Source organism: Gymnogyps californianus, chromosome 4, assembly GCF_018139145.2.
Source record: "Gymnogyps californianus isolate 813 chromosome 4, ASM1813914v2, whole genome shotgun sequence".
Classification (NCBI taxonomy): Eukaryota; Metazoa; Chordata; class Aves; order Accipitriformes; family Cathartidae; genus Gymnogyps; species Gymnogyps californianus.
In genome coordinates, this window is record NC_059474.1 from 3,671,622 (window position 1) to 3,959,979 (window position 288,358).

Here is a 288,358-nt window from a genome sequence, read left to right on the forward strand (position 1 = left end):
TAAGGGCCATACCCTCAAGGGCACAGGGGAAATCCAGGGCCATCCAGTGTAGCATCTCCGTAGCTCCTGGCAAGCCAAGATCTCCTGAAACTACCGATGCTATCATGAGTTCTTGTCAAGAAGATTAAACTAACAGTCAGCACTGTGTCTGGAAAATGGATGAAGCTAACAGAGAGGAAGAGCTTGCTCTCCGATGATGAATTCCTACAGCAAATAAGCTCTTCCCCCATTAAGATCATTGTTAGAGCAATTGTTGGATTCGGAGGGGAATCACCCATGAGTGTGATCTCTTCTCCTATGTATAATTTTATACTTTTATAGTCATATACATCTGGGTATATGAGATCCACCTAAAGCTTCCTCTTCACTCTTGAGGATGTATCTCAGATCAGCCTTTGCATTTTCCCCTTATTTTTATCTTGAAGAGCTCCAGTTTTCCAAAGACAGTTTCTTGTATTGTTAACTTGCACTTTTTCTCTTATTTGCCTGTAAAAGGTTCAGGGGTGGCAGCAACAAAAGACTAGCTTTTGGGCCAATAAGTTTGTGATACGTTAATAATATTTTGAGGAGCAGAATAGATCCCCAGTAAAAAATACAAGTAGCTTTGACACTCCAGAGCTTGTTATTCATGTTTTCCTGAAGGCAGAACATTGCTAGAAGTTTAATTTAGAGAAACTGCAACTTGGATTCAGAGAGTCAACATTAAGCTGAAAAACATATAGGGATTATGAAGAAGTTGCTGATTTCACTAAGCTGGAAGAGAAGATGATAACGTGTTGCCTTGAATAAGAATATGGTTAATTCTTAGAATCATAGAATGATAGAATGATAGAATCATTTAGGTTGGAAAGGACCTTTAAGATCATCAAGTCCAACCGTTACTCTAACACTGCCAAGTCCACCACTGAACCATGTCCCTAAGCACCACATCTACACGTCTTTTAAATACCTCCAGGGATGGTGACTCCTCCACTCCCCTGGGCAGTCTGTTCCGGTGCTTGACTGTTGCAGAAACACTGGACAGATAGTGATGTATTTTGAAAGTCAATTTTCTTTAATGATATCAAAATGTAACGGTCAAATTGAACAGGAATGTTATGTTGTATTGAGGTATAATGGCCAGATGAAACAGGAATATTAGGTCATAACACTGCAAGGAACACAACTTGTTTACAGGTTCAGGATGTCAGTTGGGAACTAGTACTACACGAACTGTAACCAAATCCAAGCTTAGAATGACGACTCACAACGCGCACTCACTCACCGATAAGGCGAGGCTCCCAGCCTGCAGGAGTTTCCGTGGGCGGTGTCCCGACCCACGGGGAGAGTCCCCGGCTGCAGACCCGCCGCTCCGAGGAGGGCTGGCTCCATGTGCGCTCCGGCGGGCTCCATCTATACCCGAGGTGGGATCGGGGCTGGTGGCCATAGATGGTCAGCGGTCTGGAAACTTCTCGCACCCGAGGGGCTTCCCTGGCTGAGGTGTTTTTGGCGGGCTCGGTAGCTAGGGTGGGTGACTTGGGGCACTCTGTGTACGTGACTCCAGTCACCCCGCGGCTGGCAGGCTCAACCCCCAAACCGCGGCTTCTAGTTTAACTCTTTCCTTCCAGTGGTCAAGAAGTTTCGGCCTTTGGGGGGGGGGGCACCTGCCATATCGACAACCCTTTTGGTGAAGAAATTTTTCCTCGTATCCAATCTAAACCTTCCCTGGCACAACTTGAGGCCATTTACTCTTGTCCTAGCACTTGCTACCTGGGAGAAGAGACTGACCCCCACCTCACTACAACGTCCTTTCAGGTAGTTGTAGAGAGCGATAAGGTCTCCCCTCAGCCTCCTTTTCTCCAGGCTAAACAACCCCACTTCCCTCAGCCGCTCCTCACAAGACTTGTGCTCTAGAGCCTTCACCAGCTTCGTTGCCCTGCTTTGGACATGCTCCAGCACCTCAATGTCTTGATTAGTAGAAAACCCTTCTTTCTCACAAGCCTGGAAGTAGGTCACTACAACATGGCAACGCAGCTGGAAGAACTGAAGAGGAAAAAAACCCCTGAATCTATGATGCGTTTATTGGAGGGCCAGCATATTGGTTCTGATATCCCAGTCTTTGGGGCAAATACCTAGCAGTTAGAGCACTCTTAACAGGAAGAATCAAAGAATGTGGCTCACCCCTTCCCATCAAGGTGATTTTATCACTGCAATTATGGTGAAATAAAAGATTTAGCTAGTCCCCTCAAGAAGTTTCCCATAATTTTGTGAAAAAAATTTCTGTGATCACATATGGGGGAATAGTCCAGATGTGTTTTTTTTAAATCTTTGGGTGAAACAATAATGTATCTTGCCTGTGTATGTTGAAAGCTAAGGAGGTTCTGTACTTCTAAGTTTTTACTCCACATCTCTCCCTGTGTTTTTAACCTGGGCACATTCAGCTTTCCACTGGGTCACACACTGTTAATATGATCAGCTATTATTTTTCCCAATACTTTTCACATTTCCTAATACTATTCACTGCCTTTCTCATCTCTGATGTGTGAGCTGGCCAGTGCTCACACCCTGAGGACAATTCTTTAGGGGCATCACATCCCTGGTCTGTGCCCTGTTATAAATGGGATAGTGATCCCCAAACTCTAGTAATGCACAAGAAAGGAAAATATAAGCAGTCAACTCTTCTCTCAAATGTAACCCATCATTTTCATGCTGACACATTCATTTTGTATCAGAAGAAGAATTGGCCTATTTTGCTTAACATCAATATCTATTCCTATTCACTGCTGTGCTCAATTGCATTAAGAATTCAATATACTTGAACATGGTCCTGAGTTTATTCAGTGTAAAAACATCTTCTGAGCAGTGAAGCTATCAAATGAATGAGTTAGCGCCAGCTGAAGCTCTAGCTTTTATACAACCAGTTATTTACTTGAGCAGATCTACCGATTCCTGTCATTTGAAAGTTTAGCCCGGTCAGCAACTTCATTTTTTAAACACTGTTGCTGATCAACACAAAAGCATCACCCCAAACCCTTGTTCTGAATATGCCTTATTTCTGTGTGCTTACATCGGCTTTTTAATTTTTCACACCTTGTAAAGGGAAGATAATTAGCAGGAGAATTTCTAGTTTACATTGGCTTCTGCTTTGAGTAATGTTGGAAGAAAGAATAACCATCTTCCTCTAAATAAAATTTTTATTATTTCCTAATAAAAGGCCTATTCTAATGTTGTTAAGAAACATGCATGAAAATGTCCTCTGATTCTGAGTGCCTACATATTTGCTGTTCCTACCCTGCCCTGTGACTGTTGACACAGAACTTAATGTGATCTTGAGCCAGAGTCTGTTGTTCTTTCCTGCAATTATCCTATTCTTTTCTTTTCTCTGCCTTTGATGAACAATGTGAGATTACCTCCATAATCAGTCTACTTCCATTACAGTCCTGTTTCAAAATTCTTCATAGGGAGCTGAATATCTTTATTTCCTAGAGATGCCAGGGGTGAATAAGAAGGCTTTATATTAAACGTGCTGCTGACCAGCCTGAAAGGTTGAACTTCTAACTAAAATTGTTCTCTCTCATAATCTCTTTTATGAAGCTTTGCTACTACTTTGGGAGGACAATCTGATCGAGCTAACCTCTGCTCCCCTAGGCATTTGTCTTTTCCTCTTTTTTGGGGGGTGGGTGGGAAGGAGTATTTTTTGTTTTGGGGGTTATTTTTGGTTTTTGGGAGAAGCAGAAAGAAAAATGACTTTGTGGGAACCTTTGCGTTGCAACTGCTTTGCTCATGGCTACCTGGAGGTTCTATGTGCAGGAGATGAGGTTGCAGTGGTGGGACCACATTGTGTTTAGGCAGTGAGCACTGGTCACAAAACTTTTGGGTATGGAAGGAGGCAATGAAAGCCATCTATTGTGAAATAGTTCCCACACTTTGGCGGTGTTGGATGACCTGTTTAAAAGTGCATATTGCTTGGGAATCCTCATGACCTACTCAAGAGACTAACCAGTGGGACAAGAAAAAATATGCATGTGACAAAGTCATTATCAAGGTCTTCAAGGCCATTCTCTAATGTTCCTTCAAATAATGGATGAGGAAGACTTTAAGCATACCCAGGCCTTTGCTTTTTGTGGGTTCCCAAACTGCATGGGAGCCAATGGATATGTGCACACTGGGGTCCAGTGTGGACTTCTACATTTTATAAATAAGGTTTCAGATTCTCAGAAGCCCCTGCAGGTATAAAGGAAAGGGGACACTGAAAATGTTTTAACTTTGAACCTGCAGCAGCCCCACTGGAAGCTATTGTTTAGAGCAACCTCACAGCTGCTCTAGCTTAGTGAGAGTTTTCAGTGAGCTATCTCCTCATCATTGAGCATCTGAATGTCTTTCTATATTGGAGATGGCATGGGAAGGCACACAAAGTCTTGAAAGGTGCTTCCGCAAGTGCAGTGTAAGGGATGAAGAACTGGTGCATATTTCTAGCAAGTCACACTGCTGTAGAAATAGGAATTAGTAGAAATACGAATTAGTAGAAATACCCTCAGAGAAGTGTAGCTCTTGCAGGACCATGATGAGACCTGGTCTGAAGCACTGAACACCGTTTGGTGTACTCTCCATTCAGGAGAGAATTCGTTATCTGAGACAAGGCAGCCAAAGGAGTTTGGTTTGTAAGGACAATGGTCCTTTCACTTGCCTTTATATATTTACATCCAAGTTGAAGTTACCCGAGCAATATAAGCTTCTTCTGTCACCAGTAAGGCCAGGAGAATATGAAGATACTTCTACAGAGCAATTCATCCCACCCAACTTAAAAAACACTCTCCAGGTTAGATCTGAGTCTCTAAAATTTACGTACTAAGCGAGAGCCAAAAAGTCTTACCATTAATTTTAAGTACATGATATACATTGCTGCCCGTGAAATATGCAGTGACTAAATACCAGGAATGAAGAGACAAAATTAAGGGCAAAGCTGGTACAAGAGCAGATAAAATAAACTTGTTCTGAATAAGTTGGCCCAGAAATTAAAAGCTTTTGTGCCAGCTGAATGAGTAAGACTCCAAACAATTTTTTAGAAGAACAGTTAGGACACACACCATAACTATTTTGGCAGATCAGGAGGAAGATTGCTATATTTGTGGACATGGTTATATGCCATGGTTTCACCACAGGAATGAATGACAAGGCTGAATAACCTGGGAGGGTTTTTTCAGCTTTATATCAAAACATTGTGTTTCCTGCCCTCTGTGAAAAGTAGGGTAGAGAAAGTGACCTTGCAATACGGACATGAGCAACTCAATGCCTAAAGAAATGGCAGAGATAAATAAGCCTAACTGCTATGCAATATCCTGTAAACATATGCAAAAAACTCAATAAAAAAAACAAAACTCCTTTGGGGGTATTTGTAGGAGACCAACTGAAAAAACCAAACTTGTAGCCCCCTGGAACAAAGAGCTAGTTGTTCCGAAGGATAACGCAGGAGACAAAACTTGATAAGGGTGCAGGAGAGGATGTTAGATCCCCTGAGCCTGTCCGAAGAATGTCTCAAACACTCACAATTTATGATCCTTGAAGAGGAGCTAAAGACTGATAAGAGGGAGTAGCCTGTCAAAGGCTGGATGAATTACACAAGAAGCTGTGAGGCCAGCAGTAATTGCCCAAGAAGCGGCGAAGCCAGCAGTAACTAGGGGAAAGGTAAATGTGGCAGGGGGAGATCGCAACCACCGACTCAATTTGAGACCAAAAAGTCTTGCCCCCCCACGCCTGCAAGAAGCATGCGTGTTAATTTACATAGCAAGCGAGGCTAATTAAAATAAGAGGCAGTCCACATTGAAGGATAAGAATATAAGGAGAAGGCAAGTGCCAAAAAAGGGGGAACTAAGAGGAAAAGAAGACGCCCACAGACCAGAGACACCCCCCCCGTTGGCTGGACCAACGCTGGAACCCGGACCGGTGATACCTCTCTCTCTCTCTCTCTCTGTTTCTCTCTCTCTCCTTCCTCTTCTTGAAATATATTGTAAGCCTAACCAAGAAATACAGTCAGAGTTTTGCCAAGTGCCTTATTCGGTCTGAAAGTTTTAAAGTTTGGAAGTAAAATTGCTTTGATTAAACCTCCTGAGAACTTTGTTGTTTCTCCCGCGCACCGCCCAGAGCATATCAAACTACCTTTCCCTAAACCCGCCGAGCGGGACGGGACAGTATTGAATAAGCTCCTCAGCTCATGCAAAAAGAATTCATGTAGGGCAGTAATTAGCCTTTTTAGAATTATGCTGTAACTGTACTTAATGAATCTTCTGCCATCTAATCAAGGAACTCATACTGACATTTTGCAGCATAGCTAAAGCTTCCTATACAAGCTTATTTGTCTGAAGAGCTTTCTATTTATAAACCTCATTGAAGGTAAAATTAAATTAATGAACAAGTCCATCTCATTTTTTCCAAAATGCAAGAACATATTCCTGTTCCACCACTTTTAGTATTGAATGTTTATTCACCAGTTCAGGCATAACCCATCACTTTTTATTGAGAAAATATTTACTTCTGATCCAAGCAGTTTCACACAGAAACATTAGCAGAAGAGAAATAAATGTATTAAAACTCCGCTGAGTAAAAGCAACAAATAATCTTTTTTAGGAATCCAGAGAAGTTAATCCCATCTAAATATTTGATGAATAAACCTTTAAGAAGGAAAATAACAACCATTTATATTTCTCATTATCATTGACTCAGTGGTTTCAAAGTTGATGGCATTGAGACAACAGGCACCTGTGTGACCGTAGGGCTTTTTTTAATACGCTAATAAAGGTTAGTAATGTCCATTGTATGGTACTTGCAATCATAAATTAAAGCAAAAGAAGTTGTTTCTCAGAAGTGTTGTGCAGTCTCCATCCTTGGAGAGTTTCAAGACCACACTGGATAAAGCCCTGAACAGCCTGGTCTAAATTCAGTGTTGACCCTGCTTTGAGCAGGAGGTTGGATCAGTACATCCCAAGGTCCCTCCCAACCTGAATTATCCTGTGGTCTCTGCTCTGACATCAAGACCAGCCAAGTAATTTTTTCTGAAGAGAGTACGACTACTGTCTAACCTGATGTTTCCTCAATCAACTTGAAATAAAAAAACCCAGAAGCCCTATTCCAAGGGAGGCTGTCCAGGGTGAAGCACATTTATGCTGAAAGTTTAAGTGTCCTATTTATTATTACTGGAAACAAAAGTTTAGCTTGCCATTAGTTGACTGCTTCAGTTCCACTTGCTCAACTGTATGAACAATGGGGAAAAAAAAAAAAAAAAAAAAGAAAGCTTAGGCATGTTTCTCCCTACCAGGAGGTCTGACAAATAAGTATTTGTGAAAGGACCCAACATATGAAGTCTAAATCTTTTTTGTGCTCACAACTGTTAAATACATAACTATGCAGTTATATGCCCGGGAGTCCCTCCTAACACTTTATGCAGTGAACATTAGATATTATTAAAAAGACTACCACTGCTGAGAGCTGAGCAACTTATTGCCTCCTTGGATGCAGAATACAGGCACTTTTACAGGAGGACAAGGAAAAATAACTACAACAATTTGGACAAAACCAGAAGAAATGAGTCTGAAAACAGTGAAAGCTGAAAGGTGTTCTAGCTGGTCTAATGGACCACATTGTTTTGTCAAACTATTTACAGTTTTATTGATTCTGTGGCTTGTTGAAAAACTTGCATGCTTTTTGGCCACTAGGAAAAAAGGTTATCAGGGCGGGTTTTTTGTTGGGTTTTTTTTTCCCCTTTTTCTTTTGAGAAACAGATTGTGGGAAAATTTGTTTCTGTGCAATAGGACATGAACAGAGCTCTGAGTAAAGAGAGGTCAGTGCCTCTTCTGACAGCAGTGACACGTGGAGTATCTGCCAAAAGTCAGTCATCATCACTTCTTCATAGTTAAATCTTACAGATTTTTTCTACATCTTTTGCCCATTTCTTCCACTGCTCACAATACTCCTGCCAGTTCAGTGAGACAGTCATGCATGCAACAAGAATGACATTATTTTTCTTTCTCAGAATTAAACTATATTGCTGAAGCTTAATGAAAAGCTAGTGTTGAATTACAATTTAATTCTGTTTTTAGGATTCAGGCGTATATCAGATTATTCGCTTTTTAAAATAATGCCTTTGAATACCTCTCATTCAATAGGCTTTCAGGTTCCTTCCTGCTTCAAGAAATAGCACCCCTCCCCTCCCTGAGAGCTAACTAAAGCTTTTGAAATGAGGAAAGATTGCTTGTATTTATGAAACAGGCAAAAAATATAATAAGGAGCCCTGGATGACATGGTAATGCATTTGAGCATCAGGAGAAAATTTTCATGCACAATGAGGGTTATAGGCAAAAATATCAATAATAAGCAACATTAAGATCTGTCCAGGAAACCTTTATTCCATCCTCCTCTGCATACACATTAGGAAATTTTTTTTAACAACATTTACGACTTCCACACAGAACAAATGCATCCCTTAATGAATGGCTATTTATTCGTAGACTATTTTGCGTACTATCTGAGTAGAGGCAAGTCAAACCAAACAAAGGCCCCAGAAGGATCAGAGGAAGGATGCTAGGTGGAGGCACCCGCCAACGCAGGGAAGAACAGACTGTGCCAAATTGGCGACTCTCATGACCACCGAAGGAGAGAGATTAGACCGTTGTCCTTCTTGTGAAACCCGCCGCAGCGAGTCAGCCAAAGAAACTCTTTCTCCAGAGTGCTGTACAAGCTATCAGGTGTTATTGCCTACAGGGGTATAGGACTTATTATGGGATGCAGGAACAAAGAGAATTCGGGGTTGGAATGGAGAATTTTGGAGATGTATAGAAGTTGTTACAGGGTGTTTAGAGGAAGGGGCAACCTCTCATCTCACTAGCCCAGTAAGGGAGGAATCTTTGTGTCCTACCATCCACCAGATTTAGGTTACTAATGTTTTTCACCTTCTCATGACTGCGAACCCGTTTAATTGATGCAAATGTGTCCATATCTCCATGACCAATTCTATGGAGTTCACAGTTATAGAGTGATATAAAAATAAAATACATATAAATAAAAACACATCATTTTTTACACCTAACCCAAACTCAGAAGCCTGATTTTCTTTAGTATTTGATATTTTTGCAACAATTTCTATGTTGAAAGCACAGGTCCACCAGACAGTAGCAGCTTATCTAGCTTAGGAGCAGTGGCTTGTATTCTTGTATCCTTGATCCTGAGCATCCAAGAAATGAAGAACAGCTGATTGGAAAAGTAAAGTCTTATCCTCCACCACACAGCAAGTGTGTGAAGACAACAGGGGCAAAGTTCTCTTGGACAGTATTTAGTGGTCCTAACTGTTTCTTCTCCTCGAATGCCCCGTTTCTTATACACCTTCTGTGAAGGCAGCAGCCGCATCCTCACCAACCTGCAAAGAAGGAGGGTACCTGCGTCGGGAGCACCAACACAAGGTATGGTTTTGTTATAGGAAACTGTTGGAGCTTTACACAAGAGAAAGATGACACAGGGCAGACAGTGATCACAGAAAATTCCAGCCTAACTGTTTTAAGTTTGCCCAACAGAAGGAAATTCAAGTTTGGGTCTTCTGAGTACAAGTATTGGATGTCATTAAATGTAAGATATACTATTGTAATTTCTAATTTTGGACTAAAGAAAAACTGCAGGCTTTAGTAATCTTCTCAATAATTTTGCAGGTATGGATTTCTTTTTTTTTAAACAGATAGTAGGGACATTTTATCACATGCCATTTAAGTTTTTTGTTCCACAAACCTATGGGGACAAAACAAAAAGTTAATGTCTATGTTTCAGTATCTAAAGAACCAGAAATACGCTACTTCATACATCTTTCACCTGTTTTGCATAGCTGCTTCTCTGAAAGAAGAAAAATGGCCAAATTTGTCCTTCTGACATTGTCCATCTTTTCTTAGGTGAAGAAAATTCTGAATATTTTATTCTGGCAAAATAAAGCTGAAAACTGAACAGTAGAAATCCCCCCACATATGTGAAAAGAAATTCACACCTCCCTGCATTTTTATTGCAGTAACACAGAAACTCCATATGTTTTTAACTTTCAAGTTTGCCTGTTCCCTTAATGAGGGCAATAAACCCTTCTATTTCTGAGATGTTCATACAGGAGCAAATCAAGCATTTCTCAAGTCATAGTGAAAGGAGGACTGATGTCTGCTCTGCCTGGTAGAAGTTGTACTAGGAAACTAGAAAGAGATCAAAAGTGGGAATAAAAAAGGCAGATGTGTAACCTTTCTTTGCAAGGGAAGTCAAACGGTTTAATGAAACTGAATTCAAAGCTGCTCTAGGTCACTTTAATAAGGATAACCAATTAAGCAATCCACCACAAATCCAGCCCACTCTTCCCATTTGTCATCACTCTTGGTGTTGTCTGAGAAGGGTTGATAACTGGTGAGGAGAACCCAAGGCCAAAGTGATGCTGGTCTGGTGTGTGCATGGATGGAAACCCGCATGCAGAGTCCTTGAGAGCAATCAGCAATATTGGCAGCAATTGCTGACTACAAAAAAAATAGCTAAGGCATCCAGACTGCTTGGCTGCAGTGGAGTCCAGGCTGGGTTACAAAATCCTTCTGAATAACAGATTAAGTTAAGCCCTGCTGAACTCTATGTTGCAAAGGCGAAGCTGACTTTTAACCGCCACGGGCTTTACCCAAGCTCTAGCACGATATTTTCTATCAGTACTTGCAGCTGATCATAGAGAAAGTTTGTTAAATGCTGCATGATGCGCAGAGTCACTACAGACTGCCACTTCCATAAAGTAAAAATATTTCACCAAAACATTACATACAAGGTGTATATATTTATTCATTGCTAAGGTATTGGCAGAGCAACTGACAGCTAAGTTTCACATCCAGCGAATTACACTTGGCATGTATGTGCAGTGTTTGTTTAAAACTGCAAATCAATTACATTCCTTTCTAAAAGCAAATAAAAAAAAAATATCCCACTGGAGTCAGAAAAAAATTCCTGCTATGTGAAGGCAGTACAACAAAACTTTGAAGTCAAAGCAACTTCACTTCCCAGTCTTTTTCATAAAATTGATCTGTAGCTGGAGAGGTGAAGATACATCTTGCTTATATTTTAGGACCTGGTTTGTGATTCACAGGCTTCCCAAATCTGTTTCTAAAGGAGATAGAACCATAGGGAGTTTAAGCCTGTGGACGTAGTCTTGCATTTATCTCTCCTTGACCCTACCTCTAGTTCAAAATCTGCCCGGAGCGGGTAAGGCTGTAGGTAGGAAGGCAGCGATCTGATAATATCAGCTATAGCAGAGGACCATCTTGTCAAGCTGCCAGTTGCCACTGAATACAGTTGTACTTGCAGCCACCAGAGGGGGCAAGGAAAAAATCAGCCAGATTTGGGGAAAGAGATCTCAAAATACATGTGAAGGAAGATTCGGGACAAAGGGAAGGATAAGCTATTGACAGCCTTTCTTATTAAAAACAAGCAATATTTTTAAAATTGTCTCAACTTTAATGGCAGGATATTAAGGGATAAAAATGCGGGATTCTTTTCACTTGTCCTCTGACCCTAAGGCCCTCACTTTATCTTTTCTTTTTTCTCAATAATTTAATTGTAGGATACTAATTGTAGGCTACAGAATTTTGGAACAACCTTGCATTAGAACTGAAGTCACATCACCATGGGAGCCAAGGCTTTCACCCCAGATGTCATGAGACTGACAAGAACACAAACACAACCACATTTCTAGAATTATCTGCAATCCAGACAAGAGGAGAGGAGAGAATTAATTAATAACCCGCCTGGATTTGACACTTGCTTAAAGTATTGTAGGGCAAAGAGAGAAACCCTCGTGGTTTTTGCACCCAGGAATTAACTACTCTAAGATCATCTTGTTCTATCAGAGAAACTGTGGTTCCCTTGAAAACCTGTTATTTGATGGAATACAGCTGGAAGTCTGACAAACAGTCCATTTTTGACTGTCTATAGGAAGGTTTCACTTCATTCACAAAATTCAGATTTTTCATCACCAGCTTGATTCAATCACTGAATTGTTTTTTCTTTTAAAAAATCAATGATTTCAGGTGCTGTTCCTAGCTTCCTTTTTAAATCAGAAAAATCAACTTGACTCATGGGAAAAAATAGTTAAAATCAGTGAAAACATGCTCGTTTAGATGAATTCAGGAATTCAGCTGTTTTCTACCTTTGGAAGAGCAAGCCCAGCAAGTTTTCCTTCGATAGGTCATGCCGGGTTTATATAGCTGATGGTTTGGGTTCCTCAGTGTTATTGAACTGCTTGGCATGTGGCCTCAAGAGTAAATAAACAGAGCACAAAGCCCTTGACTGTATTTCACTTCTCCATGCTGCTTGACAAGTGTTTACATTGCAGCGACTGTGAATCTGGTGTACGTTCTTTTTGGCATCTCTCCTCTGTGGTTTCTACATAAGGAGGAAGGGAGAGAAAGATCTACAGATGGTGCGAAAGCAAACCCCTGCTCATGAGAAGAGCTTTCTTTTTTGAGGCATTAACATATCTGACATTTACAAAGCATCACATGCCGTGACAGAAGCTTTTGCCTCCATCAGCAAATCGCCGTCTCGTGGGAAAGCAGCTTGCTCTTCACGTCTTAGAAGAGAGCTGGTGCTCAGATGGAGTTATGACCACGAGGATCTACGCCTTCATCAGAAAACAGTACCCTGCCGATTAGGCACCCCAAAGTTATTTTTGAGAATTTGGGCATGCTGATGATCTATTTGGGGCTGGGCAAAATGAGACCATTCCCACCGCAAGGACACTTTCTCCACAGTTCCCATGAGGGTAAACGCAAGCTCATGCGTCCCATGTGCCACCCATACAGCCACGCTGTATCTGTAACAGTGAAGAAAGAGCCCTTACGAGTACCTGGGGCACCCCAGAACTGAACAAGGCTATGGAGAAGGGCTACAGGGTCTCTGAAATCACTGAGGTTTGTCGTTTTACTACCAAGAACAGCTTTTTTTCCAAATAAAGAGCTTCACCTCCACCAGAAGTGGGAAAGTTGAGCCAGTTTTCTGGAAGTACCCCAAAGGATTTGTGCAATAACAACATTTCCATTGCCTGCTTAACCACAACATATGCATACCTACAGCTTGGCGGGGCCCCTAGAGCACCTATAGGCTTGAGTTCCTGGACCAGTCTTCCCTGAGGCCCCCATCACATCCTCTGCCTGTGGCTTCAGGAGCCCCATATCAGCTCAGGCTCAGACACCAGCCCATCCCTGTTCAACCAGTCCCTGGGGTTGCTGTTCCATCTGTGCTGGCTCACCCCTAGCTTCCTGACAGTGATTCATAATCTCTTAAATGCATTGCAAGATGGCTGCAAAAAAAGCATGAGTATTGAAGCATTGAGAGACCTCATGTTATTTTATGGTGTAAATCCAGATGGTGACATCCTTAAGAACGTCATGGTACAGCAATGTTCCATCTTCAGGAACAAGAAGAAGGGGATGGAAACCAGGTCTCTTGTGAAGATACAGAAGATGGTCTGCGATAAAAGGTACTGACTGAATGTTTTAACAGTCTCCGCAGCAGTTTTTGGTCATAGGTATGCACTAGAAGCATCCCCTGTGCACTATTCAGGCAGCACCTCGCAACTGTGGGAAAACTTGTCAGTGACAAAGATGTCAACTGCCTTTTCTTTTTCCTTTTTTTTCTTTTTGAATGTAAGCTATCCCTAGATTACCATGTGGCTGCAATTCGAAGGGTCCTTCACAGTCTGGAGACCAGAGCCGACAGGAACTGATATCAGTAAGGGAAATCCTCATTTGTTAAAAGGAAGAAGTTCTTTGCAATGGGGACGGTCACAAAGAAGAGTCTGTCCAGTGGCTGTGGAGTTTACATCCTTGGAGGCTGTCCAAACTCACTGAGCAACCTAATGCAATCTTGAATAGTTGGGGGGTTTTTTTTGGGGGGGTGGGGGTGGATGAGATGACATCCAAAGATCTTTTCTAACCTAAGTTATTCTGCAAGCCTGTGACTATCACAGAAATCAGCCTAATGCCTGTGGCTGATTTACTTTGTCCAGCACACTGCCTACATCAAGGGTTTCAGCATCTTACTTAAGAAAATCCAAGGGCTTACAAGATTTATTTATAATTGTTTGGAGATTTAAAGCACTTCCAGAAGGTATCACTAACACTATTCCCCAAGGGAGAAGGTATTTACGCCACCACACAGTAATTCAAGGATGAATAGGTAGGAATGGCTGTTTTTGGAAGACAAATCCTCATAGGATAGAGGACTGTTGTTTTTTTTAAATCTTCTCCAAATGCTTTAAGTTGCAAAGATCAACATCAAGTTGAAGTGTCTATTTATGTTTATCTCCTCACATAATCACTGTTCTAACTTTGTGTCACTGACAATGAAGTTTAACTCTGGGCTATGTCTGTTGCAATGAACTAAACGGAAAATATAAACTCTGCTGCAAATCCTCTACTGATGCAGTTGTTTTGCCCTGGTTTTGGAACTAGATTCCTTTTGGATTCAGCGAAACAAGGACCTGCAATTCAAGCATGTTTTATTATGGGACCAATGGGTCCCAAATTCCTGTGTAGGCTGAGTCACTAGGAAGTCACCTAGTGTGTGTGCTACCAAAAGGCTCTTAAACTATGAAGTTTTCTCATGCCCTTGCATCATTTCACTTGCACTGTGAAAGGCCAAACACCACATGCACTCCATCTGGTTTTTTGCTGAAGTGTGAGGAACTATGTGGGTGTAAGGAGCTGGTGGATTAGTGGCATCATCTGCATTTGGGATTTGGGGTGTGTGTGTAGGAACACCGAGGGATCCTGGGGATCCTAATCCCAGCCACAACCTGGTGTTGGTACCCAACTGACTTGTCTTTGACTGGCAGCCCTGGGTGCTGTCTGGGTTGGCCTGCTGCATGTCAGCTTCTGTTTAAACAGCAGCACCAGATTCACACTTTAGAGAAAACATTGCTGATGAGAATGCAGATATATTGCATGTGTTTTGCAAAGCCTGGAGCTATATGAGAGTTTCCGCATGACAGTCTATATCATGTCGATTATTGTCACCCAGATAGTGTGCAATTAATACATTTATTAATATGGGCCTATTCACCATCTCTCATAAGCATCTCAATGAGTTGTCCACACATCCCAAAATGCAATGTATTGCAAGATGACAGTGTCTTGGCCTTGCAATACACAGCCACAGCCTGAAGGCAGCATTTTTATTAACAGGGAACCATTGCAGTACTGCTCTCCTCTCCACTGTGTTACTCTGTTTCTACCCCTGGTCATGGTTTCAGAAAGACATGGTGTGGGTGCTCACACAGCCTGTCTTTTGCAAGGTGGCCTGGATAACAGCTAGGAAGACAGGAATGTGGGTGTAACCAGTGTGCGTGAATAGGACACCTGTCCTGGTTTTGGCTGGGATAAAGTTAATTTTCTTCTTAGTAGCGGGTACAGTGCTGTGTTTTCCTGAGGGTGTTTTCCCAAAATTCATCATGGTAAAGATGATGAACATCAGCATGATTAAACAGCAGCCAGGGAATTACAGGTAAACTTTTGAAACAAAGTGATCAGCTTGAAAAGTATAAAAGGCACATGAAAATTTGTAATGGCGAGAAAAGCTGTCAAAACCTGACCTGTCACTGCCAGATGTGGCTCCTGCAGGACCACAACCTCTGCTGAGGCCCGGTTGAGCATCCTCCCTGCCAGTATCGGTAGAGGGTGCAATGTGTAGGGACTCCACCCCAGCTCGTGGATGGGACCCCATGTGAGCTTTCCCACAAACATGGGCATGAATGTGTTGTGGGGAGCAGTAGGGGTATGCCAAAAGCAAGAGCAACCACATCTCCAACTTGGATGGGTGTGCAAGCAGGGGAGTCTGCAGCTATGGAAGAGGAAGTGTGAGCTTCACCCACATGTCCTTTGAGAGTGGTTATTTGTATGAGTGTGTTCAACTAAAACTTTTTGGGAGCCATTATAAACAGATGTCCAGAAATCTGGGGGTATTTATTAGCATTTTTGTGTCTAATAGCATATCTGTTGCATCACAGATGTTGACCCTGAATGTATAACTCACTGGTTGCCAGTTAATTATATGCTATTAATAAATCAGTATATTGTTTCAGTCCCAATCTGATTCCAGTGGTGCAGGCTTAGCATGTTTTTGTTGCAACATGATTTTGGTGGAGAATGATGGCAGTCTACTGAACTAGTCTGGGACTCAATAAAGGTTTGGGTAGTAAACTTAAGCACTTGCTGGGCAAAAGTTTAGAAAACACTGTAGTGACTGGCACTTGAGTAGGAGAGCATTACAGAAGCGGGACAAGACAAAAGGGAAGAAGTGGAACATCTTACTCTCCATACCACCCCATGGTACCCAGCTGGTCCAGGCCATGGCAAGAATTGGCTAAAGTAGCTGTGAAAACCCACAATCCCATTCCTTAGTACAAGGACCAGATAGTATCAATGTGGTATGATGGGGTAAAGTTGACCTGAGCTAGCTGAAGCAAGGAGCAGAGTGAAAAAAGTAGGTGGTCAGCATAGTTATTTATGATGGTTATTTGAGAACACCCTTCAAGAAGGGAGGATGAGATATGCAATTTGACCCATGTAGAGGATTATTAGCAAATAATAATGTGTTTGCAACCACTACTAAGAGCAAAGCGAGAACTACATGAGAGGCTCTGAGGTTAGTGCTGGTGGCTACAAAAAGCACACCCAGAGGAAAAAGGACAAAAACTGAAAAGCCTTAATGGCAGTCCAGAGGCAGGATGAAAGGTGGAACAAGGCACCCATTTGGATCCAGAAGACAGGCCAGAGTCTACAAGGTCCTTCTCAGGGGTGTCCTAGCAGCCTTATTCAGCCTCTAAGCTAAAAGTTAGAATAAGCTTTTCCAGCAAAAAGGAGAGCACAGTTTTGTTTGTGCCTTTGCAAGTATAAGGAAGAAAGCCACCTTCTGAGGGATACTGTTTGGCTTCACACAGTGGCTGTGTGAAGTGCTAAACCACATAGCATTATCATTAGATGGAATAATGCCACTAAACTTTGGATAACTGAAGGTAAAGGTGAAAGAGAACACGACCCTCACCATCACCTCTATTATCAAAAGAAGAGAACTACAGAAATGAGATTACTTTCACAAGAATCAGGCAAAAGAAGCAACATTTTCTTAAGTGGAAGTGTCAGAATTAGGCACTTGAACAAATCAAGACTAATTTGACAATACAAGAAAAATAATCAACAGTGACAAAAGGGAAACATGCTTAGGGAAAACCAGTCCAACAGCAGTACTCATTTAGATTTAGGAGGTAAGCTTGGTAGGGTAGTACTGGGCTAATGCAACAAAATCTGGATCTAATTTAAATGGGAGTATGCTGTGTTCCTGAAATGGAGGTTAGTGAGACTGATTTGAAAACCCAGCCGTTGTTATTGTTGGGGGGAAAGAAAGTGAGGCCTATATAGGCCCTCCAAGCGAGTATGTTCTTCAAATGAAGCTTAAAGCCATAATAAGCAATGGCATTTTATCAGATGTCATGATCTCACAAATAGATCATTTTGGGGGAATGGTGGAAGGGCAAGGGGTTACATGCAAAATAAGAGACCTGTCAGGTACATTAGATATTTCAGAAGTTCTCAGTGTATTAACCCAAACAGAAGGCCTTTGAGCCCAATTCCAAAATGCAGCAAAGGGACAGAATCAGGCAGGGCTGATTTGCAAGGAGGTATACACAAGCCATAGAACTGGAGTTTGTGTTGGAACAAGAATTGTTTAGTGCCACTAAAAATATCAGGGTGTTTTGTTTGTCAGGAGCAATAAATGATTTCATAAAGAATTTAAGCTATTATATAATACAATAACAACTTGATAGGGAAATGTAAGCATTAACATCTCAAGTCCAGAGGGGGTGGTGACAGAAGGCATTGGACCAATTGCTAGGAAAAGTTAAACTGTCTTCCTTTATAAATCTATGAAACAAGATAGGTCTTGGATGCAACAGTGCAAATGGTCAAGTTTAAGAGGGTTTAAAAAATAAAAAGTGTAGGAAAAAGGCATTTAAACCTCCAACACTTGATTAAAACTGCTGTTACCACAAAGCAGTGCAATTCTTTGGCTCATAATGTCCTTAAGTCAACAACAGTGCTGTTTTACACTGAACTGTTGTTTTCAGCAAGTTGATCAAGCAATTGTTAGATGCACAGTGATAGAAAGCAACAATGCCCACAAACGCTATTAAAAGTGGTATCCTATATAGATGAACACTGACTTTTGGTTCAAATACGACCAACTGAATTTGTTGAGAGATGGAATATCACTCGTGCAGGATTTAAATTCTAAATATTGCCCTTAACAGTTTTCAGTACATGTAAGTATGAGGTATAAGAATAGAATGTGGCAGGTATTAACTGGAATGAAGTGATTTCTGAAAAACGCCTGATTCCCTGATTTAATCTACACGAACATGAAGTGGTGCAGGATGCAAAAGCTTCCTTATGCCCTTCAGCCCATACATAGTACTCATGTCACAGTAGACTTACACATGGCAGCAAGCTAAGGCAACTTTTTAGACGAGCCCACAGTTGGACGGGCAGTGTTGTGGGATAGGTGTTTAAGTTAGAAGTAATCAAATGCAGAATGGGAGGGAGGCATCAAAAAAACCCCAAACAAGCACAGAAAGAGAAATACCGCCCCCCCCCCCCCAACTCAAGACAAAGATATGCAGCAATTTCAAGAATTTTAGGCAAATATTTTATTTATAAATAAAAGATTGCTAGCATAAATCCAGCCTGTTTTTCCTACAGAAGAGCTGCAGAGGAAGGGAAGTTGGCCATGATCTGTTAACGAATCTCAGGTCCCACGAGATTGTCTAGCAAAGGAGTACTTCAGGTCTACTGTCTAATCCCAAATGGTGACGGCTTCTTTCTACAAACCATCTGTTTCCCCACTGTCTGTCACCCCTCTTCTAAAAACATGTAGCCAACCGAATCTTGTTTTGGGAGATGTGTTGACAGACAAACAAACGAGGTTTCTAACCATCATCGAAAGGCAGCAATTAGCAAGACCCCAGAGCACAAGGTGGCCAGTTGTGTCTGCAATCTGATCAATAACACCACATACAGATTTCCTTGAAGGACTTCAGGTGCTTTGAAAAAACTAGTCCTTATGCTTGCAGTTCAACAAGTCAGTAATCCACAGGGAATACACCACTTCGTGTGTTCAGATGGATCAGCGACCAATTAAAACCTTAGTAAGAAATAACCTTATTCTAACCTCTGTATTCAATTCCCAAGATAGTTTTAAACTGAATATAAACATGAAGAAAAAATACATCCTGGAAGATAAGATGCCTGTTTAAGCAGAAGATGAGTCAATTCTTTTCCCAGCTATTAGTGAAAAAAACACTCATGTGAAGGACTTGGAAACAATGGCTGAAGTGGGACTTGGGCATCTGAATTTCATATAAAATTGAAACTTGCAGTCCCATGTTACCTACCCACTTGCCATTAACTTTGGGGACTCAAGGCTGTGCCCAAAAGCCTAAAGTTGAATTCCCCTCTGCACACCCGGTAAGAGCTATTTCAATGTCAGTAGGGCAGAACTATCCAGTACCAAACACCAAATCAGCAAAGTGGTATTTTTCTCAAATCTCCAGACAAACTTGATAGGAGAGTGTTTTCAGATCCCATGTTTTGCATAACTCTACAGGCTCAGGCTCCTCAACATACGTTCATATTTAATCTTATTTAAAAGGCAGGACACTACCAAGTTCACTACCTAGAGCCAGTAAGCAGGATACTTATTTTTCCTTTTCCCTCACTCTCGTTAATATTGAATAAAACCTGTATGAGATAAAGACTTGGTTACTAACCGAGTCCTTTACAAGTTATCTGGTATGTTTATCTTTTTCAGCCAGCTAAGGGTGGAATGAAGTACCAAGTTAAATTTTAGGATAATGACTAGTTTAATTGCTACCACCAGTGTGTTTAGTACTGTACAATTGAAACTTGAAAGACAAAAAAATTCTACATTTCTCCAAAGTTTACCCAATGTGTTCCCCAGTCTGACGCCTGGAGGAGTTTCCTCAGAATCTAGAAGAAAAGGCAGACAGTGCAATGCATACGCAAACTCATACAAGAGTCTTAAACCATACTGGGAGATGGCTCGAACAGAGTTTAGCTATAGAGTTCAGTGGTATTTGTATTTCCAAAAAGTAAACCATAATTTGTTAGTCTGAACAGCTTTCCTACCTTCTGGAAAAGGAGAGAATATCTGTGCTGGAGGAAGACTGAAGCTTCAAAGCATTTTTAAAATCCAAATTAGCAAAATGCATCTCTCTGTAACTTCAGTTAGATGCAACCTGAGATAACGTGTTCAAGGAAGGAGCACACCTAACAAAGTGGTTGCTGGAGACCTGCAGCAAGTCAACCGGATGAAAAATAACCTTTTTGATTTAACTCTAGTTGAAACAACTTGAGGTTCAGTATTGTCTCTTATGGCTATAAGGGAAAGTTATTTTACAGCTTGGCTTTCACTTTACTAACAGGAGATGAAAAAAGACATAGCAAGGTATTTCCTTCTGTGTTGGGTTTGTGTGGCTGGGGTTTGGTAGCGGGAGAGGGGCTACAGGGGTGGCTCCTGTGAGAAGCTGCTGGAAGCTTCCCCAGCTCCAAGTCGGACCCACCTCTGGCCAAGGCCGAGCCCGTCAGCAACGGTGGTAGCGCCTCTGTGACAGCATATTTAAGAAGGGGAAGAAGACTGCTGAGATACCTGCAGCAAAGAGAGGAGTGGGATGTGAGAGAAACAACCACGCAGACCCCGAGGTCGGTGAAGAAGGCGAGGGAGGAGGTGCGGGGGAGCAGAGATTCCCCTGCAGCCCCTGGTGAGAGGGCAGGCTGTCCCCCTGCAGCCCATGGAGGTGAACGGCGGAGCAGAGATTCCCCCGCAGCCCGTGGAGGACCCCACGCCGGAGCCGGTGGCTGGGCCCGGAGAAGGCCGTGACTCCGTGGGAAAGCCCACGCTGGAGCAGTTTGTGGAGGACTGCAGTGCGTGGAAAGGACTCGCATTGGAGAAGTTCATGGAGGACTGTCTCCCGTGGGAGGGACCCCATGCTGGAGCAGGGGAAGAGTGTGAGGAGTCCTCCCCCTGAGGAGGAAGGAGCGGCAGAGACAACGTGTGATGAACTGACCCAAACCCCCATTCCTGTCCCCCTGTGGGGGAGGAGGTAGAGGAATTGCAAGCAAAGCTGAGCCCGGGAAGAAAAGAGGGGCAGGGGGAAGGTGTGTTTTTAAGATATGGTTCTATTTCTCATCATCCTAATCTGATTTGACTGGTAACAAATTAAATTGGTTTCTTTTTCCCCAAGTCAAATCTGTTTCACCTGTGACCATGATTGGTGAGTGATCCCTCCCTGTCCTTGTCTCAACTCAGGAGCCCTTTTGTTGTATTTTCTCCTCCCCATCCCACCAGCAGGGAGGAGTGAGCAAGTGGCTGTGTGGTGCTTTGTTGCTGGCTGGCCCTAAACCACGCCACCTTCCCAGCTTGAAAGCATTATTTCTAGACTAGGATCCTGTGATACTAACAGATACTCACTTCTCTACTGCAGTAACTAGAAAAGGACATTATGACCAATAGAAGCTTTACAGGCCAGAAAAAAGCTAATGACCCAAAGGTGAGGAAAGAGACCTATTTCCTTCTTACTTTGTCTCCCAAGGTCTTTTTATAAAGTGTAAAACCTAGAAGTCCTTAAAGAATTTTACCACCAGCTGGAAAAGTCTTACATAAGCATTGTACCCTTTCATACATTGCAGGTAACCAGAGAAAGCATATCATGCTCTGAGATTCAGGACTGAGAAACTGAATACCCAAATAGTGGAGCACTCAGATAAGGGATGTTATTTGTGAAAGAGGATAATAAATTACAAGCCACTTAATTCTGCATAGGTTACTGCAAGATGAACTAGAGATTAGAATAAATTCAGAAAAACCTATAGAGCACACAGGTACTAAAAACATATAGTTGACCAATAAAATAGAATTAAGAGTAATATACTAACAGAAAAACAGTAGTTGTTAACCATCCTAGCAAGTTATTTGTATCACAGATAGCCTCTCCTTTCCTCAATTAGTATAAAAGAAACATTTAAGAGTAAGACACATAGTTCTGAAAAATCCTAAAAAGCTAACATTATCTAATAATTACAGACACTTGCTTTTTTAGGAACACTATTTTAGTTCTAAGAAAGCATTGAACAAAGCTACTGCTTTGGTGCTTATCCCCAGACACCCCCTTTCACAAACAGCTGAGAGATCCTCCACAAAAAAATACAAACACCTGCAGTTATTCTCTCTCTATATAATGACCTGACTTAAGTGTCAATTAGTGGAGCTCCTCCCAGCTAGGGCTTTATTTTATAAATGGGTTCTGTCTCAGTAATCCTTCTGTAATATATTTTAGTTCTTGGTATGTGTTCAGGATGGGCTACAAATGGATTGAAGTGGAAGCAAGAAGAAAAGGAACAGTTGAAGCTTGGTTTGTTCTTTCTTATTGTATTTTTAATTCATTTTTATATCAGCTGTTGCTAAGCACTTTTTACGTAAGATTAAATCTTTTTAGTTGTTTTTTTTAATAAGAGAGCATGTACTTTTAGGTACAGATTTTAGTAGCATAGCTAAGCTCTTTCAGTATTTCTAAGCTTAGGTGCAAGGGCAAAGGAAAGCAACTTCTGTTAAATAAAAAATAAAAATTAAAATAACTTTTTTGGCTTACAAATTTCTTTTGAGTGTTATCAAGATGAGGCTAAACACTTAATGCAGGTAACAGTCAACTCATAATTTGTCAGGTCTTTCAATGATATTCAGGCACAATTCTTGCTGCAAGCACAGCAAGAAGTAAAAGTTGTAAAGTTGTTGAAATACTCTGAGTTTTAGGCTGAAAGTAGGATTTCCAACTCAATAAGACACAATTTTCTTTAAAATAGAAATTTCTTTTACTTGTATAATAGTGAAGAACTATTGCATCCAAATAAACATATCTTGTTTATATGGCATTGTTTTCTAGCCTGTTAGAAATACTGTTTTGTTTCAAGTGTTTTATTATTAAATATCAGCATAACAAGATAATATCTTTTCATAGTTTAGGTCTAAAGTTCCTTATCAAGTATTAGTAAAGCTAGGTGCCTGATTACTAATAGTTTTTCGTACGTAGTCACTTAAGAAAAAGTATTTGTAAGAACTGACTGCCCTGCATTACTGTGTACTTGTTTTAGACTTGGTGTTCAGATGCTGTGAGACATTAGATTAGATGATCATGACGTAGCCTGTTGGCTACAACATCCCTGGAATTATTTCAAACCAGAACTATTTAATCTGACCAGAGAATCGAGGAAGAGCAGATGCTTCTAGTTTGGTGTTTGAGTTTTAGTACTATAGCACCTTGGCTGTAGGTCCCACTACGAGAGGTTTCACATCCCAGGTACAGAAAGAACAGTGGGGTGGGGGGTGGGGAAACTCCCCAACTTTTCACATACTTTAAAGTAAATACTGTGTTTAAGGTATTCAATATCAGTATATGAATGTTCAAAACTTGGTTCCAGATCTGCTAGGTGGTTTTCCATCAAGCTGGGACTGGAGAGCATTGCAAAAATCTGTATCATCAAAAGAAAATACAAAGCCCAATAGGTTTGCTCGTTCCTAGAAATCTGTCCCTTGAAACTACAGGCAAATGCATACAAATAATTGCTATGTTGTTGGAAAAAAGTTTTATTATTTACACTTGTATTTCCCTAATTATATTTGCATAATGTAATTAGTATGATTAGGCATACTGTACATTGCAAATCTGTATTTTTTTCTCACACTCCAACTGTTTCCTTTTGCTTTATTTTTTCTTTTTACTATGAAATGACTTCTGTTCTAAGGGTGCTGGTGTGCAAGCTCTTGTGAAATTTTCATTTCTCCTTCATTTCAAAGACATTAATCATCTCTAATGTTTGATGCTTTGCCATAGTGAGCATGTTGTGACTGTGTAAGGGTGCTCTTCTCAGAAAGTAAAATGTAGGGGTGCAGGACTGACCAAAGCAAACCAGTGGAGCAGCACAGCGTGAGGACTTAAAGTAAGCTTTACAGCTGGAGGAGTGCAAATCCCACCTCTCAATACTGTATCTGCCCTCCAGGTATTTGGCTACAAGCTCATAGTAAAAGATGCAGTGAGGATCTGGCTAATCTCAGTCTGTATTTAAAAAAAAAAAAAAGGAATTAGTCAAGGAATGGTCCTGGTACAAATGCAGCAGTAAGATCTCTGTAATGCTGGAGATCAGAGTAAGTAGTCTTCTCTATTTGGGTCTCAGATCGAATTTTTGTTAGTCTTACTGTTATTGAAACCCTGGGGTAAATTTACCCCAATGCAGAATGTCCAGTTCTAGTTTTCAGATGCCCATGGTTTACTACTAAAAATTCATCAAGCTTTTGTCATAAGTATCTTTGTCACGTTACATTTTTCTTCACAATTGGAAATACTTTTTAATGTATGTGCTACTGCAAGGGCTGAAGTTCAAAGCAAAATATCGAACTATGAGCCTTGCAGTAAAACTGTGAATGGTGGCAATGATGACCTGATGTACGTTAACTAAAATTGCCCTTCAGGAGAGTTGTTTTAGCACAGCTTAAAATCTTCAGGACCCGTATCTTTTCTGCTATGGCATTAGATGCTATATGCACATTGTCCAGCTCTTCTATATTTATGTTCTATCAGTTCATAAAGGATAACCTTCGGTAATGTTCCATCTCATGCATCTGAGGAACTGCAGATTTCCTGTGATGAAGTAGCTTCTCAAGGTTAAATGGCAACTGAACTTCTGAAATATTTCTTGTTCTGAAGTAGTTCTTGTTCTTTCCTAGAGATTTACCCATATCTTTCAGTAGCAAAGGTTAAAAATCCTAAAAGTGAAAACCACTGCCAGTCTCAGCAATTTGATTCTTAAGGAAAACATTATTTCCAAACTGGGTTCATGCTCTTAGAAGTTCAGTTTGAGCTTTAGTCCAGCTCCGATGGCTTTGTAACTGGATCTTTTACTAAAATTATTCTAAACACTCAAGTGCTGTAATTTTTAAATAGCTTCTGTGTAATGATCATCTTGTTTGTCATTAATTACCCAAATTAATGTTTCTAGCCATTCACCTACAAGCCTTCCTGAGTATTAAATTCCTGCACTTATTGAATAATGTTACTAATTATTCCATAATCTTGTAGATGAATGTAATTTCATCAGTGTAATATAAATCACTACAGAGAGCTGTAGGGCTTGATTCCACACCATCAATGTATAATTACATCACTTATTGCTCTTGCCTAATGCATGGATTGTTCCAACAAGGATGCCAAGGCTTGACCTGGCACCCCAGGATCTCATCTGGGTGGCAGCCTGCTGGGGTGTTGGTGTTCAGATACAGAAGCAATGTTTCTCTTTTTTTCAAATACTTCTGGTTTTAGAAATATATGTGTTCACCTCCCATGACCATTCCGTCTTTCGGGCGCTAGGCAGACATCTCTGTTCCTTTGTATCACTGTGGAAAACTCTTCCTCTTTGCTTATGTGCTCAAACTTCTTGCTATCAACAGGACCTCTATCTCATCAGAATCCCTGTCCCACCCTCATTACTTGCTGGTGCTCTCGGATGATTGCATTGATGCTTGCAATTTTGCAGCAGTGGTACTGGGGGGGCAAAAGCACCGGCACCCCTAATGAGCACTGCATCACAACTTTCCAAGGGAAACTGGCTGCAGTTGAAGAAAAGGAAAAATGATTCCTTTTCACTGCCTGATAACTTATCCTGATGACTGAAGGAAGTTTACAAAATAAAATAAGTTGACCTGAGGCCAGGACCAAGCCAGTGGTGATAGGAATACCCATAGTTTGAATATCATGGTGTCAGGGGAAGCAAATCAGTATACCACCATTATATTTGCTATTATGAACATACACACTCAGAAAATTAAACGGCTACTGGTACTACTATTATCAGTTAATCTGATTCAAGTTTTTACTTACCTAAGCTCAGCAATCTAAATATGAGACAAGTAGAGGAGGCAAGGCACTGGGACCCTTTGACAGCTAGTGGGAGAAACAGGCAGCTTGGGAAGGATCTTCATTCCATGAGAGATGGTTTTCTCAAATAAAAAGGAGCCCTATGGAGCTGCTTATTTTCATTCACTTTTGTTTTGGGTACCTGGACAAATTTTGTCTGGTTACTTATTCTTTGAGTGTGATCAGAGGAAGAATATGAATAGACGAAATTAATATTATTTTCCTACCCTATGAGAGTCCTGTAGGCATAAAATGTGTTACAAAGTAAGATATTGCTTTGAGTGGCAGGCAGGTTAGTATGCTAGATCAAATCCGTGTTGAACTTGGCCAAGATTGTTTCACACAGTGGTAATATCAGAAGGGAAAAGCAAAAACCAAGCTACATTTTAATTTGTCCATTATGCATATCTGCACATGGATAGCCATCATGATTTCTATGCAAGGATACCCGTGAAATCCACTGTAACTGGGATAAGTGTGTGCTGTATTTCAAGTATTCTTAGAGATGCAAAATTAGGCTTATCTCTCTGAAAAAGCAGTACTTTTCAGATGTAAACCAGAGCAACAGTTATGTTAACTATCATTAGTATAGCTTGCAAATATTTAATATTTATTTTCAGATATCCTCAATACCACACTCTGGCAGTGAGTTCCATAACTGGTTTACATATTTCAGGAAGCAGCATTTCTATTAATGACACTTATCATCTGGATAATTTTATGGAAATTTCTCTGAGTTTTTGGTCGTGGTAAAATGAAGAATAAGAAGCTCTTCCTCTAATTTCTCAAAATTTAATATATTTTCATCATAACTCCTTGTATTCATCTCTTCTGTAAACGATCATACAATCTTTCAATCTCTTATGAAATTTTTATTCCAGGACCCTGATCATTTTCATAACCAATTTCTGAACACCTTGTGATTCTGTAATATACTTCAGGAAGTTCTTTTGTATTTTTTATGAGAAGTAGAATAACAGCATCTTTAACTGTTGTTTATATTTAATCTGCCTTCCAGCCTCAAAGTATTTTCAATCTTCACTACCTACTCATGACATTTTACTCCTGTTTTGTCCTGCACATACTCTTCTATATTTCTAGATAGAAAATAGGATTTGTGTCAGCTATTGCTGATATCTTAGACATCTCCATCTAAGTTGCTATTATAGTCAGAGCAGGTTATATAGATTTGCCTTCTGGAATTGCCTAAGATGCTTACCTTAAGATGAAAAATACTTAGTGCATGTATTATCAGGAAAGTGGAATGGAGAATAGGAGCTGTTGGTGTTTAATTATTGACAGGTAGGAGCAGGAGAAAAACCGTTTGAGATATTCAATATAGCCTGATTTAATGTTAGCATTCTGAAGATTTCTTATGTTTAGTTTCAAGTATTGCCACCCAGAGCTTGTAGTTAAAAGCACCCATAAGGGACCATCTATCCTCTTTCCTGCTCCAAGACATGATCACCTCTATTTACATTACTTTCTAGCAGATGACTTTCTAGATGTTTGTTATTAAAATCTTCCAATGATAAATGCACAACTTTTCCCTTTTAGCTGCTTAACTACATTCACTTGGAAGTTTTTACCTGTTGTCTGACCAAATCTCTCCTTTTCCATTTTTTATATTCCCTCTTGCAGTGTCCTCAATAGCTACGAACAGGTTCTATCTTGACAGCAATCTTTCAAAAATTAAAGATAAATATCACATTGCTTCTTAGGTCATCTCCACGTCAACCCATTACAGAAAGAAATGAGCCTTGACATTCCCTTCATAAAATACAATTCAGTAGTTTCTTATGTTTGTCTTCTAGATATTTAGAAACAATTTGGTTGTTTTTTTTTTCTAGCATGTTACTGGGAATGTAAGTTAAATAAGCTCAGTCTGTGACTCTGTTTCCTTCTTTTCCCTGTTTTTAAGGTAGGCAAATGTTGGGCTCTTTCCCAGCCTTTAGAAATCTCCCCCATCTGCTCTGCGTTCCTAAGAGAGCCAACAAAAACACCACAATTGTTCTGGTAAACCTGAAATCTTAGAATTATTTTCTTCATGTACAGCATATTTGAAAACATCAGATGTGGTCAGGTATTCCCTGCCCTGTTCTTTCTCAATTGTATCTGATGCTGTATTCCTTTGGTGGTGGTAGCTATATGAAAAGCTGACTACTTTTTTCACTTGATCCTATATATGCAATTTTAATTGCATGCCTTTAGAAACTTATCTGCTTTCAGATCTCATAACGGGTGGTCTTGTTACTACATCAGACGGAGTCTAAACTAGTTTATGACCATGGGGAGGAACATGCTTATGTACATTCCAAATTTAGATAATAAAGGAATCGTGGTAAGGCAGCACAGGGCACATGTACTGACTATATTTCAAGTTCAGTGTGAACTATGGAGTTCAGAGTGAATTTGTATAACTGAAAGATAAATAATGCAACAATCTGGAAGTATGCATGTGTAGTTGTCTTTGATCACTGCCGTCAGCTTCAGTGTTACACTAACACTTGGTGACGACATGTTTTTCCTCTGCAGAGCTCAATGGTCAAACACAAAGTGGGAAGGATAATTATTGCTATTTTGTTAGTGGGAAAACTGACCAAGAAGAAAGTAATTCATCCAATATCGTGTCATTTATCTCTCTTACAAAGGATTAGATTTTATGGCACACTTCTAAACAATCTGCAGATCATATGGGTAAATCTGATAAAACCTCAAAGATTTTAGCTTCAGTGAACTGGCCCTTTGGAATCTGCCAACTTCCTAGAGCATAAAGACAGCATGATATAATCAGAACTGAGTAACTTCCCCAGTCTTTTCATCAAGGAAGTGATTCTAGAGAGCCCAGGATTTCCCTAGGAGCTTTATATCCTCTACTAGGATCAGCATATGCTTTTTCCAGCCACAAAGACTCACAGAGAATATATTTTGATGCTTCCCATCACTTAATCCTTCTGTTTCAGGAGTTAATCCTTACAAGTACTTTCTAGCTCAACTGGCCTGTCATCTGATACTCTCAGAAAGCATATCAATCAGTTCTTCAAGATGATCTTGAGCAAAGACTCTTGCTTCCTAAAAAGGACTCTGGTGGCAAAAGTGAAAGAGCAAAAGCCTGGCTGTTGGAAGAGCACAGGAAAGTATCTTCTGGCTCACTTCTCCTTATGCTTCCGCAAGTGAGGAGAGCTAAACCTTCAAACAATAGCTCAGAAGGGGGAAAAATATGAAGGTGTGACTGAGGACTGGAAGGGAATAACAGATCCCAGAATAAATTACACTGGTTTCAATTGCATCAAAAAGGCATTAACCTTGTCCAAGGCAGATTTTAGGGTTTTTTTCAGGGTTTATTGCTTTTCATTGATGTTTGTGCAAACTGCTTGCATCTCTGATGCCTTTTCCTTAAACCTAGGAAGATTATTACTGAACGCATTTTTTATTGTGTTGTAGGATTCAATTCATATTTCTACTCTTAATTTTTGTCCCTTTTCTTTTGGGACTGAATGAGTTAAATGACAACTCATTTTTTTCTTTGGCAGGTAGGGACCTGACAATTATTCCTATGCTTTTGCAAATCCCACGTGGCTTGAATCAAATCAGCTTGGCAAACACCAAATCTCTTGGCTGTTCAAGGGGGCTGACTTGCTCTATTATGATGTGCTCCCGACTATGGTGTGAGTGAAAACTCGCTCAAATAGAACTGTCTCAAACCTCCAGTCTTTTGTTAATCTCAGTATTTGTGCTAATGGTTTCATGAAAACTACATCGTATGTAAAATTATATTAATAATATATATAGCAGAATTCACCACAAGATTTAAACATTATCTCTGTATTTCTCTGGTCAGTCCTCAAGCTGGGGAAGGTTAGAACCAAGTTTGGGGAGAATGCATCTATTTCCAACGCCACTTTTGAAAACCCCAGTGCTCTCTTCGCTCAGCATTTGAGGAGATGCTACTGAGAAGATATTTCCACCTTCTCTAGGGGAAAAATAGGTTGGTACTCTTGCACCAGGCTGGAGCATCCCCAGAGCCTTCCTTCATCTAATATGAAAGATGTCCTTGTCTTCACTGGGGTTCAATGGAAAAAGTTCAGGTTTGAGGGCTTTTTTTAAAAAAAACATTGCTTCTATGCAAATATTTGTTATAGTTCTTTCTGTAAACCAATTATTTAGTTTACTTTATCTTACAGATGGATTTATTCATGCTTGCGTATATACATGTTAGCTCCCTCTGACATACTTGGGACAAGACCAGAGAGGAGTCTCTACAGTATTTAAAATGTGACTGAAGTTAATGATGTCCCAGAAGGATTTAGCTGGAAATCGAGTCATTCAGGTAACAGCAGCAAGAGAAATACGGTAATATGGAAAGCAACTGTAAAAATCTCAGGACCCAAACTTCTTTCAAATCCACGGCTCTCACATATTCCTGTCTGTGGCAGGCGCACCCGCCCCGATAAAGGCCGAAAATTCCAGAACTGTCTGTGGCAGGCGCACCCGCCCCGATAAAGGCCGAAAATTCCAGAACTGTCTGTGGCAGGCGCACCCGCCCCGATAAAGGCCGAAAATTCCAGAACTGTCTGTGGCAGGCGCACCCGCCCCGATAAAGGCCGACACTTCTCACCCGCGGGAAGGAAAGAGTTAAACTGGAAGCCGCGGTTTGGGGTCGGGCCGGCCAGCCGCTGGAGTCACGTACACACCGTGCCCCAGGCCACGCCCCCAGCTGCCCCAGCCCGCCAAAACCACCTCAGCCAGGGAAGCCCCTCGGGTGCGAGAAGTTTCCAGACCGCTGACCATCTATGGCCACCAGCCCCGATCCCACCTCGGGTATAGATGGAGCCCGCCGGAGGGCACATGGAGCCAGCCCTCCTCGGAGCGGCGGGTCTGCAGCCGGGGACTCTCCCCGTGGGTCGGGACGCCGCCCACGGAAACTCCTGCAGGCTGAGAGCCTCGCCTTATCGGTGAGTGAGTGCGCGTTGTGAGTCGTCATTCTAAGCTTGGATTTGGTTACAGTTCGTGTAGTACTAGTTCCCAACTGACATCCTGAACCTGTAAACAAGTTGTGTTCCTTGCAGTGTTATGACCTAATATTCCTGTTTAATCTGGCCATTATACCTCAATACAATGTAACATTCCTGTTCAATTTGACCGTTACATATTGATAGCATTAAAGAAAACTGACTTTCAAAATACGTTGCTATCTGTCTAGTGCTTCTGTGACACTGTATGAAAAAATACTCCAACTCTGTATTTATCTTGGAGAAGATTGCTCCTGAATTATCAGAAGGGTTAAATTCACTTCTGCTCAGTGGAATCAAATGAAGAGAGAAATAAGTTGGTTAATGTCTGCGTGGCAGGGGGTAAGATAAACACTGCAATCACAATATCAGAAAATAATTTTAATGAGAAAGGGGAACCCCGTCATTAATATTGGCTAGGTATTTAGACATGTGTCTACGCACAGCCTTTGTAAAAGCCATTTGCCTTTAATGTAGACATTCATTGATTATTCTTAAACACATTATCCTGAAATTATTCTGCAGCCTCTCAAGCACTTCTATTCTTTACTATATGGTGCTACAGCACTTGAATATACAATGGAAACTTGATTGAAGACTCCAGGTGCTATTGCAAATAAATGTAAAGGCAGCCAGGAATGACTGAGCCTCAAGAATAAGCTTCCCATGGAAACAGGGCTAATTTAATTCAAGGTCATAGGGAATGGTTGCATCCTGTAAAGATTAACTTTACTTCTGAAAAGATGTTTAAGGGTTGGAATAATGGTTATTATTTCATTGGCCATGTATCTGTTCAGATTATTCAAGCTGTGTTCTGTTCTTCTATTCACAGCAATTTAAAAAAGAAACAAAGACAAAACTGTGTCAGTCAAAACTTCCGAGCAGATTAGCTTTGAGATTTCAGCAGGGTCAGTTGCAGAAAAAAATCTAACTTAGAATGGTGCTAATAATGTACTGAATCAATAAATTTTTAAGTAATAGAGGGAAAAGGAAAAAAGTTGAAATTTTTGTGATCTGACAAATGATGCAGATTTTCCTGTTTCTTAATTAGTACTAGAAAACAAAGTGGACCAGCTGGTGTCAGTTGGTATGAGTCTGAACTCAGTGGGAGACAATGATTTCATATCAGCTTGAGGTTTTGGCCCAGCTGATTCTTTGTATACCAATGAAAAAGCCTGCCCCAGAATGATTGTTCTAACAGGCAAGTGTTTATAGCAGCAAGTAGCTGTTAAAATAAATTAATTATCTATCTGATTACACTTATTTTGGCTAACTGCTTGCCCTGAATAGATGAAAACTATGCAAGGAAGCAGTATACTAGCCTTTACTGAATGGATCTGGTGACAGAAAATAGATGCAGAAAATAATTTTATTGAGACAATTTTTAGAATTTATTTTGCGAGCTCAAGAAAGAGCTAATTGCTTATGAATTTGTATCCAGTGGCATCATCTGCATTGTTAAGACATTGACAGTACAAGCGGTTTTTCTGACAGCTGTTCTGTCTGTGCTTTGAATCTTAATCAAGCATTTTTGCCAAAGAGTTATAACAGCACTTACCACAGACTCTCCTTTGCAAACATTAGTTAATTAAGCAGAACTCTTTCGAAACAACAGCAACTGGAAAGTCTACAAGGCAAAGATGGAAGGAGGAGAGACAAACAGAAACAGAAGAAACAAGTGAAGGCAGCACATGAGAGCTAAACTCTGAAAGATTACCTGGTATTATGTTTTTGTCCAAATCTCAAAGCTGTGTTGACCTGTTCCCAAAGACACTGAAGTCCACAAAAAGACCTGCACTGATCTCTGCCATATGGTGGATATTGTCCCTGATGATGCTTTCTCCTTCACCTGGTTGTATTTTGTTCAGCTGAAAAAACACTTTGGTCCCTTTGCTTTTTTGCACAGACGTTGGTAGGTCTAAGCAGTCATGGATGTGCTCACCCTCTTTACCTCGTGTCCCAAGTTTGAAGTGTTGTAAAAGGATGTGTAGAGATTACCTTGCTGCTTGTGATGTTGTATGTGTGATATTAATTATCCAGACTGAGCTTTTCAAGAGTAACGTCGTTATCTTGACTTTATTTTTGTATTAGACAAACTATTTCCTGACGAAGTAAGGCTCTGTGAACAGATAGCAGACTTCTGTCAAGTCATAGCTGTTGGGACCCACCTCATTTGCCTGTGCAGTTAATGAGCTTTAACTTACTATTTTGGAATATTGTGCAGTAAATCTAGATAGTAATGTATAAATGATACCTATTCTTGTAAAGAAGTGCAAGTGGTGCCTATAAATCTCAGTAGGCAAACACTTTAAAACATTGTAAAGTAGGTTTTTGACATGAATTTTTTTTTCCTATCTAAGGCTGGTTCTGTTTGGAGATTGAGCTATAATGGACCTCCAACACCAGCTTCAGGAGGCCTGATGTAAGCTATTTTTGTTATTTTAATGAATAAAATATAGGTCATATTTTAGTTCTAAAAGTGTATCATCTTTTCTCGGTGATGTTTTCACACCCTTTTTTCCCCTTGTGGTTTGTACAGTGGACATGTTTAAGATCTCCTCTGTATTCTCCCTTTTCCCCTAATATATACTGTCCCTTTGTCATCAAGTGGGAGAAGTGACTGTAAAATACCTTTTTTTTTTTTTTATCTGAATGCTCCAGATAGTGGTATGGCTAATTAATCTTCACACTTCCCAATGTGACCATGGTCCTAAACTTCTCACTGGGATCATAATCATGCTTCAGTCTTACATCGTAAGGTTGTAACGAGGTGGATGTCGGTCTCTTCTCCCAAGTAACAAGTGATAGGACAAGAGGAAATGGCCTCAAGTTGCACCGGGGGAGATTTAGACTGGCTATTAGGAAAAATTTCTTCACAGAAAGGGTTGTCAAGCATTGGAACAGGCTGCCCAGGGAAGTGGTGGAGTCACCATCCCTGGAAGTATTTACAAGATGTGTAGATGTGGTGTTTAGGGACATGGTTTAGTGGTGGACTTGGCAGTGTTAGGTTAATGGTTGGGCTCTATGATCTTAAGGGTCTTTTCCGATCTAAATTATTCTATGATTTTATGTTTTTGTGAGTTTGGTAGGATAGAGCCTACATCCAACAAGCAAACTTCTTCCTTTCTCCACATACAGGTTCTTGGAAATAGGAAAGAAATATAATTCTAGTCCCATGAGCCAAAATGTCTTCTCCTTTCTCTTTCCAGTGCCAGTGAGGTATAGTTCTGACCAACACTCAGTATCATTTTGTTGCTTCCAGAAGCTCATAATCTTTCATGAATTTCCAGATAGTGGTCAGATAGTCAATAGCTGAAAAGGGGAGGAGGAGAGATTTGTTCCTTGCATATTGGAAAGGCTTTGTATAATAAGAGCTTTTAGTGTTGATCTCCATCTTTTCATTGCCCTTGGTACATTTCATGTTAGGCTTCTGGTCAAGTTTCATAATCTTCCCCCTAAGTATCACTTAGATCTGTGCTGTCCAAAGGGTTTGAGCTGGGCATTAATCTCTTCGGACTTGGGAGAATGTTGTTACTATAGGTCACCTCACTAGTTCCCTCCATTAAACACATTCATGTTGTTTTTTCTACTTTGTGATCTCCCCTAAAGATGACCAGTCATTTCTTACTGCTAACCCTTTAAATTTTCATCAGTGAACCTTTTTATGTCCCTTTTTTATCTTTAGTCTCATGACATTCACCTGTTCCTTCCTGGAACACTAGTTACTAATGACCTTTTGATCCACCTCTTTCTTTTCTGTTCCTCTAGTCCAGTAATATTTTGAAGTTAAATGCTATGGAAGCTGATGTGGCAGCAAAGAAATGAGTCATCTGCTAAAACACAGACTTTTTTCTAGTCTGCAGAGGGAATTTCCTTGAATTAAAAGAAAAGGTCAGAATTCAGTGAACAACAGGCAATGACAATGCAGTGAATAATGAATCTAGGTGCACAGCAAAAGTGCATGTGACTGGGATTTAAAGAGGGAGAAAAGTTTGGAGAACTATGGTGGTTTTGATTTGTGGTTTCTTTTTTTTTTTTTTTGACAAATGCTGCTGTAGACATAAATGACTAAGAACTAATATCCTGAGCATGCTGTTAGCTATATGTATTGCTCGTTTGTTCACACACACATTCTGTCCTGGCTTTCAAATGCTTTTTAGCCTCACTGACTTTGTCCTCCTTTAATCTAATCTCTCTGATGTTCTTGTGTCTCCATGGCAGAGCCTTTGCCTACAGACGTTTTTTTAACAGATGTTTTTTTAACTGAGGGTCTTTGACTTTTGTAAATGATGGCAGAAGGAAATACTCTAGGTAAATGATATGTACAACATGTATGCATGTGCTTTAGAGGAGGAGCCAGCCATCTAGAGATTACTGAAAACATTAGATGGATGCAAAAATATCCATCCATATCAAAAACAGATCATCCCCTTCTATTCCCTGTTCCAGGAAAACCAACTCTGAATAAAAGCAAGCACACTGGAAAAGGGAGGAACAGGAGAAAAACAGGAATGAAGTCTAGTGGCCTCACTTACCACAAGAAATGCCTGGCTGATGAAGAGTGCTTACTCAGTATTTTAATTACAGGGATTTAGAACAGCAATGGAACATGGGAATGTGCTGAGAGCAAGGAAGAATTGGGAGGGTGAAAATGTGTAACAGCTCCTGTAGTGTAAAACTGCTCAGAGCCCTGAAGCTGATCTAACTCAGCTCCAATCTTCCCCCAAAGGCTTGCTCTTGATAGTTGTTGGAGAAGCTTGTGGATTAATTCAGCAAGCAATTCTTGGGATTAAATCCTGGTACCGCTGCAGCAGCATGAAAACAAATGATGAAGGCTCACGAAGCTTTTCATTCTCACCCTGACAGGAGACATAACATGCTGGGGACAGGCACATTAACCAGCCTGGAGAAGAGAAGGCTCTGGGGACACCTTATAGTGGCCTTCCAGTACTTAAAGGGGGCCTACATGAAAGATGGGGAGGGACTCTTTATCAGGGAGTGTAGTGATAGGACAAGGGGTAACGGTTTTAAACTGAAAGAGGGCAGATTTAGATTAGATGTAAGGAAGAAATTCTTTACTTGTGAGGGTGGTGAGGCACTGGCACAGGTTGCCCAGAGAGGCTGTGGATGCCCCCTCCCTGGAAGTGTTCAAGGCCAGGTTGGATGGGGCTTTGAGCAGCCTGGTCTAGTGGAAGGTGTCCCTGCCCATGGCAGGGGGGTTGGAACTAGATGATCTTTAAGGTCCCTTCCAATCCAAACCATTCTATGATTTCAGTGTCAGGCTTCTCTGTGCTACGGATTTGTTTGCACATTCAGGGATTTAGCAGAAGTATTATTATGAAGGCTATCAAGGACTCGGCCAAAGTCCTAATTTGCTTTGGCACACGTGCAGATGGATGGAAAGACAGATCAGCCTGTTCTACCCAGCCTAGCAAAAACTCTTCTTGGGATGTATCTACTGTAGGAGTGGGTGCCAGTAGTCAGAAATCTGTGTATAAGGCTGAAGAACGAAACAAAAGTTTCCTTCTTAGGCTTTGTGAAGGCCTATTAAAAATGTAGCCAGGAAATGTACAAAGCTTAAGTCCAAAGCATTCTGCTGAAAGGAGGACGGTAGCAGTTCTGAAAGTAAATAAGAAGATGCATACTTGGAAAAGCAATAGAGCAGGGATCGGTAGTTTGCCTGCTTGGGTTTAAATGCCTGCACATCCCATGTGACTTATATAGCCTCAAACTGTGCTACAGACTTTTGGCTTTGGCTCACTTGTACATATCAAAATTAGAGAAGCTGGCAGGTTTTTATAAAACGCACAGTGAATGTTACTGTCAAGTGAAACTGGGAGATTTGAGACAGTGACTTTTGCTACACTAGGAAACCAGGGGTGCACTAGGTAAAATAAAACAGGAATGGACTTTCCCTGTGGTTTCACTTCCATATTCATGTGGCAAGGTCTGAGTGCTAGTAACAAAGAAAGGCTTCATTGTGCTGTGTGTTGTACCAACCACTTAAGAAAATGATGCCTCTTTGCCAAAAGAACTTACTGTGTAATATTTGGCAAGGAAGCTGCATATATTCAGATTGTGACTGTACTTTTTGGTGTACCTTAGTGCCTTCAACAGGAGGGCAGAGTCAGGACTCTTGTGAATATTTCTGGAAATTCCATTCAAATCTCTGCAAGTTATGTCTTGTATAAAAAGGGAGTACCTAACTTTTCCATTCTCTCAAGTACAAGTGAGAAGCCTTGGTCTTTGATGTCAGGCTTCATGTGGTTTCAGTGAGATTATGATCTGATCTTCTTGAGTTGGCAGAAATGGTCTAGCAAAGCTTTCAAGGTTGGGGAGAAGAGCACTTGCATGTTGCGGTTGACCACCTTAATGTGTATGCCTCCAGTCATTTTTTTTTTTTTTTAGTAGTATAGACTACGTTCCTTCAGAGTCCAAGTTCTTTACCAGAGATACCTGAACTCTATGAAAATGGGCAAAACTTACAACTTTCTGTAAATAAGAGAACTTCATAAAATGATGCTCTAAGTTTAGGCAGAAGGACTCAACATCCTTTTTGAGTTAGAAGGCATCTAAAACAAGGCAATATAAGGGTAATGATGCCAATCATCTTGTTAGGGTCTAAAGAGCTACATAACACTGTAGAACAGAGTTATCTCCTGAGACAGTTCTTCAATGGCAAAGATGAAATGGCCTCTACATGGAAAGACTTGCTCTTATAACAGACTTATAAAAGGTCTTCTGTAAGGGAAGCATTGTACAAAAATTTGCAGCATACCAACGAATAAGCAAATGTAGAGAAGACTGGTAACCAGTGAGGAAGAGGAGCTGACATGACAATTTCAAACAGATAGCCAGTGGTTTATTAACAGCATCCTACTGAGGCCTTGACAGAATATATCTACAGATCTCTTGTTTGGCAAGGAGAAATATATCCTTGTTTGTAATAGACTTCTTTGCATATGAGATCACAAAATCAAAAAAAAGAAGGAAAAATAAAAGGAAAAAGACCCCTCCCTGTTCCTTGTGTCATTCAAGAACTTGTGATTGCTTTGATTGACAGGCACTCACCACAGGTTCTCTGAATGCCTGTCAATCCTGTGCCTCTCAGGATTTTGTAGGCGGTAATGGATCGTTATATCTCCTTATGGATCTAGTCAAAGGGTTAGATAACCTGTAATGTATCTTTCTTCTAAAGCAATAAAATAAATTAAATGAATGAGGAGCTTTTTAAATGCACCTCTAAAATAATGAAGTGAACCTTTTAAATCAGGTCTGGCCCAAATACCAATTAATTTGGCACATGGACAACCTCCGGCAAACTCTTACTGGGGCAGAAAATTCCCATTTCCATTTCTGGTGCTTTTAAAACACCTTCAGAGCCAATCTTGGAAATGGCAACTTGCAACCAGAAAGTTTCACTAATAAATCAAAATAATAAAAAACAAAGAGAAAATATTTGAATACCTAATTTCAGGTAAAATGACAAGGTTAAATGCCTTGCTGGCATTTGGATATTGTGCTGAGTGCATTAGAAATGCAGATAGATTGCTGGGGTGTTGGGAAGACAGTGATCCTAGCACATAATTTATAACCTGTCATAGTAGAAATTATTTAAAGGAAAAGGGAACATCTCTGGAAATCTCAGTAATATATATAGAAAAAAAATCAAGAACCAGTGAAACTTAGTAAAAAATGGAAGATGTGTGATGGGAGGGATTTTAAAGTAAAAATTCAGGTTTCATTTAAACATAAATGGAGGATTCTTGAAAAATAATTTGGGTGGCTTGTAAAACTTGAAGAACTTGCAAACAAAAAGGTAATAAAATTACAGGAAATGTGTCATTCCCTGAGAAGCCAAAAAAATGGTATTATGGTGTATACAGTAAGAAAGATGGTGACACCAGAGCAATAGAAATGTGCTGTTCAGAAGGACACTGATCAAATACAGAAACAAAAATGGAAAAGAAATTACTGCAGATTGTACTAGTTTTAACTCATCTCTCCTTGGAATTGAACTTTGGTTATGTTGAAGTTTGAAAGATAACTTCAGGATGGAGCCTCTTTTCAGTGGTGTCCCATGACAGGACCAGAGGCAATGGGCACAAACTGAAACACAGGAGGTTCCCTCTGAACATGAGGAAACACTTTTTGACTGTGAGGGTGACCGAGCACCAGCACAGATTGCCCAGGGAGGTTGTGGAGTCTCCCTCCTTGGAGATATTAAAAATCTGTGTGGACATGGTCCTGGGCAACTGGCTCTAGGTGGCCCTGCTTGAGCAGGGGTGTTGGACCAGATGATCTCCAGAGGTCCCTTCCAACCTCAACTGCTCTGTGATTCTTCTTTTGGACCAGAATTTAAATGAATGTTGGAAAACCCTCTACATTTGTGGTCTAAAAATAGGTGGAAAGGGAATAGTAAGACTTATAGAATGAAATTATTTTAAAATTATGAAAAAAATACTGAAAACTGTTTATTTTTCATTAACTCTTCTGTCAAAGCTTTTCTCTGTCTTCCTTGCAAAATGTTGGATTGCAATGGAATTTTATGAGCCTAATTGCAAGTATTAAAGTCTTTAAAAAAAAATAGAATAGTTTGGGTCTTGGAGCAAATAATTTTACAGAAGCAGATATGGAGTGAGAAGTCAGAATTAGTCTTATAGCTGGAAGCTGTATAGGTACAGATACATTGCGGAACCTCCACTAATAACTCTTATCAAGAGGTGAAGGATCTTAGTCTAGGCTGAGGACTGTTTGCACCGCTACTGGTTGGTAGAGCACTGCCAAACTGAGCCCTCGAACGAACGTTTAGATAAACCCTTGTTTAGCAAGTGCATAGTGGTGGGTTGACCAACTTAATGTGGTGGGTTGACCCTGGCTGGACACCAGGTGCCCATGAAAGCTGCTCTATCACTCACCTCCTAAGCTGGACAGGGGAGAGAAAATATAACAAAAGGCTCATGCGTCGAGATCAGGACAGGGAGAGATCACTCGGCAATTACCGTCACGGGCAAAACAGACTCAACTGCAGGAAAAAAAAATTAATTTATTACCAGTCAAATCAGTGTAGGACAATGAGAAATAAAACCAAATCTTAAAAACAGCTTCCCCCCACCCCTCCCTTCTTCCTGGGCTTAACTTTACTCCCAATTTTCCCTACCTCTTCCCCCACAGCGGCACAGGGGGACGGGGAATGGGGGTTGCGGTCAGTTCATCACACATTGTCTCTGCTGCTCCTTCCTCCTCGGGGGGAGGACTCCTCACACTCTTCCCCTGCTCCACCGTGGGGTCCCTTCCATGGGCTACAGTCCTCCATGAACTTCTCCAATGTGAGTCCTTCCTACAGGCTGCAGTTCTTCACGAACTGCTCCAGCATGGGTCCCTTCCACGGGGTGCAGTCCTTCAGGAACAGACTGCTCCAGCGTGGGTCCCCCGTGGGGTCACAAGCCCTGCCAGCAAACCTGCTCCAGCCTGGGCTCCTCTCTCCGTGGGGCCACAGCTCCTGCCAGGAGCCTGCTCCAGCGCGGGCTTCCCGTGGGGTCACAGCCTCCTTCGGGTATCCCCCTGTTCTGGCATGGGGTTCTCCATGGGCTGCAGGTGGAGATCTGCTCCAGCGTCGACCTCCATGGGCTGCCAGGGGGACAGCCTGCCTCACCATGGTCTTCCCCACGGGCTGCAGGGGAATCTCTGCTCCGGTGCCTGGAGCACCTCCTCCTCCTCCTTCTTCACTGACCTTGGTGTCTGCAGAGTTGTTTCTTTTGCATATTCTCACTCCTCTCTCCAGCTGCAATTGCTGCTGTGCAGTAACTTTTTCCATTTCTTAAATATGTTATCACAGAGGTGCTACTATCATTGCTGATGGGTTCGGCCTTGGCCAGCGGCGGGTCCGTCTTGGAGCCGGCTGGCATTGGCTCTATTGGAGCTACCAAAACCTTGCTACGCAAACCCAGTACACTTAAAATGAGAATTATCTGCTCAAAGCAGTCTAGGTTATATCTCAAATGTGGCTCCAGTCTTTGGACAAAACATGTTTTGCTGCACTTCGTTCATGAAATTCCTTCTTATTCCTCTTCTGACATGTTTTAACAGCTCAAGACTTTCTTTGAGGTGGTGTTATTATGCAAAATATACTGCAACTACTATCTCTGGGTTTTTGGATCAACCAGCAGAACATCCTTGCTCAGTGACTAGAAGTGCTTATCCACACTGCTTGGGGATCTGAATAGTTGTTTGAATTTGGATTTTCTTTGTGGCTTGCATAGCTCTTGCATACTCTTCTGGAGTTTTTCCACTTTGCATGCATAGCTGAGGAGGCGATGGGAACATCAACAGCTTTTCGTCTCCTGAAATGCCTACACAGATTCAAGGGACGGCTGTGTTTGAGACACATGAAGCATTACTCTTTTCCAGGCTGCATGAAGAAGTGTCGGCAGATGATTTTCAGCTAAAACACAAAGTAGATTGTGCTGCTGCAAAGTGATGAAACATTTGTCCCTTGGAGGAACAGCAGACGTTTAAGGGAAAGGACTGTCCCTGACTTAGTGTTGTCCCACTGTCAGACATGGCAGGAAGGCCTGGTCTAGCCATGTCCTGCTCTAAATGGGGAAATGCACCTGCCCCTGAACAAGGGATCTGTAAGAGTGGAGGATTTGTACTGATGCATTTCATGGTACAAAAGCAGGCAATTATTCAAGAGACCAGCTCAAAAAACCTGGTGTTTTCACATTGGCTTAAATTCTCTTTCTCTGCCGGGGGAAACTTGAGCCAAAAGTTCCTTAATGTCTGCAAAACACAATCTTATCTATATGCAGAAGACAATTTATACAGAAACAGTTCTGTCTGTCAACATCTGTGTTCTACCTGGAGGCCCCAAACTGGACACAGTATCGAAAGTGCAGGACTAGAGGAAAAGGATCGCTCCCCTGGACCTGCTGGTTGCCCTTGTGATAATACAGCCAAGGATGGAGTTGGGCATTTTTGGCCATAAGGTCACACTTACAGGACTTATTTTCAACTTTTTGCCCACCTGGACCCTCAGGTCCTTTTTTGCAGAACTGCTCCTGGTGTAAAACAGTGGATTTCTTTTTTCTTTTTAAAAACAGGCAGTAAAAAGAGTATGCGTAACTGCTGAGCCCAAACTGGAAAAAAATGGGGTGCATCTCCAGAGCTCTTGAACTTTTGAATAAATTGGGCTATGCCATTAACTATTTCTGTGGGACAGCAAAATAATGGCAAAATGCATCCTAATAATTTCATTTATGCAGTTTGATCTGTACGAAAAAATATGTTGTTGCTTTCCATCTTCTTCTTCTGAGCCCCTGGCAAAATGTGACAACATAACTGTTGTTTGGCAAGAGGAACTCATATTTCTTCATAACAGACTCCTCTGCGTATGTTGAAATGGCAAAATCAGAGAAAATGTTCCTGTTATTGAAAAAGAAGCTCCAAGCAATTCAAAACTCAAGGTCATTATGACTGACAGGGTGCTGGAGAGTCACTGACACTAAAGGATTTGACAGCCTTTCAAACACATGTATCAGATGATAGTTTTCTTTCTAAATTAGAAATTTGCCAGTAGAAATCCAATAGGGTCAGGAGATACTGCTTTTCAGAGTTTAGATGCTTCTCACTTCTCATCAGCTTATCTTTGACATCATGTTTTGGTGCAGCACCTCCTCTTTGCTCCTGCTGAATCTTAAACAGATGTCTCAACGCCCACCCTGCAATGTCCACCTCCATCGATGTCTGTTGTACTTTTCTGACCCCTGCATTAGATAATGGATTGGTAACAGTCTACATGAGCCGTTTGCAAATCCAGAAGCCCTTGATTTACTAGCCAGCAACATGCTTCTCTTTCAGAGAAAAGCCACAACGTAAAAGAAAAGCAAGAACTTGCAAAGGCACTCCTAAAATGATGGCAACTTTCTGCTTAGCGCAGGGGCTGAGCTGGCAAGAGTAAATGTGAGAAGGCTCTGCAGAGCATTCAGGGGCAGCAGCTTCTCTGACGGGGCTGAACCCTAAAATGCTGCAATTGCTCCCATGGCCAGAAAAGTGAAGAGGTCAGGAACAGTCCCAGTAGAGCTCTAAAGCAGCAGGTTCAGGAGATAAACTCAATGTGGGAAATTATCAGTATTTTTACGTAGGTTTGAATCATGAGGAGAAACTAGATTGTCGTGGTTTTTTTCCTGTGTCATCCCAAATATGAGTTAGCTGCTGTCTGGATTCTTTTTCTGTTTCTCTGCTAGACATCTTCTTCAACAGAGAATGTGCAAGTGGGAGTTTGCGAAGACATCAAGTAAAAGCACGTTGGCTATGCCCTGAGTACATGGGCAGTGATTTCAGGATTTTGACATGCCTTAGTTCTTGCTCTCTCAGTCAAACAGTGAACTTTGCCTGTACGGATATGGATATCTGAGCAAAGGTTTTATTACAGAAGAATCTTCCCAATAAAACCTCCATTGAATACTTGGCTTGTATTCCTGTTACTTCCCCTTTCTTAAATTCAGGGTTTCTTATGTAAATAAGCACTACACTAAACAGAATAAGATCAGGCTTTTACAAATATCTTTTAGGGTTATTGAAGCACTGATGAATTGTGTGTTGATTACATACATAAAATGATCATATATCAGATGTCCTAAGAAATCTTCTTAGGGAAACAAAAAGCATGGGCTCATGTTGAACATGCAGCAAGAAAGGATGATGCTTCAAGAGCTGAAACTGCTGAGTGAATGGTTTAACTCACATTGAATATTTCACTCCATTTCAAGCAGGTCAGTCTCAGGGAAACAAATAATATAATTTCTGGAGGCGTTAATGTGCCTGACATTGTAATAACAGAAATAGATATGGTCCCTTTTCATCTTAGACATTTGAGCACTTACTACATCAAATGGATTATTGCTTGTACTGTGCTCTGGGATGGCAGCTCAGCTCTCTGATACCACCATATCAACAAATATATAACATGCTTGATTAGGATGTCCAGTATCTGTTATTTAGTGCTCACATGCCTCTCTATTTCCAAACACACATGCGGTCTGAAGGAACGTTGGGTCATCGTCTAGGCCTGCTGTCACCTCCGAGGCAGAAGCAAGAAGAGCTGGATCTATTTCTCACGAGTTTATCAAGTCTGTTCTAAACTCTCCAGTAAAGCAGGTACTTCAACCCTCCTCAGACTGTTGGACTTACTTTGCTATTGTTGTACTTTGTTTTTTTGCTATTCTTACCACCTCAGCCTTTGCTGATTAAACTGATTTGTTCTCACCACCTTTCTCCTTGGGAACGCTGAGGATTCCCATCCGTATAATGATACCTCATATATCAAAAACCTGAAACTTTCCTCTTAAATCTCTCCTTTCCAGACTAAACAAACTCAGTTCCTCCAAACCTTGCTCCATAAGTCATGCTCTTAAATCTCTTCTCATTTTTAGGACAGTTCTCTGATCTCTCTCCAATATGACTAAATTTGCAGTGGCAGTGCCCAAATCTGAAGGCAGTATTCCAGCTGAGGCCATCACGGTACAAATAGAGAATAATAATTACCTTGTACTAACATAGTCCAGACTGGAATTCAACTTTTTCCAGCAGGATCCATGCTAATTCTATTTTGTCTGTGTTCAGCCCCAGTCTGCTGGGGAGGGGATACCTCTAACCACACCTTTTTTTGCATGATTCCCCTTGCTTCATTCTTATACCACTTTGTATTTCTTTAATTGCATGTCACCATGAGGATTTTTGAACTTCTGTCAAATCTACCAAGGTGACTTAAAATTCTGGTTCTGTTTTCCAGACTGTTTTCATTTTTTCTAACTTGTTAACTGCAAATGGTATCACATTACTCTGTATCTCCATAGTCAAGTCACCAATGAAAATATTAAATAGAACCAGGTTCAGAACAGATTCTGTAGGACCTCCACCTGAAACATCCTCCCATTTACAGAAGACCAAAAGGATGTGCTTTTCTTCTCCAATTTATTAGGCAGTGATTTTCTGGTGCTTGTATATAGGCCACATTCCCTAATTTGTTTGAGAACTACATACCAGAGCAGTATGAAAAACTTTTAAGACCTGTTGCCCCTTCTTCTTTCTCTCTATTTAGGTAGGCTAAATTATCAGTCAGAGAGGGAAACTAGGTTACTTTAACATAATTTGTATGGACAATTCCACATTGGCCATATTTTTATCGCCGTACTATGATGTAAGTGCTTATGAAATATTTCATAATTTAATTCTACTATTTCCAGAAACTGAAGCTTAGGGAGTTTGAGAGAAGTACTTCTGATTCCCTTTTTAAAGCCTACTGCTATGTTTGCCATTCTCTTGAATCCGCTCCCCTCTCCTATGAACCATGAGTTTTAAGGAGTGTTTTCACTGACTCAGATTTTTTAAGTATCTGTACAAAATGATATCTTGAAGGCAGGGTGAGAAAAGATTCTAAAGACCCAATGTGTCTAAAACCTGAGATGAGGTATGCTTTTGGAGTTTGGTTTCTATGTAAGTCTTATTGCTCATGGAGGCAAAATTAGGCTGTTAGTGTCAGGAAAGGTATAAATCTTGGAGGCAGCTGCAGAAATGACTCAGGCTTCTGAAGATAAAAATGTGAGACATGTTTGAGCTGAAATTAAAGAGCATAAGAAAGGTATAAATAATAATAAAGCTACGTAATTGTATCTCAGCTATCTCAGAACACTTCTGGCAATAATTTAAAGGCAACTGGTGGGAAATGTTATTCCTTTCTTAGAGGAAAAAAGTCCTAAAAATGATTAATTACCTCACATGACCGTCTGAAACTAGGTTTTGCAAACTGGGAAACCGGACTGCCATTTTTTTTACACTGAATATCAGACGGTTTTCTTTGACTTTATTAATATTGCAGCTGGTTTAACATACACTGTTATAAATTGACAAGTACTATGCACTCCCCATAAACAACACCCCTATGGAGCATGTTACATACTAAAGTTGCTTCTCCTTTTTGTAATCCATCCTTTAGGCTGGAATGTAAATGAAGCTTCAATTAAATGAAGCCACAAAGCATACATTCACATGTACCTTATTTCTTCATCTATTTGTCTGTTCAAGTTCAGTGCTAATCTATGGGCAATAGCTGTTGCTCTGCTTTAAAGTCATGTTTCACTGAAGTTAATATTTCTCATGTGATTTCTTTTTCTTGGGTGAGCTCTACAATACACCATTCAACAAACACGGAGGAATAAAGACAGGATAAATGAAGTTTATTCCAGAAAGTCAGTCCACATGCCTCTCATGTCTACTACATCCATAGCTGACTAGCTGGTGTTGGAAGGATGCAGGGACAGACTATCAAAGATTTTCAACATAATTAGATTATAAATGTCCTTACTGTAAATAACAAGGTCAAATAATAATATGTAGCAATCTTATTTTGGAACATTTTCTATTTAACTCCTGTGTTATTTGATCTAAAAACACTTGTTAGATTTGAAAGGCGGTTAATTCTGTCAGTAACACTCTTCAGTATCACTACAGTCTCCATCCCAAAATCTTAAGCACTTGAGCTGAAACCAAAGTCTGTTCTAAAACTAAAGGGATTTTTTTTTAAACTTATGTATTTATTTTATATAGAAGTGTCTTATACAATTAATAGTGCAATAAAATCCCCATTAAAAATAAACCTTTAGTACAGAAATGCCATTAGCATAATAGCCTTCTTAGGAGACTTCAGCTATGAATCAACATGTAAGAGGAGTCTGGATAAATCTAAGACTTCATTTCTTATAGCCTGCAGCCATGTGAATTTTTTCTCTTTATTATAAATAACACTAAAGTGTGTGTTTATGAGACCTACCAGATATGTTTGAAACACCTCTATAGCCCTCAGCAAGGAAAAGATTATAGACCCAAGAACTGAATACTCTGAGAATAGTACACTTTGAATCTTTTTTTGTGCTCTATGAACTATTCCCTCCTTAAAAAAACCAAACCAAAACAAAAACCGAAAGAAAAGGAAAGAAAAAACTTGTAATGCCAAATAAGCAAGCTAACAGGCAAGGCATAAGCAGCTGCTTAGATACTAACCGCTCTTTTTTCGCGAGAGACGAAGTGCACAAAAAATGTCTCCTGAAGTGAGTTGTCATTTCTCTTCCTTTTCCACATAATAACAGAAAACAAGGCAGGCATTCCTGAGAAGCCGTAGGGTGAATACACGCAGCTGTATTTTGTCCTGTTATGACAGGAGAAAAGTTTGACAAGGACCAATACTGGAAGCTTCAATCTAGTCAATTCTAAAGTTAGAAAGTGAAGACTTGATGAGGCAGTTTCCTTGGGTTGTTTTTTTTCCCCCTCAATGGCAGATCATGAAAAATCTACTTTTGCTGAAAATTTTCACTTTTCTAACCAAAATTTCGCAGTTCTAAACTGAATGCTAAACCGGGGTATTTCAGGTCAATATGACTGACATCGAAATATTTCAGTTTGAAATGATCAACTGATTTTTGTTGCAAGGCAGCTGAAGACTCATCTCCAGTAATATCTTGAGGATCATTGCCTCTCAGGAGCTGTTTTCCAGGAGCACTATATTCTTTTCCTTCCTAGTCCTCTTCTGTTCTCCTTCCTTAACTGCATATCAGACGATGCACTTCTCCCCTGGTGGGCTGTGTCTGCAGTTGCACCTTGCGTGGTGAAATCTATTGCAAAAGGTTGAGGACCTGAAAAAGAACCTACAAATTGCAGCAATGGACTCACTACTGTTAGAAAAATGCAGTTTAATCTGTAATTTTTCAGACTGTAGAATCCGTAATGCCCACCCTTTCCCATTTTTAATTCTAGTTTTGGAAATACTAAGTGCTTTAAAATGCATTCATTCCTGCAGTGAGGAAGATTCCAGTTTTCTGTCTGCTCCAAAACCAACTCCAGACATTTGAACACCAAGTTTTGAAAAACGATTGGAGAAAACTCTGATGCGTTATGATGGGTTGCCTCTGTAATCAGGATTTCAAGACTAAACTCTCTAGCTGGAACTATTCAAATAAAAAGAACTGGGCTTACTGTGCAAAGGTGAACTTTTCCAGTTGTATTTTGTAGATCTTGTAAAGCCACCTAAAGGTAACTTCTGGCCTTAGCGTGGCCCTCCTCATTGGTATCTGTTCCTTACAGCTCTGCTCCTGAGAGCAGCTGCCACACCTTTGCTCTGAATTGAACTGCACCTTTGCAAGACTCAAATGCAAACTGGGATGGACTCTTCTCACCCACCTTCTTAAAGTGTTGAGCATACTTGTACAGGCTAGCAAAGACTCTTTTCAAGAAGTGGAAAAAACAGATAGAAAAAAAAAAGGGGAAAACAAACAGACAATCCTGAAAACTGCACTTTTTTATTTTCTTTTGAGCACCTTGACCTAAGTCCCAAAAGTTTTGCAGAAGATGCACAAAAAAGATGTTTGATCTCTAATGGTACAAGTGTTCTGGACTCCCAGTGAAAGAGCTGCTTTGCCCCCATATGTGGGTGGAATATAAAATTTTAATAAGCTCTACCACACTGAGTCATTCTAATCCTATTATCTGTCAATCCCCTTGGTATTCTGTATACATACTTAATTCTCAGAGGTTGGGCTGAATTTTTTTTTCTACTCAAATCACCTCTGCTACTTTCACACTGGGTAGAGCAATGCAGTAAAGTCACGGTGCTCTGCCCTCCCTAGTGCCAATTGCGACACAAATCGCTGTGCTTTTGATCGGGGCAGAATTACCCCGGAGGCCACCACATTGCCCTCCAGCACAGCTGAGGTTATGCTCACATTTTGAGTACAAAGTGGTGACTGGCGAAGGTGCAAGATACGACATCATCTGCACATGAGGTGATCTCATCCTCGTTCTGTTTTACACTAATACTTGATTTGTTTTCCCAGTGACCTGCTTGCTTGACAAAGTAAAGCAGAAGGAGCAAAAGTGAAAAGATCCACATATTTACTGTTGCATACTGAAAAATAGCACTTCTTGCTGTTATATTTCTAACTTCAAATTTGCTCCCATTATCAGTGATTAACTTCCAGGATTTTCCATTGTCAGAAAATGATATGTTAACAACAGCATTTTTTTCTGGGGGGCCATTTCAGGGCTATTTCATTGCCTAATTCCCCTCCTAATGGTATCATATCTTTTCTCTTCAAATAAATTTATGTCCTCGAACACTTGAATACCATGATAATGAGCAACACTGAAATGTCCAAATGGAAAACCTGAATGAGACATTACACTAGAAATCAGTATTTATAACCCCTTCAAGGGGCAGGTTTGCAATTAGCATAGGAACTTAGAGACCAATTACACATGGAGTTTTTGCTTTGTGGTAATTAATCACCATGCCACTGAACTTCTTAAGTACATTACGTGATATTATTAATTAGAAATGACAGAGAAAGCTAGATAGCTGCTTGTTACTGTGTAGAAATGTCCACAAGAGCTCCAGGGCTGCTTCTGTTTGTAGACCAGCCTGAGAAACGGGGAAATATTTTATTTTTGTTTTGTTGCATAATCAATACCAACCCATGTCTGCATTAACAATGACCGTTCAGTTTCTGGGAATCTCTTAGCTATTACTTTTATGCTAGTTTTTGATATGTATAAAGTTGGATACATTACTCCAGATATGACTCTTTTAGTGTGTCTTACTTGCATCATGAACATAGTCTAAGAAATATGCCCATCGTGTACAATTTGGTTAAGAAACATTGCTCCTTTGTTTTGAGTTTTTCTAAAATATTTGCTTGGCACAAATCCCAAATAAATTAGTAACAACAGAATGCCTAACTTAATAATAAGAGAAAAAAAATTAATCACGCTTTTCAAACCTTCATTGACTACATTTATTTGAAGCAATGCTGTTTTCCCTAAAACTAAACTGCACTGAGTTTCTCTGGCTTTTTATTTAGAAGCTCTATTTTCCAAAATCTCGTCATTCTTATTGCCTTTTTTAGACTTTGAACTATCCATGTATTTCTGCAGTTATAGTGTCTGAACTGGTGACTGGGATATTTCCAGTGCTTGAGAAAAGCAGGATGCTTTTCTTCACATACCCTACACTGACAGCAATGTTGTAGTCATCTTGGTAAGAAGTGTGTGTTCTCCTGGTAAGGCTGACTCTTGCTTTCTTTTATCCACTCTTCTTTCCATGTACGTTTTCTACAGAAATTTGTAGCATGGAATTTTTCATCTTGTTTCCATGCAGTTGATTATTCCCAGTTAAAAGCAGTATCTTGTAATTTCCTGCATTGAACTGCATCTTATTTATTTCAGACCATATCTTTAATTTGTTCAGATCATTTTGAATGTTATGCCTATCTTCCACAGTTCTCGTGGGATCTGAGAGACCTACTAGTTTATCATCTTCTGCAAACTAATTGCTTTTGCAAGTCCTAATGGGATGCTGTTCCAGAACTTTATTGCTCTGAAATGGCAAAAAACTTTCTAATTTCCAACCCAAATATATTACTGGTCATGTTTGTTCTTGTTCCTACCCTGTCTTAATTTCACTAGTGATTTCAATTCTAGCCCAAAGCATTTATGGATGGCAATCAGATCTTCCATTCAGCTTGTCACTTTCATAGACTCAATAAACAAAATTGTCTTTGTTTCTTCCCATGGTGGGGTTTCCATTCTGTCTTCGTCCTCCCAGCCCTTCTGAAAGCCTCCTCCAGTTTGACTTGATTCTTCTTGATCTTGAGAGAACAACTGCTGAAATCCAGCAGCTTGTTTCTGTATTTTCAGTTGCAGTCAACACTTAAATGTAACTTAGAACACACTTACACGCCCGTTCTAGAATATCTATGTCTGGCAGGTGAATCTTCTCTAAGTTCACTTTGCAGATTAAGTAGATCACTGCATATAATACTTTGAAGTCCACACAGAGTTCTCTTGGGTCAGGAAAGGTAGTTTTTTACATAGAAGCACAGACCAGAATGGAAACTTGTGGATCTTCAATACATGTTCTGCTAACTTTGGCAAACACGTAATATACTCCTCCTAACAGGCTTTTGGAGATCAGTAGTATGGATTATTTTGATGGGAAGATTCCCCTGAAGATGTAAGTCCCTGTTCTGTTCTTAGAGAAAAGCATGAGCAGCAGCTGTAGCAGTTTTCTTAATTTCTCACATCATGAGGAGCAGGGCTGAGCAGGGAGCACTCGAAGACTACATGAGAGAAGGACTTTCTGGTCCTCACCTGGTGTGTGAAGCCTCCAGGACTTGGAAGGCCTTCCTCTCATTTCAGATACTCCTCAGTTTCTTCAGCACTGATGAGTCTGTTCCATCCACTTCCCATCGCCCAACCATAACCCCCAGCAGCTGGTTTTGGTAAACTGGATTGTTTTTCTCCACTCAGACCTCTCACACTGTTCGATCTTCCTGTGTGTGCGCTTACAAATTTCAGTAAGTGAAAGAAATAAGAGGCAATCCCAGAACAAGACTCCAACAGCTCAAAACTACTATTGCTTTCATGGATATTGATCTCAGCAAGTTCCCTCTGGGTTGTCTGTAGTCAAAGTAACAGAGAAGAAATACTAATGATTTCAAGGCTTCTTTGAGCAGCCATCCAGTCTCAGTGCTATTATTTATTGATCTTTCCCTTTGTGCAGGTAAACCATCTTCGGGGTTTGCATTTTAAATGAGAGACAGAAACAGAATGAAGCTGGCTGATGGATCTCATATATGGAGATATATGGCTTGTATTTCCATCTCTGGTTACTTCTCTTGTGGCATAGGCATTATTAAAAGGAATTTGAAGGATCCTCTTCACTTCTCCTCTGCTATTCTTGAACACACATTCCGGGTTCTCCTTCCTTTCTTGCTGTAGCTGTCATTCAGAGAAAATAAAGCAGTTTAGAGGAAGTAAAGCTGTAAAATGTAGTCTCAGAATGCACCTGTTTTAAATTGATGCTAAGAAAATTTGTGAAAAAGTCCTAACAGGTCTGGGCCCCTCCTTTCTGGGAAAAGTGTTGGGGGAGAAAAGAGCCACTTCACATACAGGAAATCTGTATAAAAGTTGGAAAGGTAAAAACAGATTGAAACAAAGCCCTCTTGAGTAAGAAGGAACCATCAGCTGCAAAAGTCAATGTCTTGCTTTTTTGCTTGGCCCCTTACCGTTGTTTTTTAAAAACAAAAGAAACTTATTTTTACCAAAAATGAGTCATCAACATCCAGACCTGGCTTGACCTTCCCTTCAGCTGTGACAAGATTCCTGGGACTGAAGGTCTCCTTAGTTGTGTTGTAGCTGTGTTGGGCATCAATAATGTTATCTAATGATCTAATCTTTTTTACTACCTTGAAACGTAAAAAACAAGATTAACTCACTAAATTTCATTAATTCTCAAAGAAAACAAAATTAAGATGGCACTAAGGCTGACAGTATAAACAGCAATTAAAAAAACCAGTAAAAAGATAATAAGGATATGTTAAATTCCAAAATTAAGCAAAATAAAAACCAGGAAAGTGGAGTTAAGAATGCACTTAGAAACACAAGATACTAAGATGAAAAAAGCAGAGTTAAAAAAAGTCTTAAATGTGAAGTGGAACAGTGGAATCAGGTAATAACTATGTAACTAAAGGTATTAAAATTAGTGTTTTAAAGGGAAATTAATTTTAGCTTATTTTAATGTATATACTCCCTTTTCATGACATCACATTTCATATATATAATTAAAAAATCAGGTTGGAAAGAACTTCTGGACGTCCCTAGTCAAACCTTCTTTCTTGCTCAAATCAAAGCTAGCTGCAGAGAGAGACTGAGTTGCTTTGAGCCTTGCCCAGCTGAATTTTGAATGTCCCCAAGGGTAGGGATTTAACATCTCCTTAGGGAACCTGTTCCCATGCCCAACCACTTGCTCAAAATCAGAATGTTTCCCTTATGTCTAAAAGGAATTTTCTTTGCTGCTTTGCTTTTTGTCCTTGCACCGTGCCTGTTTGAGAAGTCTGGGTCCATCTTACCTATAAGTACAGACCGGATTTTTAGATAGTGGAAGACTCTAGCCCCACAAGCATTTTGGGGGTCCCTAGTCTGGGTTCTCTCCAACATCTCTCATGTATTTAGGGGGTCCAAAACTGGAAAGAGTACTTCACCTGTGGCCCCACAAGTGCCAAACAGAAGGAAATGATCACTTGCCATGACCTGGTGGTTGTCCTCTTGCTACTACAGCTGAGGATGCTGTTGCCTTTGTGGTCGCCAGGTGTTCTGCTGGCTCTTGTGCAGTTTGCTGTCCCCATGGCTGCTGCTTCTTTCTCTACAGAGCTGCTCCTCAGCCAGTTCACAGAATCATAGAATCATAGAATCATAGAATGGTTTGGGTTCGATGGGACCATTAAAGATCATCTCGTCCAACCCCCCTGATCTTTCACTAGATCAGGTTGCTCAAAGTCCTGTCCAACCTGATCTTGAACACTTCCAATAATGGTGCATCCACAACTGGTCAGTTTGATGCTGACCTGCATCGACTCATGGTGCTGCTCTGTCCCAGGTGCTGAGTTTGCATCTGTCTGCGTTGAACTTCATGAGGTTCAGGTTGGTCTGGTCCTCCAGCTTGCTGAGGACCATGTGAATAGCAGCCCTGCCCTCCACTGCAGAAACTTCTCCATGCCCCAGGGTGGTGCTGACCACAGACTTGCTGAAGATGTATTCTGCCCCCTTGCTGTGATTGTTGATGAAGACATTTTAACAGCATTACCAAAATATTGATGCTTGAATGCTGCCGCTTAAACCCGAAACTGTTGAGCACTATACTTGCAGCCTGATTCGTAGCTAATTCTTTCACCATAGAAGACCATCAGGCTGGTGTCGAGCATGATTCTCTCTTTAAAAATCCTTATTAATTTTTCTCAATTGTCTTCATGTCTTTCCTGTGCTTGGAAATGTTTTCTGTGAGAATTTGTTCCATAGTTTGAGGTGAGGTTGAGTGGCCAGTAATTATCCAAATTGTCCTTCCTGCCTTGTTTGACCATTCGCTTTTTTTTGTGAGCACCTTTGCCCTTCAGGACCACAGGGTCCTGCGCAGAAATTCCCTGAATAAACTGAAGTCTAGTCTCCTGAAAACCAGGGTCTTCTGGCAGCTACTTGCCTTCCTCAATTCCCCCAGTTTCTGAAGGGTACCCTACCCTGGCTGCTGAAGTCAAGGCTGCTATCATCCATCACATCCTGGGCTATTGTTTCCCTGTTTGTGACTAGCACATCCAGCAGAGCACTCCGCCAAGTCAGCCATCCTCAACCAGCATCATTTTTTTTCCCAAAGGCACTACAGAAATCTCCTGGATTGGTTGTGTCCTACTGTGTTGTCCTCTCAGGAGGTGCCAGGTTGGTTGAGAACTATGAGAACCAGAGACCAGAATCAGGAAACTTCTTCTTGAAGAAAGCTTCATCTTCCTCCTTCTTTTGAACTGGACAGTCTGTAGGTATCCACTGTGACACGTTCATGTGTTGGAGATCCTTTTGGTTCTGACTTGGAAATGCTGAGGCCCATGCCATAGAGGAGCTCTGTGTATTTGAACCACTCCCTTACCAATGGGAGGGTCCATTTTAACAATGTCCTTAGCACCTATTGCATCAAAATGGAACAGGCATTAAATAGTTTAGTGCAAGATGGCACTGTCTGCAGGACTGGCTGGATGCCAATGCTCCTTGTGCTCTCTGAATAACAGGCTTATGGGGAATCTGCTTCAGGCTGAGATATGCCATTCAAGCCAGCATGAGTCCTTAATGTGACCATCATTTAAAATAAGATTCCGTCAGTTAGTGCTCAGCCCATGCATAGTCCTGACCAGCTGTCCATCCAATATCTGAAATGTTCCCATATTAAAAGACAAACAACAAACTAACTCTCCCCAAACGGTTTGTTTAAAATCTTGATGATCCACCTTTGCCTTTTTTCTGAAATACCTTGTGTTGTTAACAACTTGTGGTTCGTTACATACTGTTTCTCTCTAGCTCTGATAGGAAAGCCAATAGTACTTGACCTTGGTGGTGATCCTGATGGCCCTTGCTTAGCGTCACTTGTTCTTTCAAAATACTGTGCTTCCAAACTCTCTGCAGCTGCATCCCTGATTGCAGTAGGTTTGCTCTCAAAGCAGGCAGCACAGTCCACGTCTGGATCTGTTTCCTCTTTGCAAATATCAAGTCAAGCTTTGAGTTCTTCGTTTTCATCCTTGAGATGCAGGTTTTGATAGTCTGCCCACATGTATTTCTTGGTTTCTTGGTGCACAGTTTGTTGTTTTAATACAGGCATCCTTCACAGCTTGGCAGATGCCTAAAATATGCCAGGCGTGAAAGTTGCTGTCTATCAATCACTCTAGTATTGTCCTTGCTCCAACTCCAAAAATCCCTGGTGGGATATACGTTACCTAAAGTTAAAGGGCTATCAGCAGTTGCCACTCAAGTATCCTGCTGTGATTCATAATCCAGTCAATGCTAATTGGACAACTTTCAAAATGTCCCATTTTGCAGCCTTACCTTCATAGTTTAGTTTATTGTTTGAATGAATTATTTCTTTATTTATAGGCCTCAGGAAAACTGGTTTGGATCAAAAGAACTACTAGCACATACTGGTGGTTTGGAGGTTTCTAGTAGTGCTTTGGGGTCAGAAATAACACCTCTCTCCTTCCCTATGTCTCCAGCAGTCAGAAATAGCTTCTCCTTTTTTTTCTGGAATCTCGTCTCTCCCCTAAGAGGTCTGGTGAATCATAGTGTCACCAGAGCAGGTTGGCACATGTGAGCAGCAGCTTTCACATTAAGAGTAAATTTAGGAGATCTCATCACTCACAGCTCTCCATCTCTAGTAATAGCATATGGAAATTGTTTTGTGTTCAAGCAAGGAGATGGTGTCTTTACTGCTTTTTAATTACTGGTGATGAGAGTGGAGAGAAGTGTCCTTTGCATCTGAATGATCAGCTAGATGAGTGAGTCTTGGGCTTGTGAACACATGAAACAGCAAGAGCTTCCCCAGCAATTTCAAGAGTACCTTTCCAATTTTCGTCAAGCAGGTCTCAACTTTTTCCAAGTCTACTTGTTTCAACTCAGGATCAACCAGAGTCTCAGGTATTTTCCAGACTTGCCTGGAGCTCTTATATTCAAGCCTTCAGTGCCTACCTTCTAGACCTCACAGTCATTGGTTGTGAATGAGTTGTGAGCGGGCTTAATGTAAAACCTGTAGCTCTTTTAACATGGGTCTTAAGGCCAGCCAAGTAGCAAGAAGACACAACAGTTGTCAAGGTATAATTCAAACCTTCAAATGATTAGCTCAATAAAACGAAATAATCTGAAATTTCCATAGCAGTGGTCTTCCTTACTGATAGCCACTGTCACTGTTTTCTTGTTAAAGATTGCAGATCAATTGCCAGATGGAAAAATCATGATACTGGGTCTCCTTATTTGACCCTAGCTTTGAGATGTCCTACTTCTGTACGCTCCTTTCACCATTCTAGATCAGTTATAACATTTTCATAGGCATTTTCAATGACATTGATTATGTGTCAGTCAAAACCTTTCCCTTCTAACAGCCAGGAGAGACATTCATACACTAATAAGTCAAAAACAACACAACCAATAGCTTTTGTTTTTTTCTTGGCATGTTGCATAACGAGCTGCAAGATCTTTATTTTCTGAGCAGCTGGAGAGCAATATAACCCCTCCTTTTCAAAAGTTAATAGAGCATGTCTTTGCCAGCCTAATAGAAAGTATACATGCAACTATTTGCAGCACTATTTAGTGGTGATTGGCCTCTAGTTATTAATATATTTTATTTTTTCAGCACCCTTTGTCTAGGGGATTAGCACCCTTTAATGCTATTAGGGATCATGACTGTGATCAGAATATATTGAATAAATGTGCTAACACTGTTTCAGGGTCCTCTTAACACAGATTTTTTTAAGATGGCTCTGTCCTGAATTTTTACCCATTTCTCCCATAATTTGCTGTAATTATAGATTTGATTCCTGAATTGTCAACTACATTGCCACCTGAAAAAAAATTTAGGCCTTGAAATGTTATTACTTTCTGTGAATTTTAATTATATTTCATAAATTTCTTCACCTTATACTGAAGAAACCCCTTTCAGAGACAATCGCATTTACTGTATACCTTCTCAGTTAGTTTTTGTTTTAATCTCAACAGGTAAAAGTCAAATTTTGATTTTTTTTCTGACTCTTTTCAGAATAACTTCTTGAAGGAAATCAGATCAGATGTCAATAGATGTGTTTATGATTAAAGGCTTAGTTGCTGGACACCAGAGCACTTGTATGCCAGCAACATTTCAGTGCCTTTTTGTGTGATTTTGTTATAAAATTATAGTTGAGTCTTTCAAAAACACTTATCTTGAAGACCTTCTTTGATTCATGGTATTGGGGAATCCATAGCCACCTTAGGTTCTGGGTCATTACATGTGCCCTCCTTTGGGAGAGCTCTTTGCAACATTTGGCATGAACATGATGAATTTGGCTTGAATAATTACAGATAGGTGGTTGGGCATTTTTTCCACCTCTTTTGTGTCAAAACTTAGCTATCAGCTGACTTCTTTTGATGGCATTCCCTGATGTTTAGGGATGTGGCAGAGGAAGCTATGACGGTTTTTATCAGTTATCCCACATCCACATAACAGACATCAGAGCATCGGTGATCCCACATAGTGGACATCCCCAATACCATGGCTTTTTTCCTGAGTGCATGGCCAAGGCAGAGCTCAACAAGTCTCAGCATATTGGATGAGCTGGATTATTATTGAGGAGTATCACTAAGGGCATCTTTGGTCTCCTTGGTGGGGACGCAGCAGTAGTATAATTGGAGAAGGATATATGACCGTGTATTTTTGGTATGAATAAGCTATTTTCTAGCAACTGAGGCCACCATTTCTGTGCAAGCAGTCTCGCTTCTTAAAAAGAATGCTGGTATGTTTAATCGAACTAGATGTGGGCTTATGTCCAAGTAATTTACCTGATCCTTCAGCTGAAAGGATCTCCATCCCTATCAAAGGTTTAGGTACCTATTTAAGAAGGTACTGGCAAACATCCTCAATTTTAAATTTAGAAGGAAATTTAAGGAGAAACAGTCTTACTTGACAACACTGTGAAAAATGCTTATTTGTCTCAGTGGCCCAGCTGTCTCTTTTCCAATCTGACTGGCCACTGCTGATGACATTGGCAAAGTCTTCTTTCTTGGAGTATAGTGCAGATGGTTTTTGAACCAACGATGTTCTTTTGAACCATTACTTGAATTCAGAATTCTTTGCTCAATTCCAAACAGCTGCTAAGGCCATTATCAGGGGAAGAAGGGTTATTCCTCATCTACTGCAAGATTTGATACAGCTCCCATACATAATCCAGATTTAATTAAAGTATATACTCTTCACATATGCTCCCAACATAACAGTGGCATGCTGATGTAGTGCTTTGCCTGGTGCTATTTATGTCTAAAAAGAACCTTAGGCACCATTTTGCTGGGCAATATACAAATTTGCATGTATATGACTCTCCTTGTCCCAGAAAGCTTACATAAAACAAAGCAGAATGTGTTGCAAAATAATCAGCAGGAACAGTATAAGAAAACTTACGCTTTTGCTGTAATAAAATATAACAATCATAATGCAGCAATGGACTCACCTCATTGAGTTTATTTCTTTCTTCTCCAGGCATTTTGAGAGCTGGATTTAGAGGATAGCAAGGTGACTGTGTGGATATTTACTGAGTTCTTCCCACTCTTGAGGGCAGCGTGGGAGAAAAGATGACAACTGCTGGGAATTTTGAAGAGCAGGTCTGTGAGAGGGCAACCAACCCTTAGAAGCCAATCCCACCTATGACTAATCGGCTGTGACTCATCGGAGGCTTTGGTTTCCTTTATTAAGGCTTTTCAAAGTCTCTACATCCTAGGAAACACATAGGCAATACACAGGTACGATTAAGTCAGAGCAATCCACAGGCTTACAGGTTATTACAAGAAATAACACCGTTAATTCTCCCAAGTGCTTGTATACAGAAATAGCAAAGGAAGATGAATAACTTCAAGAGCTGCACAACCCCAGGTATAACGGCATCATGTCACCTCAAAAAAGCCCTGGTATCCTAGCATCAAACTTCCTTTCTCACCAGTGGAGACTCTTTTGTGGTGACTCTTAGACTGCACAATGCTTCTTGTTGGCACCACTATTCATAAACCAGATCTGAAAGTGAGGACTGAAGGAAGCACACAGACTTGACCAATGGCTGCTTTTTTTCTGTCTACTTTCTACAAAATCACTTTTGAAAGTTCACCTAATAATTTTTGTAGTTTGTCTGATTTCCAAAGCTTTATCTCATGCTGTAATTCCAGACTTCTGTTTCTTCAGTGTATAGAATAAGACCTATTTCATGAGAAAATAACAGCTTCTCCCTTGTCCCTGTACACACACCTCTCTCCTCAGACAAATTCAGCAATTCCTTCACAATTCAGTCCAGTGGTGGAAAATTAAACATCCAAAGTGCAAAAAGCACTCTAACAAGTAACCTGTACTTTTTAGAAGATATGTGACACTTGCTAACTTTTATAGCTTCCTATAACCTGCCATCTCCAGCACCTTTTCCTAGTTGCAGCTCTCTATTTTCCCTCACAAAAGACTAGCTCCAGCATTTTGAGCTAACACTGTAGGCTCTGCAGATGATGCAGTCAGGGAAAGGTCAGTCCATGTTCCTCACCTCATTTGGCTATTTGGTTTTTGAAGGCTGAGTCTGGTCCCCGAAGCACTCCCATTAATCTCCAGGCAGAAACCGAGGGTTTTTTGCACGTCCTTTTGTCATGGTTTAACCCCAGCCGGCAACTAAGCCCCACACAGCCGCTCGCTCACTCCGCCCTGGTGGGATGAGGGAGAGAATCAGAAGGGTAAAAGTGAGAAAACTTGTGGATTGAGATAAAGACAGCTTAATAGGGAAAGTAAAAGCCGTGCACGCAAGCAAAGCAAAATAAGGAATTCATTCACAGCTTCCCGTCAGCAGGCAGGTGTTCAGCCATCTCCAGGAAAGCAGGGCTCCATCACGCGGAACGGTTACTTGGGAAGACAAACGCCATCACTCCAAACGTCCCCGCCTTCCTTCTTCTTCCCCCAGCTTTATATGCTGTGCATGACATCATATGGTATGGGGTAACCCTTTGGTCAGTTGGGGTCAGCTGTCCCGGCTGTGTCCCCTCCCAACTTCTTGTGCACCCCCAGCCTACTTGCTGGTGGGGTGGGGTGAGAAGGAGAAAAGGCCTTGACTCTGTGTAAGCACTGCTCAGCAGTAACTAAAACATCCCTGAATTATCAACACTGTTTCCAGCACAAATCCAAAACATAGCCCCGTACTAGCTACTATGAAGAAAATTAACTCTATCCCAGCCAAAACCAGCACACTGGCAAGAAAAATCTCACTTCAAGATGTTTCCCTAGAATACCCAGAGTTATTCTTTACACTCATACTCCTGAAAGCTGATTAAATCAAGCTTCTTCTTTATACCTTGTTTGCTCTTGAATGGTAATTTGTGCTAGATGAAGAATAAAGCCTGACTATGATGGGGCTTTCACAAAGACACAATGTTGGCTCTACTTTCATAAAGAAGAAGAAATGTAATGTATTCTTGGCTGTAGCAGGAAGTGCATTACTGGTGAGGAATTTTTGGGAAAGAAAGTTCATAATTTTGTAAACCTGCAGTTTGTCATGAAAAACATTCAGTTGTATATGCTTAATGAATACAATGGATAGTTCCATTGCATTCTACACTCACTTGGAATACCAAGCAAATGCAGCCTTAACAATTTACCAATTTAGGAGTTTCAAGAATGTGGATTTTTTCACTAATGTACACAGTGCTCCAAACTGCTGCCTAGATTCAAAGAATAAACAAGTTGTCTTATAGCTTCTTCAGGAGCCAATCAAATTTTCCTGGGAATCTATGCTTTGCTGCAATATTACTGCAGTCTGACTCTACCTAAAAGACAGTCAGCTAATGGATATTTTGACTAGGGGAGGGAATTGCCGTCCTCAGCAGAATCCTAATTAATTTTACACTTCCTTTATTCTTTTATTCTTTCAATAAAATCTGAAGGAGAAATGCAAAATGATACTGGTAAACTAATTTCCTTGGAATTTAAACATCTGCTTGGATTTTAATCAGATGATGGGATATCATATGTCTTTGGAAAACATAGGTGTTTCTAGGACTGAGGAAAAAAGATGTTATGATGTTTTTTTAGTCTAGGGAAGTTGGACTTGAGAAGATCAGCAGTAAATGTGTGAATATGCTGCTATCACACCAAATTTCTGGTCACAGATGCCAAGGACTTGAAACAACCTCAGATTCATTCTGGCATCTGGGACATCCAAGTGCCTAATCAGTGTTTTGATAGAACTGCCTATCTTGCTGTCATTTGTTAAAGAAACTTCTATAAAATGAGAAATGCCACCATCTTACATGGTTGTAGTGGACAAAAAACTCTTCAATGACAGAACAGATGATTGAAGAGATAACCACTGATTAAAAGGTTTTGTTAAAGCTGTGTTCATGATACCATTTCATTAACTGAGTTATAAGTAGATCAGCTTTTCTGAGGCAGTCTTGCCAATACTTTTTCCTACCCTTATGATCGGAACTGTCCATCCAATACGAGAACCATCTCTCTGTTTTCCTAGTGTGTTCTAGTGTTTTCTCTGTGAAGGTGGAGCTCACAGCCACCAATGAAGCTGAGAAAAATGTGTAAGTGCACTGAAGCACCTGCAATTTCAGTTCCAAGCCATCTAAAGCTAGCACCTGAATCTCTAGGACCAAGTGTCCATTGCTCTTTTGGAAATGTTGGAATCTAATTTGATCTAGTTTGCTGATAATGCTATAGAAGCCCTGGTTTATTTTTCAGAAACTGTATACTGTGGAGAGTAGACAGTGTCTGCACAGTCTCCTGGACCTTCTGCTTCAAGCTTGAGCCAAGAAATAACAAAATATTATTGTTCCTTTCTCTACATGCTACTTAGTCTGCAAAACAGACTTTGGTCACTTTGCTATTAGTTTCTTATAATCAGATTTGATTGGCTAACATGGAAGAAGCTTGGTATAGATAGTCAGCAGAGCTAGCCGATAATCGTAGAGTAAACCTAAATTGGTGGAGAGGAATTGCTATTGGCTAGTGAGGTCTCTTCTGCTGTTTAAAGCTAATACAACACAGACTGAAGATTCTGATAACAACCTACTTCTTCCTTTCTGAGTTGGGGAGTTTTAGTCTAAGCATTTTGATCACCAAAGTGTTGAAACTGGAGAAATATGTGTCCTACCCATACTTTCACTGGGAACTTAGTGAGCAGACAAGGAAATTCTTCTGTCCCAAGAGGGAACATGACTGTGCCTTCCATCTCTTTACAAGGACAATACTTCAATGATTTACCATTGAAAGTATTTTCTATAAACTGGATTAGCTCCACAGGAGGGAGAGGAATGTTTCTATGGAGGAACTTCCGCTTAAGTTCTGGAAGAAAGAGCTTTTCTTTACGAGTGACCAGAAGAGTCAAATATAAAAAAACATGCTTTCTCTCCTTAGTAGTCTCATGACTGCCTTGTCTTCAGCCCTTTCCACAAAACACGAAAATCTGGGTGGTGGGAATCTCGGCTTTGCAATCAGTCTCCTGCTAAAGGAAGGACACAAACTATATGTGGACATGTGCAATGCAAACATCTACATCAGAGCTAATCACTGCAGGATACCTTAGTAGCTAGTGGGAATCAAGTGAATATACTCAAATGAGTCTGGAGGATGAGTCAGCTCATGATGCAGGTGTGTAAAGTAGGTCTGATGATTCATGATTTAAAATTGCCTAGTTCTCTCCTTTAATTCTTAAGAGAGCCTTGGGTGACTAGCTCATGTATGACTGTCTGGAAAGAAAAAAATTAAAGGTTAGACCAGATTAATTCCGTCTGGAGACTTTCCCTTTACCCCCCTGCCCCCGTTATTTAAGCCGAGATTTGCGATGCCGAGCCGTTTCTCTGCCTTCAGTAACTTCTGAATGATCAATGTGTGATGAGAACAGGTTAGACAAACACATTGTTTGCTTGCATGTTTAAAGTACCATTCAGTTAACTGAGGCAAAAATAAATTTTGAAAAGGAAAATCAAAAACAGGTTTATAAATGAAAAACATCATCATTTCTGACACTTTTAGTAGATTATAATCACTAATCACACAAAAGAATGCTCCGTCTATGTTGCTGGACAGGAAGACGGGTCAACTGTCTCCACTGCAGATATTCTAGACTTCTACAAAATATTTTTTTTACATTAAACCATCCCACGTATCTTACGTTTCAAAAGAAACCTGCCACTGTAGTCTGCAGGTCCTCATTATGACATTGAAAAAATAGTCTTTTCTATTAATATAATTATAGGATGCAGGCACTGGGCAAATTAGGGACACATTTGGGATTCTCAGATCTTGAAAACCAGCAATTATGATCACAGGGATCTCTTTTAGCAAGGGAGTATAAACTGGCAATTGCCTGTGAGCACAGAGGAGCCTGTGAAAGCTCTTTGAAATATTTGCCATGATTGCCTTTCCTGCTTTAAGCTACTCTGTTATACAGCATTTACTGTAGTATATTTCAAATTTCGGTAACAGGGTTGCAACCCAGTTCTCCATACAGACTGCCTGTTCAGCACGCTGAATGATGGGGTTTTGTCAGAAATACTAGGAACAGAGTCTTTTTCATGTTGAAGTTCTTCAGCAAGATTTAGAAGCCCTAAGCTTGTAATTTGAGCTTGTGTCTACCTGTATTTGTGAGTCAGTGATTCCAAAAGCACTCTCAACAAGGGACTCAGTTTCTAAATCTAGACTCTGAATTCAGTCTTACAGGATCCAAAGAACTAAGCAATCTGCTGCAGAAACCTCCAGATATTTTTGCAGCAGCTAATGTCTTGCCATTTTGATGATATGGTACTGCCTCCTCTAAATCCTTCTTCCCAGCTCTCTAAGATAACATGTGCTTTGCAAGATTTCACCACTGCAATCTGGAGCAACCTAGCTGAAGTTTAAACAGGAGAGATCAATTATCCGTGACTGACACCACCAGTTTGTATTGGCAATGTGAAAGAGAACATAATGAAAAAGGATGATCCAAACTGACGTTAAACCAATTGAATATGAAGTCCCTAAGCTAAAAACCTACCTTGTAAATGTAAATTGGTATGACGGCTGACAAAGCAGTTCAGATCTTACAGCTCAGACCAATGTGAACATAGCTTTGGACAGCTGCTTGCCATCTCAAGTCAGATACACCCCTGGCTTCTGTCAAACCCCTCATTGTCTCAGCTACTCAGTGTAAGATATCCTTCAGCACTGAAAACTAAACCCTTGATTGGAAAATCAGTACAGGCAATGGTGTGCTTACAGAGTTGGTCTGCGGCTTCAGCTCTGTCTGAGCACATCCTTGCCTTCAGTGTCCTCTCACTTCCTAAATAGACTCATCCAACTAATGTGACATCTGCTGTCATTGCATTGTTTATTCTATTTGCAATTTCTATCCTTTCTTTTTTAGGTAGGAGTGGAATGTATTGGGTTTGCGTGGCAAGGTTTTGGCAGAGGGGGGTGGCTACAGGGGTGGCTTCTGTGAGAAGCTGCTAGAACCTTCCCCGATGTTGGATGATAGAGCCAATGCCAGCCGGCTCCAAGACGGACCCGCCGCTGGCCAAGGCTGAGCCCATCAGTGACAGTGGTAGCGCCTCTGGGATAACAGATTTAAGAAGGGGGGGAAAAAAACCTGCACAACTGTAGCCAGAGAGAGGAGTGAGAATATGTGAGAGAAACAACTCCGCAGACACCAAGGTCAGTGAAGAAGGAGGGGAGGAGGTGTTCCAGGCACCAGAGCAGAGATTCCCCTGCAGCCCGTGGGGAAGACCATGGTGAGGCAGGCTGTCCCCCTGCAGCCCATGGAGGTCCACGGTGGAGCAGATATCCACCTGCAGCCCGTGGAGGGCCCCATGACAGAGCAGATGGATGCACCTGAAGGAGGCTGTGACCCTGTGGGAAGCCCGCACTGGAGCAGGCTCCTGGCAGGACCTGTGGACCCATGGAGAGAGGAGCCCAGGCTGGAGCAGGTTTGGTGGCAGGACTTGTGACCCCGTGGGGGACCCACGCTGGAGCAGTTCCTGGAGGACTGTAGCCCGTGGAAGGGACCCCACGTTGGAGCAGGGGAAGAGTGTGAGGAGTCCTCCCCCTGAGGAGGAAGGAGCAGCAGAAACAGTGTGTGATGAACTGACCCAAACCCCCATTCCCCGTCCCCCTGTGCTGCTGGGGGGAGGAGGTAGAGAAAATTGGGAGTGAAGTTGAACCCGTGAATAAGGGAGGGGTGGGGGGAAGGTGTTTTAAGATTTGGGTTTACTTTCTCATTATCCTACTCTGATTTGATTGGTAATAAATTAAATTATTTTTTTCCCCAAGTCGGGTCTGTTTTGCCCATGACGGTAATTGCTGAGTGATCTCTCCCTGTCCTGATCTCGACCCACGAGCTTTTCATTATATTTTCTCTCCCTTGTCCAGCTGAGGAAGGGGAGCGATAGAGCGGCTTTGGTGGGCACCTGACATCCAGCCAGGGTCAATGCACCACACTGTGTCATCTTTACTTAGATATCATCTCTTTGCAATAAGGATTGTGCCTACCACAGTGAGACTTTGGATCTATTTGGTCCTTAGGAACTACCATACTGAACATGGTTAGTATGCCCCTGACCCTCAGGAAATCCATAACCCAACCCCTGCTGAGATTTTTCCTCACGCATATGTGCCCATGGAAGAGACTGTAAAGCTATGGGGGGAAAAATTAATCTTATTCACTGTAGGGTGGTACTTATTTTTTTCTCAGGACCTCTGAATAATGTATTATTTGGAATGCATCAAGAAAATAAAATATTTTCTGGTTAAGAAGAAGCAGCAGGATTTTGATCACTAGTTCCCAAGTTATGTCACTTTGAGGCGATACAACCCATGTTGACCTGCTGTGTGCAGTACGTATGTTAATAATGACTGGGACTGTCAACTCTATCCATGATAGCTAGTAGGACAGGACAATATCAGGTCAGGCAGCATGGACCTTCCTAAAAATCCTGCATGTAGCTCCTAGCAAGGAGGTTACAATGGAGAAAAAATTCAGACTGCCTATATTCATTACCCAAGAGGCGCTGTTCCTGCTTCTATGTACCTCAAAAGTGAAAGGCTCAGTTGACAGGACCAGTTGCTTTGCTAATTCAGGAACAACTCAAATAAAGAAGCTGTTATTCTTTTTTGCAGTTCACAAGTCAAATTGTCATGCAAACATCTCCTTCACATGCTTGTTAGTAGCAGTTGTGAAAACCTTCACAGTTTAATTAGCAATACGAGTATGGATCAGCACCTGAAAAAGAGATATGGAAAACCAAAAGGAAATATTTGTCTCTGTGAGCCTGGCAGCTGTGCTTCAAGGTGCAAATAAGAAGAAAAAACATGTTTGATATTTTGAACATTTGAAATACCTCCAGCTCCAGGTATCAGGATTCCATACTTCAAGAAAATATTTTCATAACTACTTATGGCTTGGTATTACATGGGTAGGATAAAATCCATTAAACAATTCATTTCTGCACTTAAGGTCATGCTCTTTCTCTTCATACAAAAGTAAACCATCTGTCTAGAATAATAGCTAAAAGACTTTATCGCCTTTCAGTGGTTGTAATATGAGTGTTAAAATCATCGGCCTATGCAAGACTGAGAACTGCTCAAAATCAGTACACTTATGCAATTAGCGAGGAACATAGTATGAGCTCCAAAACAGATCGCCTAGTTAATTGTTAGAATAAAAATAAATAAAATAAAACTAGATGAATGCTTGACGTTGTGTCTTCATCTGAAAACAGCAGGGCAAGGAAGGCTGGAGGTATGACTCCTCGAGTGAGGAACGTCTTAAATATGTGAAATTAAATACATTTTGTTCCTCTCAAAGTATTCAAGACTACATAAAATTATTCTTGCAGTTTCTTGATTATTTAAGGTATGAAAAAAGAATGATAATTACAAAGAAAGTGGTTTTGTAATTTGCCAGGTTAGACAGTAACACTTGCCATCTTCAGGGAATCAGATAAATTTTATTGCAGATACGGTGAAATAGCATTATTTGGTGTTCTACTAGCGCTTGGTCTCTGACTAGAAATCACCGTGTTTTACAAAAAGAGTCTCAGTGTCTCACACTTATTCTCACTCTTTCCAAACATCAGGTTCACTCAATACAGTATTCAAAACAATGACAGAAAATGATGAGAACAATGTGCCAGTCTTTGAACGAGGCAGGGTTTTTTTCATGAAGCCATGCTTTCACTCATTTTAATTGACATGGACTCTGATCCATCTCAGAAATGGAAAATTGCTTCACCTAGATTTCAAAGTGGTTTTCATCAAGGCTTCTGAATTGCTTTAATACTAATTTCCAGGTCAAAATGTGATTAAGAGGGTATTGAATTTTTACAGGTTTTTTTCCCCCACACTTTCACCTTCTTGCAAATCAAATTCCTTTAACCTTGTTCTTCTTAGATTATTTCCTTGTTAGACGTATCCAGTTGTTACAGATCAAGAGCCCAGAAAATACAATGAAAAAGCATTACTGATCACAAACTTTCAGAGAGTACTCAGTTTAGGAATTAACAGATTTACTTCAGTATTATAGGGTTATCACAAAAATATACATACATGTGAATTTTTTCTTTAAAAAATAGCTTTTCTTATCGCTGAGCAATACTCATTCCAAATTCTGCTTATGTATCATGGGACCCTGACTTCTGTAGTTTTAAAAATTTAAATATTTCTTGGAGCTTTACTTTTATTCACAATAACAGTTTACTATGGCGCCTATCTGTTCCATGTGCTCTGTACTTCGATTTCCATGTATTTAAGGGCTGAAAAACGAACCTGTAGAAGCCAGTGAGATACTAACAAGCCTAAAGTTGGACAACTGCCTTTCGGCAAAACATTTTAAACTGACATTTTCTCTCTTGCTGAAAGGAGTTCTGGAAGACAATGGATTGAAGCCTGGAGATTTTCATTCTAAACCTGTTTCTGCTGAGTGCTTGTTTGAAACCCATATTAATCTCCTTCAGCACTGAAAACTTTAACCAGAAATCTAATTTGAGGTCTTTTTGACTGGGGATTTTGAAATTAATACCGCTTTCTTGAAGAAAAATCTTTGAATGAGTCCATCATGTTATGTTCCATTGGTTTGCTGCTGCATCGCTGTTTGAATTAACTTTTGACGTTGGAGGAAGGTGCATCACTTCTCCCTTTGGCAGATGGCCTCTGCAACAGCCAGGGGTATATAAGTCCCAAAACCACTTTGCACAAGATGATAGGAAAAATTTGGATAACCCAAATATAGATGTGTCTCTCTACCAAAAAAGGGCAGTCTAAAATGTACAGGGAGTGTCAGTTCACAGAGGTCTTTGTGCTATTCACCCATGAAAAATCCCACGTTGCTTAGCCACTTAAAATAGAAAATTACGTTATTCTTTGCAAGTCACTAAGTTTCAAAGCATCTGTGATGGAGGGGCTGTCCAGGAAAACTACTTCCTTTGGCCTCTTTGATCAGATTGTTTCAACCTTGTGTGATTTTAATGTTTTTATACTGATACTAAAAATGATGACATTATAAACTGCAGTGTAAGTTCTGACACAAGCTAGTTTCGGTGAATGTTTTAAAAATGTTTTTTTGAGCTTTACAGAGTTGCACTAATCCATGTATTGATACTCATGTGGTTGGTGCTCTGTACTTAGAAGTGTGGTGACCTCTGTGAAAGGTAGGTAAAAAAACCACTCGATGATCAAAGATACTAATGCAGCTTTTACACTGAGGCGGGCCTAGATTTGGTCTTTAAGTCCAATTTGGTCATGAAGTCCAGTTCTACTTGGTTCAGTCTGGCATAATTAACACCAAAGAGGGCTCATCCTGTGAACTCTGTAAGTCCAGGAACTCTGTTGCAATGTTGGCTTTCCTCCCAAGCATGTAGGCCGAACTGTTGACAAATGTCACGCCATTCTGTTGTAAGGAGCCTTACTCAGAGCCAATTGCCCAAGAAGGAGAAAGATATATTGAGAAAGTCCCTGAAAGAGAGATTTCAGGTTAAACTAAACCGTGGAATCAGCTAATTGCATCGTTGGAACTAGACATCACTTTTTTCTGTGACTCTCTGATGTACAGTACGTTTGTGAGTAGCAGCTGACCTGACCACCACAGTGTCTCCTACAAAGATGTTTTCAGGTTTATGTCAAACAAAAGCATTAACTGTAGCAATTCCCATCTGTACCGGATAAGTTCAATCATAACCTACCCCACCTGCAGCTGAACCACCCATGCCAAGTTATTAGAGGCTTTAAAGCTTTTTTCTAGAGGTTATAAAGCACCCTGGAAAGAGGTGTGTGGCGTTTCATGTTCCTGTTGTCACACTATTGCAGTATTGTGTGCTGAGATTGAAACCCTGTGTTCATGGCTGTTCTCACAAACTAATTCTCTTTCTTCAGGTGGGAAGTGTTCAATTCCTAAGAGCTTATGAGATAAACATAGAGTTTGGAAAGGGGGTTTTGCTGGTCAATATATTGCAGAAATTGAGGCCAAAAAGCACTTCTTTCCCTTTACAGTCAACAAAGGGAGCCTGGAAGGACTGTCTCGTGTGAATACCTACTTTGGAGCAAGAGGAATTTCCTTTCTCCTCTCATACATCCAGTGTTGGATCCTGTGGCAGTATGCTCCTCCGCTCCCCATATTCCCTGCTTAAGCCATAACCACTGGTGTGGGTTGTGATGGCTGCATCCAGTTTACTCTGGACTTTGGGGAACAGATGGCAACAGGGTAGCCAAGGGCTGGCTGGAACAGTGACCCAGACGTCTTGCTGGTATGCAAATATGACTGTAAGTCAATCATCTTACTTTATAAATAGTGGACAGCCCAGGGCCCACTGAGCTCTCCTGCATGGCAGTGGGCTGCATGCCAGGATCTCCCCTTGAGTAGGGACACCTCTCAAGGTTACTCCTTGAGGTTGAGAGATTCCGTGCTGCAACAGTTCCTTGGTAAGTGATTAATGGCATGCTAAACTTTGAAGTCTTAGCTAAGTGGTATAAAGGATTGATTGCGCATATATAATTCTTTAGTCATAATCCATTGACCAAGTCTGGGACTATGAGTGGATTCAGCTGTGCCTAGACTCCTCTCTCAGATGGAATTTAGAAAGCAAGGGGGTCCATTCTGAACCTCATGACTCAACGGGAGGGTCTCCCCGACAGTTTTGTCTGACCCTGTCATCTATGCAGTAAATAGTCAAGTGTACCTTGCCATTGAATCTTACCACTGTCGCATTTACCATTGAACTTTGTGAACTCGCTGTCTTATATCAGTAAACTATATTGTTGCTTCTCTCTTGAGAGTGAAGTGCGTCACTCCATCCGCGACAGATCCAAGACATTTGGACTCATTAGTTGCTTATCCCAGTCAATGCCTTGTGCTTCCATCACAATGCTCAAATGTCAAAACTAAAAAAAAAACCAAAAACCCAAAAAAGGAATAACAGTGTGGAAATGGAGAATGATCCAGTACCAGCATACTACTTTCTGTCACTACTGGGAAAGTGGCTTTAGTCAGTCAAGCTGTCACTGCTATTTTCAACTCAAAAACTAAACAAAACTTCATTGACTGCAAAGAGTTCACAGATGACAGAAAGGAGTGATCCGAGAACACAAGGGTGCAGCAAATTCTGGGTATGGTTCTTGACATCTCCAGGCACAGCCTGTCAAGGCGAGGCGCTGCCTGACTGCACTCTGAGGGTTTCTTGCCCATGGGTGAGGCAGGAGTTGAGCTCTACTGTCCAACTCCAGCTCTTTCATAAGTTGCCATTTAGAATGTGTCGGTTTGGTATCTCCTCCGCCGCCTTGTGAAAAGGCGAGCTATTCTCAGGTCATGAGTTTTGTTATCTTTGTGTCTCTCTTACAACTGACTTGGAAGTGACACTGTGAAATAATTTTAATCTGTTTGTAAAAACATTTCTGGTGTTCAATAGAATCTTTAAATCCATTTCGTTTTTTGAGGTAATAGCCTCTTCCCTTCCTCGGCCTCTCATCAGTTCTTAGACATGTAACCGGCATTTAGGTTCTTTGCGGAACTCTGTTTTTCACTCATTTTATGTTTTTGGCCAACAAATTTGGCATGGCCCTGAAGAATGGGAACACACTCAAGTAACCTGGGATTGAGTTGAAGTCCTCTTAGGTGCAGAATTTGGTCCTTCTTCATCATCAGATTGGAGCTGATTGGAAATGAGGACTTCCAAACTAGGATAGGAAAACAAAATTGCAAGTGCTTGAAAAAGTGCCTACCTCGCAAAGTACATTTGTAACCACAGAATGAAAGTCAGCTGCAGTATTTAGAAAAGGAAGCCAGATGGAGTTGCTCCCTGTATTCACGTTATTCCCAGCACACACTGCAATTTTGGAAAGCCAAGCTAGAAGTCCTCCTGTACCGTCAGCAAGGTGCATTCTACTCACACAAGAACTCAGCAAGAGAAACAGGCCATTAACTTAAATGGATGAATGAATGAAGCTATCAACTGAGATGTCCAAACATTTGGAGATCTTTAAAATAAAGTATTTAAAGCATGTTACATTCTGTACTTCAGATCTTCAGAGCAACACAGTTTTATTTTGTGCTGTGCCCTGCAATGTGTCAAGCCAAAGGCTTGCTTTCTGACATTGTTTGCACATTGTGACTTATTTTAGTGCTCTATACAGTTAAGAAATGAGGGAAGAAATCTAAAATACTCTTGCTTTCCTTCTTCTCCTGCTACAAAAATCTCAGAGTAAGTTGTCAAAAAATGAAGGTTGGGAGGTTTTCTTAATTTAAATAAGTCAGTTTTAAAATGTTCTTAATTAGGAGATGTGCATGTTTTGTCAGCTGTAGCTAGTACAGCTTGGAAAATAGTGGGCAGGTTTGACACAATCTGTACAGTTTTGCTATAATTAGACATACAGAACATCCTTCAGAGTAGAAAATGCCTGGTAAACTACATAATTCACTGACAGGCTTTAAAGATCTCATACTGTCATCTGCTAACATCTATTCTGTCTGTCACATAAGCTCACTGTAAAGTCCATAAGAGCAACACATCCCTGAAAATGACCCCCCAACACATTGCTTCATGACAACGTAGATCATGGCCAATTCCATAGTCTTTTGTAAGGAAACTGTTAAGAGCATAGATTTAAGCAGAATCACGAAGACAAATTGCTGATCCACTTGGATAAGATCTTGTTTCTGGTTTAGGATTGAGACCAAATAGGATTGAGGGCTGACTAAAATTTAAAATATTTTGGACAGATTTAAAGACTTGTGGCAAATCTGTCAGGTTATTGCTCCAGTATTGAATTCATGGGTCCAATATGGAGTTCCTGTCTGCAGTGGAAAAGACATGTATATGTTGTGTATGACTGTCTTCTTTTAGAAAAAGGGAGGAGCAGATGTCCTGTGCATGGAAGAATGCGGGAGTGCTGAAAGTACACTGCAGTAACCCCCTCACTGGCTCTGTCATCTGGTGCTCTTCTGTGAGGTATCTCTTCACAGAGGAGACTGATTATTCATGCCCAGTGGCCAGATTCATGATGGCTGCTGGTTTGGTGTCACACTACAGATCTATGAGTGTTTAACAGGCCCTACCCCTTCTCTGTAGGGATCCAATAGCAGTGTCTTGGTGGCCCCTTCTGTGCTTGCCAGTGCACTGTCCCACAGCTGGGTCAGTGAGTGTTACCTGATGTATTGGGTTTGCGTGGCAAGGGTTTGGTAGCAGGGAGGCTACAGGGGTGGCTTCTGTGAGAAGCTGCCAGAAGCTTCCCCTATGTCCGATAGACCCAATGCCAGTTGGCTCCGAGACGGACCCGCTGCTGGCCAAGGCTGAGCCCATCAGCGACGGTGGTAGCGCCTCTGGGATAACAGATTTAAGAAAGGGGAAAAAAAATTACTGTGCAGCAGCAATTGCAGCCAGAGAGAGGAGTGAGAATATGTGAGAGAAACAACTCTGCAGACACCGAGGTCAGTGAAGAAGGAGGGGGAGGAGGTGCTCCAGGCGCTGGAGCAGAGATTCCCCTGCAGCCCGTGAGGAAGACCATGGTGAGGCAGGCTGTCCCCCTGCAGCCCATGGAGGTCCACGCTGGAGCAGATATCCACCTGCAGCCCGTGGAGGACCCCACACCGGAGCAAATAGATGCACCTGAAGGAGGCCGTGACCCTGTGGGAAGCCCGTGCTGGAGCAGGCTCCTGGCAGGACCTGTGGCCCCACGGAGAGAGGAGCCCAGGCTGGAGCAGGTTTGCTGGCAGGACTTGTGACCCCGCGGGGGACCCACGCTGGAGCAGTCTGTTCCTGAAGGGCGGCACCCCATGGAAGGGACCCATGCTGGAGCAGTTCGTGAAGAACTGCAGCCCATGAGAAGGACTCACGTTGGAGAAGTTTGTGGAGGACTGTCTCCCATGGGAGGGACCCCACGCTGGAGCAGGGGAAGAGTGTGAGGAGTCCTCCCCCTGAGGAGGAAGGAGCGGCAGAAACAACGTGTGATGAACTGACCACTACCCCCGTTCCCCTGTGCCGCTTCGGAGGAAGAGGTAGAGAAAATTGGGAGTAAAGTTAAGCCCGGGAAGAAGGGAGGGGTAGGGGGAAGCTGTTTTTAAGATTTGGTTTTATTTCTCATTGTCCTACTCTGATTTGACTCATAATAAATTAATTTTTTTTTCCCCAAGTTGAGTCTCTTTTGCCCGTGACGGTAATTGCTGAGTGATCTCCCTGTCCTTATCTCAACCCACGAACCTTTAATTATATTTTCTCTCCCCTGTCCAGCTTAGGAGGCGAGTGATAGAGCAGCTTTGGTGGGCACCTGGCATCCAGCCACAGTTAACCCACCACAGCTGAATATCCATTTGCTCCTTTTTAGGAAAATCAGCAGGGCAGAAGGAAAGTTCCCATTGGCAGCTGCAGCATCAAATTGCTATAAATGAGACACAGGTGTATCCAAAAACTTAGCTCTTGACTTCATCTTCCACTGTGTGTAAACTCTCTCCAGATCTCCACTTAACTCCAGATCTCCATGTTATTCTAAGATCATCACATACGGCAGTACTCATCAGTTGTCTTAATTGTCTCTTCATTCAGGGAAGCTTTTGGATAACCATGAGGGCACATAGTAGCTGTGGAAATCTCCTGCTCATTAAGTGGGAGAGAGCAGAATTAAACACTGCTCCTCTTTTGCATTTTGTGATTGGGATCAGTCACTCTGTTGCTATCCTCATTTGAATGTATCTTGTTGAAAGGTTTTGTAAAAGACCACAGAGACACGAGACTCAAGTCATACTGTTTGTGCACAAGGAATTAAAAAATCTACCCTCATCTATTCCATATGCTTCTTGCAAATGGGATTTAATGCTTACTTTTTCTTGGGCATAAAGAGTTTCACTTTTGTGCAAAAATCTGTCCTTTTATATCCTGTGCAGCCTTTTCTGCACGAGTCTCTCATTCAGTTGAAAAAAATTCACGAGTTACAACTTGTAAAATAAAGTGACTGACAATTTTGGTTGAAGAAAATGAGTGAACCAGATCATAAAATTGCCACAGGCTGCATTCCTATTCCAAAAGAAAGCCCAAGTTTAAAAACAAGTTTAAACTTGTTTTAACTTGCTTTTGCTGCTACTGTGGGCTAAGTCAGCAACTGTGTGACGTTAGGGTTTTCCTTAGCATGGCACAACATACGTTTAGCATTATCGCTTCATTACTTTTGTTTCCAATTTAAAGCACAGCCTTCACGAATGGGCTTTTGGAGCAGACTGCAGGCTATTGAAATTGCTTGAAAACTCAAGGAATTCTTCCAGCACATAAACTCTGAACTGTTAAAAAGTGACACAAGACTGTATTTCCTATTTTTCATGTATTATGTACTACATACAGGTTGAAAAGGCTTCTTGCTGTTCTGAAAGCTGTAGTCTTTTAATTTAGTTTTCTGAGCAGGAATGTGAAACGTTAACGCCTTCATTGCAACGATGCTGGGTATGGATTTGAAAGAAGAGAATTAAGTATTTGTGGTGACAAATACAAAATCTCTGAGGCATGAGTCTGAGTTTGCCTGTGTAGGCAATACTGGTTCTCTGTCTCCTTGAAGTCTCTCTAGCAATATTAAAATAAATATGCTTTACATATAAATCTGTGAGACTTTGAGTTTACTGCTGGAGCCAGAGAGGAATTTGGCTCAAAGATGAAAAAAGAGGACTTTTAATAAATACTGTTCAAGCCAATTATACTTACTGACTTACCTTTACATAAGCCGCTGTCTCTGTTTTGTTACTTACCCAGTTATCCAGGGCTTTCATTTCAGGACTGTCAGACTTACCTAACCAGTGGCGTTGTGACTCTGACACTGTGTGCAAAACAGCTGGTGAAATAGGAGGTCATATACCGCATCTACGCTTTGTCTTAAAGAACTCCGTTTGATTGCTTCTGCTTATGTTTGGGGGAAAACCAGAGAAAATCAGGCCAACTAGAAGATTGGTGTGAAGTAAGGAGATTCTTATTACTTTCATGAGTTGCGCTTCTCAGTTTAAAGGCAATCAAAACCTGAATATCTTCATTCGTACCCTGCTTTGAGTACTCTGTTCTCTTTTATTCCCAGCATCCAGACCTTTTTTCTTCTTGCAGCTGCCCTCAGCTTTAACTACCTCTATGCTCTGCAGGGATTTATGAAACTCATTACAGAGTGATGAGTTACTCTAGCAAACCTTCAAGGAAAGTGATGCGGTTTCCACCTTCATATTTCCAAATCCAAAACTAGATGCCTAAATTTGGAAGCTGGTCTCCTTTTTTTCTCTCTACTGAATACCCCTCTGGTAGGTGATTGATTTAGCCCGTCTACGATCTAAGTCTCTGGAGATGCCTGACTTCCTCCAGTGATTGTATAGGGAAGTCTAATGTAAATAAACTCATGTACCTCTCAGTTCAGTACATAAATCTGGGCTGCAATAGTAGACTCTGACTCCTTTTGTTACAGACTTCTTCAGTAAAGAAACTTACTCTGTCTTGATAAAATGGACTAACATGGGAGTGTTTCTCCAGCTCTCTGCCTGAAATGAGTGCAAAAAAAAAAATTATATATCTATATGGACATCCCAGCAATCATCTAACTCCACTTTGTCAAGCCAGGGTAAGTTTACGCTACATACAAAAATTTGTTGCTTTTCTTCCAACCTAACTTCATGGATTTATGGCCATAAGCATTCAAATTAATTCTGTTTAATGGATTACTTGTCCTCATCTGGGTCACAGCAAATGCTTGTGGCCATGTCCTTAGCCCTGTTGCAAATGGGAAGGAACACATATTGGCTTAAACTACCCTCAGGCTCTGAAACAACAAAATCTAAGGTTACATGAGCACTCGCTGCAATAACCGATGTGCTATCCAGGAGCAATGCATGTTAATGACGCTCTTACTAATACATTATGCATCATGACTAAAGTCAATCAATACCACTTTCTGTGACTTATGCCCATTGAGACAGTGTGACTCATTGTCAGGTCTCTGGATGGGTCAGCAGTCTGACACTTTCCCACTGTAGAGAAATGCTGCTCATCTGAGGCTTTTTCATTGTGAAGTTCACCTGATTTTTATAAGGACCCTAATACTAATCTCTCTTCTTTCACCACAGAGCTTACAGAGATTACAAAACCAGGTTCAGAAATCTTTCGCCTCCTGTAAACAAATAAACAAATCAATAAGCCCTTTTATCTTAAGGTTAAAGGTTAATGAGGTGAGAAGTAAGAACCAGTCTGAGAAGTGGGCAGCTGGGAAGGAGCTGATGATAAGTTGTAGCTGACGGTATTTCCTTCCTTGAGTGCAAAGAATACACATAAAAAAGACAGACTTATTAGTCTCTTTTCAGTTGGAAAAAGAACACAGTGGAAAATCAGTAAAGCAAAACTAGACAGTAATAAGCAGTGCTGTTGCCATTCTGGGGTCTTTTCTGCATTTCAGGCCAAGTGCCTTGTGGAGTCATGAAACTCCTTTGGAAATCAAGTCCAGTGGAGCCATGTCAGGATCACCAAAATAATGTTCAGTATCCAGCTAGCTATGTGTAAAGATGCCAAATTTCAGTACACCTCTAGAACTGTGAAGCTTAAATAAATAGATCATATACTGTGATTTAAGAAGTGGTAACTCTTCATAAAAACATCTGTTGACCAGCCCATTGGCACTACCTCTTCCTTTCCTCCTCCAGTCACTTCCAGATATACTCCCTTCAGTTTTCAGGTTTAATTTAGTGCCTTTTGAGTGGTTTCGGAGAATAGTTAAGCTTGATCTCATGAGAAAACATTATTACCCAGGAAATTTTCTTTGTTCTTGTGGCTTTCTGGGATTTCATGCCATAGCAATCATAAGCAGTTTTTCCTCAGATGGATGTCTGGCTTAGGAAAGTCTCTAGTGAACCACTAATTATACGAAACAGTTTCTGAAAGGAAGGAAGTATTAACAGGTTATGCTCTGTGTTGCTATTTAGGTGTCTACAGAGAAAATAAACATTCAGAAACCCTTATCTTTGAGAAAATTACTTTTGTAAGATACACAGTAGTTCCTAAAAAAACATGCCCAATGAGGAAAGCCTGAAAGAACTGAAGCATTTTATTCTAAGCAAGAGAAGATTGAGAAAGAATATCTGTAGTAGTCAAATACAGAAGAAGGTGTGTATCTAAGGCGAAAGGGGAGGATGGGAAGATGTTTGGAGCCTGAGATTAAAAGATGAGGAAGAGGAAGGCTGGCAAAGGTCAGCAAGAACTTTTGCACTTTTCCCAGTACACTGTCCTACCATGGAGACTGTCTGCATGGATCAGGTGGACTTGGCTCAAAGACATGCAGCAATCTTTCAGCTTTTTTTTTTTTAAAAAAGCAAAAAACCCCACCTCCATTCTGTCCGTGGAATATATTTTCCATCATCCTGGGTATAGACACAGCTTAAGAAATGGCACTGTAGTCCTCCCCAGAGAGCATCAGTAGCATGTGTCCATCAGTGAGAGGTGTATCTGTGTAGCTTTGGGGAACTTGATTGCAATGCTAACATTTCAGTAACCAGAGGTTTTCCTTTAATGTGATACCACTATTGCCTCCTTTCTCATCTTTCCTGTGCAGCCTTCAGCAAAGCCCCAAGAGCATTCAGTAGCTTAAAGAGATGTGTCCTGGCTGCACATCTGCTCGTCCATAAACCAGGCGGCTTTGTGATCTTCAGCTCTTATGATGCTGCAGCAGTTACAGTGCAAAGAGAAGAGTCTCCGAGGCTGTGAAATGGTCCCCTTTCCTCACATGAAAGTGCCTGATGTGGAGCAGGCCAACCAGATAACGTGAATGATTATGCATTGCACTTCAGGGTCTACATCTCTATAGACAGGTTTGCTGTTATGAGAGCAGCAAACCCTGAACTACAACCTGTAGCTGTATTATATTGCAAAAGATGTCTGTAGTCAAGGTGAATGGCTTGGGGACACAGAGCTGATGTCCCCATGTATGTGAGCAGGATGCCCATGTTCTTCTTTTAGTAAAACAGTGCAGCCTTTCATGGGCTGCCTGTCTGAATCAGGAGCTGAAGGCAGAGTTTCTAGTTTGTGCATAATTTTTGCTCTTAAAAATTTGCATAGGCTAAAACCCAGGAATACTTGAAATTCTCTGGGGAGTTTTCTTGGAAAAAATGGAGTCCCTGCTCTGAGGCTGGTTTACCTTCAATCTGTTGTCCAGTCTCCTTCCTTCCAGCCTCAGACCAGCTTCATTTGAAACCCTGATACCAGTGTAAGATCCTCTTAAAATGCTACTATGTTCTCCAGTGCTGAGCAGTGACTTTTACCCTCACTAGGAAAAGGTTCCTTTGCTTCAGGCTTGTCTTTCCTCAGTGCCACATCTTGCCAACTGAACTGGTTTGGGAAGGGGAAGGTCCCCGTTTCTATGACAGTCAATCTGGCATGCTGGACCCGGAGATTTAAATGGTGTAAATATCCAGTTCCCAGGCCTGAAGTCCAATTCCAAATTTGTTCAAATATAAAGTTCCTCAACAAAAAAAAAGGAAAAAAGAAAAGGAAAAAAGGAGGCTGTAATGATGTTCATTTGAAATGAAGAGGTTTCAGGTGTGATGTTCCAGAATCAACAAACCTGAGTTGTTTGCATATATATTTTTTGTGATCAGAAAATTTGCCAGATTTCCTCTGGCCCCCAAGAACAGTTCCTATTGACCAGTGCCAAGCTCAGTGCTGAGTGGGAGATACTTTTGCCAGTGATATTGCAGAGGATTTCCCTGCTGATACGAGCCTCTGCAAATCTGTCTGATTAACTTGATCTGCTGGCTCCAAGGGCTGGCACTTTGAAAATCCTTGTCCCAGGGCTGCTAACTTAGGGACCTCATTCAAGTGCAGAAAACATCCACATGTCCCTCATCTGCCCCAGGCTGGGTCATCATTAAACCCTCCCTTGGGCTTGAAGTCAGCCTTACTGGAGACATGGGCATGAAGCCTTAATGCCAACTAGGGCGACACTTTTGGTTATGAACCAATAGACTAATGCAATTGATAAAATGCAAAGCTGAAAGGGGGTTAGAGTTTTTTAATATTATTTCCAGAAGGCAAAGCTACAAAGGAGATAGAACTCATGTGATTTTTAATGCTGTTTGCTACAGAGGAGAAAGTGAAAAATAAGTGGATTTTTGTGCTTTGACCTTAGCTAGAAAGAGTTTGAGTATTTTTAACATAACAAAGTTAAAAAGGTTCCCACGAGCTGTGCCCAGTGAGGACAACCTCTCCTCCAGGAACCTCTTCCTGTCCTCCAGGACACCAGTAGATAAAAAGAAATATTTTGTGATATGAAGAATAAATCTTGCTGTTTGTTTTCTTAAGCAATTTTACAAACTTTTTAAAAGAACGTTTTAGCTCTTCTCTCCCATGACAACTCTGAGCACTTGGAAGATTTTGGAGACCAAGCATGATGATAATAAAATAGCTTTGACCTTGGCTTTAAAATTTGCTAAGGTGACAGAGAAGCACATGAATCAATTAAAAATCATACACAGGTAAGATGCAAAGGCTGCAGCTGGTTAAAGTTTTAAGAATCCAGGACCAAACAACATTACCAGTACTCACAAATAGCCAGCTTCACAGCTATGTGTCAGCTGCTTTTTTCAGTACACTTTGATTTAAAAAAAACCCAAAGATGTGCAAGCTCAGAGTCACTGAATAATTCTTCTGCAGGTATCCAGAATTTGCTGACATCGAACGGCGCTTGAGAAGCCTTCACTTGTGGGATTCAAGGCAAGGCATCACAGAGCAGAGGGAACTGGGGGCAGGGTAAGGACCTGCTTTGTCGGGGGGAAATTCCTGGGTTTTTTTTCCAGAGCTTTTTACTTTTTTTTGAGCTAATGTCATTCCCATTTGGCAGGTCTGCACCCCAGTCGCTGCCTGCAAGAAGAATAAGTAGAAAACATGTGGGACCGTTGTTTCTCACTATAAACAGAACAAAGCACAGAGGCAGACAAGTAGGTGCCACCATTGTAGTGATAATGACAAAACAATGTCTTTTTCTGAGCGGATTTTACAAGTTAATATAAAGCTTTCAAAACAAAGCTTTGTAAGGGCTCCTGGAATACAAGCATAAATGGTTTATAACCTCTCTAGTCCTGTGAAAGTGATTCTTGCTATTTAAAATATGACTATGCTTAATGTTGCATGTTTTCAGATCACTCATCACGATTTGCTTTAAATGGATGGTGCATTTAGTCCCCTTCTGTTACGCAGAGGACAATGTATTCAATTTATTAACTTTTCATTCAGGCTTTGATAGGGATATTTATATAGCATTCAAAAGGGTGCTTGATGCTACATATAGCTCTGAAGAGGAGACCTAGCCCAGGCCCTGAAGAGGTCTATTTTTAATGGGATTCTAGAGGTGACATTAACAACAGGCTTGGGCCAATGAAGCACAAAGATGACAAGGTGCTTGGATAAAATGTGTTTTCTAGAGATTTGATTAATGTGTTTTGACTCTGTGTGCCCTCCTGCAGCAGAAACTCTTCCTATCACGCTCCCATGCCTGGAGGGGAGCTGCAAAAGTGAGCAGGTGATGACAACCGTCCTGCCCTACAGCATTTCGGGAAAGCTTTTCTGACATCTGGGCTGCGCACGTCCATCACTCCCTGCTTCCTGCTCTGCTGCCACACTGGCACTACACTGCTGGCCACTCACCAGCACCTCAGGCGATTTAAAGTCCTTCTCAAAGGGTAGTTGGCACAAGGCTTGTCTTGGAGGACAGGTGTGCTCAACTTCATACTGAATTATTGCATGATTTTGGGTGGGAGGGACCTCTGGAGCTCTCCAGTCCAACCTGCTCAAAGCACGGTGAACTTCAAATTTACAGTTCGTAGCTCAGTGCCTTATCCAGTTGCATTTTGAGTATCTTCAAGGATGGAGGTTCTCCCGGTACCTGTTGTAGTGTTTGACGTAGTGTTTGACCACTGTCACGGTGATGTCGAAACCTCCTTATGCAACATTTACTCTCAATATTTAACTCCTCCGAGTAGGCAACGGGACTTGCTTGGACATTTTCCTTCACTGTGAGCAACCCCCATAAATGTCAATAAGGTCGTAAAGCAAAAAAAACCTGAACCACTTTTTATAAGAATATGAATTAGACACGTGAGGATCTTCTGAAATTGAAAATAAAATGATTAGGTAAAACAGATTACGACGCAAGGATTTAAATGCAAATTGCCTCTTGCTATTCTTCCCTTGCAGAGCAAGTCCTTGATTCCAGGTTAGGATTCAGTCTATTCAGTGGTAAGCATGTTGTGTAAACCCTGACCATTGCTCTCCAGCAATTGTGTTGGGTTTGCATGACGAGGTTTTGGTAGTGGGGGGGCTACAGGGGTGACTTCTGGGAGAAGCTGCTAGAAGCTTCCCCCATGTCCGATAGACCCAATGCCAGCTGGCTCCAAGACAGACCCACCGCTGGCCAAGGCCGAGCCCATCAGCGACGGTGGTGGTGCCTCTGGAGTAACAGATTTAAGAAGGGGGGGAAAAACCTGTGGCAGAACAACAGCAGCAGCCAGAGAGAGGAGTGAGAATATGTGAGAGAAACAACTCCGCAGACACCAAGGTCAGTGAAGAAGGAGGGGAGGAGGTGCTCCAGGCGCCGGAGCAGAGATTCCCCTGCAGCCCGTGGGGAAGACCATGGTGAGGCAGGCTGTCCCCCTGGTAGCCCATAGAGGCCCACGCTGGAGCAGGTGGATGCCCGAAGGAGGCTGTGACCCTGTGGGAAGCCCGTGCTGGAGCAGGCTCCTGGCAGGACTTGTGGCCCCATGGAGAGAGGAGCCCAGGCTGGAGCAGGTTTGGTGGCAGGACTTGTGACCCCGCGGGGGACCCACGCTGGAGCAGTCTGTTCCTGAAGGACTGCACCCCATGGAAGGGACCCATGCTGGAGCAGTTCGTGAAGAACTGCAGCCCATGGGAAGGACTCACGTTGGAGAAGTTCATGGAGGACTGCCTCCCATGGGAGGGACCCCACGGTGGAGCAGGGGAAGAGTGTGAGGAGTCCTCCCCCTGAGGAGGAAGGAGCAGCAGAAACAACGTGTGATGAACTGACCGCAACCCCCATTCCCCGTCCCCCTGTGCCGCTGCGGGGGAGGAGGTGGAGAAAATCTGGAGTGAAGTTGAGCCTGGGAAGAAGGTATGGGCAAGGGGAAGGTGTTTTATGATTTGGTTTTATTTCTCATTACCCTGCTCTGAATTGGTAATAAATTAATTTTCCCCAAGTCAAGTCTGTTTTGCCCATGACAGTAATTGGTGAGGGATCTCTCCCTGTCCTTATCTTGAGCCACGATCCTTTCATTATATTCTCTCTCCTCTGTCCAGCTGAGGAGGGGGAGTGATAGAGCGGCTTTGGTGGGCACCTGGCATCCAGCCAGGGTCAATGCAGCACACACTTTAAGGGAAAATCCGGCAGTCTCCAGAGGCATCACTCTACTGTCTAGCACCACCTCTTCTCTGATCAGCAATTAGTCTTCTCCCAGGCTCTGGGTGAGTCTTGCAGGAGGACAGTAACTTGCCCCTGAAAACATGACAAATAAGAGAAACTGTCTCATTAAGTGTGTTTGCAGACGTATTAAAATTAGTCTTAGGGTTCCTACTGCCAAACGGAAGATGCTGTAGTAAAATCACTGGAACCCTCTGCTGCTCGCTGGGTCTACGCCTCAAATTTTGCTATTGTCACAGCATCTATGAGTTGGGACAGCAGCACCTAGCCAGAACTAGACCATTATACATCACACTAGCAAATGGCTAAACAGACATGGGAAAATCCTGCAGGAGAAGGTTGAAAATGTGCATGTCCTCGCAGACTTAAGATGCACAAGATGGCCTAAGCCAGTAGTTCATGTCACTTTTTAGGAGATTGTTTCTTGGGGTAGCAGCTGATTTCACAAGCAGCAGGTCCAACTTCTCCAACAGGCTGACCAAAACCGACCATTGGATGGATGCATTGCATAGAAGAGGTAAGTGAAGGGCTGAATTCTTTGCGTAACCGTGCTCCATGAAATCGCAGTCAGGAGGTCTGAATAATTCAGTGGTGTTTGTCTGAAATGTGCCCTCCTCCTTAATCTAACTTAGATATATTGTGCCAAGTAAGCTGACACTTATGCTCATTTTAGCTACAGTAGATAAAAAGAAAAAAATGATTGTTTTCTTTTTGTATAAGCAGTTAACTTATTTTGAAGATTTATTCTGACTTCCCTGAATCTTCTCTTTCTAAACTAAGCAATCTCTAATCTTTTCCACCTCTGAATTGCTATATTTTGGAACAAAGTCACCCATCCCATAGAAGCTCACTTTTGGGGTTATTGAGGAAATCCCAATTGACTTTGCACTGGAAATCAACATAGTCAGAAAAACTTTGTGGTTAATGAAAGAATTTGAAGAGCACTTAGGAGAAAATGTTCATTTTATGAGAAAAGTGAGAATCTGGTGTTGAAGCACACTGAAGAAAAAAGACCTATATCTCTTTCTTTTTAGTGTTCTACATCTGTTGCATCAGACTCCTCGAAAATAAAGGAGATGAGAATAAATTAATACTACCTCTGACCATTTAGTTCTGTCTATAGAAAGGAAGAAAAACACTTCTTGGACTAAACATTTTTTGGCTGTCTGAAGAACTATGAGAATGTCTTCTGTCTTCTTTATAAAGATGAATTTCAGGGATGAGTTTTATGATGACTTTTGGTTTTATGGCAGAATTTTTACAGTGAACTCTGGCTGAGCAAGTGTATTTATTATGAATTGTTCTCCTGCAGTTCTTCAGCTACCCTGGTAGTTAGCAGATTTGTCTGAAGTCACTGTAGGGAGTATCTATTACAAAAGTACTGTGCAACTTTAAAAACGTTTATCATGGCAACAGCTTCTGAAGACAGAACGGTGTTGTTTTTCTCTATTGGTTTCAAGAGAGTAATCAGACTGATGCTTAGTGACTTGTCAGATGCTGTACAGGAAGATAGTGATTGAGAAGTGAATTAAATGCAGGATTCCCATGTCCCGGGTTAACATCCTAATGGCAAGAACATTTTCCTCTGTGTATCAGAGAGGAGATGTCTCTGCCCTCCAGTGTATCCGTGTGTGCTAAGGATGATTAAGACTTAAAGCCTACTGCTTTGGGACGTGGTGCTGTTATTCAGAAATGACAGGAAATCAAAGTATCTTTCTTCTTGTGTTCATTAAAGAACTGATGGCATATTTTGATTGGTTTTATAGGAGTACTCTTTCCTGCAATCTGGAAATTCAAATTTGGATCTCTGTGCATTTCATCTACCAACATATATACCCAGCATATATTTAAGTAGCATATACATATTCATCTTCACCTCCTGTCTATATCTTCCGTTCTGACATGTGTGTTCACTTCCATGGTAGCTATGCATCACCTTTTTTCAGTTAAATAACAGTGAAATTCTCATTAGTCTATAGGTTTTAAGTTTTTTAAAATGTCAAAAAAGCGAGATGGTCCTGGTAATTCATTGATCTGAGGTGGTGCAAGGTTGTACCCTCAAATACTGACTGTTTAGTGGATTTAAAGCTGTACCAAGTTCTGTAGTGACTAAGGATAGTATTAAATCCAAAATTTCCTTTGGAGTTAATTGTCATTTATTCAGATATTTTTCTTCACAGAGAAGAATATTATTTGAAAATTAATTACAAATACACTAAATATGTTAGCTGTATAACTATTGCAGCCCGTCTGGCATAAATGTTTTAAATAAGCAAACACCTGCAATGCTTTTTGCTCATGAGTTAACCCGTCTAGGCATTAAATACCAAATCTGTAGCCCAGAAGGAGGTATTGTATGTAAAAATCATCCGCATTGTGGATATGCATAAATTAAAGGAACAATGACACATGCTTTTAGCAACCCACACACAGTTTAGTAACATATGTTCCACTTGGGCAAGGGAAGACTCTTGGAGGGAAACCAAAGTCCTTGGAGATACTGGCTCTACTCCCCGTTTTGTGCTGAAATCCCAACAGGAAGAACTGAAAGAGCACCAGAACACTGCCTGAGACCTCCTGTGGTGTCTCAGACATTAGGCAGAATGACAAGGAGACTGCTATCGTGCGCAAACTTTAATTCACTGCTAGGCTGAAATGTTTAGGCGCCATAGAAGTGCCCACAGAAATGGACCTTGTTCTTCTTGCAGTATTAGAGAATTGCTAAAACTAACTGAAATTCAATGGGAATAGCTATTTAGGATAGTATGAGCTCTATTGGGTAAGTCAGTCATTTACATAGCTGCAAAACCTAGTAACAACGTTACTGGTGTTGATCTAACTAAAAGCTGATGTTGATCTGATGATCTTTAATCTGTAACAAGTATTTCATGCAAATCAAACTTGTATTCCCTGATTTTGGTCTTTATGACTAAGAATCCGTGCAGGTCTGTATATGCATAGGGAAGAGATGCAGGAGCAGACCTGAAAATCAGAAGAGGATTGAAAACCATTCTAGAAAAGCCAGTAATGCTCACAGCTCCCACAAGAGTTGTGGGAAATGGAAGAAACCCAGTCAAACAATAGTCTTTCTATAAGAGCACGTGTGCACAGCACCCTCTTCCTCTTACTTTTCAAAGAACACCATTGTAGGTCCAAATTTGCAGCTGGAAAAAGACAAAGGGAGGATTCCCTGGTCATCTAATTCTGGCATCCATTACGCGTCTGTGTTTTGAAACTAGAGAATCACATCTTGCTTTTCTTTTTGCAGGAGCTCTACCTCATTCGTGGCCTCGGTTGGACTGCACTCCCTAAAAGAAAAACTGTTCATTATTTATCTTCCCCCCACCGTGAGTGATGCTCCTGCCTTATGTACAGCACATGGTTCAAGACCATCAGCTTTCTCCAGGATTTTACTGTGAGTCTCATTGATACAGTGCTCTGCCTTCTGAATATGAATGTATTTAATTTTCACAACGCCTAACTGGGGTGAACACAGGCTCGCTTATTACTGGGCTTGTTTTGCAGATGGGAAACTGAAACACAGGAAGATGAAGGTCAAATGTATCTACTAACTTGGCATCCTCATTTAAGACTTGTAATATAAAGGAGGTCAGAATAAATGTCATGGTCTCCCCTGGCCTTGAACTTTATGAAAAGGCTGGTTATTAAATCCCACCTGGATATCTCTATGTATAGAGAATAGATTTCAGGCAGATGCAAAATCGCTTTTGAGTTAGCAGGATACAAGCCAGCTCCACACCAGACTGTGTAGCAATGTACTTAGGCTATGCTAATTCAAGTATGGAAGACATCTACCTTTAGGATTAAGGCCTGCTCATGTCCAGCTAGTCTGAAAGAAAGCAAGTTTGCGTCTGCCTACCATACGCCATGATTTTGAGTGTGCTATCAGTCCAGTCGCTTTAGAATGAGATGCTTTTCATTTCTCAAAAGGCTTACCTGTAACTTGCTGTGGACATGGGAAAAGCCAGGACTGCTGCTGAAAAGGAGTAGGTGGGGGATGCCTGCGGGATCTGAGCAAAGAAAAAAGGTGCAAAGGGTGGATGGCAGCAATCCCTATAATTTCTTCCTGAATCCCAGCCTGATGCATGCTGTGAACACAGACGTGAGTAAAGTCTCTAAGAAGGTATGTTCTCTGTCTGCTTCAGCGCACACTGACCTGTGTTGTTCCCTTCTCCTGCCTCCAGCTGCAGACAATGAAAACAAGCCAAAACAAATCACAGAAACACAAATATGTCTGCCCAATTTTGTACCAAGGGAAATTTAAATCCTGCTTAGCTCACCCAGGAGACACAAAATTCTAAAACATGAATATTCATTATTATCATTATCTTAATACTCAGTAGAAAGTACCCTGAGCATTTTGAGGGCAATGCACACATATTTTGTTCCGTCTCTAGTCCAAAGAACTTAGCTTACAGCCGAGATTAATTTAAAAATACGGATTTAAGTAATTATTCAGTCTTTGATTCAATAATATTGACTGGGCAGTGTGAGGCTTAAACTGAGATATGTGCTGGAAGGGTCACAAACCCAATGTAAAACAATTACTTTCAGTGACTTTTTCTCCTAATTCAATCTCAACTTGAAGATCCCAAATGAATGGGGTGAATGACTTAAGTAGTGTGTCGGGTTTGCGTGGCAAGGTTTTGGTAGCAGGGAGGCTGCAGGGGTGGCTTCTGTGAGAAGCTGCTAGAAGCTTCCCCCATGTCTGATAGAGCCAATGCCAGCCGGCTCCAAGATGGACCCGCCGCTGGCCAAGGCCGAGCCCATCAGCAATGATGGTAGCACCTCTGGTATAACAGATTTAAGGGAAAAAGTTGCTGCACAACGGCAACTGCAGCCAGAGAGAGGAGTGAGAATATGTGAGAGAAACAACTCCGCAGACACCAAGGTCAGTGAAGAAGGAGGGGAGGAGGTGCTCCAGGCGCCGGAGCAGAGATTCCCCTGCAGCCCGTGGGGAAGACCATGGTGAGGCAGGCTGTCCCCCTGCAGCCCATGGAGGTCCACGCTGCAGGAGATATCCACCTGCAGCCCGTGGAGGACCCCATGCCAGAGTAGGGGGATGCCCAAAGGAGGCTGTGATCCTTTGGGAAGCCCACACTGGAGCAGGCTCCTGGCATGACCTGTGGCCCCATGGAGAGAGGAGCCCAGGCTGGAGCAGGTTTGCTGGCAGGGCTTGTGACCCCGCGGGGGACCCACGCTGGAGCAGTCTGTTCCGGAAGGACTGCACCCCATGGAAAGGAACCGTGCTGGAGAAGTTCATGGAGGACTGTCTCCCATGGGATGGACCCCACGGTGGAGCAGAGGAAGAGTGTGAAGAGTCCTACCCCCCCCGAGGAGGAAGGAGCAGCAGAGATGTGTGATGAACTGACCGCAACCCCCATTCCCTGTCTCCCTGTGCCACTGTGGGGGAGGAGGTAGAGAATTTGGGAGTAAAGTTAAGCCCGGGAAGAAGGGAGGGGTGGGGGGAAGGTGTTTTAATATTTAGGTTTTATTTCTCATTACCCTACTCTGATTTGACTGGTAATAAATTAACTTCTTTTTCCCCAAGTTGAGTCTCATTTGCTCGTGACTATAATTGGTGAGTGATCTCCCTGTCCTGATCTCGACACACGAACTTTTAATTATATTTTCTCTCCCCTGTCCAGCTGAGGAGGCGAGTGATAGAGTGGCTTTGGTGGGCACCTGGCGTCCAGTCAGGGTCAACCCACCAGAAGTGGTTAGCTAATTTCCTAAAAGATTTGCATGTTGATGGCACATTCAGTTTTCCTGGCTCTAACTCCAAATTCTCAGCCTTGTGATGCTGCTGTGTGCCTACTCAGAAACCTTCTAGTGTCAGGCACCTTGTCCCTCCATAAAGGGAATTATTTCTCCTCTTAACCTCTCCATCAGTTGAACTACTGGACTAAACACCTTCTCAGTGTAGGGCATGCTTTCCTCACCTTGAATCATTTGCATGACTTTCCTGAATGTTAAAATATGAATGCCTGACTGGATGCAGCATTCCAGCCGCGGCAATGTCTTCCTCAAAGGTAATAGCACCTCTTTGGTATTAATCAGTATTCTGTGTTACCAGTATAGATTTCTCTCTGTGCTTTCATCTGTAAAACGTATACCTGCACTTTAATCGCAAGGAAGACCTATAAAAAGAAACGTGTGGGTAGCACAGGTTGTTTATCTGCTTTTTGCTAACAGACTGACCTGTTAATTATCTGCTCTTATTCAGGCTGGTCTGTGAAGAACAATTTGTTTCCCATTGTCTTCCAGTGCAGAATGGGTTTGTCTTTAATATCTGCTGCATTATCTTGTTATCTGCTCCTGAATTATACCTTACTGAGCAGAAACGCCGGCAGGCTTAATGTGCAATGTAGGTTGCACTGAGGGGAGACAGGAGTGGACACTGAGATGAGGGTAGAGGCACTCACCACTGGGCCTCATGTGCAGAAAGGCAAAGATGGGGCTCAGTAACTCTGTGGGGATGCTCCAGTTCTTGGGCAGCTGAAGGAAGGAAGCAGGAAGGATTGGATTCCTCTACTGAGGTCTGGTGGGGGTGAAGGAAGAGGATTTTATGAAGCTGGATCTGAAGAGAGTGCTAGTCTGTACCTGTACTAGCTTTGTCATGCCTGCCCTGGTGTGGTTTTGTCCACCTGAACACCCAGCTGGCTCATTCCAGACTTAAACCCAACAGTAAATCAACACACAAACACTGCAAAGGATTAGAGAGCTCAGCCTCACATCTGTGAATTCAAATCCTTACCTGACAGTGAAGGTGCAACTTCATCTATATTAATGTAGTAATGGACATCTCTGCCTACGCTAGCTTTTACGTTAGTTATTGGAGATCTAGTGGCACAGTAGGTAGAGCAACAAGCAGCTTGCTCCAGCCTATAAAAGTTAACATAAGCCTGCATAAATGCCTTGAGAGCTCAGTGAAAGAAAGCAGCAACCTCCATGGCTAGAATGATGGTGATGTCCTAGCTCCCTCAATCCATGCTATACTTGAGTTATTGCAGGATCAGATAGGCTCCTAAGGTAATCTTAAAACCATTGAGAGGTGAGATGGGAATTTTGTAAGGCCTCCAAGAGGGGTCTTATAAAGATCCACCAGCGATGTGTCTTCCTCAAATGCTTCAGGTCTTGCCAACTTGCTGGAACAGAGCTAAGAGGTCTGAAGGACACCCTGGAGCCCAGGTTTCTCCTTTACAAGGGGCCACTCTGCTTCAAAGTCTGGATCATTTTTTCCAGCAATGAAACAAACAGATAATTTGTTTGTACAACCTCGTACAGCCATCCAAGTTTCCCCATTTAATAATAGAGTTTGCTGGAAAAAGAGATTTCCTAGTTTTAGAAACCTTAACTTCAAGGTCAGTGAGGAAACTCTTACCTAAACACAGAGTTTTAAGAGCAAATCTGCCAAGTTATATTTGTGTTTCTGTTCTTACAATTAAAAAAAAAAAAGCATAATGAGCCACTAAACAATTTATTCTTGGTGCTGACTAAAACAGTTAAAGATTACTACATATAACATAAATAGCCTAGAGTGAATAATGTTTAGTTTTCTTTTCAGTTCTGTCCCCAACACTTGCATTGGCCTGCTCTACTGGTATGTTTTGGCTCTTTATTTTTGTCAGAGGAATCATTTATTTCTGACATCATTTCAGTGCCTTCAGGGCAGAATGCTAGCAACTAAACAGCTAGTCCTCTCCATGACATTTTCCAAGCCCATATCAAGTTTCCTTGCTGCTAACCAGAGAAGTTATGGATGCAGGGCCAGTGAAAGGAACCCACTGGTAGGGTTCACTTTGAGAAGAAAGCTATTTCATGCTGTGTATCCACAATTACCTCCATATTTATAGATTTCTGTGTGTCCAGAATTGGATATCTTAATATGCACCCTTGCTTCTTTCAAAAATGATCAGTTTTTATATTAATGAGAGACATCGTGGCCAAGTTTCTTTCCAGCAGTCCCCAAACAAAGTAAGATGATCTCTTCAGCCAGGCCTCTTGTGCCTATACCAACAGAAAGACCTTTCTTCACTACTTGTAGGCCTTCAAGTTTTTGTGCAGGTGGAGAAAATCACATTAATCTCTGGAATCCTTTGAAGCATGACTGAAGGGACAGCATTAAGCAAAGCTCTGACTGAACTCCTGCTTGTGGCATCAATTTGTCATCTTACATCTCCAGTGCATGCCCTTAAATACTGCTTGAGGAGGTTTTCTAGATTTCTGAGGTTTGCTTTTGGACCTCTTCCTTCTTTTGAGGTTCCCTCTTCCTGATACCCACTAGAAAGCAAGGCAGAATACTAGCCAGCCAGGTGGTCTCAGGCATCATTTTTCTTAAAGAGGATCTCTACAGTCGTAGGTATCAACAGTCCGAGATATCAGTCCAAGATGTCCTTCTCCTTGTGTCCACCCTGATCCCTAATAGGAATGTCAATGGTTGTAAAAGTTTCCAGAGGAACTTGTTTACTTTTTTCCCCTACAACGTTATTGGAACAGTATTGGTGTTTATCTAGCAGAATTTGCAAAGAACGCTGACAGTTGACTCTTGTCCTTGTGTTCACATTTAGAGATGACTTCTTAACCATTGTCTGGAACAATGGTTAAACTTCCCATCAGTAAAACCAAAAGAGGGAGTTTTGCTTCAGGGATAATCACCACGTGCTGATTCATGGCAGTGGGTCCCTCTGCTAATAGAAACCTTCTCAGAAAAGGATCTGCAGCCTAAGATTTCCAAGCCTGCCCCAGTTCAAGGTTTCATTTCTGCTTGACACTCCCAACTTTGTTTTTCCTCTGCAGAAATACCCCAAAGCTTTTAATTCCTTTCAGATACAGAGAAGAAGGAACAAACCCTATTATTATTTTCCAAGGTAAGGCTTAACTTACCTACTAAATGCCAAGCATTAACAACCTCCTTACTTCTTGCAAGCACCAGGTGAACTGTAGATGTTTCTTTAAATGGGTCTGTCTCTTTAGTCTTGCTGTTTCTCCATCCTTAAGATGAGTCACTCTTAATGGTAAGTATAAATAAAACTGAGATCTTGAAACTGGCTTTTCTTTGTCTGCAGTTCCCCAATTTGTGTACTTAATTGTAGCAATTATTTGAGCAAATCAAGAGAATGGCTTTGCAAATAGGTACAGTGGAGATGTTAACTGGAAAGAAAGGTCTTTATTTCTCTTTTGAAGGTGTGGATGCCAAGAGATATCGAACTCCCTCAACTTTACTTAACCCCATTGAGAATCAATGTAACTTGGCACTTTGCTGCAGCGCTCCCACCCAGGCAGGCAGCATTGATTCGTGTTCATTTGCACTTTGATATTCATGGGAGGACTGAGAAGAGTAAGGGTGGAAGGACTAGGGGTTGATTTCTCCTTTGAACTCCAGTGAATTTTTCACTCCAGATAAATTTGCCAATTACCACTTGGATATCTCATAATGTTTTCTCTCCGCTCAAGGCAATCAGTGGACAGAACAGAGAGAACTAAGTCTGAACAGAGCATTTATCTTGATAACATTCAGTGTGCCAGCATTCAAGTTATAAAAAATGTCTTTCCAATTACTCTAATCTCTTTTAATTTGTTTCAGCAAAGCAAGGAGAGTTCATGTTTATAATACTGCAGATGGCCGGGTACAATAGTATGTTCCTGATTCTTGGATATTTTGTATGTATTTAGTGACTCTTGAACATTGGACTTGAGTATGTATGACCTGTCACGGCATCATGTAGATCAGTATATAACATTTTATCTGGACTAGTTCGCCTTATATTCTGCTGCCAGTCAAAGTATTTTATTAACTTATTTTAAATTGTCCTCACGTTGGTTGATATTCACATAACAGAGCTCTTCATCTTACATCAGTAGCATGCTTTTTCCACATGCTGTTTCCATGGGTAATAACTAGATGAAATTAGTTTATTCTTTTCCCTTTTATTTCTGTGAAGCTTATGCATCCTGGCTTTCCTATTTGGAATGATAGGTCCCAGCGCTGTTGAACACACTGCAATCTTGGTTTCATCATCCCTCAATTGCGTATGTTGGGCCTCTTACCAAAGTTGTGACTCCTGCTGTGGATAGCTCTGATACGGGGCAATTAATCTGTAATTTCAGAATATTGTAAAATAGCTGGCAATAAATTTCCCTGGACCATAACTGCTTTAGGAGTTAAGAAACTTAGAAGATCTAGGGTCTGTTCCCACACAAATATTTTGTATTACTTAAGTAGCAAATATTTATTAAGTTAATATATATTAATAATTAGCATTAAGAATATATTGTGGTTTAACCCCAGCCAGCAACTAAGCACCACGCAGCCACTCGCTCACTCCTCTCCTCACCCCCCCCAGTGGGATGGGGAGGAGAATCAAAAACAAGTAAAGCTTGTGGGTTGAGATAAGAACAGTTTAATAATTGAAAAAAAATAATAACAATAATGATGATGTCATAATAATTGTAATGAAAAGGAAGATAACAAAAAGAGAGTGAAATATAACTCAGGGAAGACAAGTGATGCACAATGCGATTGCTCACCACCCGCAGACCGATGCTTAGCCAGTCCCTGAGCAGCGATCCGCCCCCCCTGGCCGACTCCCCCACAGTTTATATACTGGGCATGACATCATATGGTATGGAATATTCCTTTGGCCAGTTTGGGTCAGCTGTCCTGGCTGTGTCCCCTCCCAGCTTCTTGTGCCCCTCCAGCCTTCTTGCTGGCAGGACATGAGAAGCTGGAAAATCCTTGACTTAGGAAAAGCGCTACTTAGCAACAACTAAAACCATCAGTGTGTTATCAACATTATTCTCATACTAAATCCAAAACACAGCACTGTACCAGCTACTAGGAAGAAAATTAACTCTATCCCAGCTGAAACTGGGACACAATATCGGCAACAATATAAATGGTAGTTAATAATATAGTATTAATAGAGAATTTAAGAGTAAAAGAAATAATAGTAATGGGAGTAGTAAATATTTATTGATTTAGTGGTACAAAGAGATAAGTTAGGTGAGTGTTACTGTAGTAACTTATCTTCCTGATCTGTGGGGTGTGATCCATCTCATCAAACTCTTCGTGTCTGCAATGTATATGCATGCGTCGGAGCTTAGCTTGTCATTACACAGTGGAGAGAAGTGGACACTTCTGGGGCACAATTTATTTCCGCCCAAGGTAGGATTTACCAGTATAAGATTAAGTCTTTCCCAGTGGTTAGAAAGAAAGTCTAGATCTAAGGCTCAAATCCTGACATTTTCGGTTAGGGTAAATGAAACCCATCGCAGTCTCCTGGAAGACACAAACCAAATAATTTCCGTTTTGTCTGTCTGTATAGTAATTCTGCAAAATATTTTCCATGTGAAAACTTTTCCAAGTATTTCAATATATGATCTTTTCGCTGTGATTGATGTTGGTGGTAAACTACATGAACATGCTCAGAATTGCTTAATGCAAATAATCTCCTAAACTGTTTTCACAAAATCGTTTTGTCTATTCATTGCCAGAGCAGCTATGCGTTAAGCTTGAGAAGTGCAGGGTTTATATCACGATTGTCAAGCAATACCTATCCAAAATGTTGCAAATAGGTGAAATCAGTCTCATTGATCACTGTGTTTTCAAAGCATCCGGTATAGTGGGGCTTTGATTCTGAAGAGGGGTGTGTGTGTGTGGGGGGTGTGCGCGCATGTCTGTGTGTCTGTTTGTGTGTGTGCGTGCACTCGCGCACGTGCTTGGAAGAGGGAGGTATTTGGCTATACATTAATGAAACCATTACCCCCTCTTGGCAGATTCTTATCAGTCAAGTGCTTCCTAAATTCATCTGAAGTGACCAGCTAGCCCATACTGAGGTCTTGCAAGTCCGTGTGTATTAATACTATGGGTTTCTGGAAATTACTGCAAATTTATACACTAGTCCAATGGGAAATGAATTTAGACCACCCCTGTATAATTATTTGAATTACCCTATATGCCAGTGTTAGTTCTCATGAGTTGAATATGCATACTGAGAAAAATTGGGCCTCTAAGGGTGGAAAAAAGGAGGTGTAGCACTGTCTCTCCATAAATCTATCCTTATCGCTGTAGTTTGCTGTAACAACCTCACTTTTCAGGACTATGAAGTTTAAGAAGTTCCAAGAAGTACAAAAATTTCATGAAGCATAAAGTGATGTAGGCTCATTTCCAGCAGGGAGTCACCATAGGGGACATGGTAATGCAATGGCTTCAGCTTGGAACTAAACGTATGTCCTGCAAGCAATGCACATAAATGCAATACAAACCTCTGCGCATCATGTGTGAAGCTGAAACTGCAACCCAATTTCTTAATTCCATAAACACACACTTCCATCATGAGAGAAAGAAAATCTTCCTTTATTTCTAGTTTCATGTTTTTGTTGGCTTGAAGGTAGAAGACCTCATCTATTGAGCGGGTTTTCTGCTGTCACACATCGATGTTCCTGTGTGCTGTCAGCTTGGCCCACAGTAAAATTTTAACTCCAAAGCAGAGACTGCAGCAACCTTGAATATACTTTTTTTTTTGTTACACCTTTATCAGTTGGAAATTGTATGTCTTTCTGTTGTTTGCTTTTTGAGCTCTACCAAAAATAAAAAGAAGAAAAGATCTCATTCTTTTAAAAAGGATAAATAAATCACTGCTACATCTGTTGGGCTTCATCTTGAGAAACTCTGGCAAAAAAAATCTGTGCTGAATTAATGTCTCTGAGGTAGGCAGCACAGCAAAGAAGTCTAATTTTTGTAGAAAAGGGTAAGGAACTTATATCTTGCAGGCTTTGGTCATAAAATTTGCACAATGAAAATATGTATCAGAGGGCAAAGGATTAAGATGAGAACATACTGGAAATAGTTCAGCATTGACCTGGTGGCACCCTCCATTACGTCTTCACACTGTCATGCCTCAAGAGTATTGTAGGAAGAAGAGTGACTGAGATTGAACAGAAGGCTCCAAGAGCTGTCTAGGTATTACAATGAGACCTGACAATTCATTAAGTATTCTTATTTTCTATCCCTCATGTAGATCCACAGCAGATCCACGTTGTTAAATACTGCTGAAGATGTAGCCTTATAAACACTTACAATTTATTGTCAAGGTTCTTAAAATGCCGTAAGTCTTTGGTAGCACCAATGTGTTGGGTTTTTTCTTGAATAGAGTGTTAGAAGGATAACCCTTTCTTACTTGTTAAAAGAAAAAAAAAAGAATGAAGTAATGAGGCAGTTTAAATATGCGGTTTTCATATTCTTCTCTGAATTACTTGCTGTTGATATACCTTGCTTGACTAGCCTACCATGTTACACCCCAAAAGATGGTTGGATTTGGAGAGAGGAGGAAAAAACACCAAGAATTCCTCCCCTCCAGGGCCGCTGCCCCCATTCCTCTATGTGCCATGGTAGGGCTGATGTTGAGCCCACATTAACAAGTTCAGTGAATTGTGGGCTGACTAATAGCCCCAGCACCTTGGGTGTCTCTGTGCTGGGTGCAGGCCAGCATGCTCCTTTCCTGGGAGCTTAGACATGGGAGGGCTGAAGGCTTCAGGGTATGAGACATATGAAAGCCTCCAGACATAAGCTGGCTGTGGATGAAAGGCTGCTGTGTTTGCATAACACTGTCTGAGCAGCGGCACAGACAGTCCAGCTATGGACCACGGAGCTGGCTGTACCCAATAAATGCCATTCTGTTAATTACTCAAGTTCACTGAGAGGACTGTGAGGCAGCACTAAGCTATGGAAGTGGAAACACATTATTGAAGAACATGATCTACATCTTGAACTTTCCCAAGACTTGTAACTGTTAACATTCAACACGCTGAAGTTTTATCATAAAGGCCGTGTCTATAATTAACATGACAAGTGGTTGCAATCACCTCGTGTAATGAAAAGAGATGTTCTCCTGGCATTGCTAAAGAGAGTTATGATGCAGCAAACATCTTTTGGCTGATGCACCATGCCAGGGGCTCTGAGTCAGCAAAGGTGGCAGAGCCGCAGAGAGGTGGCTTGTGACTTATCATGGAAGTTTTGAACTGCCTTGCCTTTCTGTGCAGGTTGCCTAGAGGTAGCATGTGCCACGAGGAACGGTGACCCTCAGTCCAGGAATCCCAGCTCCTGGCAGGCTCCTGGTACCTGTCTGCTGGGTAGGAAATTGGTCATAGAGGATTGGAAAGGAGTTCTTAAAATAGACCATGTATATGTGATTGTCTTCTGTTTACATTCGATACATCTTTCTGCTCTTCAGCTGAATCCCTGGTATTTATATGTGTGTACTACAGAGCTGGGATTTCCCCCTCCATTTATTTCATCTTGCATATAGTTAAGTCTGATTTTGAAACTTCTCATTTTGGCTCCTGCCTTTGTAAAAATAAGACATGATTCTTGTATTATCCCTTGTGAAGGCTGATTGATATCAGAAGGGTCATATTTATTACTTCATTGCTATTTTCCGTAAATCTTACAGGTGATGTTAAAGTAACAATGTTAAACAGGCAGTGAATTGACTTTGACTTGAAAAATAATAATTCTGAGATCATAACCAAAAATAGCTATGTTTTTAGAGCAAGCTCATAACAACCATGGTTTTCTTTTATCATAATGCATAATCCCATTATATTAAACAAATAACCAAAAAAAATTCATAAAAATAGAAGATACAAGACATAATTATTGATTCGGTTTGGCCTGAAGGAATAGAACTCTGTTTCAGCCAAACAAGATAGCATCAAATTTTTATTCCTTGCATTTTGTTACTTGTGACTCATCTCTGGCCAATCCAGTTATCATTCTAAATACTGCAACTGTTTTCAAAACTTATTTCACATCATTTTAGGCAACTTCCCCTGTATTATTTACCAAAATCAAACAAGTAGTAAATTAAAGCAAGATGCACTACCAATGCATTAAGAAAGTTAGGACTGACAACTAGTTTGCCCAGAAAAAAAATGGAAAAGCTAAAATAAAAGAGAAGGTCCTGGACTCTGAGTTAAAAACCAGGTGACAGCAACAGCCATGTGAAAACTCAGAACGTACTCTTTTCCTCCACAGAAGACTAGAGAGAGCCTATTGTTTCTTTTGAGGAAGAAGGAAATGAAAATATAATAGACAAGACTGGAAATGAATTCAGTAGCATGTCATAAGATTTAAAGTTTTGGACACTTTTGAAAAATCTATTATTTTGGTTTGCTTTGAGGTACTTTGGTTTGTAGTAGCTGTAAAGCTACAGCTGTAAAGCTGTCTTTGCAATTTTGGAAGTCTTTCACTCCGTAAGCAACAGTGGAGGTGATGGCAAGTGGAAGCAAGAGCTTTGGCAGTGATGTTCCTGAGCTCCTTTTGATCTGAGTAAATGTCCTAATCTTTCACTTCATGCAGATCCTTAACTCTGATGCAACCCGTTTTCAGCTCTTTGGGTAGGAGGGGAAGGATATTTGGGCTGCTATTAACCAACCTCTGTTACCCCAACATCTCTGTGCTGGACTGCTTGGAGAGAAACCAGTGACTCATGTCAGGACTACTCTGCTTTCTGCTTCTTAAAGCTGTTTTCTAAAGAAACCCGTCAGCAAGTTCTTCAAAGAAGGATACACTAACCATATGGTTATAATTTAGCCTACTTCTGTGTTATTTGCGATTTCTTTGCTTTTTCAGCTCCTAATCTTTGTTATCCAGCATAACTCAGAGTTGAATGTATAAAACATTTCCATCTTCCTTGGCTGTATGAAGATTTAGTGGGTTTTCTTTTTGGTTTTGCCCCAAGACACAAAACTTCTGTTTCCCACAGCAGAAGCCCAGAGCAGTTAGCCACGATGAATATGTGAAAAAAGGTATGAATTGGTTGGTTGCACTGGAAACAGGGTTCTGGTTCATTGATGTGCATCCTCCAAATTCAGCAACGAGCATAAGTACTCAGAAGGAGCAGCATCCTTGCGCAACAAAACAGTACAGAGCCTCTGGTGATAATATAATTCAAGCTGTTGTTTAGTCCTAGAAGCTTATAGGAACCTAAGCAAATTGTGAATAGAAAGTTTTTATTTGGATGCAGTTTTGAAGCCTTTTGAAGAGTGCTGCAGAGGTGCTTGAGCCAGGTCCGGACTTTCCCAGCATACAGGCAGGATTATGCCTGGACTTACAGTTTCATCTTGTTTTATCCAGCAGATTTTTTTTCCACAAAATAAGCTCTACAGGGAGTGGATTTACAGCTCTTTAGCTCCCTTTGCACTTGTTCTAGTCCTTAGGCAAACTCAAACCAAATTTGTTCCGGTCCTGTAGAGCCTGGTAACCTACCCCAAATTATGGCACACCTTTTTTGATTAAAAACTGCATGAGAACAGATCTTGCAAAGTAACTAACAGGTGAAAATTTCATACCTAATTGCTTTATAATAACTTGTTTCTGTGGCTTGACCCCATCTCATGATACTTATTTGAAATAGTATCTTTTGTAGGTACTGACTGAGGATTGGAAGCATGGCATGACTTTTGTACCCTTGCTATGAAATGGGAGACATTTTAGATGCGTTGTAGACAGGAGAAAAATCCGTAGAGGGTCCCACTCTGACACACTGGGAGTTTTATAATAATCAACTAACTGGATGAGCTCATAAATGTAACAAATAAGTGTGCCAAATGTGACAATGATTCCAATTTCCCCTGGGTGTATTACCTGATTAACATTGGTTTACTGTCCAGGTCCCTGTTGGATTAAATAAAGTTGTCTCAAACACATCATATTTCAATCATATACATTAAACCCCCCCAAAAAAGAAAAAGAAAAAAATAGCCATGAGTCATGTCTTTTATTCATTACCCTGAAAAGTTACAATCCAGGATTCTCGTAAAGTCAAATGACATTTTGAGAAGAGATGTACCATAAAATAACATAGAAATCTTTTCCAGGGAGCTGTTTTGATAGCTATAAATGCTACCCCACACCGACTTTATGCTCCACTTGGCACCACGAAGACAATTAAATGTATTGTTTACCCAACTTGTACAAGACAATATTTCTGCAGAAAGAGCTGGAAAGGGACAAATAACATTTTTAGCAACATGAAACTGGCAAAGAGTGAAATCTGATTCCTTATGTAAGTAAATGGCCTTTTAAATGACACAAATCTCCATGGCAGGAGCATTTCATAGTTGAAAGAAACTAAGAGCAGATGTAAAGATCCAGTTTTTAAAAATTATTATTTTCCTTACAGTTCAATTGCTGTAGAAGCTGGAAACTCCTTGGGGAGGACCATAAAGGTTAATAAATACATTTTGAGTGATGACAGCTTTAAGTGCTTTCATTTGGCAATGACCATAGATAATTAAATCCCTCTGAGAATGAAGTCTAAATAAGATCAAATAGGAAAATTACATTGGGAAGATGCGTGACACAGCAAGGCCGATGTTAGTCCTCAGCTCCTGGTGCTCTTCCTTGCCTGTCACTTTTCGGAGGACTAGGACTGGGAAGTGGGTGGTTGTTAGGAGCAAACATCTCCTCCATATTTGCACCAATCTGCTCCTGATCAGAGTCTGTGATCAAAGTAAATCACACGTCCTCTTGCAGTGCAGTGACCAGTGACCCTGCTATCTCATCTCTTCTGAAATACTTTGGTTTTCTTTTGAAAGCAGTTGGGTTTGGCTTCCTTTATTTTTTCAAAATACTCTTTTTAAGACATGTAATGGTTGTATTGCGAGCTCTAAGAACCCCTCTAAAGAACTGATCACTAATTACTGACAAATCAACCAACCCCCAAACTGTTGTTCTGCTAATTAATATCTTAAAAGATTAAAGTTTAGTCTTCCTGACCAGCTGCTTGCTGACAGGTTACTATATGCTCTTGCTTCTGAAATTAGAAAGAGACAGCTCCACTTCCAATATATTGGTGGATGGTTATTTAAACCAAATTATCTTTATGATATGGTGGATAGCAGACATGGTCCATTGGTCCATTGGAGGCTATGGTCCATTGACTTTTTTTCTTTTAATAAGGGAAGATTAAACCCTGTAGGTCAGAGGAGGATCAGTAATATCCTTCCGTCTATGGCGCTCTACATTATCGGAATATAATACTTTACTGTGAACTGTTTTAGTAGATAATGCATTTTTATTCCGGGAACATGCTAATCTACTTTTAATGATTTCTTTTTTTGTAGAAACATGGATATTTTGAAAGAAATCTGTGCCCAAAGTCTTCCATTTGGGTGACTCATGTTAGCTACCAATATATCTGTACTTTATGGTGGCTTTAATAAACAATAATCTCTGTTTAGCATTCAAATTTAACTCATATATTTGTTAGGATAAAGGCATTTTTGTACTACACTAAGTTAAAAATCAAATTTCCATAATGCTTAAATACATATATTAAGAGGCTTAGCTGAAGTTTATATAACCTTTAGATTGCCACAGTATCTTAAAAATCTGTTTAAGGGAGGTTTTTTGATTATCTGTTGATTACAATGTACTTTGTGGGTTTTTTTGGTGTTTTTTCTGCAGATATGGATAAAAGCAGAATATTAGTTTCTTGTATCTTGCTTTAAAACAAGCAGAGGGCAGTCAGTTAATTCTCTAAAACTGTGTGTTGCAAACAAGTAGGGTGCAAAATGTTATGCTCATTTTTTCTTAACTACTGCAGAACCTCAGCAGGCTAAACCCCTACTTTTACATTAGCTATGGGTGTTTATAGTGACAAGTAGTAGAGCACTTAAACTGTATTTAGTCTTTTGGGCTTCAGTGATAATCAGGTAACTGTAATCAGTTGGCTGGAATGATATATTTCTACCCTTTGGCTGTGAGACTGTAATGCCAGCAGAGAATACATTCGGAAAAGGTCGATGGGCAGTTGACTGTCTTGACCAGTGCACGTAGAAAAGACACTTATAAACAACTCAGTTGCAGAAATGGCCGTGTAGTACAGTCCTTTCTACACAGTTAAGATATTTAAGAGGTTTTTTTGCATGCATTTTAAGATAATCAGTAACAATGAATCACGCGTGAGTGGGACTGGACACATAGGACCGCCACCCAGCTGTATGTAAGACCTGTATGATCCCTAGGCAAAGACACCCTATGCAAAGATCCCAATAAAATACAAGTGGGTTTTCAACAGACACAGAATGTGAGTGCCTGTGCAACAAACTGAAGAATAGTACTATTAACCTAATGATAATACATTCAGTTAATCTACTTTTAGGAAGGCAGGGTAAAGCTGGGAAAAAAAGGCCTGTTTCTTAAATAGTGGTCTAAAATACACTTATTTTCCCCACTTTTGTGTTGCTGCTTAGGGACTCCATATAAATTTCATCCTAGGCAGGAGGGGAAACAAAGCATAAAGTAATCCTTCTTCTTAGGAGTCTTCAAAAATATTACCAGACTTGGAATAGGCAGTTTTAAAGCAGGGAAATGTTTTCCTGTGTCAAAAAGTGGTTACAATAATCAAAGCATCTGAAATTAAGCTAGGTTTGGGTCAAACTAAGTCTCATGCTGCTCACTCCTTGGTGTAAAATGACCCCCACGTGGCATATACTCATTGTCTATCTACTGCAAAGCTATTATGTTGCAGGAAACTTTTTTCCCCTTCTTTTTTTTTCCCTTCTTTTTTGTTTTACTTATTTTTTCTTTTTTTTTTCTTATTTTTTGTTTTTTTTCTTATTTTTTTCTTTTTTTTTTTCTAATGTGATGCTTATGTTAGCAGTAATGTCAGACTAACCCAGCCTATGACATAAGTTTGACAGCGTGGTCTGAAGCAACCCAAAACCTACTCATGTAGCACCTAAAAATATCCATTAACATCATCTGGCTGTTAGGATGACGTAACTTAACATTAACAACTGAAATGGTTGTCCAGATAGAGGTAGTGGATTTTCAAAGGGATTGGGATTTTTACCAGAGTATTTATCTCCCCAGGATATTTTAATTCAGCATAAGTCAAATCTGATGTTATTACATGGGGCTCAGGTGAGAAGAAATCTGGTTGTGAAAGCATGCAAAATTCTCCATTAGCAGGTTTCTCTGAGCAAGAAATGAGTCATCGTCTTGCAAGTACTTTATGCTTTCCCTTCACTGTAGGATTTTAATTGGCAAAATACTTCAGTGCTTAATGACTGCAAATACTAGATGTTATTTCTGTTTTCCCCACCTCCTGAGCTAAACGTATCATCACAGTCTTAATCACTTCCCATCCAAGCAATATTTGCCATTTATCACTATGATTTAAAACTTTTTTACTTGAGTCTACCTGCTAATTTTTACTGTCAAATAAATCACCGTGGAGCAGGAATATGCCAAGCTATGGCAAGGAAAGGGAGATATTAGTGTTTTGACTGCTGTGTTAGAAAGTCACTGGGTAAAATGTAAAACAGATGCTGGGACCAGCATCTAAGTGTCCCCTGAGAGTTGGGTGTATCAGTGACTGCAATACAGAGATATGTCTACATCTCAGGTCTTTGACTCAGTAAATGTCAATTTTTATTTCTTTATTTTGCACACCTAGGTTGTTGAATGACTCTCCAGAGTCCATCCTGCAGGTTACAGATTTTTCAGGGGCAGAAAGAACTGAACTTAGGCTTCCCATTTCCTAGGCAAATACTCTACATTCTCGCATATTGCCTAAAAAGTGAGCTCAACCCCTGTTCTAAAAGAAGACAATGACAACCACTGTGTTTTGCAAGAAGCCTAATTTTGTTGTAGAGTAGCTGTATTTTTGGATAATGCCTCAGCACTCTAGCTGTCAGCCAGAGGCTGACTCAGATGGGTAAGGGGCTGCAGTCTGCCTTTTAGCATCTCCTGAGGCACCTGTATCTGGATTCTGCCTAGTTTGGATTGCAAAAAGGGCTGCAGTACCAGCTCAGGGTTTCACTACAATTTTCTTGGCATGATTTTGCCAGATAGCAGTATGGCAAAACTCACCTTTCCTCACTGCAATAGATATGCTGAATGCAGATGTGGTTGTGCTGTCCAGCAATTGCTTTTGCTGGCTTATGTAGTGTCACTGGCAAGATGGAGTAACAACCGTAATGGGAAACCTTCTTCTACTGGCTTGTTTTTACTAGCAGCCTCTGCAGCCCCTAGTCCCACCTATAGCCCTGTCACTGTGGCTATTGGGACTTGCCTGGCTTGGGCAGGTCATTGGACTGGAGCAATTCTGTGCATGCATGGGTGTAGCAAATATAGGGACAAAAGAAATGGAGCTCTGGATTTAGGCACTGTTAGGATTAGACAGGATAGATTTCATATTTACCGTTGATTTGTTGGAAGTGTGATAAGTCAGCCATCTCAGAAGCGGAACCCAATATTCCACTTTGATAATTATTAATCAATATTTGTTTAGCAGCAATCCCAAGGAAGCCCCATCTTAAGACAGGAATCCCACTGTACCTGGTGCTGTTCAAAATGAGAACAAGGAGGCCCTACCACTAGCAACACTATGATTTTATCAACACCATCTTCTGCCATAAGGAAAACATAAAAAAAAAAAAAACAACCCCAGTCACGAGTGGAGAACTACTTTACTTTTACGCATTTACTTCCAAGGTAGTTTCATAAGCAAATTGAAGATTCTTCCAAAGTATAAAATAAGCATAGTGCTCTCATTTTTTAATATCTGATTGCTTCTCATTCAAGCTGTGACATAATAGGGAAATTAATTAAAACAAATGTCACTGTAGCCATATCTATAATGAATCTCAGTGCCCTAAAACACTCCAAAAATTGACACAAGAGCACAAGAAATTCTATTAAAAGGTTATGGCATTTGGTAAGTACTTATAAAAGGTAATGATATAACTTACACCAACAGTTTTAGGTACTTGAAATAACTGTTCATTTATACATAGCTGTACTGTCTGGGGACCCTGGCTGTGACTGTGGCCTGCTGTATCATGTGCTGTGCAGACACGCGGTAGGATGGCCACTTTCCCACAGAGTTCCCAGTATGAATAAGCAAGACGGCAGGGTAAGTGCTGGGGTACAAAATTCCTGACTTCACAAATTGTTGCTAAAATCCTCAGCTGGCCACTAGCACCTAACTACAAGGGAAGGAGGGATGCTAGGTGCTGCTCAGAAATGGGAGTTGATGGCTACCCTTGAGGAGTCCCCCACTTCTCTGTGGGTGAAGGGATGCACGGAGTGACTTGGAAGCCCATTATGACTCTTTTTCCTCTGTACCCATATCCGACCCTTGGAGGGGCAAAATCATAGGGAACCACCTGGGTCATCAGCTCCACTCTCTGATGGGTACTGGCCACAGGGTAACAGACATTAAGCCCTGCAACATCCCTAGAGGATTGGCTTTGTATGCCACAGACTACAAAACCCTTCTCAGTACATGAGTAGTACGAAGCTTGCAAACTTTTGTGATTAATGAAAAGAAAATGGCCAAAAAGGCAAGAATTGGTAGAAAGAGCTTAGCATCCGTTACCCCTGCAAAACTCAGTTGTCGTTCACTGGCTGCCTGCAGAACAAGTATTTGCTGTTGCATTGTAACCTGACATGGACAGAAAGGAGTAGATACAGTAGTCCATTTCAGCCCTCCTACCATCACCTCTCTGCTGTTCCCAGGCTCAGTATTTTTCACCTCTTCAATACCATTCATACCTATGTCTGCTACCTTTCACCATACAACAATAGCCAACCCTGCAAATTTTCTCTTGTTCCTTCCCTCCTTCCTTCCTTCCTTCCTTCCTTCCTTCCCTCCTTCCTTCCTTCCTTCCTCCTCTCCTCTCCTCTCCTCTCCTCTCTCCTCTCCTCTCCTCTCCTCTCCTCTCCTCTCCTCTCCTCTCTCCATGTTTCACTTTCTCATACTATTCCCAGATCAGATGTTGATTTATAACCTTATCCTATCATAATCTAAGGACTAATAATAAAAGAATGCAAGCCACAGTTGTGATATGACATAAATTTCCCTTGCAGCTGCAGATTTGGATGTGTCCTATGATCTAGGTCTTTTTCTGGAGAGGGGCTAGGTGCCCGGGGTAACCACAGAGGTCATCCTCATTTGGGTAATCAACATCAGAACATCAGCCTTTTCCCAGTCATGATCTTCCTTTCTGAAAGCAAAGAGGTCTCTGCCAACTCCTGCCTGATGGCTAATGGTGGAAAGAAACCAAGACACAGCATGAAGCTGTGGTGAGGAGCCTAAGTGTCCTCTGCCCATATCTGATCCGAGACAGGTCTTTTTGGACACCTGTTTTTTCAGCATCTCCAGCTGGTAGCTGCTTTATGCTCCTATGATGGAAGGAGGCAGAATATTTTGGTCACGTTCAGTATCTTCACAATGAGCACATCGGAAATGTTAACAAAATCCAGAATCCGTAGGTTGAGCACAGGATTAGTTTGGCTAATCTGGCAAATTTATTGGAGGCTCCTTGCTTTCTCTGTCCTTCCTTGTCTAATTATTAATACACTCCTTCGTGTTTATCACTTCTGCAAGGCAGCCTCTACAGAGCAGGCTCTCCTCCTGTGTCTGTAAAGGTTGTTTGGTATGATGCACCTCAATAGGTTGGTTGTGTTCCTTCTTGCACTATTCAGCAGTGAAGCCAATATACCTTAGGAAGCTTTGATCTTTTCTTGCAGTTGAACAAACAGAATGCAGCAAGCTTAGCACGCTCTTTCACACACCCTGGTTCATACCCACTTGTTTATAGCTCTACAGAATTCTGCTAAACTCCATCTGCCTATTTTAAAAGCAGATGTACAAAAATACCTAAGCACCAGACACAAATTATCATAACTGGTATCCATATGGCAATTGTAAAAACAGAAATGTAAAAAGTTCAAGGCAAACAACTCATAAAAAAAATCACTAAAAATGTTACAATTTTTTTGCAAAAGTTCTTACAAAATGTAGCTAGTCTTCTTGACACAAACTATCATGAAAATTTAGTTTCCAGCTTAGCATAAGATAGAAAAGCTCTTTAACCTTAAAAACCATCCTTGTTAAAGTAGCCTTCAAATATATCTCATTGGCTAATACAGAACAACATAAACTACATAGAATCAACAGAAATTCTTCTCTTTTCCAGCCTAAACATGTTCAATGTTGGTTTATATCCAATTGGTCTTCTGCCAAAATTGTCCTTGAAATATCAGTATGTACACAGGCTTTCGGAGTCAGGACAGTGTAGCGGCACTCGTGGCTGTGAAAGTAAGTTAGTTTGAGTCAACGTGAGAAGAGAGGAAGTCAGAGAATGAGTTGGAATGGAAATGTCAAGCAGAAAAAGTGGATCATATTTTCCTTTCAAATTACTCAACTTGGAGAGTGACAGGAAAAGTTTCACGTTTAAAAGACCTTTTGTTTTCTGAAAGTTTTCGGCATCTAACAGTCATGGGTTATATTGGAAACTCTCTTGCTTCTTTTAGCTATGCTGTAATTTTCATGAGAGGCAGACAGCTTAACAATAATACTTACCATGTCATGCAGTTCTTCAAAGTCTTGCACAAATACAAAGGAACTCTCTGAAAGATTAGGAACAAAATCATAGTTAAACACAGCTGCATCTTAGTTAATATTTTTAAATATATGTATTTACACGAGATATGTAATTAAAACTGGGAGGAGAGAATTCTGCTCTCGCTGCAGAGTACAGTTGTCAGTCAAACCATTTTTAGACCTTGGTCTGAGGCTGTGTCTATGTATAATACTTTAGATTGACAGTCAAGTTCCATCTCTGTGGCTGCAACAACCTATTTTTGTATAATAATGTGGGTTTGGATTGGCAACTCAATAATGGCAGAATTCAGCCATCCATGTACCCTTTTTATACCCTGGTTATCTGCTGCTATACCACTCAGTTGTACACATCCAAGCTGTCAATAAAAATGGGTGTAGTGCTCAACTGTATGCAACCAGCACAGTCTAGAGGATCTGAACATCAAAATAAGAATATTAAAAAACAACAAAAAACAACAAAATAACATAAAAATTTAATATTCTACCCTCCATGACTGATTGGCTGCATCCTAAGCAGCGTGAGTGGTGTTTCCAAGTCCTTTACAAAGTATATCTTTGGCAGTATATCCCTGGCGTTGGTTATAATTTCAAGGATCGCACAAAAGAAGCCCGGAGAGAGACAGGAGTGAGTGAGTTTGAAATGTTCAGTAATGGCCCAGTTCAGTGTGTCTTACTACTCACATCACCTTTGTATGCTGGATGGCTGCAACAAACCCGAACAGCTCTGAGTTCCACACCATGATCTTCACTGCTCAGTTTCCTCACAGCAAAATATTGCTTTGGTTTACCAGGCAGATTCTTCTCAGGTTTTGTAAAGTTTAGAGAAGTCAGGCTTGTGGAGCGGTTTTGTTCCACTGTGGACAGAACATCTTCTCTCTTGATTTAATAGATCTTGGCTCGTATTGTGGTAATAGAGGTGTTTGCATGCTGAGCCATTTCATGCATTTTGAAAAGTACTTTCTCAAATATTAGGCTTTATATCTTTGCCAGGTAGTAATACTGCAATTCATTTACTCATGGCTTTTAATGGTAGGTGAGTAGAGCTCTCCTGTCTTGAAATTTTGTTGTCTGGTACAAGTTATTCTTATAAACTTCCTTTAGTTTCAATAGAGAGAGAGAGACAGAAATGGAAACTGATTCATCCCATCCATCTTAGCCGATTTCCTAGGAGGGGGGAGTTGCCCCTGCGTCTCTGGATATTGGGCAATACTGTCCTGCATACGCACTCTGTGTTTCTTGTGATTTCTCTTGTTCAGTATCATGAGCAGCTGATGAGGAGATGAGATTTTTAAACCAAGAATTGCTTGATCTCAACCCTGCTTTAAAACTTTGCTGTATGTGTTTGTAGGAGCAATTAAATATAGACAAATATGTCTGTCATGACTGCTGGAGGCCGATGTATCTTACCTGATGCAGACCCCCATCTTAATGTTACCCCTCTCAGATAAACTGTTCCCTGACGGCTGCCAGTAAAAGAACATTTAGGAGATTTCTCAGGCACTATCTCCTAACCTCTTCCATTCTCTTTTAACCTCGAAAAACAGTTTGATTTTTCTGCTTAGTAACTGTCTTTATGACAAGAAGTTAAGGCAACATTTGTCTAAAAGGACACAGAAAAACTACTCCAACTTAAGGTTACTTGAGAACTTCAGTTATTCCTTTATCCAAGACCAACCTTTACATCATTCAGAGTCGATCCTGGTGTCCCTAGTCCAAGCTTTGTCTCAGTCCTTAATCTACGCACACCCTTTGAGTTGCTGACTGGACAAAAGGAATGAAAAGAGGAAGAAAAGTTTATCTTGTCAGTATGCTCCTGTGGCGAAATGATGGTTCCCCAGGGAGTCGTTTGGGTCAAAGCGCCATTATCACCATTACCTTGAAAAAAGAATTTGGGGTAAGGGAAGAGTGAAGTACAAAAAGTACAAACAACACTAGGAAAGACTTGTACTGGTAGCACATTACCAAAGACCATGAGTGAGGGACATAGTTGAGTTGTCTTGCTACAACTTGGAAGGGCAGCAACTGCGGAGTGGATAATACTAATAGGGACGTGGCTTGGAGGAGAGAGGCCTTAGCAAGTTATCCCTGGTCCTTGGTCACACTTAGCTGTCAATATAGCCCCCAACAGGGAGTCTGACTTCTCCTTCCCTGGTGAATGAGTGAATTGGTGGTGAAAAGAGGCTGACGGACTGTCAACAGAATAGCAGTAAATAACGGGATGGCTAACTGCTAAGTGCCTGGTACTTCTGGCTGGGAGTGACCTATGAAACCAAAAGAAGAAATGCATAAACATCAAGTCCCAGAACTACATTTTCAAATGCAGGTATGTAAAGTGAAGGAACAAAGCCAATATCTGAATTTCTAAATTAGCTGTTTAGTTTTCAGTTGGTGCAGAAAACTTGACCTTCTGAGCTGAAAATTCTCAGGTTTGTATCTTTCCAGAGGATGTAGATTAAAATTGTTTTGTTTTGTGTTAGGATTTTACTGCCTTGTGGGAAAGATGATTCTGTGGCCAAAGAGGACGTGATTTTGCTTATAGCACACTGTTCATAAATGTCAGAGAGAATTTTCCCATCCTATCACATGCCTATTAAATCACATGGTATCTTACAAAGTTGAGTTTCACCACAGGTGGTGGAAGACATCCACTGTCTTTTCTAGAATGTGTTCAGCTGGTAAGAGCATTCACTTTTTTCTTCAATTCATTGCTTGATTTCTTCTACAGTAAATCTTGACTTACATTTTCTAGGAAGGCTGCAAAGTTCTGTTCAAAATGCAGAAAGCATTTTGATACCTTTAGTTAGCACTAACCACAGCTGTAAAAAAAAAAAAAAAAGTATCTTATTGGAACAAAGTGCTTGTATGTTTATCTTCAAAATTTCAATCAGTTCAAGCAAAGAGGTTTTCTTTTATTCTTTTTAATTAATATCTTCAGTATAAATGACTGATTTGTATCTCGGTAATAAAATTTTAAGCTGAAAAAAGCTAATGAAGGCGAAATAATTAAATTTGACAAGTGTCAAGCAACTCAAAATTGCACTGGGATGTAGTTACATTTGGTAATATTCCCTCTAGACATTCAGAATTTAGAGTGGGAAATGTTTTTGCTAAATACTGCAAGAAGAAAAAGCATTTCAGCAAATAGATCTGAGAGTTCTGTGACTGTGTTATATATTTATATAAAAAGCTGTTCCGTCTTTTCATTTCCTAGCATTGCTCAGATTAGGAAATGAAAGCAAAATAATTTAATCACGTCAGATTTGATTTATGATGGATATATAGGTTTATAGTACGTACGAGGGCTTGTACTCATCTACTAAAATGAACTAACTGTGGCTTAAAGTGAATGGAGAGATTAAGAATTTTCACAAAAACTAATGAAACTGACTAAGCTTACATGGTAAATATTACTGAAAGAATAATGTGAACTCAGTCTAACAATTGGTCTACATGCAGATTAAGAACTTAACATTTCTGACATTAAAAAAATGAATTATTACGTTAGCTCAAATAGTAGAAGTCTATGCTTGAATTACAAGGTCTTATCCCTCTGTACACTCCATGAAGCAGAAAGGCTTTTCCTCCATAAAATACTGTTTGAATTGGATTGTTTACCAAAAGATCTGTAAGACTGAATGCTTTTTTCCAAAGCTGTTCTGGTTCCAGTCAAAATGATGAGGCTTCATGCACAAGTTACTTGGTGACAACTTTTTTCTGGGGGCATCAGGGTAGATGACTATGAAACTTCCTTTGCCTGTGCAGTTTTTGATTGTTTTCATTGTTTTCCCTCTCAGTGTAAAGCCAAACACTTTTAACCGTAAGACGATATTCACAGTGAAGCCCACTTACATTGTGTTTCGAGTAGTGTGTTATTGGCCATCACTCCAGCTGGGCAGTAGAAGCAGGTTTTGAGCAGGGGTTATAAGCAGGTTTTTAAGACACTGTAAATCCCTTTGTGGTAAAAATAAAAACTTATCAGTAAGCAAAGAACGTGTACTCAAGTATCTGTGAGTTTAAAGTCATTGAGAACAAAAGAAATAATACTTAGTTTTCATGGAAGTTTGTATTAACGGAGCATGAACAAGCAGTGCCATGCAGCCATTGCCTAGTATGACAGAAAAAGATGTTATATAGAGAGTGGCGTTAATTAATGACAAGGTAGCATGTGCTGCAACAAAGTGGTTCATTTGGACCAAGGCACAAGTTTGAAACAACCTGCTGAATTGTCTCCTGGTTTTGCCTTGAAAGCTTGTATAATGTCTATCGCTATATGTTTTTAAGAACAGTCTAAACAAATATTGCAGAATTACACCTGATCTTATATAGGGTGATCTTATATTACACAGCCGCTCCAGCCCTGCTTTTTACTGTTCAGACTGATCTGTGAATCCACGCCAGAAGGCTCTGAGTGGGCTCTGGACAGGTTGCACGCTCAAGCACTCCAGGAATTTGTCTGCATTTATCCTGCGATGAGCAAGCATGGATAGGTTTTCATATGGATTAATGATACAAGCATTTCTGATCCAAACTAGTTGAAAAATCAGTCGAGACCGCTTTCCTGGAGTGTGCTGTTTAACTTTACAGGTCATAAATAATTCCAGAAGAGTGTCTATGCTGGGCTGGAGAGAGCTTGCAAACGAGCACTGTTGAAACTCCGTGATCTTGTTACTGGCTGGGAGATTCATTGCTTTTTACATGCACATTCTGGTGAAGCTGGGAAGTAACCAGCAGGTACATGCTAACCATATTATTGTTCTGTTTTTCTGATTATTTATTTTATCTTCCATCTGTCCCTATTTGTTCTTCTGCTGGAAAAAAAACGTTCCTCTGGGCTATGTTGAAACCTGCTATGTTCAGATGAGGAAGGCAAAAGAGAAGAGGCGGTAGGTGGTTTGTCCCCTCAGGCTGCCACTTTGATATTTTTAATATGATTTTTTTAGAAGAAGAAGAAAATAGGGAAGTTCTTGTGTAGATCCCCTGCCAGCCTGCCACAGTGCTTGTTTCTGTTGCAAGCAAGGAAAAGGAGAATAACTAGGAGTGAAGTGTTGTAAGCACCTAGTGCTGCAGAACAAGCCTTTGGCTGGATTGTAAGGATCATCCACACTCTGCCTGGAGAACATCATGAGCTATAACTTATTTTCCTTTCCACCAATGTGGTGCAGTGTTCAAGCTCATGATTCAATCTGATCCACACGGAAAGATGTTTATTTCTACACAGAGTTGTTAGGGTAAAGGGTACAATGGGAGCATTTATTTCAATTGCACTTTTCACTTTTAAATGCTGTTACTGTTTTCACACAGCGTTTGAGAGTTTGCAAGAGGGATGGCGTTTCCTTCTTAAAAGACGACTGGGTGCAGAAGCTGTGGGGCTCGCAGAATTGCACCCAGGAGAATAGGTGCTGGTAGAAGCTGCGTATGTGTGCAGTGCCATCTGGCAATTGCACAGGGAACTAAAAATGCTGAAGCATTTTGCTGGGCTAGAGAAAGCTCCTGACAGTGGTGTCCTAGTAAAAGATATAATTGTGGGGCTGAAGGAAGCAAAAGGCTAAGAAAAAAAGAACTCAGGAATTTTCTGCGCTGGAAAAACAGGTAGATGTGGCAGTGCCAAAGGAGAGGAGATGCCCCTCCACCCAAAGAGAAAATAGAGATAACCAGGCATTAGAGCTCAAAAAAGAATCAGAAGCACAAAACCAACAGAGGAACTACAGATGAAGGGAAAACAAAAACTGGAAAGGTGATATCAAATTGAAGAAGAAGCAAATCTGCTAGCCAGGCACTCATTAAGAAGTAAGATTTTCAGCCTCTGAGTGCATTCAAAATAAGAGCGCGCTGTCTCTCAGGAGGAAGAGCACAAATGTAGATCTGAGGCTGGAAAAGACCCCAAAAAGGAGCAAAGAAGAATCCAGTCATCATCTGGGACAAGTTATGCTGCCAGATTTCCAAATAATGGCCCAGCATACATCTCTGGGAGAAATACTAGCAATTGGAGTTTCAGGGCATTACTGTGGCAATCTTGCACTTCACAGAGGAGGAAAAGAAGGTGGTAAGGTGACAGTCAACAGATGGTTCAAGAGCTGGTACTCTCAGGAAGGTTTGGGGACAGTGACTACTGGAAAGAGGGACTTTCTCAACTCATATATGGCTCTACAATAGTATGTTTCTTGGGAAGAGAGTAACTTGACTGATAAAGAATTTTAGAACAAGAAAGAATGGGAGAAGTTTGGTATTAGTTCAGAGAAGAAAAATCAGGCAAATCATGTGACAATGAACTAAAGACAATCGCTGACTGAAGGGTAAAGAGCAAGATTTTTAATGACAGCAGTGACTATGTCATTGATTCACTTATGTCATTGGGGATGGTCTCTTCAAAACAGCTATATGCAGGAAACTAAAGCAGCAAAAAGAGAATACAATTTGCAGGTTAAGGCCTACAGCAAGAAGCTACAGGGATAACATATGTGACTAGCAAAAAATATTGATAAAGGAATTGGAATGGAAAGCCAGACTTAATTGTCTGGTTCAGCAAAAATAATTTAGAAAAAAATTGATGTGAAGATAGCATTAGGACACTTATGCAAGGATAAAAATAGACTGCAAATAAGGTTTAAAATTCCAAAGCAAAACTGTCGATGGCTGAAAGAAGTGCCTAGTGGTGTTAACTCAATTGAAAAGTGTAAAGACTTGCATATAGAAGCTTTCTAGATTTTCTTTAAGCCAAAGATGTAAAAATAATAAGGAATTTGTATATTAAGCAAAAAGAAGCACAGTAAGGAAGAATTCCAGGCTTCTCTCTCTAAATAATTAGCTCTAAAAAAATTAACAAAGAGGTTAAAAGGAATAGAAAAAAGGACAAATCAGCAAAGAATGATATGCTCTTGGGGTCAAGAAGGATACAATTGTAATGTAAATTGCTGGAAGTCAAGTGGATTTTTATGAAACAATTAACAAAGGTTCTTCAGCCCTATAAATAAAAGAAAGTGAGGAAGGAATGAAAGAGATTGCTATGCAGAGAGACCCACAAATTATGTTGAATATGGCTAGAATACCAACTAAATATTCTGCCTTAGTTTGCAACAAAAACACATAAGGGAATGAGAGGATGGATAATAGGAATAACAGTACAGAAAACGGCAGTGGCAGAACAGTGGTAGAAGGAAAAAGTGACACCTCCAAATAGGTGGGCCACATCATTTTAGTGTGATAGTTGCATTATCAAGAAGTAGGAAGCATGACTAAGACAGAAAAGGCACGGACATTAAAAATGGGGCAAAGATTGAAGAACTGATATAATGGAAATGGAGTGAAAATCACTATGGAAATTTGCAAGGTTTTTTGCTTAGAAGTATCATGAATATAGAAAGCTTCTTGAGAGGAAACCGAAAGAACTTAGCTTATTTATCTGAGAACAAGGCCTGAGAGAGGATACAATTTCTCTCTCTACACTTGTCAGGACAACCAACAACAGGGAAGATAAAATGAGCTATTGGTGCTAGAACATGTTGGCACAAGTGCAAAAGGCTATAGCATTTTCCATGACCTAACTGATATAAGATAAAGTTGGGAAGAAATTAGAAGAACTCCTACATTTCTCCTACTGTTCTGAAACAGTCTTTCTATAAGACAACAGGGTGATAACAAATCTGAACTTTAGTAGAGATTCATATAGAGGAAGGAGTTAGAATTTATTGAAGAACCAGGATAAAGAGGGCAAAAATAACTTGGGAAATTTTGTGAACAATGCAGAATGGCACAGGAATCCCATAGACTGTGCACATGTGCCAACTCCATGCAGATGTCTAATATATTCTGAAACGTCTTGAGTAGTACCAAACACCTGTTAGACAGCTGAATCACTCTTCTCCAATGCAGACACCTCCATCTGAGCAATTGCCTCATGACTGTCTTTGTAGTCAATAGAGAGCTCCAGATATGTGTATTTGTCTCTCTTGACTACAAAGAAAGATTAGAATAATTAGCTGAAATGCGGATGCTGTTGTGTAGTTAAATGAGAAGAGCTCCGGTTGGACTGTACTTCTCAAGCATTTTAAAAATCAGTGTAAGTCTCTAGAAAATTACCCTAAAGCTATGGTTATTAATGAAGATTGAGAGGAGATGCGGCAAGAGTCTTCCACTGAGTTAAAGGTAGCAGATGTAGAAACATGCTCTTCTTGTTCATTGTATGTGGGAAAAGAGAAATGGTTTAAATTACAGCAAGAGTTATTTGTATTAGCTACCCAGGAGACTTTTCTCAGAGTAAGGAGAATTAAGCCCTAGAACAGACTGTGTCATGGGAAATTGCACCACTTCCCACAAAAAGCAGTCTGGGGAACAGTGTGAAAATGTTTCTTTCAGGATCGGCTAGATACCAGGTTGACAGTTTTCAGGTAGTGGTTGGGTGGATCTCTTGAATCTCTGCCAGCACTATTTTCTACTGTTTCTGTAGTTAAAATCATATCAGACTTACAAATCATTGTTTAACGTATTGCTCCATTTTTTCTGTGGTCTTTGAAAAGATGTGTAGCTTATTCCTTCAGAATCTCATGTATTTTTATGCCCCCAAACGTTTAAAGTGAGGTCGAAACAAACTGAACAGTGAAGGCAGCATATATCTCTTCTTACCTACTTTGAATTTGTACCCAAACGTTTTCTTCTCCGGAATCCCTAACACCTTTGATTTTGATCACACACCAAAAACTTCTCTTTTTATTTCCCCAGAAATTCCTAGTTTGATTATTCAAGCTACTTCCAATGTAGTATCTCCCATTCTCTTCCCCACTTTCTATAGTTAAGTCAGCTGCTGTGACCATACTTAACTGCCTTCAGCATTGCTGATTACGAAAACTGCCTTCTCTTCACTCAGGTTTTCTCAAGCGTTTTTAACACGAAACCATGAACGTCAGATAGATTTCTACTGAGAAGGCAGATTTTCATTTTCATTTATGTTAGCAAGCAGAGTTACGGTTACAGAGGAGTCTGAAATTTTTACTCAACTTGCTATGTTTTGTGAAAACTCTACACTGCATTATCTCCACCTCATTTGGATTTTACATCAAGTTATATAACTCAAACTTAGAAACTTGAGTGAAGACCATTTTATTTTCCATAGTAAAGATGAAGCATGGTGGAAAAAAGTATTCATCTAGCTTTCTTTAAAACTCTGCACTTGCTCTTTGTGTTCATAAAGGCAACGGTGCTTCCAAAAGTGTTAGTTGCTCAAGGTTGGATCCTTCATCATGCAAAGTGGTGGGAGTATGTTCATTCAACCTTTTAACTAGACCTGCAGCCACATAGTGCTATTCTTGCAGTGCAGTTGGAGGAATGATGCGAGGGCTGGTACCCTAGCCTAGACTGGCTCCTCTAAGGTAAAACACCAAGATGCAGGGTCAGAAGAGGGACAGCGAATGTTTAATTGAGCAGGTTTGTCCAGATCTGCACCTCAAGGATGGCTCATCTTCCTCCATGATGTGCAAAGCATTGGCCAATCCTTTCATCATATCTCTCTACATTACTCATCTGTGAGTATTTAAGAGTTAACAGTGGCTCCAGAGATGGGGATGGGGATTGCTGGTCATATATTTACACTAAATGAGTAACTGTTGCTTGTCCATAAGCTATGTTGGTACTTGGCGTAGGCTTCTTTCTGAGTGCCACCACATGCTGTGTGTTTGACTTGTCATCTTGGGTTTTTTCAGCTTTGGGGAAGGCTCTGTGTCTTCGTGCCTGTTTGCACTTTACTTAAGCACAGGAAGATCCTGGCATTGACTGAAGCCTCTGTGTGGCCTCTAAGTCATACCTTATCATGAGTTTTGAGCCTTTTTGAAGAGCATCACGTTTCAGCTCCTCGTTTTTTTCCCCCTCTGTATTCCTGGCTTTTGAAGTCTGTAGTGCTCTCATAGGTTTGACTATTCAGTCCTGTGAATAATGGCTCTCAAATGACACTCGAGTTACTGCATTTTCTCTTGCAGTGGCTGTGTGCACTCACAAACCTCGGGGAAAGAAGAGACAATATGACATGATCGTGAAAGCTTGTATATTTTCAAAGGCTGGTTCCAAAAGCTGTTGTGGGCTAACTCTCACATTGAATTATTGCAATAAGTTTTGCATGCTCCTTCATATTTCTTTATGCCCTATTTGAAAAGGCTGTAAACCTTTTATGGATATCACTATCTCTTTTAAATGCCAGCAGATCTGAATATGACCACCTTGTGAATTCCCAGCTCATATAACCAAAGGGAAGTTATCGCCGTTTCTGTACACACCTGTAAAAGGTGTGTCTGGTCTCAGGATCTAGGAACCACCAGACAGGACAGAACAATGAAAAATGTCCTACGTTACCCAGTTTTTATTTCTTCCAAGGATGATGAAAGCTGTAACATGGAGCTATACAGAAAAACATGCTAATCTTTGTTGCACCAAAACTGGTAAGCTGTTTCTGAGATAAGGCAATTTAGGAGGATGAGATAGATGTAGCTGATCCTAACTCTGGAGAATGGATTATCTAATCTTTAAGGGCCCCTCTAACACCCTTTTTGTCTCAAGTTGCAGTATTTTTCCTGCTTGCAGTGTCTGTATGAGTTTTTAATGCTTCTGGGAATTCTGCAAAGATTCGGGAGCTGAAGATATTGTGAAGTCTTCTAAGGAAACATTTCCACTTATCTGTTGTCTTCTGATTGCTTTGCTTTTCTTCCCTTTCCTTGTTGTAAGAAAGGGGGCATATAGGAGCGTCTTGCCTTCATTTCCTAAATAATTTATTAGTTTATGTACCTCTTTCTTATGCCCTACTTCTCTCAAAACCAAATACTGTCCATGTTAACAGAGATAATGACAACATTTAAGGATTGGAAAGTTCCTCTCATTTCATTTGCCCTTCAAGATTAGCCTAATCACTTTCTAATCCATCCCCTTTTGGCTGTCTATGATTTAGTTATCCAAATCCAATTGCGTTTATTTCCACTTAATCAGTTATTTTATGGTCCAACCCCAGACTGTCACTTATGATAGCTGATTTTTCGAAGTGTTTTAAATCAATTTAATTAATTTCCATGTAATCTCTCCGAGAACTTTTGGGATGTTGCTTCCTACACCAATTAGCCTCTCAAATTACTGGCATGTGCTTGTTAAGAAATTTCCTCTTATCTTTCAGTTCCTATGCATGTAGCTGTTCAGTTCATGGACCCTTTGATAGTTGAGTGAGCTTGCAAATCGTGGCCCATGCACTGCTGCTCTCCCTTTCTATTAATGGGTTCTCCTCTGAATGTTGTTTGCAGAATAAGATCGCAAAGAGGAGGTCAAAGAGCTATTTAGCATGATAGGACTCAAGCTACTTTGAGATAAATATCTGCTTCACCCTGACTTTTAGACGTGCATCAGATTAAGACAGGCAACATGCACTGAAACATATCCTCAGTCTTAACAAGTTTATTTTTCTTTGGATACTATCTGGATACTTTATGTGTTTATATATATATATATATATAAAAAAGATCAGACTAAGAAACGTATATATATAAAACATATATAACATATTACTTGCCATCTGTAACTAAAAAGTTACAAACTTTGCATCTCTACCAGTCTATGATCTTCTGTTGATTTAAAGACTTATTTTGGATTTTCAGCTAACCTGACTGACCAGATGAATACACTAGCACCCCAGTTTCTTATTACGATTATTTAAGGCAGAAAGAGGAGTTTAGTACAGCACAGCAGAGTGAGAACAGGGCAGTGCTGCCCCAGCCAGGTTACAATCCTACCTGGGGGTGGAAAACAGCAGAAAGAAGAGAACCACACACTGGATGTGGGAGAAGGAACAGCGCAGCAGACCAGAGGTCATGGTGATATGTCAATGTGATGACTCAGTGTTGGTTTTGTGCACCTCAGATGATTCCATGTGATTAAATATGAATTACATTTAGCTCACTGCTTGTAGGAAATTATTTCCCTTTAGTCTTCTTAGAAGTCTTTGGCAGGAAAAGGACAGACACTCCCCCTAGTGTCCTACTATTTAGAGCAGAATAAAGTTCAATCTCTTTCTTTTTCGGACATTGGCTGTCATCTTCCTTGATTTGTCATGTGCATGCTGATTCCAGCCTGCCTTTTAAAATCCTTTCCACCCCAATTGCTCCAACCTGGTTGCACTGAAATGAAAGAGGAACTTCCCCGTGAAAGTCTCCTTTGGATCAGGAATGGGACTAATGGTAACAATCGTCTGTAGTGTTGTAGGACTTCAGCAGCCTGCTCAGAAGCCAGGGGTGCCCAGCACTATAAAAAACAGGAACAAAAAGACTGACCCTGCTGGAAGAAACTTATATTTGATACGTGAAGATGAAGGGAAATTTCCAAGAGTGCAAGGGAAGTAAAACCAATGTTAGACTACCCACTTACATCGGGATCGGAAATACTCCAGGATGGCTAATAAACACACTTACAGGGTTCAGTGGGCTAAAGAGAACCAAGGTCCCTCACTGTCCCTGTTAGTGCCAGTGGGCAGCACGTGCCCAATGCTTTACACCCTGCACAATGCCCTGGCTCAGGAAAAAGCTATTTTGTACTGTGCATTGGAGCTCCAGTGTTGGTTTTGGTTTGCTTTTAACACTGCTTACTTCTGTGGAAAAGCTAAGCAAATCCTTGGGCCATAAATCCGACCCCCATGTCACTGGAAATGTTTTTAATCTCCCAGTAAAGCCTGCTTGAGTTTCTCTTTGACACAAAATCTGGGACAAAAACGAGGGGTTTGCATGCCTTGGTTGCAAATATCCAAAATTAACAATACCCCAATTCTTAACAGCTGCTCAGGTCAAACTTGCTTGTTTTCAGTATTCTGTTGCTGTAATTCTTTGTGTAGATGCATTTTTTGTTTAAGTCAGGGGGTTAAGGAACAATTGTTTTTCGTACAAATCCTCTTGTTCAGCTGTGGATGGACTGATTTAGCTGGAAGCAAGAAAAGTCTTTGTCCATTACTGACTATTCACTGTATTTCCATGTAGAAGTCCAGGGAATAGAAACATAACATAAGGTGACTAATGTCCAATTATCCAGGACAGGGTGGTGAAATACTTCAGCTGAGCAATTTATGGAATTGGACATTTCTGCCTTTGTTTGTCTCTGAGTGGGTGAGAACATAGGAGAAGTTTAGAGAATAGAAAAGCCCTGAATAAATAGCTTATTGACACCAACCTACAACTTCAAAAATTATAGGATAACTCTCAGAGGAATAAAAGAGAAGTAACTACAGACAGTATCATGTAAGTGACAACTAACTAGCCCTTTTTTCTGAGATGTTTGCAGAACCCAGTTGAAAGTCTGCAAAATGGTAATAAATATGAGATGGTGAAAGTTTAACTGTCTCCAAAGTGTTTCAAAAAATAGCAAGTTTTAACTTCCAGATCACCTTTGTGTCAGGATTTTTTTTCCTCGCTTTAGTGAGGACGGTGACACCTTCCTTCTTCCAGTAATACTTCACTTGCACCCCCTGACAGAATACAGAATACAGTCAAATTGATTCCCTCTCCTGCATGCTCTGGAAGGTGGATGAGCTTTTTTATTCCCCCTCACCCTTTGCTCATCTGATTAGCCCTGTAGGGAAGAGGGATAGGTAGTGATTTCCAGAGCAGCCTTTTAACATCACTGGGCACCAGCAGAGATCAAGATGTCAGTCTTCAGAAGAGGCTTTCAAGTCGCAGCAGCTCTCCAGCCCTTTGCAAAAACGTGCTCACGTCTCCACTCACACAAGACCTGGAGCTGGTCCATCTGGCAGCACTGCGGTGGTGGTTGGGTCACCCAACTCACAAGCTGCTATGGCAACTGACTGAGCACAGTCATCCCATCACGTGAGATATGGTAGTTTCTTGTGCCCCTTATACAGCACTGAGCCAAGCAGAGATCAAATAAGCCCCAAAATTGGAAAGCGGGGCGGGAAGGAGGAATACTTAGAGCAGATTAGAGGCTTTGTGTCTCAAGAATTTCTGTTCATAAAGTCAGTGTGTGATGGAAAACATTGCATACTACTTGAGTCATAGAGAAAAGAGGCAAGGAAGCAGCAGAAGTATGACTGACAGGGTAAAAATGGTAGGCATAAACCACAGGGAGTGGGGGGGAGGATGAAGGAAGAGAAGAGGCAAAAGGAGCACAAGAAATAAAGAAGGAATGAAGAAATGGAATATAGCAGTGTGTTAAGATGGTGTTAATATGGGTTAAATATTTCCTTCCATTAAATATTTAAATTTGTATCTTCCTGGCTAACTTTCCAGAACAGAGAGTGCTGGAAGAGGGGTTACGTTCTGTAGGAATGAGGAGCTTTGCTGTCAGGAGTCAATCAACCTCCCCATGCTTTGGTTTCTCAGCCACAGAATAAAATAAAAACCTGCCTTGTGGGAGCATGGAGAGGTCCAGCGTGCCCAAATCCTTCGAATAGCCTCGGGCGAGAAGAACAGCGAGTCCTTGCCAGAAGAAGGAGGTTGATGAAGCCACTCTCTTCCATCTCCCTGGGGAGGTGGTTCACTGCCTGCAGCAAACCTCACAGTCCTGAGCCGGAATCTGCTCCCTGGTTCATCTGCTTTCAGTTTGCTTTGAAGACAAGCAGGCATGGAGAAGTAGGACAGTTGTATTGCCATGAAGCTTTCATCTTCCAGTATTGCTGGCCTTCATTTGTTGCTGCTTTGCTCTCATCTGGCTGCAGCTGTTTCTCAGTGCTTTCTATGCAGCCTTTCTGGATGAAATCCTACAGTGAGAACACACTCTGGGTACTGCAGTTGTAATAACTGTGTCATTTGCTTATCCAAATATATTCAGGAATAATACTGTTTTATTTAGCAGATATCCACTGCTGCAAATCACTTGAAATCCATGTCACACAGAGGCCCAACAGTGTTATTTTAAAGGGACACAATCAACTTTTCCGATTTTTCAGTTTAAATTTGCAGTATCCTTCTTTCTTTCCTGCGCTTCCCCAGAGGGGACTCTTTGGGCATACCGCCACTTACAAGATTTTGTCATTTAGGTACAGCAGAGACTTTCCAGCCCAGGCAATCTCATTATACTGCCCTTTGTGTCATGTGATTAAAGTCTATTTTTAAAGTATTTAAGGCTTTCAGTTTTGTAATTTGGAGTTGTATTTAAACTGACACAAACTGCCACCCATTTTTTCTCGCAAGTCACTGACGTGCAAAATACTTATTTCAGTCTTGTACACTTGTTCTTCATTTGGATCACCTACTCAAACACTCCCAAATGTGAACAAGTGGCATCTCCCATGTGTCTCGCTCATCATCCCATATCTCTTCCGTACATGCTTTCCCACCTGTGCTGGTGTAACAGCAGAGTAACATCTTTTCCCATCATTTACTATGTTCACTGAAGGCTTTGAAAAATATACTAGGGAGAGGTAGTTTTCAGCCCCAATTTTAACTTTGCAACAAACACATAGGTAAGAGATTTGGTCGATGTGTTTAAACCATCTTATACTGTACTGTATGTCTTAACACTCTGCATAAGAACTGAATAGTGGTATCCTATAGAAACAAGGGTGGCCCACAGACTCGCCTTGTCCAAGATGGGATATGAAAGCAAAGCAAAAAATACCTGTTGAAACCTTTCTGAGTTTGTCCTTATTTTTCTTCAAAGTGAATTAATGTTTAGAACTCCTCACTGTAGTGCTTCAATGGAGAGGAAGAGCCAAGTGTGCACATGGGACAATGCACCTGCAACGTGCCAAAGCAAACGAATGTCAGGCTGGGAAAAGATACTGCCTCTGAGAAATAAAGAGTCTGTCCCTCTTGATTTGCACTGAAGTTTTAATGCACTATCCTTGTCTCTTGTGAGCCATTCGCCGACACATCTTCCCCTGCTAATAATCTCCTGCTCTCTGGAGAGGCAGGGGGGGACATGGTGAGACAGGCAGTACCGTCTCTGGCAGCATCTCCTGGCTCTGCGCCAGTCGTCCCTCAGCATCTCCTCTGCCAGTTGCTTTGGTGCCTCTCATGTCAGCCCGCCAAAAAAATGAGCGGTGCCCTAGTGGAAATAATCCTGTGTGCAAAATAAGTCTCCAGGAAATGGGTTTTCTAACCTGCAGGCTTAATACCTCAGAGATTATTGTGTGTGACTAAGCCGCCTGTTGGCATTGGGTACCTGTATCTTTCTCACATTATCAATTATCACTCCCCACCCCCCAGAAGCACATATACGTGCCATCTTGAATGGGAAGAAAGTCAATTTTTTGCAAAAGGTGCTCTGAAGTCCTGTCCCTCTGAGGGGTCTTGGGATCTTTAAATCATTACAAGCTTCCTTTTGAACGATCTCAAGGGTAACGCTTTTCTCCTGCAGCCTGCCCACTTGCTCATTTTTGAAATTGCTAGCTCAGATGGCTGTGTGCCACAGTATAGCTTATGGCAATAAGTTATTTTTTTCCTGATGATTTTTCTGATAATTATTGCTTTTTTTCCCCCCTTTTTTTCCCTTTCGTGCTGATTTTATGTTCCTTCTTCTGTTTTTCCTTTTGGCAGTTGCATTTTGCTGTGAGGCTTCATTAGTGTGAAGGTAGTTTTGATGCTAGATATCTGTTCCTTGCTTCTATTAACCATCGCAGTAGGACCCTGGGAAAGCTGGGAAAGGGATCCATAGACATGCAGACATGGTTTTACAGCTCACAGACAGATTTATGAGGGGAAGAGAAGCTTTGGGCAACTCCAGCACTAGTATTACACAAAAGGATGGACATCTGTTTGAATCAGATGATAGCCTTACAGAGGATTTTCCCATGCCCATGGGGCTACTTGTCTGCACAACCTTCCTTTTGGCTTGAGCTGGTTTCTCCCCTGAGCTCAGGGCTTGCTGGGCACTGCAAGATCCCGAATCACAGTCTGACCCTTCTGCAGGTCTTGACCAGGAAGAAGGACTTCCCATATAGGTACCAGGCTGAGCCAGTGCTTGTCGGTTGGCTATGAGAATGGCACTCAGCTATTTGTGTCTTTAAGTCAAAATCCATCCTTCCTCCTCATTGCTCCTCAGTCTTATTGGGATTCCATCCCACATCTGGGAATCATTTTAAGCAAAAGTTTGGGATTGGACAAAATTCCTGGCACCAAAAAATCATTGATTTGGGGTAAATTTTATTTACACACTCTCATTCTCTCTCCTCTCTTCTCATTGCCATCAGTATTGCAAGAGCAGCAGCCCAAAGTTTACATGCACATGAACTGAACCATGAAAAACAAATGAGTGCGAGTGATTGAATTGCTCTGGGAATAAACAGTGTTCAGGGCTGTCCAACTGGCACTTTTCAGGACAGCTATATAACCATTGATGAAGGAAAAAAATAAAGTCTGCATTTCTCAAAAGCCAGTAAATGATCTTTATTTCATCATGTGGGGAGAGAAGAAGGCTCACAAATCAGTCTCATTCAGCTGGAAAATTTGCCTTAGTTTCTGTATTTCTGTGTTGGGTTTTTTTGTCCAGAAATTGAAATTGTCAGGCCAACAATTTAAAGAGTTTCTAGCTAATCTTCCTAGATTTGCTGTGCCAGGAGAGGATTTTTCTACAACTTTTGTTACAATCTGGCAACATCATAGTTTGTTGACATTTTAGATATGGTGAAGACACATAAGCCAAGTTTTTATCAGGAGAGTTATGATGGATTTATTGCAGGATAACAGAAAACAGAGTTTGGATCATTTATTTCTAAACTGGGATTTCGCTCAAAATGCCCCAAGGCATTTTGTTATAATTGTAAGGCTCCTTCTAGGGACACTAAGCAATCCCCAGAGAGACTCTCATTTTGATTTACTTTGAGTGTGAAGTCTTCAGGGAACGTGGCAGATATTAATTTGCGGCCTATTGAGGTAAATTCACATTTTCCACTTTGAACTGCAGTTCAAACTTCAGTTTGAAGCCAACTTGCAACCTTAAGGTCCTTTATTTTTGCTTTATCTTTTCACTTTGGATTTTGATTCTGTTAGCTGTTGGGTACCATATCTTCTGTAGTTTTTTATTTCTTCACATGTCTAATTTGGCTGTTTCACAAAAAAAAAAAAAAAAAGTGAACCTATCTTGCAGCTTGGGGCACTGCAAGATTGTTTTATTATTATTATTATTATTCATTCTCTTTTTTCTTCTGGAATCTCATGGCTGTCAGCAAAATCAAAAGCCTTTCCCAGCATTAAATCTATTTTCACTAAGAGGACTTTTGTATTTACAGAAATCTGTCTTGTAGATTCTCCTTTAAAAACAACTTAGAGCTTTCTTAATTTGGCTCTAAATACTGAACTGACTTTCTTACTGCTACTGCCTTTGACAGTTCTGTGATATGTGGCTTTCCTGCATCAGAAAGTCTTGGAAAAAATATAGCAGATGATTCAGAAAAGAGCCACAAAAATGATTTTAAAGGTCTTACAGTAAGAGGGGGAAAAAGATCAAACCTTTAAGTTTATCAGAGGAGAAGGTGGAGACTTGCTTTTGTTAAAGTAAGTAAGTACCTGCACAGAGAACTAACACAAGGGAATAAAATCTTTTTCAACTAACCAGAGAAAATCTGAACAGAGTAGACTATAGATAAATTCAAAAGAGAATTATAGCATCTATTGTAGCAGCAACTGGAGCTGTCTACCCAGGAAAACAGTAGCTATATCAACTTCAGATGAAGACTGGCTGTGTTTCAGGAAGATAAGTATTAATCAAGAGCAATACAGAAGAAAAGAGGGAAATCATGGGATCTTTTTATGCAGATGTGTCCAAGTGGTATCTCATGATGGTTTCATGAGGCTTTCAAGCGGTTTGAAGCACAGCCCCTATGCCCGGACTGCGTAGGTTGATGTTGACAAGAGGCTTTTGGCTAATTACTTTCTGAGAGTAAAGGAGTGGAGGAGTAAATCCAGGAGGAGCTCCTAGGACCATGTAAATCCAGCCCCACTGGTTAATGGGCACTATCCTTCCACTCAGCTCTCTGAAATACATGTTATATGTCTCGTCGTCACAGGAAAATTTCAGTACTGAAAAGTTGGCCTGCCTCTGATCTGGGTGATCAAATGGTCCTTTTGAAACTCTCACTGTGTAAATTTGTGAATCACAAATGCACACGTGTCACTTGAAATCCTTCATGTTTTGGCCATTTTCAGGACGTTCGTTAATAATACGTGTTATTCCCATAAATAAGGATTATCTATTCTGATCCGAGACAGAGCCACCAAGAAGACAGACATTTTGTTTGGATGAAGTACCTCTTTGATAGTGCTATTTTACAATGGCTGGGTTGTACTAAACCAAAAAGTTCATTGCAATTCTTACTTTATCCTGTTTGCAGTTTGGCCCTAAGTGAGTTCCTGCTGCAAATGTAGCTGAAGAGCAATGCCGGTTCCCCTTCCCTTGACCAAAATGCAGCCGTGTTTGCTAACCCTAAACAGATACATGAGCATCTGTGTATGGATCTAACTCCTGAGCTGAATGAATTAATTACAGCTGTAATCAGGTTTCCAGTGTGAAATCTGAGTTTTGTGGTAGTTAGTGGTCTTCCTGGACTGGAAGTTGGCCCAGGGATAAGATTAGGACAGCTATTCAGCTGAAAAGAAGGAAGGGGAGAAAAAAAAAAAACCCAAACCCCCCAGAAATGGAAGTGGAGGTGGAATTTCATTTGTATTTACAGTGCATCCAGATGTACATAGTAGAAAAGTAGGGGTGGACCCTCAAAGCAGCTTTGCAACTGTTGTTTCAGGATCTTCTTTTGCCACATACATACACACAAGCCCATCACCTAAAATACTAACCTTGATTAAGCCTATATCCGGGATTATTTTAAGCAGATATAAAGCAGCAACATTATTCCAATTTTATTTAATATTTCTGGTCCAGTCAACTTCAAATCTTCAGAAATCATGACCAGCTGGATTGGATTAATATTAGCATTCTGAGTTGTACTAACATTTGCAGAATCATGTTTTCAACTTTTCTTTCCATCTTCAAGACCTTCTACAGTTGAAAATTGATATTTCTTATATCAGGAATCTTTAGAGATATATAATGTTATATAATGGTTTATAACATTAAGAAATCTCTAATAAAATTCGGAGAGTAGGCAATTCTGCCACTTCACTTATTTTTAATGCATTATAAAACTGATCTAAAGCCAGGGGATATGGTAACTGTTGCGTTCTGCTCCTAAGTATTGATCTAAAAAACTTACTCAAAAAGACATCTTTACTTTGGATTTACAACATATCTTGTATCACTGATACTGATGCCCTTTAACCCTTGTGAAATAAGCAGTGTTCATTCACATCTTTAGCCTGAATTTTCGAGGTTCATAATTAAGAAGAAGAAATATGTTTTGCATACATATAGGTCTTATTGAAAGACAGGAATCATCAAGCCTTTTTTTGTAAATATACTCTTTTTATAAATATACTCTTCAAACAAATATCTATTTTTTTTCCTGAGCCATATATCGTAAGTTTGAGAAGCAAAGGCAGAAATACACTCAATTATTAGAAGCACTGAAGATCCATATACTCTCTCTTTTCCAGTTCCTATATCAGCTTGTTGCAATACATGTCTTGGAAATCCTGTTGTTGGATTATTTGATAGAGAAATAGAATCTCATTCCAATGCCATAAGTTTCCAAGAATCACTGGAGAAGTACTTCCAAAGCTGAAAGCCAAACAACGGAAGAAAAATTAAATATTATTTGGAAGAGACAAAGGTATGAAAAAATGGACTATGCAGGTTAATAGTCAGCACTAACTGTTTGGGTTGCAGGTAAAGATAAACACTGCAATCTTAATATGGAAAAAGTTTCCCCAGAGTATCTGGGGAAAAAAAGTACTGCTGGGAAAGATGCATGAAATGTTATGCTTTGATAGTCAACCACAAATTATCTGTTTGCTCAAGTAGTGGAAACTGGGATACAAAAGCTCAGGACAAGGGAGCTGGTACCTGAGTTAGTTCTAATGAAACACAGCAGATATTTCCCCAGATATTTACGCACAAAATAGTTTTCATGCTGTTTTCATATGATGAAAGAACATACGCAACGTGTCCTAGTCATTAATTTTTCAATCTGAGAATGCATTTTCAAGGAGTCATTTTTTATTCTTCAAAGCAAATGACAGTCGGCATTAAGGAAAATAGACCTGTTGGGAAAACACACTTCCATGCTTTGTTCCTTGAAAGGTAGTTATTTCAGCTATTCTTATATGGCACATTAACTTTGCAGTCTTGCAAAAATATACGCACAGGTGGTCCCTTTGCATTTATCTGTAAAGTTGAGCACATGTCTATGTCTCCCCAGAACCAGAACTTACACATGTCTTAGTCTACGTATCTACTGAAACATTTAAGGGGAAAAAAATGTGTCTCTAAATATTTTAAAATTCATGTAATAAATATGATAAGTGGATTTTTAGCTCTGTGCTATTTAATAAAGAAAAAAGTATAATCATTTGTCTGTACTCTATGGTAAGAGATAGAAAATATCCAGGGAAATAAAGAAGCTTACAGTAAAAATAAATATCTATAGAAATTAACACAATAGTGTCTGAAAGATGATATGCAGGAGGAAGAACCTGAGTATGTCTTTAGGATAAAAGGTAATGATCTTCTCTAGAGAACTTCAATGGGCCAGACAGCATCATAATAGTGCAATTGTTACAGTTGCCTGGTCATGTAACAGTGGCAACATTTAGGGCACTTTCTCTTCTTTAGGTGACTTTTTCTTCAAAACTTGCAATACAGTCTGCACTATCCTAACTGGTAAAATAGGAAGAATTAACGGCTTCATAGTCCTGGGCCAAAATAATTGCAAGAAGCAATGCCTCAATCCCCTGCTCTGTGAAAGAAAAGATTTTAGCTTTATTACAACCCGTAAAAAAACATCAATTACCCAGAAGTTTATTGCATTAGCTTTGGACAAAACTACTAACTACGAATAAAGAATTTTGCTCCAGAAGTCACTATTTTGTCAGTGAAGCTGCTTTGCATAGTGCTACACCTGAGCTAATGATGCTTTCATTGAATGCAACTTCTTTTAAATAAACCTTAGACTGCATTTCTCATGGCCAGTCAGCAGCGTAATTTCTGTACTTCTGATTCAGTTTGCATAAGGTCATGTCAAGTCTTTCAGATTTAACTTGTTTTGACCACTTGACTTTGATCTGCTTGTCAATTTGAAAAAAAAAAAGAGTTTAAAAGGAAAAGCAACTAACAACAGTGTATAAGAAGCACTTCAGAGTCAATGTCCAGCTTCAAGCATGCATTACGCTAGATGTTATTCAGTGGACATTTAGACAGCTGAATGAGTTGAGCAGAACCTAAGCAAATGTGTCTCAGTGAAGGACATCAAAGATATAGTCCTGTATATATGTATAGGAGCTCTCCAGCTCTTGGTTATAACAATACAACATGAAAATAACTATAGCCAAAAGTCCATCTAACCCTTTCTTCTATTTTGCAATGTGTCCAATAGTATATACCTAGAGATACATATTGACATACGGTGACACTAGTTTCATCTTCCAGACTTTAGCCCTCTGCTTGTGTTACCTTGTTCTCTACAGCTGATGGTCGGTCTTTGTGATGCTCATCTTGCTTCCAAGCTTGGAACCTGAGGAGGGATTAATTCCTTGCTACAATTTCTGGAACAGCTATGATAAGTAATCATTTTCCTCCCTCTGAATATTACATACTGCCCAAGACCTGTCTGCTCTTCACAGATGACAAGTGATGCTCCATTTTATTAGCAGTGATTGCAGGACGTGCTCTTCTTCAGTGTTTCATAAATGAATGAAGAATTTCTGGGCTTAAATTTCATCTATCCTGGAATCCCAGCTAACCTTTATCTGGTGCAATTTGTGCTCCAGCTATCTTTGTGTTCTTTTGCCTTTGTACTGTATTCTCTCTTCTGCCCACTGAAAGTGAAGAAACAGGTCTCATTATATTCTTTTCTGATTGGGAAGTATCTTTCACTAGCAAAAAGTCAAAACCCATGTTAACTACAGCCCTGAAGGCCAATAGAGCTATGCAATCTATTCAAAGAGGACAAATTAAATAGTAATTAGAGATGAAAGCTTTGTTATGCTTATGTAACCCGTAATAGCACAATTCTCCCATGACTTGCTGCTTACAAGATAGCTGACCTTCTAACAGTTAGCCACTTCTCTACAAATCTGCACAATGTGCTTTTAATTAAAACTTGCCTTTGATACTAGGTCCAAATGAGTTATCCTTCAAAAGAAAACAATGAAATAGGACCCATCTTTCTGATTTTACTCTGAACCAGATCCTGCATATTTTATTCCCACCATAAACAACATTCCTCTCGGTGTCATCCTGCTAAAACAAAGCTGTTCCTGCTTTGTTAAAGTCAGTTAGCAATCATGTCAGGCGCTTCTTCAAAGATGGAGAGAAAGATGGAAACAGGATAGTGTTTGGTGAGGTTTTTTACTTTCTCAACCTGCCTCTGAAGATTCTGATTTTTCCAATTGCTCATCATCGGGAGATATGGGCATGGGATCAGGGCACTGAGCTTGTCAAATAAGGAAATAATGATTGAAAAAGAGGAGACGAAGTTTAAGAAGAGCATCCCAGCAACCTCTGGTAAGGGTACATTGCACTTTTCAGAGGTACTTGCAACACTAAGTGCCATCTTAAAAAACAGGTGATGAGACACGAGCGGCTCCAGGAAAATGGAGGAGGTGCAAAGGGTGCAAAGTAACATTTGAGTGAACAGCTGTCAAAGTGCATTAGATTTACAAGCTTCTCTCCAGTTGAGAAGAAAGAGAGTAGATTAGTTGTATGTTTCATGTTGTACATGTTTAAAACTAGTAATGAGAGGACATCTACATAGTCCATCTGAGAATCTCCAATATTTGTCCCAAATGAACAGTCCCCTGGAAAACACTCGGTTTTGTTCCTTGTCATGAGTGAAACTTCAGGGTCACATCACAAAGCACCTTTCTGTACTGTACATTAAAAGCCTACAGTGACAATTTTCATTTAAACAGAGAAGAAGAGGCAGGAGTTAAAGTTAGGTGGAGTAGCATTACAAGGAGCAATGAGCGGTGTCTAAAGAAATTTAAGGCAGTGAGCTTAAAGGGAAATCCCTCTCCCTTTTCAATTCATTTCAATTCAATTAACTGAATTGAAAAAAAAAATTAGGAATAAACTCCACTTGCAAGATTAGACTGTGGAATCACTCTGCCTCTGCTCAGAAACAACTAGGAGCTGAGCATAAGTGAAATAATATATAGGTCTTTTTCCACTGGCTAAGAGGGCATGTGTAGCCAGTATTATTTTTTTATGAAAAAGTGTCTGAAATTGCAAGATCCTAAGAGTAGAGCAGTGCTTTTAAATTATTAGTGCTGGTCAGTGGTATAAACATCTGAACTGCCTGAGCAGTTTAGAGAGGAGATCTCAATCAGGGAGCATCGATCAGGGTGAGCCACATACGAACTCATCAGCATGTGCAACCATCTCCTGGGCTTAGGAGAGAAGAGTCTTTTCTCATCATGCCCTACTATAAGAGGGTAAAAGAAAAGTTGTAGAGGTGCCATTATTTTCCATGCTGTAATGTGCCAAAACAGAAATCCTTGTTGCATTGCTCTGCAGATTCAGAGATAAGCATTTAGCCAGAAGTCCCTAAAATATATAATAGTACTTTGCTCAGAAAGACCTTCCTGTGTTCTTGTGAGAGATGAAAACTACAATTGAATCCCACATGGCAGTTGTTACAAAACCACTTTCTTTCTCTCCTATTAAAATACTGTTCCAAAACTTCACCAGTATTATAGTATGAAATCTTTTTGTTATCAGCTCAAAAGTACTCATGGACAGTTAAATCCAGTTGTTCTTGTTCCAAGATTGTTTTTTAGCTTCAAAAGATCTTTTCTTTCCCTGGAATTTATTCCACTGAGGTACTGATAGAGGGCAATCACATCTCTTCTTGGCCTTCCTTTTACTTGACATACCAAGGCTGGTTTTCCCTCACTCCTCCATTCCACAAGAGGGTTCTCAGTCCCCCTGATCAAGACAGTCTCTCCTTACACCTCTTCAAGATGCAGTCTTTCTTGACCATGAATGGACAGATTTGAACACTGCATTTCAAATGAGATCTCTTCCACTTCTTATACCAGGGTATTAATTTTTCTTGAGTGTACTGGAAATAGTTTTTGGCTGTTGCATTCAGCTTCCTAGTTGCTGGCATCACACCAGCATTTCATGGTCACCCTGCTATCAGCTGCACTACACCACTGTTCTTCTTTCTCACTCATTTCCAACTGGTAAACCCACAGCTCGCAACAGAAACGCCTATGGTCAGTCTCCAAGTATGCAATCTTACATTTTCTTCTATTAAATTCCTTTGAGCTTTCTTTTAATTCCAGTCTTCAGGGTCATGCAGCTTTTAGGGTATAAAGTCCTGATTTTTCTGTTAATAGAAGATGCCCTCTAGCTTCATGTCATTGGGAAATTGAATTAACGTAGTCTCATTTTGTGCCAACTCATAAAAGAAACCATGAAATGAGATGAAGCCTGAGTCTTATTTCTTGGGGAACTCCGCCAGTGACTTCTTTACCTGTTGTCATCTCCCCTTTACCTGATGTCTTCTCACCACAGAGTTCTGGTAGAGTCTCCATGGCATTGCATCAGGTGCTATACCCACACTCAGCTAGATTAAATGTGTAACACTTTTCCTGGAAAATCTCTTATATTTCCAGAGAAAGGTATTAAGTTATTCTGGCATTATCTACCCACAGTAAATTCAGCTTGCATTTTATCTTGTTTTTCCTTTGTTTCTGTCTCGTCACATACAATGCTCCAAAGACTCCTCCAAAGTTTCACACAGTCTAAAAGCCAACTTTTCTAGCATGATAAAACTTTCTGTTTAGGGAAAACTCAGTGTCAGATATATTATTAACCACAAATTTAGTGAAAATCCTTGCTCATGGACCTCTGAGTATTTTTCAGAAGACTACAATGGAGATTTGAATCTTCAGCTTTACATGAGCTTTTCGTGCTCCTCGGGATGCTAATTTTCTCCTTTTGTCTGGATCTTTCTGTGTTTTCCAAGCTGTACACTAAACACTTCGAATAGGTTAGTCACTTAGCTCATGACATAAAGTGGGTTGGAAAATGACAGCTCTCCACTGATTGTGAGGTACTTAGAGATACAATAAAAAGGAGCTTTAGACATGGAAATTGTTCTGTTCATTGATGAATCATAGTCTTTTGAAAGAGTTCTGTCTGAAGTGAGTATTAGATGGATCTGCAGCATATCTGCTTATAAATTTGCACTGTGCTCCATCTTTATTGTTATGGGCAAGCAACTATTTTGTGAAATAACTTTGTATTATTGTGGTCCATACAGTAAAGGATTTAATAATCCTATTTTAAAAGCCTATATGTGGATGTCCAAATTGAGTTTCTAAGTGAAAATAACAAATACATACCCAGGCAAGTAAAAGAAACTGTATTATTCTTTCTGAATATCTGCATCATTCCCACAACATGACAGTACCAACTGTTTTACAAGATTATGAGCAGATCCCTACTTTTCATCAGGGGACTCAAAAGCAACTAGCAAGGAATACCAGATAAAAATCTCATATCCAAGTACATGCAAGGATTCCAGCCCATTCAGGGTATGTATCTGCTGCTGTAGCATCTGCATAGCTGAAACTTGCCATTATAGCTTTCAGTGATTTTTTTTTCCCTTTTTTCTTCCTTCTGGGAGGCCCCAGTTCACTTTGGGAGACCCTGAGGACCAGATGCACTGAGGCAGCATAGATGGCAGTCACCTTCATTAGGTACTGCAAAGACTAAAGATCAAATACTTTATTTACTACCTGTTTACTACTGCATCCGAGCTGCAGCAAGTACCACAACAACAGCAACAATGGATGCTAGTTTACTCAGATACGAAAGTAGCTTTCTGCCAAAATTGGTTTCTAGTGCAAAACCTTTTTTTGGGGGGTGGGAGGTGGAGGGCTGCCTTTAGAAACAGATATTATTCTACATGCACTGATGGTTCTCTCCAGTTTTATGGCAGCTTTTACGATCTTTGAAAGCTCAGTCATCATCCATAAGCAGTCAGAAATAACTTCTAATGTCTCTTAGTTCTGTAAGTGTCCTACAGTGAAGTTAATTTAGCCCAGGCCATTTGAAGACATTTAATGTACAAAAGAACAGCTGAGTCTCTTCCTTCCTTATCAGAGGCTGAATCTTTCCTGTATGTTACGATGCTCCAGTACAAGAAAATACTATTTAGTGGCAAAATGTTTCTGAAAGTTTTCTCAGAACATTCTGTCCCACAACTTTTAAAAAATATTTAAACTTTTTGTTTCAACAAAGTCTGAAATATTTGAATTTCCTGTCTAACGTGAGAACTTGTTCAACTCTGTGCAGCGCTGAGCATGACTAACTGACATCCATGCATTTTCCTGGTTCAGGATTGTATGAAAAACCCGAAGACATGAAGGAGACTATGAGCACAGGCCTGAAAAGGTCAGTGTCACAGCTGTTCTGTGATCAGTTAGTGTACACAGGTCTTTCTTCTTAGTCACGTCCAACCAAAAAGTTCCTGTATTGCATCAAAAATCACCACTATTGGCCCTGTAAGTTCAAAGCTTTCATTTTTTACTATTAAATTTTGTCCTGGTGAGTATGCTATTATCAGGCTAACTTCAGTTCCCTTCAATCCATAGAAGTGAGGTTGAGAAGAGAGAACACAGATCATTATAGCCTTATAGCATTGAGTCTGTTTGAATGAGAACTTTGTCGTGACCACTCCTTAAAGTAGTGTGATAAACACTGTCCTTTCATAGTCAGGGGAGGATGGTTGTATTTAATTCCTTTAATTTCTTAATTTAAATTAGTATTTAATTATATTCAGGTGATTTTAAACTCACAGTGACAACAAATTATAAAAGATAAAAAATAAAAGGCTGATATATATTAAACAAACACAAATGTGGTCAATATGCCTGAAGATGAAATCTCAAAATCTGAAACCACAGAGGGTTTGTTTTGAACTGCCTTGCTCTTCCTTTTCATCTTATACAGTAAAGTAAAATTTCTACTTTCTGCAAGAAAAATTAGAAAAGAAAAAAAAAACCAACCCAGCCACTTGATTGTCCTGGAATAAGATAAGGATAATATAAAGCAGCTCTGAAACTGGAAGCTTTCTTGAAATATACTGGTGGTGGTAAGGACAGCAAAGTACTAAACTCACTTCAGAAGGAGAAAAAAACCCCCAGACATATATAAGTATTGCATATGTCCTATCATATTTCTCCTAAATATATTCAGGCAATGAGCTAAACTCATGTGCTGCAAATATACCTTATCATTCCCTAGCAATGACTCTCTTTTTGGTGGAAACTGTACTCCACACCAGAGTATTCTGGAATGTGCTAATTTTACAAAATAAAGAAATAGTCACTAGATCATACTTCTTCCTTCCTTCCCTGCAAGCCAGTTTTAACCACTGAAATGTAGTTGAAGTCTACAGCATCAAAACACTGCAGTACTGTTTAATTACCTGTTTCTCAGCTCATTACTTGGGACATAGTAGGATGCTCAGTGCCAATGTGCTGGAGGACATCAACACAGGGAAAAATAATATGGAAGATTGAAAAAGGAAAAACCAAATCCACACATACTGACAGGCACATTCCAGAGTGAAGGTCAGAAGACAAATAGGACATACAGAAAGGAGAAAACAAAAAACAAAACAGGTTTGCAGTTGACTGCAGGTCACTGGTGCGTTTGCTACTGTGTCCAAACATGCAAATAATCTCTCCAGAAGATGGGAAAAAAAATAAATGAAGCAATTTTTTCTGTGTTTACTATGCTTCCACATGAAACAACTTGTCACTTTGACTGCATCAATAAGATGGAAGAACTGAGTGTTGTCTGTGATGAGGTAGCAGCGAAGGAACTCACAGCAACCACAAATACACCAAAAAATGTTAGGTAGCAACCTAGGATAAAACAAATATAGGTAAAATAAACAAATGAAAAAGGTGACAAAGGTCTTGGAAGTGCCACTGCAGTTCTTTAAAAGGAAATAGAAAACAGAATTCGGTTCAAGAATGAAAGAAATTAGCTTAAAAAGGGTATTTGCTTCCTCAATACGTCTATAAACAAAATACAACAAATCACTGATAAGCTACTCAAAACTACTGATTAGGCCATGTGTTAGACCATATGTTCAACAAGTTAAGAGGAGGGATTAAAAGGTGTATTGCGTTTGCATGGCAAGGTTTTGGTAGTGGAGGTGGCTACAGGGGTGGCTTCTGTGAGAAGCTGCCAGAAGCTTCCCCTATGTCTGATAGAGCCAATGCCAGCCGGCTCCAAGACAGACCCGCCACTGGCCAAGGCCGAGCCCATCAGTGACAGTGGTAGCACCTCTGGGGTAACAGATTTAAGAAGAGGGGAAAAAAACCTGTGCAACGGCAATTACATCGGGAGAGAAGAGTGAGAATATGTGAGAGAAACAACTCCGCAGACACCAAGGTCAGTGAAGAAGGAGGGGAGGAGGTGCTCCAGGCGCCGGAGCAGAGATTCCCCTGCAGCCCATGGGGAAGACCATGGCGAGGCAGGCTGTCCCCCTGCAGCCCATGGAGGTCCACGGTGGAGCAGATATCCACCTGCAGCCCGTGGAGGACCCCACGCCGGAGCAGGGGGATGCCCGAAGGAGGCTGTGATCCTGTGGGAAGCCCGTGCTGGAGCAGGCTCCTGGCAGGACCTGTGGCCCCGTGGAGAGAGGAGCCCAGGCTGGAGCAGGTTTGCTGGCAGGGCTTGTGACCCCGCGGGGGACCCACGCTGGAGCAGTCTGTTCCTGAAGGGCTGCACCCCATGGAAGGGACACAGTTCATGAAGAACTGCAGCCCATGGGAAGGACTCACATTGGAGAAGTTCATGGAGGACTGTCTCCCATGGGAGGGACCCCACGCTGGAGCAGGGGAAGAGTGTGAGGAGTCCTCCCCCTGAGGAGGAAGGAGCGGCAGAGACAACGTGTGATGAACTGACCCAAACCCCCATTCCCCGTCCCCCTGTGCTGCTGGCGGGGGAGGAGGTAGAGAAAATCTGGAGTGAAGTTAAGCCCAGGAGCAAGGGAGGGGTGGGGGGAAGGTCTTTTAAGATTTGGTTTTTATTTCTCATTACCCTACTCTGATTTTGATTGTCAATAAATTAAACTAATTTCCCCAAATCGAGTCTGTTTTGCCCGTGACGGTAATTGCTGAGTGATCTCTCCCTGTCCTTATCTCGACCCACGAGCTTTTCATTCTGTTTTCTCTCCCCTGTCCAGCTTAGGACGGGGAGTGATAGAGCGGCTTTGGTGGGCACCTGGCATCCAGCCAGGGTCAACCCACCACAGAAGGTCATTTTGCATCTTGGAGAATCAGATTATTGGTGGCTGACTGTTATTTACCCATTCATATTGTTTTGGCTGTCGGTTTGTGGAGATCCTGGCAGTGACTGTAAGCCCGTAGGCATACATGCCTAAGCAGCATAATCTTCCAAAAACTGAGATGCAATTATCTCTAACATAATCAGAGCTTTTGTGCAAACTCTACTCTTCCCTGAAAAAAAAGATTGGTTAAACATCAGCAAAGGCATGTATAGCGAAGGAAACATGAAGCTTGTAATTAAATCTGACAGGAAGTAAAAATAAAAGCTTCCACCATACACCATTAAGAAGGCGATGTTTAAATGAACACAGTCAGGTGTTATGAGAAGTTGAGAAGTGATGCAGTAAATAAGAAAAAGATCTGTAAGGTTGGAGAGAAACTTAATGCATTTCTCCAGAACAAGGAAACGACCGAAGGGACTTTTTCCATTTATTCCAGAAGAATCTGGATCAGACAGTGTAGCAGTTCAGAAACTCGTCTTCTACCTTTTTACGGTATTTCAGAAATAGCATGAAAGCCAAGTAAGGAATGTCATTATTGTCAGTTCTGTGCAAAAGCAGGTCTGAAGCTTACACAAATAATCAAATATCTGCACTGAATTAATTACTATTAATCACAAGACACAGGGTTGGAGGACAGGGAAGCTATGAGGGTTCACTAGCTTCTATCCTTGTAGCGAGTATGTGTTTCCAGCAATATCACATATTAACAAAATTTACCCAAAGCACTTTTGGATTATATTTGCCTTTATTATCGAGAAAAAATAATAATCTTTCCTGAAGGTCAGCCATACTCCCCAGGCTTGTAGCTCCAAAATTTTCACCCTTCGGTCTACAGTTGATCTTTGCTATCTCTATGAACCTCAGCTCAAAGTCATAAATGAAAGTAATAGCAACTGATAATGCTATAATGCATAAATACATTTCATAATAGTATAAAGGAATTCATCATGGTATAAAGCGATGGCGGGGTGTCACCCAGTTAATAATATCTATAAATGCTGTTGTCCCCTTAGTTTCATAAGTAAGCTAATTATTGTTAATGGCATGAGTGAAGAGGTCAAAGGAGCTTTGTTGTTTCCATTTCATCCTGTATCTCTGCTGTGAGTCAGTAATCTTTACACAAATGCTGAGGTGCTAAATATGCATTTTTCCTTTTACCAGTTGTTAGCATATTTCAAAATTAGTATCAGATGTAGTTTAATATCTCCAATAACTATTGTGTGTCTGAGAGTCACAACAGAGATTTCACTTACTTTCTTTACACTTGCTAAAGACCATCCAAGGTAAATGTGGTTGAACCCTGATGCGTGAGCCAGTGACCAGAAAAATCTTCCAGGATCTTGTCAAACTTGAATTCTATAATTAATTGTACAAATATAATGCTGGAAAGGGAATATTTCATTGTATTGCCTATTTGCATAGAATTTCTTTATATGAAACATGGTATCAAAATTATAGCACTCTGCCACACTCAGTGTGTTCTTAATGTGAACTATTCTCAGAGGTGTTTGATGAGTTTAGTACTGCTATAAATAAGTCCTTGTTGATAAGTTAAGATTGGTGAGTCTTGTTGGTATGAAAGGCAAAGGGAGGGTTTTTGCTACTGGTTCCGTGGAGAATATATCTGTCCTCTACAGAAATGAAAAAAAAGGAAAAAGAAAAAAGAGGGTTCTAAAGTTGCTATTATTGGCATATCAATGAGTATTAAATATTAATGAAATTAGTTAGGCCAAAGTTGAAGATAGTAGAAGTCTGTAATACGGAAGAGAAGTCTACATGTCTGTTGTAGAGTGCCCATTGCCTAGAAAAAGCTATTTTGTGAAAAGCAGTGTCACTAAAATACCAGTTATTTCATGAATTTCTTTTTTAACTCTCCAAAGTTGAGAATATCACTGTACTTTCTACTCTATCTTCTCAAAATTTCCCTGGAGTTATCACTTCCTAAGAGTTTAGCTGACTAAATGTTCTATTGTATGTCCTTTAAATCTGTGGTTAATTTGCCTTTGGAACAGCTTACACCAAAAAAATTTATTACCTGAATTCTGTCTCATTTTTTACATGTTTAGTTTCAAATCATAGACACCCTGGAGTGTCTTGTCTGGCTGCGTGAGTCACCTGCTTGCCTGTGCCGATGTCTGAGGTATCCTGGTGCATTTCTAATGGCTCTGCACATCTATGTTTACACGACCATGGCTGCTCCTTAGATGGCTTTTCTAGGCGAACTGGGGCATATCTCTCAGGGGATGATTAGACATGCTGCTCAGCAGGCAATGGGATGAAGATCTATGACGTGTCTGGTGTGTGTCAGCTTTATGTATTCAGAAAAGTTCCCTTTGGCCCTCGGTTTATGAGAGGTATCTCCAGATGCATAAACCCCCTAATGTTTCAAAGGTGTAAATGTATTCAGTGCAGGTTCGGTCTGTCTTCTTGTCATGGCAAGCTGGTAAGGAACAGTGTGATACTGAGAGAATGTGGATGTTTCCTTAGGCAAAGGATTTCTATAAATCACAGATGTGCTGCTGGAGAACAGGGCTCTGCCTAAGAGTGTGGGGCATCCTGCTATCTTCTGGCGGCCATTAACTACTAATCCTTTGCTCCTGCCGTCCTTGAAGGTTTTAGTGTTTTTCTCTGACCAGTTTAAACACACTCTGTTCATGCACACTGCATCCAACTCATTCCACTGCACAGTATCTTCACTCATAATATTCTTGGCTATAAAGAGGATTCAGTCATACACAGATCTTCTATATACAAGGAAAGAGAAGAGGGTGGCCTTTGCAAAAAGAAAAATAAAATACATTTCCAGAATGAACCCTTATGGATAGTCCCAATAATGAATTGTATACAAAAAGTTAACTAAAAGAATGTGATGATGTCCTCTTCAGGAGACAAAATATTAGCACATGTACTGTTAAGAAGAGCCAGCACCACTGCATTCAGAGTGTCATGATGAAGACTTGTTTACCATCATTTTGCTTGACTGGTTTTCTGGGATTGATCCTGACCCAAATCTGGAAATTTTACTCAGGCAAAATCTCCACTGAGCTCAATAAGTTCTTGCTAGCAAGGATTTGGAAAGGCAGATCCCCAAGGAGATGTCATTTGTTGTCTTTCCATGAGGAATATTTATTGTATGTAATGAATAAAACTGTAAACTTTTGTGAGGTTTTTCATTTACATTTTTTAAAGATTAATTGATTTAATTTGATTTATACCTATGTTCAGTTGAGGGAAGGCTGTTAAACAATTCAATGGACTGGTACTGATCATGGAATATATAATTTATATTCATTAGAACTGGTAAGGGTTCCCAGTCTTTGTGATTTCACTTTTACTAGCCTAATGCAATGAAAAATTAATTGGCATAGAGGCAAGAGATTCTTCACTTGATTCAACTCAAGATTCATAGGCTTTGCTTAAGCAGTCAAGGCAAATTTCTTATATGGAAGGTGAGTAAATAACTGACTTTAATACTGTACTCAAGGAGTTAATTTTTTTCTCAGTCAGGCCTTGATCTTTTCTGTCCTTAGGTTCATGCAGGCAGAATCCAAGGATTTCTTAAGAGAAGGCTCAAAGACTAGGGATAACAACAGTCAGAATTACTCATTTTCCCTCCTGTTCTTATTTTAGCTGTCATGATTGTTCAGGCTATTCTCAGTTTTAAAATTTACCCTCCCTCATTGTGTTCACTGCTCTCCTCTCACACAGGAAAACCGCCACTTCAACAGCACTTAGCCTTGGCAACAGCTTGGAGCTTTGAAATGCTGCATACTTGGGAACAAAGAATCTGAATTTTCATTAACGATTATGTATCTCAGTGATGGAGAAGAATTACACCATGACTCAACCTGCATAACTGTTATCAAATGGCAGGAAAGGCCCTCATTCATAAAATACCCCCAACCCCATATTTTCCAGAGTAAGACACAACATTTCATGCCAACACATCTTCCTCTAACAACAAGAATACCAAAACCCAAAGTGAATAGATGTCTGTTAGGCAAAGCACAGGAATGTTCGCTGAACCCTGATGACTGGTTTGGCCAGATAGAACGAGCCCATTTCAGCACTGCTCGCTCGAACACGTTCAGCATGACAAATCGTGTGAAAATTTCCATGCCGCATATAGCAGCCATGCTCATTGGTTATTTATGAAGGGTGCTGCTCCTGGGTGCTTCCTCCCAGGAGTCAGCTGGACCCTGTCTCTGTGTTGAAATCCCTCCTGTTCTCTCCATGATTCTTCTGTCTATTTCTGAACAAGAGGAGGCTTCATATGGAGTTGTAGTTTCCAGTGTGCTCCTATCTCCTGTGTTCCACTTAGAATTTTCTTCTTTGCTTCTCAAAAGGACTCCAAAGACGGCTGTCACACTACTCCATCCTGTGCACCTCTAGACTTCAGCTTCTAGTTCAAAGTCACCAATTCTGACTTGACAAGATATGGTGTTATTTTAAACTTGGTTCTCATAACCAAGTTAAAAATGGTTCTTATAACCATTGGTCTCTCTTATGGTTCACATAACACTAGTGTGGTCGTTCTCTTTTAGAGCCACGAGTGCTGATGGTTTGCTTTTGTTCTTTGCAGCAAATTGCCTGCTGTTGTGTTATGTACAGCCACTTTGTTCTTTTGTTATGTCTTTCTACTAATTGCTAGCCTACAGGATCTCCTGATGATGTGGGTCAGACTTTCTTGATGATGTTTTGTATTTCTTGGAGCTCAGAGTTATTTGTCCTCTCTGCTCCTGGACAGGCAATAGTCAGACTCAAAGTCAGTGTAAGGGTCTGCTGGCTACACTGAATGAAGGACACTGTTCACAAAGGATCTGATATGTAAAGGTACTTATGTGCCAAAGCATAGCGATGGATCTACTATGGAAAAGCCAAAGATTTTAAGAAGGTTTCTACCTGCAACTTGAAAAATAAAAGTGGTAAAACTAATTAAAAAGGAAAAAAACCCATGAAGTGTCTTCTCAGAGAGTTTTCTCTGGGAAGGAGTAATGTCCACCTCATCACATTTTCCAAGATTCAGTTTCCACATAAGACTCTGATTTCCATAGTTGATGTGGGTGCTTGAGACTGTAAGATCACAAAAGCCCATGCTGACTTTGTGTGGAAGCCCATGACTAGATAGGAACTGCCTTCCACCCTCCTCTCTAGAGATGTTCCTCGTGCTTTTCCTAACAAGTCAAAGAAGGTTGTAACACCACGGATGATCTCTGAAGGGAAATCTATGCTATCTCTCCCGTGACTGCAGGGGCAACCATTAGAAAATGCTAGATACTTCCCTCCAGCCACCATCCAGCCCCCACAGACTTCCGAGATACCACCATAAGGAACAGAGCCAGTTCCTTTTTGTATCCTAATGATGATGCCACTTCCACCTTTTGTGCATAATTGCACAGTGGTCCATGGACGTACCTAGGGCATGGGACAACTGGCCTCTTGGTCTTTTCCTCTAACCCAAGAGCATTCATTTCCCGCCACATGGTGGATTTTGGGAAGGGTGGTCACTGTTCACCCCTGTGGACATAGCAGCCTGTTTCACAGTTGGGAATTTGAAAAGCATGAGACCTGAAGGGAATGGGTAAGAGAAAATCTGACATCTTCCATGCATATCAAAGATCCTCATTTTGTATTTTGAATAACACTGTCACAGATTACACAAAATAACACAGAAACGCTTCTGGACACAGGGACCAAAATCTTGATTTTTGGTGCTATCAGATGAGTGACTTAAGCTGAAAGCAAGACCTCCCCGACATCCCCACAAACATGCAAAGGACATGACTGACTGGCTTGCTTTGACTACTGGGTGCTACTTTCTGAATGAAACCCCACTCTTGTTGAAACCAAACTCTGCAGCTACACTGAGAAAATATCTTTTCAGGATTTCTTGTTTCGTAACAAAATCCTGATGTTTCAGCTGGTTTCCAGAGTTGGAGTGAAAACGCAGCGTGAAAACAGATTGCCAAAAGTTTGTGATTTTTCCAGGAAAGAGTTGTTGTTTTTACCTTAGTGCCACTACCTATATGGATTACTTCAGAAAGACTTAAACTTCATTAAAGGTAGGGAGGAAAGCCTCATTTCTTTGCTTTAAAAATCAGAGCTGACTGCCTTATGCTGTTTAGATTACCAATCAGGCTATGACAGTGGCTTTGCTCCGCTGTGGCTTACTTTGTCATGACTCTGAAATGTAAGTTTATGTCTTTAATTGTGCAAATGTTTAGTGCATTTTGATAATAACCTGTGACCTACCTTTTCAACTTTTAAATAGTTCGCAACCCTTTTTTTCCCCACCTGTTTCCTGAGGCACAGGAATGTGGGCAGACAGCACCCTCTGCAGTGAACGATGGGGAAATGGGAGTTTGATCTCTGCCAGGGACTTTTATTTGTGCTGTATCGGATCTATCTGCTCGGAGCCCTCTTCCACACTCTGCTTTCAATGGACAAGTGAAACAATGGAGTTTGGAGCTGGTGTGAAAGTTGGGACAGGCAGAGGCATCTCAGGATATCTTGAAGCATGTGTGGTCTTGCAGGGAAGGGAGATGGTGGCTAAATTGAGTTCAAAATATCCAAAATTTTATGGCACATGCTGTTTCAGGTGCTCTTGTCTCCTTTCTCCCTAGGGGTTATCTTTTTTTTACAAGTACAACCTTGTCTTATGCTACAGATATGAGATTTAAGAAGATTTTTTTTCTGAGTTGCAGTTCTTTGACATGCAATGTGGTAAAGGAATCACTGCCAAAGGACACGTCTCTCATTTGCAGAATGGGAATCTGATCCAGACTCCAGGCAGGCCTGTGTTGCCTGAGCTGTGGTCACCCCTGTGGTTTAGTCATATTTCCTACTAACAAGGACAACAAGTGCTGCAGACACACTGGTGCAAAAACCTTGGTTTCAGACTAGTTTTTACCAAACCACAAAATAGCAAGACGGTTTTCTCCCAGTAAGAGTGACAGCAATGGACCCATCTTCCTCCATGTTGAAGTGATCATGTTAAAGTGATCTTTGTCATCAGGGAAACAGCCTTTTACCTGGACCAGAAGTTTAATACCATCTTCTAGTCCTTGTTTTCTTCAAGAATTCTCAGCTGCTTTCCAGCGAACCCTGGTCCAGCTCCCAAACATGCAGCCTTCCTCTACACCAGCTCCTAATTAAAAGAGGTTGGAAGCAAGCCAGTTTAAGAAAATACAATTATTTGATGAAAACAAAAGGTGGTAATTTCAGGTATCATGGGGGCTAACTGATAGTGTCTCAAGTCACTTCAGGGTCAGCAGATTCCTGAATACATAAACCTGAGCCTTGCACACCAGTGCAAGCTAGTGGGCAGCAGCTCACATTTATGGTGTGGGCCTTGTGGGGTAGGTTTACCCAGGTTTCAGTCCGTATTGCTGTGCTTTGGATTCCCTCTGATACCTGAATAAACAAGTTCAAAGGTAGCTTGGAGTCTCCAGTGCTCTGCAGCATTTTGCATGATGGAGACATAGGCAAGTTATGCACCTAAGTGGATACTTAATCTCTCTGTACTTCTGTTGAGCTGCCACTAAGGGTTCATCCTGCTCTTTGGACTATTTTATAAATCCTTCTGGGAACCCGCTCTTGTATGAGAGCAAACTCTTGAGATTCACAAACTCTCTGCTGGGGCAGAGCGGCAATAATGCAATGACATGATTTCTATCCGCTTTTTCCAAACTCTTCTGGAAAGATAGAGATGCACTCAAAAGTTGGAAGAGTTTTAAAAAATAAACAGTGATGTTTGTAAACTGCTAAATTAAGTTTCAAATTTCAAGTACCCTCAGGGTTTCACATTTGGTTAAAAGCAACCATGTGCATGTGTGTTCGCATACACACACACTTGCATGTACAGAAAACTGGGCACAGAGACCCAGTAAGTTTTACTATGCCCATGAGATGAAAACTTAATATGAAATTTCAAATCATAATTTTGTGATAATGTGGAGAAAATTTGGAAAATATACAATAAATGTTATTTTCTGCTCTTTGAAAATCATTTTGGCTCCCATATCTCTCCCACAATCTTTTTCAGGCTTTCCAAAATATTCTGGTTTTAAAGTCATAGAGAGGTCTGATTTCATTGAGACTAGGGCAGTCAAGGTCAAAATTAGATTAACAATGGTTTAGTCTGGTGGGGTTTTTTAATTGTGGAATGCTAGTGCTTCCTCATAATTTAAAGCATGTTGGAAATCTGTGTTATTCCTCTTTAATCTGAAGTTTGATTTAACAGTAGGAAATTGAACCAAATGTGACATAATGTCCCTCTCTTTATGTAGCCATATATAAAATTTCATGGTTTAGTGGTTTTGACTGAAATTGTTATCTGACACAGAGAATAAAAAGAATTCTTCACTCCCAGTGTTTTTCCTCACTCTACCCAAAAGCATATAGGAACCTCCATCCTAGATCAGACCAAAGGACTACAGAGTGCAACATCCCACCTCTGAACGTGGTGCGTAAAGGGAGTTGCAGGAGGTAAATGATAAATAGGGCATGTACAGAGCAATTCCTCCTCCAACCTTCCAAGCTTCTGAGAAATCAGATGTTTAGAGCAACCATTTACCATGTTACAGTCAATAAATGAGAAAAATCAGGCAGAGCGTGGTTTTGGGGGTTTTGTTTGTTTGTTTGTTTGGAGTTGTTTTTTTTTTCCTTCCTAGTGTTGGTTAACAAAACCAGAGTGATTGCTCCACTCATCAAGCAAATTCTTTAAGTCTTTTTCTTGCATAGCTTGACATAGAACTTGAAAAGACTGAGGGATGCTGATGTGCGCTTCAAGACACTCATAAATACATTTTGGCAAACACTGTACATGCAGCCAATTACATTGTAATGAAGAATCTATTTTTCAGTTGGCTAAAAATATCCCAATGTCCACAGGTGATGATGGTGGGAATTAATTGGATTTCATCATGGTTTCATTTTTTGAATTACAGGCACCATTGTCTTAGGATGATCACATTCAAGCTTATTTCTAGGTAAATAAGCCATGGGCTGAAGGCTGTTACAAGGTCAAGGAATGATCCTGAGTTACCTGGAAACACTTCAGCATGGAGAACATGGTGCTACTCTATATTACTTGAAAGGAAAAAGCCTCCAAGGAAAATGTTAAAGCAACCTTGTTGTCTTGCTCTAGAAATGTGTAAAAGCAAAGTTGTTTTTGCTGGTTTTGCTCTGATGAGTCACTGTAAAGAAGAAGAAATGTCATTCGCATATTAAAAAGGGAAAAAAATCACCTGGTACAATTTTGATAGGCTGCTTAGACTTGCAAATACTGTTGATGGACAAAAGAGGAAAGCATCATGAGCAAATTCCAAGAGCAGGCTACTGAGTGATTTCTGCTTCAAATCCTCTTTCAGGTGATTTTTAGAATCTAAAATAGTGATAATGGTGTTGACCGCCTTTGTAAAGTGCTTAGTGATTTTCTGATTAAAAGGAATATATAAGCTAGTTTATTGTTATTATTTTATCATTATTATTATTATTTTAGAATTATTAGTCTTATTCTGTATCTATTGAGTACATCAAATGGTTACTACACTTGTCATTTCAACTTATAAATTTCTATATAGTATCCATGTTTTTTATTCTCAAACTAAGAGCTATTCCTGTTGAACTTCTCTTCTTTGTCATTTTTACCTCATTTTATGACCAGACAAGATCATTAGAAAGCAATCAAGTTCATAGCCTCTCAGAGACTGCTAATAGCTTTTGAAAGCTGTAGTGTTTTTCTTCTCTCTCTCCAAGGTGTTTTCTATAACATTGATTTTATCTAATTCAGTGCAGCCACTTAGGAGGTTGCCATCTCTCTCGCTTCCCTGTCATTGGCAGTACTTCTCTCTTCTTGCTTCTATGGGGGTATATTTCTTTTTCTCAAGGTTTGGAGCAGCCTTACCCACATCGGTGGTGTTCTTTGGGTCTTCTGCCAAGGGAGCTGCCCATAGGTTTACCTTCAATGATGATGTCTTCCCAGCTCAGTCATCTGGGTGTTGTTTGGGGTAAAGCTCTCTGAAAAAAATCAGGTGTAAGGTGGTGCTTAGGTGAATTTCCACGTGCCGCAGCTGGGCACATAACGCCTTCCAGTACAGAGAAGTCAATGAGATTAGATTGCAGATACAGCTAAAGTGATGCTTCCCCTGTAATGGATTTCAGTAACTAAGACAGCAAAAGAAGTATCTGAGTACCCTTAAGGATTCATATCCCTGGCCTTCTAGGATGCTTCAATTTCTGCCAGCTTCTCTTTTACTTTTTTTCCTTTTGGCTCAAAAGAAAGAGGCACTCATGTTCTTTTTCTCCTAGAAAACTCTGTTCCATTGCTAAAATCATCATCTTCTCCTGATACTTAGCACTGCCTTACAGCAGGGAATTGGCAGGATGGCTCATCCTGAAATCAATGATGCAGCGTCTGGGTATATTACAAGTGTAACTTCCTTTATTTATATAGTTACATATATAGTGTTATATATGTTCTGGAATAGAGGTCGTCATGGGGGAAAGATAGGTACAACCTCCTATGAGAAATATCAGCTCCCAGAACCTTGTGTAAATAACCCAGAAAAGCAATTTTTTACTGTCCTAAAATCTTCCTTATAGGCTTCTTTCAATAAAAACTAAAAAAAGCCCGAACTGTAATTGAAGTAAACCAAGATGACAGTGTGTATATAACAGTATCACTTGGTAACTTGAAACATTATCTGGATATCCCAGACAAACTGATACAGATCCACAACCTAAACCTCTGCTTTAGCATCCCCAAAAAAGTCTTGAGGATGCTATTTGTCCCCAATTTTAGAAATTACTTGTGACACAAAGGTTCCATAAATCTTTTGTCCAGGACTTTTTCTCCTTCTTGCAGCCTGTGAAATCAACTCATCAGCATAGCAAGAATGTAGAAGGCAGATGCTACTGAAAGTAGAAATCAACTGCCCACCATCCAGAAGACAAGAAAAGATTCCATCTGCCATCTGAGGTCCATTTTTGGGAGTTACCTTTTTATTTATCTCATGCCTTTTGTAAGGGTAAGATAAATATTTCCATACTTGGAGTATTTGGGTACATATGTTCCACTACATAGAAATGCAGAAATGAGACTCAAAACATTGAAAAGATATAGATTTATACCAAGACTAGATTATGCTGCTTTGCTTGGGCACTGTCTGCCCTTGAAGGCAATACACAGCTTAAGCAAACTTTTGTGAGAGATCCTTCTCTATAAGGTCCTCCCTCATAAAACTTAGGACAGTTCAAATATAAGTGAACTAAGCTCTAAAATCCTGTATAATTTTAAGTTCTCCGCTCTGCCCCAACCTGAGTGAAGCAGGCAGGTTCACACACTTTCTTCTCTATGCATTTTAATATTAATTTCTATTAGCTGCTTTGAACTCCTTAATGTAGCAGAATACCTGACGACCACTTTCTGTGTTGTTGACGAGCTTGCCAGCATTGATGATCTCTTCGTTGCTCCTCCATTTGCTTTGCCTATCAATTAGGCTGTTATTGTTCTGTAAGTTACAATAATTGGCAGGTTTTGCAGACACAGCTGACAGTCACTACGCTGAAAGGTGGGGGAGTATGAATAAATTTGAATACATATGCATATTGAAAATGAGCACCTAACAATATTAAATATAGACACCCTTAAAATAACTTCTAAAATAAACAACAGTCAAGGAGAATAATCCAAAGTAGCCCACTGACTGCAATCTGGGAAGCTCAGAAAGAGACAAAGGAAGTACCCAACAGCCAGGGACAGAGAAAAATTTTGGGGCATTTGGCTTCTTATTTAGTCTATCATACACATTTTGTATGATTCAGTGCTAGGCATTTCTACTGTTATTTTCAAAAAGATATAAGCAAGATTGAGCACTCATGTTGATTTTGGTGTCTTAGTTCCTCTCTATGAAATGGGAGCATTACTGCAATACTATTTTCTATGAAGTACAGTTTCCCCTTTGCAATGTCATCCATGGAGAAAAGCCTCACTGTGCTGGGGGTTATTCAAACAGCCAACAGAAACATAGTCTAAAGAGTTTATGGTCTGAGCAGGGTATATTCGTAGAGGTTATGAAGTGCTTAGATAGTGCAATAAGAACTGTACAGTGTCTTAGTTGCATATACCATACATTTATCAAGGCATTTCAGTGTTGCTTGGCGTGCCATTCTTACTCTAAGGTCATCTAATCTGAACTACTAGTGAGTACGAATATGAAACCCTGATGTTCCTACTATACCTGCTTTGCTCTTCCGTAAAACTCTCACTGAACTGAAGAGCCAATGCAACTGTTTTAAATCTCTCACCAAATAATAGGAAATGGAAAACAATTAAACTCCAGTACCAGATGACATTCAATCCAGAGTTTGATGGAACTCTAATATTAAGTTGCTGAGCCTTCAGGTGGGCATGATGCCTATCATGGCTTACACATCAGAATTGCAGAAGGTGGAAACCTGCTTTATAGACGCAAAGCAGAGCAGTATGGTTTTACTTAGAGCTGGCTATGATTACAAAAACTAGATTTAGAGGCAATGAAAATGTACAGAACTTCCATCAGCCTAGGAAAAAGATAAAAGATGCTAAAGTTTGGGGAAGAATAAAGTATTTAGGGATTGTGAATTGAGAGGAAAGAAAAAAAAAAACAAAACCAAAAATCAATATGGGGGGTAGAGATTTGATTGCTCTATGTCTTTTAAACTGGGAAATATCTTTTATCTGTATTGATGATTTATCTTGGACAGATTTGGCCTGTAAAGGGCCATGGTCTTTGTTTTAACCTTTGCAGATTTTCTGGTAAAATTGGTGAAAGGGGTGAGAGGCATGCTTAAAATTTTATTCAGTTGTAGCATTCCTTCCTGTATTAACTTGCATTGAGCTGCCTTGACATGAGAGCCAAAAAAGGAACTTGAAGAAATAAGTCTGAAAGTAAATCCTCCGAGGCTGATTTTGAAGGTGAACATTTTCCTGCCTCCTTGGGTACTCCCACTCCCACAGGCTCGAGGGAGCTGCATCATCTGTTGGGCTACAGCTGCGGCTGGGATTCATAATCATGCTTCTGTGGAAGAGTTAATATTTCTTGTCTTTATAATCATGGTTCTGGGGACTAGTTAATACTTTATGTCTGCACATTTTGAAAGTTGCATGCATTTGACCTTGCCCTGGTTGGAGCTGGAGTTTTGAAAAACAGGATTGGGATCCCAAATGTTTCACAGCATGGAAGCCCAGGTCTATATTTCCTGGTTTAATTTAACTGCTGGTTTAAATTGTTGTTATATGCTCACACATTTACTTGACAGGTTCCTAAAAGTCATTACAAATAAAAAATAATGAAGGTGCTTGGCATTTTCCTGGATCATTTCTTTTCATACTGGCACAGCATAACAAATTATAAGAAGACTGCAAAACTGGGTAATCTGTATGTCTTGTTCTCTCCCCTACAAACTGTACCTGTTTCCCAGAAATGATAAATGGAAAATCTTATCAAAGAATAAAATGAAATTAAATGGAGCTTGCGAGTACCAAGTCAGAAAAAAACGGACTAAAGTTATGTAAGAGAAAAATAACTGGTTTTGAAGACAGAAGCAAAATAGCATTTTTTGAAAATCTGGAGAACAGTTAGTGTAAACGAAATAGCCACAACACTGCACTGCACTGTCAGTATTTATTTACATGAAATCCCCTAATAATACCAAAGCTCTCTAGATGGCAATGTCAACATATGTTTCAGAATATCATGCAGGTGCCTCTCTCTGTCCATTACCTATCATTTCAGCCTAAGAAAACTGCCTTTCCTAAATTTTAAATTGCTAAAATAAGGTGGATCCCACAAACAGAAGGTAAAATAAACCCACATGCTGATTCAGCAAAACACTTAAGTCTACACTTCTGTTTAATCATGTGTTTATTGTAGAATCATAGAATCATTCAGGTTGGAAAAGACCTTTAAGATCATCAAGTCCAACTGTTAATCTAGCACTGCCAAGTCCACCACTAAACCATATCCCTAAGCACCACATCTACACGTCTTTTAAATACCTCCAGGGATGGTGACTCCACCACTTCCCTGGGCAGCCTGTTCCAATGCTTCATCACCCTTTCAGTGAAGAAATTTTTCCTAATATCCAATCTAAACCTCCCCTGGTGCAACTTGAGGCCGTTTCCTCTCGTCCTATCACTTGTTGCGTGGGAGAAGAGACCGACCCCCACCTCGCTACAACCTCCTTTCAGGTAGTTGTAGAGAGCGATAAGGTCTCTCCTCAGCCTCCTTTTCTCCAGACTAAACAACTCCACTTCCCTCAGCCACTCCTCATAAGACTTGTGCTCTAGAGCCTTCACCAGCTTCGTTGCCCTTCTTTGGACACACTCCAGCACCTCAATGTCTTTCTTGTCGTGAGGGGCCCAAAACTGAACACAGTATTCGAGGTGCGGCCTCACCAGTGCCGAATACAGGGGGACAATCTCTTCCCTAGTCCTCCTGGCCACACTATTTCTGATACAAGCCAGGATGCTATTGGCCTTCTTGGCCACCTGGGCACACTGCTGGCTCATATTCAGCTGGCTGTTGACCAACACCCCCAGGTCCTTTTCCGCCGGGCAGCTTTCCAGCCACAATTCCCCAAGCCTGTAGCGTTGCATGGGGTTGTTGTGACCCAAGTGCAGGACATGGCACTCAGCCTTGTTGAACCTCATACAATTGGCCTCTGCCCATCGATGCAGCCTGTCCAGATCCCTCTGTAGAGCCTTTCTGCCCTCAAGCAGATCAACACTCCTGCCCAGCTTGCTGTCATCTGCAAACTTGCTGAGGGTGCACTCGATCCCCTCGTCCAGACCATTGATAAAGATATTAAACATAACGGGCCCCAATACTGAGCCCTGGGGAACACCACTTGTGACTGGCTGCCAACTGGATTTAACTCCATTCACCACAACTCTTTGGGCCCAACCATCCAGCCAGTTTTTTACCCAGTGAAGAGTATGCCAGTCCAAGCCATGAGCAGCCAGTTTCTCCAGGAGAATGCTGTGGGAAATGGTGTCAAAAGCTTTACTAAAGTCTAGGGAGATAACACGCACAGCCTTTCCATCACCCACTAAGGAGGTCACCTTGTCATAGAAGGAGATCAGGTTAGTCAAGCAGGACGTGCCTTTCATAAACCGATGCTGACTGGGCCTGATCGCCTGGTTGTCCTGTACGTGCCATATGATGGCACTCAAGATGAGCTGCTCCATAACCTTCCCCGGCACCAAGGTCAGACTGACAGGCCTGTAGTTCCCCAGATCTTCCTTCCAGCCCTTCTTGTCACATTTGCTAACTTCCAGTCAACTGGGATGTTCTCGGTTAGCCAGGACTGCTGATAAATGATGGAAAGTGGCTTGGTGAGCACTTCTGCCAGCTCCCTCAGAACCCTTGGCTGGATGCCATCTGGCCCCATAGACTTGTGTGTGTCTAAGTGGTGTAGCAGGTCGCTAACCATTTCCCCTCGGATTATGAGGGCTTCATTCTGCTCCCCATCCCTGTCTTCCAGCTCAGGGGGCTGGGTACCCAGAGAACAACTGGTCTTACTATTAAAGACTGAGGCAAAGGCGGCATTAAGTACCTCAGCCTTTTCCTCATCCTTTGTCACTATGTTTCCCCCTGCATCCAATAAAGGATGGAGATTCTCCTTAGCCCTCCTTTTGTTGCTAATGTATTTATAGAAACATTTTTTATTGTCTTTTACGGCAGTAGTCAGATTAAGTTCTGGTTGGGCTTTGGCCCTTCTAATTTTCTCCCTGCATAACCTCATGACATCCTTGTAGTCCTCCTGAGTTGTCTGCCCCTTCTTCCAAAGGTCATAAACTCTCCTTTTTTTCCTGAGTTCCAGCCAAAGCTCTCTGTTCATTCAGGCTGGTCTTCTTCCCCACCAGCTCGTCTTTCGGCACATGGGGACAGCCTGCTCCTGCGCCTTTAAGATTTCCTTCTTGAAGAATGTCCAGCCTTCCTGGACTCCTTTGCCCTTCAGGACTGCCTCCCAAGGGACTCTGTCAACCAGTCTCCTAAACAGGCCAAAGTCTGCCCTCTGGAAATCTAAGGTAGCAGTTCTGCTGACCTCCCTCCTTATTTCTCCAAGAATCGAAAACCCTATCATTTTGTGATTGCTATGCCCAGGACAGCCTCCAACCATCACATCACCCACAAGCCCTTCTCTGTTCACAAACAACAGGTCCCACAGGGCGCCTTCCCTAGGTGACTCACTCACCAGCTGTGTCAGGAAGTTCTCTTCCACACACTCTGGGAACCTCCTAGACTGTTTCCTCTCTGCTGTATTTCCAGCACACATCTGGTAAGTTGAAGTCCCCATGAGAACAAGGGCTAGCGATTGTGAGCCTTCTCTCAGCAGCTTATAGAATATTTCATTTGCCTCTTCATCCTGGTTGGGTGGTCTATAACAGACTCCCACTATGTTATCTGCCTTGTTGGCCTTCCCCCTGATTCTTACTTATAAACACTGCACCCTATCGTCACCATCATTAAGGTCTAGACAATCGAAACACTCCCTAACATTCAGGGCTAATGTATTGTTTAATGTAATGTTTATGCTATATTGATTAATGTTTATGCCATATTGATTCCACTTACACCCAGACCTGAGCTTCAGTATCTGTCCAAAAGAAAAACTTCCTGCACAAGAGCCAAAAAAGGTGGACAGAGGGAAAAAATGAAGAGTCCATTAGTCAAGAGAGGTTTTTGTTTGTTTGCTTGCTTTGTTTGTTTTTGCAATGATCAGCAGTTCAATATTAGTTAAAGCAAAGACGTGGAAATCTAATGTGATCTTTTGTAAGTAGGAACTACAAATGTTCTGTTTTGCTTGAATTGTATTCATCATAGGTTGACATAGTAATTTGTATTGTCTTCATCTCCTCGCTCACATTTTTTCTCAACAACCAAAGAGAAGCTTTTATACTTTTCAAATTTAACCCGGAGGATATTCCCTGGGATTACATTTTAATGCCTAGGCAGCTTGCCTTGCTTTTCACTGTTGCAAACCTTTCTTTATTATCCATGCAGTACGCACTGCATGAGAATCAATACTCTTTAACTCAGGAGCCAATTATTCAATCTTTTTGATTAATTAGTTTGAAATGTGGTCTGCATGCTTAGATTTTTTTTTAAGTTTTGTTTCTGACATTTTGTGGGGGCTGTCTTGATTCCTTTTTCATTTTTCTCAATGCAACTTCTGCTTTATTCTCCACAGGGAAATTAGTTTTCTACTCAATCTTTCATGCAGACAAAGAATAACTCTGTAATATTTATTCGCAGAATGACTAGAGAGTTTTTGTGAAACCATCTCTTACTGTATCTGTGATTCCGTGGCAGAACTGCAGTCTGTTATGTCAACAAAATGGGAGAAAGAAATCACTTTCATGCAGAAGTGTGGAGTTAGAAGAGATATTAATCAATACAAAATGTCTTGTCTCCCTCTATTCCTTCTGTAAAGTTAACTTCCCATAAAGCCTTCTGGTTCATTTAATACTTCAGATTCCAAACTGGGCATGTTGCAGTAATTTAAATCAGTTTAAAATATTACCTGAGACGGCACGTTTACTAGAGCTGGCAAGAAAACACATCTGGTTAAAATGCTATTTATGTTTCAAATATTCATCATAAGCTTTGCCTGAATTTTTTTTTTTTTTAAATTGCACTTAAATATTAGAGTGGAGGAAATTTGTATTGAACTACATTGTTACTTTACAATTACAAGACTATATACACACAATTAAATATTTGGTTCATAAGAATTTATGTTGAATATTTGATGAACTTTTTTTTCTGGTCAAAGAAGGAATTATCTCTGAACACTGTTATTACTAAACACAGCCTCAGTGAAAACAGTGAGTTATGTCTTTAAAGGAAATAGTATTAAAATCTCAATAACGCATAAAGCTTAGTATGAATTTGTAGTATGCTGGCATATTAAGTCCACAGTTGTCTTCCACTTTCCTCTTTTTCCTTCCCCAGAGGGAAATGTCCTTAACATTTGTATAATGCCAGATAAAATTGATTCTTAGAGAATATCTGCACGGACATGGTGAGACCAGACTTTGGTGGTTTTGCAGTGAAGATGTTACAATGTGAAGATGCCAGCCAGTTACAGCCAACGATCAAAAAACCAGAGATAGAAGAATTAACCAAAGAAGATAGGGTAGTCATTTTGATTTGGACAAGTCTAATTCTTCTGATGAAAGTGAGAAAAGAAAAAAACTCTCAAACATCTCTTCCCAGAAACTAACGCCAAGACTCATATCCTGCCATTTCCCTTTTATGCTTTATTTTCACTCTGAAAGTAATGAGGGCAAACAACTGCACTCCTGAGAGCTCACAGGAACGTGGTGATCGTTTGTGCCCTTGGCTGAAGTGTGTGACTGAAAACATTACAGGCAAGCAAAGTAATATGAACTAAAGGGTAGCAACCAGATGAAACCGGAATAAGCTGGACAAGCCACACGCTGTGTTGGACATGAATCAATAACGACACCCTGGCGCAGAATGGCAAATCCCAGGTAGAGTGAAGTCTCTCCCAGCCCTGCGATTTTAGAGATTTATGCCTGACAAGTGTCATGCAGTCCATTACTTTTTTTTTAATCACAGAATTCCCCCAAAATTGTGTCTAGATGCAAGCTTTTCAAAGATTTCAACTTTCTTACCTATAAATAAAGCTTTTTTGTGATTTTTTTTTTTTTTGGTGATGGTTACATTTCCAATTATATTTGTGTGTTTGAACTATTATCCTCACTGATAATACCCAAAGTGTTTGAGGTCTTTAGCATTTAAAGTTTGTGGGGGTTTTTTGTTCCTCTGCAAGTTGAAGACTAATAATATCACTACCCGAAAGACTGTTACCTGAAGAGTTCTTAGAAATTAAGCATAAAGGAGATAAGATTACCGTGTTAATGTTACTAAATCCTTTTCCTTTGATACTACTGATCAGTGTGAGCTGCTCTCAGCTTGTTTCAGTATTTGCATTTTTAAGTCCTGTCAAGAACATAAAGGGCTGGCTGATTGCATCTAGAAATCAAAATTCGTGTGTGCTCTGAATCCATCAGTTCACACCTGCTCACTCTTAATGACCGAGCAATTTAGGTTTTTAGTCAGACGATGCAACTGTCAAGAATTATCTCAAAGAAATAGACCTATTCTGCAATAAATGTCTTCCATTATCCCTTTATTTCTATTGTTAGGGTCAACAAGCTCATCATCTTAAATAATAGCCTGGGAAGACGTAGATAAATCAAAAGAATGGGAAAATACACACATACACACACACACACAAATGCCAGAAGTCTCATTTCGATTTTCTGCTTTCTACAACATGGTTTCCATAGTTCCACCAAATGTTGACCCTTATAAGAAATTTAGTCTTGTTTCCGTATCAGTCCCACCTAATGCTCCCAGGGAGGCTAGGACTTTCCCACTGCAACACAGATGCATTGCAGGAAGGGAAACCGGCACAGGGAGGTGAAGCAGCTCCTCTGAAGGCATGCAGATGGGGATTGCCTGAGCCAAGATCACTGTCCATTTACCAGCTGCTGAAGATATTGCCTTTTCTGTAAGTCTTTTGCATACCTAATACTTCAGACTGCAGCTCAACAAGAGGCTTGAATTTGTGTTCATCGAATCATGTATGATTTTACACTCGAATTTTTCCAGGAGATGACCATACTAGACCAATACTAAAGCCACCTTAAAATCCTTATCCCTCCTCCTAGCCTTTTCTACTCACAGGATAAATCCATGCCTGCTAAACAAGCAATAAATTTAAAAGGACATTGCAGAGTGTAAGCTGTCGCTTTTACAACAGTGTCCAAGAAAAAGTATTTGCATACATTCAGAGTGACATAGGAAAAGGCTAATGTAATGAAATGTTCACAGGCAAAAGATATCATGCGTGTTAAGAACAAATGGAGGATACTGATGAATAAACCTACAGTAGTTTGCATCCCTCTGTAAATTCCACCTGCTAATCAGAAATCTTTAAAACCAGGATTTATTCCGTGTTCTGTCATTATCCTGGGATACAGACAAAAGCTGTTGGGGATGAGAGTTTAATGTGTGTACCAACATACTCTGGGGAAAGGAACTGGGAAAAAGGAAAGGGGAAAAGAATCAGGGAGACCTAAAAATCATCCTAAACACTAAGAAATCCTAACCCAAACTGTGAGAACTTGTAACAGCACAGAAGACAGACAAATCATAGTTCTGTGTTGTCTGGAAGGCTTCCCTGTCATGCAATCATTTGGTGATTAATGTATTCACCTGGTGATTAATGTATTCACCTGCTGATTAATGTAACAATTACATTGTGAAATAATAGAGGGCTCATTACATAGCCTGTCAAATAAGGCAAACAAACATTGAAAAAAGCGTATCTTAAACTGCAGAGAGAGATTCATTTGATTGAATGAGTCAGGTAAGAAATAATTAGAGTTTTACCAGCAAAAAGAAATCCCCAGAATGACTCAATTTAAAGCAACTTCCATATACCGGGGCTAGGAAAAGGCTTTCTCAGGAGATAATCTATTCTGTAATTTTCTCATGCAAAAGTCTATCCTGAATTTTTCTCATGCAGTTTCCTGTGAAACAGATAGACTGACTGTTCTCAAAGCTACAAGACAAAATGAGTGAGTGGCCTGGTCCAGCTTGCAATCCAGTTTGCAATGCTTCATCAAGGCTTCAGTTTAGAAAGATCCCCGAGCAAGCCACTATCACTGAGCTTGAGAGTGTGGCTAAGCCGCATTACTTATGAGCTTGAAGTCAGGCATCAAGGATCTTTGGTGCCAAGTGATTATTAGTTCCTTTTCTGAGCAACTAACGAGCTGGGACACAATAATAAGATTCTAGTAATAGTCTACCAGTGCACGTCAGTGTGTTTCCTCCAAAAGCTTTGCAGATAAGTATTTGTATGTCCCTGTGAGCTTGCCTCTGAGGACTGAGAAACCCCTCTTTTCTCATCATCGTTTGTCTGGTTTGGGAGATGGCAGATACATTTAGCAGTAGCTTGCAATTACAGATCTTATTCAAAGCCCATTACAATTAACAACCATCTTTCCGTAGACTTGGGTGAACATTAGATCCAATGTTTGGGTGTGCAAAATATCTATATCTATATCTATATCTATATCTATATCTATATCTATATCTATCTCCTGTTGAGAGTGTTTTGGACTTACAGTGATGTATGTATCTGCCTTGAGCTTACCAGGATTCATAGAATCATAGAATCATAGAATCACAGAATCATAAATCACAGAATGGTTTGGGTTAGAAGGGACCTTTAAAGGTCATCTAGTCCAACCCCCCTGCAATGAGCAGGGACATCTTCAACTCGATCAGGTTGCTCAGAGCCCCATCCAACCTGACCTTGAAGGTTTCCAGGGATGGGGCATCTCCCACCTCTCTGGGCAACCTGTGCCAGTGTTTCACCACCCTCATCATAAAAAATTTATTCTGTATATCTAGTCTGAATCTACCCTCTTTTAGTTTAAAACCCTTATTCCTTGTCCTATTGCAACAGGCCCTACTAAAAAGTCTGTGTGTCTCTCTCTCTCTCTCTCTCCTATAGAGGGTATTTTGGACTTGCGGTGATGTATATATCTACCTTGAGCTTACCAAGATTCACAGAGAAGGGATTGTTAATTGAAGTTACTTTACGTATCTTTCTTACACAATTTGATTTTGTTTAGCTGGTGGGAGATTAAAAAATAAATGAATATGTAAGGAAATAAAAGCAACTCCAGTAATCTGTTTGGCAGCAGTAGGAATACACTTAATTTCAGGTTCTTCCTCATGACATTTTCTTGGTCTTGGAACTTAGATTTACATTCTTTATTTCAGTACGGACATGAAAAGTGTTGTGTACCATGCTGCCACACCAAGGAAAAAAAGAAGAGAAAAGAATGGAGGGACTCTCTTACACATTTTAAAAGGACTGACTGAAATGGCTTTCTTGGTGAAACCCAGACTTCAAAAATAATTATGAGAAGGTGGAAGGGGAATAATAGAATTTTTTTTCTTTCATCTTAAGGTGGATTTTTTTTCAAAGGCGGCAGATCAATTTGGTCTATTTTTAGAAGCATTTTTCTGGCTGGCTTTAAAGCCATTGTTCTTGAGGAAAGTTCTGTCAAATCTCATTTAATCAGAAGGTTTCTTGGTTTTGATGGGGCTTTTTTTTCCCTCTGGATGTTGATGAGTAAGGCTAAAAGGCAAGTATGATATTAAGGACTTCTGACAAATAGCATTAATGGGGAGCTTTCTGTTTCATTTCTCTGGGAACTGACTGCCCATTCTGAATTGCAGCTGATACTGGAGGAAGAACAGATTAACCACGCTGCACCAGGATACTGTCCCATCTCCAGTAGGCTCCACCATGTGCTATTGGGGGATTAAGAGGGACTAGAGAAAGAAACATCCAAATTCTCCATCTGGCAGAAATAGCAGCAGGCAAAGCAAAGACCCAGTAGAAAAATAAGGTTGTAAAAGTCATTAGCTAAGGTCATCCCTCTTTCCAATAACCCAATGGGTGTGGGATGATGTTGGGGAGATCTCTAGCCAAGCCACACACCCTTTGGAAACACCAAGGCCTGGATTGATCCCATCTTACTTTAGATCTCCATCTGAGGCACCTGTGTCAGGCAGACTGTGGTCCCTCTGGAACTGGACCATCATCAATGGAGACAGAGAAGCAATTCTGAAGGAAGATAGAGATCTTTGGCCTCCATCTCCATCCATTAACTATAGCAAATGCAAGGCAATGGGGTCCCTAAATAAGGTGCCTTGGTGAAACGACAAAGTAGTTGGAATCTGTATCTGAGCTGAGACCTCTGGATCCAGGGAGCTGTCTGCAGCATGCAATTGAATTTTTCTCTTTTTTCCCCAATTCTTCCCTTAATTCCTCAGTCCTTCCTTCTCTTTGCAGTTCTCCACCTTCTCTTCTTCCCTTTTTCTCTGTCTGATCCTTTAGCCTTCTCCTGTTTCTCACTGTCTCCTTAACCACACATAGTAAAAAAACCCCTTACTTTAAAAAATGACAGGCAGGAACGAAAGAAAGTTAGCTGCTGTCACACTCTGTGTGTTATAACTCTCCCTCCATCCTGGCTGTAAGATTTCTACTTAAATTATAAGCTCCTGAGAAGAAGCATTGTCTGCTTCTCTTAGTGCAATGCCAAACACAACGGGGACCTCTAAGTCCTCAAGTACAAACATAATAAAAGCAGTAATAGCAGTAAAGGAGTGAGTGGGTCAGCCAGCTTCCCTTTTTCTTTTATCTTTGTGAGCTGGAAGGTTCACACCAGTACAAATGGGAACACAGATGAATGAGAGCTCTACTTTCATGTGGCAAAATGTCTGCAAATAAACGGCAGAGCAGGTGTTCAGAGAAATTAAATGATTCAGAATACTTTACAGTGGCAGGAGCATCAGTTTGACAATTGCTAAAATGCAGGTACTGAAACATATTTTATTACATTTTCAACTAGTAAATGTCAGCTGCTTTATTGGTTTTAACATCATATCAGATGCACCAATAAATTTACAAAGCACACCATTTGGATTTCTAATAAGCATGGACTACTAACCTCGGATATCATTAATTCTGCGTCATTTGTGAGTGCCATGAAGCTAGAGATGTATTTTAGTTGTGATTTGCTCCCATCCTAATCAGTTTTATAGCAATTTATAATACAATTTCTATGTGTCTTGAACAAAGTATTAGTGATTAATAGATCGCAGTGCTTGTTTTGCTTTAGCTTTTGTTCTATTAACAAAGTTCTCTTCACTCAGATCTAGAGGAATAATAAAGCTGATTTGCAAGCTAACAACTTGCCTTTCAAAGTTAGATAATAGAAGGGACACCCCCTAAAAAAAAGACTTGGCATTAAAATCATGAACTGGCTAAGCAGTCGGTTAAAGGCATGATGAATGCCAAAATCAATTAAAAGAGCTTACTGTAGAGCTTAAATCTTCAGCTAATGAAAAGAGAATGTTTTCTATTGTTAAAAAAGAATAAAAAAAAAAATCCATCAGCAAGGGCATTCTAAAGGCATTTATTTAATGCAAAGTATAAAAATCATGAATTGTTTGAAAGCAGAGTTTGATGTCTAACCTGGAGGGGTAGATTTAGATTAGATGTAAGGAAGAAGTTCTTCACTGTGAGGGTGGTGAGGCACTGGCACAGGTTGCCCAGAGAGGTTGTGGATGCCCCCTCCCTGGAAGTGTTCAAGGCCAGGCTGGATGGGGCTTTGAGCAACCTGGTCTAGTGGAAGGTGTCCCTGCCCACGGCAGGGGGCTTGGAACCAGATGATCTTTAAGTTCCTTTCCAACCCAAAACATTCTACGGTTCTATGATACTAATGAAAAAACACCAAATCAAGGTCACTAAGATGATTTTTATGCTCCATGAACATGACATTGACCCTTTCCAATGACACTATATGTTGCATTACAATTCAGGGCTCTCTCCCATTACTGAAGCCCTTTTCAGTCATGGCATATTATTTTGCCAAATTACGTAATATCATTATGCATTGATTGAGTCTCTCGCATTGGAAATATTCCAGAGAACACTCTATATATGACTCTCTGTCTAGGAATTGCTTCAACCAAGAGTGATTTGGAGGTGTCTTCAGAGGGAGGAATATGCTCACCTTCCGCTTTTTACAGCATCGTCGTGAGTCATACTTGAGCTGGAAAGGGGAAAGGTTTTGGATTGCTATTGCAGGGAAAGTTTGGGTGGGTGAGGTGAATTCAGTGTGGGTGGTGGGTTGACATAGCAACTAATATAAAAACTTGCCAATGACAACAAGTGGGAAGAATCTTCTTTTTTTTTATGCTTGCTAGAGAGACTGTAGTGAATTCAAAACTAGCCAAGCTGTTACTTCCCTTCCTAACATGAAGGAAGGGTGCCATCTAATGAGCACTAGCAGCAATTCCTGCCATACCGCAAGCTTTTCCTGCCTTATAGGAACAAACTTTATTCACTACATGACAGCTTGTTTCTATCTGTAGGTTCAGCAGCTCAGCTACTGTTGACCTTGACTTTAAAGTAGTTAATGGTATCAGGAGCTGGCTCCTGACAGGGCACATGAGGATAAAGATGCTGCCTATGAGCTTTTAAATGTCATCTGTGTCTATTTTTTTGTTTCCTTCTTGCACCTCAGTGGGTATTGTGAGGGTGCTTTTGTTGTCTCCTTTATATCACCTTTATCCAACTTCACATACAAACACACTTACAGGGATCTTACTGCAATAAAGAAAACCACTATAACCACCCTAGGAACATATACAGGTATCAGGTCCTTGCAATTTCCACCTAGTGGTGCACAATGTAAGTATTATCACAGGTGTGATTTCTTGTGTAAATCACCTTCTCAGTGAAAAAGCTTAGAGGCTTCTAAGAGTGAGGAAAGCATCAAAACTATGGTGCCCAGTTTGAGCTCTCCACTACTTCTAGACCAGCAGAGTCTCTTGTATGAGCCATTTGCTACTGCTAGGATATCAGGAGCTCTCTGCAATGCGTTGCAGAGGAAAGATCATCCACCGCTGACATCCCTGTGTCATTCACCACTCAACCTGCTCTGTCGTGAGTTGTAAATTTTCATATCTGGAAAGTGTTCCAGCACAGAAAAGGCAGAAATCTGGTTCCATATTTGTAACATACAGAAAAAGAAGTGAGAAGCATAAACTGCAACAACAACAACAAAATACATTAAGAACTTTCTAAAGGTAGGGATAGTGAAGTGTTGAAATTAATTGTCTGGGTCATTGATAAATCTGTGTCAATGGAGTCCTTTGAAAGCAGGTTGGGCAAAACACCTGATAGGGTCAGAAATTATATCTGATCCTAGCTTGGGACAGAAAGATGGACTAGCTCATCTCTGGAGGCCACACACGATGATTTTGTTCATGATTCTAGCCTTAAGTGTATGAAAAATGGAAAAGGAGCAAGTTGTAGAGATTTTATAAATATCTTTCAGATTCTTTAAAAAAAAATTGTTTTCAAAACAAATCTAATTTATCCCATGTACTTGTGAAAATATGACTGCCTTGTTGCCAGGACTAACACTCCTTTTTTATCTACTAGAGTAAACATTACTGACCTTCAGAATATTTCCCACCTCATGGCCATGTTCTGAAGCTTTCAAGACTCTCAGATCAAAGGCACACAGCTGTATAAACGGTTCATCATGGGTAGTATAGTTTCAAGCTGCCACATTTAGGCAGTGGCTTGCAGTTACACGTAAGGTCATTCCATCTCCTCTCGCTTCAATCTATCTAAATTAAATTCTCTGCAAGATCAAATGTTAATTTAGGAAGTTATTTTAATTTCAGTAGTGCTGTGATCGAGTGACCTCTAAAGGTACGAGTTAATATTCCCAGGTGCTGCCACCATCTTTCCTTTATTTTTTTTCTAAAAATAAAACTGAAATTACTGCCATTCTTTTTGCTTCTTTGGGGACCATGATACCAATGTATGTGACTAGCACCGACTCACACAAAGGACTGCCTCTGGAAAAAGAAGTAGCTTTTAATCCAGCACGTACCACAGGCAGACTCTTGCATTTTGTTTTAAAGGAGAGATTCTCCAGACTTTACACTCAGCAGGGACCAGGGCAGTCCCTAGACTGAGAGATTTGTTTTTCTTCCTTCATGGTGTCCTCAGAAAGTGGTCTCAGGCCCTTTCTAGTCAGCCCTTGCTGTTCATGGGTGCCTGCCTCAGGCAGTGAGCTTTAAATAACTTCCTAATCTTCACCACTCCGTTCCAACACACATTTTCCCAAGCTGTAGCTTCATTGCAGTTAAGGGCGATCAAACTCATCAAGCTCCAGCAGAAATGTCTATCTAGAAGAACACCATGGGGAGGAAGCAGCAGTCTGCAGTGTATACAAGAATGATAAAGCTGACAAACTCCTACACATACTGTGCTAAAATTTTGGATGCCTTTGCAGCATAAAGCTTAAAGATCAGCAACAGCAAACTGGTCCTGCCACCACTGAGTGAAGGCTGATAACTCTGGTCTCACTTTGTGTAAAATACATCTTCAATTCTGTCATCCACAGTCCCAAACAGATTTTTATTTTCTGTTTGTCTTACAACCAGGCATCTTCATTCTAAACAGATGTTTCAGCAATGAACTGATCAGATTAATTGGTTGCCAAGTCAGTGTAATCCACAAGAATTCTGAAGACTCATATTGGGAATCACAGTGTTACTTACAGCACAGTTGATGCTGAACTAGTGAGTGATGGTGCTGCCAGATGTAAAATTATGCCCGGCTCTTTCTTCCCACAGCTGCACTGTAAAATATCGGAATTTATTTCTGTGAAGACTGAATCTCCACACTTTGCAGCTGAATCGGGACAGTTGTAATGCAAACAGAGAAGACAGCATGCCCATGCGCCTGGCCAAATGATACAGGTGTGTGTGACATGCCAGTCAGCATCAATATTGTGGCTGAAACTTTCTCATCCCCTTCAGTAAGCAATGCTGAAGCTCAGCATTTCTGAGACACATTATTAGTTGAGCCAAAGAGCTACCAGGTAAGCCCAGAACTGGTGGCAAATACCCTATATGGCACAGCTACTACAGAATGAGAACCAAGGACTATGTGCTCATTGCACATACTAGCTACAAAGCATTTGTGAGCCAGTTTTTCACCTTTCCTAGGGGTAGAGTTAAAGATGTAGCAGGTGGCTTCTGGGACATGCAGCATCCTGCACCAAGCCAACTCCAACTGACAAGTGCAAAATTCTCCTCCCATTTAATTTGCTTTGCACTTCTTACATGGTGGTGATGACTATCAAGGTACTATTTGCAATATTACTTCAGAGTGAGTGGGAGAGGTCCAAATGGATGAGGGAGAACAGTCTTGCATTTTCTTGCAAACCCATCTCTCAAAGGTTTGGACTTGGAGGTCTTCAGAAGGAAGTGGTGGAGTCTGGCAAAACTCTGGAGTTCCCAGGAGCTGAGCCCACAGGAATGATGACCTGTCTCTAATGTGCTGTTCAGTTCTCTATCTGTCTTTTTACGGCAGTGAAGGCAGCAGGAGTTGCCATTGCCTTTAGGACTGAATGTTCCCTAGAGATGATGGCCCCTGACCGGTCAGCTTCCCAACTAACACAGAGCAGAGATCCAGGAGGCCAGACCTTCTGCATCTGTCAATCAAGGTGGAGTGGGCAGTACCTCTGTCCTTTCAGTTATTACAATTCAGGTCTTAAATTATGTATTCCTGTGGCTTGAGAAGATAATGGAATAATCAGAACCAAAATCAGGTAAAGATAACAGATATAGTGAGAGAGAGACAAAGACAAAGACAAATGACATGCCAGTTGAGGGTATCAAAAGTTCCAACTGGCAAAGCATCAAGTAGGACTTTCTATCTGCCTAAAGCTACATGGCCAAAAGTGGCAGTCAGAAAATATAAAGTTCTTTAGAGTCCCCTAATGAAATGGGATTCAGTGGGAACTAATGGTGGCTTGGCAAAGCATAATAACAGTCTTCCCATACAGAGGCTTTAACATTAGGTATGACTGCAGCATGTGTTGATATGGACAAGAGATAGCAAAAAAGACATGGACAATGTGTGGGCATTGAGTACTATATCTTCTGAACTCTGTGAAAGTGGTGGGAAACTTAAAGACATTATTCTGTACCTGTGCTGCCAGCCCACATTTACTTTACAAATGACCGTGATCTCAAAAGAGCAAGGAGAAACAAAATTCCTGTTATAGGGGATGAGTCAGTCAGCTTTGGATCTTCAGCAAAACAACCCCCCCGGGATGGCAAAGCAAATATTTTACCATAGTTCCATAAACTACTAGCAAAATGGAGTTATGGAAGTAAGACCACTTCAAAATAATAGCAAAGTGACTGCAGCATTATTCAGGGACATTGCTCAATTGCAGACTGTGCCAGTGGCGTTACATCTAATACTGGAGTTTGAAGTTCAGAGTACTTAAATAAAACCCAAGCCTTCTAGCAAATGCATATTTCAAGCCTACTGTTGTCTGTCTCTGGCCATCCAGGATATCCTATTTGCCACTTTGTTGCACAGGCTGACAGCAGTGTTTTTTAGAAGAGGAGCTGAGCTTTATCCCAGTTGGCCCTGCCAAGATACGAGCTGCTTCTTCTGCAAAAGGAGGGTATTTGGGGAAAGTCCATAAAGGTTAGAAGCGCCTGAGAGTAGCACACTATTGCAGGATCAGCTTCGGCAATAGATATGGCAGGAACGAAAGGGATTTGTGCTGCTGTAGGCCTAGTAAAAACGTCTACAATCCTTTAATATATTAACTTAAAAATTACATCACTCACTTGTAAACCAGTCCATGAATCAAGGACTGGTGCCCAGAAGGAGTCAAGATCCAGCATCCTCCCCATTCTGTCTGAGTTCCCTAATGATGGGTAATGTCTGTCTTTCTGAATCAGCATCTCTTTGTTGTTAGGTAGCTCCCAAAATGGCAGCAGCCCCAATCCCAGCCTTACTCATTGCTTGGGACTCATGACATGCCCCAAGAAAGCTGGAAGACACTGGATGTCATGAAGGACACTGACCACAATGTATGCTTCTTGGAAGACTACTCTGAATCAGCACCACAAGACTTGACAAAGAGGAGTCCTGAATCACTGTTTTGAAAAGAACTTACCTTAGATCACCCCGTTATAATTATATAGTGAGAGTGAAATGCTGCTGATCCCAAGGAAACAGTGAGTTTTGAAGTCTGGAGATGCATCCAGCCCTCCCTGGGCTATACTGTAATTTTATAAGCAAGTCAGAGAATAAAACTTAGGTTCTAGGACATAACATGCAGCGTAAGCGTAGCCCTTGATATCATTTCCCATGAAGGAACAGTAAGTAGGGCTTGTTGCCACATCTTACCTTCTCACTCTTCTTTGAGCCTTAAGTGCCTTCCTGAGGAAAGCAGAGGGGCATCTTTTCCCATGAAGCTCCTGAAATGGCTTCCAAACATGCGATAAGGGAAGGATTCACTCATCTATGGGTGGTCTTTCTCGCCTATAGATGGCATGGGAAGGAGCAGAGGGGAGAGGAGAATTTTAATCTAGCCTAACAACGCAAAATTGGAGTTGCAACTTAGGAGTTCTAAACTGGGTTAGAGAAGTCCTCTTTCAGAGACTGCTGACATCTATCTCTAATGTCACTTGGTGGTTCTCCTGCTGGAGGCATGCTAGCAAGCTCTTCAGAAATATTTCTTGACGGTCCAAATGATGCCACTTCTCACAGATCCGCTTTTTGCAGCTTACAGCACAAGTGTGAGGAAACTGCTTTCAGCAAGTTCACAACTAGCTTCAGTCCATCCCATTTATTAGGGCGGTGAATGGGCTCGATAAGCTGATCATTGTATTGAAGAAGGGTAGGTGATGTTCAAGGCATGTGAATTCCTTTCGTTGTCAGGAAGACAATGCTTTTATCTTTGAACTGGATCATGCTGCAGTGTAGAAGAATGTGTTGTATCTAAATGAGAAGTATCTGGTTTTATCCGATTTCATTCCATGTTTTAAATTTGCTTTTGCTCATTGTTGTTCTGAGTGGGAAGAAAAGGCACTGTTTTTTTAACATGTTAACACAAACCAAAATTATTAAATAGATATGTATAATACATATAATATATGTATGTATATATATCTATATAAAAATACATGTGCATCTCTTCGGATAAAACAGAATATAAAATAACTTTGTATATAATAACATTCTGAAATGAGTCAGTGTAAAACAAAACACTGAAATATTTATTTCCTGCATAGTCAAAAAGTTCCATTTCAATTGCATTAAAATCTAAGCATTTAGGCACCTTTTCAGAATGAGAGGTGAGACTACAATCGACTTATTTTCATACCAAAGAATATTCCACAGGAAGCTTTTGGTTAGTACTAATTTTAAATTCTAATTTTGTTCAGTGAATATCAATTCCCCTGGAACTATACATTTGCTGAATGTAAAATTCAAGGAAATGCTCTCTCTACCCCTTGCCATGACATCTGAATCCTGGCTTGTAATCCCTACTTTACATGAGATCTGAGCAGCTTCAGAAACCTGTCACGCTGTCTTCTACTCTGTCATCAGTTAAAATCTAATCGGGTGCCTCTCAAGTCCAGTGGAAGATACTTACTAACAAAGCTCAAGCTAACCAGCTGGACGTGGTGTTCAAATATGATAGGATCCTCCAAATAAGTGGCTGTTTTTGGAAAATTTACTCTGAAAACTGAACTCACCCTGAGACTCAGAAGGGCTGACACTCAGTGCAGCAGTGCCAAGCCTTTCCGCACTATTCTAGGAATGGTTAAAGGGCTCTAAAGCATGCAAAAAAGTCCCCTGATAATCTTGTACAAGGTTCATTTTTTCCCCTCTAGTATAAAAGCTTCAGGCTTGTCATACTGCAATGGTTTGGTGTCTCCCTGACCATCAGTACACCTAGCCTTTGGTCAGGCTAGGGCTGGCTGAAGATTAACGAAGCAGGGGCTCAGGTGAGTCTGGAGAAGGGATGGATATTTCTAGCATAGGGAACATACTTTCTGTAAGGCAGCAGCTTCGCTAGCATGGCTTTGCTCCAGAGTATTTTAAGAGCCATGTCCTACATGGCAGATCTGGGACAGAACACAAGAGCATGGGGATGCAGAGGGCTTTCTTGGGCAGATGGGCCCAGGAGCTCCAGACAGAATTGTTGGTGTGGGGGCAACCAGACAACCCAAGAGGCATGCTGGTGGGCTGTGCGAGAACCAGGCGATGCAGTGCTCCAGCTAGAATGCTGGTGTTGTGGGCTTACCAAAAAAGCTTCATGAGCTGAATAAGGTGGTGGACACACAGGAGATCTGGTCTTTAGAATGCCCCAGGGATGTTGCAGCTGCACAGTGTCGATGTGCCTTTTGGACTGACTCCATAATGGAGCTGGAAAAATATATGTATAAATATATTTATCTGTGCAGGGATGACAGGGATGATTTGGGAGACAGCTGCTGAATGCTTTTTAATCACTTGCTGAATATGGCTTTTTTTCTCCCCTGCCACCTCTGTCTGACATTTACTTAAAAAAAATTACTATGCCAAAGCCAAAGCTGTGATATTAAATCCTCAGAACATGACCACGCGGGTTTGCCAAGCAAATGAGCACTAAGTGCAAATACAGTTTGTTCTTCTCCACTGTTTCTATTTCTGTAATCATCTTCAGTTGCACTGTTCCATCTTCAACAGACCAGGCAGTACTCAGCAAAAAAAACACCCAGGAAACTGGTCAGGATATCCCATCTACTCCTGTCTGTATTTTATGTTTGTTAACTACATGTCTCCAAAGCATCAGAGAAGCAAATGCTCTCATTTCATTAAAATACTCTTTTTTCATAAAATGTTAACACTGATCAAACATGCCTTACAGCATATTAATTCTGCAAATCAGGTAGCAATGAATGAGCAGTCACTTCTTTTCACTTTAATTTTTATCCCATCTTTCTTCCTGTGATAGTCAAAGCAAGTTACTGGAAGAAAGCAAGCCCTTTGGGACACATCAAAGGCTGGAGGCCTTGAATATTGTCTATGTGAAGGCTTCTACAGTTCTGATACCTTGGTGAGATACCATCACTACACATATTGTCTTTATTGATATATCAAGGTCTGGAGTGCTGTAAAGCTCCACTTCAGGGTAAAGCCACTTTCTGGCGCAACTTGAGCAGAAGAGATGATCTCTCAAGGGGAGAGGAATAACTCAGAGTGGCTCCAACTGGAGAGGACATGACGTGCCCATGACACACACACTGCTGAGGGTTACACAGCATAGGCTGTGGGTACCAGGAAGACTGAGGAGGTAGCTAATATGAGAAAAGCCAAATGTTTCCTTTTTGTTGTGTGAGGCAGCAAACATCTCCAACTTGCTCTCCCAGATGTGTCTTTCAGAGCTTAAATTCTGGCGATCTAAGCTAAAGCCTCTGCTGTTGGCAGTTACTCTGACAATATGGGTTTCTCCTGCCGCTGCACATTGCTGGGCTGCCTCTTCACCCATGGTAGTGGTACGTTAACCAAGATATACCTGGAAGGGTTTCACCCCTCGAGCCAGCTCTTGAAATTCCCCGGGAAAGTGTCCTCAGGCCTCCATGATACTCACTTTGTCTTGATTGGCAGAAAGAGTGAAAGATATGTCTTGTAACACCATTTTCTCTAGATCTGCTGCTTCTTCAAAAGCAATGTGCTCACAGTCTGTCACTTGGGCACGCTGTAAACACAACCTACAAGAAAGCTGGGATTTTATTCTAGCAGCACAAAAGGTCTACATGTAGTGGAACAAAACTGGAAGAAATGTATGAGAAATAAGAAAGCACAGGTTCAAAGTGTGCATGACTTTTTTTTTTTTCAGTGGTTACTGAGTGTATGTTATGAGGCATATCAGAGACCCAAGGCATGGCTCACAAATATTCTTCTTTTCAGTGTTTTTCAGAGTGGGTTTCTACTAAAGCCTCTTTTCCTCTCAACCTTTCCAAGTGCTATTGATGGTAAATGACATTTCAAAGGATCTATTAAAAATGGTTTTTATTAATGTACCTTTATTAATTTAGAAGAGCTCTTTGCACAGTGCCCTTGTTTGCAGCTACTTGGCGTGAAATGAAGTGTTCTTCACTGTATTTGATAATGAATCACTTTCTGAGATGAGATCAACTGTGTATTACTCGTCATTTTCTTCCTACTCCCATCCCCTATTTACCTTCTTTCTGGAAATCTAAAGTATTGCATTTGATACAAAAATACATTTTAACGTTTTCAAAATAATTTTTATAACAGTTTAATGACCTTATGTGGTTAGTTTGCATTCATAAAGACCAGATGGAATAGTCCCACCCAACTGTACTAAGGGACAATGACACTAGAATATAGTCCTCCGATGGCAACCGGGGAAGACCTACTTGAATTAAACAGTACCAATTAATAGGATCATTGATAATTTTTTTTTTAAATGGTCATAAAATGAAGCTAATGTTCTGTGACCTGTCCATGGTCAGGAAAATTATATAGTAGAAAGATCTTTGAATTGTGACAGGGTAGGAAGAAAAATAGAACAGAAAGGATTGCCGTAGTTACTTTCTGATTGAACTCGGGAAAGCATGATCAGCAAAGGTGAGCAGAGGTTTACAGGGCCACAAATCTTCAAATCATGGATGACTGATGACAGAGGAAGTTAATAAATGAGAGTAGAAGTTAATTGGTGCTCTTGGTTTCAGGAGCTGCTATGTCACAGGTATTTGCAGTGACTTGAGGAAGGTGCATAGTCCTGTCCTTGCAATCTGCTCTGCTATTTTAGACCTAACTAGGAGAAATTTTAGCAGGCTCAGAATCACTTGGGGTTTTTTGAGGTTTTTGAGTTTCAGAGCAGGGGGGCTGGCCTTGTATGTAGTGGTATTAGATGAGATAAATGGCAGTTCCCATTAATTTTAACAGATTTCTGGCACAGTGAGTAATTAGGGTTTTGTGTAAAAGCACAGGCATTAAAGACATGGAGATATGTGTTCAATGTTATGCTTCATGCTGCCCTGAGTATATGTTTTACACAGTCTGGATTTTGTTTTTCTCTCAGTCTAAAAAGGAAGAGATACATCATTTTGGCAAGTTTTCGGTGTTGATTTATTAGACCAACTAATTCAATTATATTTTAATTTTTTGATGGCATGTTTCTCAGATTATAAAATTAGATCATCCCATCTGATATTTAAATAACACAAACTATAGTACTTGATCCTATGTCTCCCTTCAACAAGCCCACATCATATGATTTACTCGGAGCCATAAGCTTCATTAAAGACTTCAAGTGACAGTGAATTTCACACAGTCCTTACTAAGATGTTCCCATGGTTAATTGAATTAACTGTAAGAAATATTCAGACTTATTTATAGGTCTGAATTTTCCTAGATTAGTTTCCAGCCATTAAATCTTAATATCTCTTTGTCTGCTAGATAGAAAGATCTGTCTGGATGACCAACCTGATGCTTTTTAAGTCCGATTTCGAATAGAGTTTGCTGATGTTAAATCAGATTGGCAGCATGTCTAGTCCGCTAAATACAGCATCTAAAATTGTGGATGTTATTTGATGAAAAAACTGTGAGCTCTTTAGGTAGACTGTGCTGTAGAAATGCAAAGTATTTCTTGGCTTATGTTTTTAAATTGCACTACATGAATTATTCAATACTAACAAAATTGCTTGTTGAAGCATTGTAGGAGCTAGCAGCCTGGGTTGTACAACCCTGTTTGAGGACAACTGCCAGCTTGAATAGCAGGATGAAGAGTCCAGATAAAAAACATGCTCTGACCTTACATCCACGTCAAAGACCTTTTGCACTAGCCCTTGGAGGTTGCTTGGGGACAGCAAAGTATCTAATTCCATCAGCTGCAAACCCCAAAAACTTAACAGCAAGGAAACAGTTAACACCCTAACAAAATTTGCATCTCTTGCACCATAAGCATAGCTCAAAAATGCATATTTCATTAGATAATGTCACCAATATTTTCATACCTTTTGAAGGTGGAGGAGTAATGTATCTTGATTTGAATAGCTAAATACCATAATTTAAGCGACACTTTTTTGCAGACATGGAGTTTAAATTTGAAGCATGAAGCTATTGGGTTTGTAATGACACAAATTACCACAAAATTTATTTTCTAATTTTTCAGACTCTTTTTCTCATAAACTTAGTTCACAAATTGGTAGAAGCTGCAATTAACTTAGCAGACTGAAAGCAAAGACTTTTCCAAGGCACTGAGAGAAATTCTCAGAACTTTGTCCATGTTTCTCTTTTGCCTCCAAGCTCTTACATACCTTGATTAGAATTAGGTGTTAATCTCAGACAAGTTATCAAAAAAAATCCACATTTATCCAGAGGACGGAAGTAGCAGAGGGCCTACTGTACACAGAAAATGGACTTTGAAAGCAGCATAAACAGTTTGAGGAAAAAACCAAAACGAAACAAAACAAAACCCCACCATCTCAAAACCTAAGGTAGAAGATTTGTTTAATATTAGGCAGTTAACAGATACAATTACATTAAAGCCCAACTGTCATAGGCTTCCTCTATAGTTGGTATACAGATACAGGGCAATTCAGCCCACTTAAGATGCGGCAGTTTGTCTGGCACTTACTTCTCTGCATTGACTATAGGAGCAACCCAGAGAACCTAGACTCCGATTTGCCTATATTTGGCTATATATTTAGGCATATTTGCCTAAAATTAGATGAGATTAATTTGTGTCATGGTGTCCAGCAGGTTCATAATATATAATATAGCATGAGGAGGACAATCCAGATCTCAAATATAACTCCACGGGCATCATGGTTGAGGGTAAAATGTCATTTCTTCATGATAAATATATTGGATACAGACAACAAATGCATCTATATAAATATCTTATTCTGACCACCAATATTTCATATTCTGTGGATGCCAGCTTCATCAAATACTCATATCATCTTCAGCAGGTCTGCTTCCTCAAGCCATATGAAAGCACTACTTCAATAAAACCACAGAAGCTTTGAAGGCCAGCAGAAAGAGACCCTGGGAGATAATCTAGTGCATTTTCTAACTCTAAGGCAGGTAGTTCTGGCCAAACAATTTCTGAACTCAGGAAAAGGAATGTCTTCTTTCTGCTTGTTTTCTGCACTTTCAGTAAGTCTTTCAGTTTTGCTTGAATGTCTCCCAGCCGAGTTTCAATTTCAGTAGAAAATCAGATCTCATATGCCCTTACAGGCAAATATATATTTAATGTCCTCATGTTTATTTTTCAGTGAGCATATGCCCTCTGAAGAAAACCAGTCACATGGGAAAAAGAGAATTCTTATTGAGAAATAACTGTGATATTTACCTCAGTTTTTTTCCATCTGGAAACAGCTTTTCTTGGTATACAAGCACGAAAGAGTGGAGGTAAAGGAACACATGAAGGCAACCCACTTCTTAATTCAGCTGGAGTGGTGGTTTAATTTAATACAAAGAAAAAGAAGGATTTTTTTTTCTAACAAATGCATAAAGAAGCTGATTTTATCCTTCGTTTCAGCTGTGAAAACCAATGAACCAAACATCTAAAACAAATTTCCTTTAGCTTAATTAATTGTACCAGCCCTCAGACAAGTGCACTCCACTGCTAGGCACATGGAATAAAATGTTGTATCTTTTCAGATGCTGCTCTCTGAGGACCACTTTATAGTGCTGCCGAAAGGAAAGGTCAGACAATGCCCTTGATAAAGCATATAGCTGGTGTAATAGAAATAAAGGTCTAGACTGTTTTCTTTCATGCCATCCCTGGAAATTTCAGATAAGTTCTCAGCAAGTCCCTCCAGTAGTTTATGCTAACTCTGTTCCTATCCCAAAGCCTGATTTCAACATGACTTAGGAGCCGTCAGGCAAAGATCCTACAGATTTCCACAAGATGGTGAATGATTAGTAGACTGTATAACAAACTGGTTATTTATGTAATTCCAATGACCTTAGGTGATGCAGACGATACTATAAGTGACGCATTTGCATGTGAACTCTGCAGACAAGCAGTGGAACAAAGCCATCTGCTGCTGTAAAACTTTTCAGAGCAGTGAACACATGATAAAGATTATGTAGATGGTGATTACTACCATTGCGTAAGTCTTGCAAAATTCATAGATGCAAGTCAGAGGGGAAGCAGAAGGGAACAATTTAATGATCCTGCTTGACCTCTGGTATAGCGTTACCCAGCTAATCTCACCCATTCTTTCGTGCATTGCTTCTGGCTGAAGTTTACCTTCCAGAAAGGCATCCACTCTTCATATGGGGAATTCACTACTACTCTTAGTTGACATCCTTGAAGTAAACATGTATCTTATTTCTCATTTGCATTTATACTGTCTTACCTTCTAGTAGATGGGCAAAACCCACAGAAAACATGGTTGTATCCCATGGAGGTTGTGCTGTTCTGCAAGGGAGAGGGATGTTATTTAAAATCATAAGGTGAGAATAAGACTTTGTACTTAAAAGAAGAATGAGACTGCAGTATATGGTCGGTAGATGTAAGAAAGAGAAAGGGCATGAGTTACAGTAATCCTATTTCATACTCATTCAACCACCAATTCATTTTTTTCTCATAGATGTTTAGTTTGACTTCCAACAGCAGAAGGATGAGGTGAAAACTGAACTATTGGACAAACTCTGAGAGCATATTGCATTTTACTTAACCTCACAATTTCCTGATTAATCAGAAAATCTTGTGCTTTTTCTGAACACACTTTTCAGCACTCCTGACCTGTTCATTAAAACAAATAGCTACTTTGTTGCAACCAAGGACACTTGCCCTTAAGGAAATTACAGCAATCAAATGGGAGTATTCAGACATAGGCTGGTTACCACATACATTTTGATTGAATGAGGCTAGAATTCTTTAAAAGAAGGCTTTTTTTTATACTGTGAAAAACAAAACTAAACCACTCATCCATATAAAGAATTGGATGGAATCGTCCATATGGAATCTTTATATGGAATCGTCCATATAAAGAATTAAAGATGAAGCATACAGAATTTTAGATTTAGAAGTGGAAATGGTGGAATCAGTGAAAAATGAGTAATATATAGAGGAGGGGCAACCTATTCCCGAAATAAATATTATTTGACATTAGAAATTGACATAACAACTGGAGCTGGACTAACACTAACATATTAATTGGAAAAGTCTCTTTCCAGATGTCACGGATGGAGTGACGCACCTCACTTGGAAGAGAGAAGTAACAATATGTTTATTGATATAAAACAATGATTTAACAAAGTTTGATAGTAAATACGACAGTGATTTAACAAGATTCAATGGCAAAGTCCACTTGATATTTACTGCACAGAGGACAGGGTCAGACAAAACTGTCGGGAGACCCTCCCATTGAGTCATGAGGTTCAGAATGGACCCGCTTGCATTCTAAACTCCTTCTCAGAGAGAAGTCTAGGTGTGGCTGAATCCAGACTTAGTCCCAGACTTGGTCAACGGTTTATGCCTAAAGGATTATACATGCGCAATCAATCCTTTATATCACTTAGCTAAGATTTCAAAGTTTAGCATGCCATTAATCACTTACCAAGGATCTGTTGCGGCAAGGAATCTCTCAACCTCGAGGAGTAACCTTGAGAGGCGTCCCTACTCAAGGGGAGATCCTGGCGTGCAGCCCACTGCTGTGCAGGAGAGCTACAGATGTTAGTTTCTTCCAAATTCGGCTTGAGTTGGACATCAACCAACACTGTGGTTAGGTGGGCGCATTGCTCAAAGTAGCCCTTGTCTACTGTGTTGTCATCTGTCTCCCTCGAATCCACTTTGAGCCAGATGCAGCCATCACGACCAGACGCATCCATTACAACCGCCACTGGTGGTTATCCCTTGAGCAGGGTTACGGGAAATACAGGTCAGGTTGGGGGGCGGAGGGGGGAGCACACCACCACACCAGAAAATACTAGATTATACAGATCCTGCTTGGTTTTTTTTTCATTTTCAGAAAACTGCATATATTCTTAATGAATTTCTTGTTGTCACTAGGATATGAGTCCTCAAAGATCCTTTTCAACCTTTAGGAAGCAGTGGGATTTTCAGGAAGCACTCAAGCTCTTTATATGAACACCTGAGCTAGAAAATTTTCCTTTCTTTTTCTTTCCCTTCCCCCCAGAATCTCATTCAATAAATGGCCAGAAGTTGCTGGGGTTCTAAAATGGAACATCAAATATTTCTGCGAGAATTGGCAAAGCTGCTAGGGGCATGATAATTTTAATGAACAGCACTCAAGGAATTACGTTCTGCATTGACTCACATCCTGCTTCACTCATGCAAGGCATCAAGCTTATACAACGGATTAGTTGATGACAAATTTGGTTGTCTATGGGTTACAAATGAGAAAGTTACAAAAATATCAACATACAAACAATGTTATCATGTATTACAATTGATTTTCACTGCAGTGCGTAGATTTTCAGTTGTTCTTTCAAATTGCATACAACTCAAATGTTAAGGAAAATGGGAAATTCTGACTCCTGATGGGGAAAGAAGGCAATAACTACTTCTACAGAATGTACGTCTATTTGAGATATTGAACTGATATGGAGCTCATGACTGGTGACCATGTGATCATGGCATAGAAATAGATTTATTTACCTAGCACTCTGTATAAGGAAAAATATATGGTCCTAATATATATACACATGATCCTGGAGACATAAAGAGTGAACCAGCTGTGATTTATTCTCCATTCTCTTATAAACTGAAGCCCAGAATAGTAAAGGACTGAAAAATGGGGAGAGGGAGTGAAATATGGGATTTAAGCTTCTACACTACTTGGAAGGAGAGTAACAGTTTCTGTGTAAGTAACTATCCTTTTTTCTTAGGCAATGTGTCACTGTGGGACATCATAGTGACAGGCCAGAAATTGTCTCATCCTTGTTAACATTTTCAAGAAATTGCATATATTCCCAACAACTTTCAAGTTATCAGCAGCTTAAAATGCCTAAACACCAGGATCCTGTTCCATTGGATAAAAAAAAAAAAACAAACTGAAGCAATTTACCTAATAAAACTAAACTCAGATTACAGTACTCAGCCTTCTAATCTGATCTGGCTTTGTGGAGAATGATGTTTAGCAAATGTTAGAATGTTACTGAAGATGGACAGGCTGCAAAGGTCAGTAATTGGCTTGTTCTTGAGACAGGCCAGTGGTGTTATCTGCACTTTGGTGGATGGCAGATTACAATCTAGTGAGAGTAAAAGGTGGGGACATATTGGGAAATCAACTTTATAAAAATCTTGGAATGAAATTCAGGTTTATCCTATGCTCACAAATGTATGGGTGGGGGGAATAGAAAGAGCTCATTTGTTTCTTGGAAACAAAGTAGGGATCTGGAAACATCCATGAGAGAAATCTTTTTTTATATTTGGAATAAAAACATGTAGTGTTGGCAGAATACAGAAAGAGCATCAACTAGTTTGGCAAAAACTTCTGCAAACACTTTAGAGGTGAAGCTGGGATAGGGTGGTTTGGATGTCGCTGTCTTTCCTAGCTGTTATGTTGGGAGCCATAAAAACACTGTTGGTGGTAAAAGAATCTAACTGTCATTCTCAGAGAGGTTTGAAAAGAAACTGAGCTAAAAAAAGAAGATTTTCAACTTGGAATGAGAATCTTTTGTCCTCATTAGAAACCTTCTCAGTGTTATTCATGCAGGTACTCTCCTGATACACAGATTAACTGTAGGATGTCTTGTTCAGGTTTTGGGGGACTTTATTCAGGTAATAGGAGAACATATGAGTGATTGGTTGGACATTTGTAATCTACCTGGCAGCACAAACTGTATCAAGCAATTAGTGTAATAAATGGTCTTGTTCTTTTGAACAAAGAAGAGGAACATCTTCTGCTTTGGTAGGTTTGTGATTCAATCCTGACCCCTGAGAACATTTAAATCCAAAGCAATTCTGCAATCTCCACCCCACCTGCAGCTACTTTTGGAATTTTTGGAAGTGTGAGTATGTGTTTGTGTATAAAACTCATGCACGTATATCTATCTGTACACATACAGGTAGATAAATTTTGGCAAATTAATTGTTCAGGTGAATGTTTCAGACCAGATGTCTTGCGTAGAGACAACACAAAGCAATAAAAGGTCCAGGCTGTCCAGTGCTCGGAATATGGACAAATCATCCCAAAATTATTGAAAAGGCACATGGCCAAAAGAAAAGAGGTTATCTCACCTCATCCCTCTTGCTGAAGTTGACTACCTTTGACTGTAGCCATATCCTAACAAAAAAGAGATGGTGTTTGTCTGCTCTGAAACAGAATTAAAAAGACTGCAGTTACTCATTCTTTGGAGGAAAGGATGTCTTCACCTTGCGATGCAGCAATTTGATATCTGTGAGCTTTTCTAGTCAAAGATTATCCCTTGGACTTTGCAGCACACTGGGAGCAAGATTGCACAAAGGTTTCTTTGGAGAGTCTAAAGTCATGTAGCAAGTAATTGATTTGTAGGAGGGTTTGATGCATTGATTGTCCCTAAAGAGCTGATGTCCTGGTCGTTCAGGCTGTGAATGGCACAAATCTATATGTTTGTGTGGTGCAAGAAAAGGTGTTTAACTGTGTGATTTCTGGACAAGTCCTATGATGCAATGAGCTCTTGGCTTCTTGGAATAACATGAAAAAGACCCTGATAAGGCAATGACTTTATTACTGAGCTTTAGCTGAAGGAACTTCAATTGCTTGCACAGTATGAAAAAGAAAGCAAGACTCTAATTCCTCATAGTTTCACAGAATTCATGCCTGTAGGGTGCAAATTAGAAGTGTGACCACTTAAAAATATCCTGAAAGTATTACTCTGATGAATATGACTTCTCTCTGTGCCTCAGTAACAGTGCCATGTTTGCTGCATGCTTTAAGCTATTTATAAGCTGCAGTGATCTGTTTCCTTTGACAGGCCTGTAATAATGTTTGTAAGTTATAAAAAAATGAGCACGGAAAATACAGATATTCATAGAATTTGGAGCCAGAAGGAATTTTCCTTATTCTCTTGTTCCTAATCATGTAAAATTCCTTCTGCCCAGGAATTAATCAAGACTTGTTATTAACATCAAACTCCAGTTTTTGAAGGGCTAGCATGTTAAAAATCAGTGGCAGCATAAGAAGTCATCTATCAGAGAATATATAGAAAAACTTTCAAGATATTAAGTTTCTTGAAGAGGGCTGTAAGGATGACATTGAAAAGTAAATCTGGTTTTTAAATTTGGTCAAATATCCCCAGCTGGGTCTCTGAAAATTACAATCCCTCCACTAGTGAATGCATAGAAGGAAATTGTTGGCCATGGCCCTGTCTCAGGTTGTTGGAGGGAGAGTAGCGGGTGCCTCTGTGACCTTCACAACACACTGGATTCCTCAGAGAGACCTTTCTGGAGAAGCAGGTGGCTGTGGTGGATACCTACAGGGTCTAAACCTGGGAAAGGGAGAAGGAAGAATCAGGAAATCATTATGTTCTGCGGAACAATAAATTGTCTTGTTCCCAGTAATAAAAACCTCAGATTTGCAGAAGAGGAAATGAAATTACTGCAATTAATATGAGATTTCCAGAGAGGGTTGTGGCAGTCAGACCTTGGCTCACGTGCTACAGAGAAACACTAAACTGAGTCCTTTTGCCCTCCTACTCTTGCTCTCAGCAGCTGTAGAAAAGCAGATATTCCTGGATGTTCCTAAATTGTGGATTGCTGGAAAATGGCAGGAGATAGCCAGGGAAAAGTTGTTTGTACTTGTCCATTTTCTTATGCATTTTTTAAATAGTTGTTAATGACCTGTCTGAAACAAGAAACTGGACTCAGCTGAATTCTGCAATATTCTATGGGCAAAAGGGAAAAAAATAAACAACTTTCATTTCCTGCAATTTTAGTGGGGTGGAGAAACTCCTGGAGTCCAAAAGCTCAGGTTTTGCCTCATTTTCTTTCCCTGGCTCTTTGATGTGCAACCAGAGAATGTTGTTAATTAAAACGGGTCCCCAAAGGCACGGATTGTTGTTCTGTTAAAAGAGAGAGAGAGAAGAAAAGCAACCTGCATAGTTTTGCATTGCAAGGGACCAAAATAACACCCTTTAAAATTAATTTCCACCGAGTGCTTTGAAATCTGATTACTTGTCCCCAGAAAACACAATCACTGGGCCAAATATTCAGATGGCGTTGATCAGTGTGGCTCACATCGCAGGCACGAAGGCTGCTGCAATTCATGCAAACTCTTCGTGCCGCCTCTGACCATGCTGTAGCAGTGCATTAGAGTAAGTGTCATGAAAAAGCATTACACCGAACCAGAGATTAACAGGCATCCCGGACGTAATCCCAATAACTTTTTTTCTTCTTGTTGACCAAAGTCACTTCTAATTGATTTAATATGTATTTTCTATTTCCATTCCAAGGCTGTCTGAACTATTGTTTTATAACTTCATGTTATGGCATGTGTTCTCTGGTTCTTTCCCACTCTTATCCATAGTGCTTTATGCAATGAAATAAAAATTGAGCATAAAATACAGATTTGTATATAAAGGAAAGGAAATTGTTTCAAAGGAGGAATGACAAAGACAGCGACAGGATCATTGAAAGAGATAGATATACTGATCTGAGGTCTTTGCAAAGGAGTTTTCTTACGAAACATTGCATTACAGTAATGTGGTGAAGTTTCAGGTAAAACGACCAAGTCTTTGTGTGGATGTTGGTATGGAAAACAGTCTCTCCCCAGACTGTTTACTAAGCGCACTGGAATTTTTTTTCCATTTATTACTGGGAAACTGTCACACACAAGGACTGATGAAGGTGACTAGAAAAAGGCTCTCAGAATATTATTTTGCCTCAGCTTAGAAATGGTATAAAGGACTAATCATAATCTTTTGTGCTGCCTTTCCAGGAGCAGTTTGCAGGACTTTCTCTGCCTCCTATCATATGCAACCCGTTTTACGGGACGCCTCGAGGTTTTTTGTATAATGATACTTTGGGCACCCAAATTAAACCGTGTTCACAGACCACTCAGTGTAAATCAAGGCAGGAAACCCAAATCTTCTGCACATCAGTTCAGTGACCTAAGCACAAGTGACCACTTCTTTCCTCTCTGCTTTTCCCTTAACACTAGAAATAATCTGCTTGGCTTTCCAGGAGTTTGAGCCTGGGGACCTGTGGGCTTAACAGTTTCTCAATATCAGCTTGGTCTGCAGGCCAGAAACAATCCTCCAGGTATGTTCCAGTCTGTGGTCCTCATGGGTCAAGAAAGCCACCAGCTTTGATGGAGCTAAAGGAGAGGCATGCAGAGACAGGGAATTTTTTTTTGTTGTTGTTCTGTATTTTTAGAGAGACACTTCTTTCATTAAATAAGAAGGATTTTACTTATAATTAAAAACTTCCCTTGTCTTTTTTATTTTTCAGTCTTACCTGAGGTTACTCTCCTTACCTACAATGTGGTATATCATGTTTTCCAGGCCAAAATATTCAGTTTTACAAAAGATCTCAGCCATAATCTGCCTCATCTTGGAGCAATTGCATGAAATTAAAGGATGTGCAGTGAGAAAACATCCCAGGAAAGCAGAAAATTGACCCCAGTTCCAGGAACCCATTTATCGCAGCTGTGGCTGAAATTTCACAATGCCTAAAATCTCGAACAATGAGTACAAACACAACACCACCCCCCCCACCCACACCCACACCCCATTCTAATACCTAAATAGAGCTCCCAAACAGATCAACTGGTTTTAGAGAGAGAAAGAGAAGCCTGCTAATTCTTCATTTATATTCTGTGGTACCACTGGTGTTCCATAATGGTCCTTTGTGAGGAGTTTGTTAAATCAGTGTAGGTAGGAAGATATTAACAGAGTGAGATTGATATAGTCAGTACACAGGGCTGCAGAAAGTATCTTGCGAAAATTAATGGTCATCTAAAATAAGAACTATAATTAGTTTGGGCTAAAGTTTCCCATCCTGGCATTTTCCAGCAGCCTCAAGCTATTCTGTTTTACTTTCTTAGGGGTAGAAAAAAGATAAGATGAGGAGAGGGCAGTTGGTTCTTTCTTTCCCTTAATTTTCTTTAAAGTTCTCTGTGTGCTTCAGGAGAAATTAATTAAAGAAGTTATATTCTGTTTCCCTAGCCTGAAACAGTATTTTAAAAAAATCAAAACCAAAACCAAAGCCACATCCATTTTACTGAAATCTGTCAGATTGGTTTTTTTTGCTTTTCTCCTACAATCCACGCTGTTACAAGCTTCCGAAAACTCTTTTTTTTGCCTGTTCAATAGAGACATGTTTGAATCCAGCAATGAAATACAGCAACCTGCACTGAATATCCTCTGTCTCCTCACCGTCTCTTGAAAGATAGTTATCTTATACTTACAGCACAGGCCTACTGGACACTTTTTGGAGTTACAAAGAGGAGCAGGATTTTCTCTACAGCTCAGTTTTGGGCTGCCAAAGCACTAACAGTCTCAAGGAAAAAAGTTGAATTTGAGATTATATAGGTAATTCAGTAATACTCTAATACTTTGGGCATGAAGTAAGACTTGCACAGGATGCTTAACTTGGGCCATTCAGAAATTAAGAATGTTTACTTTGCAACTGGTCATTCTTTTTCTGTGTAGCATTTTAAACTAGTGGATGGTGTTTGTATCTTATTCATCTTGCAGGAAGGTAGGCAGGATTGGAGGCTGGAAGGTGATGTATAGTGGAATAGAAGAAAAACGAATAAATAAAAGCTCAAGCACTTAGGTGTTCCACAGTGCCTCTTGTGCTGTTTAGGAGCAATTAGTTACAAGATTGCAACTTGCAAGTTTTTTAGCTTAATTTTTGTTGTTCTTTTCCACTGCATGGTATTTGCAGAGACCAATGCTTTTAAAAGTACATATTCAAACCTTAACTTTTGCAAGGGTGTGTATGAATCAGCTCTTTTTGCCAATCAGTCCTTCCTAAGCTGTGAAATAATATCCCTCACCAGCAAATTTCCTTTCTCTTTTTCAGAAGAACAAACTATGATTGCATGTTCTTTCCTATCCCAGCTGTTATTTCAGATTAAAGCCTTATGTTTTATAGGAATGCGCTCTTTATTAGGAATTCTGGTTTAATGTTGTGATATACCCCAGTGGATATCACAGTAAGATTCAACCCACTAACCTCCAGCAGCAACAGCATCATTCTGTTTCGGTTCAGCTAACTTTGAGATGGTAATAGCTACTTTCTCTACTGCTTTCTGTGCGATACTGTTTTCTTTAACAGGAGAAAATTGCCACAGAGGGGAAAAGTTTTCCTCTTTGCTGTTACTAGTGCTACACAACTTCTGATGCCTGTGAATAGTAACTGAGGGTGAACATTTCAAAAGGCAAAAGGGTTACAAGTATTTTACTCCAGGCCCTAAAATATAAGGCAGCTCTTATGACTGAGGAATTTGTCATATTTCTGAAAAAAAATCTATTCATCTGGTAGATTAGTTTTATTGTTGTATTTTTATTTTACACTTTTGTTTGGTTTTAGTACATTGGTACCCAAGCAAAGTTATCTTTAATGTTTTAACCATATTATTAACATGTTTTCTGATCAGCCAATATAGTTGAATCAAGGTAATATGCCTGGCATTAATACTTTCCTGCTTTTTCTAAAACAAACAAACAAATCCTGAATAATAATGTGGGATTTTCCGGCTTGGCTGCAAACAGTTTCTTGCCATCCTTTTCTTTAAAAAAAGGAACAGAATTTCCATCTGAGATGCCAGGAGTGCTGTCTTGGTTTTGTTCTCATATATAATTAGAATGTCAGGAAAAATAAAAGCTTGCAACTACTTTAGTGTTGAGACCAGGGCTTTCTCTTCTGGAGGAGAAGAACATAATGTCCTCATTAGGATTAAAATCATTAGTGTATAAATACTCATTTGAAAATCCTTAATGTAAAGTGTTCTTAATGCTACAGAACTATTTCCCTAATCAGAGCACTTTTAAGTTCAAGGGTTTAATTGCAGATACAGCCAGCAGATATGGAAAAATTACCCAGTACATTAAACTGTGCTAAAAGAATGTTATCGATTAGGTAAATATGATTAATGGGACTTATCCTTGGCCCCATAAGTTCAAAGGAGTGGTATTAAATAATATTTGTAGTTTAAAGGTATGTTTGTGAGGGAGATAAAAGCTGAGAAGTATCTGGCTGGGGCACACCAGTTTTATTGGACTGTCAGAGGTGATGCACCAAACCTTAACTCTTACTCACCCGCCTTGGTCCCATGTTGTCACTTTCTCCTTTGCCATGACTTTGGCTACTACTACTAGTAGATAAAGGACCTTTTTAATCAATAAACTTAACACCATTTTTAGGCTTCATCTTCCCTACAAAGTCCTGTCAACGTGTTGTGTTTTGCAGTGGTTTGGTGCAAGCCAGCAAAACACAGCCATTGTGTCCCTTGAATGAAGCCCCCTACTCGAATGAGGAAGGTCTTTGACTGACCCACAGTTCCTGGCAAAATTTTGGAGAGATTGTGCTCCAGTGACGTACCTACTCCTATAAATGCTGAGATCCTCGCCACGGGATGCTACATTGTGTGCTGACACAGCCACTTGCAATGAGGACATACTGTACTCCAAGAAACAGCAACAGTTATTATCCTGGCTCAAAAATAAGCTGGCTGTAAAACGTCTTACTAAATACATGGCCCATACAGACAAACATCATTTCTGTAGTTAGAGCTGGAGTCATATGACTTGTGTGTGTCAAAAAGCCTGAAAAGGTTGACTTAGATGCTCTGCTTTGGAGAATTTCATATCAAATATATACTTCATGTGTTATTTCTGAATGTCTGCAGCCCTCATGGTATTTTATCACAGATCTTATACTTGTATTTGCCTTTTTTAGCATCAGGATCATCCAAATGAAGGGAAGATGTATGACTTTTGCATCTTCCAATTCACAGTTATTTTCATAATTCTCCCAAAAGCCTCCAACAATTGAAGCTCATCAAATGACATTTAATATTTTATTATGAAATTGTCAATAGATTTGTGAAATGTATTCAAAAGTCCTGTTTACCATTTCATAAAATTCTCTCCCTGGATAAAAAAGAAAAGAAAAAGAAAAGAAAAAAGCCTAGTAAACCCCCAAAGACTTCCTAACTATATTTCAAACGGAGAAACGTTGCACCAAAACTCTTGCCAATACACATATATAAGTATAAAGATACACCCACAATAATAGCAGGTGTTTCCTTTTCAAAGGAGAAAATTTACCGCTTGAACTAAAAGGCTCTCCTCTGATACTCCGATCCTTTCTTTGCTATGAACAGCCTGTTTCTGAGTCGTGAGAGCCCTCTAGGGTTAGTTCATGCACTCAGTGTTGCTCTAATTAGACCTCAGAGAATCACAAGAAGCAGCACGCAAACTGTGCCACATCACAGTTGGCTGGCTGGACACAGGCACGCTTGCCTACAGATACAATTGCTCGGGAATCTGCTTCTGTAAAGGGCACAATTTACATCCCTGTACTCCTAAAGCCCCAACTTAAAAAGATCTTGTCTTAAAGCCAGCTTTCCCCTTTCCTGACAAAGTGGGACCCATTTCTAATCTTGCTATTTTTTTTCCTAATTCTCTAATTTCTAATCTTGCTACCAACTTTGATCTGGGCTGTAGCAAAGAGGAATCCCTCTATCCTGATGAGAGGTAGGGAGTTGAGCAAGTGACACCAATTTTTAGGTGCCAATGTGCAGCTGCACATAGGAACTGGTGGCTCGTACCTTGTCAGATTTAAGCTGAGAATAGTCTTCCTTTATTTATCCTGATTTTTTTTTTTTTTTTTAATTCTAAAAACCCAATCATGGCATAAAAAAAGTTAACTGGTTCAGCAAATGTTGGGTTGGGCTGCAGTTCCTGTCAAACACAGGTTCTTGCAGGATTTATCCACATGTGTCACGAGTCTCCCCAAAGCACGTATTGGTACAAAGACAGAAAACCTGATAGGCAATTCAAGCCACAACATACTCAGAACAGGCTCTTTTCCAAATTTCAGAAGTCTTGTTTTTCTTTCACACGTAAATCATCAGCAAGGACACACACAGTAAAGGAAAGTCAAAATCAACAACAGGCAGCACAGCAAAAACAAGTCCAGCTTTTCTGATGTTGCTGTTATATACATAGGCAGATGTTTGTCACATACCATTTCAAGTAAAAAGTCCAAAAGATGTCTGTTTTTACAGAAATAGGACTGTTGTACCAGCCGCAGCCAAACAGTGGGTTATAAGTCCCTGTCTTTCAAAGGCAGCAATGCCAAAATATAGACAAACCCTTTCCCTGGTGGTCTATCTGTGTCTCAGAGCTTATGCTCCCTACTAACATCCTTTTTTTTTGGTCTGTTGCCAAATTCCCTTCTAAATGTCACATATCTGTAAGCCAGGTGTTGGGAAAAGGAAGCCAGTTCAAATGGGTGATGCTGTTTCTCACAGTTTCATGCCTAACTTCAAAACACACAAAAACCTTGGTACTGTGAGGCACAGAAATCTGATATTGCATTTTTTAAAGTCAGATGTTAACAGCTATAGCATTCACTTTTTTCTTTTTCAAGAAACAAAACTACTTAGAGGCTAGTTTGTAGCAGAAAGGCTCAGAAAGCCAAAAGTAAAGAGAAAGAATACAAAATGTGCTCTTCATGTCAAAATCCCTTTACAGGAAACTCAAATTCCCATCTGATTTTGCTGACAGAATGACTTATAGACTAACAGAATCGTTTAGGTTGGAAAGGACCTTTAAGATCATCAAGCCCAACCGTTAACCTAGCACTGCCAAGTCCACCACTAAACCATGTCACTAAGCACCACATCTACACGTCTTTTAAATACCTCCAGGGGTGGTGACTCCACTACTTCCCTGGGCAGCCTGTTCCAATGCTTGATGACCCTTTCAGTGAAGAAATTTTTCCTAATATCCAATCTAAACCTCCCCTGACGCAACTTGAGGCCATTTCCTCTTGTCCTATCGCTTGTTACTTGGGAGAAGAGACCGACCCCCACCTCGCTACAACCTCCTTTCAGGTAGTTGTGGAGAGCGATAAGGTCTCCCCTCAGCCTCCTTTTCTCCAGGCTAAACAACCCCAGTTCCCTCAGCCGCTCCTCACAAGACTTGTGCTCTAGACCCTTCACCAGCTTCGTTGCCCTGCTTTGGACATGCTCCAGCACCTCAATGTCTGTCTTGTAGTGAGGGGCCCAAAACTGAACACAGTATTCGAGGTGCGGCCTCACCAGTGCCGAGTACAGGGGGACGATCACTGCCCTAGTCCTGCTGGCCACACTATTTCTGATACAAAACTTGTAACAGTATAAAAATGTGCAGAAAAGCCTTTGTTGATATTTTAATGATCAGTAACTTAGTAACTGAGTCTTAGAGTTTCTAAGCCCTTAGTGCTGGCAAGCGTGTAAAACGTGCAAGTTAGCCAGAGCTGAGCATTATCAGCTACATCAGAACATCTAGAGTCACAACCTGTATATATTTACCCACTCATGTTTCCAAATCTCCTTCACCTCTTTCCCCCCCCCCCCCACTGTGAGTATTAAAAAGATATCTGGTGATTTTCTCAAAGTTTCAAGCCGGTGCACAAAAAATGGGAGGAGAGTGGGAGAGCTAGACTGAAAATGCCCAGTGCTCTGTGCTCCATGCTGGTACTTGTAGCCATGTGCTGGAAAATAGCTTTTCGACATGTCCTCTTCACAAATGTCCCCTTCACCACCTGGCAGGAGCGGTGATGGTGAGCTGCAGCACATCGCGGATGAGGTGTGCTCCTTCAAGCTGAGCCAGAAGAGGGAGACCAAGGATGCACTAAGCCAGATGCCAGCTCCTTTCACTGCTGGCCATGCCCCTGCTCACTTTCAGGAAAACCTGATTGCAATTTCTGTACCTGTATGAACTCTAATTTATGGAACTGAATAGGTCTACAAACCGTAGTGCTGGAGCTGTGCAACCGCACTGTCTTTAAAAGAACCTGACAAGGTCTAACACAGCATTTTCAAATGCTCGAGATAGTCAAGGCACACAAAATGCCTGTACAACCTGCTAGAAATACAGCAAAAAGGCCTTAATAAATATTTTTTTTTAAAGCTGGGAAACTTAAATGCTGGTACAAGAAACCTGTTTGGTCTTAAGAGGCAGCTTGAACAAGACTACATCGTACGACTGCCTGCATTACTAGAAACTAGAAGACAGCAAGCCAGGATATTCCTGTCATTTATATGTTCTTAGTATTTGGGCTTCTCTGGGTCTGCTTTACCAGCTTTCTCTTGATTTGAACACGGTTTCATATGCATTCTCATTCTTTTGCTCATTCTATTATCATCTTTTCATAGTCATAACGCTTTTGGTTCAGTAAAGCCTAAAAGCCACAAAAATGGATCAAAGCCCCTCTGTGGTGGATGGTATAGAAATACATAACAAAAAGAAAGCCCCTGCCACTTAAATCCTGCAGTCTAAGCAGATTTGTAACAAGAGTGGACAGAAAGGTGGATGCTCGGAAGGGCTGTAATTGCCAGCAAAGATCCAGTGACTTCTGTAGTAAGGTAATACATTAGGATATTGTCCTAGCACATCAGCTGCTCTAGGCATGTTTAGGATTATATGTAGGATTATATGTAGGAGTATCTGAAGGTATCTTATTGGAAACAGCATGCATGATTTCCTAGCCCATTACACAGGATCTCAGAGCAGCACAGCGCAGAAATGGAGCTCTATTATTGCCTTCACTGTGCCTGAAAAAGACAACAGTGTTAAAAAAAAACAACACCTCCAAGGGAGATGCAGTGTCGCATTCCCTTGTCATCACAAAAAAATAAAGTGCAGTGTTCTCAGAGGAATGAAAAATAAAAAATAAACAGCCAGTACCCCATAATGCTGCTCCAGACTTCAGCCAAGATTTACCAAGACATTTCTAAGGATAAGAAACTGCTTCAAAACTTGAGGCAACACTGGCAAACCTTTTGTGACTTCATTGAGGGGTAGGTTTGCAAAAAAAGAAGTGTTGCTAAGTGTCAAAATAAGTGCCTTACTTACAGCAGTTCCAGCTGTGGCATTCATGGGCAGAATTTCCTTCACCTTATTCAATTACATTCATTGCAGATGCTTGGATTTTCTACTTGCATCCTCAAATTCTTACCCAGAGTTCACTGACATCTATAAAAATATCCCCTGTGGCTTAGTGGATTTTGGATCTGGTAATTTCCAGACTGTATTTCCAGCTGATCAAAAAGGCAATTAAATGCATTCATATAGCTATGAGCATACTAAAGAGAATGGTTCTAGCTCCTTCCTGATAAAACTTGGAAAATGCTTCAAAAAGATTGAGTTCTTTCAGGTTTTCTCTCTTTCCAGCCTGTCCCAAGAAAGTTAGATGTCTTGCATAATGCTGGCAAGCAGCATTGAAAGACAAAGCCGCAGACTGATCTGTTTTGTTTTTATCCTGATGTCATTTTTGTTTCAAGTACTGTTACGCAGAGCGTTGGGTAGCAATAGGCTGAAGCTGATGGCCATGTCTATCGTTCCTTTAGCAGAAATGTAAGCCACTAAACTTTTTCCAGAGTTGAGTGTCTTGAGCAACAGGAGCCACCAGCCAAAATCACAGGTCAATATTGCTGAACATATCAGTGCAATTATAGAGGTGTAGGGATGGCATATGAGTAGGCAGAACTAAAAACAGCCCACAAGCAAATACAGGACACAGCAGAAAGCAGTGGATTAGCAGAAAACACTTCCAGAAGGATCAGTGAGACAATTTGGAAAAGGTTTCTGGGAAGAGTGCTGGCATCTGGTCTTCAGGAAGGGAGGAAAGAAGAGGAAATTTCTCCTGAGCAGAGAGAAACAGGACTGTGCGTGCGCTTTCTGTAAATAAGCAGCCTTGCAACAAAAGAAAAGCCCAAGGCAACGTCAAGTTCTCCTTGTAAGGGGAACAGCAAGGCTGACTATTAACAAACAAACTGTTCAGATAAAATGCAGAAAACTACAATTTGGGTCACCAGGCCCAGAGTCACAAGCATTCTGCTGTCAAGTCAGTCTAAGACGCAAAATGTGTTGATACAAGCACAACAAAAAGCTGCACCTGATCTGAATGGGTATAGCAAAGGGAGAGAGATATCCGACAGCTATTTTAGATGCTGAAGCCTGATGTTCAGGTGCAGCCAAGATTTCCAAATCCCACTTCTTTCCAACATGACCTCATTGTGACTTATATTCCTGTAGTACTTAATTTTCTGTTGACAATGTTTTCCAGGTACTACTGTCTGCCAGTAGGCATGCATGTGATCATCTAACTGCTCATGCTGCTCTAAAGCTTTGACAACATCCCAGCAGCCCTGGAAAGATCTTATCTTCCAGGGGTTTCCAAACATATTGCTGAGACATCATTGTACATAAAGAGAAAGTCTGGGATAAGCCCTTTCAACAGGGACCTCATTTGATTTTGCCCCACTCTTCAGTAGTTAGGGGACGCATCTGGGATTTGGAGAACTCGCTTTTGTTTCACCTTGCTGTTTGATTTGAAGCAGAGAACTAACTGTAGGTTTCCTGCAGTCGAAGAGGTTGCTGTAATCATGAGCCTGCTGGGTCAGTTTGGATAAATTAATCCTACTGAAGTTGCTCTGTTTTATATAAATAATTCAATATCTGATGCACCTAAGAGTAAACAAGCCAAAAAATGAGTTCCTGTCTGGTCATTAGAGTATTTTCCCAGTATCTTGGTGGGAAGATAAGGTCAGGCACTTGTTCCAATGAATATTTATTTACACAAAATAGAATAGTTTCAGGCAGAGATTTTAAGAGATGTCTTTACAGAAAGGTCTGAGACTCATAGTTCTTTTCTGGGATTTAAAGAAGCATCTTCCAGGTTGAGCAGAGTAGAGATTTGAGAGCATGTTTTCTGCCTTCCAAGTGGTATCTCTTCTCTTCCTTCTCCTCCTGCCTGGCTATCTTTTTGCACAGGCAAAGGCAAGTCTGGCTTTAGCACTCAACACCACCTGAGAGCTCGCAGATGAAAATCTGAATCAAAGATAGGTACTAGATAAACATTGTTTTGATTTTACTGGAGATTAGTTGCCTAAATGTTTTTAAATGTGGACCTAAAACTGTAAGGACTAGAACACTGATAACTAAAAAATCATCTAAGAGGTGAATCATGTTTCTAAATGTCTTTGAGACATTTATCACTCTGGGATACATGGTGCAGCATTAATTTCTTTTCAGACTCAGTTCTTACTGCAACATTTAATATTTTTTTCTGAGAAAATGATGGAAAAAATAATCAAGTGGTTGCACAGCCTAATAAGGCAAGCAACCATTTCAGCAAACAGAAAAACACAACTGAGCGCTAATAAAAGAAATTATAGCAAAAAGGGGCAGTTACAGACTGCATTAAACACACATCAGGAAGCAGTTTAACAGCTGAGTAACCAGAGTCATATTATTCAGACTTGATTCCCACAGAAATGAAATATCATACTGTGCTGACACCTGGTGCACAAATACATTTGCTCAGGAAACCACAACCCCCTGCCATGCGTTCCTAAAGTAGCTTTCCAGCCCAGAGAGGTTAGCCTTAAGCCTTCATAATCATCTGATGTTTGCAAATCACTTAAGAGACAAGCAGAGTTGTCTGGGAGTGATGTCTTCCTGAACAATTCAGCACAATTAATTTTCATCTGTTTACAAGACGCATCCTGCTACTTTAAAGATGTGATTAGAGGCTTGGAAGGAGTTTTTTCAAGGACATAAATAGGAGCGCTTGACTCCGGAATACATCTTAGAACTGATTCCCTTTGCTACTTCTTGTTTAATTTGGAGGCTTTGAATGTCAGAGGCTAGTGGGGCAGATCCTTAGGTCTTGTTTGGCCCAGGTCACTCCCTAGGGTTAAAACGAGAAATATTTCTTGTTCATACCCTATCGTAATCCATCAAGAACCCAGCATGAGTTTTCAGCAGGCTAGGAAGCAGCCTTCTCCAGAGATGTGGCCCAAATAATTCTCTGAATGACTCACCCAGTGCTTTTTCTCTCTGTTGGTTGTGTTTCCACATGCTGCATGGCAAAGTGGTACCTCATTTAAGGGTCTTAGGCACTGCTGTGGTAATTCATCATAACGAACACAACTTCCTAATGAGCAATTCTTAACCTACGTGATGTTCCTACAATTTCACTGTCACTGTCACTGTTACTGGAGAGCCATATGCAGTCCTCTCTTTTGACACTGCCTTGATCCTTTCATACAAACACTATCTTCCTTTTTTTTTAAAAACATCATAAACCTTGTTGTATTTCCTTACCTGTACTTTAGAGATTCTTGTATTCATGGACCATGAAGTTTCATGTAGGTGAAAGAATGACCCACCAAAAAGCCTGTGATATGAAAAGGGCCTTTTCCAAGTAGAGACTGCAGCTTCCTGTTTGGCTGCAAAGTGCTCAGCCAATTAAACTAATAAATGATAACTATTGCATTTTCCAGGCTTCCTTTAGATGCTTTCTATTTAGCCCAGCTGTAAAACGTACACTTGATCACTTAGTTTGGGAAGAACAGCTTCACGTAGACACGATGCTTTTCTGTGCTATGGGAAGAAGGTATGCTGTAGCTAGATTAACAACATGGCCTTGATTCTTACTTATGGATGTCCTTATTCTACGTTCATGTCTTTACACCCCACCCCCCACTTCACCAGTCTTTTGCTCTTCAAAGTTCTGTGAAGGAGTGGTGAGAATCTGTGGCAGTATGTATCAGATGTATTCTGCTAACAAGAGCAGTTCATTGTAATTACCTATGCCAGCATGGTGACCTAAAAGACACATTACACCAAGCAAACAATTTCCAACAGCAAACAGTGTGACAGTGTGCTTGTTTACTTCCCTTGAAACGTGTTAGGCTTAATCCTTTTTTTTTCTTTTTTTTTTTGCAAATTGATTTATAGCATCAGTTTCAAAACTGAAGCTCCTTGTTTTCATTTTTTTAATACTCCACACCGCAGAGTGCTCTTCGCTCCGTATTTAATGTTAGGTTCAGTTAGCACGTGTAGAAGAAAAATAGCGGCCTGTTAAGAGTATAATGTGCCTCATTTGATACGGAATTGAGAAGCAGCCAATATACTGCAAGAACCTCATTTAATTATCTCTTACCTCTGGCTTTCTTTGGGTATGTCTAATCATTAGTTCACGCTAAACGTGTTTAACACACAATGACTAATCTTCCTCTTGGAATCCTTCAGTCAATTTTTTCCTTAATCCCTTGGAAACTTCCATTTGTTACCTGGGGGCATCTCTGCTCAGCAGTCACCGGGTGCAGCACAGAGGGAGCTGACAACAGGTAGAATTTTTAGACATAGCCAAACCACCCTTAAATGAGATGGCTCAGCTGTCTGCAGCAGTCAAACTTCATAAAGGAAGGCAAAAGACCTGGGGGTTAGTCTCTGATGAGCCTTGCCTATGTTAACTCTTTTACAGCTGTTTCTCACTGCATGGGAATGCTGTAAACAGAGTAATAGGTGACAGAACGTGGGCTTTTATCTGGACTTCAGCATCAGCCCAGGTCATATCTGAAACTTGCTCGTGCTTTTGGTATAATATCTCTAAATCACTTTGTCATCACTGCAAGAGAGGTAAAGCTCTCATGATTTCATGTCTTGACTATTATGAAGTGAGAAGATTGTAGGTTGTCACATCTGCACAATCGTCCCCTCCCATACTTCGCTAGACTTGGGGGAGGACCATCTGAGCATGTCACTTCTTATTTGTGCCTATTCCCCTTTACTTTAATATGAAACAAGCCACTCGTCTTCCCTTACATGCTGAGCAATACCGTCATAGCGTTTTCTCCTTTTTAACCTGCCTATTGTTTATTGTTGTGTACTCAGACTGGAAAAAAAGGTAATCTTTTTATTCTGTATTTGTATAGCTCAGCACAGTGGGACTATGCTCAGAGCCAGAAGCTGCAAAGCCGTGAAATAAGTCGGAAGCATGGATATGTGAGTGTGTGGTAGTAGTATTTTACTCCTGTTGTCATGCAAATTGTGGATGTTTGCTTCTAGGTACTAAACCATCCATACAAACTGCTGCTATTAGAGCCTGGAAAGGGGTCAATGGGTGCATTTACATGCACCCCACTGTCCTCACTAAGGTCCTAGTCTGCTCTGAGCAGAACAGCGTGGTTGCTTACTCTGGTCCAAGCCCGAATGTGTGTCAGGGAGAGCTCTGCATGCCCCCTGCCCATCGCACGCTCCTCTTTGGAAGGGAACCAGGGCAGAAAAGTGGCAAGAGACTTGCAAGGTGCTATGTTATCTCTCCTAGATGATGGTTTGGCATGAGGCACATGTGTTGCAGTTCAGGAAAGGTATTTTGATGCCCATCAGTCTCTAAGTTTTGGCAGTATCATTAAGATTTGAGATTTGTGGGTTTTCCTGCAAGGATTGGAGGAAACACACCTCCCCTCTCCATCCCGGCAGGGAAAATGCCCACTCTGCACCGCACGATGCGCTGCCGTTTGCCTGGCTGCTGTGTGGCTCCCAATTCACTCTCAGCTGCTTTTCTCCCCGTTCAGCAGCACAAGCCATTTGTACAATAAGGTCCTTATTAAATGCTGCTTCCCACGACTCCTAGATGTTTAAAGGAGGTGTTCAGTGCAACAGCTTTTAAGCTGTATGTGGTACTGACTCTAGTTTTGTGGGCATTGATTAAAGGTAACAGAGGGAATGGTGGTTATGCCTCATTTGTAAACGGATAGAACCCAGAAGAAGGCAAGTTCCTGCCTGTTAATCCATCGACCAGACACAATTTGCCTCAGAAACGTGAATTGTTTCACTAAAACAAAGGACGCTCCCCATCCCACCTGCCGTGCATGTGCGCGCACACACATATTTCTTGTACTGACTTCAGCACACTGCACGGCAGTTAATATCAGAAGCAGAGCCCAAGGTTACCGTATAGTCTGGTTGGCTTTGTGGGAAAAGGATTGTAAGAGCAAGTCATGTGTGAAATAAATTAAATACACAAACTCACTCTGGGTCACAGACAGGGTCAAGCAGGCAGCTAATTAACATCTCACAGTAACCTTGTCCCTGCCTGGCTCTGCCCTCTCCAGTGTTACTGAAAACACTTTTCAGAAGCTTGGTCCTGTAGTTTAATACTTCTCTTTGCAATGCAAGGAAAGAAAAGCAATAGGTGTTAAAGATGGGAAAAGGGACCTTAAACTATTTACTTTTTCTTCCCTGAGCTGCCAGTAACCTACCTTGTTCTTGCAGGAAGTAGATACCTGTGTGGACATTTTAGCATTTAAGGACCCTCAGAGAAGTGAAAGGTTGTTTAGTGAGCAGTTCACATCCAACTCTGTGTCCAGGGATAAAGGATGTGTATCTATTGCAGCTGCCACTCATGAGATTCTGTCCTTCAGCTCATGCAAGAATGATCTGAACTCAGTGATAATCACAGCTAAAGCCGTTATGTAAACGCAGGTCAAGAGATTTTCCATATAATATTTGTAGAAAGTTTGACTGATAGCTTTCCCCTGATGCTCACAGTTGCAGTCTTTGCCAGGTCAACAGTTCCTCCCCCTCCACCAGCACAGCTCACAAATATCTGCAATGGGAAGAGCCAAGCCAGAATTCTTGAACGGGATTTATGTTTCTGCAATTAATAAATCTTCAGTAAGAGATGTGATAAGCTCTCTGGAGCTTTCTTTTTAGATACCTCAGGATCTGAGCTCAGCAGGGAAACTGGTGACTTCTGCCCTTTGCCCCTTTTAGGATCACTGGGGAGTGGAGTCAGCACCCCATTAAAAAAACAGATAGCAAGAAGTGGCAGTGCTTTCCTCATTGCCAGGAGCTTCAGAATAGACTTCTGGGGGAAAATACAATTAATCAGGTCACAAAAGTGTGTGTAGCAACACTTCAGTATGTGGTGAGTGTCCAAGACTGCTGTGGAAAGAGCTGCAACAGTGTATCTTCAGACACTGAGAACAACGAGCTGCAGGACTTCAGGCATCACCCTTGAATAGCAAGCAAGGTAGATCCTCACCTCATACTGGTTTCTGGCTATGATGATGTAATTTAAAAGTGAGCAAACAAAAACATGCCAAAATGCAAAGCACTGACTTAATCCTATGTTCAGTGTCGTAAGTCCATGTATGACCTTCAGGAGGATTTGGAACAGCTCTTTCCACAATAAGCTATGGCTTATTTCTATCTTATCTTGATTTATGAGATGTGTTTGGGGCTATTTCACTCCAGATTAGATATTCCTGGCCATTGACATATCTGCTGCCTAGGAAGTTGCCCAGGACAATCTCTGTAAGAGACCTAGTGTAAGGGGTGTTTCCTAGTGTAAGACAAATGATCTGGTTTCATGCCATATTCCCTTAATACTACCTCATCCTTTATGGGTGGGTATAACACTGTCCCACAGATCATCATGCTTCACAGCCCAGCTGTATTTTTTCTTCCCTGGGACAGTGTCTAGGCAACCTGGAGGTCTGAGAGCATTTTAACTTATTGCACATGGCTGAGCATAGACTTTCAAAACATTGCATCCATACAGCATGCAAATCTGGCTTTCTTGTCCACGTCAGGTTAGCTCATGAAAAGCAGTATAAAAGTAGCTAGGAAAGAATGCCAATGCTGAAATCTTATTAAATTTTACTGATACATGGTGTAAGTCCATTTATATTAACTTTTCTGAATCTCTGTTTTGATATTTCTGGTTTTGAACAGAGCTGGAAAACATAATGCTGTTTTGCAAATAAACAGAAACCTCCCCTTGACAAACTAGATAAAAACCCCAAACCATGCTTCTGAAGCGCTGTCCTTTTTAACCTGAAATCTATTGACATTTTTCAATGAGTTCCATCTTTTTCTTTTTTCTATCACATTATTTTTTTAATCATTAACACTGCTTTATTTCTACGCAAGTCTCCTTGAAGATCAGAAAAAACACAGATATGTTTAAATATTGCACTCCCAAACGGGCTGTAAAAACAGTCACATACCTATACCCTTTATTTGTCCCTTTTCTTTGGATTTGCAGTAGTCACTTCATGCCTTGCATTAGTATAGTTTACTGTTAGTAAACTTTGCCAAATAGAAATTTTGAGATCAAATACCTCTATTTAACTACAACTCTGGGAAAACATGAGCAAAGTCTGTGAAAGCGTTCATATAGTTCCCCACTCTGTACGCTACGATCAAGAGACTGCAATTCTTTAGAATATTGCAATTCTGCAATAGGAGTGCCTCGTGATTTGAATTGGCCAGGGTTGTTTGAATATCAGGGTTGGTTTGAATGGGTTTCACAATCCCACTGGGGTTTGGGTTTTTATTGCGAGCATCTCTTTTGAAAAGCCATCTAATGGCAAAAGGTCTTCTCAATATATCTCCATGTATCTCAATATAAATATAGATCGGTATTTCTCATTCCTAATTCCCAGCTGGAAAGATCGTCTTCCAAAACTTGTTGGATTTTCGCAAGTGGTTCAGATGTCAGGTCTTCACCCAATAATTTGCACAAAACTTAATGTGTTGATCTTTCTTACTTTCTTCTTTAGACCTTGCCTTGGATTCTGCTTTTGCCCATCTTCTATAAGACCGTGCTGCAGCTGATATAGTGGTGCTCAGGTCCACAACTCATCAGGTTTCGATGCAAAAGAGATAGCTAAAGTGAAGGGAGATAAATTTCATCTAAAACATCCAGCTGGTCTATGCTCAGATGTTTCCATGAAACATTTTAACAATGCCCAATTGTACAAACAATGCCTATACTGAAGAGAAAAAAATTTGTCAGGATCATCAAAATTCATATCACTGAGCTTGGATCATCATCGTCATCAGGCCTTCCAACCTCTCATTTTTTCTATCTTCAATTGTATGCTCCATTAAGCAGTGACTGTGTCTTTCTCTGTTGTGTAGATGAGAACATCATGTGATATCAATTAATAATAAAATGAGATCTGCAAGCAAATGGACCCATAGTGAAGGGAGAAGAATGATGGGGTCAATATTATAATGCGGGCTGCACTGTATATATCCACACACTAAATCCTCTGCAGAAACAAATCCGTCAAAAGATAATACTGAGTACTGAGCCAGAAAAGACCTTACCTTTCATTACATTTTACGGAGTTCAATGATCACCTTGCATCAGCACTTCCAGGATGAGCTGCCTCAATTCCTCAGTGTCTCTGAAATGCACCCTCTCTGGTGACCGAGCCCTGCCACTTCTCTCCTATCGGCCCAAGTCCAATGATTTTCTGGCTCTCACGGCATGTTGTTAAGATACTTCGCCCTAGTTTATAGGATGTGTTTTCTGAGCAGCTCCAGCAGGTTTTGGAGCCTACTTTGGCTTCTTCCTTTGGCAGCTGTGACCCAAAGGAAGATGTACTGACTCAGAGCAGCCTCTTTGAAACATAGCACTATTTTTATGTACTAAAAGGAACATAACATTCAAGAAAGAAAGGTGAAAGCACCTGAGGGGTTACAAAGGCATGGTTTTCCAGAGGCTCACCATTTCTTTCAAAAATAAGGTGGACCTGGGCTCTCCCATGTGCCACTGCTTCCCTGGTATAGAGTTTCACCTGTTTCTCTGGACATTTGTCATCCCTTTATTTGCTTGATTCTGCTTTTTAACCACCTTATATTCCCATTCTTTGCCCTGGACTCCAGACTCAATCCGGTCAGTTTATGAAGTCCAGGTGGTGGCTTTGGGGAGCATGGTTCTCTGAGAACTGTGGTGCCTGTGATTGAAAGCCATTGCTTGTCTTCCTGCCTGAACTATCTTTGCTGCACCAAGTAGCAAAGAGTATAATAGCAATCATACAGACATCCCATTCTTGAAAACAACATAGATCATCTCCATAATTTTCACTGACTTATTCTGACAAAGAAGTCATACGTATTCTATTATCTTTGCCTTGTCTTTCAAGCAGAAAACTATGAGTTATAATAAGGAAGACGCAAGGGAGTCCTGAAAGCAAGAACAGTTCTTCCCTGGGTGAAGATATTTGTTGCATTTAAAGTAAAATTGTCAATGATGCTTTCTCACAGAAAGTGGTGGTTTTGTTGGTCAGGAATTTTTAATCTATTTAACCTTTGCTTGTTTCTTTCCAGATATCCTATTAAAAGCTCTCAGGTTCCCAGGAAGCATGTCTGGATACCAGCAGTATCGCTATAAGAAAAAAAATCCTATCACTAGGTAGAATTAAAAAGATCTAAAATGTATTTCTGTTAATCTGCTGAGGTTCTCTCTTAAAAAAAAAAAAAAGAATATTTAGCTTTTCTGTTTGCAAATAAATTTTCACAAAGTTACCATAAAAATAGCTCAGGTTTTAGTTTTGTCGTGGTTTAATCCCAGCCAGCAACTAAGCACCACACAGCCACTTGCTCACTTCCCCCACCCAGTGGGACTGGGAACAGAATCGAAAAAAACCCGAAACTCGTGGGTTGAGATAAAGACAGTTTAATAGGACAGAAAGGAAGGAAAATAATTATAATGATGATAATAATAATAAAATGACAATAATAATACTAAGAGAATTAGAATATACAAAACAAGTGATGCACAATGCAATTGCTCACCACTCACCGACCGATGCCCAGTTAGTTCCCGAGCAGCGATCCACCCGTCCCGGCCACCTTCCCCCAGTTTATATACTGGGCATGACATCATATGGTATGGAATATCCCTTTGGCCAGTTTGGGTCAGCTGTCCTGGCGGTGTCCCCTCCCAGCTTCTTGTGCCCCTCCAGCCTTCTTGCTGGCAGGGCATGAGAAGCTGAAAAATCCTTGACTTAGTATAAACACTACTTAGCAACAACTAAAACCATCAGTGTGTTATCAACATTATTCTCGTACTAAATCCAAACCATAATGCTCCACCAGCTACTAGGAGGAAAATTAGCTCTATCCCAGCCAAAACCAGGACAAGTTTCTTCCCCTTTCTTTACCTGTCATCCCATATAACCCAAAGAAAGGGTCAGACATCACACTCAAGTTTGTCTTACTTTGAATCCCTTCACAGCAGCTTCAGAACAGAGAGAGAAAGATGTCATGTATGGATTTGGACTGACCTTTTCATCGAGACCTCATTCTGTTCATTATTACCAAAAAAGTCTCACAGCCAGTTGCGTGCACTGATTTTGTTTGCAAAAGGATGTAGAGGATCATAATTGGAAAAGAGATTGACGCTGACAGAATGAATGTGTGCTGCAGATGAAACTAGCTCTTTGGGGTTTTTAAATGTGACTCTGAAAGCAGAATTACGTTATATCAGAATTAATAAAAATTTTCTTCAAGCAAGGAGAAAATCAAATGCTAGGAGGTGACTTGCTTTGTTATTCTCACACCCTGTGACCAGGCTGCCTTTTTGGTTCACCTACCTTTCCCTCATGTTGCCCCATAACCCTTATGGTAGAGGAGGAAGAGGTGCCTACAGTTAGCCCTTAATCTTGGTGCGTGTTTCTGCAAACTTTAAAGATGATGTTTACCATCGAGATAGTGCATGGCACGTGCAAAGAGCTTCTTGTTTAATGGCCCAATTAAATCCTTTCACCCCAAAATGTTGTGCAGGAAAAGAAAGCAGCCTTGCAGCAAGCCTGGCAGACCTGTGATTCTCAGCTCCCAGCTCAAACCCTCTCATTAGTGTATTTAAATGAATCCATTCCTATATTATATACAAGAAACATTAAACTAGAGGCAATAGGGCCTTGGAAGGTCAACTTGTCCATCCTTCCGCTTCAGGACAGACTCAGCTTTGTGTAAACCCGTCCTGTGAGACAGTGTCTGCTCTTAGAAACCTCTGAGGCTGAAGAAGCTCCTGCTGTCTCAGTTAATCTATTTCAGTGCTTTTTCCTTTCTGTGACCATCCTGAATTCCAGCCTAACTGCTTTGTTGTTCTGGTGACCCCAAGGATGATTTAATGCAAATTTTTAAACTGAGAATCAGATTAGATTTGCCCATAATGTAAAGTACCCTGGTACTAAACATTCTCCTTCTCCTGAATAATGAACATCCTTGTCTTCTCCTTTCTGAGTGAAAGTATCTCTCCATCCTCCTCAGGTAAAAGCATAGAGCTTTTACAGAGAGAAAGCTCTGTTTATTCTCCATCTTACATCCACTCCCACTTGTATTTTATTATTTGTTGCGGAAAATATGAATCATTCTCCAATCAGATGTTCATTGACAGATACTGACTCTGCAGCAGTGTGCCATATTTAACAGAAAGCCATCACTTCAGCTCCTCACGTGCAGACAAATAAAGCATATTCTCCAGGCAGAATTTTTTATTAAATTTTGGTCTTTTGATTCATGGGAATTTTAAAAGCATCCCATAAGAAAAGGACAATCCTTTTTCATTTTGCCAAGGCAAGCAATAGATTTCTATTCCTCCTATAACAATAATGCGCATGTCACCCTTCCACAAAGAGTTAAATGGTAATTGGAAGAGGGAGAAAACCCACACAAACCACAAACATTGTTTGGTATTTCCATGTCGTGGTTTAACCCCCGCCGGCAACTAAGCACCACACAGCTGCTCGCTCACTGCCCCCCCACCCCTGGGATGGGGGAGAGAATCAGGAAAAAAAAACCTCGTGAGTTGAGATAAAGACAGTTTAATAGGACAGAAAGGAAGGAAAAACAATGATAATGATAATAATAATATGACAATAGTAATACTAAAAGAATTAAACTATACAAAGCAAGTGGTGCACAATGCAATTGCTCACCACTCGTTGACCGATGCCCAGTTAGTTCCTGAGCCGCGATCCGCCCCTCCCAGCCAGCTCCCCCAGTTTATATACTGGGCATGATGTCATATGGTATGGAATATCCCTTTGGCCAGTTTGGGTCAGCTGTCCTGGCGGTGTCCCCTCCCACCTTCTTGTGCCCCTCCAGCCTTCTTGCTGCCTGGGCACGAGAAGCTGAAAAATCCTTGACTTAGTATAAACACTACTTAGCAACAACTAAAACCATCAGTGTGTTATCAACATTATTTTCCTACTAAATCCAAAACACAGCACTATACCAGCTACTAGGAAGAAAATTAACTCTGTCCTAGCTGAAACCAGGACATTACAATTTCTTTATAACCTAAAAAAGTGATGGCTGCAACTATTCCCTCTTACAGGGTTTTGTGAACTCAGTAGACAGTCATGGTAGTGCTTAAAGACAACTTTTTTGTATAGATTTAAAAAAAAAATGAGTGCAGGGACAAAATGTTTGAAAAAGTGGGCTGGGGGAAGCTAAGTTTGTGAGAGAGTAGATGAGGGAGATGGTGGAAGTGGTCTGGCATCCTTCTTGGTTCCACTTCCCCAGTCTCCTCTACTGAACCATGTTTGCACAACGCTGAGTGACTTTAAGAGTCTGACCACCCTGTTCAGGCTCCCTTGAAACTCTGTGCCACAGGACACCTACTATTTGAGATCATCTTCCAGTGACGTTTCAACGTTGTCCTTCACAGCTCATTTCTAGTCCAAAAGCTGTCTTTAGAACAAGCCTGACTTTGAAGACCCATTTGAATCTCGAAGCCAATGTTGAGGTTTGCAGTAAAAGCCAGCCTTGGCCCAAGTAATGTGTAATGTGAATAAAATTGTGCACTTGTAGGACACCTAACTACTTTAACAAATCTGCTCTAAATAGCATGCTCATATTAAGACAGGATCACACCTGAGGTTACATTTTCTGAATTCCCAAATAATGCTTTGACAACAAGACTGCTTTTGACCAATGAATGTATTGGTTTGATCTCATTAACCAGCTAGTTTCTTTGAGATATTTAACAAAGACCCTTTGAACACATAAAATACAAAAGCCAGCTGGGTTGTGTTTGCCCCACCAGGGATTTAAGCCATGCAGAAGGACAATTTCATCTATGTAGGTGTTAAATGAACCTGTAAATCTTTAAATAACCATGAAGTACTATCTAATGGAATTTTTATTTTGTTTTAAATCACCTTTCTCTTTGGTTCCAAGTCTTTTGGCTGCTTTATAAAATGCTTCTGTCATTAAAAAAAAAAGTTATTTTTATCGTAAAACCCAACAATATGCAAAAAATATGATGGTTTCAACAGGACAGTTCTGGGTAAACAATTTCTGTTTTATTCATTTGGGTGAGCAATCCTCTACGTTTCAATGATCAGTAAGCCTCCAAAGGCAAAATTTTCTTCAGATTTATAGCAAAATTCTACAAAATAGCATTTTCCACTGTGCTTACTCAAAGGGATTGTGAATTGTGAGCTGAGCATGGCATTTGGATGGGGTGCAGCCTGCAACAAGATGCAGATATAGTGAATTCTTGTGGGCAGGGGCTTGTTGCCAAAAGCCTTAATTTAGTCTAATACAGACACATGATACAGTGTCATGTGCATGAATGTGGCTTAGTGCAAGTAATTCTTTAAGTCATGGGTGCTTTTGAGTGGTTTTAGGGTGAAAAGGGTGAGAAAACAAGAGGAAAATAAGGTATAGAGGTGTGGAAGAAGTAAATACGTAAAGCTTAGTATCTAAACTGCTTTGCATTGAGCACGTCATTCTCAGTGGAACTAGCAGGTGCTGCCACTGACTTCAGGGTGCAATGAATTTAGGTGTGCACAATAACTTTTGAAATTCTTGCCATAAAACCTGTCAATAACAAAAATCCATTTTGAACCAATCACAATTTGAAAAAGGAAAACATGGTAGATTTTTCTTCATTATTACCATATAATCGGAGTGATTTTATTAAGGAAAAGTAATAAAATGCAACCTGCAAATGCTATATAAATAGTTGTTTTTTTCTGATGCAAATAGTAACATTTCCTCTCTGGCTAACGCGTGTGTATCATAAATACACACTTTCTCTATGGTAAAATTCTAATGAGAAACTTCTGGAGTTTTGCTTTTTCAAAACAAACAAAAAAAATCATCACATCTATATCAATGTTTAATTTACAACAGTATAATTTTACAAATACTGTTTTACTTCATCACCCTTAAAAAGTACTTCCAAAAATTTATGTGGTAATTCTATAGACAGGTACATCAGCAAGACAGCTCATGTAACTGTGTTGAGACTTTATTATAAATGTTCACAGCAGCATTTGCCTGCTCAGAAAATCTCAAATAACCTTAAAAATCTTTTGTGTGTACTTCTGTGTCACCTACCTGCTCTGTTTCACGAGACCATTCCGTGTTCCTTCCAGCATCAGGAGTTAATGGTTTGAGGGAGCAACGCTCACAAACAAGAGTCACCTGAGGGGTGCTGGGTTGCCCATGAGAGAATGATATGGAATAAAAAGGAGACAATAGACTTCACGTTCTCTTGAGTTGGTGGCAATTGCACATAATAAAAGAAACTCCCATACGAGGAACAGTTGAATAAGGCAGGACTTTTCTGACTACAAGGACAACTAAGGAGGAGTGTGATATAGATCAATAAAGTCATGAGTGGCGTGAGGTGGATGGATAGGAAGTGAGCATCTCTAATGAAGCAATTTCAAAACAGAAACAGAAGAACATGAAGTTAAGATGTGGAATGAGGATACAAAAAGTTTACAAGGAGTCAAGGGAAGACTTTACAAGTTCATGGAGTAGAAATCCATTAAAGTTTATCATATATTTTTACATTTTTATTAACCTTAAATAAATTCTGCAGACAGAAGCCATGTCTAGCTTGAGAAGTCTGAAGGCTGGGAGAAGTACTGCTTGGGAGAAATACCACTTTTGTTTGGTTTTGTACTCTCCCACAGAAAGATGCTTTTAGGTATTATTGGAGACAGACTACCTTCATTCTCACCTAGTGTGGTCACTCCTCTATTCTTATTGTTTGCAGTCAAATACTAGGTAGGGTTCATCTCACAATACTAGTCAGCTAAGGGTCATCTGCATGCTGTAACCTGTTTATCAAGATTCTCTTTATAACTAGTGAAAGAGATGTGCACCAGAAAATGATTTCTTCTCCCTGTTTTAGGAAGAGATGAATCATCAAGTAGAGATGTCTGTTTGTCTCTGCTAAACATAGAGAGCCAAGGGCAAATCCCTTAGATCAGTTGAACACATGGACATGATATCATCATCAGACATGCATGAAATATAATAACATTTTGAGGTTTGTCTTTCTGACAGATTGCAATCTGCATTTTATTTTATAGATGGTCTGTTGATTGTAATCGCTCTGCAACATTCAGTTTGCTTTAAAATTGTTATTTGAGATCATGAGTGCCTCATTTGCAGCACTAAGATCTAACCTATAAGGGCAATCAGTTTGGGATGTAGTAAATATGGTAAAGGCTAGGACCCTCTTAGAAAGCCTGTGATTAGGTAGTTAAGGATCAGGAACATCAGTCAGTTTCTCTATAAGAAATGAGATGGTTTGCCACTCCTATAGGCCATTTATGTAGAATGGATTCACTGGGTGGTAATAGGAAGAAAGGGCATGAATCTCTTCTCTAAATCTTCCAGACAGGACGTGGAGTTGCCAAACTAACCAACTGCTGATGAAAGACTTCGTATCACGATTGTGCTCGCTATTCTCTGAGCACAATCTGTGGAACGACTAGGCAAGAATGTGAGTCACAGGTTTGGCCAACCCTCTTTCACCCAACAATTTTCTGCAAGTACAAACTGCCTATAAAGCACTGACCACACATAGGGCCTGCCAGAACATTGGAGATAGTCACAACGCGTAGCAAGCTCCTGGGGATGTTACGGGCACTGAGATTCAATGAGCCAAATCCAGTGCTAATGTGCCAGCATATATCCAAAAAGAGACCTGAAACAAAATGGGATGCAGAAGATTAAATGCCTCGTCCCTAACCTGTGCACCCAAAAACTTGGCATGTAAGTCCAGCTTAGTTACTCTGACTCCCTTTCTAATTACTGGAGGGAGATACGCATTTCTAAAAGTAAACTACCTGTCCCAGATACCTGTCTTAACATGACTTACCTTGGAAATGCTTACCTCTTCCTGTTGACATTAACGAAGGTAAGGCAACCATCTTAGATTTTGGCATGTTAGAGGTGGATGTCGAAGCTAGGGACTGGAAGGAAAAACGCCTTAGGAAAACAGTGAGCTGGGATGAGATAACCAGCTGCCCATTTCAATAGCTTCACCTTGACTTTAAGTCTCCAAAATGGTTTTCTATAGATAAACTGTATTTCTCAGATTATGAAACTTCTCCTGTTCATTTTTTTCCTCCCTACAGTCAGTTAGCAAGCCCGTGGGTATTGCTCTTTCTGATCCTCCCCTGACTGTCACCTTTTCGGCATGCACTCACGGTGCTTAAAAGAGAAGTGTCCTCTTCAGTGAGGATACAATGGGATTTGATGAACCCCGCGAGAAGATTGCAGAGGGGAAAGAATCAGATTCCGATTGCCTAATTTCCACAAAATACAGGCAGACAGAATGCATTTGTATAAAATGTTACCCATAATTGTTATCCAGACCATGACAAAGCAATAGTGGGAACAATGCTTTTCTTATGGCAATTGAGACCGTTTCTGGAAGATCAGAACAGGCCAAGAAAGAGGCTCTGTGGGACATCTATGGTTAGGCTATCAATCATCACATTCATAACCAGGGAGTATTTAAACTCTGGTGTGAGTACGCACAAAAGGTAACATGATTCAGTCCACCATCAGCATGACTGTGAGCTACAGTTTGCCTCTTCCAGTGAGAACTGTGATTGCAGTGTCAGAAGTCAGCTCTAAATCAGAAAGTACAGCCTCTGTTAAACACCCTCTTATCCTTGAGGAAGATGATGGGATCAATAAATTCAAGTTGAACAGCCAAAGTGGAAGGCAGAGGTCTAAATCAGAGCTGACTTTCTTTAGAATAATTACCTGGTACAACATCACAAATGCAATGCAAATGAGTAAATGCATCCCATTACATCTTTAAATTACTAGTTGAGTTGAAATAATGCAGTAGTTTATTTAATTCTATTAAGCTTTTGAGTGCCAGACATATAGCATTTAGCCACATGAAATCAGAAAGATAAGAGATTGTAAAATGTGCAATGTAACGCTATCGTGGTTTAACCCCAGTCAGAAGCCGAGCACCACGCAGCCGCTCACTCACTCCCTGTCCCCCTCCCCCTGCTCCCAGTGGGATGGGGAGGAGAATCGGGAAAGAAGGCAGAACTCGTGGGTTGAGATAAGAACAGTTTAATAACTAAAGTAAAATATAAAATTAACAATAATAATAATGAAATATAATAATACTAATACTACTACTACTAATAGTAATGAAAAGGAATATAACAACAAAAAAGGGGGGGGGGGGAAGGAAAAAAAAACCCAGTGATGCACGATGCAATTGCTCACCACCCGCTGACCGATGCCAGAGCCACGATCCGTGCCTCCCGGCCAGCTCCCCCCAGTTTATATACTGGGCATGACGTTCCATGGTATGGAATATCCCTTGGGCTAGTTCGGGTCAGCTGCCCCGGCCGTGCTCCCTCCCAGCTCCTTGCACACCTGCTTGCTGGCAGAGCATGGGAAACTGAAAAGTTCTTGGCTTAAGATAAGCGCTACTTAGCAACAACTAAAACCTCAGAGTGTTATCAACAGTATTCTCACATTAAATCCAAAACCCAGCACTGTACCAGCTACTGAGAGTTAACTCTGTCCCAGCCGAAACCAGGACAAACACTCATTATAACACTGAGTATGCAAAAAGATCATTGTTGTGCCTTGGGATAATGATGAAATCCTTCAAACAAGAAGCTGAAATTTGTCAACATCTACCTAACACATAGATTTGGAGCATTACTGGGCTGGTCTCCACATTATGCAGAGTCTCCTGGGAAGAGTCTGGAGAAATAAAAAAAAGAGCTGCAAAAAGGTTTTGAGGGCTGTGAGAAGTGCCATGCACTGATAGACTCTCTCATCAAAAAGAAATCTGAGAAAGAAAACTTGATTATCAGTATTGCTTAGCTTAGTGGGGAGAAAACCCCAAATACAAAAAAGTCGTTTAACTTGGGAAAGAAAATATTAGTGAGAAACAACAGCTGCAAAAATAAAACCAGTGGTATTCAAATTGCTAGCAGGACATACATTTCTAACAGTGAAACAAGCTCCCAAAGAAAGCAATAGATTTTCCATCTTTGGCTATCCACAGATCAAGACTAGATGTGTTTCTAGAAGCAGTGCAAGACAAGTGGGTGAAATCTCATGAGCTTTGTTTTGCAAGATGTCAGACTGATTGATCTGTTGGTCCCTTCTGGCCATTAACTTGGTGTCTATTAATCATACAGAAATGACTAAATTCCCAGAGCCCTGGCCCAGCAATGCACAGAGCTCAATTAAAAATCTGTGCTGGATTGTCTGGGATCATTCTAGTTTTGTGATTAGTGTAACTCTGTGGGCCAAAAGCAATACATGTTCACAGCTCACTCTTCTGTAAACACTGGAGCAGCATTTCAATGTGAAGTTGCATGTTAACCTTCTTATTCACCTCATGGCTTTTTCTCTATTACTTTTTTTTTCCATTTCTTCTCATAAAGGGTTATTAAGACTTGTTCGTAATTGGATTACAGAAGAACGTTGTCTCTGATAGTCAGATCTTCTTTTTTATTTCTATTTTGGTAATTAATAACTTCTAAAAGAAGTGTCTCTCTACATTTGGGAAAAAAAAAAAATGTTGAGGAGGATTCCCAAGAAAATCTTGTGTAGGGGAATGTTTAATTGAAAATTTAGGAATATTTTTAGACCTTCTCCATTATAATCAGATATTTATTAGCAGTGGGCAGCAGATGGATAAATCCTTTCTGGTTGGACACATACCATTTTCTCCATCAGCAACTACACTTTTCTGTCAGATAGTATCCCACAGTGGAAAAGATTTCCTGTGCAACTGTTGCCAGAAAATGAAGTTTGCTAAAGAAATGCAAACTGCCAGTGTACACAATCTTTTCTATCAGCAGCTTCCCTCCTCTAGCAGGCAAAATCAACTTCCTCAGCAGCTGCACATCTATGCTATAGCTCCGGGAAACGTCTCCTGATACCTTTGCATGCTTTATCCAGCCCAGCTTAATTACTTTTTAAAAAAGATGTTGGGAATGAATTCACTAACCTCCACTGTCAAATAGTTTTAGCTGCTACGTACACAAAGTTGTAAAATAGAGGTGCTGCTGAGTTAGGCCACCTAAAACACCGTTCACTTCTCCAGCACAGCTTTCTATCCTCTTATTGCTGCATGTCACCCTCTTTCTACCCAAACCAAGACCATCACTGTATTTGCAGGACAGTGCTGAGCTGCAGACCCTTTCTTCTGGCCCAGAGCCATCTCCTTGTGATGCCCACTTGCTGGACTATTCCAGCACTGGAGGTGAGTGCAAAGTTCTGTTACCCTGGACATTGCAGCCCTGCCAACATAACAAACTGTTAGAAACATGGGATTGCAGAAGCCTAACTTACTAAAAGTGGTTGCAGAGAAGGGTGTTTGGTCTGTGGTGTACAGCAGTTGTGGTCACAGTAAAAGTAGGAAGAGAATTAAAACGGGGCAGTCAGCTAACTGAAATATTCTTTTCCTTGGGACCACTATCTTTCCATTGAATGAGCTATGCCTGTATTTTATTTTATTTTTTAATGTTTTTGGTTGAAATCAGAGCTCTCAGTCATGAAATCTAGTGGATGCAGCTGGGAAACCATGAAGATCTGCTTTCTCTGCCCTTTTTTACTGATTTCAGAATGTCTCTCAAAGCAGATGTCTTCAAAGATTTCATTTCTTTAACACATAATAAAGGTGGTTACATGGAAAAGCAGAGGATGTTATTTCTTAACAAGACTTTCTTCTAGTCCCTTCCTGATAATGACTCTGAGAATGAAAGTAATTCAGGCTGACAGGTCTTCACTGCTTGTAGTACAGCATACAGAGAAATAGCATAAGACTCCTTAAATGTAAAGTGATGAAAGCCATGACTACTTCAGAAACACATACAGCAGAGGAACATGATGGTACTTTGAGCAGAATATATTTCTTGAAATAATCTGACTCCAGCAAGTGGATAAAAGTTTGTGTCATTTCTGTTGCAGAATTTCATCGTATCATGTATAAGACTCTTGAAAGTTTTATTCCTGGAAAGTTCATCTGTGACTGAAAGACTAGAGAGAGAGGGATTAAAAAAATATCCCCAAGCCTCTGAGCCAAGGATGTAGTATAGAATTTAAATAACATTTCAGAGAGGATCACGTTTAGATGCATTTCACAGAGATGTATTTATTTTTTGAATAACCACATTACTCAAAACAGTTTAGCAACAGGCAGGAGGGAACTGCCTCAAGGATAAACAGAAGACATTGAAAATGGTTGTTATAACCCTGCAGTGCATTTGGTAGACTGTAAAAATAGTAAAGCTAAGCCAAATGAAATATAAAGCAGAACGGTTATGAAATAAAATCTGGACATCTCAGGCTACACCCTGTAGTCTCTACTTTGGAAAAAAGAGAGTAAGTATGTGGCTGATTGAAATAATCGTTTCATTTGCTTGAAAGGTGCCAGGTTGATTGCCAGATTTTCTTTCTGTACTTGTTTTCTTTGCTAAAAGCGTCTCTAAGGCACTCTTCACTGTGGTAGGGAGCATGGTCCATACTCACATGTCTTTTTTCATTCCCCAGGTCAAGAATACAGCAATACTTTGTGGTTGGCCCATACCTGTGAGCTGTGGGCAGTGACCGTACTCCTGACAGATGGGACTTTATGTCTGATGTGCACTGCATGGTGGCTGGTGGGTGACCAAAACCAGCAAGAGTCATAGGAGCCCCAGAGAGGTGGGATGTAACTGAGCAACTCCCATGCAGGCAGCTTCAAGGGTCATGCTGATAAAGGATATAGTGTTGGATGATTCTCTTAATGTTCACTGTTGCTGACATTATTTTCCACCTCATGAAAGCTTTTTCTGCTATGGTCACCTGAGTGTCACCATAGTTTCTACTGCTAATGTCATTCCAACTTCTACAATGGGTGGCTTATAGTATATATCAGGATCACGGATATATTTGCTTACAAAGGTGTGCCCAAGTCACTGTTTCTTCATTGCATGCTCAGCTCCATTGACATAACGTGTTGGTAATATACTATTCTCTACCTATGGTAAGAACTTCAGTGGTGTCCTTATGCCCGCTCAACCTTGACAAAGCATTTGGAGAGCATGCAGAGATTGTGTGTAATGGTCACAACAAAGCATAACATGTGTCTCAATGAAGCTTATCAACTTTGCTTCTATTCCAGTGGAGATAGAAAAAGACAGTTATCTAAAGGTAAAGTCTTTGGCAGTTGTCTATACAATATTTTTTTCATCCTAAAAGCATTCTTTCTTAGTTGTTTCTTTGCAGTCCCAGCAAGCTGGTTACTGAGAAAACAGTTATTTAAGAGACTATTCTTTCATTGTGTAGATTGCTATCAACCCTAAGCACTTGTAAGTGTGGGACAAAATTCCACGTATGATCTAGCACATACAAATTATAGTTAGGTTTATGTAGACAGAAGCATTTGCAACCATGAAAGACTTTTTCTTTGATCTTTTTTGTTGTTTACCACCTTTCTCAGAGATTTGATTACACCTCTCAATCAGAATCTGGGTCTGTAAAGATGATTGACACATGGAAAGATCTTCCACAAGGCTCTGCAATGTCTGGGAAAATATTAAAGTACCTGAAACTGTTCCCATATGTGACACTCTTTTCTGGAGCATTTCTTGACCTGAATAATGTGTTATCCTCTAGGTGACAGACATTCTTGTGAGAAAAGCTACATCTCCCCAGGAAAAAGTGTATTAGTATTATTAGCCGTGAAAAGTGTTGAAGCAAAAGGTATTTTAACACAACAGCTGAACATAGACAGCAATTAGTTTCCTTCCCTTCTTCAAGGGCTTTTTATATAAATCCCATGAGGTTTTTGCATTTACCTATTTTGTTACAGACCATTTTGCCACATTTAAAATGGCCTTCAAGGCGTTTTTAGGAAGCTATTACTCAATGTCAGGCTTGCAAAGATATTACAGACACTGAGTATTCAGCACCCACAATGAAGATTGCAGCAAATAGGGCTGAACTGTTAGAAGATGCAAAGAGAACACATTAGCAATGGGAAAGCTGCCAAGCTTCTCAGAGGAGCAGAGGGAATTCTTTCATCATTGTCATTGCTGGTTCTCAAGTCTGGTTGTGTTTATAATAAACAGCAGAGTTGATTTATAAGAAAGCCAGAGGGTATTTTACCGTGCAGTCTCTGAACTTAAACTTGTAAGATACAACACATCAACAGGACTGTGGCAATTATCATATTGGGGTTATTACACCTTCATCTTCTTGCTAAACAACTCCCTTTCAGTACCTTTTTTCTTTTCCCTCTCTCTAATGCCCACCCTTCTCTTTGAATCTAGTAGATGCAATGGAAAGATTATTTTTTTTCCCCACAAATGAATTCACTCCCAGTCTTCTTCATTCAATGCCGAATTGTCTTGGCATGCTAGGAACCTCTGCACAACACAGGAATGGGTTCAAATTGGCTCTTTGGAGAGCTTCCTGAAGTTCATTTCCCACTAAGAGGACTCATTCAGTCTTCCTCTTTGTGAAGAGTTGAAGTGAGGAGAGGCTGCTGTCTTCCTCTTGAGGCTTCTTTCCTGCCACTAGTCCAGGATGTAAAGAAAATTGTAAAATAACAGCAGTGTGTTGTAGCATTGAGTTATGAATCGAGAGAGAGTGTATGTCAGTAAGTTGGAGTGTTAGAAGGAAAAATGGGTAAACCCCATATCTGGGACTCCTGGTACTTTCTCATTCCGGGGCTCCATCAGTAATAAAATTACAAATAGTCGAAAACATTTTGGCTTGGACAGTTTTACAGAGAACCTCAGTGAGTAACATTAACACATATAAAATGCCAGATTTCCCTCTTGGTAGCTTGCTAAGTATTTGGGGAAAAACAGTGAAGATGTCATTATCATATACGAGGGCCAAATCTGAAGTGATATTTAGGCTCCTAAGTCCCATGTATTTTAGCAGCACTTAAATGCTTTCCAGGCTATATTTCTTAATACATCTGAGCTCCTATTTCTAATTCTGTCAAATAGGAAAGCACATATCATTCTTAGCATTTAGAGTTTCTGTTTAGAAATTAAAAAATGGAGGTTTTCAAATTCTCTGTGGAAGGAAGAAAAAAACAGAGAAGGCTGTTTAACAAAAAATTAAATGAGGACTCCAAATCCATGCAGTTACAGGTGTCTTGTTTCCAGCTCTTACCAAGTCTAACCAAGCAAGCCTGGGCAATGGAGGTTTGGAAGAGATGAATATGCTGAGGGCTGGAGAGAGTGCTCCTGCCTCTGCTTCAGGGAAGGTGGAGTTGCCAGCTCTCTTCCATATAGCAGGGTCTGTCTTCAGGCCATCAGTCCTGGAAAGTGATCTCCCAATTAGACCCCCACAAGAGCTGTCAGAAACTCAGACTGTTCTGAGCTAGGAAACTGGCAGTTTTTCACCCTAGGTGTGATGCAAATGTTTCACCTTTGATTAAGATTTCTTATCTCAAAGAATTTCTGATGAGCAATATTTGTGACAATTTTTATAAATTAAAAATTATATATATTATATATTTTATCTTATATAAAGTGTTGTGGTTCTTAGGTAAAAGTTGCTAGGGAGCGGCCAAATATCTGAGTAGTTTTCATGGGTATTTCTTTCCAATCACATCAGTGCATTGAAAAGCTTGAAAAAACTTAAAGTTGAAAGAAGCATCTTTTCTAGAATGGACCTTGTCACTTTGCTTTTCTTTTCAGAAAACATTAAATCCATCATCCAAGTAAAGTTTCTGGGGATACAGACTTTAGCCAATGAAAAAAAAGTGAATAAATCTGCAGAACTGGCCCATTGGTAGAAGTGGTTGCACACTAAAACTGGGAGACATTTAGCTACATGATAAATGTTATTTTTGTTTTCTTGTGATTCAGGAGTAGTTACTTTCATTAAGTCCAAATATTGCACTGAGAACCAAATGGTAGTTAATGGGGCTTCTCCTCAAATTTCAATACCAGCCAAGCCAAACTCATAGCAGGAGGAAGCAGCTCATCCTCCCTCCCTCCCTACCTCCTAAGTCTGGTCACAGTATTTTTAATACGCTACATTTCAATAAACAGACTCCTGCATGTCCCACATTCAATTAAATCCTGTGGTCATTGCAAATCCTCTATTGTTTGTTGTAAAATAACAGAGTTCCTTACTTTTGCTAGACACTCTGGAGTGAGGTGTGTGACCATTTCCAAGTAACTCTGCAGGACATTTATTTGCATAAAAAAGGGATTTGCCTTCACTGAGATATTAGCCTTGTTACTGTTAGTTTCCACTCTTTCTCTGCAGCACAGCTGCCACCACGCTGAGAGAAGGGAGATGTGATCCAATCCCATTTGTGATTCTGAATGCAAACTTCCAAACAAGCTCTAATGCAATCCAATTAGGTGAGGTGGGAAACCAGAGCAAGAATCTTGATTAGCATTTACATGAATTAACATTTACAGTAGACCAGACAAAGTAATAAGCTGTTCCCAAAATAAGCAAATGGCATGCATGGCACATGTAAAACAGTGTAGTTGATTAAAATCTTGCAGCTTCATTGCTAGTGTCTACATGTTAAAAGTCAGCTCCCAAACTCTCCTACTCCATTCTCATTCATACCGTGGAATTGCATGTGCTCCCTGCTTGCTACAACTGTGATAATGCTTTAGCTACATCCTTGCTGATTTCAATGGAGCTGAATTGCTTTACGAAAAGCTGCAATATGATGTGTTTGTATGTGGTTTCTATTATTATTGTGCATATTACAGGCCAGAGGACTGATCTAAGTAAGTACTATGCCTGATATGGAAAATTGCATGAAAAGCTCTATGAGGGGTAAAGAGATAAGATTTTACTTTTTCCTTTTCTGTGCTACCGACTGAATTGCATCCAAGTTTCTGCTTTTGCTATATTCCACTCATAGGCACAGCTTAGGACTATGTTGCACGCACCTGCAGATGGCATCTTGAGCTAAAAGTCATGTTTCCTGTTTTAATGTGTTTGTCATAAGTCCTAAGAGATGAAAGGGCTCCCCTGCTTCCCACCCCTTGGGTCAGTTATCTGCTAGTGCTTGCCCCTTCCTCCATTTTTGACCTCTGGTGCTTGGACTCATCTGGCCTAAAAGCTTAAATAGAGCATTCAGTAGCTACACCATTAGTGGGACACAAAATCACAGAATGACAGAAGTGTTGAGGTTGGTAGGGAACCCCTAGAGATCGTCCTGTACAATGCTCTTGCTCAAAGCAGCATCAGTTAGGGCAGGTTGCCCAGAGCCATGTCCAGTTGGGATTTGAATATCTCCATGGATGGAGACTCCACAACCTCTCTGGGCAAACCTGTTCCGGTGTTCAATCACTCTCACAGTCGGAAAGTTTTTTCTTGTATTTAAATGGGATTTCTGATATTTCAATTTGTGCCCATTGCTTCTTGTCCGTTCAATGGGCACCACTGAGAAAAGTCTGACTCCCCCCATCATTACTTACACATGTAGATAAGATCTGCTCCCAAGCCTTCTCTTCTTGAGGCTGAACAATCCTAGCTGTCTCAGCATCTCCTCATGTGACAGATGCTCCAAGCCCCTAATCATCTTCAGGGCCCTTCACTGGATTCGCTCCAGTATGTTCTTGTTGCTCTTGTGCTCGTGAGCCCAGAACAGGATGCAGAGATGAGGTCTCACCAGTGCTAAGTAGTGAGGATCCTCTACATGGTACCCTGAACTGGACCATTTTAAGAGTGCGATGGGGCAATGATACCTTCACAGACGCCTAAAACTAACCCATGGCCAGGCCATTAGCTAACAGGATAGAAAGTCCTTACTCTGCAGTGGACCTTGTACATGTCCTTAGATCTGCCAAGTTATGTTGGACTGGGCTTGCTTTTAAGCAAATTATTCTTAATCTAGGCATTTGCATCCAGCTAGTTTTCACAAAGACGTTTCCATCCAATATATTGCTTTCTACTAAATATGAGTCAAGGATCCCGCAGCTGTTCCCTTTCTTGGGTCACATTAAGCATTGCCCTCTATGTTCAGTCTAAATGGAACAAGATCTCTTAGATACCAGCTCAGGGAAAAGCCCTTCAAGGAGATTTACTCACCAAGCTTTGATACTCACACCATTGCCATTCTCGGAGTAAGATCCCTTGGGAAGAAAGAGAAACCTCTATCCTGAGGCAAACTTTTCAGCTCAGGGTGCTACCAGCCTAAAACATCTTCTTGCAGCTTGGTCACAGAGGAAAGTCAACCCAGCCCAAATTCATGCAGGCTCAGGCTGTACTACCTGTGAAACTTCCTAATATCTCTACTGCAACACTTTCTCCCATAGTCATTTGAAGACTTTTAATTTTGCCAAAATGCTGCAATAGCACAGAGTCTGTTCATATTTTCTCTTTTGGCTCGAACATAACACCAGTTGTGTTCATGAGTAGGGGGAGGATACGCTGTCAATATTGCATTGCTCCCACTAGGGATGAGCCAAATAAATTAAAACAAATCGGTTTCCAGAATCTTTGCCCATTTCTATGACTGTGAAAATTTAATATTTCTGAGCAACTTCTTGTGTGTCTACAAGAAGAAATTGACATTTGCTAATGATGGCCAAGAACTGGATTCTGGCACAAACAGTTTCTTCAGTCTTGCAGTCTTATATGTTTATTACTTTTAAGATCCAAACCTGGATATCTCTCAGCGAATCTCAGAGGAACCCAATCAAAACCATGTCCTTGACAAATGCTTGGGTATACGAAATGTGGAGATACATTTTGCAAGTTCAGTCCTTCCCTTCCCTTCATCTTTTTTTTTTTATCTCTCCAGTGAGAATAGACCCATAAATTCAAAATTCCTGGGGAAATTCCATCCTTGCAAACTGTCTGGCATATTCTAAAAAATTTGATCTATCAGAAAAGCTTTTTCCATTTATTTACCACACAGGTGTGAATTTTGGGGGACTAAGATTCAGGTATGATGCAGATAGTAAAGATTACTTCTATTTTTCTTGATCTAAAGGACTTAGTGGTGAGAAATAACAAAAATCTTCTGTTGAGGTATTAAAGTACCAGTCCTTTTTCTTTTCTAAACAAGTGGCTTGGAAAAGTGATTCTGTCTCTGTGTTGTCTTTTTGTGTTTACAGAAGGGATAGCAACATATTTAGACACTTCGGGCTACCATCAGTGTTTCATAGAAGCCCCTCCTTCAGGTAGCTTTTCTGTGGTATGGACATGGTTTCTATGACAAACCCAAACATTAGGATCAGGAAAGAATCAAAAAACTGAATAATACTTCCCAAGGGGCAGGTGCTCCTTTATAAAGTACCTGGATGTGGTCAAGCAAGGACAGTCAGAAAGTAAACAACTTCCAACAAAGAGTACCCCTGTGGTCAGACAAAACAGCTGGATGATCACTCATCATTAGTTTTTCCTGGGAGCTATTTGAAATGCTGACTTTCACATCTACGAAGTGCTGGCCCAAAATTGCAGTCCTATCCAATCAAAGGACTTTTTCTAGAATCCCAGAACCTATCTTCTGATCCAAAATGCACTTTGCAGCTCACAAAATGCGCTCGCACCATGTTTCTTCTCCTAGAGACACTAGAGAAATAGCCAACATTTCATCTCTGATGAGACTTTCTAAACTCAAAGTCATGTCTGCTAGGAAGGGTATGGGACCCTTGGTCACTGTGAGTCACCTCGGTTCATTTGGATTCTGGAAAAAACATTTTATTTGCAAATGGGACTGAAACCATCCTTGCCATTCTCAAGTTGATGAATTATAGACAGGTCCTGAGTACCTGCAATTTCCATGTTGCTCTCATTATCAGATGCCCATTTATATTTAACAATGTGAAAGATTAGAATTTCAGTGAAATGAGCACTGAAAAGCACTATGAAGGAGCCTAGAAGACTCAGAGTTAGGTTGAAATGGCTAGGGCACTATTTTCTACTCAGTTGTAGCTTCCGTTTTCTTTTATTTCTGGGAAAGAGTCTTGTAAAATAGCTTATACTTACTCTGGAAGGTAATTGAATACACTGGTCATATAGCTTGACCAGCACTGTTTTGTGAAAAACCAATTTATTTACTGATAAATTGACCAGCTAATCGCTTTTTTTATGAAGTTTCATCACATATTCTGCTGGCCAGGTTGCAATCTTACTTCTAAATGCTGTGCTTTTCTTCTGCCTGTGAGTCATTTGTAAGAGTTACAAAATCACAACTTCCTGCTACCAGCTGTGAAAATGTGTTCCAAACAACTTCAAAAAAAAAAAAAAAAAAAAAATCCAGCTGTTTCTTTTTAGATTTTCTCTCTGTATCCTTACCCTTCCAAAATGAATAAAGCAACTGAAGTTCAGAGTCTCTGTGTACTCCGAAGGACATGCATACTTCCAATGTTGAGTTATACCATGGTGTTTTGGCAAGAAGAGAACTTAAGCATTAATCTTACTAGTTTGACTTATTCTCTGTGTAATTGGGACCTTTCACCAGGTTCTGTCCATTCGCTTGTTTAGCAAACCCACTTCTTAAAGAAGCTCTAGAAACAGCTATGAACACTAACCTCTAGTGAAAGTCTCTTTCACCACCAAAGCACTGAAGTGATTTTGCAAACCTCTTTTGTACTGCTGTAGGAAAGTCTGCACTTCCCACCTTCCACTCCTCTTGTCTCCCAAGTTGCCTATTTCCGATTGCAGGTTGTTGCTTTTGTGTGTCACATGTTGCCCTGTTGTGGAGGAAGGAGGTGTTTCATCCAGATTGCTGGACATCCAGGACCTTGGAAAAATGATTGTTCTGTACTTACATCTTAAAAACCCCACATCGTGTGCTTAGCTGTTCTGGTGCCTCCATCCTCTGTTGCATATGCTCAGATCAATATTCTGGGCATACACATATTTTTGCTAGAAAAAGTCTGTAGAGACCAGTGGGTATCACCCCTTCTTTTTTTCTAGTGTTGCTGTGTAAGGCTCCTGTGTGTGCATCGTATACTTATATGTCGTAACAGCACCATCTTTGTCTCTTTCCTACTGGGAATATAAAATCTTGGAAACAGGATGCTTATTGCACATCTCTGTACAGTGGGTCTCAGGCTGTGACCCCAAGACCTATTGTAATGTTAATGTACTCAGCAGAATACCCAGGTTAGGGGGTGAAGGGGTCTCAGGAAATAAGTGGCAGAAATGAAGCATCTTACCATTATTTCTTTGTTTAAGGAAACTTGCAGACTTCTCTTTGCTACAAGCACTGGTAACAAGAACTCCTGAGCTCTCCCAAAAGAAAAGCCTCTGAGGACAAGCATTTTCTGCAAGATCCACAAAGAAGACTTAAACTCAGTACTGCCCATTAGGCTTCCAGTTATCTGATAGATTCAACAAATCTGAGTTAAGTGCCTGAGCTTCCTACACGGTACCGGGGGAGAAGATGGCAGGTGTCAGACTGCTACAAAGGGGTTGTATTAAAAAGTCAGTAAAATTTCCCAGACAGTCATCTTGCCAGATTTTGTTGCAGAGCCAGCACTTCAAATCTCAAAGTTGGTGCAAAGCTAGGTTCATTTTTAACTCCTGTAGCTGAAAAAAAAGGGTGCAAACTTGTGCTGATGCCTCCTACCTGCTGGGTCTGTGCCTAAGCCCATGAGCTGTACATTATTGTGAAATTGAGATCTCTTGGTCTTTCCTCTTCCAGCTAGAACTAATTAAATATTAGTTGGCAGGGGACTTGTGCTGGAATCTCCTGCTGCCTAGGCGAAACATCTGAAGCTGAGTTGCAGAGCAAATCTCAGTCTTGATTTGGCCTGGTAAATACTTAATGTTATTAGGGATATCCGAGAGACCTGGGAGCACATTCCTGCTTCAAGCCAAACTGAGGTCCCTGCATTGAAGATAAATTTACTGCTTAATTCATTTGAAGGGAAGAATGCACAACTCCCTCTGACTGCTGACCTGTGAGGCTGGACTGGACCCTGCAAGGGATGTAGGCTGGGGTCAGTACAAAGGTATACCTGCAGTACAGCCCCATGTCCATGCAAGGTTAATTGTCTGGGGTATGCGGCAGTGCCGGACCAAAATACGTTTCTTTGCACACCCCTGCACTATGCCATGTGAAATCGTGAGCCTGAAGGTCTCCATCACAGCTCCAGTTGCTTGGAAATGCCTGAAGAGAGCGGACGGTCACTGTGACACAGCCTGTTCTCATCAAAGCCAGCCCTGCTGCTGTCACCTCCTGTGTGCCAAGCCATGTGATGGGCAATTTCTGCGAAGACTGGGATGCTGGTAAAATAAGTGGCAGTGTGATCACCATGCCCTGACCCTTTCCTCCTCCCTCACTGGCATTCAGGCCTTTTTTCTGTGATCACTAGGGTTTTTTTTTCCTGAAGCAACAAAAGTAAACGTGGAAGAAAATAAATATTCCGTATCATCTAGAATAGGAGGGGATGATGTTGAGTTCAGCATCTGGCTTTGTTCTGACATAGACTTTTTTCCCCCATGAAATGTGAATAATGAGTAAAGCTTTCCCTTCCTCCCACCACCTTGCAGAAAAGGCACAGGCTTAGCAGATACGTGCTTATCTACAGAAGAGTTCACATTTGGGTTTGAGCTTTCTCCCATAACAGTCACATATTTTTGTAACCTGGCAGAAGCATTGTTATCTGTCCACCGGGCTTCATTTAGTGTTACGCCACAGTAGGATATGTGCCACACGCACCAGACAAGGGCTTTGCTATTTGTATGCTGCAGTAGTTCGTTGCCTGTTCTTCTCTCTGTTAAAACACACACATGACTTGCCTACCCACCTACAAGTGGCTGAGCAGAAAGGTATTGAACGGCACCACGTCTCACAATTCCCCCCTGTAAATTTGAAGCTGGAGCTTCGTTTCCTTGCAAGCCTCTATGTAAAGAAAGGGGATGACTACAAAATGGGGAAGCGGAGCTTCAAGTAATTATTCCTTAAAATTTCACAGACTTCAAATGGTCTCCTACAGCTTCTTTTCTAGTGTCAGCAAAAATCTGGACAAGTGATAAATTACAGATTAATGAATTGTGCTCAGCTTCTGTTAGTATATTTTGCAAGCCCAAGGGACTTAATGATATGGGATCAAATGACATAGTTTTGTCACCTGATGAGCAAATCTTTGTTTCATGCATTTACTTTCTCATTTCATGTCTAGTGATCAAAGTGTAGAGAATTCCCAGAAAGATCCCTTTGCTGTGGCTAAAACAAAAAGTAGGAGAACAATTCCAAATACGAAAATTATATTAAGGCTTCTTTGGTTTCAGCTAAATGAACTGTTCCTCTTGACTCATAGTAATCTTGTAAGTTATAACTAATTTTTTTAAATCTCCATTTCTCTTGAAATTTCATTCACTCATTTGCTTTAAAATGTTAAAAATAGTTTTGTTTTTTGTGTTTTTTTCAACTGAAGTGGCTTCATTTCTTTCCATTCTTGTCATGGTCATTACATTAGGTAATATTTGCCACATAATTAAAATTTTTTACACAGTTACGGTAATTTTTTTTTTTTTTCTGTAATTGAGACTCTTCTGAAGTTAGGTGTTTCTCTTGTTTATCATTTCAGGAGCATTCAATATGAATGCAAGAATGGTTATTCAAGCCCATATACATTCTAGAATTTCTTTTGATCTTTGGTTTTAAAAAGTGGCTGCTTCTAATTCCTTGATGTTTATCAAATTCCTAGTCTAATTGTAAACCTCACTTCTGAGTTTCTTCTCTAATTTGAGCATTAGAAATGAACGTCACCAGCCCTTTACAGAAGAAACACAAAGAACAAATTACATCTTAACAGCAGGATATAGAAGCAGCTTGCAATATTAAATTGTATTGTGTATAACAGGCAGTGAACATTTGGGTGAGCAATTGAAAAGAAAATGCTATCTGCAAGATATGTCACAAAATATGATGTCAGATTTCCTGAGGAGCCTGGTAGAAATATCATGCTAGCATGAAAGTGCCAGATTTCTAAATGCCTTGGCCCATGGGAGTAAGCATTCAAAATTGCAAGTAAAGCATCTGCAATCTGGCTTACATATTGCTAAGAATAAAACGGCCATTATTTATGCCGTATGATGCCTGTGGAATGAAAGCTGTTGGTTGTGTAACTGCCCTGGGTTTCGTGCTGTTTTAACAATGCATCCCAGTGTCAAATTGCTATCATTTACGGATTTATTGCAAGCCCTGGAGAAATCCACCACAACTTAAGAAGCAGGCAAGTGAAAGAATTTCCAAAGCAACCGACTCATAGTTAGGTCCGAAAGAGTTACTAAAATAATTTCCCTCACATTTGGAAGGAACGATGTGGACTCCTAAGAGTACAGTGGTGCAGTGTTCCTTTTATGTTGCATATTACCAAGTTTTCTGTCAAGAGTGACCCCCAAAACCATCAAAAAAGAAAAATAATATGTATGTTTAACCCCACCCCCCCAAAAAATAAAATTCTGCCCTCTTCTAGGAAGTAGAAATAGAAAATAAAAATGCAAAGAGATCTTAAGAGATAATTTAGTTTACCTCTTACACTGAAGGATCTGTTTAACTGGAAGTTATTCTTAATAGCTCTTCTTCTCTCTGTGTATATTGAAAACAGTATTTTGCCTTTGTAGTTTCCTCTTATGTGTCTGAAGATCCTCGCCACAGTCTCACCTACAGTTCTTTTCTCTAGGCTCAATCACTCCAGTTCCTTCAATTTTTCCTTTTTGGTGTGTATTTTCAAAACTTCTGATCTTTCTCTTTGCTTTCCTCTGGACACAGAGCAAAGAGGCATAGCTTTATTGAGGCGTGGCATTCAAATCAATGTCAGAGTATTCAGATCAGGCTTTATAAAGGGAGAGAAGGATAATTTCTTGTGTTTTACAGATGCTACTCATGTTTATACAGCCCACTATAAAGTTTGTCCTTCTCCAGAAATGTGACTTTTTTTACTGTGAGTTTTCTTTAATGGTTGTCAATTTGAAGTTCAGCAAATCTCTTTTCAGTGGATTTGCTGTCTAACCAGTTTTCCTTATTCTGCATTTATAAAGAGGATTATCACTGTCTAAATGCAGAAACTTGCACTTATTTGTAATAAATAGTACCATGGTTCCCCTGTTTATCAAGAAAATTCAGAATTCTACTTATGCCCTCCAGTATGCTGACAGTCTCTCTTTGCTACAAAATTTTAGGTTGTCTACAAACCTAAAATCATACTTTTTTTATTAGTCAAGGTTACTGAGTATATGTAATAGCACCAAACCCAAGAGAGTTCCAGTGCCATATGGCTCTGTCTGAACTGGCAGTCAATCTTTAATAATTAGAGGACAGTTTTTCAGCTCTTTTTGTACCCTCCATAGAGCAGTTACACCCTCTGTACATCCAGCTAATGCTTTCACATCTTACCACTGAGGATGTTATATAGGATAACACAAAAAACCTTCATTAAAGTCAAGATACAACATCAACTGCTTTTTCCCTAAGGACTATTATTGTATCTTGAAAGGAAAATAGATTGGTCTGAAACATTTTTTTTCTGGATAGATTAATGTTAGCTCCTAAACTCCTGATTTCCTAGATATCTGCCAATTGTTTATTCTGTGCTAGCTTTTGGGGTTTTTTTTGGCAGCTGGAGATTAAGATGGATGATAATTCCTTAGTGCTGCGCTTAGCTCTTTTAAAAAGATAGTCAGTATGTTGGTTTTTGGGGTTTGTTTTTTTTTTCTTTTTCAGCTGTTGGGGCTTCAGGTATCCATTCTACAGAAAAATCACCAGCTGTTTGGAAGTTATTTCAACCAGTTCTCCATATGAAGGCAACTAAACAATATAAAGTTAGATGGGAACTTTTAATATCTCCCATCACTGTCTACCTGTTTTCAATTTCTAGCCTTAGTTACCTCTTACCCAGCATTAGCTGGGTTGGCCTTTCTGCTCTGTGCAACTTTTGTTAGTGTATCTGGCCAAGGCTAATTGTTTTAGTGAAGGCTGAAGCAAAAAAGACATTAAGCATCATGACCTCTTGGCATTATCTGTTGACAACTCTCACTTTCTGTTGAAGCAGAATGAAAACTTTCCTTGTTTTTTTCACTTGTTACTAATGAACCTTACAGTTGCCAAGATCACATTTTTGTGGCTCTGGCTAGTTTTCCCTTATATTTTATATCAGCCTTTCTGATTTTCCTTTTCTGATTCAGTTTTCCTTGTCAAATTGTAGAAACCAAAGGCTTTGGTCTAGCAACACATATTAATTCATTTTTAACGTCAATACATTTAATTAAGGGTATGTGTTAAAGTATTTTTGGAAAAGAAACGTTTGAAGGATTACGAAACAGATTTTGGTGCTTCTTGGGACATCTCTAGCATATGATCTGAGAAAAGTACAAGGGGACTTATGACTTTTGAATCTACTCCATTTAAGAAGGAGAGAGTATATTTTAGTTGGTTATTTTGAGCGGCTGAGCATCTGAGTGTGTCTGTAATCATTATTCTCTGCCTAAAGCATTCAATAAACACTTTTCTGACTGAATAAATATGAAAGGCATCATCATGCAAATTCATCTCTTCCTCTTCTAATCCCAAATTACAATATGGTGCTTTCAAGCTCTGCATTTAGATTTCTTCACCTCCTGCTCTTCTCTTTCACAATCGTTTCTTTAATTAGAGTACATTTTTTAAAACAGAGAAGAAATTAAAAGTAAATGACATGTGAAAATGTTGTTTTGTTACATTAAATTCACAGATGGTGAAGGCCTACTTCACTGAATGTGAGTATAAACATTAATCCTATTCTCTTCCTTCTGCTAAATAAGACCTATCCTGATGGAAAGACAGTCATTTTGGTATAAATATTTACAGTGCACAGACAGACAGGCCCGTGCATTGGGAAAAAGTGGTTATTTTTTCATCCTTGATCATCTTAAATATTAATTATTGGTTATTGCATGGGCTAAGGCATTCATGAGGTTTTATTCCCTGATCTGCTGCTAACCTGCACGTTTTTCTGGCACAAGTCATCCAACATCTTTAGGCCCAAGTTTATTCATTACGAAAATGGGGATGAAACTCAATTAGGGAAATGTAAAGTTTTTGCGAGATCCTAACTGTCATGGTGCTATAAAATTGTGTAGTTCAGAACAATTTTTCAGAGAAACTATAGGATAATTTATTAAGCAACAGTTTATCCCTCCTGTAAAATACATAAATTAGAAATTTGCTCAGCTGTAGAGCACAGGAAAAGTTTCCAGTCTTTTCCATGGTCCCAAGCTTTGAACGAAGGAAACTTCCTTCATTTTCTTCACTATATTTTTGCACTCAGAAGATCAGATATTTCCTTAATGCTGCTTTTTTGTGCAAATCAGATGTCTGGCTTGCTCCTACTTGTACTGACTGCAATGCAAAACTCTCCCTTCCCTTTTCCACATGCACACACAGACACACACAAATCTGCTCACCAGAAATCCTTGGCAAGCTCAACCAGCCACATAGGATAAGTCATCTGAAATAAATTTCTGTAGTGACTTACACTAAGCTTGCATAAATTGTGAAGGCCTTGAGCCAGAAGAAAAAGGAATAAAGACAGAAAGAAAGAACACAGAATAAGGAAGGAGGGAAAAGGAAAGAAACCTGGGCCATTTAAAGGATTTTAGCCTATCAGTGATCTTCTTCTTCCTACCAAGCACCCCCAAATTAGGCATTTCTTCACAAAAGTCTTCGGAGACGCAATCAAAACAAAGGTCATCTTGGAGCATGAGCAATACAGTGGCAGAACCCAGCATTTCTTGAAGTATAAAGATATTTTCACTTTCTTTTGAAATATGTGTTCACACCATTTACAGAAAACATCTGATTACTATATTCATCCTAACTGGGGCTCAACTCACTCCATGTCCTTCTGGGACTCCAACCCAGATTGCTCATCTTACAGGCAGCTCCTCAAATATTCACTGTGGGTCCACACACCAACCCCTTGGGAACCTGCCAGAGAAGAGACATCCCAGTCTCATTGCCTGATGGCTTCTACACTTCAGATAATAATTTGGTGCTTGCTTAGGTCTTGGTAGTATAGGTATAGCTATGAACACTTTCATCTCGAGACTCAAGGAGGACATCCCCAAGTGACCAGAGATACCTCCTGCAGGCCCTCATTCAATTGCTTGAGGGATCTGAGACATCTTTATCTTGTTCATCAGCTGCTTTTATTTTAAGCTTCTCTGAACTGATCAGGTTGTTTGTTTTGGGCCTCATTCTGGAGGATTTAACTTTCCCCATCTGCTGCAGAAACTGTATGTACCTAACACGCCTCGCTTCTGGGATCCATTTTGCAGACCATACTTCTGAAATTTATGTGCAGCAGCATCTAACATTTTTATTGAACAATTTCTTAATTTCTCCATTCCAGTCCCCTGATAGTAAAAGACTGGGAGAATAAGTCTTCCTGTTTAAAAATTGATGTCCCAGGATGGGGACGCTACCATGCTTTACGAGTTCTCAGGATTCAGCGTAACAGGGTCCTTAAAACAGAATGGTAAAAAAGTATGTCATGAAGACACCTGATTTTAATTAAGAGTACAGTCTTAGCTGTACAGAAACATTGCCCAAAGCAATTTCAATTTCACCAAATAATTTGCTTATAAATGAAAAGTTAATAACATTTTTTGGTTTTGCCACTGTTTAAAATAAAGCAACTATAATAAAATAATCAAAACAAAATATAAATTCCAAAACTAATTTTAATTTTACTTAAAGAGGAACTGTGTCAATTTTCCAATTCAAAATGACCTTGTGCTTTGCTTTAAACATTTTTTATATAGTTCAAAATGAAAACTAGGGATTTGAGTTTTAGAATGAAGGACCTACGTCATTCTAATAGGACTGAATTAATTTTCAGCATTGCTAGCAAGCGTAAGGAATCCCCGATTCACCTACACATTGTAGATCCAACTGCAGTACAAAATACTCTCACACAACTATTCATGACATATGCAAAGTGGAAAAACTAGAATAGGATGTGAGGCCTACTTTGAGCCCACGAGTCGTTCTCCCATTTCATAGTGAAATCCCCATCAACGTTAGATGCAGCCATGCAGGATGGGCTGGGAATGAAGAGCTGTGATAGCTGCAGTTGGAAACAGATCCTGAAGCCAGGGCACATCATTATGACAAAGAATACAGGACATTATGAACGGGTTTGGATAAAACCCAGCCCCTCTTCTGTTGGATAAAATGTGAGAAAACATGCGTCCTCCAACTCCAGACTAACGAAAGTTTCATTTTGCACGGCACATACTGCCATGGGCGAGAATGATATTAATGATGTGGAAAAAGACCAGCCTGTCATTTTTGCTGAAAATGATAAGAGAAAACAATTCCCTGTAACAGTTGCAAAAACAGTGCTGGAGCAACTTGAGGAAAAACAAGATTAAAGACTGGTTTGTCAGTCTGGTGTCCTCCACTGCTGGGACTGATAATTTACAACAGTACTCCATTGCTATGGGAGGAGAAATAATGTCAGCTCAAATCCCATTCAACTCTGCAAAGGTTTTTGCTCTTAATAGATCAGGGTTAAACTAAGAGTTATTTTTTCACAGGGCCGGTTCTAGTTGTAAGCAAAGTAAACAGCTTCGTAATGGGGAGCATGTATCTATTGGCTTTGGATACTCCGGTGCCTTGGAAAACCTGGCTGGATGCTGGTGCCACTGATGAGGAACAGGTATGTGGGGAATGAGCTACTGTGGGTGGAAGGCCCCTATAGAAATTACCCTCCACGTTTTTTTAGGGTTCTCCCATCAGTTACAGCTTTATCCACCTTTGTCTTGACTTTTAGTGAGAACAGTCCTGGGAATGCCAATATTCAGCATTGCCCACAGTGCTAAGAACCTTAGCATTAAGCATTTTTCTCAAGACCTTGCTTCTCAACCTTTTCCTAATGGGAAGTAACATTTTTATACTTGAAAAACAAAACTCATGGTATCACGAACTTAGTCAAGAAACAAGGTAGAACTGAAGATGAGCAGGATAACATTTGAGGTACCTCTCAGACGATTACTGCAATGACTCTTTCATAGACTAATTTCTTACTGATAGGAGCATTTCATATTCTGGTAGTACTAAAAAGAGAGTTTCCATTGTGATTCAGGACAGCAGAAACTGAACACCGATAAGAAGTGAAGTAAGGAGAAAACTAGGCTGACTTTTAGGAAAAAGTAAAAAGTAACATGGAGCCCAATTATTTCCAAATGCTATTAGGCTTGTTATTGAGGGCATTTCAAAGAAGAGTTCATCAAATATGACAAGAACTCAGCAGAGGTCTTGATGGGGTCAAGCAATGGTATTTTTCAGCTGCAACATATTCAAGCACATACCTTAAAGGATTCTGAAAAAAACTCAGAGAAGTCAAGAATGTTTCAAAAGCTCATCTTTTAACCCTACTAAATAAAAGGTTGTTTTCCTCCTCTCTCTCTCTCTTTCTCTGTCTTCCCTCCCTTCCTCCCCCTACACCAATATCTTTGCACAAGGCTGCTTTCATTATGTTCCTCACTTTGTTCAGGAACCATCAAGACCTGATCCAAGGTCTGTTGAAATCAATGGAAAAAAAATTAATTGACTTCAGGATCTTAATCATCGCTGTTTGGATCAAAACAGCCAGCTGTATCAGTCCTTAAGAGTGGAGACAATTGCAGTAAATTGGTAGCACATGGTGCTCGTGTAGAACTCGGCAGAGAAGTGCCTAAACTTCTGGAAGCAGTTTGTCACTGAGAAATCACAGATGAACCAGCTCAAAACAGGCCCCTAGAATTTCAAAATGCTTTTCTTCTCTTTGAGGCTGTATCTTACTCACGTTGAGTTTCAGCTGGAGAAATGAAAAAGGGGGATTTGTGTGAGGGTTGATCTGAAGGACGAGCTGAAAGACCATATTGGCCTAATTCTGGAACACAAAATAGGACTCAGATGAATCTGTAAAACTTCAGTCTTAGGGGTGAAGTTAAATGTGATAAAATGTGTACAGCTTTCAAACCTCATTACTTCCTCCATGTGTTTTCCTTCGATGTCCCACCTACCTACTTGAAACTGCTGCAAACCTCCGTCTTGAGATTCATTTGGGTAACAAAAGGCTGAGAAGAGAAATATGAGAGCTTCTTTAACACTGAGAAAATATGTGAGGCAAGCTAAGATAATGAACTGATTCCTATATCAAATAATGTTTCAGCTTTCTGATGTTGCTAAGAGAGAGAAGAGGTGGAAATAGTGTACTAAAAGTCAGAATAATTTTCTGATAAACCACAAGGATTTAACAAAAACTGAGTAATATGATTTATAGGGAGACCTGGAATAAGTCACCGAGTTGTAAGAATTTAACAAGGAAAATATTACCAAGTACCATAAAAATTAAAAAGAAATCCTGTTAACAAAATTATTAATATTTTGGGAAACAGGCTCCACAGTTACCAAGATGACTTAAAAAGACTATATAATCACTAGTAGCTGAGTGTAGGGAAAGTTAGGAAACTACCACATTGATAACAACAGTTGCATTTAAATTAAATGTTGTTTGTCTGTTAAAGAACCTTTCCAGCTCCATGGTTATCTTTTCCTTGCATAACCCCTTTGGGAAGAGACTGTCATCTTAGATAATTAGATAGTAACTGGCACTTGGGTATAAAAGGTATTTCGTAACATTTTATGAGGCATGTCTCAGATTTCTACAGGAATTTAATACTCAAGTACTTTAAACTAAACTGCGATAAAAAGCAATGTGCATGTTGTGTCTACGACTGGCAATTAAACTTTAGGTCAAGCTCACCAAACAGATTTTTGCAGGTGAGGAATGAAAAAAAAAAACCCAGCTTGTAAGAGCTCAGCTGCAGTATGGACTTTCTGCCATAAAGATGGTGCACCTGCCCATTTTAATAAGACAGGTCTTGCTTTTTTGACTAAAATTTGAGGACCTCTAGAGTCTAATCCACTAGAAATCAAAAGCAGGCTCTTGTGGCTGAATCTATATATTAAACTGAGTTTAAAACTCCAGAACAGATTTTGACTGAAGAAAGAGTAAGTTTCTATGCCCAGGCCATTGATGATGGGAAGTTGTCATTTTTTGGATCAACAGAGTTTAATGTTCTTACCCCAAATTATCACTCCTTCAGCTTATGTAATAGTCTTTAACTGCTGCAGGAGCAATTCTGGGAAACATCCAATGGTGAGGCTTCCATATGTACACACCGTCTGAAAATACTCCTTTCTTCCCAGCAGGCCTACTTATAGACAAGTGCCATTTTAGCTGTCTTTTCTAACAGCCTCTTTGTGTCAAACTTTTCAGAAGCATCACATTTTCTGTTTATTGGTCTAAAAAAAGAAAATAAAAGTAGTTTTGCAGAGCTCAGTGAAGAAGAAATCAATGTATTGTAGATTCCTGGTTTTCATTATCTTAGCTAGCTTAGGGAGGGAGCGAAACAGTATAAAACTAAGCTCTGGAGTGAATGAATGCCGGACACTCATTCACAAATACACAACGGAAACACATTTTTGCCCATTTTCGCCAAGTCTTTGAGACTTTCCAAGCATGATTATTTCAGACATTATCTTAAATATATTCAGACAGTAATAAATAAGTGTGAAAAAGAAAGATGGCTTCTTGCTGTTTCTCGCATGGGGAAAATCCACCAGACTGGTTTCCTTATTAGTGTACAGAGACTTTCATGTTCATAACTCACAATTATGAACTTCCCCTCCATATAATTGAAGAAATAAGTCTATAAATCTTTACATTGATTATAGCTTGCAGCTAGAGAGAGAAAAAAGTGGAGAGTACTGTTATAATAACTATATCAGAACTTCACATGATGGATAGGACTTAACTCTAACATTTCTAATATATACTAGATTGAGGTGTTCTTTGTAGGACAACGGACTTTCTAAAATTGCTTTAGGTCAAGTAATGTAGCATGTCACTATATTTATAGAGGTAGTTGTTGCAGGAACTGCTAATGAAAGGGGACTCTCTTCTTTCCTTCTCAGTAATTCTCACTGAAGGTAGCTGGAATTAGGACCATATGTCAGACCTATAGTATTAGAAGTTCCCAATTTCCAGTTAATCAGAATTTTATATAGACTGTCCTTGAGTCAAAGACTACATAAGGATCTTCCTGATCTTTTCAGCCAACTCTGCAAAAATTCTACAATCCATGTCTGAGTGGATCCGATGATGAGTATTTCTCATATGCTAATTTCTCTGATATGCTAATACAGAGTGAGCACCTTGTAAAATCTCGATATCCCATTTTATATGCTGATCTTGCTTGATTAGAAATTATTACCCCTGGCTGGCTGTAACAACTATTTGAGGGGGGTTTTAAAGATCAACTCTGTTAAAGAGTAGTGACAGATCATAAACATTCAAGATGGAAGAGCCCTCTTAAATCATAGTTTGTCCCTCTGCTCATGACAGGAGATACTGGTAGTACAATCTCAAAAAAGGCAAAAGCCCAGGGAAAGTATCCAGATCTCTCAGCAAGCACTGACATGCTCACTAATGGAGGGCAAATGTACTATGTTCAAGGTGGAGAGTCCCTAAATGATATTTTCTCAGACAGAAAAGACAGTCTCTGCCTTAGCTTGAGATCTGACCTACTCAGGAGATGCCTTAAAGAGCACATAAAAGACATACAAAGTGAAACATTTCTGCTTGAACCTGAACACAATGAAGCAAAAAATCTACGCCTAGAAAGAAACAAAGGACATGTGGTGTTAAAACTCTGGCTAGGGGGTCCTACCCAGGAGAAAAGATTTGGCTCCTGTTTTGAGGATGGCTGTCCATATATTGCGTCCATAGACTGCTTCACCTTCCCATGAGATTTCTACAAACCAAAAGGAACAGATGACCTTTTAACTTTTTTTTTTACTGTTTCATACAACAGGTGTTTGCACCTGTTTTATGGCTGGTGACATTTTAAGGGGCATTTTAGAAATGCAAATCTATCCATTTTCGGTAGAATTTTTTTCCATGTTTTTCAATGGAAAATGAAAACCACATGCCACAAACCTTGGAGGAATGGGATCAGTGTTTCAAAATTATACCAGAACTGGCTTTTGTAGGAAAAAGAAAATAAGTGAGAAGGATTATTTCTTTATGTTGCAAAAAAAAAAATGAAGCTTATCTTCCTAGAAAATATTTAAAAATACAATAGCTATTGTCATGAAAAAATGAGTGGTTTATTTCTGCCATCACATGTTAGCTCCTTCTCTATGATCTATCTCCTCCTGGGTTGAATTACCTGTTTCTTTTTTTCCCACCTGCAGATCTTTTCTCCTGCAGTCTTTCGGGGCCTCCTGGCATTAGAAAAGCTTCAAAGAGGCAGCCGCTTCTTAGCAGTTTATCTGCTCCCCTTGGTATTTAAACATTAAGGAAGACAGTGGATGTAAGAAGCCGCAGCTGAGTTTATTTTATCTTAATAATGCAGCCTGAAGCCTCAGCCCCGTAGAGCATGTACCCCTGAGGCTGATGGTAAACACTATGCAGAAGCCTATTGTTTGCTGAATGTATCCATCAAAAGATTATTGTGCTTGGCCAAGTTGCTTCACTTCCTCTTTGCTGAATGTATAAGTCCAGGAATCCTCTGCTCCACTTGATTCAGCAGAAAGGCATTTTGTGTTTAGTTAAACAAACATTCATGTAATTGCAGGATTAGTTCTGGAGGGGGATGTTGCTCAGATGGATGAACGACACTCTGGAGAAGTGGTGTTTGTTACCAGACATGTTTCCATTGCTGATACTTTATTTTAATTTTTTTTTAGTAGTCATTACCCACTTTCCCACTCGTATTCCATAGCCTACTGGAAAATGCATGCCATCCAAAGAGAGGTCCAAGCCACTGTGCTCTGTAACCTAATACAATTCACTCTTAGGTCATACCGTGCTGAAAGCAAAAATCAATACCTTACCCACTTGACCTGCAGCAGAATAGGGACAAATTTCTTTTTCCTATCCATTGTTCTCTATAGAGCTCCTTATTGATCTGAATTTTCAGTCAGTCCACTTCTTTCAAATACCTTGTTCAGAAGCTGTGTATTCCAAGGTATTGGGTCTAGCTGAGATGGAGTTAATTTTCCCCACAGCAGCCCTCGTAGTGCTGTGCTCTGTATTGGGAGCTAGAAAGCTGTTGATAACACACGAGTGTTTTGGCTACTGCTGAGCAGTGCTCCCACAGCATCGAGGCTGTCTCTCCAACATTGCCCCCCCACCAGTAGGCTGGGGGTGGGCAAGATCTTGGGAGGGGACAGATCCAGGACAGCTGACCCAAACTGACCAAAGGGATATTCCATACCATATGACGTCTGCTCAGTATAAAAGCTAGGAGGAGGAGGAGGAAGGGGGGGCATTCATTTGTTTACATTTGTCTTCCGGAGCAACTACTACGCGTACTGAAGCTCTGCTTCCTGGGAAGTGGCCGAACATCGCCTGCTGATGGGAAGTAGAGAATAAAATCTTTTGTTTTCCTTTGCTTTCACGCGCGACCTTTGCTTCTGCTTTATTAAACTGCCCTTATCTCGACCTACGAGCCTTTCGTTTTATTTTCTCTTCCTGTCCAGTTGAGGAGGGGGAGTGATAGAGCGGCTTTGATGGGCACCTGGCATCCGGCCAGGGTCAACCCACCACATCCAAAAAATCCTTTCTGTGATAACCTACCATAATGTTAAAAACAACGTATGTGGAGGAAAAAACTGTCTTGAAATCAGGTCACAGTGTTGGGTTTAGGATCTTTGGATTGAACTGAAACCATTACCATAGAGTATATCTGGGTATATCTGTACTGTACAATAACCAGTACAGAGATATGAGGATAATGAGTACCAGTGAGGCAGTCTGCCTGAGCCAATTTACCTGGTTTCTCTTAAAGAGCTTTTCACACTGAGTGTAGTGTAATAAACTTATTTGCTTCTGCAGCTCAAGTTAACATAGGAAGACTGCCTTAGGTATTTCTGTATCTGCTGTTCTCAAGCTAAGACTTAGGAAAGAAGCTGTATCCTGGCAGAGAAATTCCCTACTTTGACCCTTCCACTTATCTTTTCTTCTCTCTTACCCTCTCATTCACCCACCAAAAATCCTCTCTGGAGTGCCACTGCTAGCCAGTGAGGTTAATGCTGGCACACACTTCCCAAAGAGGGATGAGAAGCCATTTGATGGGGCAGGTATTGCTTTTATTTCCTGATCCCCCTTCCCCTAATCTGTGCAATAATTTGGTGAGTGGAGTTGAGGCGGACTTGATGAACTGCGGTGTCTGCAGCAACTGCATTTCCACTTCCAGCAGAAACAGGTCTTAGGCAGCTTTTGAAGAGCAGGGCAGGACAGAGGAAAGCAGTTCCTCAGGGGATTTTTGTGGAGGTGTGTAGGGGCTGGAGGTAAGGAATGGATGGCTGCTGAACCTGGAGGGGAGGCTATTTGGGCTAGAAAGGACCAGACATGCAGAAAGTGTGGTGGTGCTTGGAGCTGCTCTGGAAACCACAGGCTGGATTGTTACATTTGGCAAAGCCAGCTTGAATATTATAAAAATAGCATAGTCCCAATAACGATACATGTACATAGCCTTTACTTCATTCTGCTTTGATTACTTCCCCAAATTTGAGTGGTGGTCGGTCAGCAAATGTGAGGTGGAAGAAGTCTCCAGAGGCGTGCCAATACAAACAGAGATTGGGTCACTTCAAAACTGAAGTTGTTGAAATTGGGACGTACAATAGGTTGTTTTATTGTCACAGATAAAGCTGGAGTTGTATGAAAACATGTAGCTGTTCACCTATTTGATGAAGTTAAACCTAGGCCTTTTTTTTTTTTTTCTTCATGGTGAATAAAATCACAGAATCACAGAATAGGTTGGATTGAGTGAGACCTCTGTGTGTCAAGTGATCCACCCCCTGCTCCTCCTTTTAAAGCCAAGCACACCGTATTCTCTCTGCCTCTCTTTGTATTTTCTATTCTCCACCACCTTCACCTCTCTTCCTTCTGCTGGAGAGCCCCAAACTGGGCACAGCACTCCACATGCAGTCTCAGAAGCGCCAAATAGAAGGCAATCACCACAGAAAACACTGGCTTAAAATTATATGGGAACAAGACAAGAAAGAGTTTGCTTTGTTAACATTCATTATATTCTCTGTCTAAACCACTTTCCCAGTAAATTAATACCATCAAGAGTATTAATACATTTAAAACTGTTATGGCCAATACTGTTCAGCTCTTATTTAATGAATAAATGAGAAACAGCAGCTTGTAATGGCAATCCATCACTCAAAGTACGCAGTTAATATGAAGAGCAGCATTAACACAAGCACATCTTCTTGCTAAAGGAAAAAAATACGCCAGCCCAAAGTATGCACAATATGGAAAGAAGGCACTCCCTGAAAGTGAAATTGCATACCTGGCCTTGATAATCAAGGGTCTGAATGATATTAAATCAGTCTCACAGGTAACACATGCAGAGCGTCTGAGCAGATTTCAGATCCAAAATTGTTACAAAAAGCTGACAAAAAGCCTGAGTGCCTTTCTCCAGCACACACCAGTAACACCAGTAATTCTCAACAAGTGGGAAGTGTCTTTTGTCAGAACATATATGGAATACAGTAATCATTTCTGCAAGCCACAAGTGGATTAATATGGAGCTATCTTTAAGGAGTCACACACATTTTGTCTTCTGCTTTGGGCCTATGATCATAAGCCCTGGATGACTCTTCACGTATTCACGACCCAGTCAAACCAAGCAATGGCAGGATCTGTGCTCAGCCACTCATGCAAAGCCATTTACACCAAGATAACACGTTAAAAATTCTTTTCTTTTTCAAGAAAGATACAACTGTGCTTGCTATAAGCAGGTAGGAAAGTGCAGGATGTGGTTTGACTATTCCACAACGACAGTGGTAATACTTTGCTTTTCTGTATGAAGATCCCCAAATCCTTTAAAACTATTGATAAATGAATTTTCAAATGGGTAAGTCAGAAACAATATTATTTTGATTTTATAGCTAGAGATACTAAAGCACAAAGGCATTAAATGTCAGCCAAGATTTAGGGACAAGCTGAAAATAGATGACATATACCCCAACACCAGCATCAGGGTTTTTGTCCCAGCATAATTTTAATTTCTGGATGCCTTTATATACAGAATGATATGATGGTTTCTTTTGATTACAAAACCTATTAAATTAAATGCTTGTGGGTAAATACTGAGGTTTTTTATTGAATTCTCAGGCAAGACTTTTAAAATATTTTTTTAACTTAGATCTGCACAAATTGTTCTTCCTTATTCAGTACATAAAATGCTTGTGAATTATTCAGAGGAATTTTTTGTTCTTGATTAACCATTCTTGGGACTGGGTTTTCTAGATTGCAGCTAATGCTTTCAAAGTGAAATGCCTGAAATTGGTCAATGAAGTCCATACTAAAGCAGATACTTTAGCATTAAAATTCAAGAATGTTGGCTTTAGGTACCGTATAAACCAGCTTCCCAGCTTCCAATTTATAGACAGCCTTCCAACTGAGATTCTGTTTGGTTATCAGGGACTAAGAGTAAAAGCTCTGCTGGAAAATATCTTTCAACTTTCCAATATTATATTTTTCCCTTTGAATGCTGTGGAAACTCCAAATGCTTTGTAAGCATTAGAGTGAAAACAATCATAATGACCCACATGAGACAAAATGTGTACTAAGTTTTTCTGAAATATTTATGAATATTAATAAATCATTGATTTGTGAACTCAATCAAGAGATGTATTAATGCTCCTCTGTAGTGTTTTTCATTCTTATTTTTCTTTCTTTGGTTGATACTAGTAACATAAAGTACATTATACAGTAATATAATATAGGTTCCCTCTATAGCTGACGGAAAGGAGTAGACATCTCTAAAGGTGAGCCATGCCAACTGCTTTGGGATGAGACAACCATCTCCCTAACAGTAGGTGCCCATCCATCTCCAGTGAACTCATGAATGGTTAGCCAGATAATTACCTGAATCTGCAATAGAGTTTTGGGGTTGAATTTTATCAAAAATGAAAGCTTTTTACAAAAAAAAAAAAAAAAAAAAAGATGTGCTGATATGTATTTCCCATAAGCGTCTGTATCCACAGTCTTGTACTAGCCACTGTGCCTTAGCACCAGGGAAATGCTTAGGAGAGCTCCTGGTGTCTACTTTGGCACTAAAGTTTGTAGCAACACCACCCTTTGATAAAACTTTCAGTGACCTTTGGTTAGCCAGGGGTAGCTGAGTCCCACATACTCATGCTTTCACCGCTTAACAGTTACAGTACAGTATATCTAGACCTAAAGCATCAGTGCTCAACCCATTTCAGAAACATCACCACACTGAGCCTGCCCTTGGCTTTCTATTTAGCTTTCCACAGAATATTGAATCAGCTTTAGGGCACCAGTCCTGCTTTTCAAGCTGCCAAGTGTCTTCAGTGGTTCAGGTGATTGGAAATATCCTCTGCACTCCAGGGTGAGCACAGCAATTAGAAACTTCTTTTCCCCTCTGGAAATGAAGCTTCCTCCAAAGGAAAGCATAGACATTTGTGCAGTGGACTGAGTTCTGAAAAGTATGTGAAAAAAAGGCATAAGAACACGAATTCAGTGAATTGAGAATGTGAATTCAGACTTACTGCTGCTTTCACATTAAGGTGAATTATATTGAATGCCTATCATGTCTGTGTGCAGCCATAATATAAAGTTCAATTAAAAAAAAAAGCACTCTATTTTGGCATTTAAAGTACCTTCTTAACGCTACAGTGGTGGTAATTAAAATAATTACTGTTGCATACAGCCAGGAGTCAATGGCTTGCATTGCAAAATCAAAATCTCAGTTCCAGAGGATTCACATCAGTTGATTTGCCAATAGTCCATTGATTTCTCACTGAGTTTTACACGTGGGAAATAGATGCAGCCGTGGAGAATGGCAGTGTTGATACCCATCCTGCCGCTGAAGAACTTCCCTTGGGAAATCCCAGTCTGAGTCTGATGTAGATGGTCTGGGTTTCTGGATATGTTATTTAATCTGCCTCATTTGCTCAGGCTGAAGTGGACAGGCTGCAGCTAGAGAAGTAATTTGCATTTGCCCAGGACTATACTGGATAAACCAGAAAGGCTTGTGCTGGGCCCTATTGATTGCAAGAAGGTCCAAATAACAAACCCTTGGGTCCATGCTCAGCCTCGCTGCAATCAGAGATTTTACGTGTGTGAATTACACTGCATTGCAGGTCACAGCACAAATTTAATTAAATCCTGATAAAATTGATTTGCAGTTCTTGTACTGCTTGAGTCAAGAAAGCTACTGAGCCCGGCGCCCAGCTGGAGAAAGTTCTCAAGTAGAAAATTACAACTGCATTTTTAAATGTTCATCTTATTTCGTATGCAGGAAAGGCTAATGGGCTGGATCCCTGGCTGCATAGGACAGGTGAGTTCAGCTAACAGTGGTGGGATTACGTTCACTTATGCCAACTGAGGTCCACTCTTGCGTCAAATGGATAAAAGCAGAATTTGTGTTTTTAGGACATCAGCACTGGCTACAGAATTTAATCATGGCACTGGACCTCAAGCTGGTCTGTTATATAAAAGTTCCATACAATTTGTGATGACTTAACGTTGTTTCTCTCTCCAGTGGCAACATGAAGTCCTTCAGGACATCCAAGAATTATCTTGCTGACATAAGGGACCCACCATTTGCATCACAGGAAAAGTCTTGTGACCACAACTGGGATTTGAAAGGACAATATTAAAGGCCTGATGATTTCAAGGGACAACAGACAACATTTCAAAATCTGGCTCCAAGGCTCTAAACACAGCTGGGACATGGCTGAGGCAGACATTAATAAAAAGCAAGTTCTCCCTGGTTTCTAGAGCAGAAGACAGGCACTTGGGAGATCTAGCTGTAATACCAGCTAGCTGGGTGACCTGGGATATTTTACTCTTGGTCTTGGTACAGTCTGGTTTCAGTAGGGGGCTAACTGAACACCATGAAGCAAAAAGCGTGGGTTTTGTCAGCTTCAATGACAGAGAGCACCCAAGTTGTCATTTTGTGATAGGTGAGCATCCTAGGGCATCCTAGGGAGCATCCTTGCTAACTAGTCTGTGACTGGAAGTGGGCAGCCCTCACCTTAAGGAAGACAGTGCATTTCTACAAGTGATCTATCCCTTCTGTAATAACTTGTCTGTGATTATTTTTCTTTTTATTCATTAGCATGCTGTTTGGTTTGCTCTCTCTGGTCCTCATGCAGACAGAGCATCATCCTTTCTTTGCAGAATGAGACTACTTTGCATGTGCTTCATGAATTCAGATTCACAGTGCCTCATCTTCTACCTGGAATGCTGATGAATAACTCAGCAGTGCCTCTGACGCAGGTGCCCTCTAAATTACAGATACAAATCAATGGATATACATTAAAGCTGCAGTTTCTGAGCCCAAGATGTTTCCATGACAGCTAAAGGGTTTCTGGACATGCTTATTGCACCCTCTTGTGTTTGTTCACTATAAACGCATGGTTCATTCAACTTCACACTTGTTCCACATCTTGATGATGTCCCAGTTGGTATCTAATGCCGACCTTCCTCCTGGACCTCACTGCTAGAGCACAAAGGACTGGAGAAGAGGACAAGCCATTTGTGTGGATGGAGATTCTCAGTAATTTTGTAGCAAGTAGAGGTTTGATCAGTAAGTGGAGCAAATCAGCAACATTTTTTTTTTCATTTCGGTAGCACCCATTAAGTTTATGGTCCTTGATATAATTGATTCAAGGCACAGAAAATATATATGACCTAGGAAGGAACTTGCATTAGACTATGCATCACAAAAAATATCTATATGACCTAGGAAGGAACTTGCATTAGACTATGCAAGCAATAAAAGCATTTATTTAACATCACTCTGTAACTTATGCACAAAAAATTAAATTCACAACCACTTTTCCTGGCACTTAACTGAAAGGCTTTCCAAGCTGGGATGGATGGCATGTGGGATCTAAATAGCTTTTCTGGTTCTCCTCCTTTCTTTTGTGGTGGGCAGGCTGCCCAAGTCCCTCTCTTCCTTTGGTTTGCACTTTTCCTGGGCAAGGAAGAGATCCTTCAAATAACTATTGATTCTGATACTGCCAGCATAATTTCTTCTTATTGATTTTTCCTTCTGGCTTCAGGTTCTTGCAGGTTGAGGCTTTCTAGGGCCATCTAACAGACTGACAGCTTTGACAGACCGAAGCCAAACATACCCTTTTCTTCTCTATCATATTAAATGAAATTTTAAGCTTACCTTTACAAGGCTTTATGAACGATAGTAGATTTTTTTCCTGCTTTGCCTGCATTGAAAGCTCCAGTCCTATACAATGACCAGGAAGACGACCAGTTTGTGTTCGCTTTGCTGTGGATATGGATGACGGATGGTGAAATTATAGGGGGAACAGAGGACACAAAAAGGTCTTGCACATATTTTTAAGGCAGACTGTTGAAATCCACAGTTTCACTGCACTGTTATAATGGTGATGTTATAGTGATGAAGCCTCTGAGCTCCCGTTATAAATCGGTAATATTAGGACCCCATTAGAACTGGCTCCATTTTGAAATTTTCTGGTGGGGAAAGCAGGTGAATGTGTTGGGAAAACACTGGCAAAAAATGTCCTTATTTTCAACTTGTCTTGCTTACACAGCTTTGGTGACATACAAATGCTTTTCCACCTCCTCAGCCCTGTGCTCTTGCTCAAAGTGCTTTGGGGCTGTCAGGACCGAGGTGTGCATCTGAATGAAACTGAAGGTTCTGCAGGAAAAAGCCTTACATATTTTGCTTAGAGAGAACTAAGAAAACTGCTGGCTGCATCAAGATCAAAAAGTAAATCTCAAGATAGAAATATTGTTTTGGGCATTGTTATTAAAGCTTGTCAGCTAAGCAGGGTATTTTCAGCTGGGTGGGAGCTTGGCGCAGAACTGTGAATTATGTACACATACATATACATATATATAAGTAAAAAGTAAGGTGGTTAAATTCAGATAAAATGAATATCACGTGGCATAGCTGTTGCCACTGTTGCTGTGGTAACCAAGCATGACAATGTGTCAGACAAGTTAATTTTAGACAAAATAAAATGTTTCTTAAAACTGTTGGAGAAACAGATGGATTTTGTCTTAAAATGGACTCTTAAACATTTGCTCTTTGGAAATACTTAGAGGCAGACCAAATAAATACACATTCATCTCCCAATAGCTTGCTCAAATGAAAGGGCTTTCCAGATGCTTTGGGACCATCTTTATTACCCATGCCTCGCTTGCTAAAGTATTTTCCTATACCTTCCTGAACTGATGTGTGGGCCAGTTGAGAAGATGATTTGATTTCTTTTTGCTGTAGTTCTGCTGGGTTGCTTGGCCTCCATTCCCAGAACCCTCTCTAAGAGCTTCAAAACTCTCCATTTTTCCACATTTTTATTTTTCTCTGTGAAGTACTGATTTAACTACATACTGAGTTTCTTCCTTAGTGCCTTCACCTTTGCTGTTAGTTTAATATCCTCCAGGCTGCTTCCACCAGACTAGCCTTAATTTTCAATGAAAAGGTAGTACACAGATTGCAAGATAACTCTATTTGTGATCTGGGCATGATGACTAAAAATGAATTAATCACTGGACTAGATAATGATGGTTGCTAAGGCACCAGTGGTCACGACCCAATTATATGCAGGATAAATAGAGGACAGTCCTAAGCAGTAACATTTTCACTTAGTGCTTCAAAAGGGCGATTTCCCAATCCTGAGGAAAATTATGAGCCAAAGAAAGTGAGAATAAAAATAGAGATAGAAAAATCAGATTTTCTTTTAGCAAATAGATTCAAAGTCCAAAAAACCCACCAAGTCAAGATCAAATAAGAAGAAACTGATTACCAAAAAGAACACTTTCATCTCAATAAGAAAAAGAAAAGCAGAAATTGAAAAAAAACAAACCAAAACAAAAATGAGCAAAACCTAAAACTATAAGAAATGAAAATAAATGACAGTTGCTATTGCCAAGAAATTACGAGATTAAGATAACTGATAAGAGAAGCTGATGACATGAGAGAAAAAGCCATTGCAAGCAGTGTTGCAGAAAATTTAAAATATACTAAGAGCAAAAGAATTCTTATCAGTAGTGTAAGCCTTTGCTAGAGACAGGGGTAAGCATTATGAATGATATCACAGAATATCAAGAAATGCTCCCTAAACACTTCCATCCTGAAAAATGACAAGAGGTTATTACATATTTTTGGTGATGACAGCTCTGTTTGTAGGTGTTCTAGTAAATCAAGGAATAAATAGCCAAACCTACCAAACCCACCCCTTTTCATGATCAGCCAGTTCAGACAACTTTCAGAAGACTCTGACAGAGTTGGCAGGGGAGATGGTTGATGTATTGCTGTGAACGTTAATAAATCTTTTCATTCTGCTGAAGTTCCAAAAGATGGAAAGACTATATGTGAGATAATATTGTGTAAGGCACAGAAGAAGCTGGAGACCTGACATCTATCACTCCTAAGCAAAATAATGGAAAAGCTTATATGAGATTCACTTGGTAAAGACTGTGAATATAATTAATGCCAATCAAAACTGTCTCTGGAAAATGGGCCTTGTCAAACAAACCCGATTTCATTCTTTAAGGAGATTACTATTTTGGTTGGAAAACATACTGAAATATGTAGCAGACTTTCCTAAAGCACTCGCCTTCATATTGCACAACTTTCCGAATAAAAATACAGCGCTACAAAATATCAGTATACCCTGCCACCTAACTGACACATTTTGCCTACGAGGAAATCACATCTTTGGGAAACAAATATAAAATAATTGATACGAGCACAGATTGCTCTGCTGATTACAGGAGTAAAACGCAGGTGACCACGATGTGTGGAGGTCAGAGTATAGGATTTAATTACAGTCTGACCTACAGTCCCCCTGCACCCCTCCTAGCCTTACCCTCCTCAAATACAGATACTCTTTAACACCCAGCAGGGAACTCCAGAAATTCTGCCTGACTTGTTACAGCAAAGATCCTGCAAAATAAAAAGAAATTATAGCCCTGCATAGATAGTGTTAAGCCACCTGCTACCCTACAGAGTGGTACAAGATAGAGACAGAAAGTGAGACGCTTTTGGGTTGTCATCTCCATTTTTTGGACAATATGAGAATGAACCCTAATGTCCGATGGCCCGAAGAGTATTTCCAAGCAGTTATGACTAGTGCCGTTTTGACCTGTGCTCTCAGGACATTTAATAGTGCCCCAATGGTGCTGGCATCTCCCAAGGGATGCTGTAATGAGACTGAGCATCTCACAAGCAACGCTCAGCGTCTTGCAGGATCAAGCCTGTATTTCTCACCAGGAGAAAAGCTAGTCCTACTATTGAAGCCTACATTCTCTCTTGCTTAATTTCTTCCAATTATTCTTAATTGTGCCCCCAGGAGTAGAGCTCTGTGAATAATTGATTTTTTGTTTTGTTTTGTTTTGTTGCCAAACTGGGGGGAGGGGAATTATTCAAGGTTGATTGGAAATGAAAAACTTTTGGGTTTTCTCACCATAAAAAAGCCCCCCTCCCTGGCATTTTTCAGGTCAAACAAAATAGTTCTTTTAACTTAAACCAAAGTGTTTTCTTTCATTGTATTTTTCTAATTGTTGTAAACAATGAAGTGTAACTATATGCAACCTTAAAGCATCATTTGAAATGTGATGAAGTCAAAACATGGCATTTAAAAACAGTGAACTGAAATGTTTCTAATACAACGGTTTGGAGCAGGGGTTCTGATATAGATCAGATTCAACCAAAATTAGTGAGAATCTTCATTTCCACTCTCAACATGCATTTTCTAGTGACTGAACTATTTTCTCCATTCTCCCTCCCAGATCACCCAATTTTGCTATGATCCTACTTAAACGATCCCGCCTTTGGTATTGAGTTGGTATTCAGCTTACAGACATAGGTAGATTTATGCCGCTTTCCTGAGCTCTCCTTTAGCCAAGCTCTACCTAATTAGTTCTTCTGATGTTCTCTCAGAAGTCAGTCCCTTCTTCTTACTAATCATTTTTCTTCTTGGATTTACCTCCAATTTATCAACGTGTGCCTGGGCAGGAGCTGCTAAGAAGCGAATGCTGTGTTAAATTGCAAGCCAGTGACAATGGCTACCTTTCATAGATAGCTGGGTTTTGCTATTTTTCCTACAATTACCATTTTTGGCTCAGGTTTCTTTGCTTTACCAATCTCCTTGAAACACATTTCAAGCTGGCAAAGGTCTGTTTAGCCCTTCTTTTTTCCTAGAAAAATTGTAGGTAGCTCATTTGTAGGCATGGATTGGAAAAGCATGCATCCTGGATGCTCCAGCACCTTTTAATAGTTCATAGTTTCTGAATATTTTACATTACTGTGTTCACTAAAATACCTGTTCTTGCCCAACTCAAATATTCATCAAATTTGCCTAAGGCAAAAACTTAATACACATACTTGGTACTTCCAAACATGACTTACGAACATCTGCGTGCGTAGACGCCTGAGGCTGTAATAAAGCCAAACCTGTCTATATGAAATATTGCAAGGAAAAACACTGGAGGGTCACCAAATTAGAAAAAGGGAAGAGAAAGAAAAAAGCCACCAACATTTTCCAGCACATTCAAATGTCAGCTGTGCTTTAATACCCTCCTTCACCCACAATCTCAAAGCAAATTGATTTGGTAAACAGTGAGGGATGGCTAAGGATTGCATGCTGGGGAGAATCAGGCATGGGGAGAGTTATGAGAAACCTGTGCACATTTTCATAATTCATCTGAATAGAGCAATATTTACTGTCCCTCAAGGTGATTCAACATCGAGTCCTGCTGCCAGGATTTAGTCCTTTCAAAAGCACAAGAAGGCTCATGATGAAAGCGCTAAACCTGCCAGTATTTTTCTGACTTTTTCATTAAGAAACTTGTTATCTATGCTCACCTGTTTGTTCAGCACACATGCTTCATTGATTTATATTGTATGAACATACCTGTGTCCTTAAAACCTCATTAGTGCCTATTGAATATCCATTTCAATCTGAATTTCATTCATAAATGCAAATTTGCAAACATTCTTAATTGTGTGTCACGCATCAGTGTGATTACAACTCATCTCCTCTGTTTTGACATAATGTGGATTTAATACTTTGCAAAACCACCAGCCTAGGTAATGCATAACGACTTACCATTTATACAGAGGCAAATGTTTCTCATTGTTTCTAGATTTGGTCAACACCTACTGAGAAAGAAGATATCCTGCAATTAACAGGAATGAACTAATAATAGCCACTGCTGTGGCCCTGTATAAAAGCAGCAGAATGTTTGCTTTCTAATAGGAATCAGAAAATATTTCTTTGTTTAGGCACAGAAATGCATGTAATCATACAATGTACTTTGCATTGTCTACAAAGAACTGATACCCCAAAGCTTTGCCACTGTTATGTAATATTAAATAAAAAAGTAAATGAATAAGAGCCAATTAAGAGTAAGAATAGAATGTCAAGATTTGTGTGATGTTGTCTTTCTGGTCTTCATTTTAACATCCTTCTCTGTCATTTCACCTCTCCCATTCCTCCCATGTTCTAGTTTTCTCCCTTGATCCTATACCTCTAATAATTTACCATTGCTAATCTTCACCTCCTTTTCTCGGAATTGCCCTAGTTCTAACTAAACAGTGGGCAGGAAGAAAAGCCAAAAATGCAAACTTCCACCCCACGCACCTCTTCCAGATCAGAGTGAAGTACCCCAACTTGCTGGCTATGAGAGTGTAAATCTGACAGCCACAAATCCTGTCAAATCACTTTTTCCAGTGTTGCAGTGACCCTTCGCAATGAGCCTTGAGTGCCATCGTTATTTCTTCATCTATGAATTGGAGCTTGAACCTGGCACAAGGGTACGCAATTACAACCCTGATGATTTTTTAATTTTCAACAACTGGATAGGTTGTTCGACAGGGAATAAGCACAAGCACTAGCTGGTTTCTGTTATTGAAACTGTTGATCTGCTTTGTGAATTCTGGATTCGAAGATGCTTCTCTTCATGCAGACCTTCTTGATGGCATGGCACTGAAAAGGAAATGCTTTACCTTATACAAACATCTAGCTGTTTTATTCTATTGGGAAACCATTGGTGATCTTCACTGCTATTGATTTTGGTACTTAATCAATCTTTTGTTTTTCTGCTTCCCTCTTTTGTGGCAAGAGGGTTCTCTGAAGCTGTGCCTTTCCTGGTAGCCTTGTAGAGCAGGTCTATCTCATCAGGATTAACAGTGTTCCTTGCTTCATAACATTTAGGACTGAAGGTAAAAGGATGAATGACAGTTATTCAGCTGTCTCCCCACTGAACGAAGCAGCCTCAAAACATGTTACTGCGCAAATGCCTTCCTGCCATGGCTTAGGCCCAGCTGGCAACAAAGCATCACGCGGCCACTCACTCACTCCTCCCCCTGCCCTGGCGGGATGGGGAGGAGAAAATAGAACAAAAGGCTCGTGAGTTGAGACAAGGACAGGGAGGGATCACTCACCAATTGTGGTCACAGGTGAAACAGACTCGACTTGGGAAAAAGAAATCAATTTAATTTGTTACCAATCAAATCAGAGTAGGATGATGAGAAATAGAACCATGTCTTAAAAACACACCTTCCCCTCACCCCTCCCTTCTTCCCGGGCTCAGCTTTGCTCCCGAATTTTCAACCTTCTCCCACCAGCGGCGCAGGGGGGCAGGAATGGGGGTTTGGGTCAGTTCATCACATGTTGTCTCTGCCGCTCCTTCCTCCTCGGGGGAGGACTCCTCACACTCTTCCCCTGCTCCAGCGTGGGTCCCTCCCACGGGGGTCAGCCCTCCACCAGCTTCTCCAACTCAAGTCCTTTCCACGCACTGCAGTCCTCCACAAACTGCTCCAGTGTGGGCTTTCCCACAGAGTCACGGCCTTCTCCGGGCCCAGCCGCCTGCTCCGGCGTGGGGTCCTCCACGGGCTGCAGGGGAATCTCTGCTCCGCCGTTCACCTCCATGGGCTGCAGGGGGACAGCCTGCCCTCTCACCAGGGGCTGCAGGGGAATCTCTGCTCCCCCGCACCTCCTCCCTCGCCTTCTTCACCGACCTCGGGGTCTGCATGGTTGTTTCTCTCACATCCCACTCCTCTCTTTGCTGCAGGTATTTCAGCAGTTTTTTCCACTTCTTAAATACACTATCACAGAGGCGCTACCACCGTTGCTGATGGGCTTGGCCTTGGCCAGAGGCGGGTCCGACTTGGAGGCGGGGAAGCTTCTAGCATCTTCTCACAGGAGCCACCCCTGTAGCCCCTCTCCCACCACACAAACCCAACACACTTCCCAATGATTAAATTGTTGCAGCACCACTGCAATCATGACCTTGTTCTTCCCTCAAATTGTTTGCCTTTAATTGCAAGATGGTCCTTGACCTGAATACCTCCTTTTTTTGACACTTTCGTGTTACTTCTTTTTTGTCTTCATAGACATGATGATGGACACTTCCTCTCTCATTCGAAACTATTCAGTGAAAAGCAGCAAGAAATACTGAATTAGGAGTTCCAAATTCATAGGCAATCATCTTCCTTGCTTCATGATTGTTGGCCCTGTGATCCTTTTTCTTCAAAATATATACTCATTCTCCTATTGACAGAGACTTTTCCTTGGAAACTGCTGCTGTTGTGTACAAACTTACCATTTCCATTGATTCCATACCATCTCTAGGCTATCCATCATTGGCAGTAGAAGAACAAGGCTTGGGTTCCACGTGTTCCACAGCTCCAGCATGAGTTGTATTGAGTAAGGTGCAGCTCCTAGATTAATGTTGAGCATCACAAGAAAAGTTGTGCCCAGACACGAAGCTTCAGGGACCTCCTTGCCTATAGATAACTGAAGGACACTGGAGAGATATCAGCTAGTTATAAGGTGCAGAGAGGATCATCCATCATGTTTTTTGAGAGAGATGATAGAAAAGACAGCAGTGACTTGCTAGTTTTGCTGAGCTATTTCCTACACTCTACAAAACTATCTACCTGTGACTGAAAGGCTCCAATTTAAAGGGAACTCCCGTCATCAAAAGTTAAGAGTGTTCCAAGTGTTAATTATTAAATAGAAACATATACATTATTTCTCAAAATTCACCTTCTAGATACAAAGTTTGACTTTGACACTGTTTCCACACTACAGAACACTTAGTTGTCAGCAATATTCAAGGTATAAGCTTGCTACTTTCTTAACTTGGATTGTCCATATGAGTTTTGAAAACGTATCTGATTTTTTTTAGCTATGCTTTTTATCAGATTTTTCTCTTGTAACTCCTTTCCAAATCCTTTTCAGCTTGTCTTCATGCTTTGCAAATAGCAGACATCTAAATTTGACATACTATTTCAAGCCCATGCTCCAGACAAAGCGTGGAGATGCAGAAGAATGGTGCAAGGCAATAGCCTTTTTTCAACAGATCTGCTATGCAATAGTCCAGGGGGAAAAAAAGGGGACAAAAAAGAAAAAAAAATTTTTTTTAAAAAGTAGGGTTAACTTAGTCCTCAGAGAAGGCAGCTGAGCCAGACAGCCTTGCATGTGATTGTGGCTTCAGTAGGACAGCTGGAAATGTTCCTCTTCTTATTTTCTGTAATAAATACATCATTTGCAGATTTATAGTAGATATCTTGTATCTTGCTGTTATGAACCTATGGAGATCTGAAAGTAATTAATCATGCTGAAGAGTCTTGCTGCTAAGGAAGGAAGAACGTGCAATTCTGCAGGCTGTTAGTCAATAAAGAGAGACTTTTCAGGCATTCTTAATTGACTACCATTTGTCACCAATTTACACACAGCAAACTTCTGTTAAGGATACCCTTGCAGGGTAGATTGCCAAATCAGAATAAAACAGAACTTACAACACCCACCAAATAAGATTTCTGTAACTATTTCCCCAACCCACTTCCCCTTATGTCAGTGGGTTTTTGATGTCTGAATTTATAAAGAAAATAAGGTTAGGAGATATGTGAACTTGTTGTAAATCTCTACCAGGCTAAGAAGGATTTAAGAAACCTTTAAGGAAAAGTGCCAGAGAATAAAGGGGGGCCTATAAATAGCACCAGATACTCTAAAAAATGTTGACTCAATAACTGTGAAATTCCCTGTTGCACAGATAAAACTCTTTAGTCTTGGTGAGGAGTAGAACATGAAAAGTTATCCTGGCAACAGTCATTCACATGATGAAAAGGTCTGTGCAGATTTTCACGAGTGATGGGAGGAACTTAGAGAAGTAGGTATCAAGAAAGATGTTCCAACACAGTGAGATCTGTTAGACTGCAGAATAGCCTCATAAGAAAACTGATAGAAATCCCATTGCTCAACACATTTAAAATTAGACTGGATAAAGCAGGTGTTACGTATCTCTACCTCTGCAATAAAAAAATAATACAAAGAAATCACCCTGGCACAGCTGGGGACATAAATAACGGTGTTTAACTCGCAAACAGCTTAAAAGGCTACTAGTATATTCTGGCCATGTACCACAGTATGGACGGTGTTGAATGTATTGCAGGGGCAAATCTTGGAGGGAGATGGACTCCACGCTTCGGTAAGTGTGCTCTCTTTGGATACCTGTGACCTTATGCCTTGCTAGAGAAGATGTATCTTCTTTTTCAGACTTGCACTTTGTTCCAGTGGCTCCTTATCTGTGTCTCTAACTCCTACAATTTCACATTCCTGCCCACTTTTATGATAAAAGTAACAGTGTAATAACTTGGTCCTGCAGTCTGTTACTCACTTTCCCATCTTCTAACCCTTTGGAAATTATATTGCTCCCCCAATATCCTCTGTCTTGTCACCTGTGAGCTTTATAATTAAAATCTTTCTTCTTTTGCTCCCATATTTCTCTGTTGCTACATATCCCAAAAGATCATGAAACTGCCAAAACCAGGTATGTTAAGCCTCTGATTTGTCAGGATACTCACCAATAAGCAATCCAGGAAGGGAACCATCTGGTTCTTACAGCATATATGTTATCTAGTTTCCATTCCTAGACATTCAGGAAAACATCAGAACATCAGCTGGTTATGTTTCCAGCGATGATGTCTACGAGAAAACTGGTAACATGGACCCAGTATGTTAGAACCCAAAAGAGTGAAAGCGTTTTGAGAGAGTCTCTGTCTCAACAACCTGATTAGAGTGTCACAGGCAAGTTAGCCATAATGTGTTGATGCTTTTCTTTAGCAAGGCTTAGCCCAACTAGCTTCTGCTCTGGGATAGACACCTTTATAATTGCTCTTTCTGTGCAAAAAGGATAGAGGGGGGAAATTGCCAGTTGGCTGGATGTGTGAAAATAACACCTTCTGCAGTTGTTCAGCTGATAGAGAGGGTTTGCCAGGTTTGTGCAAAGCATCACACCAGCTCTGTTATGCTTCCTGCCCCTCTGTTTGGTGCATGGCATGTTACATAAGTGAAGATGATGCTACGTGACTTAACACTGCTTTCTTCTATTTCAATGTTCATAAAGAACAATTTTATCCTCAGATTGCACTGAAGAAGTACAAAAAAATATTTGAAAAGGTGAATCTTTTGAGTTAAAAATCGCCAGCGCAAGTTTGCTGTCAAGGTAGAGCAAGCTCTGTAAGTAGTAGTAACAACTTTCCTTTAGCTTCACAGAGGAAAACAATCTTTAACATAATGATCTGGAAAGAAGACTTTGGAAGCAATTGAAGATATGACTGTTTAGCTCCCTTAGGAAAGATAACCTACAGAAATCTTCAGTAAGAAATATCTGACACAGAGGTCTGAGTACAGCAAAAATTGCGCGTAGGGGATGCAGGCAGAGGTCAAGCTGCAAGTGCTTTGCAAGACACGATATATTTCTGGATCAATGCCGTTGATTTATTCTGTTTTTTTTAAATCATTCTCCTGTGGAAATATGGGTACTCCTGAGCATTGTTGTTACTACTGTAGTAGTAGGGGGGGAATGCTGCATGCAAACACAGAGCCTCACAGCCCTCTCACCAGACAGGCAGGCTAATCATTTATCCAGCTTTCAGCCCCATGATGGCTCAGCTCTGGAGCCTCACTCAGCCCTAAACCCTGCCAGCCCTGTGAATTATACATGCCCCTGCCCAGCTGCCTGAGGGAGTTGGAATGGGAAGGATACACAGAGCATGGCTGGCTGGATGAGGCTCCATGTAGCATGTAGAGATGGAAAGGCTTTCCTTTCTACCATAGCTGGTGATGGAGAGGGATGCCGTGCACCCTTCCCTTCCTGTACCTGGTCTGGAGCACTCACCAAGGGCCTGGGAGAATGAGGTTTAGTGTCCTGTCCTACCTTGCATGATCTTAAACCCAAATCACATAGGCTGGGTGAAAAGAAGAAAAGAGGAAGAGAGATTTGAAGGTCTGGCTTTTGACTTCACAGAAGTGTGGGATCAGAGGGAGGGAGAAAAGCAAAACCACCTGATGCAGCAGTTAGTGCTATAATGTGAAAAGTGGGTATCCATGTTCTTGCAGGTTTTTTTTTTTTCAGGTTATACAATTACAAATTTATTTATAATAAACATCTAGTCCTTGAAGAGGAGGTTAAGATCTTTGTCCTTAACCTGAACTCAAACCCTAACCCACTGTTAGGGAGCTTCCTAATGGCTTCACAACACAATTATCTCCCTTTTGCACCTTTTTTGGACAATATACACTCAGTTCATATCTGTACAATGGAAACTTTCAGCAAAATGGATGGGGGGCTGTTCTCTTCCCTTGCAGCATACGACGCTGTCCTTGAACACAGGATTTGAATCCAGCTGATGGGAAGAGACTAGCATTCCAATCTGCTCTGTTTCCCCCAGAGTGCTCTGATAACAGAGCTATTTTGTAAATATCATAGAATCATAGAATCCTAGAATGGTTTGGGTTGGAAAGGACCTTAAAGGTCATCTAGTTCCAAGCCCCCTGCCATGGGCAGGGACACCTTCCACTAGACCAGGGTGCTCAAAGCCCCATCCAACCTGGCCTTGAACACTTCCAGGGAGGGGGCATTCACAGCCTCTCTGGGCAACCTGTTCCAGTGCCTCACCACCCTCACAGTAAAGAACTTCTTCCTTGCATCTCATCTAAATCTACCCTCTTTCAGTTTAAAGCCATTACCCCTTCTCCTATCATGACATGCCCTTGTAAAAAGTCCCTCTCCAGCTTTCTTGTAGGCCCCTTTTAGGTACTGAGAGGCTGCTAGAAGGTGTCCCCAGAACCTTCTCTTCTCCAGGTTGAACAACGCCAACTCTCTCAGCCTGTCTTCATAGGAGAGGTGCTCCAGCCCCCTGATCATCTTCGTGGCCCTCCTCTGGACCCACTCGAGCAAGTCCATGTCCTTCTTATGTTGGGGCCCCAGAGCTGAACGCAGTACTGCAGGTGGGGTCTCACAAGAGTGGAGTAGAGGAGGAGAATCACCTCCCTCGCCCTGCTGGTCACGCTTCTTTGGATGCAGCCCAGGATATGGTTGGCTTTCTGGGCTGTGAGCGCACATTGCTGGCTCATATTCAGTTTTTCATCTGCTAATACCCCCAAGTCCTTCTCCTCAGGGCTGCTCTCAATCCACTCATCGCCCAACCTGAATTTGTGCTTGGGATTGCCCCAACCCATGTGCAGGACCTTGCACTTGGCCTTGTTGAACTTCATGAGGTTCGCATGGACCCACCTCTCAAGCCTGTCCAGGTCCCTCTGGATGGCATCCCTTCCCTCCAGCGTGTCGACCGCACCACACAGCTTGGTGTCATTGGCAAACTTGTTGAGGGTGCACTCAATCCCACTGTCTGTGTTGCCACCAAAGATGTTAAACAGCGCCGGTCCCAGTACCGACCCCTGAGGAACGCCTCTCATCACTGGTCTCTGCTTGGACATCGAGCTGTTGACTGCAACTCTTCGAGTGCGACCATCCAGCCAATTCCTTATTCACCGAGTAGTCCTTCTGTCAAATCCATATATAATGGAAACAACCTGCTGTGCAGTGAAATACTGGAATAACACTGCCAAGCTCTGCAAAGAAAGGACCTCAGTTCTTGCTTTCGGGAGAAGGGTTAATGTTTATCAGTCCTAAATAGGAAGGATTTCCCTACAAATAAAGTACCTTGAGGGATGGGGGAGAAATTGAGGTAAACTGTTGCCCTCTGCCTTTCTCTCCCTGCAGAGCACCCTGAATCTGACGGCTTTTGGCTCAGGATGCTGCTTTTTAAGAATCCCTTTCTGAAACACCTTGCTTTGGCATGCATTGCATACAGCAAACCACATGGCCATTTCGGAGCCTTGGATGCTGCTCTGCCAGGTCAGGTGCTGACCTCCTGAAGTGCATGTTGCTCTGCATCCATGTTGTTTTGCTACAACAGATGTTTACAGCAACATAGAAGCAAATCTTTGCCTTTTTTTGCCTTTTTTTCCATTTTTTAATCTCCTTTGATCACAAAGAAAACAGATAAAGTGTTTCCAATTGCTTCTTGGCTTTCATGTATTCATATTCCCCACTAATTTGTGACTTTTGCCTCAAAGGCTTCTAGTCTTCTAGTCTAGATTTCAAGTCTTATATAGCAGTGCTAACAAGGAAGCAAGATTTCTGGCCATCCTTTTCACTAATGTGTTCAACTATGGCCTGTTATACCCCACACCGTGAGAGAAAGCTCAGTTCAACAAAACCTCTGGATGGCTCAAGGGGGACAAGTTTCAGCTACCTCAGCTAAATGCCAAAGAGATTGAGCCAAGATCCACCAAACTCAATGAGAGTCATCTTTTCATTGACTTCAGTGGGCTTTAGATGGGGAATTAAGTCTATTTGCTAGAAGCAATAGCAAATGGTCAAACCCCTTCTGCAAACCTACCACAGGGGAAGAACAAAGTCCCAGAGCATGTCAGTAAGAATTGCATGCACTTGAAGAAGCTGTTTATATTGGACACTGCTGTCTTTAGACTTCTCATACTTTCTGTAAGACATTTCCTTTCATTTCCATCTTCAGCTGCAGCCCAGTTGTAATATTTGAGGCCCTTTTGCCCCTTGCTCCCTTTGTTATGTTCCCATTTCAAAAAGAAACTCTACACTTTTTTGTTTTTTTTTATTAAAGGTCACAGTCAAAGTTTGAAACTTGGCCTGTAAATTCCTTCTGGTGGAAAGTGGTTCTTTGTTAAGGTAAAGATGGAGAAATAACAAATTTTGTGATTCTGTTACCACTTTCAGTGCATCTTTGGGCCTTTCACAAAATTTTAGAGTCCATAACACAGACATGTGTAGGACAAAACAGGGATGCAAATTAAATTGAGGACTGTTTGATTTAGGGGGCTAGAATCAAACTCCCGTTCATCTGCTGTCACATCCTGGTATACCACAAATCCACAGACATTTAGGATTTTTTTATCTGAAATTATTCCAAATATTTAATTCTCTGCTTGTGTTCATAACCTTATTACTTTTGCTGGAGTGGAAGAGCATGGTTGCCAGTACCTATTTCACATTTAACTCCTATATGAATCCTCAAATTACTTGTCAGCATTCTTCTTGTGACATTGCCTGAGAGCCTCAGTCATTTACACAAAATACCCACGAGTGCGTGGTGAGTCCAGATCTGGGAGCTGTTCTTGAGAAGGAAACCAGAGAGCAATCTAACAGGCTTGCTATGTGAATGTGAGATCAAAGCATTGGAGCAAAAAAAGAACCCTACAAATCAACCCACTGAACCCAAAATTGAATTGTTACAGCACTTCTCCAGGTTCAATTTCATCCTCTGCTTGAAGGGATTCAAACTTTCATCTCCTATGACAATGCTCTAGCAAACCACTAGGCTATAAGTGGAGAAACACAGCAGAGTAAGAAAGGACGTGTTTATAATTCTTCTCATTCAACCTTGCCTTCATGAGTAAATAGCCCAAAATGATCAGGGTGGAATTTCCTAAGGGGTTGAAATCATTTTTTGATGCTGAACTGCACTGTGGTCCAAAGAAAATCCTACTCTCACAAAACAATTTAAGATCTGGAAGGAAGATTAGGATAACACAAGGATTCAGTGAAGACTTCAATGGCACTATCCAGCACCCATATCTGGTAGCTATAGGATGAGGGGTAACGGTTTCAAACTGAAAGAGGGTAGATTTAGATTAGATATTAGGAAGAAATTCTTTACTGTGAGGGTGGTGAGGCACTGGAACAGGTTGCCCAGAGAGGTTGTGGATGCCCCCTCCCTGGAAGTGTTCAAGGCCAGGTTGGATGGGGCTTTGAGCACCCTGGTCTAGTGGAAGGTGTCCCTGCCCATGGCAGGGGGGTTGGAACTAGATGATCTTTAAGGTCCCTTCCAACCCAAACCATTCTAGGATTCTATGATTCTATGATTCTAAGCATGACAGACATAGGATTACTCAAGACAATTTTCTGCTAAAACTTAGTAAAAGAAAAGAGATGAGAAGAAATTGAGTTAAAGTCAACAACTGAGTTATGTGGTTCCTTGCTGACAAATGCTTTGCGTACATTGTAATTGTGATGATTGTGCATAGCAATAGCGTCCTTTCTCTGTCCTTATTAGCAAGCAATAAAATGAAAGTAAGCATGTAAAGAAGGCTTCTAGGGAGTGGGAACGGATGTGGTGCAGTGACCAGTCTTGGAGGGAGACCGTGAGCAAACCTGTCTGCTTGAAGGCAGGATGAAGCCATTGGGGTGAACTGTAGAGGGAAAGGATGTGGAGGGAAGCCAGGTCTTAGATGAGAAATAGGAAGATATTTTGGTATGGAGGCTACCGCAAAAAATTAGAGAGCAATATGTCAACTGATGTCCATTGTTCACCCTCCACTTCCCAACCTTGACTAACAGGTACATCAAGATACAGTAACACCACAAGTAAACTTGATAGCTGTGTCATTGTCCAAGGTGCAAGCGGAGGCTGAGTGATGAAAAAGGAATAATAATTTTCATTGCCATTATAAGGGCAAAACCAATGTAGCACGAAAAAGGACTCATGGGAAAATATTAAGATTTTTTGACCCAACATGCACTTTTCCATAGAAAAGTTTTCATACATCTTGAAAACACAAGCAATAATTCCAGCACACTTCCAAACATGTCTCTTAATTGCAGTTAAAAGAAATATTTGCCCTGACTCTGATTAATTTGGGAGTTGGGGTCTGGCCTGAGGGGCATTATTTTTATCTACACTAAATTTAAAACCCATTGACACAGCTGAAACAGTAAATATGAGCTCAGCATGCATGAGAGTTGGGCCATGTGTGAAGAAAGAAGAGTTTTTCTGGAGAAGATCCCTAATACAGCGAGGCTCCCTTCTGTCTTGGACTGCAACCAGAGCAGGTGCCGGGCACCTGGCTGTTCAAGAACCATTTAGGCCAGAGGGTAAGCCAAAAGACTGTCCACAGGTCTAAAGTTTATTGCCAGCATGCTACCATACTCACTGTTAGCATCAGAGTAAAATGGTGTGTCTAATGCTTCGCAGGGTGAAGGATTATTCAGATACACTTTCCCCAAATTTATAATTCCCTTGCATGGATAACTAAGAGAAAATATGCTTAAAGCAGAAAAATCAGCTGATGAGTAATTCCTGCTTCAAAATGAGAAAGCAATAGCTATTACCACTCTCATGTTTTCTCTGTGGGTTTCCTCTACAGGGCGATATTAAACCACTAACCGTTCTGCCTAATGATAATAGCCACAAAATGAATTTCTTCAGACTGGCACTTACAATTAAATTTAACTGAAGGTCTGACATGATTAATGAAACCATGGAAAAATGTAGTTCTCTGAGTCCTAAAACACACACACATGATGATATCAGAGCAAAATGAGTTAAATTCCTAATAGAACACACAAAGACACAAACATCAACACATACATATTTTCCATTGTGGTCTGTTGTGATAAAGAGGATTTGTATACTTCAGACATGCCACACAGATATTTGAAAATAAATGGAAATAGTGTTTATGATGTTAGTCATCATGAGGAGAAAAAAAATTTGCAGAATAATTGACAGAATAATTTAACATGGAGGCTAAATTGATCAAGTGGCTAATTTTATCCTTGTAAAGCAATGTAATATGTGTAAGGCCATGTCTGTGTGGGATTATTAGATGAAGAAGTAATAATACACTGTTATAATAGAAGGAATAATACAATGTTATCTCACAATGCTATGGATCCAACACAAAGCCTATTAAAGCCTGTGCAAATGTTTCTATTATATTCAGTGGCCTCCCTGCTGATTCACGAGAAAATCTGATTACAAGTTCACAAAAATTAAATATTCCCCTTTCCAAAGCTAGATTTTTCATAAGCAGCTTGGGGCAGTGTAGTGGAAGAAGTGCCTTGTCACCTGAAAAAGTATATCTGTACTAGATGGAAAAATCACATGGAAAACATCACAGTTCAAAGTCCGTCAGCCTGAAACTAGAAAATGCAACTCGTCTGATTATTCATGCCAACTGAATCTGCCCTGTTTGAACACATGCATTGGGAAAACAGAATCCCAAGGTTGGAATAACCCAGGATTTGAATGGATCTGACTGTGACATGCCGGCAAATGAACTCTACGCCACAACTTAGAAGTTAGTCTGCGCAGGTGAAGGTAAAAAATCATTAGCTGTTGACAAATAACTATTAGGTCTACATGAAAATGAGCTCAGGGGTCTCAGTGCAACTCCTACATCATAATCTGCTAATAATGCTTACACCTTCTTGGTCTCCAAGCACCTTGTAATCTTTCTAATGTGTTTATCTGCATAACACTTTTGTGAGACAGTGAGGGGCTATTTCATCCTGCTTTACAGATGGAGAAGATAGGTCGTGTAAATAGATGTCCACAGATCTAGGGACACTCTGTAAAGGGCTCTTGCATTCAAGCTAACTCTTCGATAACTTGTGCCTAGTTTTTCCTGTACATGAGAGAGAAACGCCAGCACACTAAATGATGAGTTGCATATAATACAAAGTAGAAAATGTGTAGGAGATATATGTGGGGCTTAGATGTCCCTTAGGTACCATTGCAACTTTTTGCTTGGGTTTTGTCATCTATCGAGCTGTATGGAGCTCACCCAGGGTCATCAAGGATATAACCAAGCTTCCTAAAAGAAACTCCCAGGGACTGAAGACTGATTTTCCAGTCAGAAACACGGTGGCCACAACACATGGAGAAACTGTCCTTTTGTCTGGATGACTTTGCTCAGTGCTTGCTCGGCTGTCAATCTGACATTTCTCATAATTCTAAAATGTATTTAAAATGAACAACAAGTGATAAAGTAAGATCCCTCTGCCGCCTGCCCAGCGTCCCTCCACTGGCCGACACGAGCCTGCTGAAAATGCATTGTGCATGCGTCACCCCTGTGCAATGAGACAGTAAAATCAGACTTAACAGATCAGCAAGTTGCCACATCAAGCCAAAGAAGATTCAAGGACAGGCTTACATTTTTCTGCAGCCTTTCAATTTTTCTTCATTTTATTTAATTTTTTACAGTATTTTTCTACCTCATGAGGCAGTGCAAAGGACCCTGGAAAGCAGCACAGTGCTCTCTCCACCTTGGTGTCATGTATGGGTCTATTGCTTGAACCATTCATATAGAGAGACAGAATTATTTTTCTCTCTCTGATTGAAGATCAGGAGAAATCTGTAGACTAATGTTAACTGGAATGGGAGCAATGAAGCTTTTATCTGGATAGCTATGTCCTGGGAACACTCCCAGAAAGAAAATCCTTCGAAGAAAGTCACATCTAGGAGGAAATTATATTCTGTTTGTATCTACTGTAATATTGAAGGCAAAACTCAGAAGGCATGGAAGACTGAGCCATACCCAATACGTCAGTGGTGTCTGAAATCACACGGAAACCCTGCTTGGCTGCAGCAGGATGATTCCTTGTACCATCTATGGGCCCATCCATTTTGCACTTAATAAGACAGCATTTATGCAGCTTCCCCTGGTGAAATTGCGGTTTAGTCTTAGTCTAGCAAAGGGTCATTTCTGGTCTTGTGGAATCAGCATCTCTCAGTATTATTTTACTCACAGATTGTGTGCCTGACATCTGGTCTGATCAAGGGTGGTCATTTTTGTATCTTTCCTATATTTTATGCTTCAGTACTGTCAAATCCTAACTTGCTTGTAACCAAATGAGAAGTGAAAGGATTCTTCTATATTAGTTATATTACTTTTTCCTTTTTTTGGCTCTAGTCCCTTCCCCATTTTTTTCCTTCATCCCGAGCTTTGTTAGTCTCTCTTCTGCTTTGTGCTATACCTGTTATTTTGGGTTATGTCCATCCTCTGTGTAATTGCTTCTGAAAGGCTTAAGGTAAACACAGAAGAGCAGACTGATAAACAATTGCTGTAAGAAAGCCAAGTATAATAAAAGCTAGCAGCATGGAGCAATATTTGGGAGTAGGATGTAATTTTAAAGGTCAATAATGCGCCAAGGAAATTTTGCCTGAAGCACAGCTCACATCATTGATAACAGAGAGTTGGTATCTTTGGATTCTTTGGCTGATAAATGAGTTTAACAGTCTACCTCTGAGTTTATCTTTGTATCTCCCATTGCTTCAGGCTTGCTTGCTCTTGCTTGCTTTCTTTCTTTTCTTTCTTTCCTTCTTTCTTTCTTTCTCTCTCTTTCTTTTCTTTCTCTCTCTCTCTCTTTCTTTCTTCTCTTTCTTTCTTTCTCTCTCTCTTTCTTTCTTTCTCTCTCTCTCTTTCTTTCTTTCTTTCTTCTCTTTCTTTCTTTCTCTCTGTCTCTCTTTCTTTCTTTCTTTCTTTCTTTCTCTCTTTCTTTCTTTCTTTCTTCCTTTCTTTCTTTCTTTCTTTCTCTCTCTCTCTCTCTGCTTTCCTTCCTTCCTTCCTTCCTTCCTTCCTAAGCACAAATACAGACTGGGCAATGAGTGGATTGAGCAGCCCTGAGGAGAAAGACTTGGGGGTATTAGCGGATGAAAAACTGAATATGAGGCAGCAGTGTGTGCTTGCAGCCCAGAAAGCCAATCACATCCTGGGCTGCATCAAAAGAAGTGTGACCAGCAGGTCGAGGGAGGTCCTCTACTCCACTCTTGTGAGACCTCACCTGGAGTACTGTGTTCAGCTCTGGGGCCCCAACATAAGAAGGACATGGACCTGTTGGAGCGGGTCCAGAGGAGGGCCACGAAGATGATCAGGGGGCTGGAGCACCTCTGCTATGAAGACAGGCTGAGAGAGTTGGCGTTGTTCAACCTGGAGAAGAGAAGGCTCCGGGGACACCTTCTAGCAGCCTTCCAGTACCTAAAGGGGGCCTACAAGAAAGCTGGAGAAGGACTTTTTACAAGGGCATGTCGTGATAGGAGAAGGGGTAATGGCTTTAAACTGAGAGAGGATAGGTTTAGATTAGATGTAAGGAAGAAGTTCCTCACTGTGAGGGTGATGAGGCACTGGAACAGGTTGCCCAGAGAGGTTGTGAATGCCCCCTCCCTGGAAGTGTTCAAGGCCAGGTTGGATGGGGCTTTGAGCAACCTGATCTAGTGGAAGGTGTCCCTGCCCATGGCAGGGGGCTTGGAACTAGATGACCTTTAAGGTCCCTTCCAACCCAAACCATTCTATGATTCTATGATTCTATGATTCTATGTTTCCTTCCCTTCTGTATTTCTCTCTGTCTTTGCCTCTTTTTCTCTCTTTTTCTTTCTTTCTTTATACCAGATTTATCATGGCTTACAGTTTCACTTAGAAAATCTTGAAACATATCTCTTTAGCATTTATTAAAGTTATTTTTCATGTCAGACCTTCTGCAGAAAACACTTGCTGGATCAGTACTTCAACAAATAGAGAGTAGGTTTCTAATTTCCAGGTTGTGCTGCCCGTTGGATAAATATCTGTATTATCACAGCTCAGTTTTCTAGTATCTCTGTTTCTGTGTGATCTGAGAACAAACTGCTTGGACTTTTTGTGTTTATTTCCCTTGTCCGTTGTGGCAGTTTCAGCTGAAGTCTTAGACTGAAATTGTCACAGGGAAACCATTGTCTCCCTGGGGTCTTCGAGTCCTGCAGGGATACTACCAACAATCTTAAAAGCAAGGAAAAACATGAACTCAAGAGAACACAGTGAGTTTTAAATGTTGTATTACACTATAATAACTTCTAAACTTTTAAGATAATAAAGCCCCTGATTATAAAGATACAGTTATGCTTACCCAGAGTTTTCAGCAGTCACTAAGGATTCCTCTGTTCTTCATTTCTAAGCTGACATCATGAAGAAACCTCATTTTCGGAAGGTGGGTCCTCAAATTCATATTTTTGCCAGTTGAGCTATTCCAATTATGTCTTGGAAATCACTGATTACTGCTCCAAATTTGGCAACAGACATCCTAATATAATGGCATGACTTAAAGGAAATCTACAGTTTGATCTAAAATTTATAAACATTGTCAATTTGTCTTTTCACCTAGGGAGCAAAAAGCCTGGTACAAATGCAAGTGAAAGTAGTCAATAGATTTTTGTTTTGACAAACCCAAGGTTTACATTTGCAGACTCTGCTTGCTACTCTTTTGTTGTCTGTCTGTCTGTCTGCATGGACAAATTCCCACATTGGCAAGCGCAAGTAAAAGATGGATGAGAAGAGCAGGGTCTACCTCTCCCCCTTGTGTGGTCGAGTGCACCGGGGTTTTTGTAGGGTATCCTATTTGGTCCCATATGAAACCCATTCAGGATTTAATCTGTGTGTCTATAAATGACAGCACAAGTTGCTAGGCAGTGAGGACCTTGAGTAATGACATATGCAATTTTCTTCATGTGTTTATGCAATGCTCCCCCTGTGTCCTATGCGGGCCAGGATAGAGTGGCTGCAATTAGGACCTCTCAGGCAGATGTCTGGCAGGCCCTGTGTTTACAGGATCCATGATAAATCATGATGGTTTTTCTTACCCAGGTTGTAAAAAGATAATGGAAAATGATTGCACTAGGACTTTCTGGCTTTTGCATTTATAGACTCCTGAGCTATAACAACATATATTTTGGAGACGCAGACCACAGCCCTATAACAGACTTTATGCTATGGGCTAGGCTTACAGCACTAGATTGTAAGTGCTGGAGCATATGCCATCAAATGCAGCCACATCAGGGGCTGAATAGGGGAACTTGTGCTCCCCTCCTAACTGCTGTATAGGACAGACTTAACATCATTCACTCACCAACACATGCTGCTATTTTGATACATGTGAAATGAGTGCTGTCCATGAGCACATCTGATGCTTTATTATCCCCAAGACAAGATCAGCAGCATTTACAGCTCCATTGCAAGAATTAGGCAGGGGCGGGCGGGGGAGGAGGTGTCTTTCTAATAAAGACTTAAAGCAGAATTCTGATCCAATTAAAAAAATCGCTCCATAAAATGTTAAACTAAAACCCATTATTATTACAAAGTTTGGACATGAATGCTACAAGTCTCCTTGGGGAGATTTTTGAGACTTCTCCTCACATAGGGCTGGTATGTCTCCGAGCCTCTTCTCCTCGGTCTTCCCCAACCTTATTTCTGAAAATGAAGATCAGAAAGAGATTGCATTTGCACTATAGCTCTTACCACATTTGACATACAAATGCAAAAGGCAATTAATACCATCAGCTACAATTAATAGTGCTAAAAGAACAATGCCCAGGAGGCAGCCACATATGGATCTCAACACAAGCTGATGATTTTAACAAAGGACTATTTTCTGGTATTAACTAATTATGTGTTGCTCTAGGTATTTTCTCTCTTTTCTTGCAATGTAACATGTACCACAAGGCGGAAGTAAGCCTTTCATTTTTCCCGGTCTAGAGCTCTAATATTAAAGTGCAACCAGTACTAATGGGTTAATGTTAAACTTTGGCAGTTTGCAATTAACCTTATATTGAAGCAAAAAATTTCCTGTGTATACATCTTATTGCCTGTTCAACCTCATTTCATACTTCCATTTTTAGTTCAATAAAAATCAGCAAAAAACCCTCTGGCTTTATTTGCATTGTTTTTCCCTCTGTTCGTTCCCAAATAATGTGAATGTGGACACATGACTGAAAGCATTGAATTATCGCTCACTGGCAGATCCCTGGCAACCACCAGTTGGGTTCTCAGTCCATCTCAGTTGCAAAATAAAACGTACTGGCTTGAACTGCTTTTGTGGTGGTTTTACTACATAATTCAGTTTGGCTAAGAATATTCCAGCTATTATTATGAGGCTGTGAATTAAACCAGCACGTTATGCTGTTCAGGATGACCTTGTATGATATAACCTTCTGAAAGAACTGCACTGCTTCATTTCTCTAAGATTTCATGGTGGAAAATCCTAGCTGATCAATCCAAAAAATGTCAGTACCCCATACTTCCTACTCAAGGATACAATTTATATGCATATTTTGTATGCAGTGTATGCATTTATGCAATGATGAGGACCCCAAAAACTATCCCTACATGTGAGTGATTAAATACGGGGTCTTAATCTGGAACTAAATTCCAACTCACGTTACGGACTTGACCTGCAAGGCAAGACCCCAGCACCACATGTCATGCAGAAGAAACTCTAAAGCAACCTGCCTTACATCACTCTAAGATCACCTTCTCCATCTTTTTAAATCAGTCCCTTCACCTTATTCAATAATTTTTCATGCTTGGTTCTGGGTGTCATTTGTTCTACCTCTTCCTGGCATTCAGGCGTCCTGAACTACGACAGGACTATTCATCTTCCTGCATTGCAGTTCGGAATAAGTGAACCTAACAGCTTTAATATTTATTGGCAGTTTAGATTCACCTAAACACAGTCACATCTCTAAAAAGTAGCCAGATACTGCTTTTCCATGTCCTCAGAAGTGTTTCTTATGTCGCTTAAGTGGTTAGGGCCAGGCTGAAATAAACAAGTGTTTTGCTATTGAGTCCAAGAGGCCTTCAGTTTGGCTGTCGCTCCCTTGATAAAAGCAATATCACATTTTCAAAATGTAATGACATAAACATGCTTTTATCACACAGCTTATCACCCTCCTCTCTACTCGGTGTACTTTTTGTGTAATAGGTTCTGCACCAGTACCCAAACCTAAAGAAAGATAAACAGAGCGGGAGTTAAACCAACATGAAGAGCTGCTTCCCGTGACAGCGAGACTCTGAGGGTGATGCAGAACTTGCAGCTCTGTGGAGCTCTTCGGTCCTTCCACTGGCACAAACAGAGATTTCTTCCCTTGTTTTCTCATTGCCTTAGTCTGCCTTCCACCACCCAAGTTTGCTGCCTTTTTGCCAGGAATCTGCCCAAAGACGCTCTTTGTCACCCTGTGCCAGGGACTCTTTTACACCTCAGACTCCCTTCTCCTTTTCTGACTGACCTTCGCTTTTCCCTGTCCAACAGACTGAAAACTCTAGCATTTACTAGCTGTATTTACAGTGTCATAAAAGATATCTTGCTGAGAGACATACGTTCCCTGGTATGATTCTGTTTAGGGTAATGGGAATCCATTGTGCAAGAATATAACCCCCTGATTTTTATCTTGTGCCCTTGTCTTCCCTTTGTGTCCCACAGTGTTTTCATTAAGCAGTAGTTTGGAAGCTAAGACAGGGATCTATCTGTCTTTGGCCCCGTAAAGTACTTTATAGCATGTTATAAAGACAGACAGAAATTTTGCAAATCAATCTGCTGGCATGTCACCAATACGCTGGAGCTAAGTTAACAGTGAGCTCAGGAAATGCACAGCCCTGTGAAATCTAGTTTGTTTTATAGAGATTTGTTAATATCTCTTAAATCCAGTGCATTCAGTTTGTGCCCATCTGAAGGACTTTGTAGGGCAGAGGCGGGTAGACTTTGAAAACTTATTCCTTTCTTATTAACTCCATCGGTGGCATCACATTATTCTCAACAGCAACTATGATTAGGTTTATCTCACACTGACCCAGAAAGGGGAAACTAGACCTTAAAAATGCACTAACTTTCTCTTGAGATAATAAGGAAGGAATTAAAGAAGGAATAAGGCAGACAGAGAGAAGAAGGAATATAGGAAAGGGTATTCGTGGCCTAAGGAAGAGCTTTAGGAAGTGTCTAAGACTACAGGGGGATAGCGATCTACTGGAAAACGATAAAGGCTGAAAAGAGCCAATCTCAATTAGGAATTTAGTTCAGAATAATGGCTTTGATACGACATTTAACATACAAACTAATAACTCCAACATGCAATTTTTGCATTCTCCCACCTGCTCTCATGGGAAAATCACAGGAACTGAGCTTGAGACAATTCAAGGGTATAATAAATCCAACAAATAACGGCTCCAACAGACTTAACCTGCTGGAGAGGGGAAAAATTTACCTCACCTTTCTTCTATTTGAACTATTTGATTTCCACTGAGACACACTCAGCACAAGCCGTGTGACATTTTGCTTTGGAAAAGGAAAACAGAAAATAAACAAAGGAAGCAGGGGAGATATGTGCATAATCACTACTGCATTGGTCATTTATCACCTGGGATATCATTGCATGAAAGCCACCATGCTTAAGCTTAAGCCTACATGCTCTGAGTATAGACTAAAACCCCTTGTGCTGCACCTAATCACTGCAGATGCTGTTGAGTTCAGAGGTAAAAGGTAAAGAGGGCCCCTCGGTGACCAGGGCAAACTCACATGGACAAAGAGAAGACTCCAGTTCATTAGGCTGTAGGCTACTGAAGTCCTGAAGGTAAGGTTTTAGTTATGTTATAGAAAAGGGAAGGGAAGGCTGATTTTCTGATCATCTTTGGCTCCATAGTACTGATACAGTTTCCTTATCATATTGACCAGAACTGTTTCATTGGGGTTCTTTTGCCTTATCTATTGTTCTGTTAATATCTATACGTTCTAAGTGTTAACTCACAATTTATCAATGGCAGAACATCTCTTGGTCTTTCTTGAATGACATTTAACACTGTGAGCACATTTGGCCCTCATTTATATACTAGTGTAGAAATAACCCATGCATTTTTTGACATGACAGTCACCTCTGTGTCCTCTCTGTATTTGGGATCCTTTTCTCCAGAGCCTTCTCTTACCTTTCAAAAACTATATCTGCCCCATTGGGTGCTACTGTATAATCACTGATAGTAATTATAAAAAGTTCTAATAAGCATGCTAGAAAGAGTTTAAGATAGCTAGAGTCAGAGGCAATGGGAGTCTGGACAAGAGGGAGGTGAAATTCAGGTTGGAGAAGTGAGATTGCAGCAATTAAAAGGGAGAGAAGAGCATGAAGAAATGAACTCAATCTCCAAAGAAAGGTAGGGAGGGATACCTTTTAAATATATTAGCAGTTTACAAGTGCCTCCAGCCTCTCTGGTAGAATTAAACATGGTTACTAGTTTCCTCAGCATGTGCATGTTCTGGGGACCGACACATTAATTAATACTAAATATCTAACCCATGGTCCCCCTCAGCTTTCAAGGCACGTTATAAATATTGGCAAGAAAGATCATTGAAAACAACACAGATCGAACGTTCAGCTTGATTTATAGAAAATGCCTAGTAGCAAAGGTGCTGTGAAGATGGATGAGTTTGTTGAAAGGGAAGAAGATTTCAAATATCATTTCGTAAGGAAATGAATAGCTCCTTCCTACCTCTGCAACTTGGCCACAAACACACACATACAGAGTGTTGTGGTTTAACCCCAGCCAGCAGCTAAGCACCACGCAGCCGCTCCCTCCCTCCTCCCTCCTCCCAGTGGGATGGGGAGGAGAATCGGGAAGAAAAGGTAAAACTCATGGGTTGAGATAAGAATGGTTTAATAACTAAAGTAAAATATAATACTAACAATAATAATAATAATAAATATAATACTAATAGTAATAATAATTGTAATGAAAAGGAATATAACAAAAAAAAGGAAAAAAAAAAGAAAAAAGAAATAAAACTCAAGGAAAAAAAAAAACAGTGATGCACAATGCAATTGCTCACCACCTGCTGACCGATGCCTGAGCAGCGATCTGCCCCTCCCGGCCAACTCCCCCCCATTTATATACTGAGCATGACGTTCCATGGTATGGAATACCCCTTTGGCTAGTTCAGGTCAGCTGCCCCGGCCGTGCTCCCTCCCAGCTTATTGTGCCCCTGCTTGCTGGCAGAGCATGGGGAACTGAAAAGTCCTTGGCTTAAGATAAGTGCTACTTAGCAACAACTAAAACATCAGTGTGTTATCAACATTATTCTCACACTAAATCCAAAACCCAGCACTGTAGCAGCTACTAAGAAGAAAATTAACTCTATCTCAGCCGAAACCAGGACACAGAGCAAAGGAAAAAAAAAGAAAGCAAGCTTGTTTCTATGAGCCGAAACCAGGACGCATGGGAAGCTCACAGACTACTGAAAAATAGCATGTGTCTGGTGCTGCCTCTTGACAGAAATTTTTCAAGGGCTGAACCACAGTTACCAGCAATTTCTCAGACTCCTCTATCATCCTTTCTTGCTTGTTGCTCTCTGCTCCACCACACATTGACCTGTTTCTATCTCTTACCCCTGACTCTGATGGGCAGGGTAAAATCAAACAGTAGGACCCAGGAAACCTGCAATTTTCCTTCCCTGGGGCAATGTATAATTAGAAGCCTTTTGGTTTAGGATATTTTAAATCAGATGATAAAACATTTGAAACATTTAAAAGGGAATTTTCAGACCACCTGGTAGACTTAGGAGAACATGTTCTTCTAACAGCCAAGGAGGCATCTGTAAAGCCAGATGTTTTTACATCTCTGATCTTATTTCGAAGATCTTCAATTTCATAAAGCTGAATGTTATTTAGACCCAGAATCGAACTACTGCATCACAGAATCACAGAATGGCTGAGGTTGGAAGGGACCTCTGGAGGTCATTGTTACAACCCAGACCGGACAGCCCAGAGGGTCGTAGAGGTTCTGGGATCCCCCCGGGCTAAATTAAGGGGAAACGACACCAAACGATCACTTTGAACGCTTTATTTGAACAATCCAAACTGCGGAAGGCGTAACGGTGGGCAGCGTGGGTTGCAGCAAAACGTTCACAAGAAGAGAGAAAAGAGAGGAATAAGGAAAAAAAAAGAAAGGGGGAAAAGAAAAGAGAGAGTCACCACCCTTGGATCCTGCGGCATCGGCGACGAGCGCGGTAATCCTCCGGTGATGGGCGTGCGTGCCACGTGGCTCTTTGCAGTTGTGTCTTTTATAGTCTAAATCTCCGTCCACAGTCACGCCTCTTGAAGACTTATATGGGTTCATTCTAGACAGTTCTCAACATATATAGTAGTGTTCCAGGGGGTTCTTTATCTACTGAGTATGTGCGATTTATTGGGGTGGTGGTCTTAGGGACTTTCCAAGGAGCTGCAAGCCCCCTCCTCAGATAAGCTTGGTGTGGCCTCTGGCCATATGGGGTGGGTTCCCAGGCTGGGTCTGCCAGCACACAGGGCTGCACACCCTCCGGCACACCCCTGTGCCCATGCCAGCCAACTTCTTGCTAATGGCCCTCGTTGTGATGCAGACCGCACCTTGGTTACTACAATGTTTGAGACATTGACAGGCGTTAACTCTTCCAGTCCCTCACAGTCATGTTGTCTGACTCTCCTGCTCAAGCAGGGCCACCTAGAGCCACTTGCCCAGGACCGTGCCCCGATGACTTTTGAGTATGTCCAAGGATGGAGATCCCACAACATCCCTGGGCAACCTGTGCCAGTGCTCAGTCACCCTCACGGTCAAAAAGTATTTCCTGATGTTCAGAGGGACTCTCCTGTGTTTCAGTTTCTGCCCATTGCTTCTGGTCCTGTCACTGGGCACCACTGGAAATAGCCTGGCTCCTTTTTCTTTGCACCCTCCCTCCAGGTAATTATATACATTGATGAGATCCCCTCCTTCTCTAGGCTAAACAGCCACATCTCTCTCAGCCTGTCCTTACAGGAGAAATGCTCCAGTCCCTTCATCATTCTGGTGATTCTATATGTCTATAGCACTGGGGAGCCCAGAACTGGACACAGTACTCCAAGTGTGGCTTCACCAGTGATGAGCAGAGGAGAAAGATCACCTCCCTCGACCTGCTGGCAATGATCTTCCTAATGCAGCCCAGGATAATGTTGGCTTTTTTTCTATTGGTGGCTCATGGTCAACTTGGTGTCCACTAGGATCCCCAAGCCCTTTTCTGCAAGCTGCTTTTCATTTGGTCAATCCCCAGCATGTTCTGGTTCATGGGGTTATTTCTCCCCAGGTGCAGGACTTTGCACTTCCCCTTGTTGAACTTCATGAGGTTCCTGTCAGTCCATTTCTCCAGCCTGTCAAGGTCAGCATATCCAGACTTAGCAGTTCAGTCAGTATTCAGTCGATCTCACTGCTCATCCAGCCCATACTTCATCAGCTTCTCTATGAGGATCTTATGGGAGACAGTGTCGAAAGCCTTGCTGAAGTCTACGTAGACAATGTCCACTACTCTCCCCTCATCTAGCAAGCCAGTCATTTCATTGTAGAAGTTTATCAAGTCGGTCAAGTATGGCTTCCCCTTTGTCAATCCATGCTGACTGCTCCTGATGCCTTCATGTGCCTTCATGTGCCTGACTATCCTGAGGTCCTTCATGTGCCTGGAAATCTTTTCCAGGATTAGCTGCTCCATCACCTTCCCAGGGATCGAGGGGAGGCTGGCTGACCAGCTTGTAGTTCCCTGGGTCCTCCTTCCTGCCCTTTTTGTAGATAGGAGTGACATTTGCTTTCCTCCTGTCCTCAGGCACTTCTTCCAATCACCTCAGTTGTTCAAAGATCATTGAGAGTGGCCTTGCAGTGTCTTCAACCAGCTCAGCACTCATGGGTACATCTCATCAGAGCTCATGGACTTCCACATGTCCAATTTCCTGAAGTATTCTTTAACCTGATCTTCTTCCACCAAATGCGTGTCTTTCTTGCTCCAGACTTTATCCCTGGTTTCTAGGTCCTTAGACTTCTAAAGGCCAGCCTTACTAGCAAAGACTGAGGCAAAGAAAGCATTCAGTACCTCAGTACCATGAGGAAAACCTTCCCTAGAATTAAATGAAATTCCCATTCACAATTACATCCACCCAAGATGATGTTTCTACTGAACCTCCTGACCTTTTGAGGGAATACTTATGGACTGAAGAGTATTTCTAGAAGTCAGGATTTTTATCTATAAAGACTTTTTTTTGAGATCACAATAGCTCTTTCTGCCAAAATTCTTTACTACCTTTATCCTCAACTACAACTTCTGCCTTGAAAGTGTGAGAGTAACCAGCCCCTCTTACAGAAAAAGGTTTTTCTCCTCTGTGGTCTCCTCTGCACACACAGAAAAGTTTCTTCATCAGAGAAATTTATGTGACCTTCAAATTTTATTTCATGCCCCCAAACTCAGTAATATAGTTGTAATTGACTTAATCAGCATCACTCTTCGGGAAATCCTGATGCTGTAATCCTGATGCAGAGAGAGGGACAAGGCAAATTTACCCAACACCAAGATTTGCTATGAAATCTCTAATGCTCATGTGATCAGTTGGAAAGTGTTTTACAGTTTCACAGAAATAAACTGATACATCATAAACTGTATGGAACTATTTTTTTTATTATTATTATTACAGAGAGTTCACATAACAGACTCTCTAACATCTTGTAAGATAAGACCGTCAAAAAATTTTAAAGATATTTAGACTCCTCATTTTAAAAAGAAAAAATACCCCCACACCCTCGTTCTTTTCATTTATGTGTCATTCCTTGCAACCTTCCACTCTTTTTTCTCCATAAAGTCTCTCTTCCTATCTTCCCAATGGGTTTTATGAAAGTGCTGTAGTACATAAAATATGGATTTTAGTACCATTTGGATAATATTTCCCTTCTCCTCCAATTATGGGACAGATATTTTCCCAAGACAATGTAAAATAACACAGATCTTCAGATGGCAGTCTGGCAATAGCTCAAAATCTGGGAAGAGAAGACAGAGAATCCTTTGGGGAAACTGATGAAAATGTCAAGGATACAGAAGGAAACAGATAACATCTCCATTGCTGAAACACGCTCGCCGACTGATAGGTTACATTTTGCTGTGGATAGAAACGATTGCATAGATGTTGCACATCATACAGAAAATGGATGTGCCCACTCTGGAATCTCACTCTCACTGCTTTTACAATACCATGGAAGCTTTATCACAAACCCATCCATGACTTTGACACGAGTGCTAAATATGCTGCTACAAACCCCAAAATCAATAGGCTGGAAGGCGAACCAATCCTTCAAACCAACTCTGGCTGTCATAGTCACTACTGTGTGACTACACCCTTGTAGCTACATTTCCCAATGATCCATGCAGAAAACTTTCCTGTCAGAAACACTGAGTAGTTCTGCATGAATTCAGAGGGCAGAATAGAGTCAATTATTTGCCTTGCAACACCGTATTTCAGGCTTTGAAACGTGGAGAGCCAAAAGTAGTGAATAGGGCTGCCCTGAAAATCAAGCACACCTTTACTTTTATAGAGCACTTGGAGGTCTCTTGATTGAAGAGCTGTGTAAATGTTAAATGCAATTACATCTAAATATTTGGGAAGCATTATACTACTAATACTATTTTTGTTTTCCAGAAAGGTTGCAGAGTCAAGGCTTTCATTATCTGTAACCACTTAAGATTCCGAGTTACTTTTGTTAAAGAGGGAATGATAGCTTTGGTGTCTGGGCTAAGATCCAAATGAGTAATTACATTCTGCAAGCCTACATTCCTCCTCAAGTTTTATATTAGATAAAGTTCTTTTCACTTAGCAATGTTTCTTTTTAAAGACTGACGTCTACCAAGCCAGAGGCAGCTGCATTTCACTGATGGGTGAAATAATTCCTATGTAAACATAATTTGAATAAATCAAGTGCTTTGTGGTTTTCAAAATGCAATGTCCACTCCAATTCATGTTTTTCATTTGTTACATGCATGGAATAAAAACCTATAATGCAAACAAAACAAAAATCCATCAAATCTTTGATTTCAGGGAACAGCCTAAGCACAGGCAATGGGGAAAAATGCTTTGGGCAATTCACATTTACTTTCAAGTGTTTTGTTCATACACATCTTTTAATGAAATGGCATTTAAACTGAGTATGATGCATGTAAAAATAAAACAGCTATTCACCTGCTGAAAATCCCATTAACAAAACTCCAAATAAGACGAACTGAAATTAATAAATCTGTGAACTTCCTTGAGATACATTTTCGAAGTCTCCAGCTCAGTAAATAATTAATTGGTATGAGTTTTTGCTTCTGTTCAGAAATATAAACTCAGCAGCATAGATTAAATGTGCTTTACTTACTAATGATTCTCAACGCATCAAAGCTGAGAGGTGGTAAGGCAGAAGAGCTGAAATGAGTAAGTAAAAGGCAACAGTGAAATTGTCAGGCTATACTAAAGTGTTTGCAGATCAGATCTTGAACTTAAAGTATAGTTGTGTTCACAAAGTACAGTTCAGAGAGCTGCTGTTGGCAATCTGTGGAACATTACTCAGTACTATGTTGCTATGTCCAATGTTTTATTTCAGATGAGTAGTTAAAGATATAGTGAGTAGTTCCCTTTGGATGTTTTTGCCATGAATGATCCTCTTATAAAGAGGAAAGGGAAGGCTGCTCATACAGCCCTGCTAGGGACAGGAAACTCCATTCCTTTTTAGGATGGGATCCATACACAGATCCCACAAGGACGAAAAAAAAAAGAAAAGAAAAAAAAAAAAGATGGGAAACTTGTGCTAAGAGAATAACTCATTTCTTCAAGGTGTGTTGTCTGCACCAGGCATTTCTCTGTGGTAAGGGTGGTCTTGCTTTATTCCAGCTCGCCTTGGATGTGCTGGCACCCCACTCATCCTCATTCAACGTCCACCCAGGCCAGGAGCACGTCGCTTTCTTGTGGTAATATCCAAATGTCTCTGCCCACTAGCACTGCTCTGTGATATTGTTTTGCTGAAAGACACAGGTTTGTTGGACTAAAAACTTGGAAGTTAAGCCGAATAAATCATAAACAATGTTATTACTGCACAATAGTTCTTACCAGGCTAAACCTTGTTATTGCAAGATATTGATTAGACCAGTCAAATCTCTTATAGCTTAAAGGATTTTACATCATTTACGATAATTACAATGTCTTCCTAACTGGTAAAGGTATCTCTGAACTCCCTGAAGGACGTCCTGGATGGGCCGGAGTGAGTGATAATTTCCCAGTTACTTTTGTGAAGCCAGGATTTTGTCCACTTTAGGAAGCGGAGAGCATTTTATATTTACATACATATTTCTGTGGGTTCTACTATCCCAAATCAGCTCAGTGCCATGGGGAGCAGCAGCTCCGGGCATGGGACCACTGTCCCCACTTCCCACATTGCATAACCTGGCACACATCTGTTCCCCAGCTGCAGGGAAATCCCACATGTGGTTTTGGTCACATTAAGTCTGAAGCTGGAAATGTGGAGACACTTCGTGTTCCCTCGGTGCTGTGACTGAGATAAAAACACTGCAGCTTGCTTTTGCTATGCATGTGGGCTCGCTGATCTGGAATTTCTTTCTGAAAGTTTACCTTCCCAAAGGCTATCATGCCCTGCTGTGACGGTGAGCATGCACCCCATTTAGATTAAGGTACATTAAAGTACCTTTCCACTCAGGAAATGTGCTCATTTTCCCTGGATGATAAGTGTTTTTCGTGTTCATTTTAGACACAAGCCTAACTGTATAATCATTGTATAATAATTATACTTTTTTTACAAAGCAATCAAGGGCGAGCACTCTCTTAGTAAATAAGTTTATCAAAGAAGCAATCACAGTGAGTCATTTTCATTCATCTAAATGACAGGCACTGACATTAGAATATACCTCGGGACATCTTTTCAGTATTAGTAAAGCAATTGAGAGAAAAGTGCCTTTCAACTATGGACTTTGTTCACAGCTCATTGACAGCTCATGATGGCATTGATAGTGTTGTACTGGCACCTGCAAGACTGGGCTAATACTTAGCGAAATGTCTCCACTGGCATCTCTGATACAGGATCAGGTCCTCTGGGTGTAGACCTCAAATTCATTCAGTGAGTACTTTCTGACATGTGGATTATTTTATGAGGATGTATTGAGGGGCATAGTGACTCTTCAGAACGGTAAAAATTTACAATATTCCAAATAATAGGAAAACATCCAAAGTTTCAACTTTAAACACTTTTCTTCAGCTGGTGGCATAGTCCGAATCAAGTAAATAACTACAGTGAGTCTGGAGCAAGGACCCTTGAATTCATCTCCTAGTCCTGGCAGGGATTTGCGATATGACCTTGGGCAAGGTCAAGTTCAGATTTTCTGTACCTCAGCTTCCCCGTTTGCAGAATGGTAATAATAATTCCTACTCCACAAGAAGACCGTGGGGCTTAATTAACATCCATAAAGCACCTTGAAATCCTTAGATAAAAGGTTCTGTAAAAGGGCAAATGTAATTACTGTTATTATAGTGCTGCAGCTATAAAATATTCATGGTATAATGGCAAGTCCAGTGAACATTCAGAAGCTTGTAAGATCAATTGCTGTGCATGAATGCACAAGCACATTAGCAGGTTGTACAAGATGCAAGGCAATTTCCTTCCAGCTATTAGGGTCCTGTCCTGCAGAGGGTCAAGAGCCCCAGTTCCCCACTGAACTCAATGAGAGGCCCTTGCAAATACCAGGAAATGTGGGTTCAAGTACCTTGCAGGATCAGAATCTTAAAAAAAGAAGTAGAAATTCTCATCATGGGAGAAAAAAAAAAAAAGTGAGGGTTTTTTTTCCTATTGATCAGAAACATTTAGTAAAATTCAGTGAACCGTTGTGCTGGCACCCAACACCAGAGAATGGAGAGTTGGATCCACAGCTGATGTAAATCATGGCAGCGTTTCTAAAGTCAGTGCAGCTATACTGGTTTATGATAGTGAAGTTCTTAAGAACACAAAGCGTTCTTGAGGGGGTTAAGACACAAATGAGAACTATTACACCAAATTGAAACTAGCTTTGTGTTGATAAAATAAAAAACAAATAAATAAATCCACACCTTTTCAAGACTCAGTTGCTCCATATTTAAACAGAAAAAGTGTCAAGATTAGTTTATCATTGAAATATATGTAAAAAATTAATTCCTTAGGCTTTAGAACAGCAACTGGATATATTGTGGATTTAGATTATTACTATTCCTCCTGTTCTTACATTTGTTGTTACCTAGACGTTCACAGGACCAGCTGTTTGGTTTTGAAGAAAGTTGTCAGTGATGACTTTCTAACCAATTACAAGACATACTTAATAACTGACAGTGCTGTTATGCAATGCAGATATTTAAGGACTTCTAGCTCAAGGACAATACTCAAAGTCCTATGAAGTCTAATCATTGTTGGCACATTGGCTGGCTGCATTTTCGCAGATATCTAGCCTTGACACTCTCTGTAGCACTGTCATCACATCCCACCCCTTCTCTCCACCACACCGGAGCTCATGTCCGTTGCTTTCAGCCTGCGTAAAAGGCGGTACCATCTTCAGTGTCCATCTGAGCATTCGCCATCTCATCAGCCTCCATCCATGCTTTGGCACCCTCCTTTTCACTTCGTTCCTTCCAGTGTTCATTTGGCATTTCCTCAGATTTGAACTGATGGCAAAGTAAGATTTCTTAAAGTATGAATCCCAATGCTGCAAAAGCAATATCAAAATACGCATTTATTCCAGTAAGATGTTAAGGGACTTTAATGTAATTTGGGGGGGGGAGAAAACATTTCTTTCAGCTCTGTGAGTGTATCTCAGTGATCTATAAAGGGGAAATTTCCCAGTGCAAAAGAATGCAGCTGAAGCAGTCAACATTTACCTTGCTCCCTTGTAAGCCTAGTGTAAAGGTTGTGACTTGGAATATATCCCTGAAGCTCTGGAGAGACTCTGTGTGACTACACTTAGGAGTTCTCAGAGCAAATGCTTCTGCATTAGAAATTGTAAAGCTGAAAATTCAGTTAGAGGATCTATTTTCAGTAAAGACTATGAAAATTGTGCCTACAAATAACAGTGAACTTGGGCTCCTTGACTGCCTGGTAGTTTTTCAAGAAGTTCTGAGTGTGGAACATTTAGGATCAGATGTTTCCAAGCTTTCCAGGGCCATTAGGTCTCATCTGGCCTATTTTCATAGGAGAGGTACACCAGAACTTCAAGTCCTTTGAGTAAAAATCAAATTTCCCAGCCCACCAGGCATTTGGCAGCGAACCTGGCCAGTTTCCAAGCTGCCAGTTCCCTGGCGGTCTGTCTAACTGTTTTCCACAGAGGAGAGCGTGCAGATTCCCTTTCTCCAGCTCAGCTCAACAAAATGACAGGGACAGTGGGAAACACATTTTGATTTTGGAGAAACAGGAATAGTCCTGGTGTGATCAGACTACCTGGGTGGATTTGGAATGAAATATTGGAATATTTAAATTCTGCAGAACAAAAATGCAGTGAGGAAAAATAAAGCAATGCATTCTCCTTTTTGCTGTTGATTTAGGATTTAAAATTTTCCAAGACTTCAGAATCATCTATGGAACCCGAATTTTCTTTTCCAGGTAGCTCTTGCCTATGGCATGACGCATAGATGACCTTAACAAAGCTCTCTGGGAGTACAGGAGCCCAAAGTATTGCTATAATTTATGGCAGATGTCTTGAATTTCTGTTCATAGGCTGTCTAGAACCCATGGTTCTTCTTGCATCCTGTGTTTCTTCAAACCACATTTTTACATAAATATGCAAATATAACATTTAAGCCCATGGGAGGACTAAGGGAGAAAAGATGCACAAAGTGAGGGAAAAAAGTATTTAAATATTTAGTGAGAAAATATTAATGATATGGCGATATTTAAAAGAACACAGTGAAATGGTAAGTGCTGTGTACATTAGTAGCTAATAAATACAGTGACTCTTGAGAAAGATCTTCCACCATCCGAAATATTCAACATCCACAGCTTTTGAAATTAACTTCATGACATAGCAAAATATTTTTTCCTGGGAAATTTTCATTGATATTTTTCTCTCCTTTATAAGGATATTCAGGGAATATATTTGTGCTTTTTTTAGCATTGGTCTGTTCATCTCTGTATGAATAGAATCATAGAATAGTTTGGGTTGGAAGGGACCTTCAAAGATCATCTAGTCCAACCCCCCTGCAATGAGCAGGGACATCTTCAACTAGATCAGGTTGCTCAGAGCCCTGTCCAACCTGGCCTTGAAGGTTTCCAGGGATGGGGCATCTCCTACCTCTCTGGGCAACCTGTGCCAGTGTTTCACCACCCTCATCATAAAAAATTTCTTCCTTATATCTAGTCTAAATCTACTCTCTTTTAGTTTAAAACCATTACCCCTTGTCCTATCCCTACATGCCCTACTAAAAAGTTTGTCCCCATTTTTCTTATAAGCCTGCTTTAAATATTGAAAGGCCACAATAAGGCCTCCCCAGAGCTTTCTCTTCTCCAGGCTGAACAACCCCAGCTCTCTCAGCCTCTCTCAGAGTACCAGTGTGTCATGGTTTAACCCCAGCCGGCAACTAAGACCCACACAGCCGCTCGCTCACTCCCCCCACGGCGGGATAGGGGAGAGAATCAGAAGAGTAAAAGTGAGAAAACTCATGGATTGAGATAAAGACAGTTTAGTAAGTAAAGCAAAAGCCGCGCACGCAAGCAAAGCAAAATAAGGAATTCATTCACCACTTCCCATCGGCAGGCAGGTGTTCAGCCATCTCCAGGAAAGCAGGGCTCCATCACGTCTAGCAGTTACTTGGGAAGACAAGCGCCTTCACTCCAATGTCCCCCCTTCCTTCTTCTTCCCCCAGCTTATATGCTGAGCATGACGTCATATGGTATGGGATATCCCTTTGGTCAGTTGGGGTCAGCTGTCCCAGCTGTGTCCCCTCCCAATTCTTGTGCACCCCCAGCCTGCTCGCTGGTGGGGTGGGGTGAGAAGCAGAAAAGGCCTTGACTCTGTGTAAGCACTGCTCAGCAGTAACTAAAACATCCTTGTGTTATCAATACTGTTTTCCAGCACAAATCCAAAACATAGCCCCGTACTAGCTACTACGAAGAAAATTAACTCTACCCCAGCCAAAAGAGCACACAGTGGAAGGTCAGAATCCTCAAATCCATTAAAACTGCGACAACATCCAGAAATTGCAAAATCTAAGATTTAAAAAAAATAATAATCTTTTTAGCACCTAAGATGAGATCATTCACAGCTGGTGAGTAGAATTACCTACAATCCTTGCCCAAAGAAAGTCCAGCCCATGCAATGATTTAGACCAATACTTTACTCCTGCAAGTATCAGTCATAATCAGTGGGACTAGTGGCAATATTCAGATCAGATGTGCATAAATCTTTGCAGAATGTCAGATCTGACCAAATGAACAAGCTCAACAAGCGGCAGGAGGGAGGTTATGGGAGGGAGAAGGGATGTCAGGGATTTCTGCAATTAAGCAGATGGGATAATCCATCTAGTCCACCATACTGGTACCTGTAGTGCTTCCCTGCAAGAAGCAGCTGGGAAAGAGATCATGTGCTACTATTAGCAGCATAATCCTCGCCTCCAAATATCATGTGTTTTGCTTGAAAATCTTGTCAGTTGCACTTCAAAATGTTCCCATCCTACATGTATGTCTTGTGGTCTGTTCCTCATACACTGAAGAAATTTCATCTTGTGGTAACGAATTCACAGAATGAGTGTTTGAACAATCAGACCTTGTGAACAATAAGTTTATGCATATGCATTAGCTGTTGTAAAAGTTCTGTTTAACGAATAATCATAAAGATAATACAACTGATTCTCTGATTCAGGAAGAGTGTCATTTTGGGTCACAAACTTAAAGGATGTGAAAAATTAGGACATTCCAGGCATGAGAATGACACACAAAGTGATGACAATGGAAATATCAAGGCTGGAATGAGTGATGTGATAGATGAGATCACTGAAAAAATTTAAGAAGGGCAAGAAAGAATAAGAAAAAGGAAACTTGTGATGGATTTGATGCCTAAGATAAAATATAAGAATACTGGATTGGGTACAGAGGGGAAAAATCAGCTTGCATCAGAAAGATGTAAGGATGAAGATAGCTAAAAGCATAATTACCACAGCCAGGCTCTAAAAGGATCATTTAAAGAAGGGAATAATTTAGGAGCTGCAGTTTGTCATGAGCAGAGGCAAGGGTGGATGGTGCTACTCTGGCATGCAGAACTGGGTATATAGGTCAATGACAAGAGGTTTAGCTTGTCTGCAAAAGCCTGGCTCCTTGAGATGTGATGGATACAGAGCCAAGTAGTCTTGCAGCTAGCCTGGATGTCAGAGGATGATAACAGGAGACAACTGCCCAGGTGACAGAGTGGATCTTGAAAGAAAGGAGCTGGTGATGGAGGAAAGAAAGGAAGAAACCAGCAAGCTTACAATGGGAAAATGAGGAGTTAACCATAGGCCTTTATTAACCCACCCCAGAAGAGCTGTTGGAGAGACAGTCTGATACGTGAGAGTAAGGTTGAGGGAGGTATATCATAGGCTGAGAGTTGTGAGGTTTCAGAAAGATGTTAATAGCTCTCCATCTTTCACATAGGGTGGATGTGGACTGAAGTTCCCTGCACAAAATATGTCCTCTACAGGGGGAATTTCATCCCCCATTAAAATGCAGCCACCTCTCTTGTGGGTTGGACCGTTTCATCTCTCCAACTAACACTACCAAATAGCTTTGGAAGAGTAAGCAGAGAGTAATTTCCCCTCTTTGAAACTATTAAAGTAATTTATGTGAGCAAAATGTAATTATCCAAACTGAAATTTAGCCAGCAGACTGGTTTTACATTTCTTCTGAAGCAAAGCCACCAGAAATAGGCAGGATTCCTTCTAGCATGAAGCTGAGTATGGATTCAATGCTGACTCAAGTGGAATAAAATGGCCCTGAAGCACTGCTCCTGAAAGGTGCGGAGTTAACTATAGCCCTCCCTCTTTTCAATGTGACAAGGGTGCTCTTCAACTTCTCGCATGCCCTGGTGCAGTACATGTATGAGGGTAATTTGTAAAGCTGACCTTTATGAAGACAAAGGGATATTTACTCTCGTCTTCTATGGGTACAGGATTTGGCCGAAGAACATGTTCCTTTGTGCTGCCAAAAAAAGTCCTCTGCTGATCAATCCTGACCCTGCAAGGGAATCAGATTTAACAAAATCATAGTCTCAAATAGTATAGCTGGAAGATGGCCAGGGCATAATTCAGGGTGGAAAATCTATCGGGCCAGATTCACAGACTACACCCGGACCTCTTAACACAGTTGGTGATGAGAAATACTGTAATCCAGTCACAAATTGCCCAGACAAGAATTCCCTGGTGGGTCTGCATGCCAGGCCCGAGACATCGCACCTTTGCTGCAACCTGGCCAGATGGGTGAGTGCGTGGAAATAGGAGCAGATATGCTGGGGGCTGGGAGACTTAATGTGGTTATCCTCTGCCATGGCAACCCTCCTCTGGCACATCTTCGCTGAACATACGGGACAATCTTACCTTCGTAGTTAAAGATAAAATGGGAGTCTCAGAAGCAAGTCTCCTGAGCATCTGTGTCACTCTATATTTTACTGTTTCATTTGTTCTCTGCAGTCCCACTGAAATAAGTGACTTCTGCTTGCAACATTACATCACCTGTAGGATTATTTTTTGAAAATATGCCTTATCTATTATGTCACAGTTGTTCCCTCTTTTAATGGGCTGGTATCAATGAGTCCATCTGTGGAATTACTCCATGAAAATAGTCCATTAAAAAAATGAAGAAATTAAATATTTACTGACATGTCTGCATAACTATCCTTTCCCATTCTCTGCTCCAGGGTGCTATGAGGATTAATTAGTTAATGTTCATGGAATGATCTGAAAATAAAATGTGCTACATAGTTGGAATTCACCTGTACAATTCTTGTTGTCCAGTAGGAACCTTGTCTCATTTAGCCATACATTAGTGACCTCTAAACTGGACTATCACAAAACTCTTGTGTATGCTTATTCTTTAAAATCATTGAAGATGTAGCTTGTGTAGATGCTGTCTTGCTTACTGAACTTGGATGCAAAAAGCATCAGTGCCTCAAAAGTCATCCAGAAGACTTCTATATGCTGGTTGTCCATCCTCATCTACAAGTCTGCCTTTAATTTGTGAGGCAACTTCTCTTAATCCAGTTCAATGTAAAAAAAGCAGTTTAGAGCTTATTCCTAAACCACTACTTGTGCCTGGCTGGAAAGAGTGTTTCATGGACTGCCCTTCCTTCTGAAATTACTATCTTTTGTAAAACCTTGCCTATTTCTCTTCTGGGCCATGTGATGAGGGACCAGTTACATGGTGTGGTAAGTATGATGAAGGGTGGTGCTTTCTTCCAACTTTAAGATGTTCACTCCTGATTGTATCCCAGATGTTTTGCTTGGAGCCCCAGCTCGTTAAACCAGATTATTTGATTGCAATCTAAGCTTTCCTTTGAAACCTTTAGGCTGGATGCACCACAGACAGTGATGGGAGGCCTCTCTTTTTCTGCATCAGCAATGCATAGCTCCTGACATCTTACTAATAGCCAGAACAAATCTACACGAAATCCAGAAGGCAGAATCTTATCTGTTCTCAGAGCTGAAGGAAACTATTTATGGTCAGCCAAGGAGGCTATGGTCTTAACAAATACAAAGGGAACTTTTTTTTTTTCAAGTAGGACACAGCGACGTCTTTTAAATGCATGGTACATACTGGCTTTCCTCTTGCTTTGCAAAATTACCTACATTGTTTCTACAGTACTGTCTGCCTAGGGCTCCCTCTGCAGTCAATACTTCAAGCCATAGAAGGTACTAACCTTTGAGTGAGATGTTCAGCCCTGGTTAGAAGTCTGATCCTGAGAAATATATTGTTTCTGAAAGGACTCTACAATACAGATTATTTTAACACATTTCAGCAGTTGACTTTATGAAGCTGTCTATAGATAAAAAGAGAAGCTTTAAAGCTTTCTGAAGTCTTCTAGGGAATCTGTGTCCTTAGGGATCTTTCCACATGTCTTAAAATAGTCTAAGTTCTCTTCTGAGGGTATTGACTGCTGTAATTTTGCATTTGGGGATTGTTGTATTCCCGAGATAACAAAACACATGCACACTGTGATGGTTTCCCTGACTGGGCCAATCAATCCAAGTTCTTCATTTACCGCTACTGAACAGTAGCTGAAGCATAACAGATATCACCAGGTAATACCTCTCATCAGTATCTCATTTCAACCACCTCCCTAACATATATATTTTCTTATTTCATTGCCCGAAACTAAGTTCTCCATTTCTTCAAACCCCCTAGACAGCCACTGTATCCTCCTTGGGACAGATTCTAATACTTTGTCTTTTTAGGAACGTTTCTCTAGCCTACATACAACGTGCTTAATTTCATGGAGCAGTGATCCCTGTCTCATTGAGTTACTAATCTAAAAAACAAATTGCACTTGGGTTTCATTTTATGTATACGTTTACTGAGAAACAGAATTAAAGGCAGTTTTTCTTTCTGAATGGTACAATACTTTGCAAGTTTCAAAAGATGATGCATAAAATGAACTTGCTAGAAACAATTGAAAGATTTTTGCTGTGATATTTGCAATTCTGGCATTGCTTTCATTCCCGACTGTTTGAAATGGACTCCTTTTTTCTTTTTTTTTCAGTTCACAGCAAAATCCAAAACCCAGATGTCTAAAATACTGTTGGAATAAATTTCATTATTTAGTTGGAAAACCTTTTCCTTTTTTGTTAATAATAACATTGATTTTTTAACACCATTTCTTTTATATACATCTACTTAATTTCATTTTCAATTCAGAAAGCCAGAAACTTTTGGAAAAAAATGAAAAAGAAAAAAGATTTTGACAACTTTTAATGAAAAACAGTAATTTTTCAAGTCTGTTTCTGAAGGAAAACTTTTTCCTTGGAAAAAACTCAACCAGCTGTACAGGCAAACCTAACAAAGCAGCATAGCCTTTGTAAATCCATCATTTAAATGCAAGATCCACTGGGGTGAAATGTGGCAACTGTTTAATAATGCACAGCAGCACTATACAGCAATTTAAGATGAGAAGACAAGAAGAATGACATATGGAATTGAAAATGCAGGCTGAGTGTAAGTAGGCAAAATGTAATCATCTGAATGTGAATTTTGCCACGGCAACAGAGTAGGCATCCCTGCACTTACAGATATTGCCATGAAATCTTTAATGACAACTTGTCAAGGTGTCTTTTATGTCTCCTTTTCAGGAAATGACATCCAGAAACACAGTGACCCTAACTTCCCACTTGAGTATTGGTTCACAACAACTCAGAGGAAAGAGCTCCCCATGGTGAATCATTACTACCATTTCTTTTTAATAGCGGTTGTATTTTTGGAGTTGCCTCTGACTGGATGGCATAAACACTGCTTAGACTTTGGAGCATCTGAGCAGGTCCAAAATGCACCACAATGAATCCCATTTGGATGTGGGAGGGTAGGGGTGAAAAGTCGTATTTTCATTTTTTTTAGAATGTGTTTGTGTTTTTAAAAGTTTGAATTATTTCCTCCCTCCACCATTCCTCTAATGGTTTGCTGTCAAACCTCATTGGTTTCTTCTGATGTGGATGGCCTTATTTTGCTGCTGGAATGACAGTTTAAAGCCACAAGGGATGGATGACCTGGTGCTTTTTTTAATTTCTTCCTTTTTACTTCTTGTCTGTAGAAAAAAATGGCCCTTTGTCCAGCAAGGAGCATATGATCAGGGAATAAAACAATATTTCAACTCATCATCTCTGAATGCAAAATGAAGCATTTTCTAGGGCAAAATAAGTCAAAAAGAAGCACCAATTCAAAGGCCAAAAGTTACAATAATGTTGTATTAATACCTAACAGAAACATTCTCCAAGGATTAATGAACTATTCCTATATTTTTAATAACAATATTTAGATTCTTAACAATATTCCCTGAGGTGAACTATTCCCAGTGATGTCTGTTCCCAGTCACAACTGTTTAACGGGGAATCAAAACACGGCTTATTTTTTCCATAATGTTTGATAGAACTTGTTTAAAAAAAAAAAGGGGTGAGAGGTTGCATTTTTCAGAGGAGCAGCAGGTAAGGTCTTTAGGCACCTTGGATGCAGAAAGGCATTACCAGGATATTCAGAAGTGCCCAGGGACTGGCTGCTGACCATGCCAAAGGGAGGTGGGCATAAGAACTTTGGAAAAATCTCAGGAAGTTCCTGTCTGATCTTGGCTGGGTTTTAGACAATGACAGATCTGGAAAAAAGCAGCCCAGAATTAATTGTCTTTGGAATGGAAATATGACACAGTTGTTTGGAGGGTGATGGACTTCAAAAAGCACTTCATTAGAAAGACAAATTAGAGTCCAAGCTGGATATAGAGCTTGCTATTAAAAACCATAATATTGTGCCTGAGGTGGTTGTTCTTTTCCCTTTCCTTTCCTTTCCTTTCCTTTCCTTTCCTTTCCTTTCCTTTCCTTTCCTTTCCTTCCTTTCCTTTCCTTTCCTTTCCTTTCCTTTCCTTCCTTTCCTTTCCTTTCCTTTCCTTTCCTTCCTTTCCTTTCCTTCCTTTCCTTCCTTTCCTTCTTTCCTTTCCTTCCTTTCCTTTCCTTTCCTTTCCTTTCCTTTCCTTTCCTTTCCTTTCCTTTTCCTTCCTTTCCTTTCCTTTCCTTTCCTTTCCTTTCCTTTCCTTTCCTTTCCCTTTCCTTCCTTTCCTTCCCTTCCCTTCCCTTTCCTTCCCTTCCCTTCCCTTCCTTCCCTTCCCTTCCCTTCCCTTCCCTTCCCCTTCCCTTCCCCTTCCCTTCCTTTTCTTTTCCTTTTCGTTCCTTTTTTTCCTTTTCTTTTCTTCTTTCTTTTTCTCTCCTCTCCTCTCTCCTCTCTCCTCTCTCCTCTCTCCTCTCTCCTCTCTCCTCTCTTCTCTCTCCTCTCTCTCTCTTCTCTCTTCTCTCTTCTCTCTTCTCTTCTCTTCTCTCTCTTCTCTTCTCTTCTCTTCTCTTCTCTTCTCTTCTCTTCTCTTCTCTTCTCTTCTCTTCTCTTCTCTTCTCTTCTCTTCTCTTCTCTTCTCTTCTCTTCTCTTCTCTTCTCTTCTCTTCTCTTCTCTTCTCCCAAGGAGCATCCAAGTCAGTATCAGGTCTAGAGATGCACACACTGTTGTAGAAATCCCCTGCTTCAAAGTCCAAAGTCCTTACACTCTGACCTGCCTTGACATCAGTTTGGATCACAGTTCACAGTATATACTATGATATAAAAAACTTAAGTTCTCTATATAGAGAATCTCACAAACTAATCTATTTAATGATGTCAAGATTGGGTTTAGAAATTATCACTGCCTGTTAGGTGCAATCTCTGCCTTGGCTGTATGTGTGTGCAAAGCGCTGAGCACCTTGCTCTTGATCTCCATACTCTTTGGCTCCATAATCACAAAAAACAATTGATTACTGGGCAGGAAAAAAGAGCTGAACCTAAATAACGAACGGAACATTCCCTTTGAGGTCGTTACTTTCTGTATTGCAGAAGAAGAAAAAGTGGGCATATTATGGACCTATTTTTGTATCATTAATTCATTTTGCTATATGATATTGCCCAGGGTTCCATGACTGAAGAGATAAAGCTCTCTCCATCTTCATCAGGAGACAGCTGGGAGACAGGGAAGTTGTTCATTAGACAGAGAGATTAAGCCAGTTATGTAAAAAATAGCAGAGGCACAGAGCTGGGGTAGAAAAACAACAGAGTGATCAGAAAAAGGAGTGAAGCAGGCAGACTGAAGAGTGAGCAGAAGGAAGCACAGTGGTAAAGCCAGGAGTCACGTCCATGTAAATCACAAAAAGAAACCTGAAAAAGTCACAGTAAGAGAGAGTGAAGCAGGTCAGTGAGACCGTGGCATACCTTGGTCAGACTAGTGGGAAGAAAGATGGAAAAAATATAAGCAAAGGTATTGGCAACCATGGCTAAAGTGAGGGGACTAAATACTGTCCACAAGGAAACAGAGTTATGAGCTAATGCTTCTGATTTCCCACTGTTTTCCCTTCTTGTTTGTTTTGTTTCTCCTTTCATCTTCTTGGCAGCTCATCCTGGAAAGGATCACGGCTTTCATTGTCCCTCTGATGATGCTGAGCATCTTGCTTTTACTGAACCAAGATATACCGGTGATAAGAAAGGAAATAAAGTAAAAACCCGACTTCCCCAAAATCCACACGAATTTTTCACTGATGTCAGCAGCCAAGATTTCAGCTATGATGTTTTGTGAACTTTGCACTTGGGAGTCTGTATTTCCAAAAGCAGACATGTACGTTGTACATACCTTCACTCCCTTCATAGTTAATGAAGAGAAACAGACATTTCATGGCTGTCATTCACCTCTTCCAGAGGGAAATGTACAGAAGAGGTAAAATCCTGAAAAAGCCTATTTCTCTCATAAATAAACACTAAGCCTAGGAGGACCCGGCTCATATGTCTATAATACACTGAGATGAATCCTGCTGTCTATGTCTGAAGAAGTGCAGTGTGTGATAAAGCCATGAAATAAGACTTGTGAAGGAAACTAATGTGTCGAGCTGGGGGTCATTCCTTTCACACTTCTTCATCAGCCTTCATTGATTCTCTCTTTGCTTTCCGAGATAAGTCATTCTCAAGCGTAAAAATGAGAATCCCCCAATTTGTGAGTCATTTGAGCGCATAATATTGCTTGCAATGAGGGTTGGTTGAGAGGCCTGAGGCAAGTCTTTTCATCAGCTCTGCTGGGACTGGGGAGTGATGAAGGTGGCGGATGGAGGAACTGGCTCAAGCTGGTGGAAGGGAGTCAGATGCTGAATTAGTCATCTGTCATCATGAGGAGTAGGAACTAAGCACGTAAATTATGGGAAAAAAACCCATGCATCATCCTTCAGTCTTCCAGACTCTCATTTCCATTTTGTAATGAAAAATGAACAGGCGAGCAACTAAAAGTTCCAAAAACTTTAAAAGGCCATCTAAAATCTGACAGGGAAAAA